This window comes from Notechis scutatus, chromosome 2 (genome assembly GCF_049901735.1).
Source record: "Notechis scutatus isolate UNSWTSFEM ecotype Mainland chromosome 2, rNotScu1.2, whole genome shotgun sequence".
NCBI lineage: Eukaryota > Metazoa > Chordata > Lepidosauria > Squamata > Elapidae > Notechis > Notechis scutatus.
In genome coordinates, this window is record NC_142010.1 from 128194794 (window position 1) to 128483151 (window position 288358).

Below are 288358 nucleotides of genomic sequence, written 5' to 3' on the forward strand. Positions count from 1 at the left end.
AAAAAAGAAACAGCAAGCAACGATCTAATGCAGCATGAGATTAATACTTCAATACTGCTCTGCCCACTGATTGGTAGGATGTGAATGAGGATGTCACAATGGATTGCTTTAGTCAAAGACCCTCCCTCCCTTCTGCAGCAATTTAAATGTAGCAGAATAAGCTGTCGATCTGAACATTAGGTCCTTGGTGCCTGTTGCAGGTTTTTCTATTCCATTACAACTGAACATTTGTTAAGAGCTGAGAAAATTGCAGCAAGTAACTATCGAGGAGCAAGGGGGAGCAGAATTGGTAGAATCCCAATTTAGGACACACCATAATGCAGATTTCAACCTTTACAGGATTGGATGTATTCAAATATAATCTGTAAATAGATTCACCTAAATAATATGTAAATAGTCAGTCAAGCCCTTGCACTGAATTGTGCATACAGGTAACTTGACACTCTTGCAAAAATAATCAGCAGCACATCCATTCTATGTGTGCTCTGAATAGATCTAATAGAAGCAAGACAGAAGAAGGTAGAAATGGTTCATGAGTGACATTTAAGTTCAAGGTGTGATGTAATCGGGCCAGTGTGTTCCAAGGAGATGAACTGAGGATCAGGATGGGGAACAAATTAGAGGTTCAATTCTGCTTTGTGCAATTAAAGACTGTTCAGAAACAAGCAAGTCACCCATCTTCTACGATGTCCACCTTCATGCCCTTGATACAAGAGTGGCTCTTAAATTAGCATCATGAAAGGAGAAACAAGTAGGCAAAAACTGAAAACACCGATGAGGTTTTTGAAACCAGGCTGCCCTCAGCCGGCAGCTGGTTGCTACTACATTTCTTTTCTTGTCTATTCTTTTTTTAAAACTGCTGGCAACCTTCGCTCATGCTGACTGTCGTGGGTGCCTGTCAGTGGCGATCAAAGAAGTGTTGTTCTTCTAGTCAGCTATGGGCTTGAATATTCTTAACTTTGACTAGAAGCCAGGGGATGTGTATCCTCTCCTCTTGCCTGCCAAAGGAGGATTGGTTATATGTGACAGAACACATAAAAACATTTTCTCCATCTGTTTTCTCTCACAGTAGCCATAAATATTTAGCTAATCGCAGAGTTTGGGTAAGAGAGCTGGTGCTTGCTGGATGGCTGGGATTTCTGTTCCCAATATTCCCAGCTAGCACAGCCAGGAATGTATGTAAGAGTCCTAGTCCAAAGCATCTGGAGACACTCAATTGATTACCCATTTATTTGTTTTTAAAACAGAACCACTCTGCATGGCTCACAACAAATTTGAAACTAGAAAACCATAAAAAGCCATAAAACAAAAACCAAACAACCAGTGCTTCAGTTGTCCTTCTAGGATGTCTGAACAAGTATCCACAGGCTATCACTCTATGCAGTGTCTGGGCAAAGAGCCAGAATCTTGATATTCTGGGGGAGAGATGATGGATAAGATGTGTCAATTAATGCAGCAACTCCACAGAATATAGTTATTTATAAAGACATAAAGCTACAACATAGCTGTTTATTAATCTTGGCTGCATTACATCAATCCCAAGCAGAATGTCTCATAGTTCCTGTCCACAAATGTAAGAAACAGTTGTTCCCTCAATGAAAGAGAGCATGGCAGTTCTCTGAATTTGGCAGACAAAATGAGAGAAAGAGAAAAATCCTGATAGTGATTAAAGACCATGCTTATAGAGAAAGAGAGATCATGTTCCAGAACAGTTGAGGTCCACCTAATACATCAAAGGCACATCTCTTGGACCCATAAGGTGTGTAACCAATGCAAATTAGGTTACATTTTCCCACCATCACCACAACTAAAGTTACTCGACTGCTATTAAGAGAAGTTTCATGAAGGCAACAGCACAACAATCTAACCCAATTTGACAAACTGAAGCAGAAATAAGGGCTCAAAACACTAATTGGAGACTAGCCCACAACAATACAGCAGCCAATAGGATTTGGACATCCCTACCTAGGGAAGACATGCCTGTCTACTTTTTCAGCAAGTACAGTAACAGGACATAAATCATGGGGCACTTTTCCCAACTTTATCCAGATAACTTTTTGTGTGGAATGTGTGAACAACCAACTTGTATTTAGAGCTATGGGTAACTATCCAACGGGATATAGCAATCTAGATGGGATAGAAGAACAAGGTATTAAAATGTTAAGTCCCTTAAGGTTAAATAAATGACACATATAACAACAGGATATCTGTCAATATTAAATATAGTTCTTTAGGAAAAGTGAGTTTGTCTCTCATGGTGGTACTCAAACACTGGGAGAAATTGGTGAGACTGGAGATAAAAAAAAGTTGATGGGACAAGACATGAAATATTATTTAAGATCTTCCTTTTATGTGGTTCAAATTCTGGTTCATCCATTTTCCATTTTGCTCCTCTAATTTTCCAGATTTTGTATATCAAAACAATCGAGGAAGATTCTGCAGAGCTCCAGCAAATCAGACCTTTGAATATCAATATTATCTCATAGGAGAAAACAGAAGTATCTTTATTACATTTCAACCAATGTCTTCATACTTCCTTTCCTAAGTACTGATCAGCTACTACATACCCATCTGCCAGTGCCAGATTTAGCAATCTATCATTTGGAAAAAGCTATTTTCATATATTACCATGGCAATATCTACATCCTTTCTTATTTCTTGCTGAAAGTGAAATCAGGTAGCATGAAGCATACGGAGTAGTAGAAATGTGTTAAGCAGAGAGGCAGGATGATAGCCGATTTTTTAAAAGAAGAAATAGAACATATGATTGGAAAAGGGTTCACATCTCTCTAAAGACCACTGTCCTTCCCCCAGGTTTCCAAAAAAGATATTTAGCAAGGTTTCCTAAACCAAGCCTCCACTTTTGAATTGCCTCATTATTTGAGGCAATGTCCAAAATTCTTCTCCTGTCCGTTTCATGGACAAACATACATACTACAGAATATTTCCATGGAAACAGTGATGTAATTCAGGAGGCAGATTGCCTCTAAGTAAAGGAAGAAGGGAGACCAAGAGAGATGGTTCTAATGCTGGTTTTCCATTAACAAAAAAGCTTCTGATTTTCTGAACCTTAAATACTGAAGGGTGGGAGATGTTATGGAGCCAAGTGAAATGGAGGAAAGAAAAGAGAAAGACAACATTGAATTATGCAAGTAGAAGCCTAGTTGCACAATACTGGATTCTGTCCTTTGTAACATAGCAACTGAGGCAAATATAGAAGCATTCTGTGAAAAAAAAATCAGTAAAATCATCAAAGAACATAATATATGTAGTAGGTTTACTAGGGAATTGAATGACCCTCACCCCAAATTTTATTTGAGCCTGAGACATTCAGTTGATCAATAAATAAATGTCACCTAATACTAAACACTGTCTTCAGTATCTCACATTAAAAAACACAGGTGGCAAAATGAGGATAAGACTCTGCTACCACAAAGACAACAATGATACCTGCTATCATCCTTGAAGCAGACAATAGTTGGCTAGATATTGGAAGAAAACACTTGTTAACACAGAGTAAGAACAGAACTTTATAGATCTAACTTGTTTTATGCCCTTTTCCCCCTGCATGAAGATCTTGTATTCTTGCCTACGGGACATAGCCAGTAGAGTTTAATGCTGGTTCTCTTCTTCATTTGAGCAGGTCCTTCTTTTTATCTATGTCCCAGAAGGCCACCATAGGGGCCCAGAATGCTGATGACCTAATTCAGTGGGGTTCTTCTTATGTTCTAAATGTCATACAGTGCTAATCACCCACTCTGCTCTTATAACTGCATTTTCCAATTGACACAGTGTGACCAAAACTTCATCTTTAGTTTGCGTAGTTTTTTCAGTAGGAATTCTGTAAGGAAACTTTGTTGTCTATCCTACCTTGTCAAACAAAGTACCTCTTCTCCTTTTTGGGAATTTTTTTTAAATTTCCCTTTTTAAGCCGACATCCATGTGAAGTATGGAAGGTGGCTAGCTAAGGCTCTCCTACTGGCATTATTAAGTGAGCAGGAATCTAAATTAAGAGGCAAAACAGGTATAGGCTGGGAATCAAGGAAAAAATAGATCAATACTACAAAAACAAGCATTCAAAACATAACACGGTACAGTTATTTATTGAAATACCAGAAAAGGCCATTGATGAGGAAAATAGGTTGGACAGGAGGAATTTCCATTTAGTAAACCTTCTTGGTAGATTTAAAAATGCCACCTACAGGTCATTCCAGCCAAATACAAGATGCAGTACAAACCATGCAATTAAATTATGACCAAGAAGGGTAAAAGCATGGGATGGGATGTTTCTACTTCAGTTCTACCCCACCACTCCACACAGAGCTTGTCAGGGAATGACTTTCCAAATGAAGGAAATGAAACACAGACTTCTGGTGAATTATAAACAATTATAATACATTGCCCATGGGACTGGAAAAGGCTATAAAACGTCAAGTGGAAGATGAGGGATGTGTAGCATGGTACATGGTGTCAGATGGTGATACGTTTCATTAATGATACTTCCTTTTCATTTAACCAAGGGAATACCGTCCTCCTCTCTCTTTCCTTGAACTGAGGCACCTTTAGTTGCACAAGGAATAATTAGCTCAAGCCCAATCAAATCTGCCACAGAAGAACACTCATGTAACATATGAGCAGTGGCTACAGAAAAAGTTGAATTATTAAAGGGATTTTTTTTTTAAAAAAAAAAAGTCAGTCCTCAAACCTGGTATATCCAGCAGGAACTTTCGATACCAGTGAAATAAATAAACACATGAACGCTGATTCTGAACTTACACTGCCGAAAACAAATTCGACTTGCAATTCTTTCACTCTATTTGAAATATTTACGAATGGAATTTCTAATAACCTCTGGGGACATTAGGCTTCCCTGCCTGAATATATATATATGTATATATATACAAATTATTTTACAATAATTCCCTTTTGGCTTTTACAAGTGTAGCCAAGAGTAGCCACTGTAATGCAAATCTTCTTTTCCACACCCTATGCAATACTGCAAGTTTAGAACTATTATTTAAAATAATCTTATCCATGAATTACAAATAATAAAGTACTTTGCATATATAAATATTTCTAGCAGATTTTAGAATGTACATAAAAGATTCCCCCCTCACTTTGAATAAGCCCTCCCTCCCCCCAAAAAACCCATGCTTTCCTCCAGATCACCGCTGTTTTAATAAAGCTTTGTACATGGCGAAGCCCAAAACAGCAAAGACTGTAGCACCAAAACTTGCTCGAAGCCAAAAGGTAGAGCTCTTGAGGTCTGCCTGTGTCACGTGCCTGAAATACAAAGAATATTTTTTTTAAAAAAATTAACAAATATTGAGATATATACAAGCATCAACATGTGTAAGTTCACTTTCAGAGATCTGCTATGTACTCTTTTAAGACATTTGTAAACTAAATGTTTTTAATGTAATGTAGGGAAGTGAATGTTTTGCTCTGTCTATTCAGAAAAGAAGGATTATATTTCAACTCAGCTAACAGGTCAGTTTGACTGATCTATAATTCCATTAACTTTTCACAGCAACGTAAAGTAAATAGATCACATTTAGGCTTATCCCGCAATATTAAGCCAATTGCTTTTATGCTGTTCTGAAGACTTGGGCATTGGGCAGTGCATAGCTTGTTAACCTGTAATTGTGAAAAGACTAACAATCTAATTAAGGAATGACTATTCTAGAACAGGGGTCCATGGACCAGCACCATGGGTCTGTGGCATGCTAGCAACCTGGCCACGCAAACAAGCGAAGCCCCATCCATGGGATGCAGGCAGCGTGCAAAATCACATCCCCTCTGGTCCACAGAAAAATCTTTCTCCACAGAACCGGTTTCTGGTGCCCAAAAAGTTGGGGACTGCTGTTCTAGAATCATCTAAATATAGATGACTTAAAAAGGAAAACCTAATATACGCTGTGTTGCTTATTAGTCAGCATTTTCAGCAGAGTTGTCCCTTCAGATTAATACCCAAGTGACTTTATGTACTAACTTCTTTGCTGTGATGTTTCTATCGAAAGGCAGAAGGCCTAACCACTGAAAATAATCTTGAACGCCACCACACAATAAAACGGTTAGGCATACCAAATAGTTAACGAAACACAGATATTAAACAGGTGAAACCCAAATGCAACAGAACAGTATGGAGGATGAAAGAAAACCACAAATTTAAGATCAAAATAGCAAAAATTAACCAAAAACCAATGATCCAAGCTGCCAGCATGCCAAGTTTGTGAGCATGCTCAGTTAGCTTTCATGAAAAACAGCCGATGCAACAGATAAAAAGCTATGAGCAAGGAGTTTTTCCAATGACCTTAGTTCAAGGCACAGTGATTCTCAATTGAGTATTACAGATTTGATATAGGGCTGCATTACAGAATAGAACACAAGAAAGAATTCCCTCCTAGGCACTTTTAAAACTAAATCAGAAATAATGGGAAACCTACAAAAGTATACACCATTACCTTCAGAAGAGCAGATTCCAAAGTATAATTCAAAGAACTACTGTAATATATTATTACCAAAGATCATGAAAATATCTACCATCCACTTAAGAGGTCTGGAAATTACTGAATCAGCCATTTGCAAAATGGCAGCACATAAAGGAAGAACCAGAATTGAGAATTATCCCTGAAAGAAATATAAGCTGATTATAAGAACTTTTATTTTAACAAGAAAAAGCCTAACTATTATTTTTAAAAAAATAACACTCTTTCAGATTATTTGCCTCTAGCTCTTCTCCTATCATCTGAACTGGGTATTCAGGGGACAGCATGAAGACTTTTGAGGTCCAGCTGCAAACAAGACTGGGACAAAACCATAATTGGAGAAAATCTGGAACAAATGGCATAGTCTGATTTATTAGACCAAAAAATGGTGTTCCTTTTCAGATATCCAGGCAACAACACATTTAGCATTTTGCATATTGTCTACCTCAAACTGTCTAGCGTGGACCTCACCCCATTCCTAAGAGGTCCTTAAAGGGTGTGTGCATAAGTGTATCAGTATGCCTACCGCCCCTGTCTTACTGTCCCCATTTATTAATATTTACTCCCTTTGTTCTTGCTTTATGTTCATACTTATACTTGTTATCTTGTACATGTTTGACAAACAAGCAAACAAAAATAAATAAATAAATATTCAACAGACTTGCTTGTTTATTGCTAGCAATCAGCGAAGCTGGCAGGTATCCACAGTTAATTTCAAAGTTTGGTTCTTAAGGGATGTAATCTGAAACAGATCATCAGGCAATAGATGCTGATAGGTTAGTTCTTTCCAATCTCTCACAGCAAGACGTTTACTGGATTTCTTCTCCATAAAGAGTTACCTGTCTTCCAATAAATGTGGATCAAGGGATGACTCCATGAAGATGGAATCCTCTATCGACCTGATGGCATGTACTTGGTGTACAATACTGCTCTCCTCATCTGACAACAGCAAGGCACCCAACTCATCTATGTGGGCTCTCAACCTTTTTACACACATGCACACAGATGGCAGTTCACAGCATGGCTCAAAACAGGAAGTTACACATCAACATGGCTTACAATCAGTTTCAATATCCATTTTTAATCAGAAAGTCTTGGCTGTAAGGTGCAGGTTAACAAAGTAGCATGGAAATTAGTGACAAGTCCCAAGGAAATATAAATCTCTCATCAAAGTGTCTCCTTTTTCTATCCCATGTGAGAGAAACCCCATTCTTTCCAGAATTCTTCTTCTACTTTGCTTTGTTTTTGAATTACATTTTTGTAGACATGCAATTTTGAAGAACAGGTCTATCACAATGCTGGATAGGGCAAATAGAATGTTATATTACTAGCAAAGTCCTGCACAGCAGCTGATTAATGCAAAAACCAACGGGAAAGGGGTATTCTGATTGGAGTGTTTGACCATTCCTGGGTCCAGAACTCGATAATTTCTCACAGAAACAATCTGGGATCTGGCTAGAGAGAGGTAGCTAGGGGTTAACAAAGTTCTTGCCTCACATTACTGTAGAAGCACAGGTATTTCACTCTAATATTATACCCCATGCTGGGAGTAGGAGGAGAAGCCTAACTACTTTTTATAGTCAAGCACACAGACTAAAATTAAAAATGCCTTTGAGTGCTTGATCAATTAATTATGTTCAGGATTGTTATTAGCGGGAAGTAATTGTTTCAAGCTCAAAAAAGATATTCACATATCTGTGATTTAGAAACACCAAAAAGCTGCCCCACTTCCACATCCTGTTGTTCTCATTTTTTTTCTCTTCCTGCAGAACAGGAGATTAAAATGTTGAACAGTTGCCCTCCATTCATAATTTAACTGTAATTTACCAAACTGTCAGAACTTCAAAACTGTGGTTAAACTAAACAATGACCCATTTTGAACAAGCCTATTTTTTTAAAAAAAAAGCAAGCCACAACTTAATATTTCTTTGCTTGCAATTAAACTCAGTTTGTCAGCTTGGATAGTCAATCAAAGCAGAAACTGGCATTTCTAAACTCTTCTTCTCTAACATGCAGGAGAAAGGGAACCCCAGGAGAAGACCAGTCCTTTCATATTTGCCTTAGCCAGAACTCAGCATGATATCTTAATTCTATGGATCTCTTCATACCTTCAGATATTTATATATGAAGTACAGAAACTAAATTAAAATTCATTATGGGCCAATAAATACCTTTTCATGAATAAAGTTCTTTATTTCAGAACCATTTTTCGAAATTAATGTGTGAGGAAACTGCTGGGAATGCAATTCATCTACAGATAATATGTGTGTGCGCGCACGCACAAGTGTGTGCGCTAAAGCATAAAACACATACACATAATCAAGTTTGAATTGGCTCCACAAGCAAAAAGTGTATTTGCTGCCTCTCTTTTCATCACTTTAATTTTTTAGCTATTATTTCAACACTACAGTAACTGGACTCAGAAGCAGAAATTGACAAACATATAAACCAATTCCATACTGGTTCAAAAAATTAACAGAGAGGAACTATTAAATTTGCACAGTTCCTAGAAAGAAAGAAAAAAAAAAGACCACATAGAAACAATACAACTATTTGTTTGGTATATTGTTGAATTCTTATCCCATCGTCACAAATTTGAAATTAGCACAAGTTGCAACAGGACTCCTGAATTCCTGCACTGGAAAAATCGAAGTATTAACAGATCTGCCATCAAATGTCAAAATCAATGTCATAATCTCCCAGCATAATAAGCTGCAGTGGAATGATAGTTCTAGATTTTATCTTTCATTCACTTAAAACGAAAATATGTTGGCATCTTATCTGATAGTACCAACCATAAAGTAATGTGCTTTAGTTACTGGTTAATGAGTGTTGAAATTGTCTTTAGACAATGTTTTTTTTTTTTAAATGTCTCTCCATTTGCAACCTTACCTATTGAATTAACAGGAACTTATACATAGATCTTTTTTGCCAAAACCCACCCCCTATGAAGACTGAATACATATTGGTTTATATATATGCTATTTGCAAATACAGGTAGAACAGTCTTATTGCCTCCCACTCATTTGCCTCTGGCTTCCTTTACAAACAGGAAGATACACCTACTCTGTAGCCCAGCAGAGTAGCACATGAAGGCTAATCCCATGATTAAGGGGACATCAAAGAAACATCAGGAACATGGTGGGAAAGATACGCTAATGCACACAATGATGACAAGGCACTTGTGGATCAAGAAAATAAAAGGACTGGAATGCCCCTGATGCTGGAGGAATTCTCTACAAAACTACATAGGACAAACTATATGGGGGAAAAACAGTATGGGTAAAGCTCTTTTTCAGCATAGTGTCTGTGTGTGCAATCCCAATATTATGCAATTAGCTTTCTCTCTCTCTCTCTCAATTATTTATAGTAAGACTCAATTACTTATTAGATTCATTTCCATGAACTCAAATTAAATCCTCTCACCAAAACTTGTATTTTGTTTACAAAAAATGTATTTTGAATAAGACAATTTCAGATGCTTAGAATACTGCCCAATGGAGATTCCCCTTTTTGAACTGTCCAACAACATAACTCACTGAGTTCTTAACCTTGCAGGATCATGTTTACTCAAAGACCTCTCAGGCTCTCTTCCCATGACTGTACCTCAGGTTTTCAAATATTATTTTCATTTTTAAAAAAATTAAATGAAAACAAGCATACTCCAACAAACTGCTGACTTCAGCTGCCATTTTTATTGCCAAGAGGCACCAAAATCATTCATAAAAGTTAAAAATTGTGGATGGCTGCACCCACCATTTATTTACTTTTTTTGGAAGAGCCTGCCTAGAAAAGATAAATGGGTGCTGTGGACTTCATTACGCCCTCTAGGGCAGCTAGAAGACTTAATGTTTGTGCAATAGTATTGGGCTGTCATTAGCAAGACCCAGCTTTAAATCTACCCTCACTCATGAAAATTCCCCTTGCTACTTTGGGGTACTGCTCTATTTCAATGTGGAAAAATAGGAAACGATTATATATGCCCCCTTGAGCCACCCCCCTAAAAGGCAAGATAACAAATGATTACTTTGTGAGCATGCTCATAACATCTTCTCAAAGTCTTAACTCCAACTAGCTCAAATATTTGGAGACTTCAACATTAAAGTACAGTATATGCGTTAAATGACTAATGGAGATTCTCAGTCATCCAGGTCATGGTTGTCCCAAAGGTGCTTTTTCAAAAGGCAACTGGACTTCTTTGGTTTTTCCTGGAAGATGTTTCGCTTCTCATCCAAGAATTGAAGAAGCTTTTTGGATGAAAAGCAAAACATCTTCTAGGGAAAACAAAGAAAGTCCAATTGCTTTTGTAAAAGCACCTTCCGGATATTCTCATTAATTTTTTGAAAACTCTTGAGAGGTATGAGCTTTCTTTTCTTTTCTTTTTTAAAGATGATTGAGGCAGAGGCATAAATAGTAAAGCAGTCTTTACCATTCATGGCACATGCAAATAGCCAAAAAGCAAACGCCAAGCCAATGGTTTGAAAGCACACAATGAATTAGAAAATATACTTAGAAATGTAATATTTTTAAAAAGATGCACAGGAATGCAGCAAGAGGAGTGTAAGTGCCAGCCAGAGAAATGAAAACGAAGACCTAGAGGAAAAAACAAATTAAATCAAAATAATCCAGCATGGTCAAACGTTCCCCCCCCCCCCTAAATTATGTGTGTTATATATTACTTTAAATACAACCCTACTTCTTTTGAAGCCTGTATAGGAAGAAGTCATGGGCAGTTCAAATCAACAATGTGTGTCTCTCAATGACGTCACTTTCACAATAAATGAAATCCTAACTTTATAATGATAGATCTCCCTGCCTCAACTGAAAGAACTGTGGAGCTAAAGCTGTTGTTAAAAGTTCTATTTTAATTTTCTCATGACAGGAAAATTATTATTTTCTGTTTCTAGTGAGTGTAATATCAGATTAAATTTCTAGGCTAAAGGTCAATAAATCCCTTTTTAAAATAAGGCTACAACTACTGGAATGCATTTTCTTCATCTGAATACATTTTTAAAACATAAATGATTCTCACTTATTTAAGCTTCAATTGTATGGCATTCAAAATAAAGCTGGGCTCCCCTATTCTTATTCGGACTTCTGAGAAGAGATGTATTGTGTAATGTGTTACTACATTGTGTTAGTGAGACTAACACAACCTTTCACCACGGCTGTTCAAAAAATGCCTAATAAGAATCGTGCTACCCAGTGAAATGTGGGCAATCTCGAGGGTAAATGTGTAAAAAGAAAATCAGGTTGTAGCTACTTCAGTTCCAAAGAGATTGATAACATGCTGTATTTTTGACTGTGATTTCTTCCTTCCATCCATAATCCGTTCAGTTGTGTGCAAAAATAGGATTATCACACATGGAAAAAATAGGGGCTGCATCTTCCAAGCAATATAAAGTTGCTCTAATGGATCAAGATTGAATATGCCCTACTGAGAAATCTAACAATTTTGTATTTCTTGAGTGCTGGTAGTTAACCTGGAAAAAAGGCATTCCTCTAAGATTGGTTAGGTAAATGTTTCAGGGAAGACAAGAAAAAATATATTTCTCAGTCACCATACAAGAGAACTTACAAAGTTCTCTGCTAACAATCATCCTCAAACTAAATGAGATGCAGCATTCAGCAACATTTCTGTTGAAATACTATTTTTTAAATCAAAATAATCTTAAAATTATTTTAAAAAATTCTCAGAACTGAGGGTTGAGGGGAAAGAAATGGGGGGGCGGGAATCAATCATATTACAGGATAATGCAATGGATGGGGAGAAAAATGGAATAGATCCCATCCTTCCTTTGATGGAATATTACAGATCATATGACCAAGTGCGACCATAACAGTTGATCCTAAGTGTCTTCCTTCTAAATCAGAAATTCACAAGTGAACATGAAATTTCATTTGCTTTTAAAAGAACCAGGCAGCAAATATTTTAGAGATATCAGAGGAAGGAAATGCTTCTGTGACCCAACAGGATAGGCTGATGGCTAACAAGGATATCATTTCACCTATAGCTACAGACTTCTTCAAGACATTTGGGAGAAAGATAATTTCTACCACTACAAGGGAAGGCTAAGCTAAGAATCAGGTGGCTTTTTCTAGTCAGCCTCAAGTCAAAGCCTCATGTCTATCGTGAATTAATCCTTAAAAAATTCAAATAATATAGACAGATCTATAATTTCTTCAGTGTGTACTAGTTTATTGGGTTTCATATTTTTGAAGTCAATGCTCCCCCCAAAAAGGCATCTGAAATGCTGGTGAAGAGTAAGGTCTCTCAGTGACTTGTTTTATTTGATTGGTTGAGTGCCTTACACTATTAAATCAAACCTTTGTATCTATCCTATTTTGTTTAGAGACGATTGGAATGGATATTTGGATATTTCACTTAATCTGATTTGACACTGAGGAGATGAAACTGACCTCTCTTCCCCCAAATATTGTTGACCCTAAATTCAATTGAAACACAAGAAGCTTAGGACTAAACTATCTGATTTCTCTCAGAAGACTTTGTGGGAGTTTATTTAACATTAAAAAATTATCACTTAAACCGTTTAGACAGGTACTACTGCAACTTATCAAAATTGGATCAGAAAAAGAATCTGTTTGAAATGATTGAATTGTCAATTAAATGCCAAACACAGGGCAACTTTAAGTAAGTGAAAAGTGATGCATATGGCAGCACAACACTGCTGGGCTTTAATATATTAGGAAGAAGATCTGAAGGTTATAAAGGATATTTCAATGAAGTTGCTGACTTAGTATGTTTCAGCTATGAAAAATGCAAAGTCCACGTAAGGGATCATTAAGAAAGGGAATGAAAATAAAACCATCAACACTGAGTCCTAAGATAAATATATGGCATGTCAACATCTGGTAAACTGTGAATGGTTCTGCTTGCCATATTTGAAAGAGGATACAAGCGGGGGAGGGTGGGGAATGCAAAAGAAGGAACCAAAATGATCAGCAAGCTACAACACTTTCCTTATGAGAAAAGAGTAAAATGTTTGGAGTTCTTTTAGCTTATCAAAATGATAACCAAGGCTGAAAAAGTATGTGAACAAGGTATACAAAATAATATATCGCATAAAGACAGAAGATTGTACTTTTTCTCCCTCTTAGGACCCCAAGATCAGAGGTCATCTGCAAAACTGACTGGAAGAAGATTTAGGAGAGACATAAAGAAGTACACCTTTCCACAGCCCATAGTGGTGAATGCTCACTAACTTGGATGGCTTTAATAGAGAATAAATAGATGAATGGAGGATGGGGTTCTTGAGGGATAACATCAGATTATGACTACAAACACCAGTTGCAGGGGACCAACTATGGAAGATATTGTTATCCTATGATGCTTGCAAGTATCCCAGAAGTAGCTGGTTGGCTACTAAGAGATATAAATGTTTGAATAAGGTGAGCTTTTGTCTGATCCAGATGCTCTAAGATAGATATTAAATTACTATTTTATGTCACATTCAAAATAATGAGTGGGTAATCATCTTTAAGGGCAAATTGTTTTTAAAACAAACACTCTTCTTTTTACCGTAATTCTATTCCAATGAAGATGGGTAGAAAGGGATTTTTAGCAGTATAGTATAATTCCTTTCAGCCATTTGATTACCTATGATTATATATTTTCTTGCATTTTTCTTATTTCAGGTATATATTAGGATTGTGCAGATTCTCTAAAAAAGGGATTCAGAATAGTGGGAAAGCACCAAACAGCCTCTTCATATCTAATTAAAATGGCTGCATCTTTTTCTAGGACCATACAGCTGTGCTGGAAGCTATTCCCAGCTGGGTGTGTGCAGTTGCTTTGCTGGGGGGGAAATGGAGAATAAACATTTTCCTGACAGCCATCTCTCTCTCAGCATGAAGGCAGGAAGTGGAAACTGATGGGCAGCTGCTTTTCTTCAAAGTTCAGTTTATCTGGCTCTGGATCCATCTTTCCTGACCTTTTGTTCTTGTGGGTTTTCTGAGCGCCTACCAAAAAGAATGGTAGAATTGCCAAGATCTGAGGACTTCTTTCCATCACAATATAATGCTATGTCTACCCTTCTATCAAGCACAGTACAGGGATCAATGTGATCTCCTTATCAGTCTGCCTTATTTATAGGGGTGACTAAATGATTAACTGCCCTTAAACAAGCAAAAAATACAATCCCTTAATATAATTCCCAAATTGCCAGCCACTGGTGGAATGAACAAATTGCACAGTGGAATCTTACTTGAATGCTTTTATATTCCTCCACACACTGAAATAGTGGAGCAGACATTCATGTATTTTATATTTTATATTTCAAAATTCATAATCGAAGGACATAAAATAATAATGCTGGCAGAGAAGGAACAGCAATATCACTGAAAAGGAATCTGATTTGAACTCTCATTCATGTCTTGGGTCAATTTGCCTCAAATGTGACCATGCATTTAATAAATAGTCTGTTAAACCTGTTTTTGTTTGTATGAAAACGTTTAAATAATTTGCAATGTGGTATTAGAGAGATGCAATACTGTTTGCGACAAGGAACATTTTTACTAGATATTTCTTTATCTCAAATTTTCTTTCCAATACAGTAGAATATCCTGAGCAGGGAATCATTTGTGCATTCTTAAAATGAAAAAAAAGTAGTAGCATTTTGTTAAAGAGGGTTGATTTAGTTGTTAAAATGACACAGATCTTATCACACCATATCCATTTATAAGGACCAAATGTATATATTCTGAATGCTGGAAATAAATGTAACTAATATCCAGGATGTTTGTGTGTGTGTGTGTGTGTCTGTATCTCCCCCCCCCCAAAAAAAAATCAACTATTTTTTTTTTATTATCACATTAGAGGCAAAGCCATGGTTTCAGACATAAGTGCTGACTCTCTGACAAGTTGATTTTATAGATGGAGAAATGAGGTTTAACTCCTTTCTCAGAGTCTGTAAGAAAACTATGAGTTGATGAGGACTCTCCTGGCAATTACTTCTGAAAGCCTAGAAGGAGTGTTGCTTTCACAAATGAACTCAACTCCTCTAACTGATGCCAAGTAGTCAGACTGATGTGCTTCAAGATTTGTTACCTTAAAGAGAACAGAAAAAACTATTATTTGCAAAGGCAGTGTCTTCTCCCAGCCATCTCTGTACGCCTAGTAGCTTCCAGTAGGGAAGGCCCCCTTGAAGTCACATCCTTGAGGGCCAGGGACCCACCTTTTCTGTTGGTGCCCATCTGCTTTAGAAGATGCTCCAACCAAGCAAGCCCAAGCCAGCACTAACATTATTGCTGGTCAAATAAGTGGACCTGGTTATTTTGGAAAGCTTCAGGGCTGGATGATATAGCAGTTCTTCCCTGCTGTAGGCAATTATTAGTGTTAGGACATTTTCCTTGATGTGTTAATAGCTACTATTACTGGGGTTTGGTTATTTGTTTTCTTTTATTTATTTATTTTTATTTTGTGCTATCCATAAGCCACACAGCATCTGTAGCAAATAAATCAATAACTGGCAGGACATTTGGCTGCTTAATGGATATGGTGTGACAGGTCTGTCAGTTTACAAAGTTCAGCAATGGATTTCATTCATGTAATTCCAAGCACAGCTGGTACCTAGTAAATAAAATCAAAGACCTGTTAAGAACTGCGGTGAAGAGTTTGTTCTTTACAGATTGCAGCAAGTCTGAGTTGAGGAGGTTCTGACAGATGCAAAATGTACACCTGTTGCAGGTACACATACAGCGTAACCGGGCATGGCTGCGAAAACACACAGAAGGAAGGAGTTGAGACCTCGGGCAGAAACCATGAGAAAACTGAACTAAAACCAAGAGAAATAGGAACTGGGAACATTTGAGGGGATCAGGAAGTGAGGCAAGGGTAGAGTAAAGCTGGGTAGATTTCCAGGAGGAGCATACTATATTTTAAGGGACTGTGCTGATATGCCAGTGTCCCCATAAGGAAAATAAACAATCCATTTTCCACTCACATTGGGCTTAGAAACTGTAGCCTAACAGAATATGCATAGCAGAAGGCAGCTCCTCCTTAATCCACAGCAAAATTGGAATTCAGTTTCCTTCTTTAACTGAAAGTCGTTAAGCAACAGCTACCCTTACCTCTGGCATCCCAACCGACACACACATGCTTAAGAGAATCAAGGGAAGAAAGTCAAATACGCTATTGCTTAGATTTCTCCAAATATTTAAATATTCTAGGTTGCCAAACAGAAATAAGAAGAGTGGAATTTCCTGAATTTAGATTTGGTTTCCCCACCCCCCACCCCCCAAAAAACTGGACTCTCCAAGAAATAGAAGAAGCAACTTTACCTTCACTGAACAACTGAAAGCCTCCCACCCAGCAACACCGATCCTTGCAACTTCAAAATGCTTCCCTGCAGCCTAATTGAGTATAGAAAGATGGCGGTGGATTTTTTTTTTTAAAGGAGAATTTAGGTCAATAGCTATTTACGAGAGAGCTACAAATAGAAAGCCAGTTGTTGTTCAGTTGTTCAAAGGCAGCCTATTTCCAATTCCTGGCTGTAAGAGCAAACTCTTGCCATGTGGATTTTTTTTTTTTTTTGGTGGCTTGGAATAAAGGTTGCCATGCATAGACATTGTCTTTGCAGAAACGACTAGGAAGCCTATATTCCAGCAGAGCCAAAGATACCGGGGATATATATACAATGTGGGGCCTTAGGATGTACTTAATATCGGCTATGGCACCATTCTGAATCTGCCATTTGAAGGACATCTAAATCAAATCCTGAAAGAAAGATTTGTCCTGTCAAATGCAAAGACTGCAGAGTGGGCTTGCTTGGCAACAGAGTGAGATGCTCAATGAGTAATAGCAACCTTTTAAGATCATACGTCTTGAGCTTGACAATTCTCTACAATGCGCGAAACACCAACTGTTCAAAATTTTACCACAAGCCATGTATTTTTGAGAGAGACAAATAAGCAAGAGACTATCATCTAGCGGTTCTTCTCTGGGTGACTAGAAAGAAAGGAGAGGCACATTTCAAAGGAAAATTAAAGCTTTCCATTTTAGCATTGATACACATCAATTTGCTTTAGGATAATGATCCCTTGGGGGAAAAAAGGATCTTTCCCTCCCCTACTTTTTAGTAAATTATGAGATACTTTTAAATACATTGTCCAGCGGTGTCAAACCGGATTTCTTTGAGGGCCAGATCAGTATTATAGTTCTCCGCAGGCTGGCCAGGGGTGGGGGGAGGAGACAGGGAGATGCCTCCTCCAACTCCCTGCTGGCCAAAATGGGGCATGGGGAGGAAAGCAAGGCCCCTGCATGTTCCCTTTTCAGCCTGGACGGCCTCCTGCAGCACCCTGCTGCACACAGCCTCCCATGCCCCATTTTGGCCAGCAGGATGCTAGAGGAGGCCGTCCAGGCTGAAACGGGACAGGGGGCCCGGCCACGCATCCCCCTGCACCCTGTTTTGGCTGCCAGAGGCACTGCAGGCAGGTCCTTTGCTATTTCCAGGCCGGCCCTGCGGAACAGATTTAAGCACCACATGGGCCCCATCTGGGTCTTGAGTTTGACACCCCTGACATAGACTGTGATGTAAATGTCCTTATTTATACAGCTTTTTGTAACTAAGTGCACTGAAAGGTATCTATAAAGTTGATTGCTAGAAAGCTCTAATCAAGTAACACATAGTTTACTTATTCTACCTTGTTCTGAAGCCCATCGTAACAAGTCTTTTAATTAGAATATTTGTACTTTTCAACTATTTTAAGAGAATGCTAAATTCATATGCACTTTGGAGGGGTGATTTTTCCTTATAGCCTGCTAGGGACTGAAGTTCAAAAAAGCAAGCAGAATCATTCAAAGCAGAAGCAATCCTTGCTATAACTCCCTGAGATGAAAGAGAATGCTGATTAATTGTCTCCAAGGGAAATTAATCCATTTACAATTCAAATAAGAATTGTCCCCTAGAATCATGCTGCTATCGTTCATCATCCCTAAATGTAACCAGCTGATGGACAGCTGAGCAGCTTGTTTTTAATCCAATTTTATAGCAGACCATAATGCCACATTTCTAAAAAAGCAGCAAACCATTTTATACATAGAAGCGCTTTGCCACTAGGATCTGCAAAATGTTATGTCATGCAATGTTCCAACCTTAAAACAAGTTCTTCCACAACTGATCCAGATGTGGTCTATCTTCAACATGGGCCTGTTCCAAGGCTCAGAACACTCTGAGATGAAACATTTTGCACATTCCCCTACTTTGACACCTGAGGAGAGAGCTAGTCCTCAAGCCAAAGACCTAGTGGGCATATAGAACTAATTTCATGATCCTTTGGATCCTGGATCTTATGCAAGGAAATGGGCACAGCCCGAATAATGAAGCATGCTGAGGAATAAGCTGATGAGAACAAAATGACCCTAATTGATACATATACCTGAAAATTCATTTCTTATCCATTTAGGAGGATAAAACATTTTAGTGCTGATGCATTTTTTTAAAAAAAGACTAAACAAAACTGTATTTATATTTTGTTTCAGCATCTAAGGGTCCAATCTTTTTGGGACAGACTCACATTTTTGCATTAATGGATGAGTAATGGTAACGAGCAATGCAATGCATGCGTATATGGAGAGAATCGAACCCCATGTCCTTTAAATTAAATCTAATTTGTCCCAATCTTCAAAGATTCTCTGTCAAAAGATTATGTGCCAAATCTTGCGCATAAGAATTAAAAAAAAATTTAAACAGGTACTTAACTTATACTTATCTGCCTTTCATTTATATCCAGCACTAACATCTCCCTCTGTTGCTAAACACAATTTCACTGGGGCACAGAGTTCCATCCTTATGGCAACCACAGCATGCAACACTGTCATGATCCATGCAGTATGAATAGAAAGGTGTTTTGGATACATACGGATACATGGCCATTGTTGTCAGTTTAACAAAGATATCTTTACTTGGTGCATCCATGGTGTTACAAGTAAAGGCTTGGGGTGGAGGCATTTTGTGTTTTTTGCAGAAGTCAGCTGGAGAAGTGCTGTATTCCTGCCGAACGTCATGTAGGTCTGACTTGGCAGCTATCACCAAGCAAGGTATCTTGCTGTCCATGAAGTGTTGCTAGGTATTTAAAATAAAAATGAAATAAAAGTTAACTACCAGTTTCAATAAAACACAAGGCTTAAAATCTGCAGAGCTGTGATTATTGAATTCAACAGAGGGCAGGGTGCAATCTAGGTTTTTTTTAAATGTACATGCCATCCTTTTTCATACAGTTCACGTATACTCCATATGGTTATCATAGTATTTTCCTACTACAGATTCACAGCCATTTTGTAAAGTAAGTAAGTGTGAAAAAGTGTGTGAAAAAGATTTAACTTAGTGTTAATCAGCCCGATATGGAATTTAACACTTCCACGGTCTAAATCAGGGTATCAAACTGGCGGCTCCCAGGTCGGATGTGTCATGTGCAGGCCACACCCACCCAAGCTCCGCTAAGGTAAAAAAGTCTTGTTATGTCACATGACAGCAATGTGACGTGGTGAGTTTGACACCCGTGGTCTAAATGATGTTTTAAGTACCAAGATCCAATCTGGATCAGTCACCGGGACCAGAGGTTTTGTTTTCCAAGCTTTTGGACTCGTGATGTAGCTCATCCTCTGGGAACTTCTATCAGAATAGATTAGAAATGGAAGCCTAATAGAATGTGCATAGCAGAAAGTAGCTCCTCCTTAATCCACAACAATATTGGAATTAATATTGGAATATTGGAATTAATTAGAATTACGTTTCCTTTTTTAACTGTAAGTCATTAAGCAACACTAATACAGCTAACACACTATGCTAGAGAGAAGTTCCCTGAGGATGGGCTCCATCACAAGTCTAAAAACTTGGAAGACAAAACCTCTGGTCTCGGTGACTGACCCAGATTGGATCCTGAAACATTATCCTGGGACATGTGTATTCACCTTCATTCGTTTTAAGTACCATCCCACATGGACTGAAATATATGGACATACATATTGTTGTATGCCACCTAGAGTCACTTTTTGGGAGATGGGCAGACAGGTACATTTCATTAATAAATAAAAATAAAATTAATATTAAAATTCTGAGCAAATAGAAATAGCCATGTCCTATTAATGTCAACTACTTTGAACCAAAATGGAATAAATAAACTGCTGGTTTTCTCTGTAGATATGTCCATTTTTTTTTCAAATGTTTAAAAGATATACACAACTTTCACCATCAGAATTAATTTCTCGGAAAGACAGTTGCCTTTCAAAAGATCCTTGGACCTAATGAATAAATCCACTTTGTCAGGATGCTTTAATGTAATTTAATGTGGATTCTTATACTGACTCGGGTGAACTCATTAGCCTATACAACCCCTCTGAAATCAATGATTCTATGACATAATTATTTTCTATGTGGATACAAACCTTGAATATTCTGGCACAATATTCAAATGATTTGGGATTGCTGATATCGTATACTAGGCAGACTACATCACACATGATCTCAGCATCACATAAGAAATCAGATTCACAAACATTATGTAACTGAAAAGAGAAAGAAAGGCAATGTCAAACACTGTAAAGTTACAAACACTGTAACAAATTTACTTTTTTGTACTCACTACAGCCCATTAAGTTTTTCCAATTTATTCTGTCAGAGATAAATAGATGATGTATTAAAAAAAACTAAAGACCCAAAGTGGTACTTCAATTTCTTTTTTTAATTGGATTATATCTAGGTTTGCCATCACGCACAATATTACACAGATACAGGCTCCTCAATGTTTTATTGTCAGTACATACACTGTTCAAGCAATGTACATTTCATTTAATAGTCTCCAAAGACATACCATTAACCCAACAAACAGAGCAAGGATGTGCCAGCTTCAACCTCAACTTAGGATATACAACAGGCAGATATGATCCGGCAAGCACAAAAATTAGTTCGGATGGTATGTGTATAATAGGCTCCCAATCTAATATTTCAAGTTATGTATCTTCTATGTTGCAATACATATCCATTTTATGAATATTTGCTACCTGCTCTATATTTTTAATATTTATATATTGTATTCTAGTTATTTTTAAAAAATGGAAGCGTAGACAGTTATGAACAGCCTTAGGAAAATCTTTCATGAATAGGATATGTATTTTTAAAGTAAATAATACTAGAAATCTTCTAAGCTCTTTATTAAACAAGGAAGACACCTTACTATGAAAGACAGCAGTTTGTAACAATCTCAAATTGTAGCAAGAAGGTTCACAATAATTCATTGTATATCCCAAGCATGCCTTTGAAGATTAACAATGAAAACTGGGGAAGGGGGGGAATATATACCATTAAAATACAATGTCAATAGTCCTCACAAAAGGGAAAAAGACAAATTTAAATGTTATTATAAGGGTAACTTACCAATAAGTATTTCTCTTGCCCATACACATAAACGGTATTAATTGCATAGTAGGATTTGTGCTCTGGACGTATATGTTTCTGCCTCTGACAAAGGAAAAAAAATTGTAAGAAAGCACATAGTTTTCTAATAAAGTGTATAACATATATCCATTGATACTATTTCCCAGACTATAACACTGCATTAGGCAATGCTATGCGTCTCAAATGTTTTGGATCAAAACAATCAAAATCTCTTTCCTCACTGGCCATGTTGGTTGTTCAAAGTGTAGCATAGGGGTTGGCAAACTACTTGGGGCAAGACCAAATCATTCAGGTAGTGATGGGAATTTTGATGGAGAGAGCAGGCTGATCCCAGAAAAGATGTCCCTGGTGTTTGGTACCGCTGTCGTGGTCTGACACCTGTGTACTCAAACCCAGGACCGGGTCAACAGACAGACCAAGGGCCAGGCTTTCGGCTTTTGGTATTTAATGCCAGGTCAATTAATAACAAAGCTCCTCTAATTTGTGATCTCATCAGTGAGGAGCAGCTCCACCTGGCATGTATTACTGAGACCTGGCTAGGCCCAGAGGGATGGGTGGGTGGCGGTATCCTTCTCTGAAATGTGCCTGGCCAGGTTTAGGTTATGGCACCAGCCAAGACCCCAGGGCTGGAGGGGGGGCAATAATGGTTGTCTTCCGGAAATCCTGTTGGTCTTCAGGAGCGCTGCTTCACAAGTTGCTGGTTATAAGGCCCTGTTTCTGAAGATAGTCTGGCAGGATCAGGTGGTACAGACTGTGGTGGCACAAGCATACTTGGGTATCTGCGGAGGGGGTATATGTAGCACCTCTGCTATATAAACTGCTTTGGGTATTGGTCTGCCTCCAGGTCCATTCTGAGTGTTGGTTATCACCTTTAAAGCCTGCCATAGCATGGGACCAAGCCACCTGAGAAACATCCTATCCCTATTTCACCAATCTGTCCTACTCAATCCATCAGGGAGGGGTTGTTGTAGACCTCATCAACTAAAGAATTTTGGGATCTAGGAAAAGCGCCTTTTCTGCTGTTGCCCCAGCCCCATGAAACATCTTTCCCCCAGAGATGAGGCAGGCTCTCATTATCCCAGCCTTCTGGAAAACCATCAATACCTGGTTTTGCCAACTGGTATGGGAACCTAAGAGTAGCATACAACCTTGAGTGTGGTTGGTGGCTTGAGGGCACTCCCTCTACTTAAAAAAAAATTTTTTTTGACCTCTGTTAACTCTTAACTTTTAAACTTGTTTTTACCAGTGTTTTTAACTATGTCACTTTTCACGGTTTTCATTTGTAAGCTGCCCAGAGTCACTTAGGTGAGATGAGCAATGTAGAAATGTGATAAGTAAATACTGCACTCTGGATCTGTACAGCAAAGCAGTATTGCCAGAACATTAAATGCTGGTATGTGTCTAACTTAGCAGTACATTTCCTTTGGGCCCCAAAGGACCATAGCTAATTGGTTGTGCAGCTGTCCTGCCTCAAAGTTGTTGGATCACAAATAAAAATAAAAATAAACGGAGTATGAAAAGAACCATTTAAAAATACATTGTAAAAGCAGTGACCAAGCGGTATCAACAGGCATTTCCATCCCAACTCTAACACATTGTTTTAGCGAAAAACAGAAGAGTCTTCTTACCAGGAGATTTCTTCCAAGCAGTGCATGAAGAACTCCACTTTTCCCACAACCTTTTAACCCAATTAGATTACATCTGAACACATTCCTCTGAGTCTGTCTTTTTTGAAGGTCAATCTTTTTGTCTCTGGTTACTTTAAAACAAAAATGGGTCACAGAGTGAGACATGTTCCCTAAAATCCCAATGGTTTACTTTAAGAAAAGTATTCTTCAATTACTTTACCCTGCAACCATCCAAATTCTTCCCATAAGAAGTTGGGCAAAGTGAAAGCCAATACCTGTGATTGCTGATGCCTGGGATTCCTGTTCAGTCAATATTGAATATCCTAAATAGCCCAGATACTCGAGGCAGCGCTGTACATCCAAGTATGTAGTTAGTCTATAAGAGAAAACAACTATATTTCCCAAGTTCTCGGCATTTGTTGTAGTCTTAAGGCAGCGGTCCCCAACCTTTCCAACTTGGCAGACCGGGGGCAGGGTGGTTGGGTGTGTGGTAAGAGAGGGGATGGTTCTGGGCAAGCGGCAGGCATGTATGTAAATGTTCACAACACTTGCACAAATGGAGCTTCATGCTGAGTGTGCGCGCCCACACAAAGGAAGCTTCGTGCACGAGCACCTCCCGCTTGTGCAAGTGGAGCTGTGAGCGCACACACACTTGCCCTCTGCTTGTATGGCCCAGTTCTGCACAGGCCACAACCCGATTGTGGGCTACAGCCTGGGGGTTGGGGATTCTTGCCTTAAGGACACTTTGCAATACAAATCTATCGGTAAAATCCAGGAATATTTTATATATAAATATTTTATATATACTCGTGCATTGGAATTCGCACCTTCTCTATTTGGGGACCCCTGGAAACAGATTTTTAAGCTATTGAAGGCAGCAGGAAGCAAAGTTAGTAATTTTGTATCAGTGCTTATATACCACTTCTTACATACCACATAAATATGTAGTGTGTAGTTAAACTATATTGGATTACAGCTCAAGATTTTATAATGTTAAGGTATGTTATACATTTTTATCAGTTTGCATGCCATGTCTCGAAAAGGCAAGATAGCAGAATGGATAGTAGAAAGAAAGGCCACTGTAGTCCATTTCTTGTCATAGTAGTAGTTTTCTTGGGCAACCTGCTTGTTGTATGAATCAAGCATGGCAATCTTTATCAAGCAGGTCTTGAGGAAGCTCCAGAGAGAATAATTGGCTTTTAATTCAATGCAGAATTAACTTGTGAAACACACCTGGTTTATTGCTTCCTGATTAAATCATAGTATATAAGAAAGAGCATTTTGGCTTCATTTCTTCAAATGTGCTTGTTCTTAGAGGGCTGGGAGTTTTCAATACAATAATGTATTTGCAACTAGAAATAGCCATATCCAAAGAAAAAACTACATAGTAGCAATCACATAAACTACAGGTGTCAAACTCAAGGCCCGCGGTGCCTCTGTCAGTGAAAATGGAACTCAGGAGAGCTGCATGCAGCACTCCCGAGCTCCATTTTCACTGGCATAGGGTTGCAGGAAGCTGTTGCAGCCGAAAATGGAGCTTGCGAGGGCTGCATGTGGCCCTCCCAAGCTCGTTTTCACTGGCAGAGGGTTGTAGGAGGCCGTTGCAGACAAAAACAGAGATCAGGAGTCCATTTTTGCTGGCAGAGCGCTCGGGCCACCACAGGTGCTCCCGACATGAATGACATCAAGCTGGCCACGCCCACCTCCTCCCCCTCCCCCTGAGGTCAAACACAACTGATGCAGCCCTCAATGAAATTGAGTTTGATACCCCTGACATAAACTGTCTTTGAAAACAGTTCATTTTTCACTTTCTACCATTAAAAGAATAACTGTTTCTAAACAAGTTGTAGGCAATCTCTTATTTATATGCTACACTTACGTCCACTGAGAAAGAAATCCCTGATATGTTATCCAACCCCTTTCATTTGTACAAACAGTGCTGTTGACATCTGGTCCCCATGGCATGTAAGGGAAGATTTTGAACAAATCTTTGAGTTCTTCAGGAGACAAAGCACAGTCCCGGTCCTGAAAACAGATTTATATTTATTTATAGCCAGTTTGCTTTGTTTAGTAAATCAACTGACATAGTTTGTTTTTCTATGCTTCATTTAGTTGTGCCTTAGATGGCTTTGATTAAGAACTTCTGGGAAAGAGAACGATAAACAGTGAGCAAATCCCACTCCCTTCTAGCACTGATGATGTTATCTAGCTAGGTAATGAAATGTAATGAAAGAAAATAACCAGGCTCAAAGAGAACCAAGGACCCCACAAAACCTGTAATTTTTATGTAACAGTATCACTTGATCGGCAAATCCTAAAATATACCACATAGCAAATCAAGTTAAATATTTAATATATTTTAATCATTTCAAGTGCCTTTAATAGCAAAGATAATGTTTGAAAAATGTATTCAGAAAGTAACTGGGGTGGAGGCTAGATGGCAAGCCTCTCCTAGTATGGCCCCCCGTGTTTTGGAATTCACTATTCTCAGACACTGATGAAGTACTGTTTCTCCAGGTGTTTCATAAAGCAGTTAAAACAACTATATTCCACCAATGCTTTCAACTCTATTTAATTGTTTATGGGCATTCATTTTGAGGGTGTGTTGAATAGTTGTAATATTTTATTTTTTTAGTGCTTACTTTGTGGTATATCTCCAGGAATGTTCAGTCTGAGGCTGGTTACGAAAAAACTATCCAATCATTCAATCAATCATGTGTTCATCTTAAAACAATCCCAAAATCAGATAAAAAAAACTTACCAAATCATGCTTATCAAACATGCGTTGAAGAAACAAGTATGCATGATGGTTTAACTCTGTCGTGCAGTCAGAAGGTATTTTTAACCTGATTGGAGAGAAAGTAGTATCTTTGCAAAAGAAGTATGCTTACCGAACATAAAAAAGAATAGAGCGAGTCTTGCAATTGGGGGCGCGTCATTCTAGAAGTGGTAAACAGACTAAGATAAAAACCCTACCTCCCATCGTGCATCTTGCTTTCTTTCTCCCCATCTTTGTTAATTTTAAACTAATTTAATGTTATTATTTATTGTATTAATGTTTTAACGTTTTGGTTTTTTTTTTAATGATTGTAGGCCACCTGGAGTCACCTCCAGGTAAGATGGGTAGCATATGTTGAATAAATACATATATACAGACAGACACAGACAGACAAGCAGACAGACAGACAGACAAACATACAGAGACAGACAGACCCTATGAAGCCCGTAAGCAAGAGATGAGCACAGCTACTCTTTCTGCAGCTGTTCTCTAAGAATTAATATTGAGAAGTGCAATATTCAAATTCTGAATATAGTATAGATAGTCCTGAACTTGTGACAATTGGGATAAAAATTTCTGCTGTTAAATAAGGCAATGGTTAACAGAACTGCACCCAATTTTACAATCTTTTTTGCCAAGGTTGTTAAGTGAATCACACAGTCATTCAGTAAATCATAGTTGTTATGTGAATCCAGCTTCCCCCACTGACATTACTTGTTGAAAGCCAGCTGGGAAGGCCTTAATTGGCAGCCACATGAGCCCAGGACATTGCAACTGTTGCAAATGTATGCTCTTTGTCAACACCCAAATTTTGATCACATGGCTGCAGGAATGTTATGATAGTTGTAAGTGTGAGAATCTGTTGTATGTAACTTTTTTCAGTGCCATTGTAATCTTGAACAGTCACTAAACAAATGGTGATAAATTGTCCCACATATGGAGGCTTATTCTATAATGCTGGATGCTGAGTGCATACACGGAATGTAGCTAGAAAAATCCAAACATTTTGAAATCCAGTTTGCTTCAATGAGAAAAATTAAGCATGCTCAAGGAGACTATGACTGAAAAGGCATCTAATGATCATGTTACAAGAATTTTACTATCATAGTTTCTTCAAAATCCAGTGCTATATAGGTGTTCAAATTTATTTCCAATTCTCCAGAACTACCATAATTGCTCCATTACCTTCTAATCATCACACTGGTTTCAAAATGTTAGACGCCGACTAACTAAAGGTTTCCTCTTGATGAGCTAGATTAGAATAATTTTGTGCTGTGAGCAATATTCTTTAAAAAAGATCCAATTCGGCATTATGAATTTTGGTTGGCCACAATGGAAAGCAACACTGAATTATATTACTTGGTCAAGTCAATAGACCTTCATGTATCTAGAAAGTACTTGATTTTCTGCAGTGAAACACAGATTTTACATTTTATAGGTCAATAATACCAACTCAATTTAAACTACATTTTAAAAACCGATCTATACATACAGGGGAAATAAATACTCTGGTGTGAGCTCTAGGTCATCATCATATCCAAAGCGCCGCAATACTGTCCAAGTTGTTTCGTGTCTCCCTCGCTGGATGAATAGTGTGTGGAGAAAAAGAAAGCCTGAAAAGACAGTTGTTTAATTGGCAATCTAGAACACAGGCCAGGGAGAGAGGTTAGGAATGAAAACACAACAAAGATGCTCCATGATGCTCTGGAAGTCTATCTTTTAAATAAGATCCTACCAAATGCCATGAAAGCATCGTGCTTCTGTAAAACGGGCTGACCACGGGTCAGAAAGGCTGAGCAGCCCCTCTAGGGAAAAGGTGATTCAAAGCATGTGGACCCAGCTATCATTTCTCCATAGGAATCTGCATGTGAACCCCAAAAAATACATTTTTAACAGATAACCAACAAGTATTACTGGCAGATGTAAGCACACTCCACATCATCTTTTCCCTTGTGAATTTCCCTTGTGGAAAACTGCACATTCCAGTTTATATTTCAATGCAAATATACTAGCAGCCCTCTCTCTCATAGAAAAAGAATAAGCACTACCTACCTCTCCAGTCCACTTCCAGATGCAGGCAAATCAACAGACCCAATTGTTTCAAGCTTAACAAATCTAAAACTCACAGACTCTGATTTACACATAAAATGAGTTAATAAGCTGCCTAATAGTGGCACAGTGGTTAGAGTGCAGTGCTGCAGGCTACTTCTGCTGACTGCCAGCTGCCTGTAATTTGGTGGTTCAAATCTCACCAGGCTCAAGGTTGACTCAGCCTTCCATCCTCCCAAGATGGGTAAAATGAGGATGTTGGGGCAATATGCTGACTCTGTAAACCCTTAGAGAGGGCTGTAAAGCACTGTGAAGTGGTCTATAAGTCTAAATGCTATTGCTATTGCTAACCAATTCCATATCCAAACTACTGGTCTACAGAGAAAGGCCAAAGTACAAGCATAGCACATTTAAACCCATGGAGTTCTGTCAGCTTCCAAATTCATAAATACAGATCAAGTCATGGCTTTTGCTATTAGTTTCCAGATTTATCAGCAAAACCCCTTCCCATATTTCATATAATAATGAAAAAGAATGTAGTCCTCACCCTTCAATGTTAATCCATTGTCAACAACTCCATCACTTAGATTTTTCCTTACTACATTCTTTACATCTTCCAATGCTTGAGATGCCAGTGGTGTGTTAAAGCAAATTCTCTAAAGAGAGTAGAAATATTTGAAATCAATGTTCACTGATAAAGTTCAGTGCACTGTAAATAGCTTCCAAGGTCTCATGTTAGACTCCCAGTTTCATACAAGTAGCAGAATAAGCTACTAGCCCTGTGGTTAAATGTGCAGAAGCAGCATGTTGCAGCTTCTTAGCTGGCTATGTGGTCAAGCAGAAGCCAGTTGCATCTATCCAATTCAGGAGAAACATCACCACTTTTTTTTGCAAGAGTTCTGAATACAGAATCCACAACACTGTTGGTAATATAGAGTGGCTATATTCTGCCATCTTATTCTTCTATCTCTCTGTGCAAAAAATGGAGATGGTGGAGTGAATCTTTAGAGCAGTGCTATTTTCCCCTGCTTTTGTTTAGGAAAAACCAAAAAAAAAAAGAAGTCCACCCATAAATGTCCCTGCCCTTTGGAATATTCTCCCACTGGAGGTGAGGTCAGCCCTCACTTTCCTGGCTTTCTGGAAGAGCCTTAAAAATTTGTTCTGCTGGTTAGCCAGGGCCCTGGTAGGTGCACTCAATGCTAGGGTGGCTGATGGGGTAGAGAGAAGTTCCCTACCCTCATGTCGCCTGCCCTCGTGCTTTTTAGTTCTTATTTAACCTTCTTAATTTTAATCCTACTTTTAAAAAAAACTTTTGATCATTCTGTATGCTGTCTCACTGCAACAGTGAGACGAGTGGCATATACATGTAATAAAGAACAAATAAAGAATTGCTGTATCTTTGCAGACACAGAAACTCACTGCTCCCATCTCTCTGAAAGGACAGGATTAAAAGCAGAAGTCTTGCAACGTTTTCATCCTTTGTTTCTGCAGCAGCTTCCCACCCCCCCACCTCCACCCTTACTACCACCACAAAAATCCTCTCTCTTCAAGTGAGCACAGTAACCTGGCCCTGAATGGCCAAAACTTTAAAGTATCAGCATTGATTTCAACTGAAGTATTTGTCGTGAGATTTAATGAACAGATCAAGATGAAACACAACAGAAAATGGAGGAATACCTGAAAGAAGTTGAGTTCTGCATCATTCAAGGTGCCATCATTATCTTGATCAGAAATTCGGAAGATCCGAGTTAAGGCTTTTATACAGGCAGGTTTCATCTACGGATTTAAGTGAACCAAGGAATGGGGATTACCGCATTTTATTTCCCTGCCATATTTTGTTTCAATCTAAAAACTTTAGTTTTCACAAGATACAATCAACCAAAAACAACAACATCTGAATCAATATTCTCACACATGCTACCTTCCTATCTCTTCCAAAACACCCATAGACATTTTTGTTTACATGTTGTAGATCAGTCCTCCTAAATCTGATTATTTTTTCGAAGTGTTGACAAATGATTCCCACAATTGCAGACAGATCTGTGAGTGTCATGTGGTAGAAACAATATTATGTAATCTACCAACAAGTTTTAAGGGAAAAATAGTAAAAAGCAAACCTGATCTGATTCTTAATCTTTGCTCCTATAAGTTTGTATACTGGTCATGGCTGGGACAATGAAACCTATGATTGAATTAAATAGTTAGGATATCTTAGGGGCCAATCTGGCATTAGATTTGATAGAGATGTCCAAGCAAATACAGAGGATTTTATAATCCAGTCTGGAGTCAAACATGTAATTTTCCTGTGTGGATCACGTATGAGTTCAAAGTGATAATGTTCTGGATTGACTAACAAGGTCACAATACAGACCAACACAGAAAAGGACAGGTTAACGGTGTTCCAAAGTATTGGGTGGCTGACAAAGTCCCAATCCCGATTCGCAAAAAATTGTGTGAGTGGAAAGAAAGGGAAGTATGCAAGTACAATAAAAATAAGTTTCAACAAGAATAACGGTAAACTCCACTTTCACAACCCAAAATCCCATGCTTGTAATATTTAAAACTGTACAAGGTTTTGGATTTCATTTCTGAAATGGGTGCTTCCCTCCCCATTGTCCCTGTAATATTTTACCTATCCTAAAAATAAAATTCAAAAGTAACATTTTCTAGGTTATATTTGGTTTAAGGTGGTTTTGATTGTTTTTTGTTTGGAGATTTTTCCAAACTTGGCCTCATAATGTCACTCATAATTTAGCATGCAGGAATAAGATACATGAATTCAGCCTCTTTTGCAAGTCACATTTCTTAGCTAATTATGAGAGCTACATTTCATCCACCGAGTCTTTAAAGCATAAGAATCAATATTAATTCATCCCTCAGTCTGCAAATTCAAAGTATCATAACACAAGAGGTAACTATTATATGAGAGATCTATTAAGCATTAAGTTCCAAATTAGTCCATTGATTTCATTTAAGATTATTCTTAATTCATAGTCGACATAAACACAAAAGAATTCATTAAGCTGTCAAATTATACAGGAACACTCTGTGGCCCAGTGTCAGATTAATAAATATTGACATATGTTTGACAGACGTACATTTTGTTTTGACGTTTGTATAACTTTTATTTATTCAAAATGATTTAAAATGGTTTGTCCTAAAATACAAAAAAATGGAAAGAAAAAGAAAAAAACATGAGTTTAAAAAAAAACCTGACCAAAGAAAATAACATAGGGAGAAAATAAAAGCACAATGGATTGAAAAAATGCCTGAGCCCTAAATGTTTGTTAAATCAGATAATTCTTCCTCCTTAAATGGGAAGTGGACTTTTAGAGCCTAGATGCAATTGTCAGAATGCCCCACACTTTTTATTTTAGGGGGACACAGTGCAAATTCTCTGCACCTGAGCAAATGACTGACTTGTGAGGGAAGGAAACTCACTCAGAAAACCAGTGAAGGTTTAAAAAATATTCTGAAATGGACCAAGAAGCAAATGTGGAGGTAATTCAATTAATACAATATTGATGTTACAAATTCCAACGGTAGGTTTTAGTTAGATTCCTCACTTCCATAGATTGCAAAAAAAATGAAGTTTCCAAACAGTCTTTATAAAACAGTCACACCTACAGTGTGTCATAATAGCCAACTTGAATTCTAGTAAACTATGCTGACATATATCCTAATGACATTTTATTAATTGTTTTATCAACATTGGCAGCATGGTGGCTCAGTGGTTAAAACGTTGGGCTTATTGGCTGGAAAGCTGGTAGCCAAGGTTCGAGTCCTTAGTACCATGTGATGGGAGTGAACTCTTAGCTATCTTTGTTACAGCAGACTTGGATCCTAGAGCATTCTCAAATCACAATATGATTTCTTCTACATGCCTTTTGAAGTCAAACATTTAAATCCAAATGAAGCTCAGACATAAACAAACTGAACCCTCCCAAATTAAACTTGTATGTTAGCCAACGTTTAGTTATTAATTGTTCCCAAGTACTAATTTCTGAACAAAACTAGGTGTTAGCCTCCAAAATACAAAGCCAATATAAAAAGGCATGTACAGGTAGCATCTGAGCAGAACACTGAGAGCACTAAAGCTGCACTAAGAGGCATATGATCCTGATAAACTGCTATACATCAAACACTGCAGCAACAATTTCAGTCAAAAACAAGACAAAAAATCTGGAACAATGGAATCTGCATCAATTAGATCCAGAGACACCTGGAATTGATCACACAGAAATTATGATCTAAGACTGAGAATAACTGAAATGATTGTTATATTGAAAGGTGCAAGCATCATCAACTCTCAGGGCAGGATCCTACCCACTACTTCTGACTACAGGCATCCTATCCTCCTGAAGATGGTTTCAGAACAGGCAAATGTCCTGTCTACAGGCAGTAAGCCTCACTCTTCCTAAACAGTCTGCCAATGTACTTAGGCTGCACGAAGCATCTACACTGTGCAGTATCTACATTGACAGGAAAATATCTACATTGACAGGAAAAAAGTGGAGTTTTAGGAACGTTCATTATGATACTGTATCTGTAATCAATGTGGAATCCAGGTCACAATAGATTCTTCAAGTTTTTATCCACAATTATTTGTAAAGTGATCTTGTTGGAATATTGGATGTTTTCCACTTACCCCTTCACAAGGAGCCTGTATGTCTTTGCCACTCAGAAAGGCAACACATATTGTTACTGTGTGGTCACAATGCTAGCAAATCTCTTTGTTAAGTAGACCCTAAAATAGCTTCTAACTCATGCTCAAGGTTGTCATAATTTTTTCTCTATTACAGTAAAAGCTATCAATCCTGTCACTTCATTATTCCCATTTTGTAGAAAATCAGGAAGCTTTTACAAGTAGGAGAGACATAAATATTTCTCAATATGCTAAATTATGGTTCAATAAACCACAATTAGCTAAGTATGTACATTGTGCAAAACCAGAACCAAATGAATAATGGTTCGGTATGATGCACCAACTCAGCTACTGTGTTAATCTTTTGGATCTTTTCCTTATTTTAGGGAACAATCAGTATTTTGACAGTACTGCTAGATAAGACCAAAGAGAACTAACTAGTCAAGAGCTATCAGGAAATCATCTATTTTATGTAATCTTTCATTTGTGAAGTAACAGGGGTGCCCGCTTAACATATAAAGTGAATAGATTCTTGTGCTTTTGCTTGATTTTCAGAACAAATATAACTGATCAAGAGAATGACCTATTATGCAACGTTTAGGAACGGTAAAGAAGAGAGGCTTAACGTCATAATGAGGGCTTGTAGAATATCAGTTTGTAATTTTCAATAACATTTTGGTTTGCTTGGGAAAGGAGACTACCAAAGAGTAGAAGAAATTATTAAAAATAGGAAGATAGGACACATCAATTCAGAACGTTCTGACTTGGAGAAGGATGGAAGGGTGAAGATATTTCTACCTTCTTAAAATGGTATATCTGATTCCAATCACTATACCTCTCTACCTTAAACAGCATTCATGTTTTCACCTTGGATTTTTTTCTTCAAAAAAATCTGCAGATAATGAAGCAAAGAATGACAAAACATTGAGAACTAGATGCTGAAAAATCCCTTCAAAATATACTGAGTGTCTCTTTTAGCTTTTTAAGAGTTAGTGACAGAGATGGATTTTATAGCAAAAAAGTATCAAAATACCTCTTTTTCTTCTGGACAATAGAGGGGCCCTGTAGGGTGTAAAACTGCTTTCTGTGCATAATAAAACAATTCAGATATGTTCTTCAAATTCTTTGCTGAGCACTAGAAAAAAAAATTGAGAACAGTTTTGAAATCTTTACCACAATATGGAAGACAAAGGCTTAATTTATACCTATTGGATTTGAAAGTCTATTCATCCAAGCATTTGCATAGTCTGCTTAAGGAATAGTGTCATGATGGAAGAGATATCAATGTACAATATCAAATTGCAATTTGTTTATCTCATTTAGTGTTTAAAGTTTTAGTTATGCAGACTACTGTTATCTTGACATCATTTTACCATACGCAGCAGTTTCATTTTTATTTTTAGATGCTTCAATTTTATTTTTAGATGCTTCAATTTTATTTTTAGATGCAAATCCTTGAAATTAATTAAAATGGAAAATGATTTCAGAATACTGGGCAGTAAAAACAGTTACACTACTACTTCCTTTAATTATATTTTAATCTAATTTCCAAATAAATAGTCTTCCCCAAAGCAGCTTACATTTTTAAAAACCTGCTGATTTATAATCTAGAAAGACATTTTTTAAAAAAAGAATGGTCAGTAAAAATGGCATTTGTATTCAGTCGTGAACAGATTTCTTTTCTTGTTGTTAAAAGTGATAAAAAGCTAAAACTCCTCATTTGTACAGAAAACAGAATGTCCTTCTCCACAATTCAATAGTTCATTAAAAAAACTACCAGCCAAAGCATTACTCATTCTGGGAAAAAGGAGCTATCTGTATCTGCCCCTTTTTCTGATCAATACAGGTAGTCCTCAACTTACAACCACAATTGAGCCCAAAATTTCTGTTGTTAAGTAAGATGTTTGTTAAGTAAGTGTTGCTCCATTTTATGACCTTTCTCACCATGCTTGTAAAGTGAATCATTGCAGTTGATTAGTTAGTAACCCAGTTGTGAAGTGAATCTGGCTTCCCCATTGACTTTGTTTGTCAGAAGGTTGCAAAAGGGAATCCCATGACCTTGGGACCCAGCAGTGGTCATAAGTATGAACCAGTTGCCAAGCATCTGAATTTTGATCATATGATCATCAGGATCCTGCAAAGGTCATAACTGTGAAAAATGGTCATGTCACTTTTTTCAGTGCCATTGTAAATTTGCACGGTCACTAAATGAACTGTTGTAAGTTGAGGACCACCTGTTGCTGAAGCCAAGCAGTTCTCTTAGTATTTTCTAGGACAGAAGAATCCTAAGAATCCCTTATTCCCCCAGCTGGTACAGTAGGTGCTTCCCTCTACTACTGCAATCCCAGATTTATTTAAAACTAGAATTTTGATTTCCATGAAATAACTATGAATACCCACAAACATGTTTTCTCAATACCTCTACACAAGTTTCAATCTCTGTGTACTGGTTCATGATGGGAAGGATGGTTTCCATGCTACTGTACTCAACCAGGTCTGACTTGTTTCCAACCAATATAAGCGGAAGCCTGGGGAAAAAAAGTTCTCACACTGAAAAATTAAAACAATATTAGACAGCTCATAAACATACAGCAAGAAAAACTATTATTTGCTGTTCAAATTGGTATTCAAATTCTAGCCCCAATATTATAGTAAGGGAAGATAATTTCTGAAGCGATAGGAACATCTGTCAAATCAACCATGTGTAGTTTTATCCTTTTAATATTGTAAGCTCCTCAGTTTCCCTATGATAAGATGGACAGCCAATAAATAAATATGTGAAATTGAAAAATCTGGTTTTCTTTTACCATAAAACACAATAGTTTTAACTAACAAATCGGTTATATGGCTGATTTGAAGGTTATGTATAATCTTTCACTATCACAGCACGGGATACATTCTGATAAACATGGCTAGTATAAAGATTACGTTAATTTAAGTTAACTATGCACAATAAATCTGTTCATTAAAATATGAAGACTGATTTTCCCTTACATGAAAATCACAGTTCAATACAGTAACGAATTCTGGCTTCCCTGGAGGACTAGGGAATGTCCATAAATGTAAATACCTTATATAAAATAATGCCACACAGCATTTCAGTCATGTTTCAAATGTAATTAAGGCATCTAATAGTTTAAGATTATTACCTGGATTAGACTAGATATATATATTCATTGAATTACCCAAATTCCCTTACTGTTTTCAAACCATATGCAAACCATCACAGCCAGTGGAACATAATGTTTATTAGTGGTGTTGGACTGGAGAGCTAAATTAAAGTCTTCCAACAACCATGAAAGCACTCTGGATAACTCTGGGTCTTTCTTTCTCAGCCGAATCAGCTTCACAGTCTTGTGGTCATGAGGAAAATTACAGGAGAATGCTAGGTACACCACTTTAAACTCCTGGATGAAAAGCTAGATATAAATCTAACTTAAAACAAACACAATTATTTTTTAAGCTTCAATTCCAGAAATCTAAGCATTCCCAACAGTGCAGTAACAATCAAGCTAATGAAAAGCTCAGAAAATATTGAGCTTATCAATAATTTTCCTGTAAAATGTAATTATAATTGGAGTTATCAATATTCCTTAATTTTTACTATTTAAACTTAAAAAGATGTTAATGTGCACCTGCTATCTTTGTCTGTTCTTTCATTGATGAGAGGGATCCATCGGCTTGTTACCTAAAGCAATAAATCAATATTCATTTTTAAAAGTTCGGTTACATTATTCATTTCACTATATATTTCTATTTTGCTATTAGTTTTCTGAATGTTTAAAATACATTTGAAGAAGAGTGAGAGTGCAAAGGATATGAACAAATAGGCAATACAAGGTAATCCTTATGGCAGATATACAAAAATTAAGTTTGCTTTCCTTCACTGATAACTATGAAATGATCTATGGCAGTGTCAAATGTAGGGGGTAAAAATAAAACAAGAACTCCACTCAGCATAACTGTATGCAAAAATACATAATCTGCTATGTAGGAACTGCACATTTTCTTCAAAGATATCCACCAATGCCACAAACAATTTTCCTACCCCATACCTCAAAATGAGTGCAACTTTCTAAACAGTTGCATCTTTTTCAAATTCTAATATAATTACCTAATGCAATATCCACTGAATTCAAATTACTTTTACATTCCATGCCTAAATATTAATGTATCAACACTAGTAACACTGATAAGTTAGTCTAAAAGAAATATCACAAGATTACATCAGAAAAAACTAAAATTACTGTGGAGCTCTTGGTGCCCTCTAAACTTGGTTGTTTGCTGCAGATGTTTTATTACCCAACTAACATCATCAGTACCAGTGAGCGTGGGATTTGCTCCCTGCTTATATACACTAGCTTGCTCTCCCAGTGCTGGTGGGAATGTGGTTTTCTCCTTGGTAGTTCCTAGATTGTTTTCTGCTTGTTTCTCTGGTTTGCTTGGTTGTTATGCCAAATTCAAAAATGCTAGGGAATTCAAACAATCGGCCATTAATTGACACATAGAAAGAAAACATATTTACACACCATTTAAAAGAGACAACATAAAACTAAGGAGATAAAAAAAACAGGAGTTGTTATTCTCCAACAGCCAATATCCAGATAAGCGGGATTAATCTAGAAACTCAGACAATCAAGCAGAAAACAATGCATAATCAAGGAACTATGTCACTATCAACACTGGCAGGGCAAGTTACTGTGTGTAAACAGAGAGCAAACCTCACACTGGCCTTGATGTTAGCATTGATGATGTTACTTAATAGGGTAATGAAACATCTAGGAACAAATAACTAAATTCAGAGAGCATGAAGGACTCCACAATTTAATCATAAGCTGCTTTAAAAGAATTCTTTTAAAGATGAGATCCCTAGTTTTGTCATCTGAATCATTCAATATGTTAAATTTAAAAAACAGCAAAATATGCCCTTTTATTAGATGATTACAAGTGAAAGGGCCACATTTTGTCTATCAAGAAAACAAAGCAATTCTGCCACACCTTTTAGGACTAAATAAGAAAAGATCCACTTGGATTGCTAGAAAATTAAGAAAAGACAAATTCATCACATCTTTCAAAAAGGCAATCTTAACACCTGAAACATATTCAAGGTAAAAAAAAAATATTATATTAATATCTGGACAAAATTAAAAGTGCTTTCCTCATACCTTATCAATTGAATTCTTGTTGTTAACTGCATATACTATGCAAATTACATTTGCCTGGGACAAAGAAGAAGCAAATGGTTTATAACTGTAAGGTTTTCCTAGCAAATATCTTAAAAGACATTATGAAAGGCCACTTGATAGTTTCTTCTGATATTCAATAAATATGAGATATTAAAATTGCGAACCAACAATTTGCTTGTAGATTTTGTACTGGTGGCATAAAGAATAAAAATACACATACGGTACATATATCTCTTTTTAAAAATTGAAACTTGAATGTAATTTGATGAATCTAGTTTGGTGTTTATTTGGTGAAGATTAGAAAAATCATAAATGGATTTGCGAGGATATGGAATCACATGCTTCAAAGGGAACTATACTCACAAACAAATTCACTGAATTTCCCACCAAAATTTATCAGTAAAAATTCCAGCATCTGAAAAAAGCAGCCTATTATTTCAACAGAAACTCTTTTGATTGTGCAAAGGTAATTTCTTCTCCATCTTTTCCCTATCATATTATTTCATTGTTCCATGGGATGAGTTTTCAGAGGTTAGATTGGAAAATTTCAATCCATAACAGGAAGTCTGCTCATTATTCATCAAATCAAGACAAAGACCCATTAGTTTATTTTTAAACCATCTTGTATGCCCATTCTAGTCCAGGAAAGGCTGCCTGTGATCACTCATGCCTTAATCACTTCTCAATTGGATTACTGCAATATATTCTACAGTGATAACCTTGAAAAATGGCCAGAAGCTTCAACTGATCCATATGCAGCAGCATATCCAATTCTGAGTGCATTGGATGCAGTTTGTATTATTCCTATGCTAATCTGCTATTGTGGGTGCTACACCGGGCTCAGTACAATTCTGGATATAGTTAAATGTGGTTACTGCCTTCAAAGCTTTGCATGGCACAGGATTAAATAACTTATGGAACTGCACTTCCCCAAAGGTTTCAGTTTTCCCAGCGGATCTGATAAAGTGGGCATGCTCCAGGTCCCACCTATTAAACATTATCTGATGGGACCTAGGAGACATGCCCATTCTGTTTCCTCAAGATCAGAAATATCCCAGCATTCCAGGTGTTCTGGAAGGACATGAAGACTTGGGTGTTCCCTCAGTGGCTGGGTTGTTAATTGCGCCCATTGTAGATATATTGCTGCACTCTGAGTTTGTTCAGGTGCTTGCCTATGGTATTATGGTTATTTTTAAACTTAGTTTGTATTTGTGTTTGAGGTCCTGTTGTATATTTTTGGTGAATTGTTGTTTAGAAACCCAGGGTTAGGTATTTAAAATCGATGGCCCTGTAAAAATTTCTCAATAAATTTATAAATGTTTTTGCTTAAGTTTCCTCTGCACCCCCCCTCCCCATTCTGGCATGCAGGACTTTGAAAACCAGGGCCTGTTCTTGACAACCACACAGCTGCAAGGGTGTATTTTACTAAACATCCACTCCAGTTAAGACATTTCAACTGACAGTCTAATGGGAAGAACTGAGAGTGATGATGTTTTATAGCCTGAGGATAAATTCATCATGGTACAAACTTTCCTCATTCCTACATCAGTACTCAGATAAATCATGTCTTTTAAATGATGATTCGCCAGGTGTCTAAAACCTGGCTCATTTAAAGCAACCAAATCACTTTGAAGATACAGCATAAATATATTAAGCCTACAAGAAAAACAAAAAGCCTGTGTACACACTGGGCTCTCAGCAAATCACTTGCAGCTTGCGGAGTTGCCTTGGGCAAAAACAGAATCAGAGCTTATATATATTTGACCTATTATATTTCAAAGACAAGACAAAGAAAAAGACAGACCCAGTGTAAATTACAGCATGATACTGGAATGCTTTTGAAAATCCCATCTGGAAGGCCTTCTCCTTATTTATCCCGTCTTACTAGGTAGTATGTCAGCTATACTAAAGTTGAGATAAAGTCTGTTTTTTCTGTCTGCTTTTTCCCTTTCAGCACTCAGGATCAATCCAGCTTGTTCTGAATATTTCACTATAAGGGTAACTTAAGTAGTTCACATATAAGGATGGGTGAGGTGGGTATTGGGTAGGTTTGGTAATGAACCCAGCTCACATGTGTAAGGAGAGGGGGTACTTTTTATTACACAATAATTTCATAATAATTGGAATGATTCTGGCTTTTCTTGTGGAGAGAAATTCACCTGGGAACCAAATTACACAGAACAGGTAAATCACAACTATTTCAGAACAGAAGACACTCACCTGAGATATTTCATGATGGAGTTGTTCATCGCTTTGCTCATATTCTGCATGGAACAGAATGTCACAATTATTATTGATCTAAATACTAAATGATCAAAGAAAGGCCAATAAGTACGCTTAAACAGTAAGAGAAAAAACTTTTGCCAGTCTTAATCAGACTTTTGGTTGAAAAGGCATTACCTCAAGTGCAAAGTCATTTTTATTTTGCACTTTGTAATATTCGCAAAGACGTAAAACAAGAATACAACAGAACATATTTAGGCAGTATTAAAATGTGCTTTTTCTTTCTTCAAACACGTATTTTAATGTTTTTAGCAATTTCTGCACCCCCATTAGCTAAAAAACCTAATTCTACAGGTTACAGTGTACTTTATCAACTGTAGATAGATGCTCCCCAGAACTGCAAAGCAATTTGCAACACTGTTTGGTCACTCACTTGGCAATTGCTTTTGAAAATAGCTCTGAATACATATAAACCATAGACATGTTGCCATAGATTAAAATCACATGAAATCTGCAATAAAACATTGCAGTTTGGAATTCTATTCATAGTTAATAAATTGATTTTCAAGATGCTCCATTACACATTGCTCTAGGCACATGCACACAAGTTGGGATATAAAATAAATAAATTTCCACATATTATTCTAATTTTCTGTCACCAAACACATTCCCAAGCCAAGCGATCTGTTATTCCACTTGTACTTTCTACTTTCTATCAACCTATTAAAAGCCACCTAGGAAGTCCTTATCTTTGGCTGATCTCATTTTGACTACACAAACACTAGCATTCTAGAGCCAGAGAAGACAAAGATCACTTAAACATGCAGGTTCAATGTATTGGAAAAATAAAGTCATACATTATTCTTTCGATTGTGCAACATAAGACATCCTTGATCAATTATTTATTTTCCAGTCTCCCAAATAAAGTTAGATAAAATGGAAAATAAAAAAAGGACGGGGTATACATTAAAATCTTGAGGAGGTAGTATTTGTTAAATGTGAATGTCCATTATATTTCAATATGTATCACTTGCATAACATAACATGCTAAATTATGTAATAAGGTAAGTTATGTCTGCCCTGAATTTAGATCTAGGGGATTTGTCCACTAAATAAGGTTAGACTGTCTCCTAAATTGGGGTGAAGTCTGGATTAAAATGTTGCATGCTAAATGAAAAATCAGTTAAATCAAGCTCCATAAAACCAAGGTTTTATAACAAAGTGTCGCAAATAATGATCCGAGTAAGGATAACAAATGAACTTCCACCAAGTTATTTTCTTGCCTCTCATCTTAAAAATAATTTGACAAATGGGAACTTTCTACGTTTACTACATCTTATAAATGAATTTAATAATAGGGAAAAAAAATACAACATCACTTCTAAGAAAATGATGTTTGGTAAAGTAGTGCTTTTCCCATTGATGTTTCCAGCTTCTCCCATTGACTTTTTTGTCAGAAGCTGGCTGGGATGGTTACAAATGGTGATCACATGACCCCAGGGCAGTTCAACTGTCATAAATACATGCTAGTTGCCAAGTGCCTGAATTTTGATCACTTGATGATGGGGATGCTGCAACAGCCATAAGTATGAAAACCAGTCATAAATCACTTTTTTCAGTGGCATGTAACTTCAAATGGCCACTAAATGAATGGTTGCTAAGTCAAGGACAACCTGCATACTTTCCAATTTTCAATTCAATATCCCAGTTTTCAAGAAAAATCCTGAAGTGTGCTGGTATGTTGTACGGCAATGCACATATGTAAGATTAAAGAAACAGGCTAGGATTTGTCTTCATGCCAAGTAATATCCTAAATGGATGTATTGATATTAATTTGGATGTTTCTCCAGACTAAAAAGCAGATAATATTTATCAATATTCAACAAAATGTATGAAACTCCACTTTCAATCATATGGATGCAGATTATTATAATAGATTATTATAATAGGCAATTCTAGGTTTGCTTTACATTGGGTGGAACCTAAATTACCTACACTACAACTCTAAATTCCTAGTGCTTTATAGTTACAAACAGATGATAGACTGGCACCTGGCCACTTTATACTTATTTCATAATTCAGCTGCCATGCATCTTCTCCATTATCTTCCTATCTAAAAAAAATATCCCCATTTCATCGGCTTCATGACAAGCTGCCAGAAAACACTGGCTCTGTTGGGAAAATGTCAGAAGAAATGGTTCCATTTAATAGAAGTAGACCTTATAACCCAATTCATTATTTTATAAAGAACTAAAGTTTTATTGATGCATTTGTGAGACTAAGAAAGGAGCAAAGAGACTGATATTTTAAAAAAAAATCTTGTTTATTAGATGCATAAGCTGTAAAGACAGAGAAGCACTATTAGTCGAAGAGAGGATTTTCGATACATTAACCTTGGAGCTCTATATGCTACTGCCCATATTCTTCCTTTCTACAGCTGATGAATTGTTCTTTGATACCTCCATTCCCAGAGCACCCAAACCTGAATGTATGTCTCTTTTTTAATTTATAAAAACAGAGGCATTACCTGAATAATCCACTATATGGGTTGGCACTCTTTCTGGGGTAACATCAGCCGGGATAGTGATTTCTTCAGCTCGTGGAGGAACCTTGGTGTAAGAAAAGCAGAAATCCTAGTTAAAATGCTCAATTATTACATAAATTGCAAACTTTGTAACCTGTAATAGGAGAAACTGAGCAATTATCTATGATACCCCTCCCTTAAGCAGGAAACTACAAACCAAGTTAAGTAAAACAAACTTTTACCATTTGCCACTTTATTTGATTTCGCCAGTCTCCATTAAGGACATTCAACATTGCGCATTTCTTACCATAAAAAATTCAATTTGTTCCAAAGTCATTTCATGAGTGCTACATAAATAGCTATTTCTAACAATTCCAAGTTAGAACCGCACAACTTTCTAATCAATGAATCCCATGACTAATAAGGTTTGATATGAAATGATAGAAAACAGCTAGAATGTTATATTCCTTATTATTGATTTTTTTCCCACAGAACATAATGGATAACAATGGAACTCTTAGAGCTCTCCATTCCATTCCCAGACATTCAATGATTTTTACCAAGTCATTCATCACAGTAGTCAGTCTCATATACTGGCATATTTTAGCCTAATGGAAATTATGGCAATAAAATCTTGCATGCTAATGATTGAAAATATATTGTTATACTGTGAGAAACTTTGTCATTCATAATATCAACTATGAATAGAAATGGCAGCAATATATCCTAGTGGTTGAAGTGTTAAATAACTTGTATATATTAAACATGCAAATTTATTTACATAATTTCACAAATTTTTGAAAGCTTATAAAGACATCACTCTTTTGTGTATCTAGAAGAAAAGAACATAAAATACTTTTAGAAGCAAATACTTATATTAAACTCTAAGCTTATGCTTTAGGAGTGATTGTATTTCTATTAAGAGCTTTAAAAATATAGTGAAACATGACTAGATTAACCAGGGGATGAGTATCTGTTTCTACTGAACATCTGGTATGTTGACATGTATGCAATTATTGTGATTTTGTATAATTTACCATTATATAATATACAACTTATATAAAGATATCCGTTACAGATGATGGCAATGACGTACTGTAATTTGCATCAAACATCATTAGCAAATGTAACTCACAGCAGAATGCTGTCCACTGTATGTGTAATCTGTTACATCAAAGTCCAGCAAATTGAAATTTAATTTCACAAGGATTTTTTTTTTAAATCAACTGTCATGAAAACTTACCTCTTCAGGAAATTCTTCACTGACAAGAGACATGATAAGTGATGTCTTCCCAACTCTGGCTGTGAAATTGAGAAGATGAACATTCTGAAGGATTTCCATAGGTAATTCTTGGCCGGGGTGGGGGTGAGGGATAGTGTCAGAGTTAGTATCAGCAATAGTATTGCTAACCAGCAATAAGACTGTAACAAACCTCATAAAAAAGAGCCATGATTCTTTGAAATGACAAATATAAAAATAAGGCAAGTAGTTCTGATAAAAAAAAAATCCTTGCATGAATATACCCAACCTTTCTGGTGTCAGGGACCAGTTCTGTGGAAAACAATTTTCCACTTACTGGAGGAGGAGGGGAAGATGGTTTTGCACGCTATCTACCGATCCCACACATGCGTAGATGAAGCTTCACTTGCTTGTGCAGCCTGGTTCCTAACAGAACAGACTGGTACTGGTCCATGGACCGGAGGATTTGGGACCCCTGATATACAACCTTTCCAAATAAGATTAAAACTACAATATCCTCATAATAAAGAATTTTGGGGTTCAATTTAACAAACAAGACTTCAGCAAATTACTGAACTGATCAATGCTTTTGAAGACTACTGGTTTACTATATACAAGGATAGCAATTGATTGTGGCTTTCTTTCTACAACACCCTTAACTAGGTCAGTTGTGGATTGGTTAGAATATCTGGGGAACATCATAACCAGATCAACTGATCTAGTCAACTAAATTCCAGGTGGTCAAACATAGCTCAAATCATACCTAGTATTGCACTGAGTCAAATTAATTACACCAAATCAGCTGTGATATAAGTACACACAAATGAGTAATATTAAGATTAGGTAACTTGCTGTAGTAGCCCAACAACACTTGCTGCTGGCAGCTCCGTCAGGAAAAAGCTAGTAAGCGGTTCAAAGGCTCATGGAATTGATGGAAAAGGTGTCCGGTCTCATGTAATTCCAAAATGGAAACTTTTGGCTCACTTTTTGTGATTATGCGCCACTTTCATTTTCCAGGAAATCTCACTATGTTAGTGGCTGAATAAGTTACATGTGTTGCTTAGATTTATACCGGTATTATTTTTGAATGAAAAGCAAATTGTATTTACTATAAAGAAGTTTGAAAATGAATTAAGAAGAACTGTCAGAAGAAACACCCCAAATAATGGTCCAGAATTCTCACTACAGGTAGTCCCTGATTTACAACCATTCATTTAATGACCGTCTGAAGTTACAATGGCATTGAAAAAAGTGACTTATCATCATTTTTCACACTTATGACCATTGCAGCATCCCCATGGTCATGTGATCAAAATTCAGATGCTTGGCAACTGACTCATATTTATGATGGCTGCAATGTCCCGGGGTCGTGTGATCACCAGTTGCAACCTTCTGACAAGCAAAATCAATGGGGAAGCTAGATTCACTTAAAACCATATTACTAACTTAACAATTGCAATGATTCACTTAGCAACTGTGTCAAGGAAAGTTGTAAAATGGGGCAAAACTCACTTAACAGAAATTTTGGGCTCAATTGTGGTTGTAAGTCAAGGACTACCTGAAACAACCCATAGATATCATGTGACATTGTCATTTAAAGCAAAAACTGTCATTTCAACAGAACAGAATGAGACACATAGTCGATGTCAGGGGTCACCAACCTTTTGGACCTCAGGAACCACCAAACTCATAATTTTAGATCCTAGGGACCACTAACCAGTTCTGTGGGCGTGGCCTAATTTGTGGGTGTGGTTTGGTGGTCATGTGAATGGCTGGGCATGGCTTGTATGTAAATATTATAAACATTTATATAAATATTGATTTTTTTATAAAAAAGAGCAACTTTTACTCAAAATCAGGCAAAGCACGCAGGCAGATTGAATTGCTCACAGAATCACAGATTCATTCAGAGATCTATCTATCTGCCATTGGCTAGCTCAGTCTGTCACATAAAATTTGCTTGCAAGCAAACTCACAAAATTAACTCACAACACACCATGCATGTAAATATTGAATTTTTTTATAAAAAATAGCAACTTTTACCCAAAATCAGGCAAAGCAGGCAGATTGAGTTGCTCACAGAATCATTCAGTGATCTATCTGCCATCAGCTAGCTCAGTCTCTCAAATTTGCTTGCCGTGAGTCTGCAAGGAATATGCTTGAAAGCAAACCTTCAGTCCTAAGGGAGGTTCGGCTGTGAAGATCTAAAGACTAGCTAGAAAGCAAGAAATCCAACCATTTCCTGCTTCCTAGCTAATCTAAATCTCCCGGCATAGCAGAACAGATGATGGTCAGAAAAAGGAAAAATAGCAACTTAGCAGGCAAGTTTACCGGGTAAGGAGTGAGTGGGCAGGGAGGGTTCCCGTGGGCCATGTGGGTGGCGCAGCCTTGTTTCTGTGCAGCCTGGATTAATTGCTTTGTGGGGGTGCTCTTTGTGGGGGTGAGATTTCTCTGCGGCCCACCAAAATTTTCTAATAGCCCACCAGTGGGCTGCGGCCCACCGGTTGGCGACTGCTGGTCTATGTCAATTAAGTAAGAAAGAATAGGAGAAAGCTAAGTTACTTCCCTTCTGAACTAAGAAAGCTTCTAATGCTGCTGCTTTGGAAGATTTTTTTAAAAAGCCTTTTAATGTCTTTGTCTGACAGGAAGAACTGAATGAGCGTAATGACTTCATGCAAAATGACTGCTGGCCAAATAAGATATTCAAATGACTCTGAATTTCCTAAAGTTAGACCTTGTTGAATCTTGTTATCAGAAATAAAATTGCTATTAATACTCTTAAAACTGGTACAGCACTGAATCTTCTTGCAGATGGGCATATAGTTCCCTAGGAGATATGGACATCTTTGTTTCATGTTTGATATGCATATAACTGGTATAAAAATTTAATAACCACAATATCTTGACTGAGCTTGGCAATGCAAGCTTACTTTTTACTATCTGAAATCATAACAAAAAAGGAGCATGTCTTTTTGCCTGTGAAGACTGGATTAGAATAATTTTCCTTTCTTTTTTAAAATTTCCTTTATTTTCTGTTCATATATCAGCCTGGACAAAATCAACCAATAAAAAACTCATCAAGTAGACATGTCTATTTTAATATTTAGCTTAGTATTGACTTTGTGTGGCATGTTTTGGTATGCAAAAGTTTACATTGAGACATTTTAGCTTTCCAAAATGTTAAAGTGGCTGTAATGTTGCTGAAACTGAAGCACAGTATTTCCAGAAAGTAGCTCATGTCCTAATTTTGTTTTAAAAAAACATGAGTTGCCCACACAAGTAAACTTCAAATACACCAAATGTGTCATAGCACACAACTAAAAATATAGCTTAACAATTGGTATATTTCTAATATCCTTTCATGCCCAAATCTTAAAACATCGACAATTACAAGTAGTCCTCAACCTATGACCACATTGAGCCCCACATTTCTATTGTTAAATGAGATATTTGTTAAGAGAGTTTTGCCCCATTTTATGACCTTTCTTGTCACACTTGTTAAGCGACTCACTGCAGTTGATAAATTAGAAACATGGTTGTTAAGTAAATCTGGCTTCCCTGTTGCTTTTGCTTGTCAAAAGGTTGCAAAAGTTGATCATATGACCTTGGGACACAGCAACAATCATGAATATGAGTCAGTTGTCAAGCGCCTGAGTTTTGATCACATGACCATGGGGATGCTGCAACAGTGAAAAATGGTCATAAATCACTTTTTTCAGTGCTGTGGTAACTTGGAATGGTCACTAAATGAATTGTTGTAAGTTGAGGCCTACCTGTATACTAGCAGACTACCCCCTGTATCTCTCAATGTGTGATCCTTCACTGCTATGTTTCAATTTTATACTGAACCTATGGAATATGGCAGAGAATACACACAGGAACATTTAAAATACCTAATGTGTGCAAAAGTGTTTCAAATAAAAAAGATCCTCTATACAATCCAATACAGTTTTGATCATTCTGCAAACATTCCATAACAATTTCAGCTGAAAGTATTTTCAGAATTGGCAGTCTCCTAAATAAAAAACTGGTCTTGATATGAAAGGACTTGGGAAGAGAGGAAATATGTACTACATATTATGGGAATTATAAAAAAATACACCAACATTTATACCTGTCAATTGCAGTGAAGCAAACCCGTTTTTCTACAATCGGACTATGCTATGAAAAGTTATGAAACCAATTTGGCTCTAAGAGGACACATTTCTATAACAATGTCAGCATGCAAGTTTTTTTAAAATATTATTTTCAGACTGTACTTTAAAAATTAAAGAATATATTCTAAAGGCATGACCCTACTCCTGTCAAGGAATGCCTTGGTTTTTTTTTTTTCCTGGCAAACAACATTTCCCTAAATAAGAATTCTATTTTCTAAATTTAGGCTCACAATTTCAACAGTCACTAGATAAATCAAAGCACAGCTAAAGAACAGCTTGAAGATTTTGGTCTCCGCCCAATCTTCTGAGCAGGAACAGCCTTGTCACATGTATGAACCACATGTATTAACATGAAGCATTTCTGACAGTACCGTTCCCAGCAGCTAAAACTTTCTCTCAGAGAGCCAGTCTGGTGTTGTGGTTAATAAGGCACTGGGACAGAACCTAGGAGAACATGAATCCAGTCTAGACTTAAATACAAAATCAGCTCAGTGGTCTTGGGCCAGTCATTCTATTTCAGCCCTAGGAAGAAGGTAATAACCACTTCTGATATCTTGCCAAGAAAACCACAGGAATCTGTTCAGATAATCACCAGGAGTCAACACTTCTGATATCTTGCCAAGAAAACTACAGGAAATCTGTTCAGATAATCACCAGGAGTCAACACTGACTCTACAGCAAGCACATACAAACACAAACACCCAACCACAGAGAACTAGAGTTGAGAACTAGAGTTGCAGCCTACTTTCAGATGGTTTTAAATTCAGCTTCATCATGTTTAGTCAGATAGCAATGTAGTCTATTGTCTAATCAACAGAATTGCAGAAGATATGTATTTTGATTTGATTTGAGGACAACACTTTGTCTCAAATTGCACTTTATTGTCAGCTGGTTGCCCATACCCAGTTTTCTGATTTTAAAAGTTGTTTGCAATCTGCATAAAATGAATAGTCAAGCAGTTCAAAATGCCAATCTATGGCTTTTATGATGCAAATACTTGCTTTTAAGAAACAATTTCAAGGTCACACAACCAACAAGTCAGGAGACAGGATAATAATCTCTTTCAACAAATCATTCTTTATTTAAGTCTTCCAAGAATATAAAACACACTCTCTATGGCTGAATTCTCACAGATTATTTTTAACACCACTGACCTGGAAATTCAAACTAAACACAAATGAACTAATAGCTAAATATGTGTACATTCTCAGTGCAAGATTATGTCACCATGCATACCCAAATAAATGACCTAATGTCCTCTGAAGGTTTTGGACTTTATCTCCCATCAGTCTCCCTATAGTGGCTAACAGCAAAAAATATAATTGTACGAGATCAAAATCTCTGGAATGCATCAGGTTGCTATCCCAAGAAGAAAAGATTGGTTTGGAGAACAGGAACTCCTTCTAATTTATAAATATTTCACAGTATCTGGCAGGTACATAGGCAGTCTTCTAAGTAATTTAAAAGAAAAAACGATGGGGTCAAAAGAGAAAACAGCACAACAAAATTATTCTCAATTCCTACCCAAAATCTCATCAAGGCACTAACAGGGCTTTAAGGAAAACTCCAAACTCTCAATTTTGGACTATTCTAAATATAGCAAATCAATCAAAACTATTTTAATTAATTAATCCCTCAATCAAATTTCAACAATAATTCATAATTGCTAGACTCACAAGACATGAGAGTCATTAACATCAGAGCAATCTTGGTAATTTTACACAATATTACAGTCATCTATTTTCTGACACTATTCACACATCATTCTTCGTTAACATACCACCCAAAAAAACACATTTAATGGCACACATCAGAAAACAAATCTTCCCCAACTTGTTACGCAAATTAGGTTGCTGCTCATTCTGTAATGAATATGCATTCACAAAGACTTCAACCTGTAAGTAGCATACCACATATTTAAATTGCAGACCTATTAGTATGTATTCCATATACAGTTACAGAACACAGCCAAGCATAATGTGCATGCCAGAAGACAGATTATCAAAGACATGGAACAGTAAAGTAAATAACTAGTTCTAAGTTAATTGTAGCCATGTGAGTGCCAGATATTTTGGTCTATAACTTCCATATCCCCCAAACACAATGACCAGCAGTCAGGGATTGAACAATTTATAAGTCAAAAGAGCTGGAATCTAATATATTTCTGAGGTGCCCTGTCAGTTTGTATTACTTATGTAGGAGCATACTTTCAGCAAATATATTTTTATCTCAGTGAAAAACAGAGCTCTGGGCATAATCATTTTGCTGTACAATTTATTAGGACATCTGCTGAGGGAGCATACAGTACTTTGGACATACTTGTCCAAAACCCTGTTTTGAATTCCATATTTAGAGCCAGGATGAGTCAAAAAACCTTAGGCCCATATCTCCAGTAAAGTTGTGTTTAAATAATCAATGAAAGCCTAGCAAGAGCATGTATCCTACAGTGAGCAGCTGATTGGGGGGGGAGGGGGGGGCAGAGGAAACTTGGTCTTATTTTGAGAGGACAGCTGGTGCCCTTGTGACAACAACTTGCTACTGTATAAAAGAGCAACAGCTTTGATACAAAATCTAAAAGCAGAAGATGAGCTGAATAAACCTGACAAAAGATGGAAAGGAAAGCACCTTTTCCAGGTGAAATGGTTATATTAACTCACACCTTTCTATATCTCCATCTGTCTACCAACTAATAGAAGCTCCAAAAATTAAAATAAACCTAACCCCATATGAAACCAGTCTCTGGGTGCCCATCAAAATAGGGTTTGGATGAGATTACCTACCTAGTAGCGTATGCCTTCCTCAGCAGGTGTCCTAATAGTGTATTTTAGAGCAGACTTCATTATTATAACCAAAGAGTTCCCTTTGCCACTGAGCTAAAATATATATTTGCGGAGTACACCTTTCTCCCTTCAGTTTTGCTCTGCCTCTTTGTCTGCCCTTTTTCTGCACCCATTGTCAAATATCCGTGTCTCCTAAAACTAATTCCCTTCTTCTTCAGCCAGTTTCTCCCCTCACACACACACACACACACCACCAAGGTCCTATAAAATCCCATTACTGCATGCTTAATCCTCTGTTTTCTTCTTGCTTTCTAATACCCTGCCTGGCTGTCCTTTTCCTCTCCTACTTTCGCTTAAATCCCCGCACCTGGTTCTCCCCCACAACACTTTCTCCTTCTCCCCAGCCACCTTTCGGACAAGTCCACCCGACAACCCCCGTTCCAGTAAAGACGTTAAAACAAGACACACGTGTGGTCTTAACCTTCGCAAACACCGACTCTTCCTGTCCTCTCCTGAAGCTCAAGCCAGCCAAGCCTGGTCCATTCAGCGGGACGAGCCGGCTTCCCATCTCTCCGGCCCAGTCCTCTTCCCTCCTCTTCCATGCTGACCTTCCCAGCCGCTCCCTCCCTCCTTCCCTTCTCTCACTCACGTTCTCCCACCAACAGGATCCTCACGTCCTTCTTCATCGTGCTCTGCCTCCGCCTTCTGGGTCCGGCGATCCGGCTCACATTAGGGTTTCGGCCAAGGCTGGGGGGGAGAGAGGGGGGGGGAGAGCTACGGCCTACTACGCTCGGCCCGCTCGTGCCGTCCCGCCTCCAACAGCCGGCGCGCGCTCGCTTACTGGCTCGCTCGCGCGGCCGCCCCTCCGAGCGCCCGTTCGCAACCTTTCCCTCCGCCGACCATAGACGGGAGGCTAGAAAGAACGGGCGGCTTTGAACTTCCGGAGTCGCAGTCCTTCAAAGGCAGGGAAAGCGCGCGCGCTCTCTCTCTCGCTCTCTCTCTCTCTCTCTCTCTCTTTCTCTTCTTTCCAGGTTGCTCTCTGAGAGCTCCGCAGGGGCCCATCGGCGTTTCCTGATCGTACGAATCGGAGAGGCAGTCAGATGGGGAGCAAACCGGAAGTGTAACATATGCGTATTCTATCTAGAGGTTAATTTTTTTTTTAAATAAAAGCACGCGTTCAGGAGCACAGAAGCGTCTTGGGGTTTTTTTTCTTCGTTTTCTGTAATTGTAATTCAATTTAGTTTAGAAAATAATACGAAAGTAACATGCAAGTATTTAGGGTTACAATATACACCTGGCATTCAACTATTGGAAAAATGGGTTGCTTGCAGAGCTGGCGATAGATTTATCGTTGGTATCGCTAGAGGCATTTGTTGCATGATGTCAGTGATGTGTATTCAACATTCATTTTAATTTCATCTGTTTTTGAAATGTCCATGCTGCCCTACAGAAACAAATTTTCTAAGCGTTACAATTACTGCGATTATTATACAACATAAACCCCGAGGAAGAGCATCTCTGGCTTTTGTTACTTTTCTGCCCTCCGCTAGTGTTAAAATCATACCTCCAAAAAGTTTTTATCTGCCGCAGATGTAATTTATTGGCTTGATATCTTTGTTGTGATTATGGCATGGGTACATAAAAGTCAACCAGGTAACTGTCAATCATTGACTGAAAATCCTAACCCTTTTGATGGAGGAAATCTAGCACAAGGCCACCGAATTAAGGATATAATCCATTGGTGAATGAAACTCACTGTTGCAAAAAAAGAGAAGAACCTGGCTGCTATTTATTTTAGCTTCCAAGATAGGGAGTTTTCCTGTAAAATCCATTGCAGCTTTCAAATAAGGTCCTCTAAATCACTTGTTTTTATGGATTTCTCGAAGTATCTAAATAGACTTGTTCTTCCAATTATGTATCTCAAAACAAGGTGTGGAAAGATGGAAATACATATTTGCCTACTACATTATCCCAAAACTAATTTGGACAGAATCTCAATTTATAACTGCTGTTGAAAGGCTGTCAAAATGCCTTTCTTCTGAGGATTCGATTTTCCCGCTGGGAGAGCTCCGGTGCAAGGATACAGACAACTGCTTGAAAGCTGGATCTTTTTATTTTTCAGGAAAGATAGCAAGAAGTCTGCGTTCCTGGGCTAGCTACCTTGGTATGGTAAGTCCCTGATTTTTATACCTTTTTCTCCTTTTGTGTGTGAGTGCTTGTGTTTGTATTTCTTAATGTTTTAAATTCTGTCAGGGGTTGTCTTCATTTCCGCCGGAGGGTAAACTCCGCGGGGTGCGGAAGGCAAACTTTGCGGGGTGGTTTGATTGGATTATCGGTTTCGTCCTAATCTCTTAGCTTAATGGTTTCTTGTTGTGACTGCGAGACTTGAACCTGATCAATCAGCAGATGTGGGTTCGAGCAAGGAAGAAGATCTGGCATTGAGATTCGAGCCTGCATTATTAAGTGACTTAGAGGGGAGTCAAGTAGAGGGAGAGGAGTTGGATTTGAGAGATGAACCTGATTTATTGGAAGATTCAGAGGCCACTCTTTCCCCTGAACCTACTTCCCTAATTAAACCTCAGGTGTTAACTGTTAATCAGGAAAGTGTGTCGGAGGTTTCAAGCGGAGATGAAACTGCCGGATGCTGGCTGGATACCAGAACTAGGAGAAGATTGAGACATCAATCTCAATTAGAAAAGAGACGTCCAGCAAAGGATTAATTAATGAGACTGACACGCCCTCTCTTAGAGGATATAAGAGAGCGCATGACTTTGTAATATTTGCTGGAAACAAAGTGAGTTTTGCCTTGGAAAGATTTGCATCTGATTACTGTGTTGTGATTTACGAACTATACAGAATTGCCGGACAGATTCTAGGAGGATTGCCAAAGGACTGTGATAACAGAGCAACTGAATCTTCTGTCTCTGGTTTTGTAAAGTATTTGAACTATATAACTTGAAGTTTCATCTGTGGATACAGGTGGGACAGAACATTATTGTTTCCAGCCAAACTAAACCATCTTAAACCAAGATGGACCCAACCCAATTGAAGCAACTGGTGGAGCAACAACAACAACAAATTGACCAACTCTTACAGAACAACCAGGTTCTGCAACACCAGGCAACACAGTTGGTAAATCATCTTTCACAACTACAGGCCCCTGTTCCTCCCCCAGTTCCTCCCCTTAAGAAATGCCCAGTATCTGTGCCAGATAAATTCTCGGGACAGACTGATATGTTCCCGGCATTTATGGGACAATGCCAATTATTTATGTCCTTGAGGCATGAAGATTTTCCGGATGACCGGGGTAAGGTGGGGCTTATTATTAGCCTCTTATCAGGTCCGGCTGCTAGATGGGCTACTCCTCTGCTGATACAAGATAGCCCTTTACTAACTGACTACCAGGGTTTCCAGCAGCAATTACGGGTCATTTTTCAGAATCCCATTAAAAGCCAAACTGTGGCCAGACGCTTGAAGGACAGTCGTCAGGGGAAACGTCCTTTGCAAGAATTCATTGCGGAGTTTCATTTGCTCTGCATGGACTCTACTTGGAATGAGTCAGCCCACAAGGATGCCTTTCAGGAGGGCTTGGCTGATGACATCCAGGATGAGCTGGTGCATGCAGAGCGGGCTCTAACCCTGGATGCCTTGGTCATACAATGTCTACGTATTGACGCCCGGCTTCATCAACGCAAAAGCAAACAACCAGTTCCGGAACCGCCCTCTCACGGCCGCAACCTCCAGTACAACCCGCGCCCTTGGTATCCCGGAATACTGTGACCAGGACCGAGGAGCCAATGGAGTTGGGTGCACTCCGCCCGCAGTTGACGGCGCAGGAACACTCGCGAAGGTTCCAGGGAGGTTTGTGCCTTTATTGTGGGGGACCGGGACATTTTGCCAGTTCTTGTAAATGGAGGGGGACACGAAGACCAGTGCCAGAATCGAATCCTGGGCCGTCGGGAAACGGGGTGGGCCCGACCTCGGGGAAACCTTAGGTCGGGCACGTATCTCCCCACCACCCAAAGTGGCTGAGGTGAACCCTGGCCCTCCCCGGCATCTACTGTTGGACACGCAGGTTTTCCTACAGTCCCGGAAGGAGGGGATTCCTGCAGTTGCGTTGGTGGACTCAGGGGCTACAACTAGTTTTATGGACCGGGCCTTCGCAACTCACTTTGATGTCCCTTTGGTTGCTGTGGAACCACCCATCAAGGTGGAAACCATTGACGGGCGTGAGCTTTGCTACCCAACCGTTGCGTTTGGTTATTGGAGACCACGAGGGGGCAATTAACTTCTATATCACCTCGGACCTTCATCTCCCTTTGGTTCTCGGCGTGTCCTGGCTACGATTGCACGATCCTTTGGTGGCTTGGGCGCAGAACGTCATTTCCTTCCCAAGTCTCCAGTGCGTGGATCATCTGAGACATATCTGCGCTGGTCAGGACATCGCCGCCCCCGCTGTTTCCATACCACCGGAGCTATCGGACTTCTCCGACGTTTTCAGCGAGAAGGAGGCGGATCAGTTACCACCGCATCGAGCCTATGACTGTCCCGTGGACCTTCTACCTGATGCTCCACTGCCCAAGAGGCAATTATATTCCATGTCTGAGCCTGAATTGACTGCTCTTCGAGAGTTTCTGGATAAGAACTTGGCCCGGGGATTTATCAGACCATCGTCGTCTCCTCTTTCTGCTCCCGTTCTTTTTGTGAAAAAGAAGACGGAGTTACGTTTGTGCTGTGACTACCGCCGGTTGAACGCCATCACGGTGAGAAATAGTTATCCCTTGCCGCTCATTCCAGAGTTGATGGAACGGTTGAGGGAGGCCACTGTGTTCACCAAGCTCGATCTTTGAGGGGCCTACAACCTGGTGCGGATGCGCAAGGGGGATGAGTGGAAGACGGCGTTTGGCACCCGATACGGACATTTTGAATACACCGTAATGCCGTTTGGGTTGACCAACGCTCCCGCGGTTTTCCAGCACTTAATGAATGATATTTTACGGGACATGCTGGATCGATTCGTGGTGGTGTACCTGGACGACATTTTGATCTACTCTCGGTCCAGGGATAGCCACCTTCGCCAAGTCCGTCAGGTATTACAACGTCTTCGGGAGCATAAACTCTATGCGAAGCTGGAGAAATGCCTCTTTTTCCAGACTTCCGTAGAGTTCTTGGGACACATCATCTCTCCCGAGAGCATTGCCATGGACCCGAGGAAAGTTGAGGCCTTGTGTAGTTGGGAACCCCCTCGTCGAGTAAAGGACGTGCAACGTCTCTTGGGGTTCGCTAATTACTACAGGACCTTCACCCTGGACTTTGCCAAGCTGATGGATCCCGTCACCCAGTTCCTTCGCAAGAAGGTCCTGTTCCAGTGGGGGCCCCCGCAGCAATGGGCTTTTGAGGCTCTAAAGAAAGCCTTCGTTGCCGAACCGATATTGAGGCAACCTGATCCGAATCGTCCATTTGTGGTCGAGACAGATGCCCCCAACGTAGCTATTGGGGCGGTGTTGCTACAAGCCCCAACGGATGGCGCAACTTTTTTCCCGTGCGTATATTATTCAAGGAAGCTTACAACTTCTGAGCGCAATTATACCATTTGGGAAAAGGAGTTGCTGGCCATCAAGGCTGCGTTCGAGACCTGGAGACATCATCTGGAGGGGGCTCGACACAAGATGGAGGTTCGGACGGATCACCGTAACCTGGAACATTTGTCCACTGCCAAGAAGTTGAACCAACGATAGATTCGGTGGTCGTTGTTCTTCGCGAGGTTCAACTTTTCAGTCACATACGTTCCCAGTGGACAAAATCGGAGGGTGGATGCCCTATCTCGTAAACCCGAGTACCATAGTTCTGAGGACCCTCTTCCTCCACGTACGGTTCTGCCACCGGAAGCTTTGGCTGTTATTCAGGACCCGGTGGATTTGAGGGCTCGAGTAAGAGAGGTGCAGCGCATAGACACTTGGTCACAACAAAGAATGGGGGAAATTAGACCTGACTCCCCATGGACTCTAGAGGAGGGCTTGCTATGGCATCGAGGACTATTGTATGTACCCACCAGGACGCTTAGAGCCCTCATCATGACTCGATGTCATGACAATTCTGCTGCTGGCCATTTTGGCTTCTTAAAACTCTTCACCTCGTCACACGGACTTTTTGGTGGCCGCGAGTCCGACATGACGTTTTTTCTTACGTCGCCTCTTGTATTACGTGTCGACAAGCGAAGGCCGCGTCGGGTGCGCCTCCTGGACTCCTTCAACCACTGCCGACTCCGAGTAGACCATGGGGGGCGATCTCCATGGACTTTTTGACGCACTTACCCTCGTCATCGGGGTATACGACGGTGCTCGTGGTGATTGACATGCTCACCAAGATGGCTCATTTTATCCCTTGTCGGAAGTTGCCATCGGCCCGTACTACTGCCCAGTTATTTCTGCAGCATGTTTTCCGTTTACATGGTCTGCCGGACAGGGTGGTTTCAGATCGCGGTGTCCAGTTTACCGCTCAGTTTTGGAAAAACCTCATGACGGCATTACAAGTGCAGGTGTGTTTGGCGTCGGCGCACCATCCGGAGACTGATGGCGGGACTGAGAAAGTTATTGGCATCCTCACTCAATATCTGAGATGTTTTGTCAACCATCGGCAGAACGATTGGGTGACTTACCTCCCTTTGGCGGAGTTTGCCTTTAACAATTCGCACCATACATCTACTCGCGTAACGCTGTTTTATGCGAACGTGGGCTACCATCCACGATTTTTCCCGTTGTCAATTGTGGACTCCCCGGTCCCAGAAACGCGAGAATTTCTCGAGGAGTTGCAGTCGGTTCACCGATTAGTGGCGCAACAACTGGAACGGGCGAAGGAGGACTACAAACGGTTTGCGGATCGTTCACGTCGGGCGACGCCTCCGCTAGCTGTGGGTGACAAGGTGTGGTTATCCACAAAGCACCTTCGGGTCAATCGCCCGATTAAGAAGTTGGACCACCGCTTCATTGGTCCATTCCCTATTGAGGCGGTCATTAATCCCGCCGTGTATCGACTCACCCTGCCGCGCTCCATGCGCATTCATCCTGTATTCCACCATTCCCTTCTGGTTCCTGACTCCCCATCGTGTACACTCCGTTCTCCCGAAGGTGCGACTTCTCCATCAGTACCCAGCGATGAGACTGCCGCTGATGATATGATTGTCAGCGTTCAGGATTCTCACTGGTTGAAAGGACGCTTTCAGTACCTTGTCGGGAGGATGGCAGATGGCGTGGAGGTTCTCTCTTGGGTGGATGCTTCCATGGTTCGTGCTTCGGACCTTATCCGGAGGTTCCATGAACACTTTCCGTCGAAACCGCATCCAGCTCGTCAGACTCGGGGGAAGGGCCCTGCGGTGAGGGATAGTGACTCCGAGACTTGAACCTGATCAATCAGCAGATGTGGGTTCGAGCGAGGAAGAAGATCTGGAACTGAGATTCGAGCCTGCATTATTAAGTGACTTAGAGGGGAGTCAAGTAGAGGGAGAGGAGTTGGATTTGAGAGATGAACCTGATTTATTGGAAGATTCAGAGGCCACTCTCTCCCCTGAACCAACTTCCCTAATTAAACCTCAGGTGTTAACTGTTAATCAGGAAAGTGTGTCGGAGGTTTCAAGCGGAGATGAAACTGCCGGATGCTGGCTGGATACCAGAACTAGGAGAAGATTGAGACGTCAATCTCAATTAGAAAAGAGACGTCCAGCAAAGGATTAATTAATGAGACTGACACGCCCTCTCTTAGAGGATATAAGGGAGCGCATGACTTTGTAATATTTGCTGGAAACAAAGTGAGTTTTGCCTTGGAAAGATTTGCATCTGATTACTGCGTTGTGATTTACGAACTATACAGAATTGCCGGACAGATTCTAGGAGGATTGCCAAAGGACTGTGATAACAGAGCAACTGAATCTTCTGTCTCTGGTTTTGTAAAGTATTTGAACTATATAACTTGAAGTTTCATCTGTGGATACAGGTGGGACAGAACAGTTTCTTATATTTGTTTTGTGGCAATCTCCTGTCTGTCTCCTTTGCAATATATTTTGTGTCTTTTGTCTGTTTGTTTTGCTGATTTGGCATGTCTTGTGTTTGTAAGGGTTTTGTTTTCTTGTTTCCCTAGTTTTCTTAATTAGTTGGGCTTTTGTCTAAGGGGCTTCTTTAATACCTTTTGATTTCTTTTCCTATGCAAGTTTGTTTTATGGCTGGCTTGATGTTCCCTTTGGGCTTTTCCTGCTTGGGTGACACCACTGTCCTTGTGAAGTTCCCTTTCCACCCTGCAAAGTTATGTGTTTAAGCAATAGTGTTCTGTATTCTTTTGGTCTGCCTTTGATCATATCAATCATATTGCAATCCTGATGACAGATCTGTAGGCCTTGAATGAGGTCTTAGTAGAAGTCAGGTCATTTAATAGAAGAATGTCCATTATAAATAACATCCCCTAAGTTTAGCAACCTGGACTTACCTATTCACAGTATTTTGAAATTTGGTTATATGGAGAGGATAAACTCCAATTTTTAAGAGCTCATGAGGAGATCTTGGAAATTATATGCCTGTAAGCTTAACATCTGTTAAGATAGTGAAGTGCTATTAAAGATAAAGTGTCAGAGGCCTTGTTGAAAGATGTTCAACATAGCTTTTGTAAGTGTAGGTATTTTGAAAATGTTGATAAAAATGTGGATGGCAGTAGACATCTACTTAGATTTTCAAAAAGGCCTTTGATAAAGTCCCTTCTCAAAGACTTCTCAGTAAATTCAACAGTCATAGAATAAAATGGCAGATCTCCTTGTGGAAAAACAATTGACTAAAAAATAAACAGGTGTAAATAGACATCTCTCACAATGAAGGAATATAATTTACTGTGATCCCCGGGGGTTCTATTATCACTTTTAAGTATTTATAAATTATCTGTAATTGGACATGACTAGTGGAATAGCTAAGTTTATCTCAGAAATTTTCTTCTGGTTTTCAACAAAACTGGTGCATTTAACTACTGTGACGGTCGTTTAACAATCACTGCACAAAAAGGTTGCAAAATTAGGTGGTGACCCACTGTATGACCATTATGAAAATACAACTATAATGGGCAGGCTCCAGTATGATCATAAATTGAGAACTATGTGTAATTAAGTTTTGGGATTCAGTGCCACAAGATGTGGTGCTGGCTACCAGCTTGGCTGATTTCAAACAGGTGTGGGGTCAATTCAGGGAAATTGTGGGAATCAATTGCTGTTAGCTTGGATGGTAGTCAAACTGCCGCTGAAGAAGCTACTTGGATAAGCAGCAAAATGTTTTGAGCCAACAGGGAAAGAAGTCCAAGTGCTATGATTCAACTTCCAGACAATTCTATCTGGATGAATGAAAATCTTCATTAATAATTCTGGTGGCAGTTGATGGGATCTTATCTGTCTCCTGAAGGGATTTTTTTTTCCTGGCTTTTGTCCTGCTTAGGTGCCTGCTTAATTTTAGGTATGCAGCTTCATCCTAGTCTCAAACTATCAGGATGCCAAAATATGGCCAGATCTCAGTATTAAGATCAATAGATTAGTACAGCATACTATCAACTTGTTCAGTTTCAAGCAATAGGGTACTTCTGCTTAGCAAAAAAATCAGCATAACTTTTTATGGGCAGATTATTGTCTATTTCAGATGGAATTTAAAGCAGGGAGAAAACTGTACATTGCCTATGGGGACTTATCCTCTGGCCTGCTGGGAACCCCATCCAAGTTTACTTTATTTTAAAAAGTTTTAGTTAAAAAAAATCAAACGAGACTGATGGATGCCAAAAAAAAGGGTGCGAATTGGATTCTAGCACAGAGGAACATGAAAACTAGGTTACTTAAGAAGTCCTTTCACTGATTATTAGGTGTCTTGCTCTCAAAATAGCTATCTAAGAGTAGAAGACAGTTATTTTTCATTCCTTCTGTTATAGAATTTCTTTATGTTTTTTTTTATTTTGCTTATGCTTGTTCAATAACTTTTAAGTAGGGAGCATTCCTGAGTGAGTTCATATTTTGTTGCAGGCATCAAAATGGTTTTTAAAAACTCCTTTAAATCATTAAATCAGCTTAAGCCATTTAAACAATTAAGATTAAATGCAAAACTACCAGAGATCTTGCAAGATTGGGCTTTGGGATGTTAACCGAAGCCTCAGCTGGGTTCTGTTTTCCCATCACTAATCTATATGTATATATAAATACTACTCACGCATCATCACAAAATCTCCAGAACCGTAAAGCCTACAAACTTGAAATTTGGCACATATGTTCCTCTTGGCTTCTAGGTGCTCACTAGGAAAGGATTTTTTGAAATTACCATCAGAGCATTAGTATTTCATATATTATTATTAACATGCTCTGATGCTAAGGAATTCTACTCCCCCTCCCCACCTGAAAAGAAATCTGTTCCAAATGCAAAACACAAGTAGAGAAGTTTCTGTTTTAGTTTCACAACAGCAACCAGCTTTAGTACAGAACAGTTGAGCTAAACCATGCCAGGCTCCTTGCTGTCTCTGCCTTGCTCACACAGCAAATACTGTTTCAGTTTCCAAGCAACCCTCAACCCAACAACCCTCTCTCACACACTGACAGGATGCTAGCCAGATGAATATCGATGAATGCTGGTAGGCAGAGGCACAATTTTTCCCCTTTTTTTCCTCCCCAAAAACTAAGCCCGATTACATAATTTCGTAATGAAGCACGGGTAGAGAGCTAGTGACCAAGTAAGTCATGCTGAAGCAAGGGAGGCAACTTTCATTTGTTTATTTCTGCAGAAATAGAGAATCTCATACTTGGGACAGGAGTCTAAATCAACCCTAGCTCCAAGTAAAACCTAGCTCAGATCTTTATACAAAATGTTTCTCTGTCATTTTACAATGTGTCATTATATGTAATTTCTTACACAAAGTTGGTGTTTATATTTGGTTGATTACATTTGTTCTGTTTGGTACAAGATTACATTTGCTGTAATGTAGAAGATAGTGAAATTTTCTCAATCCTATTATCGTCAAGAGTTTTCTGCTGCATGACTGTAGTTTCTCAGCTTCGCAAAGAAGCTGACAAAGAAAAGGGTAACTTAAGACAGCCTGGTGGGTAATTTAACCAGTGCTAATATTTCTATATAATTTTATCAATTCCTGGATAACTTGGTGTTCAAAACATTATTTGAGACATTTTCTTATGAATGGGATTTTTCTCATAAAAGTGATAACTTTTATCAAGGATTTAAAGGGACTTTAAAGGATTCCATTATTTTTATATTCTTCATCATTTTATGTTCTTAAGCTGCCATCAGGCTATTGGGGGACTCTTTTTAAATCCCTGATATTGTTTTATATGTTGGACTTAACTTCCATTTAGGGGCACAGTAGACCCCAACCAACCAATGACCACCTTATTTCTTCACTGCAGGTCTTTAAAAATGAATCGCTTAAACTTGCCTTTCCCAAATAGGTAATTAATTGCTGTCACATTCATCACATTTGACATCTGGCTGAATTTCCAAATCATACATATTGCTAAGCCCAGTTTGTTGAATAAGCCTCCAAGAGTCGGCTTCAGAAAACACAGTAAAATATTAGTCTATGATTTACAAACCACAATATTATGTTCATGCAACTTAACTAAGCCAAAATAAAACAAACCACATTATCACACACTGCAGTATACAGAATCCAGGTTTTATTGCTGGAAAGTGGTTATTAAATATATTTTTACAACATATACAAATCGTAACTATAAATAGCACAACTTTGCTGATCAAGCAAAATGTTTGTAAGCTGTCTACTTTGAAATATACTATGTAGAGAAAGCAGGATGAAATTTAATAAAACAAGGGACATGTTATTATTTTATTTATTCGCATCCATCTCTATTCCTCTAAAAGTTCTTACTGAATTTCTTGATATATGAGTTACAGAACTGAACAAAGTACCGCATGTCACTGTTTTGTCACTGTTATCAAGTTATGGCTCCATTTATTTTAATAGTACTTTTTTTTTAATAAAATTTTATTGATTTTTTGAAAACAAACAAACCAAACATAAAACATAAAAAATCTTTTTTGAAAGCAGCTTGATCCCGGGTTACATCTCTTCGTACAGACACAAATTCAAGTTCATGCTCATTTTTATATATCATTCCATATCTTATTACCATTCTACATTTTCTATATAGCTTCTCCCCTCTTTTTTTTTTTTAAGGTTTTTTAATGTTTTTATTAGCAAATCCGAGAGGACAACAACAGAAATCAGGTTAATGTCCTGTGTTGCATTATTTTATATGTCCCGGAAAAACAGTAAAGCCGCAGCTACTATGTCATTGTTCCAATCTCTTCAAAATCTAAACGAACATTAAAGTACCACCAGATATGTTAATATGTACTAAATCACTTTTTTTAACTTTTAAAAAAGGACAGTGGTTATATTTCAAAACAATATAGTGAAAAACTATCAAACACTTCATTGTAACACTATGTTCCGTAATACTTGCTTCTCATATATCTTAAAATCACAAGTACATTTGTGAACCAATCAGTCTCCTCAAAGAAAACAACAGAAACTGCACGTTAAGGCTTCCAGTCGCCTGTTTTTTTTTTTTGGTTTTTTTGAAACAAATTTTATTAATTTTAAGGACAAACAAACCATCATTAACCATTGAATACATAGAACCTCTTTCCATTATAAATTTTACAAGTCGAATAAAACATTATTTTATACAAAATAATTCTATTTTACACCATTTCCATATGAACATATAAATATCTCTTAACAAATTTCTCATTATTTCTCTTTACTCTTATTCAATTTCATTATTATTATTATTTTTCCCTATATTTATCCAATTTATAGTTATCATCTTCATTTCTCTCTGACTTGGTTACCGTTATTCTCCTCCAACATTCCTCCAATGTTTTTTAATTCTCACCCAGACATAAACACACAAACACAAAAACATAAAACTTCTTTTTAGAAAGTAGCTTGGCCCCAGATTACCTCTCTCTATATGGACTTCAATTAAATTCGTGCTCATCTTATATACCATTACCTATCTTATTTACCATTCTATATCTTCTATATAGCTTCTCCCCGCTTTTCACTCTTCTTAATTCTATTTTATTTAATTCATTTTAATTTAAGTCATTATGCTTGTATCTTTTGTCCATTCTTTCCAAATTATCCATTTATCTCATTCCCTATAGTAAGAAAAAAAGGATTTCTCCTGAAATCACTAATCAGAGTATGATGCCTTTCTATCGTCCCCCTAAGTTAACATTTAAAATAACGCCTAGTACCCAATCTAATTCTGCTTAATACATTCTACCTACTAACTTTTAAAAAGAAGAAAAAATAATAAATTCAAAGTGATTAAATACATAATTAGATAATAAATCTAAATATTAAGTCTTGTAACATTCCAATTATCTATTTCAAAGACAAATGCTACAATAATAAGTTTATAATAACATCAACACAATAGTCAATTAAACTCTTTAATTAAACTCAATATTTTAAACATTCCCTTTAATATTTTGTTAAATTTTAAAGTCTACCATTACTAAACATTTCAATATTTTAATCTTTTATTAATTCTTATAACATTCTATTTTTCTATTTCTAATACAAATACTACAATACCATCTTATGTACCTTGCAGAATCTTCTTTTTTAAAGAAATTATACATTACCCTTTGTCCCTAAAAAAAAAATCCTTTTTTCCCATCTTGTTTCATACCTTTGTGGCTTTCCCCCCCCTTTTCCCTTCCTTTTTTATCCCACCTGATCTTTTTATCCTCCCCTCTCATAACCTCTGCCTTGTTAGCTTCCCCTCTCTGTTGTATTCCTTTTTTCTTTTGTTTTCTAACATTGTGTTGTTTTTGCATCTTATTTTTCTCTTTCTTGGGTGTTTTTTTAAGTCTTAAGTCCTTCATTTTCCTTCTTCTCTTTCTCCTTTCTTTCTTAATTAAACTTTTGGATTCATTAAAGATGGCATCTTCTTCTTCCGCTTTCTCCATCTGTTGTTGTGTTTGCTGATAAATAGCAAGTGCCATTTCTAAAAAAAGAAAGGCTTCTTTCACAGCATCCTTGCCTTCTTTCTTTATTTTTCCATATTCCTTTCTAAGTTCATCAACAGGTAAAGCCATTATAAATCTTTTCTTTTTTTTTCTTCCTTCTCCTTAAAACAACCAAGATGTTTCAAAAGTTAGAACAGTTTCCCAAAGTCCCAGAGTCATCAATCAGTTCAAACAAAGCACAAAGTTCTCACTTTCTCTTCCTGGGGTAATATCAATAAAAGGAAAAGCAAGGTCCAATCTATATTTTAAAGCCTTGTTGCAGTTAATTTCTAGTCTCAAAATCTTCAAGGCATCTCCTCCAACAAGATCTTAATATATATTTTTTGTCCTCTCCCTTCCCACTTATAACAAGGAGCCAAATTTTTACCTTCTACAAAAAGACAGGTTTCTCAATATCCATTTGTTGATTCCATAGGGAAGGAGAGTAAACTTTCCCTTTCAGCACCTCAAATTTGCCGCTTGAAATTCTCCTCTGGAAACAAAGTATCATTCAAAAAATCATAGTTTTCAGGATGTTAGGTGTATCTTAAAGTCCTGGGTCAGCCAAGAAAAAACTTTCTCTTCAAAACTTTCTCCCTCTTCCTCCTGCACAGTCTTACCCAGCTGCCGGCTTCTTTGTGGCGGCCATTACAGACCGCCGCTTCACCGCCTTGAGAAAAGGGGGTTTTGCCGGCTGGGGAAGGGGTCTGCAACACCCCCCCAAACCCCTCTCCGGATCCCCCTGTCTTCGGCTGCCTCTGCGGGGCAGCCTTAGCCTCCAGACCCGTTGGGATCGGAGGCACCAAGACGGCTAGCGCCGCAGGGATCGCGCAGTATCGCGAATCCCTGCCGCTTCCGAAGCCGACAAACCGGAAGTTCAGCTTCTCCCCTCTTTTAACTTTCTTAATTTTATTTTATTTATTTCATCTCAATTCAGATCATTATACTTATATTCTTTGTCCTGTTTCAGCTGTCTATTATCTTTTCTCATTAAACAAAATTTCTCCTGTAATCACTGATTGGAGTATGACGCCTTTATATCTTTCCCCTAAATTTATAACACTTAATATAATACATAACTTCCATTCGGATTCTGCTTAGTACATTCTAAAGCTACACACTATATTTTAAAAAGAGAAAAAATTATAAATATATAATATAATTAGAACAACAATCCATACCAGTTCAATTCTATCATTAATATTAATTTTCATTTAAATCTTAAACATTTTACACATTACTTTTCAAATGGGTATCATGCTTCTATGGGAACACTTATAAACTTTCCATAATTACTTCCTCCCCACTTCACTTATATTTTAAAACATTGTGTCATTAAAATGTCCCCATTCCTTCCTAATTCAATTCTCTCATTTATTTCATTTCATTTATTTTGTTCACAAAAGTTTCACTGAATTACACTGAGTATTTTATCCCACTTTTTAATCATATGTTGTTTCCAATTTTTCTAACATTATTTCTAATACAAATATGACAATACAATCTTATGTACCTTTGCAGAATCGCTTTTTCAATTAAATTTTTACCCATTATCTCTGAATAAGTCCTGTTTCTTTACATCTTGCTCCACATCTTTGTAGCTTCTCTTCCCTTCCTTCCTCCCTTGCTTCTTCTCTCTGCCCTTTTTACCCACTTGTCTCTCCACCTCCATTTCCCTCTTCTGTGTTCTCCTTTTCTGTTGCTTTCTAACATTATATCCACTTTTCACCTTATTTTTCCCTTTTGTGGTTGTTTTTTTAGATCTTAAATTCTCCATTCTCTTTCCCCCCTCCCTTTCTTTCCCAAGTAAAGTTACTTGTTCATTAAAGATGGCTTCTTCTTTGTCCCAATCTTCTTGTTGCGCAGTCTTGTAGTTTCTCGTAGGTACAGATCGCCATTTCTAAAAATTGAAAAATGGAGCCAAGAGAGCCCTTCCCTTCTTGTTCCTCTTCTTTATATTTTTTAAATTCCATTTTCAGTTCATCCACAAGTGATGCCATTGGAAAAAAAAATTTAAACAACCACCTGAGTGTTTTTAATCATTCAAATATAATTTCCAGAAGTCCCAAAGTCACCAAGCAATCCAAATACACACAAGCTCTTTCTTTTAACACTTTCTTATTTTTTCACTTTCTCTTTCTGGGGTTACTATTTAGTTACAAAATTCCAGTTAAAATGTCTTTTAGAAGTCTTGTTAAGATTTAACTTTAGATGCTTTGAATTCCAGGCAGCCTCCTCCTTCCAGATCTTATTCTTATTCTTTTCCTCTCCCTTCCCACTTACAGCAAAGAAAAAAATTTTTTTAGTGTTCAGAAATCTTTATTGTCCCCTTGGCATTTATTTTTCCAGTTTAATTACCTGTTGATGCCAAAGCGGATTTTGCCGATTTCTCATTCATCTCTGTTCGCTGTCAATGTAAGGAAGGAGAGTGAAAAAAAAACAAAAAACTTTCCCTTTCCATTTTCATTTGCTGCTTCCGAATCCTCTTTGGGAGCGATGTATCTTTTTTGAAATTTAAATTCCAGGATACCTAGTCGTTGCTTCTTATCCCGGTCAGCCAAAACTTTCACTTCTTAACTTCCTCCTGCACTTTCTTTTCTGGATGAGTGCTTCTTTGAGGTGGCCATTTCTGACTGCCGCTCTTACCGCCTTCGGGAAAGGGAGTTTAGCCAGCTGAGGAGGAAAGATGCGGCTTTCCTCGACCCTGCTGGAATCTCCCCCCTCTTGACCACCTCTACGGGGTGGCTTAGCCCCAAAGCCAGTTGGCTCGGGGTGCTCCAGTGGTGAGCCCAGGCAGAAACCACGCACGATCGCGGATTCCTGCCTGCTGCCGAAGCCCTGCAAACCGGAAGCTATATTATTTTAATAGTACTTTAATACCTCTTCATATACTCTGAAATAATTGTCACTGAAGTATATTCATTTGCAAATATATAATGTTACATCTGCTCAATATCCCCCACAGTGTTTTTTATCATTATGCTTCTATTCTGATTTTCACAGGTGGCACACATGGAACCCCTATCAATCCTAAAAGGTATCTGGGTTGAATGTAAATAGGAAATGCTATGGCCATAACTTTGGGCGCCAGTTGTAAATCCACTGCTCAGCACTGCCATAACTGCGAATGGATGCTGAACTCACTATTGTATGTCAAGGGCAATCTGTAACTGGCTATGCAGGCATTATGATATATGATAATATTTATACATCCCAAACCCAAACCTTCTTTTGAAACTCTGCATCTTCTAACCTCCATCCAATGACAGTGCAAGCTTCCAACATGCTCACCCTGTGTAAGACTCATTCCCATTCAGAAAGCAGGAAAAGATGAGGCATTTCATAATTCAAACAGCAAATCTTAAAAGAGTCTTTAGAGGCAAATGCTTATTAAGATAATTTACAATTGTGGCATAAAGTTAATTCCTATGAATATCGTTTATAGTTAAACCCTCACCAACATTTAAACCATAAATCCAAAAAGCAGGGTAAACTGGATTTGCTGCATTGATTTCAAACTTGTGTAAGCACGTTTCTTGATCATTGAGAGAATAAAAAGAAACACTTTTTGTTGGAAAGTCAAGGAAAACTCCGACCCGCAAAGGTTTATCTACGACGTCAATGTTGTTTGCTTGCCCGTTGTGCCATGCTGAGATATGTTGAACAATGCATTCAATGCACCAGGATAATTCATTCCTCCCTAGTCGGTCTCTTCTGCCAATGTCCCCACTGGCAACACCAATGGCCCATCGAGAAGATTCCTCAGTGTTTATTTCCCAGTAATGGCGGCCTTCAGAGAAACTCTGAGAACCCAGCACCTGACTGCTGCAGAATCTCTTAGTGGAATGTTTATATTCTTTGCGAGTACGAGACACTCTCACTTTCCTTTTATTGCCTGTGAGCTCAAGACTGCAACCAAGAGTTTCATCGTCAAATGTTATAATGGACATCCCTAAGTGAAGTAAAATTAAAAACATTCAGATCTCTAGCAGCCTTAAATCAAGGAGATATGTTCACAGTTCAAAACCCATTTTCTCTACCTGCAACCCTTTTGCCTTAAGTCTGGATAATGCAGCTTACTTTGACCAGTGAGTTGAAATTTATTTATTTATTGGTTGATTGATTGACCAAATTGGGCCAAGTAAATACATAAAATAATAACACAACATGCATTAAACTAGTTTATAGGAGATTAAAACTTATAAAAAATTGTTATAAAAGTCCACATAATTTTGAAAAACATACCACTGCTATGTGCTACATAACCAAATAAATTATTGCCCAAGACCTCTGAAAACTAACCTCATTTTGTTTTATTAACACTAGTACATTTATTTAATAGATATATATCATTCTTTCTAAAAAAAGCAAAATAGAACGTGCTCTTAAATGGAATATAAATTATCCGTTTCAGAAAAAAAAAACTAGTTTGAAATACCAATTCAACAGCTGGTTTTCAAATTATTTTTGAAAGAGAAAGTTTGTATGTTTCATCTATAGATCTCAATATTACTCTTTTGTCTGTGCAGCAATATACATACTTACACTGAGAAAATCTACTCGAAATCATTGGCAATTCTCTATCCCTAGGAGATGGTGCTGCTGATGAAGAGCTGCTTGCTTCCTGGATGGAATCATTCCTTGGGACTGTAAAAAATCATTCAATTTTTTTGCAATGTTTTGCAACTCATAGTAACTTAAATATAGGTAGACAACATGCTGCCCATGGTCATTGCCCTAGGCATGGGTGACAGTTCTGTCCTATTTCCTGCTAAGTGTCTGTCTCTAGTATCATTTTAATTTCCAAGAACAGCACTCAGTATCACATGGATCCCAGAGACAGCCTTAGAAATTTAAAAAAACAACACTTTTTTGCCTTTTAATGAGTGATGATCAGTGATGATGAACCTTTTAGACTTGGTGTCAAAAAATTCAGAAAATGCTCACCTTGACTCTGTTGGGATGTTTCACACACACACACACAAACACCCACCCACCCACACCCCACCCTGGACAAAAGAAGCCTCTGGACCTTCTCACCTCTGGACTCTCTAGAACAGGGGTCGCCAACCTTTTGGACCTCAGGGACCACCAAACTCATAATTTTAGATCCCAGGGACCACTAACCAGTTCTGTGGGCATGGCCTAATTTGTGGGTATGGCTTGGTGATCATATGAATCGCTGGGCATGGCTTGTATGTAAATATTATAAATATTTATATAAATATTGATTTTTTTTTATAAAAAAGAGCAACTTTTACCCAAAATCAGGCAAAGCAGGCAGGCAGACAGACTGGTTAGCTCAGTCTGTCACATAACATTTGCTTACAAGCTAACTCATAAAATTTGCTAGCAAGCAAACTCACAAAATTAACTCATAACACACCATGCATGTAAATATTGAATTTTTTATAAAAAAGAGCAACTTTTACCCAAAATCAGGCAAAGCAGGCAGATTGAGTTGCTCACAGAATCATTCAGTGATCTATCTATCTGCCATCGGCTAGCTCAGTCTCTCAAATTTGCTTGCCGTGAGTCTGCACTGAATTTGCTTGGAAGTAAACCTTCAGTCCTAAGGGAGGTTCAGCTGTGAAGATCTAAAGACTAGCTAGAAAGCAAGAAATCCAACCATTTCCTGCTTCCTAGCTAATCTAAATCTCCCGGCACAGCAGAACATATGATGGTCAGAAAAAGGAAAAATAGCAATTTACCAGGCAAGTTTACCGGGTAAGGAGTGGGCGGGGAGGGTTCCCATGGGCCATGTGGGCGGCGCAGCCTTGTGTTTCTGTGCAGCCTGGATTTGTGGGGGTGCTCTGGGGGTGAGATTTCTCTGCGGCCCACCAAAATTTTCTCACGGCCCACCGGTTGACGACCGCTGCTCTAGAAGACACGCATCTTCTGGAGCCTCAGAAAATTTTGCAAGAATTATTGTGCAATTTTCAGATGCCTCAGGGGCTGTGCAAGAGTAAGGTCTTCTAGCACAACTTTCAGAGGATCTAGACTAGAGGCCTGATGTGTCACCGTTAATGTCACCTGTGACACTGGTGTCATACATTTGACATCACTGATCTAGATAATGTTTTTTTATCCAATTGGGAGGCCAGTTGTACAGGTCCCAACTGGGGAACCCAGTGATGGGTTCCAGGGTATCACAACTGGAGAAATCCCCAAAGGATTGTTTAGAGTAATAAATGACAGTCAAGCAGATAATGATAAGAGTCCTAGATCAGTATAAGCCCAATGCTCCCAAGCCAGCCACAAGTACTCACAATATTTCTCCCTCTCATATAAACCATGTAACAATCAGGAGATGACCAAACAAGTGATTAAGAATACTATTATTATTTTATTCCACAATGATACTTATGCTAAGCATATTGATTCCTGTATATTAATCCCATGTTATTCCTATGATTGTGATTTGAGCTAATTAACGTGCACAAATTTGTACTTTATAATAATTTGTACTCTTTAAAAAAAGAGCTAACAAGTGTTTGTGTTTTGTTCAATCAAATCAGGGATGTCAGAACATCAGAACAACATGGATAAGCAATGGAATGTGGAAAATGATTTCCTAGTGGAATAATTAATATGATCTCCTTCAAAATTAATTAAAGTTAATAAAACTACCTACAGGAATCACTGGAAAGGAACATTCCTTCTGCTCCATCATCTGTAGCTTCACTATTGTTGCTGGTTCCTGGAAAAGGTTCTATTACAGTAAAAAAAAAAATCCAGGCTGTTAGTTACTGACACTAGGAATCGGCGTGGCAGAACACAGGTAGCTGCTTATGCTTCAGCTTCAATCTCAGCTTAAGAAGGAGACCTCCCTGATCCATTTTGGGAGGTTCCCATATCACTTTGATCAGTCCTTCATTTCAGAGAAACGCCATTTTGACAGGAAATGGGATCATCCATAGGACGTATTCAGTTCAAACTGAATGAGGGAGCTAATGGCTGTCCACAGGTTGCATAAGAACCACACCCATTATCCACAGCCAATGGCAAGGAATGAAGGGACTTGTGATTCATTAGCATCCAGAGCCACTTATTCTACCTAAACAAAGAGTTTTGGAGATACAGCTACTATTGCTTAAGGAGACAGATTCACGTCTAGACTTGGCAGCTGCTAATTCCTATTGCAAGGATAAGATATTGAAAAGCATTCAGGAAAAAAGAAGGCATCCTGCAATGACGATTTGTCTCACTGGAATTCCCCAAACTGAGTACAGAATATAGGCCAGGACCTCCATACGCTATAAAGTCTACAGCTGGCAATCGGATCAAACATGGTCTGACCTTTCACTGAGCAATTGAAATTTAAATACACTCTTCCCCATAGGATATATTTCTTTGAAATATTACAATTTTTTTAAAAAAAGCTTGCATAACATAATAGAAGGTACTATTCATTGTTAAACAGCAAAGCCCTTTTATTTATAAAGTTTCTAGCACCTACAGTAACAATGTCCCAAAGGGGCTTTTTCAAGAGGCAACTGGACTTTCTGGTTTTTCTTTGAAGACGTTTCTTACCGACTCTCTAAAAGATTGCAAATGACCAGCTGTCTGCAAGGAGTATAAATCCTTCTGTTCCCCACCATCCAGTCAGAGCAGAAGATTCTTGGATGAGAAGTGAAATGTCTTCAGAGAAAAACCAAGAAAGCCCAGTTGCCTCTTGAAAAAGCACCTTTGGGACAACCATGACCTGGATGACTGAGAATCTCCATAGACATCTATAGTAATAATCAACTCGACCGTAAAGAGAAGCAAAACTCTGCTGAAGTGATTCCATGTCCATCTTACCAGTTAGTTCAGCATATTTATAAAGCTCGAAAAAGTGCCTGCCAAACAACAGACAACACACTTTAGGGATGCTTATGGGTCAGGTCACTTAAAGCAAAAGGTAATAATAATATGGATATAAAGGATCAGAAGAAGGAACAAAATAAGATTCAATAACCAAAAGTAAAAACAGTAGTATGTTCAAAGGCTTGCAAAAATGATGTATAAGGACTCCTGCCTTGGGCAGGGGGTTGGACTAGAAGACCTCCAAGGGTCCCTTCCAGCCGTGTGATTTTATTTCCATCATGCCCTATTTATTCGCTACCCAGGAGAATTTGGTAGCTACAGAACACCAGTCATGGTAAGATCTGATCCAACCACACCATCTTTCTCATGTTTAGCATCAGATTAGAATAACCATGCCAGACCATAGTGGTTTTATTTCCCTAGTGATATTCAAAGCCTTATAATAAGTCAGCACATGTTTACTCTTAATGTAAGAGGGCAATGAAAATTCCACCAACTCTGAGATGGCTGCGCTGGGAAATTCCTCAAAATTGCTGCTTCCAGCTGTCTCCTTAACTCTTCAACAGCACTGGCAATATCGCTGATCTTCTGAATGGGATCACCAATATAAGCTGCTTGCCCTGATGACGTTTTCTAACAATTAAGAAATAAATCAAGAATTAAACAAGGCACCAGCAACATTTCAATAAATATTTCTATCAATTCTGTAATTAGAATCTGAATAATAGAACTTTTTTTTTCTTCCCAGTGTTTCCCTGCGAGCAGAGAATCTGTTGGTTTGGCTTTTGTTTTTTTGGACCAAGTGTTGATCCATTGGTTGTGACAGGAACTGACAGACTGGCTTGTCACCAGAATCCAATGTTGTGGGCTGAGAGAGAGTGACTGATCCAAGTCACCCAGTCAACGTTGCACCCAAAACTCACAGTCTCCTGGTTTCTAGCCTTACGCTATAATCACTAGACTAAATTCTAGCCTTATGCTTTAACCACTGCCCTAACCAACTGATAATAGAGCATATGAGAGAGAGAAAATGAAATTAATTTTCAAGAAGATGGAAGTTCTGTAGACAAGGAAAAGATTTTGAGTTTCAACCATGTTTTAGATGGAGTTGCACTCCTAGTGTGAGCAGCTTTACAGTTTGGGAGTATTGCTTGAATGTCACACCTGCTAGTTAGGTTTGCAGATTATGAGTATTGTAAACCTTTGGTAGGAAATGTACCAACTCCAGTCTTCCCTCAGTTGGTTGGACAGTGACAGTTGGAACTGATCTTGATCACCCCTATTGGCATCATTATGGAGCTACCCATAAAAATGTCTGCTAAAGTAGCCTCAGAATAAAGTAGAACTAGATCATCTGATCATACTTCCTTGTCTGATCTATCTGGGAAGGCTGATATCAGTCTTGAAGTCTGTACAAATCTTCCAAGGCCATTCTCACATACCATTATATGTGATCACAATTTGGGTCTTGGTGTCCTGCAATCATTGTCATTTATAACCTTCATTTCTGGCTTCTAGCAAGTCAATGAGGAAGCCAGCAGGAGGTCAAAAATCCAATCATGACATCATGCCTAATAACCATATAGGGTTCACCTAAGGACAGCATTTGGGACTGCCTGAATTGCCATGTCAATTCTTGCAGCATGGAGAAAATGAGATTTTAATACTGTATTTTTTGCATATACTCAGAAGTAAGCAAAAGAAAAAAAAAGAGGAGAAGCAGCACTGGTAACAGCCTGTGATCTATAGTATAGAGCAGGGGTCCCCAACCACCGGTCCGCGGACCGATACCGGTCCGCGGAACAACTCCTACCGGGCCGCTGGCTTGCTGGGCGCCGCCATCTTTTTGATTAAAAAGTGCTTCCAGTGAGCTTTTCCGGGTAGAAAGCTCACCGGAAGCACGTTTTCATCAAAAAGATGGCGGCGCCTGCTCGGTGAGCTTTTCCGGGTAGAAAGCCAATTCTACCCGGAAAAGCTCACCGAGCGCTGGCGCCACCATCTTTTTGATGAAAAGTGCTTCCGGTGACCTCACCGGAAGCACTTTTCATCAAAAAAGATGGCGGCGCCAGCTGATCGTACCGGGCGCGGCGCCCAGCTGATGCCGGTACCGGGCCACGGCGTAAAAAAGGTTGGGGATCACTGGTATAGAGTATTCAGAACTCTGGGTAGGGCTGGAGGGAAAAAAACCCCTAGATTACTATACTGAGGAGCCAACCCAATACTGTATACTATATACTTCTTTACATATATACTTCTTTACATACATGTATCTATTGTTTGAAATCATGACATCTGTGCTGTCCCAGCCAGTCTATGGGAATTGGATAGTTACTTAGGAATTATGAGCTGTCCCCTTAAGGGAATGCATCATGGTAAATGTAGTTAAAGGTATCCTGGGAAATGTAGTTCATGTCATTTGGCCACATCTGTAATCCTGATTGGTCACTAAATTGACCCTCCAGGGGTTGGGGGAGTTTTTCCTCACTTTGCCTGAATTCTCTAACTCATGGCAGCTGCTTTCTATCGCTATGAAATGGGTTAGGAGATAACCAACTTTTACTACAAGGCAGATATGCAAAGGATTGGTCATTAAAGAAGAACTTTGTCACAAATGTGAATTATGAGGATACCTGATGAACCAATAAATGTACTTTGTTATGGATGTCTTGTTGAGTTTATCTATCTGCACAGTTTAAAAATCCATTACTGTGCAGAAGACAAAAAAGTAAAAGATGGTTATCTCCTAACCCATCTCATATCGATAGAAAGCAGCTGCCATGAGTTAGAGAATTAAGGCACAGTGAGGAAAAACTCCCCCAACCTGTCGAGGGTCAAATTAGTGACCAATCAGAATTACAGATGTGGCCACATGACATGAACTACATTTCCCAGGATACCTTTAACTACATTTACCATGATGCATTCCCTTAAGGGGACAGCTCATAATTCATTAGTAACTATCCAATTCCCATAGACTGGCTGGAACAGCACAACATCTCTGTCCATTAACAGCAGTCAGAATGCCTTCCAAATTATATTTTTAGGATCATCAAATTTAATAACTAAAAACCAACCTATTCTGCAACGGAAGGTCCACCAAAGCACATTAGCACCCCATTCCTACTCTTGTTTGTTCAGAAATAGTTCTAGGACTTACAGTGTTTTAAATATGTTTACAGTTTTGTAAGATGAGCGACCATGTAAATAGGATACATTAATAAATAAAATAGATATTCATGGTACCGTTAATGCAATGATTTACCTTAACTTCTTCAAATTTCTTCTGCAAATCCAAAATGTTGTGATTTTTTCCATTGAGCTGCTTGTCAGTGGAGTCTGTTATTTGTTGAGCCACTTTCCATTCTTCTTCAATGATCCTTAGCACCACTTCCTCTTGATCACAAATGCACTTTTTCATAAAACTGAAGGCTTCTGAAATAGAGCTTCTGGTTTGAAGTATATAATCCTAAAATCAGAAAAGAGACTGTTGCGGATGAAAGATCTCTATACAGAAATCTGAAAGTTTTCAATGTTTAATTTCCCCCCCTTTACAATTCCATCAGAAAGCTTCAACAGTTTGAGAGCTAAACCAGCTCCTCTCACAATCCAGTATTCTCATCACTGCTTAAAAGTAAGTAGTACTTTTTTTGGATCGAACTCCAAATTGACTCAAACTCAGCTCTTGCTGACTTCACAATCACATCTAGGAAGTTTCTGGGCACACACTTCTTCCAGAAATGGTTTCAATTTCTAGTCTGTTGCGACAGTTTTCTACCCATGTACTAACTAGGCCCAGCCCCTGCTGATTTTTCTGAGATCAGCCAAGAACAAGTAGGTGGCTTCAGCTGGCAACACTGGCTCTTTGTATCTTGCTTTTGGAAAAGTAAAACCAGGCCGCTCACAACTGTCTCCTTTCTTTTAATGACTGCTCTTCCAGGAAATGCAGAAAAAGCAGTTCAGAAAATGCCAAAGGGAATAAATTAGTAACAGAAAGAGAAACAGAAATAAATACTGGGCAATGTCCAGCCAGAGTGTTTGCACTCTTTCAACTAGCCTGAGCCTCTCTGGGTCCATTTTTCAAGCATGTTCTGAATACTGGGGGGAAGGCCTTGTTTAGTGCTACATTGATCTCACTGCTCTGCAAGACAGCCTCCCACTTATGATGAAGCACAGGATCTGGGCAACTCCTCAGTGCCATCAGGGCTGTTTTTTTCTGGAGGGCAACCTTTAGTGTCAACTAGAAGTTGACTCCTCTGAGAGCCTGGGTTTCTTCTGTGAATGTCTGGTAGATCTGGGGACACATACCCTTCAAGTCAACTAACTATTCTTGGGTCTACGTTGAACAGGTGGCCTTGATACACATCCATCTGCCAACCCCACAGGTAGTTCCCTATTACCCATTGCATATGCCTGAAGACAAGCTTGCCTGTCTTCTTTTGTTTTTGTTCCAGGATCTCCTTCTGATAGTCCTGGGTAGTTCAGAATGTTTTAGAGGGGGGATTGTGGGTCAGACACCTCTTGAATAGCCTTCCTTCACCTCTCCTTCATATATGGAGGAACAGAAGGCCAGTATTCTCTCGCAAGCAGTGACTTGAGCAGGTACAGCTTCATTGCTCCCAGAACGGGAGCTCATCCCAAGATGTTGTGAACATCACTCGAGTAGTTCCCATGTTAGCATTTCAGCCAACAGCTGGTCAATATAGTCATCCATATTCACCATGCTGCAGATGGATATACCTAGTCCTAAAGTGTCTCTAATTGGAAAGTTCAGAGTGGATCAGTTGCAACCGGAACTCAGCCTGAAAAATCCTTTGCTTTTGTCAGGCCTTAACCATCTCATTTACACACTCACACAGCTCTGACACAATGAGAAACGGTTTATCACACCTACTCCACACCTGATGCAGGGCTTTGTGCCACTGACCCTCTGCCATTAGCCCTAACCGTTGATTATAACAGATCCGGTGGTAATCTACTGTCTCATAAAAAATAATTTGCCTTCTATTCTATTATAGTACAGACACTGCAGAAATGGTCACACAAATGTTGCAGAATGTAACGACTTATGGCAAAAATGCTGAAAATGTTCTACTGATTCTGGGATTCTAAATCAAATATAACTTTTAAGAAAACAAGGCACACTGTACAATTTTCACACATATATCCAGTTAAATTATTTGGATCCCTCAAAGCTTAAATACTTCATTGCATCGTAAATAAGTCTCTTTAAAGGGGCCCAAATCAAATACAGTTTTGACTTCAAAGCCATGAAAGAAGAAATAAACAATTGAAAAAAAGCTGGAAGCAAGTAACTGGTTCGGGAACAGAGGACAAACGGGAGAAACCAGTTATTTGCTTTTTGATTATTGGTTTACTAAGGAAGAAGGCTTTCCAACATACTTCAGGGGTCATCAATGCAGAAGATCCCAGGTTCGAATTTTAGCCCTGAATAGGACATCCAGAGCAGCCCCTGGGAGTTGTATGTGTGCCTCTAGGTCCCACCAAAGGAGCCACAAACTGCCTCTTTCCAGAAGTAGGATAGCTAGAGAGGATGGAAGCAGTTTTCCATCTTGAAAGAGAAAGGCTAGAGAAGGCTACTTAGATTTAGGCTTAAACTTTAGAGTTTAGACAATACTAAGACTCCAAGGCTCATGCTGGCTAATGCAACAAAATGAGGTTAATCCAACGAGTAACCCTTCCTTTATCCAAAAATGTCCATCCTATCAATGGCAAGCTGTTTCCTTACAGTGCATCTGTGTATACATGGGTATACATCAGTGGTGGGATTCAAATTTTTTTACTACTGATTCTGTGGGCGTGGCTTGGTGGGCATGGTGTGGCTTGGTGGGCGTGGCTTGGTGGGCATAGCAGGGGAAAAGGATTACCGTAAAATTCCCATTCCCACCCCACTCCTGGGTGAAGGTTACTGCAAAATCCTATTCCTTCCCCACCCCACTAACCTGCTTTCCAGCTCCTTTCTCCTGTGCAGGGCAACAAAAGAAAAGCCAGCCAATCAGCTGGGACTCAATGGGAGGCCGAGAATAGATGGGGGCGGGGCCAGTCAGAGGTGGCATTTGCAGGTTCTCCAAGCTACTCAAAATTTCCGCTACCGGTTCTCCAGAACTGGTCAGAACCTGCTGAGTACCACCTCTGATACACAGAATTAAAATGTGTGCAGAGGTGTAATAACTCTTTCCCAACCAATCTAAATCTGCATTTCATGCTGCAGTTAAGAAGGAAGAGACTGACTTGCCTTAGAAGCTCAGAATAACACTGATAGGACCGAAAGCCAGCCAGCTGGTCAACAACCCCTGAAGAATCAAGGCTAGACCCCGATCTTAGACACGCCAAGAGTCCGTTCCTTCTCACCTGAAAACCGCGTGCGGCAAGGGGGAAGTCCCGCTCCGCCAGACACGAGGTTCCCGTGGGAAGCGGGTCGCTGGAGGCTAAGCAGTTATACTTTTCCAGGATCGAGTTCAGCAAGACGGTGCGCTCGGGCAACTTGTAGCCCACACGGCGCTTGCAGATGGGACACTCGCTGTTTCGGGGCTGGCCCTCCACCCATTTTCGGATGCAGCCCAGGCAGAAGCTGTGGCCGCACTCCACCGTGGCCGGGTTGCTGAGCAGATCCAGGCAGATGGAGCACTGCAGGTCCTCCGCCGTCAGCCACACGGGCATCGGCGCCTGGACAGCAGAAGCCATAGCTATATCCTCCGCTGACTGTGTCCCAGAGTTTATTCACGCCGCACTGGCCACGCCAGCTGGACGGCTTTTCCCGGAGGGCGGAGCGCTGCGAGAAACAAAACAGAAACCGGCGGCTCAGGCGGAAGTCACCCCGACTGGCTCCAAAGAGAACCGAAACGACGCGGATCGCGTTATTCTTCTCCCTCCTGCGACGCTGTTTTGCGTGCTCATTTAATAGCGAGTAAAACTATTGTTGTCGCCGAGATGGAAGAAAAGACCCTTCCATCCATGCCTGCCTGCCTTCTGGCCAGTTTTTAACTCCTGACAACTACCTGGTCTGATCCCTGCAGTTTTCCTGGCAAGTCCCAAAGGTGGTTTTGTCAAGAGGCAACTGGGCAAACATTTTATTTTTTTTTTTTTTATTTTTTTTTTTTTTTTTTTTTTTCAATTTTAAAAAAAATAAAAAAAAAAAAAATAAAAAAAAAAAAAAAAAAAAAAAAAAAAAAAAAAAAAAAAAAAAAAAAAAAAAAAAAAAAAAAAAAAAACAGTGACCCCATGCACCCCCCCCTCCCCCCCCCCCACACCCCCCCCAAAAAAAAAGACAAAAAAAAAAAAAAAATTAAAAAAAAAAAAAATTAAAAGTTGAAAAAAAAAAAAAAAACAATAAAAAATAACAAAAAATACCCCCTTTTTTTTATATTGACCTGGATGGCTGAGAATCTCCATAGACATTTTCCTGGCAAGTTTTTCAGAAGTGATCAGAAATGGTATAGGGTCTCCTGCTTGAGCTACAAAGGTCCCTTTCAACTCTGTTGTTCTGTATTTCTATGTGGTTTGCCAATGCCTCCTTTTTAGGGCTGAGAGAAAGTGACTAACCAGGTTATCCCTAAGGCGGAATTAAAACTCACACTTTTCTGAAGTACAGTAAACACTGATAGAAGAGGATATTTGTAGCTCAGGCTTGAAACTTTACAGTAAGAAATGTATTTATCAAGTGTGCTGATTCAACAGAAAATTTGGGCTCAATTGTGATTGTAAATCGAGGTCTACCTGAATGCTGATAATGTACTTTTCTATTGTGTGGTTCACCTTGAATATTTATAGATGCAACTAAAAGGGCAGCATATGGAGAAAATAATTGATTTTCCAGCAGCAGTTGTTTATCAAGACATTTTTTTTACTGCTGTTCCTACGGAAAATGTGACATGGAGGAGGCTCCTTCCCAGGGGACAAATCATAGTTTCCTATCATTTTAGTATGACAACAACCACTCTATTTCACTTAAGAGGTGGGGTAGGCAAAGGATAAATTTCCAAAAAATTAATTCAAAGCACACAGGCATTTGGAATATAGCTATAAATATGCCTATAGTGCCAGATTAAGATACTTTTGCTCCTCAAAAAACTCAAATTCATTATCCCAGACACTTTAGAAATTCTTGTTGTACCTGTCAGCCAAGAATTCACAATTTCAATGTTCTGTCCTCTTCCCCATTCACAGTACCAACTGAAGATGGCTTGTGTGTGTATGCTTTTTACTTTAAAATACCTTCTGAATCAGACTTCCTCAACCTGGTGCCCTCTGCATGCATTACAGGTTTCACATGGCTGCTGAGTGGGAATTTTTGGAAGATGGAATCTCAGTCTGTTGGGCATGTGCATAAGTATGGTATTCTGTGCATTTCTCTTTGAAGGCAAAAGAGAGTTAGCTGGAGCGTGCATAGTGTGACCCATCAGGAATTGGAAGAAGAGAAAACAAATCAAATTTTGATTTTGGGATTTGAGGATTATATCTGATTTGATTACATAATTCTGGATTCTTAATTATATGGTTATGATTTATAATTGGTAGATTTGTTATACGTTAGACTAACTTTGAATTAAAACATGAATATTGGGGTTTTGCAAACATTGATGTTTTAAGGGTTTTCAGGTATTTATATTATTTAATTAACTTTAGGCCAAGGTTGTCATATTATATAAGAGAATATACAATAAAATAAGAAAGTAAGAGGGTCAGTTTGGTTTAGGAGTGAAGACACCAGGCTAGAAAGTGGGAAACCCTGAGTTGAAGTTGTGTCTTAGCCATGCATGGCAGCTGGGTGGCTTTGGACCAGTCCCTCTCTCTCACAGTCCCAGCCTTCCTCACAGAGTTATTGTTGGGAAAATAGGAGGAGGGAGATGTGTTGGTTAATCCAAAGGTGCTTTTTCAGGAGGAAACCGGACTTTCTTGTTTTTTCTTTTGAAAACATTTCGCTTCTCATCCAAGAAGCTTCTTCAGCTCTGACAGGATAGTGGGGAATGGAAGGATTTATATTCCTTGAAGATGGCTGGAGATCTGCATCCTTTTAGAGGGTTGTTGATGCACTTGGAGGTTTATCTGTGTCCTCAGGGTCACCTGAGTAGTGCTCCTGGTTCCTGTAGTCAGCAATTTTTTTCCCTCTGGAAATCCATTCCTACTCCCACAACCGTTCAAAGGGTGTCCATCCCAAATTGTATAGCTAAAAGTATGTAGAGAATCTCAGTCATCCAGGTCATGGTTGTCCCAAAGGTGCTTTTTTTCAGGAGGTAACTGGGCTTTCTTGTTTTTTCTTTTGAAGACATTTTGCTTCTCATCCAAGAAGCTTCTTCAGATCATTGAAGCACTTGGAGGTTGTCCCAAAGGTGCCTTTTTTCACCTACTCAGGTAACCCTGAGGACACAGATAAACCCCCAAGTCCCAAGTGCTTCAGTGTAGGACTCCGCAGACACAGGCATTCCGTTTCAGCAAAGGTGTCAGCCTGAGGAAAAAGACTGCTTTATACAAATGAGATAAGGTGTGGAAGGACACAAGAACACGTCCGTGTGTGTGTGTGAGAGAGAGAGAGAGAAACCTCTGAACACAGAGGAACCTTTTTCCGCTGGGGCCGGAACTATCCACGTGAACTTTCAATACAGCCGGTACTTTGCTTTTGGGGAACCGGGCAAACAGGATACGGGGAGAGGAAGAAAAAACGCGTGGCGCCGGTTAGAAGAAGGCGAGGATGAGTTTGAAGCGCCTTCCCGGGCTGCTCTGGGGCGGTAAGGAAACGGCATTGTGGAAGCGGCTGCCCTCCGAGCGGCCGCTTTCGCAGGCTTTGCTGGCGGAGGGGCAAGGGAGTTTGCCGAGGGCCTCGCCTTTGAAAGCGGGAAAGCGAGTGTCGCCAAGTTTGAGCGATCAGAAAAATAACATTTTGTCCATTGCTGCCGCCCGGGAATTCTAAGTAATGTTGGTTAGATGGACAAGAGCGGTGAGGACACTGGTTATGCATTTGCATGCAGGAAACGGGGATTAGCATCTGCCCTGTTAATTGTATGCTTGCAAGATACACAGCGATCCCAGGAAATAAATGAAGATCTGCCGGGTTGTTGTTTTTTCAACTTACTGCGTGGGGCAATTTGTGAACCATCACAACTGGATGACACTTTTGGAGAAAGCTCCGTCAACGTATTTGATCTAGTGGTTAAAGCACCAGGCTAGAAAGTGGGACCTTACTCACTTCACAGGATTGTTGTTGTGGGGAAAAATACCCAATATTAGGTATATTTGCTGCCTTGAGTTATTTCTAAAAAGAATAAAGGAGGGATAAAAATAAATATTATTTGATATTAAAAGGAGATAAGAAATGCATATTTATTGTTAAATTATGTGGTGTATACTGGAGTTGGTGACCCTTTGAGAGCTGTTGCAATGAAATTTCACTTTAATGTATGTCGTATAGTGTACATTCGAAGTGACAATAAAGCTATTCTATTCTTTTTTTATTCATGTAGCTGGCGGGGCATGTGGGTATATTGGCAGCATGTCTTCATGGACTATCTCCAATCAGATGTTAGGCAGTAGATCTAGAATTTTTTTAAATTTAGCAATGAGAATGGAGCAAATTGCTTGAGTACAGTTTTCTCTTGTACATTCACTCTGCTGTGAAGAAGCTAGGGGGTTGTAAAAATCTTGTTCCTTTATAGGATCAGTAATGATGGATAAACATTCCCCAAAAATCATCCAGATCACTTACACTATTCACTTTTATTATTGCATGCATTTTGAAGTGTTTGAGTATAGAACTGGGCAGAGATCTAAATCAAAGGGCAAAATGTGATTTGGAGCACATGCGCACATAACATGCTTTGTGAATCTCTCAAACCAAATACATTCCTTACCTGGGAGCATATATCAGCTGCAAAGGGCAGTTTTAGGAGCCCACCTATTTTAAGCTGTTTCTGACAATCATATTTTAATTTTAAATCCAGAAATTTGCACAGATATAATTTGTATTCTTTTGCATGTGGTGTTGAGACTTACCTGGGTTTGGGCAAAGCTCAGTATGAACAGAGATGAAGCAAACTTTGACTTATTTTGTAAAATACTTACCCTCTTTTCATTTTTTTAACTGACACCTTTTAAGATTTAGTTGATCAGATTAAATCGCTTTTTGTTTATAGCTTTACCATTTGAATAAAATTAAGCTAAACTATCCAGGCAAATGAGTAACTGTTGTCAATTGTTGACCTAGAAGCATTTATTAAATATCTGGGGATAGAAACAAAGTATCTGGTAGCCACATTAAGTGATTTGTTGAACTGTAGTTATTCAATAAATTACGTTTGGCTGTATTTGCCTGATTTTCTCTACTAAAAAGCATAATAAATGTACTAAACATATCTCACCATTTTCTGTTTGCACTTTGTAATTTATGGAGTCCCCCAATTGTAAAATGATTCTGCAATTGAGGTTTGCAACCAAAATGGGGTAACTAGAAACCTTAAATAAGGGCTGTTTTGAGTTCACACAGCATTGTGAGTTTAAAAATGGGGACATATAACACCGACATATACAGCTAATACATAAACATATACATATACATATACAGCATATACATAAACAAACAGCTGGACTCATACAACATGTAGGTTAACATTTTACACTATTTAAACGGATTTTTAATTTAAAAGATTTCCAAATCTTGAATTTCCCCTTGCTGATACTTTTCTTTCTGTTTTATGGAGGATCCACTCAAGTAAATAATAGATCAAACTGATAATTTTAAGGAAAGTTTGTTTGTTTATTAAATTTACATGCCACCTGTCTCACAGAGTGATTGGGCATCTTACAGTGCATAAAAGCATAAATACAAAAGCCTTAAAAGCATTAACAAGATTAAAACCCCAAATTTACTATCAATAATCCAAATCCAACTGATTTCAATAGGATTTGAAAATTGCTAATTTGCTCCCTTTGAATATTAGAGGCTAAACTCTAGGCCTTTTACTAATAGGAAATCAATTTCTGTATCCTGTTTATTGTAGTATTTTATATGAACCTGGATAATTGCAGATTATTAATAAACCATGTCTACAGTAGATCAACGGTAGTGTGTAAAGGTTTTCCTTAATGTAGAAAGCCAATCACTTTCCCTTTCCCCCATGCTCCCAAGGAAATAACATTTGGGGCTGTTATAGTAAAAGAGAGGATGAGTAAGGACTCAGTAGAGCTCTAAATCACAATAGTGCTGAAAAAATGCAAATCTGTTCTCATAAAGTTAATTGAAGAAAAAAATTGGGGTCAAATACTTCAGCTTTTGGTAGAATCTTTAGGATATGTCAGTAATACTGTGAGGAATTTACATATGAACTGAGAAAAGCGTCGTAGGGTTTCTAGTAGATCTAACTAGGAACCTGACTTCATCAGTAAATGCTTGAATGAACATTACTGTTGCTAGTGGAATGATTGAAATCTATCTTTGTTTTCAGGAAGGAGATGCTTTCTTCAGGTGCTGCTTCCTTCATCTCGAGGTCTTTGGTATTGTAAGAATTCTACAAGTGCCAGGAAACCGGTCTCTCCATCAGGAACTGAAGCAAAAAATGCAATAGACGCCTTGTTTTCTTCTGAACAGCAATCTGTTATTTTGCAGTTCCTCAATTCAGCATCTGAAGAAGAACTTTCTGCAGTTAAACTATTGCAAGGGAAAAAGTCTCTTAATGTAATAGAGTATAGAAACAACCATGGGCCATTTCAGGAATTACAGAGTTTACTGCAAGTGCCTTCTTTTCAGTATAAAACAGTGGTTAAAGTATGCAACTTTATTCTCAACCCTCTAGAAAAAGAAGAGAAAAAAAACTGCAATCCTATGTCTGCCAGGAAATGCATCAGTCCTCCAATTAAAAGAAGCAGTTTGAAGGTATGATTTTCAGCAGGACTTAGTGTTTCCCCAACATCCTAATGTACAGTTTATCTTCATATACTTGAGAGCTGCTTTTTCAACATAGCTGCCTTTCCAAATTTTAACAATTGAATATTAAACTTTGTAGTGTGACTTATTTCCATGGGGAGAGAACAGTGGAGACTCAAACAGACTTGCCTGTTAGAAAAATCACTTGTGAATTACTTTGCATTTTGAGGTAGGTTGGTAATTAAGGAGGGGTTGGGAAAGATAAGAAAAGTTCTGTAATTCACAGTGGTGAGTAGGCAGCCTTAAATAACAAATGAACACATTAAAAAAAAAACAATGCCAGAGTAGAAGAACTCATTAAGAAAGCTTTAAACTCCTTGACAGATGCTGAAAACCGAAAGCAATTCTTTTCCAGGCAGGATTCTCAAGCATTCTTTTTAGCAAGTTTTGTTTAACACTTCCAGTTTTCCTTGCCTGCTTGTAAAATAACTCCTAACACTGCTAAATACTTGAGATTGTAAGTCAAGGAACACCAGGATGCATACCAGATTACAGTATTCTTCAATTAAGAGTATGAGGTTAAATAAAAAACATCTAGAAGTTCTTCTGCCTTCCTTACCTGAATATGGCCTTTTGCATCTTAAGAGTTTGACAAAATTATATAAAATGATAGGAACACAAAGAGCCATTCTAGAAGAATTGAGACTACTTTAATAAATTTATTTATTTGGATAATTTTTATAGCTGACACTCGTGCTCAGTGACTCTGGACTGCTTACAAAAATATGACTGCTGTTTTTAGGCCTTTTCAGTAGATCCTTTTGCCCTAACAAATATTTAAATTTCAGTTCCAGAAATAGCTTATTCGGTATGTAGGCCAGCTATTAGAAGCATAAGCAAAAGTTCTTCAAATATGCAATACAGTGTCTTAGATCATGTGTCTTTCATAGCTGGTTGTTTAGGTTGTGAATTGTAGGAGTGATATTCACAGTTCGGGAGTGTACTGGTTTAGGGAGTGCTACATCTAAAGTGGTGCGCCAAATAGTATGGCTAAATAAATACACTTTGGTTTTTATGCATGAAAGTTCTCAACCATCTGAGTTTATGATTGATGAATATTAGATTAATATGCCTTGAAGAGTAATAACCATCCTGTCTTTACTTTGTATTTAAAAAAAAAAATCCAAATAAATATATGCTGTTCCAAGAATTTTGTACCTATGTTCTGGAGCAATTCCATGTTCTTTACTAAGTGGAGGAAAAGTAATACAGGTAGTCCTTGACTTACAACCTTTCCTTTAATAACTGTTCAAAGTTACAACGGCAGTGAAAAAAGTGGGCTTAGGACTGTTTTTCACACTTATGACCATTGCAACATTCCCATGGTCACGTGATCAGAATTCGGACGCTTAGCAACTGGCATGTATTTGTGAAGGTTGCAGAGTCACATGATCACCTTTTGCGACCTTCTGACAAGCGAAGTCAATGGGGAAGCCAGATTTGTTTAACAACCGCGTAACCAACTTACAACTTCAGTGACTCACTTAACACCTGTGGCAAAAAAAGGCTGTAAAATGGGACAAATCTTGCTTAGGAACAAAAATTTTGGGTTCTATTGGGGTCGTAAGCTGTATATTTACTTGCACTGGAAAACCTGTGCCTGTAAATGTTTAAATGCTGATCATTCTTTTTCTCATTTTCCCCTTCAGACTGCTAACAGTATTGTATCTATTGTTTTTGGCGTGCAAAAAATTTCATGGGCTCATGTTAACAGAGATTTGGTTGTGCAGAACTGGCATTTGGAAAACTACAGACATAAGGAAGAAACATTCACACCAGCGGTGTACCTGGAGACAGTAAGCCACCTTATCTTGCCTTGGTGGGATGCTCTTTTTCATTCTTGAAGTGTTGCCTTTTTACAGCAGCTGGGAGGTCTGTATGTCACACATGCAAACTCATGATTTGCCATAGCCACCCACCAGTCTTATGGAATTGGCTTCCTATAGATAAACAGTATCATGTATGAAGGACTTTTGTGAAGCCCTATATTGCAACGTTAAGTTTGCTACCTTGCGCAGGGTATGCTGGAAAGATTCTAACAATGGAGAAGAGTCTGGAAACATGATTGAAAACTGCAGGATGTATTGGGGGATAAGCACTCCCATGTTTGTGCAGGATGAAACTAGAAAAGGTGGCTCCCTTGCTGTCTCATTTTACAAGGGAGATGAGTAATCCATTGAGTGCAAAAGGGGAATTAGCACTGCACATCTCACCTTGCACAGATCAGCCTCAGGCACCATTGGTTTTCAAGCATTGGGGAATACAGTGCAGCCAAGGCCGACTTGGTGGGTAGGCATTCCAGCTCAAGCCCTTGGTAGCATGGCCCTCAATTGAGAACAGAACAGGCAAGTGGAATAGGTCGCTGGAGTTAATTTATTGTATTATGTGGCAGGATGGGAAAGAGGCTGTTAGTTTTGTTGGATTTATGTTGCTTCTGAAATGGTTTTAGTTCAGGCTGTCTCTGTTTTATTTTTTTATGGATTTTTTAAAATGTTGCACTCGGAATTTATTGCAGTTGGGCAGCTATAACAAATGTTAAATAGATAAGACAGGCAAACAAAGCTTTAGTTGAGACCCTGGGAGCTTCCTAGCTAGCAAATAACTTTTGGAGTAGACAGCCTCTTGCCCCGAGGGAAGTTTTGGGCTGTAGTTTATAAGTTCATAGTTATCCAACCTCTTGGCATGCCTGGGCCATATTGAGTGAAGAGGAAATGTTTATAATGCATATAAACAACAAACTGTATTATATTATTATCTTGTGGGGGCCACATTACTAGCTGCCCAGGGCTACACGTGGCCCATGTGCAGGGGCTTGATATGCCTGATATAGATAAAAAAGTTTCATGGTTATGATTGAGAGGTGCAGGGAAAGATTTTTGCTTTCAAACTCAGTGACTCAAACCATGATGTTTCAGCACTCAGCAACCGCAACTGAGCCCAGAATATGCATTGTTAAGCAAGGTGGTTGTGGAATTATCCCTAATTTTACAACTTTTTGCCATGGTTGTTAAATGAATCCCTGCAGTTGTTAAGTGAATTGTGGTTTTTAAGCAAATCTGGCTTTCTCACTGACTTTGCTTGTGAAAGCAAGCTGGGAAGGCCGGAAATGCTGATCGCATGACCCAGAGATACTCCAACAGTCATAACGACACGCTGGATGCCAAGCGCCCAAATGTTGATCATGTGACCATGGGGTGGGTGGGGATGCTGACGATTATAAGTGCAAGGACTGGTCATAGATCCTTGCACTTAGAACTATCCCAGCATCATGCCCTTTTTTCAGTGCTGTTATAACTTTGGTCACTAAACAAGGTTGTAAGTTGAGGATTAGTATCTGTACTATGACATATTTTCTTGGGAAAAAAATCAAGGAGAAACCTGTAAAAGGGAAAAATCAAAAGAGATTCATAAGGCTAAAAAAATTGTTACATTTATAAAAATTTTGCTTTACGAAGGAAATTCAAGAGCAAAACCAATAAAATAAATTGGTAAAGAAGTCTAAAGGCCAGTTTTCTGGAAGGACTGTCCTGCATAATAAAGTTACTTAGCTATACTTCATCCCTTGATTTCAATGTAAACACTAATAAAATAGAAAAATAAGGAGTAATCCTCAATTTACAACCATTCATTGATCAATCGAGATTAAAATGGCACTGAAGTCACTTATAGCTATTAGTGTATCCCCATGGTCATGTGATCAAAATGCAGATGCTTGGCAACTGGCATGGATTAATGGTGGTCACTTAGTCATGTGATCACCTTTTGCAACTCTGACAAGCAGTCAGTGGGGAAGCCAGATTCATTTAATAATTGCTACTAACTTAATTGCAATGATTCACTTAACAACTGTGGCAAGAAAGGTTGGAAAATGGAGCAAAACTCACTGAACAATTGTCTTGCTTAGCACCAAAAAATTTGGCCTCCACTGTGGTCATATAACAAGGACTACCTGTGGTTGTAATAATTCCAAGGAATGTATTATGCATGACTATTTTGCCAGTTTTTTTCCTCCCTCTATCACCCACCTTTGTTCCAGAGCAGTAGTCCCCAACCTTTCTGGCTCTGCGGACCAGCAGTGATGATGGCAGGAGAGAAGGGATGGTTTTGCATGCACACCTGCTGCTTGCGCACAAAGAGCTTCATGCGCTTCCACGCTTAGTCACTTGCTGGCTGCTTGCACAGCCCGGTACCGACCTGAGGGTTGGGAAGCCCTATACCATACCTTTTTGCAGGGACATGCACAAAAATAGCCAGCTAGCAAGAATCTGCCAGATTTGTAGCCCACTTTTGAGTAGAATATCTTCATCTAGGTATCTATGGAGATTCTCAAATCATCCAGGTCATGGTTGTCCCAAAGCTGCTTTTTTCAAAAGGCAACTGGACTTTCTGGTTTTTCTTGCATGAGAAGCTTCTTCTCAGAGCTGAAGAAGCTTCCTGGATGAGAAGTGAAATGCCTCGAAAGAAAAACCAAAAAGTCCAATGGCCTCTTGAAAAAGCACCTTTGGGATTCCCATCTAGAGGAAGTTTTTGATGGACCCAGTCCATTCTGTACCAAGTTAAATCATGAGTTTGTATACTTACTCATTCAAAACTGCTTTTAAGGTATGGTTCAAAATAATTTCACCGTAGTATATACATTTCTAATAGATACACAGATGTTAACCAGTGCATGCTTTAGGATTTGTGTTGCTGTATTTGTTTGGTAAAACTGACTTATACTTGTTTGTTTCAGGTATCTACTATAATATCCAAGATTCCTGAAGCAGACTTTTATGTTTTGGAAAAAATTGGACTTCCTCCCACAAATGCTGCCTTGTTTCCAGTAACGTTGCATCTTCGTATAATGGAAGCTGTACTTTATGCGTTATTGCAAAAAAGTTTTGGAAAGGATGGACAACCCCAAGTGTTGAGCATCGCCCGGAATGCTGTAGGCAGATATTTTGGGTTGATGTTGGGAGAGTCACGAATTAGTGGAATGGACCTTGTAAAACAGTTTCTGTTGGACTCTGCTAAACAAACAACCCGTGTGAGCTTTGCAAACAACGTAGTTGCCAGGCATATGCATATCGTGTCAGGTAATTCATGGAAAAGAGAGGAGGAACTATGTGATTCATTATTGCAGGCAATTGCTTTTTATGAGCTTCTGGTATTTGACACTGGTGAAATGTCTTAAGAATTAAATAAATTCATGATTGTACGACTTCTGGATTGTACAATAGCTCTGTGACATTTGATGTAACATTAAGCTGAAATAACCTTCAGGTGTTAAGTGTCAAAATTATTTCCTGTTCTCAGCTTATCGTAACCCTCCCTAATTGTAGATAACAGTTGAACAAATTAAAAATGAAAGAATTATATAATTAACATGTTTTGGATCAGTGACAAGTAACTTATCAAATAAGCAACTTATCAAATGTTTCAAAGCCATATTGTATGTCTGGTAGAATATGCTAATCAAGAGGGCTTTTTAAAAAAAACATAAGAATGGTTTTAACGATTATTTTTCCACTTGGCCAATTGACATGCAACAGACTTCAGGAGTTACCAAGGATGGAAATACTTTCTTTTATTCTAATCCAAACAATCTGCATTATTAGGATTAAAAGTAGTACAAGGAACATGGAAATTATCTAGGGAGAAATGAGTAGGGGAACCCAAAATTTGCATTTTTACCTCACAAAATTACCGTATAAAAAGTTACGCCCTTCCTTCCAGATATTTTACTTTATTGCAGGGATAGAAACTTTTAAAAAACAAGTGTTGGTACAATAATAAAATAGTATAAAAGGATGTACAGAAATGCAGACAAACAGCTGCAAAGAGTTGTTAATGTAAGAAAGGGATTTACAAAATTCACTGTTTTCCCTCACAGACTTCGCCTGCTAGGGACCAATGTACAGGTCTGCACATTTGCAGATGCATGCAACACACCAACCACTTCAATCTAAAGCAGGGTAATTGCTGAGTGTCACCTGTTAACATTTGGTTAATCTGGATTTATTGTTAGATCAATTCAAAGAGGTGCTTTTTTAAAGCTTATCACTGCATCAACTGATTGACTTGAAAAAGATGTGGCTTTCTGGCATTAAGATGTTTATTAACATCAGAAAGCCACATCTTTTTCAAGTCAATCACCTGATGTATTGATAAGCTTTGAGCTGTTTTTTAAAGCATCTGAATTGATCTATTGTTGTACAAATTAAAAGCTGACCGGGAATGTGGAAAGTAACTAGTTGGTATATCTGCATCCTTCATAAATAAAGATTAAAAATATAATAGTCTTTTGAATATACATTTCTATTTACAATGTTATTCTTGGCCACTGTTTTAAGGAAAGTCAGTTGCCAGGCTGTTCAAAATTTCTTTGGGAAGATGAATCCCTTCCAGATAGTGGAGAAACCTGTTTGGGGGGAGGAAAATAGTAGTTTAGATTCAGTATCGATGAAAACATCTTGATCATTTTAACCAGATTACTTTATAATTTTGTCTTTTGTCTGTAACTCAGATACATGCATAGATTGTATTCCAACACACCAGAAAGTAAATCCTTTTGAATTCAATGAGATTTACTTCTATAGATAACTTACCTCCTTTTTGTCTTCCCCTGTTCTTTCTGTTTCTCTGATTTACAAATGTTGCGAAGAATTGGCAGATATTCCATTACACTGGCTTTTTTGCTATTAAGACTTAAAGGTGTACTGGAAAACACACTTTTAATTAATTCTATCCTCTTCTGTGCATTATAGTGAATGCTGTAAAAGAAAAGTACATAATATATTTTCTATCAGTTATATTTTTAGAAGTGAATATCTGCAGCAGATTGCTTCTGCTTAGTTTCCTAATCTTTTTCTTGTATTCTATAAGAAAGCTGGAATATCCTTTTCAAAAAATGAAAATCTGAGGAATCGTGTAATAAGCAGAGATTAAGATTCTATATTAAAAATAAAAGACATACAATTGAATTAACATTAAATCTTCCATGGTCATTTTACTACTTCTAAACCCATTAGATGAGACGTAGTATAAAGAGAAGCAGCTTGGATAAGTGTAAAATTTTTCTCCGGTATTAAACAAGTTTATTTCTAAAATAATTTTGTTGATAAAACTGTTCTCTTCCATCTTAGAAATTAATGTGACAACTTGACAGTCTCTGCTTTTGTCTTCAGTTTCAAAGTCAACAGGAGAAATTAATATCCAGGCCTTTATCAAAATATTATAAGCTCTTTGTTCTCTTTAGGGCTTCTGCTTTACATACCAAGGACACTCTTTTTCCCATTTCATACTGTAAAAACCTAAGAAAAAGTTTTTACCTGGAATTAGCTGCTGACCGGCCGAAGTATAAATCAGCTTGTTCTTTTGAAACATGGGGAGAGAGTTCTTCAAATTCATTCTTCTGGAGAGTTTTATTACAGTTCAAGCAACTGTCCATGATTTTTGAAATACTCTTGGAGCATTTGTTAAAACTTAACGCCTCCATTGTTGCTTTTAGTTCGCTAGAGCTTTGAGAATTCCACCAGTCAGTGTACTCCACACTAAATTCATCAGAGAGACCATTTTTTATCTTCCCCTTGGTCCAAATAAAATCTCCATATTTACCGGCCTGCTTGGATGCTTGGGTGGGTTCAGTGAAATAACAATCCAAGAAAGACATATTGTCCAGGTATTCAGTTAAGGAATTTAAACACTGGGATACAAATACAGAATCTTTTGCGCTGACAGATGTCCCATCCTTCGGTACTCCTGTGCCAACCTTCATAGATTCCACTGTGCCTGTTTCTTCTAAGCTTGAAGTGCTTGTGTCAGGGGACAGTGTAACAAACCCGGAGTAATTTAATCCACGTTCAAATAAATCGCTATCGTCCAACACAGTCATTTTTTTCAGACATTTTGATCGTTTAGCCTTTTTCACAGGGGGGGCTTCCTCTAAGTAGTCAGTATCAATGCACATACTACTTGAAGCCTTTTCTGCAATAAAGCTACATGCAGGGCTGGCTATTTCAATTGCTTCTGGAATTATATTAAGAGGCAAAGATGATACAATTTCAAGGTTGCTGTAAGTAAAGTCTGTATTCCTCATCTGGAATTCTGTGAGCAGATGTATCAGTTTGTTCCAATCTTCTTTTGTTCTGATTTCACGCTGTTGAGAAATCATTAGAAATCATTATCATGAAGGAGAAAGAGATTTGGAGCCTACTTGATTGTAAAGGCTGTCTTTTAATCATGCCAGAAATAGTTAATTAAATAAGATACACGAAATCTATCGGAAAAAGACATCTGTGTTTTTTAAAAGTAATTTTCTAAATGTGGTTACTTAACTGTAGAATTAAGTTTCTTATAATTTCTGTCTTTTGAATTATCTTTTTATTCATACAGATAGCCATGGACTTACATCCATTCATTTAAACACCTTTGAAGTTAAAATGACTTACAACCAGTCCTCACATTTATGACTGTTGCAGTGTCCCAAGGTTGTGTGATTACTATTTGTGAGCTTCTTGCGGGGCTCCCACCAACAAAAGTCAACGGAGGGAGCCAGATTTGTTTGGTAACTGTTAAGTTCACTTAATGACTACAGCAAAAGGTTGTAAAATCAGGCGTGACTCAATGACCGTATCACTTAGCGATGGAAATCCCAGTCTTAATTGTGGTTGTTAACTCCAGGACTACCTGTACAAATGTTCTACTGCTACCTATTTCATCTACTTTGATCAGAACTAAATTCGGAAATCCAATGGTTTGAAAAAGGGCCATTGTTCTAGATTTGATTTAAGACTGTAAGCATTCATTGCACATAGTTTTTTACCTTCAAGTTTCTGCATGAGTATTTTGTTAAAGATATAATTTTTACTGAAGAAGTTATGTCATCCTCCACCGAGGCCTATAAATACATAAAATGCTGGTTTGGATTTATGACGTGGGGGGAGAGGGAAGAAAGCCAATGAATCAGAAAAGGACCTGTCTTTTACAAGCGGAGCCCGGACTCAAACCACTCTCCCCGGTAAGCGGAAGGAGCTTATTGGCAGACCAGCAATAGAACAAGCATTCCTCATCTCACAACGATCATTTCATTTGGTGACCGTTTAAAGTTACAACAGCGCTGAAAAAAGTGACTTATGACCATTTTTCACACTTAATAACCATTGCAGGATCTCCATGGTCACGTAACTGAAATTCAGACCCTTGGCAATTGACTCACATTTATAACGGTTATTTATGACGGTTGCAGTGTCCCGGGGTCATGTGATCCCCTTTTGCGACCTTCTGACAAGCAAAGTCAAGACACAAGCCAGATTCACTTAAGAATTGTTTTATTAACTTAACAACTGCAGTGACTCACTTAACAATGGTGGCAAGAAAGTTTGTAAGATGGGGCAAAAAATCAACTTAATGACTGTCCTTAGCAATGGAAATTTTGGGTTCAACTGTAGTCGTCAGTTGAGGACTACTTGTAATAAAGCCTGAGTGGATATATAGCACTGTTCTTTTAACCTAAGTCCAGTGAGGCTCTCTTGTTCACTGACCATGCAATACAGCCAAGGAAAAACAAATCCAAGGACAAGGGAGAGAGATCAAATGGATGGGCCTAGCAAGATCCATGTTGCAACATTTGGTTGAAGGTTCATTTCTTGTTAAACAATTTAGTAAACGTACCTTAAGAAATGAGAACAAATCTTCTGAAGGCAAAAATATGTTCTTAAGTCCAAGCAGATTCTCAGTGCAGCCAGTATTACATTTTGGAATATTCTCAAGAATAGGTTGCTTTGAATTCGAGCTATTCGATTCTTTGATGGAAGCGTTCTGTTTTATGCCATTGATCTCTGTCCAGTTCCCTGTAGACAAGAGTTTTGTACCTCAATATTGAGCGAAGCAAAAGGCCATCAATTTACTTCAAATTCCAGTCAGACTGATATATCAGACCTCACTTAACTATGGGATCGTAAGTATATCAGAGCTAAATAAAAGATGTGCCGTTCTCTAGTCAGAAAGTGAATCTCCTCCCAGTTTTGACCTCCTGATTTTGGAAAACTTTCTGGGGACAGATCCTAAAGGAATTGTTTCAAAGTAATTGGAGGGGATTGGATGGTTTGCAGGCTTTGGGGGATGCCTAACAAAGTTCTATCTCTACTACCAAATTACTACTAGATCTGTAACCACATAGTCAGGTACAACCAACTCACACAAGGAATAATCTGGCCCTCAGATTCAGTGTAGTTTAGTTTACTTGATTGTCATTGCACCTTGTACAATGAAATTAAATACCATCTTCAGTGTACATTATGACTATGAAAATAAACATAAACACACATCCTTCACATTCTATACATTGAATTGAAAACCTCTGATTTTGCATTGCTGTCAATAACGTTGGCTAGAATTCTACCCTTCCACTTTGGTTATATATCAGTAATTCCATCTCATATTTACACTGTTACATTTCCGCAAACCTCATTCTATTCCCTGATCTTTGCTTTTTCTCTTTTCATAATCTATTTGGAGGCCAACACAGTAACTTGTGTCTTACATATACTAATAGCACTTAAACGTGTATATCGCTTCACAGTGCTTTTACAGCCCTCTCTAAGCAATTTACCAAGTCAGCATATTGTCCCTAATAATCTGGGTCCTCATTTTACCAACCTCAGAACGATGGAAGGCTAAGGTCACCTTGAGCCTGGTGAGATTTGAACTGCTGGCTGTCAGCAGAATTAGCCTGCAATACTGCATTCTAACCACTGCGCCACCATAACTCCACTTTAAATTGGAATTTGATACTATAAACATGTTTAAATATAAAAGCCTAAACCAGGCACATCCATCCCATGGCCCATATGCGGCCCTGGACAGCTAGTACTGTGGCCCTCACAAGACCATAAACTTTCAACATTATTATGCGATTTATTTATATTAACTATAGTATATATTTCATATGCAGCCCAAGACAAGTTCTCTTCACTCAATTTGGCCCAGCCAAAGCAAAAGGTTCATTTAAGTTTCATTTAGTTTCAAATGAGTTGTAATTATGATAGACTGTCATACCTTTTTCTTTCAAGTAACCACCACCACTCTGGACCCAAAACTGCAAATATAGAATACTCTGCCTGATGTCACAGTTATTCACAGTTAACAAGGCAGCAAAGTCTCTGATATCGGTCCTTAAATTCTCGGCCAAACACAGAACTTGGAGATAGCTAGCCACATTTATCTAAGTACAAACGGATGAAAAGATTGACAATACTTGCCTTTAGTAAACATATCAAAGAATGTTCTATCGCAAGACTACAAATTATATTTATTTGCTAGTGTTGTTAAAAATAGGTAGTAAGCCAATTAGAAAGTGTGATGTTAGATGTTCGTTTCCAAAATTAACAATTTTGTTACAATATGCATTGTTTTTAAATCCTTATTATGCAATAGATAGCATATACTGTACATTACAGCTAAAAATTGGAACATTTAGGATGTAGAGTGCTGAACATTACAATGCAGATAAATAAAAACTACCATGTTTTTTGTTCTGTAAGACACACTCTCCCCCCAAAAAGTGGGTGGGAATGTCTCTGCGTCAGTGCTGGTCCTTTGGTGAACAGCAGCTGGGCTGTGGTGGGGTCCTTTTACAGTGCTGAACCCCACCTCTTCTGTCTTTGTCATTGCCCACCTCTTCTGTCTCTTTTCTGCAACTGGAGTCAATAGGCAGAGCTGGCACATGAAAGGACACCTATCTGTGGTCCTCTCAGACTACCCCTGATTTTTTTTTCTTGTTTTCCTCCTCTAAATTTAGGTGCGTCTTATGGTCAGGTGCGTCTTACAATGCAAAAAATATGGTAGTTTCATAGCACAAAAGCTGGTTTTATCTGGAAAACCAACCCAAAAAGACTTTTAAAGGAGTGGAGCATTAGGGTTCTTTGTTTTTTGCCTCGAAAGCCACACAAGTGACCAGTAAGTTGAGGGTCATCTATAAATATTTTCTGTAATATAGACATTAATCTATAATCTCTTTTGGCACATTAATTAAATTGCGTGGATAATATTTTCTGGGTAATGACATAAAATGGTTGCATTAAATTACAGTTTTACTTGGGACAGGTTCATTGTCCTAAGAAACTCTAATCAACATTTTTGGAATTCTAGAATTGAAAAACTTACCAAAGAAGGTACTCTGAAGGTGATTTGTTCAAAGCAGCCATCAAATGTTTCACTGAACAATGGATCTACACAAAAGGTTCATAATACAGACTTTTACCATTTCGTCATACGGAATTATTTTTGCTTTTATAAAACAGACAGAAAAATATTTCAAATATTAAAATACCTCTCTTTATACAATGGTTATGTAGAAATATTCAGCACGTTTGAGAGTACAGAACTTACTAGAAGTATTAGTTTGTATTGATATTATTATCAATCTAGGTTATTTCTTGGTTATAAAAAGTGCAAAAAGGTAACAAAATTCAACATCGGTTATTTCTATTGTAATAAGGATGCAGGCACCCAATAAATGGAAAAAGAGTAAGACTCACTGCCGTAACTGGTTAATAAGATAATAGCCATTTATCAGAAATGGCTATTGATTCTCCTGCTCAGTAGAGCAGGGGGTTGAACTAGATGACCTCCAAAGCCTCTTCCAACTCTGTTATTCTGTGTCATGTGAGCCATGATCTTGACTGGCTCAAGGTTGACTCAGCCTTCCATCCTTCCCAGGTTGGTAAAATGAGGACTCAGATTGTTGGGGGCAATGTGCTGACTGCTTAGAAAGGGATATAAAAGCACTGTGAAGTGGTATTGCTATCCTACGGTAAAATAGGATACATAGAAATCTTGGGCATATTTACCAGCATAAATATGTTTTCCATATACCATCTTTTCACTCAATTTTTCCTTACTTGGAAATACATACAAAAATAAAACACCCATCTTTACCCATCCTTATCTATCTGGCCATATGGAAACCCAGGTTCCCCCGTGGGCACAATAATAATTCTTCTCTCAATCACATCCACTTGAATACTCAGACCCCTTCCCGTCTCCATCCTTCACCAACAAACATAACACAGGTAGTCCTTGATTAATGACCACTCCTTAACCAACTGTTCAAAGTTACAACAGCACTGAACGAGTGGTACTTATGACCTTTGAGTTCCAGCTTTCCCAGCCCGCCCCCAGTGATGTAATCATGAGCTCAACACTTGGCAAACAGCTCGCCTTTATGATGGCTAAAGTGCCCTGCAGTCATATCACTATTTGTGACCTTCTCTGCTGACGTCCCATAAGCAAACTATCAGTGGGGAAGCTGCTATGGAAGGTTGCAAGTGGTTCCTGCCACTTTCTTGTACACCCTCCAAAAACCCACCCCATACCCAGCCATAGTATGTGTGCCCCTCAGCACTTTGTATCAGACTCCTCCAACCCACCCACCAACCTGCTTGTGAGCCACCTGGAACAAAGTCCACATTTTGGGCAGAGGGGACCGTTGGTTTCAAAGAGGGGTCAAAGAGACCATCTATGTCAGGGGTGGGCAAACTTTTTGGCTCGGGGGCCGCATTGACTTTTAAAATTTGACAGGCGGGCGGGTCAGCACAAGATTTTGGGGAATCGCCCCCCACCCTTCCCCCCTTCTCCTCCTTCCCCTCCCCTCGGAGGCCCCTGAGTCAGGAGTTGCTACCGCCGGCGCGGCTCGGCGCGGCTCCAGTCCCGCGTTGCCTCGGGAAGGAAAGGCAAAAGGAACAGCCGCGGCGGTGCTTTGCAAGAGCAGCGGCACCGGAGGCTCAGGCTCAGCGGCTCCTGGTTTTGCCTTTTCCTTCCCAAGGCAACGCGGGACTGCGCACAGCTGCGCCGGCGTGCTGCTCCTGACAGCCCAACCAGACACCTGAGCGGAGCCGGGCGAAACTGCCTGTTGCTGCTGCCGGAGCACCGCCGGGTCGCCTCCTCAAGCAGCTCGCCCGCCCGCCGGGCTTCCCTCTGTCGCGTGGCTCGGGGCCAGGCGCGGCGCCCAGCGAGTTAAAAGAAAGCCGAAAGTTGCTGGGAAGTTGCTCGGGTGCTGGGAGCAGGCTTTTAAAGTGCCGCCCGAGCAGGACCGCCGAGCCAGGAACGGGGCACCATGGCAGGGCAAGGCTCCACCAGCAGCGGCCTAGCTTTAGGTGGCTCAAGCAGCCCGCCCGCCCGCCGGGTGGAACCCTTCCGCTCCTCGGCAGGGAAGACGCTCCAGCCTGCAAGCTTTGCCTTTGCAAAGTTTAAGCCTGGAAGCCCGGGAAAAAAAAGGGGATCGGGGACTCACCTTCGGAGAGGTCGCACTTGAAGGTGATTTCGAACTCCCAGCCGAGGCCTTTGCAAATTTCTTTTCTTTCCTACCCCTAGATCGCTTCGCACTGTTTTGCAGCTTTGGGGGCCACGCGGCACAGGGCAATACGCCACACCCAGCGATTTTTTTCAGGGCGGGCGGATTGGACAGACCAATGGCAGTTATTTTTTTCAGGGGCGGGCCGCATTGGACAGACCAACGGGCCGGATGTGGCCCCGGGCCGTGGTTGCCCACCCTGATCTATGTCAAATTAAACACCCCTCTCTCTACAACAGTCCTTTCAACAGTTCCAAGAAAGCTCCATGCCTATTTGCACCACTCAGGTGACCCTGATGACACAGATAAACCTCCAGGTGATCTAAATGACCTGATAAAAGAATGCAAATGACCAGCTGTCTGCAAGGAGTATGAATCTTTCCATTCCCCACCATCCAGTCAGAGCTGAAGAAGCTTCTTGGATCGAAACCTCTTCAAAGAAAAATGAGAAAGCCCAGTTGCCTCCTGAAAAAGCACCTTTGGGACACCTGGAACTTCCAACCTCCTGCCAGGTTGCCCATTGACTTGAAAAACAGCAGGATGTCGCAAGGAGGCCCTTACTGAATTACCTGCAATCCCTGCTTAACGTTGGCAACACGGATTGCCATTACTAAGTGATGTGATGCCACACTTTATGACCTTGCTTAGTGACCCAAATCCCAGCCCCAATTAATGTCATTAAGCAACAGCTACATCAATATTCACAAGAAAAATAGCAAAAGCAATAAGACTTATATAGCGCTTCATAGTGCTTTTACAGTCCTCTCTCAGCAGTTTATAGAGTCAGCATATTGCCCCCCAACAATCTGGCTCCTCATTGTACTGACCTTGGAAAGAATGGAAGGCTAAGTCAATCTTGAGCTGGTCAGAATCAAACTCCTGGCTGTGAGCAGTGAGTTAGTTTACAACAGGGATGTCAAACTGGAGGCCCGTGGGCGGGATGCGTCACACACATGCCACACCCACCCCAGCTCCGCGAAGAGAAAAAAAATGTTGCAATACATCATGTTGACATCAACGTGATGCAGCGAGTTTGATACCCATGACCTATAATATTGAACGCTAACCACTGCATCACCAAGAAGGTCATAAAGTCCCCATTTTCTCCCCAAGGAAGAAGATTAAATTTTTTGCCCATTTTGCTAAAGAGATCAATAAAAATTGATTTACAGTACCATTTAGGGGACTCTACAAGAAAATTCATAGTATAGAGGAGGAAATCAGTTTGTTGAGAACATTAAAATGGATTATAAAATATTGAACAATCAATTTACTCTACAGCCGTGATGGTGAACCTATGGCATGCGTGCCGGAAGTGGCACGGAGAGCCATTACTGCTGGCATGTGAGCCCTCAACCCAGAGGTCTATTGCGCATGCACCGCCCGACAGGCGATTGTCGGATATCTGGCACATGCGTGGGGGGCAGGGATGCGCAGGAGACACATGGCGCACATGGTGGAGGTTGCATGTGCATGCGTGGGGGGGCTACCCACATGCATTGCCTTCTGGGGGCTGGCACGCGAGCGCAGTTATTGGCACAGGAGCCCAAAAACCACTGCTCTACAGCAAACTGCTTATTTCCCTGACCTAGCCTTCAAGAACATTAAAATTTCTGTTTTGGCCCTGATTAAGTCTCCTAGAACTGTACCTAGTAATGCACTCTCAAAATTTTGTACTGTTCTTGAGGGAGAAATACTTGATAATCAATACCATATGGGGGGCTGCAGACCCTCAACGAAGAGGACAGGATGTTTGTCACTGGTTCTCACACATACCCTGTGAATACACTATTAGGGTCAACACAGGGATATATTCAGGGCAAATATCTGGTCTCCCTAAGTCTGCACTGACTTGTTGTTTTTGAAAACAGCACTAACAAACTATTACTCTGGACAACAAACAATATATTAGAAAATTAGATTTCATTTTGCAATTGCAATTACGTCACAGTGACAAGTCTTACTTCCAACAACTATTGAATTTTTCTTAGAACAAGTTATGTTGAGAAGATATTTGGTTGATTAATAATAAGGTTCACTTTGCTAGGATGAAGCTAGTGGAGTTCTAAATAAATAAGGGCAGTGAAATAATTCTTTAATTTAGAAGTTAACGTCCATAAAAACTATGGTGCCTAACCAGAAATTTGTTCTCCAAAGATTCCTTGGAGCCCAAACAAAGAAATTAAAAACAGATAGATGGGCAAAAGCTGCTAAGATCATCCAATCTGATGGGACTCTGGCACTCTTGTCCAAAATCTCAAAACATCTCATGTGGGAATCCCAAAACAAATGCTAGTTATTTTTTAAATTTAACTTTGGGATCCTGAAAACTGCTATGGGAGCAGGACAGGTTTATGCTCTGGCACCCACAGTCACCCACGACTGATTACTTATTACTTATTATTATTTATGCACTAGGCCTCAAAATTTATTGATGATGCTACAGAAGAAACTGTTGCCCAAAGGAATCATAATATTCTTTCAATGCACAAAACAGTAGCTAGGCAATTCATTTTTGGAACTGTCCTCTTGAAGTTAAAAGAGCTCAAACAATAATATTAATTAAATCTTATAAGAGTGCATTCAAAATGGTTATTTAATGTAAGATTACAGCAGCCAGACAGCTGAGGAATTACAGAAATAACATTTGCCTACCATTGGTGGTTAGAATGACAGGTCTCTTGGTAGTGCTCATGAAGGTCTTTATTGCATTTAGAAATCCAGTATCTTCATCAAATATTATATCAACCTAGGAGAAGGGAAACATGTTTCTAATTGTTGTATACAGGTAATGCTCAACTTACAAGTTTATTAAGGCACCATTCAAAGTTACAACGGCACTGAAAAAATAGCAATAGCACTTAGACTTAAATACCGCTTCACGGTGCTTTACAGCCCTCTCTAAGCGGTTTACAGAGTCAGCATATTGCCCCCAACAATCTTGGTCCTCATTTTTACCAACTTCGACGGAAGGCTGAATCAACCTTGAACCTGGTGAGATTCGAACTGCCAAATTGCAGGATGCTGACGTAGCCTGCAGTATTGCATTTTAATTCCTGTGCCACTGTGGCTCAGTGACTTATGACCATTTTTCATACTTATGACCACTGTAGCACCCCCATGGTCATGTGATCAAAATTCAGATGCTTAGCAACTAACTCCTATTTATGACAGTTGCAGTGTCCTGAAGTCATGTGATCATCTTTTGTAACCTTGAGACAAACGTCAGTCGGGAAGCCAGATTCACTCAACAACCATTTTATTAACTTAGTAACTGCAGTGGTTCGCTTAACAACTGTAGCAAGAAAGGTAGTAAAATGGGCCAAAATTCACTTAACAAATGTCTCACTTAGTAACATTAATTTTGTGCTCAGTTGTAGTTGTAAGTCAAGGACTACGTGTATTATCTTAGTTTTATGCAAGATTTTTTGGAGCTGGGTTGATTTGAAAAGTAGAAAGGTACCTACTCTAATTTGGGAGTAAACAAAATTTGTATTTACAATTAAATATAGGACCTGAAAAGTAAGTTAAATGCAGCAGTAAATCAAGCAGCGTATTATTTAGAATCACTAGGATTCTATTTCTTGGAAATAACAAAAGTTGAGTGGAATCTATATTCTGAATTAATAAGTATAAAAATTATATTAATCATTACATTAATAATTAACCTTGTAAGCCACCGCAAGTCACCATGTGAGAGTTGGGTGGCCATATATTTAGCAATTAATTAATTTTTAAAAATTGACTTTGTCCTTTTTCCTTCATTCCGGAGAGTCGCAAAGGGAATAGGATCTGCAGCTAATGTTACCTCTTCAAAAAGAATAAGAGAAGTTGCACATTTATTACTGGATTCTTCTTCCTTTTTTCTTCTTTTTCCTGATTTTAACTCTGGTTTGTTTTCGGCTAAGCTTTTCCTATTTTCTGTGTGAAGAAAAAGGTACAATCAGATTTGTATCAGAAAGTAAAAAAGTAATGCAATACTGGGATGTAAAATGTCCTCAAAATATTATTAAAATTATGGCTCCCCTGCTTCTAAAGCTTAATTTTACAATGACACATAATACAATTGTGGTTCGTTAGATTAGCTGGAAATAAAAGATAGGTACTCCTTGACTTACAACAGTTCGTTTAGTGACTGTTCAGTTACAACAACTCTGAGAAGTGACTTAGAACCATTTTTCACACTTATGACCATTGATGCATCTCCATGGTTACGTGATCAAAATTCAGCCACGGCCATTGACTCATAATTACGACATCTGCAGTGTCCTGGGATCATGTGATCCCCTTTTGCAAACTTCTGACAAACGAAGTCAATGGTTAACATTCACTTAACAACCAAGTTACTAACTTAACCACTGCACTTAACACCTGTGGCAAGAAAGGTGGTAAAATGGGGCAAAACTCACTTATAATGTGTTTCATTTAGCAACAGGAATTTTGGGCTCAACTATACACTGAGAACTACCTATACAGAAACTAACAACATATAGCAGCTGAAGAAAACAAATTGCACCTCATTTAGGCCAACAGCAGGAAATGTAACTCATATAAGGCAAGACAAACATTTATTCATTTAATTAGTTTCAGGGGCAGGCTGACTCCAGCCTGACTCTGAGCAGCTAACAGCAGTACCAAAAAAGATCTATGCATTCAGACAGCTATCAGCATTCTACAAGTATACTATCCCAAAGATAATAAATTACAGAACACTATGTGGACTTGATCAAATAGATATCTGGGGAGTATTGGTCCAGAAGACAGGGACTGTGACAGAGAGAGCCTACTTCCTGGGTCCCTTTAAATGGAATTGTTCAATCAAAGAGAGGAGGCAGACATAGCAGTATGCAATCTTGCACGGACATTGGCATTGAGTTTAAAAAAAAAGCTTGCAATTTCACCTGATATGAAGGCTGCCAGATCTTGCAAGATTTTGGCACTCTCACTGAGATCTTGATGTATCAGGTGAGAGTACTGAAATCACCTAATATTATAGTAGAGATGTCAGGAATTTTCTGTTGCCAACTTAAGAGAAGTATAACAGTTTCTTGGCTGATTTTTAAGTGCAGCCCACTACACAGCAAATTATACGCAACATCTACATGGCTTCAAATACAGGTTTTGATTCTGTTTTAAAAAAAAGGGGCGGGGGGAAAGGACAAAGAGCTCATATTTCCCTCATTCCCAAAGATCACATGCTACAAGTTCTCGACCTCTATAGCAGCTAACAGATCACTCATTGTACCTAATTGCACCATGGATTCAATTTTTACAAGACAAATTAGCACTCTCAGTACTTATGGTAAAGTTTACCTTTATTGCTGCTTGGTACTTTTTCTTCTTGGTTCTTCAGTTTGGAAGTTAATTTAAAATAATTGTCTAGGGTTTGGGGCATTAAGCCTTGTTTTAATCCAACTTTTCTGGGTGAAACTGAAAACTTCCTTGGGGACCATTCTTTTCTGGGAGATTGTTTCTCTATAATAGCAAATTTAAACATAAACTTACAACAGGAAAACATTAGCTTTTATATTACAAACAGAACTCTTTTCCTTAATATAAATCTGCTATTTCCAAAGGAATTTATCTCAAAACTAGTCTGCATTTGACCTTTGGGAAACATGCTGAGGGCCACATCCTAAAAGGTACTTGGGGCTAAGCTGAATTAGTTTTAATTATTGTTAAAATGAAATGTAGCTCAGGGATTGTGTTGTTAGGTGTTTTGTGTGGGGAGGAGAAGAAGGGAAGTTGTGCTTTCGAGTCAGGGTTGATTCCTGGCAACTGCACAAATTCCTGCGGGTTTTTTGGCAAGATTTTTAGAAGTATTTTGCCAGTGCCGCCTTCTTCCTAGGGCTAAGAGTCATTCAACTGATTCCATCATTAAAGCAGGACTAGAACTCGGAGTCTCCTGGTTTCTAATCGACACTAGTGCCTGTAACCATGACACCAAATTGGCTCTCTACTCAGTTTAATTATATTTAACATGACTCTCCATGTGTTGATAGCAGAGCCAGTTTGGTCTAAGGCATCAGGCTAGAAACCAGATCTTTTTTTTTTTTAAATAAAATTTTATTTGGGTTTTCATACATACAAAATACAAGTAAAACATCTTTTTTGAAAATAGCATGGTCCCGGGTTGAACTTCTTTATACAGACACAAAACTCAATTTCATGCTCCTTTTTGTGTTCTATTCCATATCTTATATTATTCTACATTTTCTATATAGTTTTCCCCTCTTTTAATTTTCTCAATTTTATTTTGATTATCTCATCTCAATTCAAATCATTATATTTATACTTTTGTCTGTTCTGTTTCAATTTCATATTATCTTTTCTCATTAGACAAATTTTCTCCTGTAGTTACTAATTGGAGTATGACACCTTTATATATTTTAATTACATCCATTCAACTCTTATTTAAACTTCAATATATACCTTAAGGTTATGACCTTCAATATAATACATAATACATAACTTCCAATCGAATTCTGCTTGGTACATTCTTATAATACACACTATATTCTTAAAAAAAAAAGATTATAAATATATGTAATTATAAACCCCCATTCCATTCCAATTCAGTTCTATCATTAATAATCATTAAAATATTAACATCTTTAACACTTTTCAATTAAATATCATACTTCCTTAAAGACACATATAATCTCCATAATTAATTTTTCCCTTATTTCTCTTCACATATGTTTTGTAAATCATTAAATATTCATTTTGTTACATTTATTTATTGACAAGCATTCCACTGAATTACGATAGCTATTTTATCAAACATTTTAATCATACATTGTTTCATATTTTCTAAAATTATTTTTGTTTCTAATATAACAATACTATCTTATGTACCTTTGCAGAATCCCTTTTTCCATTAAATTTTCACCCATTATCTCTAAATAGACCCTGTTTCTCTATATTTTGTTTCTGTCCTTTATAACTTCTTTTCCTTTCTTTCTTCCCTCTCATCTTCTCCCTCCCCCTTTTACCCACTTGTCTCCCTACTTCTAATTCTCTCTTCTGCATTTCCCTCTTCTGTTGCTTTCTGATTTTATACTTATTTTTCACTGTATTTTTTTTGGAGTTCTTTTTCCCAATCTTAAAATTTCCATTCTCTTTCCCCACTTTCCTTCCCCCCACCTAAGATTACTTGTTCATTAAGGATGGCTTCTTCTTTGTCGCAATCTTCTTGTTCTGCAGGCATTTCTTGTTGTTTCTCATAATTCCAAATCTCCATTTCTAAAAACTGAACTACGAACCCAAAAGAACCTCTCCCTTCTTGTGCATCTTCTTTGTACTTTTTAAGTTCCAATTTCAGTTCTTCTAAAAGTGGAGCCATTTTAAACAGTTTTAAACAACCACCCGATTGATTTTAGTCATTCAATACAATAACCAAAATCCAGAAATCATCAAGTAATCCAAATAATCCCAAGTTATTTTTTCTTATTTCTTTTTCCACTTTCTCTTCCTGGGTTTTTTGTTGCGATATTTCAGTTAAAATGTATCTTTTGGAAGTCTTGTTGAGATTTTGCTGTAAGTTCTTTTTAATTCCAGGCAGTCTCCTCCCTTCCAGATCCTGCCCTTTTATTCTTTTTCTCTCCTTTCCTGTTTTCAAAAGCTTTTGATTATCCAGAAATCTTTATTATCCCTTTGACTTTTTATTTTCAGCATTAAATGCCTATTAACGTCAAAGTGGATTTTTTCCCAATTTCTTGCTTAAGTCTCTTAGCTGTCAGTATAGGAAAAGGAGAAAAAAAACCCGAATCTTTTCCCTTTTCTCTCCTTCGCAGCTTAAAAATCTTCTTAGGGAACAATGTTATTGGTTTTTTAATAGTTTCAATTCCAGGGTACCTTATTTTTTGCTTTTGCTGTTTGACCCGGTCAACCAAAACTTTCTCTTCTTATCTTCCTCCTGCACATTCTTTTCCGGTCGAGTTTTTCTTTGTGGTGGCCATTTCTGACCACCGCTACAACCGCCTTCGGGAAAGGGAGTAATGGCCAGCTGGGGAGGAGAGCTGCGGCTCTCCTCAACCCTGCAGGCAGCCTCCCCCTTCTTCACCACCTCTACGGGATGGCTTAGCCCCGAAACCAGCCGGCTCAGGGCGCTCCAGCGGAGAGCATGGATCGAAGCCTCGCAGAGACGAGGTTTCGGTCTGTAGCCGAAGAAGCTCAAACCGGAAGTCCAGGCTAGAAACCAGATCTTGAGTCCTAGTCCTGCCTTAGTCATTAAAGCCAGGTGGGTGATTTTGAGGAGGTCCCTCTTTCTCACTTCACCGCACAGGATTGTTGTTGTGGGGATAAGAGGAGGAGGAGGAGGAGGAAGGGGTATTAGGTATGTTCAATGCCTTGAGTAATTTATCAAAAAAATAATAAGAAATTCTCTATCCTTCTCTGCCATTAACTTAAAATACCAAATGGCTAAATCAGTATTTTTCAATCCTGGCAACTTTATGTGGACTTCAATTTTCAGAATTCTTGGAGTCGAAGTCCATGCCTCTTAAAGTTGTTAAGGCTGAGAAACACTGAGCTAAGTGACGTTGGGAAAGATATTTTATAATCCCTGTCAGCGATATTACTGCTACTATAGACAAAATATTGATCAAGCCCAAGCAAGTAAAGGAAACACCCTTACTATTAGCCATAAAGTGCTGATAGATTATGATTACAAGGAAAGTTCAGGCTAGATGCTGATAGACAACAGAGATAAATGGTAATTGATCAGGTAAAACTGAAAAAAAAACCAATATTAATTGCGCTATCCTTTCTTTTTAATGCCTGCAAAAAAGGAAGAAGAAGGAATATCTTACTTGGAGACTTAGTGCTGCTGTAATGGTTAAAGAAGCATGGCTTATGAGCATGTACCCCTTGTTTGTTCACTTGGTGAGACTGCGTAGCTTCTTTTAATTGTGAGAGAATTTGCCTTCCACTGCGCTGGCAAGAAGCATTTACTTCAAATATCTGCAAGGTAATGGTAAAGAACAGGTGAGTTCATAACCCAATGACTTCGTCTCCCCTCTCTTTGCCACTATAGCACGAACCTTGAAGCCAAGCTCCTGTGCACAAGCGTAGACAGCTGCTGTCTTCCCTATCCCTGGGGGTCCAACGAGCAACATGGTGTTGCACAAAACATTCTCTTCATCGCTGACAGATGTGTCGTCTACAAAGTCCAAATGCTCCGAGGAATCTGTTGAGTTACAGAACGGCACAGATAATAAAATCAGCCTAGAGCGTGTAAACCTAGACCAATTTTTAAAAAATTCTTGCATTCATTAGCCATATTCATTTCAAAATGTATGTCCTGGCTTTCCATGAGAAAAACAAAAGGTAGGAGGAAAAAGCACCACAGATCAAATTAAGCATTAATATTTAACACAAAACGTGTACCACTACTAGGCTCTTGATATAGCTCACATTATAGTAAGCGTGATACATTTTATTTCAAAGAATGGAGAAAGATTCCAATATACCATCTTTGCTGCCGTTTTTCTTTTCTTTTTGTGTTCTGTTTTCTTCCCAACTGGCTTTTCTTTTCCATTCGCACAGCCATCTAATAAAGAGAAGGCTACATTACCACCAGCAGCAATACAGGTAGTCCTCGACTTATGACAGTTCGTTTAGTGACTGTTCAAAGTTACAACGGCCCCGAAAAAGTGACTTATGACCCTTTTTCACACTTATGACCATTGTAGCCTCCCCATGGCCACGTGATCAAAATTCAGACACTTTGGGCAGCTGACTCATACTGATGATGTTTGCAGCGTCCCGGAGACATGGGAGCCCTTTTTGTGAACTTCTGACAAGCAAAGTCAACGGGGAAATCAGATTCATTTAACAACCGTGTTATTAATTTAACAACTGCAGCAATTCACTTAACAAATGTAGCAAGAAAAGTCTTAAAATGGGGCAAAATTCATTTAACAATTTTTTTCACTAAGCAACATAAATTTTGGGCTCAATTGTGGTCATAAGTTGAGGACAACCTGTACATTCATGTGTCAAACCCTCCATGTTTCTAAAAGAGTGTATGGATGTATGTATATTGCTAAGACAGATACTGATAAGTAAATTATGCAATGAGAGAACCAGATATAACCGTGAGGGCGAACCTAGGGCAAGTATGCCACAGGTGGCACACATAAGCCATTTGTGCTGGCATGTGAGCTGCAGGAAAATTTACCTCACTGCGCATGCGCGCGCCTCACAGCTGATTTTCGGCTGGTTTGAGGCCTTTTTCGGCCTCCCAGAGGATTGAAAAAGCCTCTGCAGGCCGAATAATAGGCCCGTTTCATCACTTCCAATAAGTGATGAAATGGTCCTATTATTCGGCCTGCAAAGTCTGCAGAGGCTTTTTTCAAGCCTCTGGGAGGCCGAAAACGGCCTCAAACCGGCCGAAATTCAGCTGTGAGGCACAGTGCAGGTAAGGGGGCAGCGTGTGGCGGGGGATTGTGCACGCATGTGCAGGGGTGTAGTGGGGTGCATTGCCTTCTGGGTGCTGGCACCCAAGTGCACAAAAAGGTTAGCCACCACTGAGACATAACAACAATTGAAATTGTTTGGGGGAATATCCTCCAGGCAAGAGGAGAAAGAACCATAGCCAGGACAATGCTCTGAATAGCAACCTCTGTCACCAGAAGGAATGGAATAGTGGGAGTCCCTCTCAAGAGGGACCCTCCCTGAAAAGGAAAAGCAAGTGGGGAGAGATGGGCTCTCAGACTTGCAAGAGTTTGTTATGGCAAACAGAAAGTAAAAGTAGTGGTAATACTCAATGTTAGGGATAACATTGTTTACCCTAACTGGTTTGGGTAAAAATAATAAATAAGGTATCATGGTTTGTTAGTTAAAATGTGTGTAACTTTAACAGCAGGAATGTAATTAAGGGTGTGGTTGTAAAAGCACTATATAAGAAGCGAGGCAATTGCAGCTCGCTCTCTCTGGCTTGAAGATCCCTAATTACTGGATGGATTGATGACTGCGTTCTTGCTGGAACGGGGAGAGAAAAAGGAGTGTTGATTTTTCTCAACGGAGAGAAGATAAAGATTGGACTGATTTATTGTAAGTTAACTGACATTGGCTATTCAACACGGACTTTGCAAATAGAGTATCCCCGACAAGACTTGACTGAAATTGATATATGACTAATGGACCGTTTATTTTGACTATGCTATAATTCTTAAATGGAATAAACTATATTTTTGATAGCACAAGCGTATCTGTATTTTTACTGCGTGTTAACTAAAAAACTTATCTCACACATTTACCTGTCTTCCTATCTGACTTCGCTGCACGTTCTGTTTAGTTTGTTTTCCTTAACACCCGTTGGGGAATCCAGGCTTAACACTCATAGTATTGGTTTCTTGTCTGGACCACCTCAAAGGGATAACAATCATTTATATATATATATTTAAAAAAGTTATTTCTGACCTATGTAGCTTTTTAATTGCTTCGATGTTGCCTATAAGTTCACTGGAGTTTTGTGGCTGGTATTTTTCGGTCCAAAGCATATCTCCACTTGCAAAATCTGTAGGCATGAAAATAAAGTTATTCATTTTAAGTTGCCTCATGCTTTTATTACATCAAAACCTAGCAGTTATCTAGCTCAAATAAAGGTTTGAATTCTAATCAGTAAAGTTAATATATCGTTGCTCTAACAATCACACTGCATTCTGGCATTACACCAAGCGACACTACTTGAAGTTTCATTCTGTCTTCAATTAATCAAAGTTTAATACCTGAATCTAAAACTGCAGTTAATTTTAGTTATCACTTTAAACCAGGTTCGTGATACAGATAGCAATTTGTTTCTTTCAATAAGAAATAATGAAAATTAACGAGAGGTTTTCAAAGAAAAAAGAACAAGTTCGATTAATCTATATTCATAAATATTGAAGGTATAGATTAACAGAGATTCCACAATTTAAAGTTGCTAAATGTTTGTAACTAAATAATTAAAATGGATCATGGATTCAACATTATAGTGTAGCAGAAGGCATGTCTGGGAATTCACTGTTAATTATCTTCCATTGTTAATTATCTTATCAGTCTGCTGTTCATTTTATACTTTCCCATTACAGTTCTCTGGAGCATGCAGTGCATTAGCCAATTTAGGTTCCATTAATCTTGTTCAAGCTTTCTATACAGGTAGTTCTCGACTTACAACTATTCCTTTGAGTGACCGTTCAAAGTTACAAAGGCACTGAAAAAAAGTGACTTATGACCGCTTTTTACCCTTATGATCATTGGACCATCCTCATGGGCACGTGATCAAAACATCGCCTCTGACCAACAAATTCAATGAGAAAGCCAGATTCACTTAACAACCGTGTTACTAACTTCACAACTGCAGTGATAGACTTAACAACTGTGGCAAGGAAGTTCACAAAATGGGGCAAAATTCACTTAAAAGCTGTCTTGTTCAGCAATGGAAATTTTGCACCCAGTTGTGGCCCTAAGTCAAGGACTACCTGTAATATACTCCTTGCTGGGGAAAAAAAAAACAAGTTCTAGCTTTATGACTCTTTCGTCCCTCTGCTGCGGCTCCCTGTCACCGGTCGGCTCCACAATTGATAGGGCTTTCGGTTAGGACAGGTAGAGGAAAAAGGATGCCGTGCTAAGAGGAGACTCTATGGTGGGGGAAACTGGACTTCCGGTTGGCTCCAGAATTGAACAGGGGGGTTTCCAGTTAGGACCTTGGTGGCTCTTTGAGTGTTTAAAGTTGCCGACCCCTGCTTTATGACTATCTTCTAAAGCAGAGGTCTCCAAACTTGGCAACTCTAAGACTTGTGAACTTCAACTCCCAGAATTCTCCAGCCTGGGAGTTGAAGTCTACAAGTCTTAAAGTTGCCAAGTTTGGGGATGCCTGTTCTAAAGCATTCAGAATAAAGTCAGTTACCAGAAAGACAGGAGATTTTTGATCCAGACTGAGAATCTCCTGTTATTTTCATCTCAGACTTTTTCACCTTATCCACATCTATTAGGAGGCTATTTTCTGCACCAATCGGTTTCGTACCTGGTATCTGGGAAGAGCTTTTTGATAATTCAGGCTCTTGTTTTTCCTTCCGGTTCTTTCTTTTGCATTTGCGATCTTCAGTTTTCCGTTTTCTTTTGCCTTCTTTCTGAACTTCAACTATGATTGTTTCAGAATTAACGGATTCACATTTATTTACTGGTTATAGGGAGAAAAAAGCAAGATGTCATATCTCTGTGCATTTCTAGCATCAATATTTAATATAACCAAAAATTAATTGGACTATAGTCTTAAATATTGTATAGTTCTGGGCATATAGTTCTCTTTCAGTTACATGTGCTCTCAAAATGAATCTATTCAGAATTAGGTGAATTCTCCAGGACAGACTAATATCAATTTTTCTGGAGAATATATTTCCCTCAATTAAAATTTTTTACTTCTCAGTAAATCCATATATTTTGCATTATCTACACAATAACTTTACACACACTGCTAACCTTGTTCATTGTTTTCAGGAGGAGCTTGTTTTTTCAAAAGTAGATCAAAAAATAGTTTCACTGGAAACTGAGCATTGAAAGATTGAATCTCTTCCAACAAAACATCCCTCTGCATTTTGGAAAATACCAGTTGCCACCCAGATGGCTGCAAATAAAAGAAAACATATGTTGCTTGCATAGTGAACATTTCTGGTAATTAACAATTGTTTGATAAAGGATACAATATTCTCTATAAATTATGTAGTTAAAAATTTACTTTAATAACATTGTTCACATAAAATTTATTCACATGCATTATTCAATACCAATTCTAAGTCATGATTTCTGTGAATTTTATCATTCTTGATTAAATGTAATCCTTTGGAGAGGAATCACTAATATTTTCCTTTCTTCCTCCCTCCCTCCCCCCATATTTTCTTTTCATACCTTTGGTCTTATGCTGTTTTTGTCTTTTTATAATGTTCTTGCAACCTGTCCAACAGTCATTAAGAGTTAGACAATATATAAATTTAATTTTTGGTGCTGCTGCTGCTATTATATTATTGTTGGTATCCTTGGGATGGTGATATTGTTCAGTGGGTAGCATTCTTTCTTTCGAGAGTGGGACATTGGATTTCATTTTAATGTGTGCTGTTGTGTATACAGGTAAATGACTGTGATGACCCAGGGTGGGATACAAAACAAACACAGTCATAGAAAACAGGTGAAGCCCCTTTTATTCCTTCAGTTTGCTTCCAAGCTCCGAATATCTTTGACGGAAGACAAAAAAAACTCCCACACAGTTACACGAAGAAGGAAAAAAGCAACACAAACCAGGCAAGATAAGGGCTGGAGGATGTCCACAAATAACACACACTGGGAAGGACACCAAACTCAGAGAGGAACTATAAACTAGAGATATTTACATGATTTGTTTCCAGCGTTTACCAGTACGCAGGTCCAAACTCTTATTCAGTTGTCACACCTGCAGCCCATGAAGAGGATCAAGGCCCTCTCCTCCCGAGGAGACCACATCTCTCCCATATCCTCTCCTCCCTGTGTGCCCTAGGATGGATAGGGGATGGGCCTGGGTCCTCCTGACTGCTCAGCCAGCCTCTGCCCTTCCCCAGCCTCCTCTACAGCCTCTGGAGACACACTTCCACTCCCTGTCGGCTGTTCCTCCTCTCCCTCAGAGTCAGTCTCCACCAGGGGCATGACAATGACAATGAAGGTTAGTTTACCTTAATTTAATTTAATAATTATTATACCATTCCATATAATATTGTTCTTATGTCAGTAAAATCACATATATAATGCTTCCAAGTCGCCCAAACACTACTAAGACATTTCTAAAATGTAAAGTCCACAACAATTTATATTAAGAACCTAAAGACAGGGACTAACTTAGCTTATAATTCCTGACTTAAAGAAAAAGCAAATCAAAAGTCGTTAAACTTTCTTGCTGAATTCCTATGAAAAATGTTCTCACCACTGGGAGAAAATAAGCAGGAGCAATGAGGCAGCTGCACTAACATGTTATTTGCAAACAGTGAGAATTCTGGTTCTCTATTTTTTGTTAAGTGTCCCTACGTTTACTCAAAATAGTCATAAGAATGATTATAAAATACTAACCACCACAACTACAGAATCATTGTTATTAGGTTGTGTAGTTAAAACTGAGAGTTCACCCAGTGAAAGAGTAAGTTTTGCAACATCAGTTACTTCAGAATTCACATCCTTAAGTTTAGTTAAGAAGGAACAAGAAGGTGGTGCCAATCTCCACATCAAGCATCCTACAAAAGAATAAAAATTCAATTAACAACTTTTAGAAAGTTGTTCTTGAATAGAAATTATAGGAAAATCAAATGATGGGATAATATTCATTCAACTGCAATACACTTGTTGATAATTAACAAATGTCTCAGGAGAAAGCTAGACAAAGTACTGGAGAAAGCAATATTGTACAAAAAGACTCACTCTAATGAAATGTGAACTTAAGCACAAAATAAACACCTGACTATTAAGTTCTCTTAGCGAAAACTCATTGGTTGGCTTGTCCAATAACACAGATGCAACATTACTACCCACTTAGTAGTTTTTACTCCTATTACAACCTACTTTTATATTTCTAGTCTCTTCTTTGGCTATCTTTCCTTAATATCTGGTGTTTTATTCCTCCAAAGTACTAAGATTCTGATGTAAAATACTTCCATAAACACAAAATAACTACACCATCAAATAAGGCCATTTAATGTATTAAATGTGTCAATAAACCACCCTTAAGGTGAAAAAATTCAATCATTTAATATTTATTACAGAAATGTCAAAAGATCAGAACTCACTGTCGTCCTTCTGCTGAACATGGATCACTTTTTGAAAACAGGAATTAGCTGCAGAATATGCTTCCAACACCGCTGTTTTTTTTGCAATCTTTTTCTTTAAAGATTCTGGCAAACCACTCATTAAAAATTCACGTTTTGCTTTGAACTCTGTGTAATCTTGCGAGTTTTCAGACTCATCTTCACTAATGAAAATGACAACCAAAAATAACTTCAGTACACAGCAACTGGTTACAGCAATGCTTTTTGAAAAGACCTGAAGAAGCTTACTAAGAATATTCAATGAGATCAGTAAAACAGGTTTTTTGAAAACAAAAATGACCTCCCCCTGCAACGAATAACCAAAAGGGAGTTTCAAATGTTCCCTGTTTGTAAGGCAAACATGAAGCCAAGTAGACCATCGTTAGTCCTCGATTTATAATTGCTCCCTTAGCGACCACTCAAAGTGATAATGGTCTCCCCAAAGGATACTTATGATTGAAGTTGTGATGGGCCATCCGCCAGTCATGTGTTCACATTTCAGGTGCTTATCACTGCACCTGCATTTACAACTGTCTCCAGCATCCTATGGTCAGTCACTAGTCTGGAATGGTATAGGATCTCCTGTTTGAACAGAGGGTTTCTAGAAGACCTTCAAGATCCCTTCCAACTGTGTTATTCTGTTGTTATTCTGACCAGCCTGCTGTCTGACACCAGTTCTTTCTGAAATACTCTATTGGAGTATTTGGGCTTCGAGACCTGGGAGACTTTAATCACTATGCATTGGGTGCCGAATATGGATAAGCTCCAGGTTTCATAACTTCCATGGGATTGCCTCTGGTGTTCTAATTCAGAAGTTCCTAACCCCTGGTCTGCAGTCTGGTGCCTGGCCACGGCCCCTTGGAAACTGGGCCGCGTAAACGGCAGGCGAGTGTGTGAAGCTTGCCCAGTTTGCAGAGCCGGAAAGGTTGGGGACTGCTGTTCTAAATCTTAATACACTTTGGCAGTTGCATAGTAAAAAAGATGTTCTTGGCGCATCCTAAAATAGATGGATCATTATTCAAAGATAGAGGACACTGCTGTCAGGCCGTAGTTACAGTCAGATTATTTTCTGAGCAATTTGCAGTTTGTTGATATACTTGTCTTCTGGGAAACCAATTCAGATAGAGACCATGGGCTTACAGAAAGCCCATTTAGGGCTTTCAGAGATGAATGGAGGTGGGCTATTTACTGTGCACCTTATTCAATTCTTTAATATGCAGAGTACAAAGATATTGAATAACATTGCCTGAATGGTATCTCAGTACTAGTTGCTTCCAAGGGACATCTTGGTTTAATATATCTGGTTTGACAAATACTAGCAAAATGCAATTTTCAGCTAAATTTAGAGATAGAGTAACTCCCACAGTGGACTGACCTGGATTTGACAAAAATAACTGCTTCATCTGTAGATTTTTTGTTTTTTTTCCTAATTGCCAGAGACATTTTCTCCTTCCCTTTAAAGAAAACATATTGCTAAATTAATATTAAATTATGCATAGGCAACACTTTAGTCTTAATCTAGTAATAAAACAACATAATAAGAGAAATGAAGATCTCTTAATGAATCATTCATTTTTATGAATCTTTTCAGGCATTGTTACACAATCTTACCCAATGACAAGGGTTCCTCTAATTTTTCTCTTTTTAAATATTTTAAATGTTTAAAATTTTGGTGATTCATTACCACCTTTATATTTTCTTTTCATCACAATTTTTGACAACTTCTATGTTTAAAAGTGAGAAATATTAGTGATAAAGAAGTCATTTATTATGTATTAGCTTCCACTGGATCAGTCTAAATTGACAAAACATTGTTTATCAAAAGCTCTTTCCTACCCTTCGTGGTTGTTCCTATCCTAGCCAGCAAATGTATGGCTGTTATTTATACCAGGGTCCCCAACCACCGGTCCGTGGACTGGTACCGGTCCGTGGAACAAGTCCTACCGGGCCACTGGCTTGCTGGCGCCGCCATCTGTTTTGATGAAAAAGTGCTTCCGGTGAGCTTTTCCAGGTAGAAAGCTCACCGGAAGCACTTTTTCATCAAAACAAGATGGCGGCGCCCAGCTGATGTCGGTACCGGACCGCGCCATAAAAAGGTTGGGGATACCGGGCCGCGCGTAAAAAGGTTGGGGATCACTGATTTATACAATTATAAAGGGACAGGGGTTATGATCACAGATCTCACTTTGTTTGTCTCTATTGTAGCCACTGACTGAACGTATTGTAAATGAGTAACATTTATTACCATTTGATTTCTTAGTTGCCTTCACAAATTTGGTCTTTTTCCCCAATACATCATTTACACTTTGGAGTTTTTTGGGCTTTTCTATGTGGTCTGAAACAGTGCCTGAATCCAGAGCTTGGGAGTTCTGCATAAAAAAAAATTAAGAAATTAATATTACTACTCACAGACTGAAGGAATCTTTGATTGCCTGTTGGTGATGTATAGGTGCATACTTCATCATCTTGCTCCCTTGTTTCCACCTCCCCCAATAATTTGTCGAAATTTCCAAACCTTTAATGCATAAATTCTCTGGCAAATTAATATCCCTTTATATTTCATGCAATGTTAATAAGTCCATGGAGCTCAGGGCACATAATATCTCCATGGCCAATATAACGCTTCACAGTGCTTCACAGTCGTCTCTAAGTGGTTTATAGAGTCAACATATTGCCCCACAACAATCTGGATCCTCATTTTACCAACCTTGGAAGGATGGAAGGCTGAATCAACCTTGAGCCCCACCAGGATCAAACTCCTGGCAATGAAATGAATTAACCTGCAATACTGCGCCACCGTGGCATATATAAATAAATGTGGCAAATCATTATAACCATGATTTATCATGAACATAGCTGCATACATCCACCAACTCCTTCTTTCACTGGCTCAGTTTTATCATGTCCTCTTCAAGCAGTCTTAGGCATAAGTAATAGATGCTTTCCCCCTAACAAATATGCAATAAATGAAAGGGATGCTCTCAGGTTACAGGAATAAAGAAGACCCCTGCAGATGACACAGTAAGTCCAAAACAAATAATGGACAACTGGTTTGTAGCTACCACTTAGGGAAAGAAGCCGCTAAGAGCAAACATTCAAGAATAAGCTTAAGATTGAAACCTTTCTTACAGAACAAATATCTTCATATGTGCTCTTCCTTCGTTTCCTTTTTTACAATGTTATATTTAATGTTGAATGAAAAAGCTAAACAATCATAACACTGGTAACATTAATGTTTTAAATTGTAACTAATATTGATAGAATATTCAGTTTTTATTTCTTCTTCTCTATGTTCAATTTAAGTTATTTAAATAATAGAATATTAAGAATGTAAGAATACTGAATTGAAGTAATAAATTGTATAAAGATTTACATTAACACAATAATAAAGAAAAAAAAGAATATGGCATGTTGTGCTGTCCAAATCTACCCATTATAACTCAGAAAACACTTGGGTCGGTTGTAAAATTTCTATTGCATGTTTTCCTATAATTAAACTTGAAATGAATGTAACCCAAAATGTGTAAAACAAAGCAACTTTATTCAGTTATTTCAAACTCAACAGGAAACGTTTAAGTTAATTTCAACAGCAAAATTATAATTACATAAATCAGTGATCTCAATAGACTTACTTCTATTTTTTCTAAATGTTTCCTTTCAGCAAGAGCCTTTTGTCTAGAAGAGCGTCTTAAAGATACATGTAACGCTTCTTCCATGGTTCTTGATATTCGATTATGCTGTACAGCCTTTGCTTTCTCAACCAATTTCTTTGCTTTGAAAATATTTCTAGAAGTTGAATTCATCTACCACAAAAATGAAAAATAATTAACAACTGTGAGCAGAAATACATGCACCCTTTCCAAACCACGTTTTTGTTCCTATAAGATACCTCCGAATATTAATGGCACATATTAAATAGACCCCTGATATGGTGTAAAATAATTATACAGTTATAACAAATATGTACATTGCTCATATATACGCATACAAATTTCCAAGCATTCTAGTGAAGTTGCCAATATGTGCCAGTATACTCATTTGCAAAACCTCTTAAGTGCAGCTAGATCAGTAAATCCCTCAAATGCCAATAAAGAATTCTAATTCTAATTTGCTTTCATTACTTCTCTAAATATATTATTTGACCACAAGATAATGCAGGCAATTGAAAATTTAAGTTACATGATCATAAGAATGGCAACCCTAGCTTCAGGGTAAATATTTTCCATGAAGTGTGAAAATGGGCCTGTGCAAACCTTATATTTTTCATGGGCTTAAGAAGCTTAATTTCCATACATCATTCAAAGATCATTTTCACACTTTAAATTCAGCTATCTAACATTAAATTTTACAATGATGCCTCAAGGGTTACTTTCATTCAGATTTATCATACCTTTACATTCTGCTGCGCAAATCTGTCTGAGGTATTAATTCGGGTGAACTTCATCCTGTATAAACAAAACAAAAAACAAAACAACCCCCCCACCATAATGTTAAACTTTTTTTTTCAAAAAATGCAACTTTAGTATGTTTAGAAACACTGATAAGTTTCTATTTCCAGACAAAGTTATGTAACAATCATTACTTTTACTCTCAAAATATGTCAAAATAATATTACCTTATTGGGCTCTGTGAATCAAAGGGCTCAGTTATCACTTCAGCTGTATACAAGACATTTTTAAAAGATCGGTTTGTTTTAGGAGTAGAGGTCTGCAAAGGACAAGCATCTGGTGGATTTTCAGTGATAGTCTGTGAAACCATGGCTTTTTCCGGTGTACTCTGGCTTCTCTTTTGCCGACAATGTCTTCTCAACCCCTTACTTTTTTGAGAAAGTTCTCTTTCTTTCTCAGTTGGTGTTGTCCTATTAATTGGACCATGAGCATTATTGTTCTGGTTATCATTTATATTGAAATCCTTCTCTTTTGCTTCCACTACGCCCTTCCGCTTTTTGGATTTATTTCTTACTCTGGTGCTATCACATTTTTCGGTAATGTCATGGGCAGTGCCACCACCAGAAGCTATCAACGCATTATTTGCAGTTTGTTGGTTAGAGTCATCCTCACATTCTTCCCCTTCTAGTGTGTGGCCTGATGGTTTTTCTTCAACTTCTTTCTGCTTACTAGGTCCTCTTTTAGCTCCATTTTTTACTATATCTGCTCCTGGCTGTCTAAAAGCTTTCATAAATTGGTATCGTTCTTCTGCAGTGCATTTTGATTTCACAGTCTCTGAACCTGCACTTTCTAATACGGCCAGTTCTAACTCTTCTTCCGCAATCACCACATTTGACTTTCTTTTTTGAGTCACCTGTTCAATATACTCCCTTTCTGAGGAAGCTGGACACTTTTTTACTTTGGCTTTGCTTTTTTGATTTTCAAAAATAGAGGCAATTTTTTGGGACCGAAGAGATTTTGGAGGGACAGAATGAATTTGGGCGAGGACAGTCACTTTCTTAAGTGGCAAATCTTGACTATCTTGATCAACGTCTGCTTTCTCAGAGGCAACACAATCATCAGGTGTCTTTTCTCTTGGAATCTGTTCGATGTGTTCTCCTTGACTTTTTAAGAAGTCTTCAAATGATACAGTAACAGTATTGTATGATGTCACCTGTGCGCTAGCCTCAGAATCCAGAGTAAGCAGTGCAGTTTTATTTTCTGATTCAGTGACAGATACAATTTGTTTATTAGTTTCTTTACGTGAATCCTTTGTCAGTGTCTCTGTGGTAGAATTTTCAAACAACTCCATTTCATTCTTAGGCTTCTTTCTTTTTAATTGTTTTGTATTGCTTTTTACTACAATTCCTTCTATTTTAGTTTTTCTTTCCTCATTCTCATAGCTAACTTTATTGATATAGCCTTCACTACAAACATTTACTGTCTCTTCTCCATTTGTGAGGCTAATCAATGCAATATCATTGAAACTCGCCTTACAGTTCTCTTCTTGTGGATTGGGTGTTTCTTTATCATTATCCTTATCTACCAAAGGCTCAAATGTTTTATCAGTTTTTAATTTATTATTTAAGTTATTCCGCTTTCCTCTCCACTTAAGTTTTGATGGAGGCTTTGAAGAATTTTCCAGTGATAGTGAGTTTGCTTTGCTTTCTTGCTCCAGTCGAGGTAAAGGAGCATTCTCATTTATAGGAGGTTTTTTGAAATAATCCATTATATTATTAGACTTTGGTGGTGACAATACGCTCTCAACATTTTTCCCCAATGGCGAAAAATAGTTGGTAATTGCTTTAATAGAAAGGTTGTCTTCCTTTCGTTTTGTACATGACTGTAAAGAAAAAGCATAGGAATAAGTACAATAAAATGCAAATGTCATATCTTATCCAGATGATATTCACTTGGGAATTATTTTTAAATATTTCCAGCATATTACTCAGAATGAATGGCATTATTTTAAGTGTTGTGCAGTGCTTCGGATTCACTACTAAAAAGATGTTTTAAAACATTTGGGGTCTGCAAGCATAACATCTTTCTGCAACTTAAAGCACACATTATTTATTTCAGACATGTCTTCTTGTTAACAGGCAACAAATTCAGGCTTTAATTCAGAGAACCTAAACCAACTTCCAGCTGAATTATTAGTGCCAGTGCACAAAAATCAAGAAAAAAAGATTCATCTTCTTATAAGATCCATCTCATCCTGGGTACCCTTTTTTTTTTAACTATTGCCATCTGGCAGACAGTACAGGACAATTAAAACAAGGACAAATAGGCTGAAAAACAACTTCTATCCCAGAGCAGTGACTATATTGAATTCTACTGTATAGTCATTGTGCAATATTAATGCAATATCAGGGGTTTTCAGTTCAATTGTATAAATGTGAAGGATGTGGTTTTTTATGTATAATGTACACTGAAGATGGCATTTAATTTTCTTGTACGAGGTGCAATGACAGTAAAGTAAATTAACTAACTAAAAAGCTGAACTGACATATAATATAGGTAATCCCTGACTTTTGTTTAGCCACCCATTCAAAGTTAGAACATCACCGAAAAAGGTAACTTACAACTGGTCCTCACATTGACAACTGTCACAGTATCCCCAGCCATGTGATCAAAATTTGGGTATTTGGCAATTGGCTATGTTTATACAGGTTGCAGCATTCCTGGCTCATGTGGTCATCATTTGTGACCTTCCCAGCTGGTATCCAATAAGCGAAGCCAGTGGGGAAAGCTAGATTTCCGTAACTACTATAGGGATTCATTCAACAACCACGGCAAAAAAGGTCATAAAATCGAGCATGAATCACTTAACAACTGCCTTGCTTAGCAATGGGAAACCTGATACCAATTGTCATTGTAAGTCGAGGACTACAATGTACTTATTTATCTTTTATATTACAGCAGATTATTTCCTAATTTCTTTTTCATGAGTCAAGCAGAACAAAGTAGCCATGCATGCCTATTTAAAGAAAAGTATGGATGTGAGCATGATCTGGCTGCTAGATCAATGGCATAGGTTGACTTAAACAAAATAATACCAATCAGACAGGCCAAGGATAAGAAAATGCCCTTAAATACAAGGTTCTACTGCTAGAATTATTACCAAGCATTGGATAAATCTGAACACAACTTCTATACTTTGTGAAGAAATCTTGACAACTGTAATTAGTTTAACTTTCTAGGGTATTTGTCTTGACACTAAAATCTTAAAAAGAGGGACTACAATCTTTGAATTCCACAGAGACACCACCGATGGCCCTTCTTGAGTCCTCCTGGTTGGGAATTACAATATGCAGAAAGACCAGAAAGTCCAGTTGCCTCTTGAAAAAAGCACTTTTGGGACAACCATGACCTGGATGACTGGAGAATCTCCGCATAGACAGTAGGCAGAAAGAGTTCCTTGGAAAGCCAGCAAAACAAAAACAAAAAACCAGTAGAGTTTGACACCTCCTCTCTAATCTTGGACTTTGCAGTTCAAGGATTAGCTGCCAAGGATCCTCGGTTTTGGGAGGAATCGCAGAACCAAGTGTGCGTACGCTAAAGGAGACACATGAAATCAACAGGCTAATACAGGCAAAAAGAGAATTTCACTCCCGGCTTAAAATCCAGATTAATAGGCAGATGTTGCATGCACATATTAAGGGGGGAGGCAAGAAGGTGTCAAAAGATTAAAGCCGGTTACGGGCGCCTATACAAAGAGATCTCGGCATCCCAACCGCTTTCCCCTCCGCGCTCGGCGAGCAAAAGCAGGAAGATCGAAGAGTGTCCTCCTCTTCTTTCCCTTGCTCTGTCTGGCGTTTCTCTCCTTAGCGCTTACCTGAGCCGCCCCGTCAGTCGGCGAAGCAGTAGCGGCCGCGAACACCGCCATCTTCCTTGCAAGAAAGCCGCCCTCGTCCCCGCCATTCAGCGCGAAGAGGAACCGAATCAGAAATTCCCGCGCGACAAATACAATCGGGCAAACCAGAAAAAACCGCGCGAGAGGCGGGGAAGAGGGAGGGATTTGGAGCGCAGCGACGCTGCGAAGGAGAGGGGGGGGAGTGCGCTCCCGGGAAGCACGTGACCAGAGAGCGGGCCCAAGACCCGCTCGTTGCCGTAGTCGATGTCACGTGAACCTCTAAGCCAATTGGAGGAAGGCCCCTCGCGGCGGGTGTGGGGCGAAAGGCTTTGTCTTCAAGACGCAAAGTCGCCAAAGGCTGTTTTGACCTGAATTCGGCCCCTAGGAGGGCCGTCTAGTTCGTTATTTCACTAACAATATTGGAAGTGGGTGCATTGTACTGTACCTTGCACTGTGTTCTTCTGGGGTGTTGCTTTTAATTCATTGTTTTATTTCATTTAATTCATTGTTTTCACTTAGGATAAATTTCTAGAGAGAAAGCCATGTTTATATTATGTAGAAAACTAATATATAATCTTGTAAATGTGCCTGAAAAGCTTCCAGAGCCTTGGGTAGGACCCTCGGAGATTTGAAAGCTGCAGTGAAATTGTATTATTGCACTGAATTTAATACAGGCATGCATTAAAACCAGCGTAGTGTAACAGTGGAGACCCAGGTTCAAGTACACCTGCCATAGAAGGTGTGATTTAAAACCAAAATATGTCAAGTTATGTGGAAGAATCAGAGGATGTTCATACTGAATTTGTCATTTTTATCCACCTGTCTAATCTTTCCCAAAGACCTGGGATAGGCAGATGTTCGAGGATGCTAAAAGTATCGTTGCAGGATACAAACTGTTCTAAATAAAGCTGCCTTCTGCAAGACTGATGGTGATAACATCAAATCACATCTCCCTGTTTTTTAGCTGGTGTTGGCCTTCATACACAGCAAATTATTCCCATGAAATTAGGATTTAGTATCACTTTAGTAGATACGTAGATTCAACTTGTAGAGTCTTGTAATTGACAGATGGAAATTTTTTCAATGTGCAGATTTTCTAAGGGCTGTCCAAGGCTTGTTAGTAGGGCAACCATTGTACTGACAACCACTGGAACTACCACAGGCATTTTATATCATAATCTTTCAACTTTGATTTTTAGATCAAGATTACAAACTTTGTAATCTTCTCCAGTTCAGCTATTTATTATTAGTTGGTTTCACAGTCAGCCAGATGTTTAGACTGGATTTGGCATTTTAATTCATCTGTCAAGCCCTTCCCAAGTACCTGGGATAGGCAGATGTTGATGTTTGACTGTATTAGAGGTATTGTCACAGGATGTAAGGCCCTTCCAAGTAAAACTGCCTTCTGTAATTGACTGCTAGTGATTTTGTCAATGCCAATGGTGTCTAGTGCTCCAGTTGTTTTGGGATTGCTCCCAAGTTACAGTAATTATTAGTAATATTGTTTTTGCTTTCTTTTGCCACAGTGTTCTATTTCTGCTTTATACTGTTATGGATTTTCCCCCCAGTACTTTGTCTCCTATTCTGCTGTTTCTAAATATTGCAATGTCTGCTATCATCAATAATTGTTAACTCTGGGGTATTATTTGGCAGGTGCTTGTCTGTTAGAATTCTGAAGTCCCAGAGCACTTTGGCAAGTAGTATTACTTGATGTTATTCCAATATACCATTGTTGCTACTATGTTATGGCATTGTTTGTAATCTGTGCCACCTTCTTGTAACATCCAACTTGTTGGTCCACTGTTTTTTCAGTGTTTTGCAGAGATGGCATTTGCTGGGTGTTGCTGTCTTCCCAACGCTGGATATATATGCATTTGTTTTTAAGGTATAGGGTTGGATGCTTCACAACTTATTCATATTTATGATGGTTGTAGTGTCCCAGGGTCATGTGATTATCTTTTGTGACCTTCTGGCAAGCAAAGTCAATGGGAAAGCCAGATTCACTTAACAACCGTTTTATTAACCTAAAAACTGCAGTGATTCACTTAACAATTTTGGCACGGAAGGTCATAAAATGGGGCAAAACTCACTTAACAACTATCTCACTTAACAATAGAAATGTTGGGCTCTGTTGTGATCATATGTCAAGGACTACCTCTGGGGATGTCAAATTTTCACCTTTCAATTTCCAAACATTAGGGGTGCTCAAACGTTTTTGACATACCTTGGGGATTGTAAATATATTTTGGTTACTTTAATGTAATTTAGGTGTCCTTGGTAAGTAACTATTTAAATGTAACTTTTAACATTTTTTGTTTCATCTGTACAATAGCATGTAACACAAGTATGGAACAGCATAGCTTAGATTATGACCTCACAGCACACAATTTATCATTTTGGAATCTCTTGGCTAACTGAAAGAGCTATTCATAGATTCGTATTTACACTTATTGCTTTACAGTAATTATTGAAAGCTAGTGATTTATATTGTCTCCAGCATCCTTCTCCATAGTACTATAACACTATTAGCTCTATAATGGGTTGGTGGATGGTGCAAGTCCCGAGTGAGAAAGAGGAACTATCAAGTTAAATAACTGACTTATGAAATAGCTTCTCGGGATGACGACCGTATTCTTTTTAACACGTACGTGCCCATCTACATCTAATTTGGTGTTTTTTTAAAGTCCTTTTTGGTGTTAATTAACCACGTCGCTTCGGTTAAAATCAGTCAAGAAAACAGCTCCGGATTATAATCTTCATTCATTCTTCAGAGTTAGGCAATTGGAATCGGTGATAATTCCGAAAATAACAATATTAAAATAAGGGATTCGCATCACGAGTGGAAAACCTCGGAGACTCCGCCCCTCTTCCTGTCTCTTGCACGATTCAAATGCCCGGATGTTCTTCGCTTCCGGTTGTGAAGCTGCTGCCAATAGTGGGCTTGGCTGAGCCAAGGGCCTGCCGCTCTCGCTGCCGACTGGCGGTGGGTTATCATCGGGAGGGAAATGGAGACGGAGGCGTTGTTGCAGGAAGCGCACGAGAGCATCGAGGCGGCGCGTACTTACCGCCGTGAGCTGCAGCAACGCCTCAAAGGGCTGCACCTGGCTCGCCAGCAGGTAACGATGCGGGGCGCGCCCGCCTGGAGAGCCTCGTCTTGCGGCGAAGGGTGTGTGGAGAGCGGATGTGTGGGGGAACCTGAGGAATGTACAGTACGCTCTTCATTGCAATGCCTTAGTCTCCTCTAAGGTGGAAATAGCGGGCTCCCTGTTTTTGCTGCGGCATCTTACTCTATCCGAGGGGCAGCTTTAGGCGTAGGTTGCCTTGCCCCCTCCGGTCTGCTCCTTTACGCGCAAGTTTGCAGGGAGAACTTTCCTTGAGAGCTTATCCTAAGTATTGCTTCTTTTCGCCGTGTACAGTAGTGGCTGCTTCCAGCCTGACCCAGGAAAGGAAATACAGTATAATTCCAGAAAGTTGGAGTGCCGTCTGTTATAATTTGAAGCATGCTTGTGGTCCAAAGGAGTGGGTTGGGAATGCAGAAGCGTTATCTCATACTAGATGAAGTATTGCTATGGTGCTGGCAAGAAATAATAGCACCAAAAGGAACTCTTAGCTCCAATTTTCGTGGCCTAGTCTCTAAAATGGCAATATACCCTCGTTTTTATTTGTGGGCTGAAATAAGAACTTGCAAGGACTGCAAGCCTTTTAGGTAAGTTTGTGGGAAGGAGTATTGCAAAATGAATGATGTGGAAGGATAATATTAAAATGAAGTAAAAAGCTCCAGTATTGTTCTCTCTAGCTAGTTTAGATTTGTGTTGTAATGACGAGGCAGTCGAGTTGTTTGATCATGAACAACTGAATCATGATGAGCTTTATTGGAGTCTAGTCTAGTAAATATACACATTTTTAGTTATCCTCCATCACTGGTTAACTTTGGTTACTGCTTAACTTTCGTTACTGTTTAGCACAGTAATCCATACAATTAATTATCTCTAGTTAAAGTATAACATATGTTTACTTCCTCTCTCTAATCCTCCTTTAGATTAGTGACTTTGTTTACCTGAGTTGTATTTGCTTGGAAACATTCTTTATCTGAGGTTTGCCATCCAAGATTGGAACATTCCTGCAGTTACAACTCTACACATTTGCTTTTATATTTTGAAATAAATTACTTATACAGATAGCCCTCAACTTAAAACCATTCATTTAATGACTGTTTAGTTACAACAGCACTGCAAAAAGTGACTTCTTATAGTTTTTCACACTTACTACAGTTACAGCATCTCCATGGTCATGTGATCCAAATTTGGACTCTTGGTAGCTGGCTCATATTTATGAGGGTTATATTGTCCTGGGGTCATATGATCACTTTTAACTCATATTACAAAATACTGTACTGTATAGTGTACTTCCACTTTATGTATAGGTACACAAATATCAGACAATATATTTTTAGAAAGTGCTTACATCAGTCGAGAGTTTCTCAGTCTCTCCGTTACTCACAAGTTTTCATCTCCTTCATATATTTATTTACAATTTGATTTTGATTCCTTTTGTTTGATGAAACATCTTAAGGTGTTTTTTCATGTGGTATTCAATCTACATTCATTCAGTCTTACCCGTACTTCTTGTTTTAGGGCAGACATGTTAAGAAAGCCATTCCCACTGCTTCCAATTTATTTTTATGTTTATCCTGATAAACAATTCTCCCTGCCACAAAACAGAACTTGGAGAAACATATAGAAGCCACTTTTGCTTCTTTGACCTTTATTCTGTAGAACAGATCGCATACATACCACTGCCTTTCTACCAAAATTTCCATGTTTCCATACACAAACCTGGACTGATTTTTGACTTTGTATGTTTTTGTATATTTTTGAGTGTATTTTTAACACTGTCTATAACTTGAAATAGTTCATTCTCTTTTCACAAACATCCTCAGTCTTCAGTATTAATGCTGAGATTCATATATTACAGATCTGACTCTGACCATGAATTTAACATTTGCTGTAATCATTCAAGTTCTCAGTCAATAATAATATGGCATAGTCATGTTCAGAGCTACATACATATTCATACTCCTAGTCAATATAGCTTTAATCACAAATATTCCTTACATGTTATTTAAGACATTAAACAGTCAAGGGCTATCCTATATTCTTGTGTTACTCTATGTTTGGTTTTGAACCATGAAAATCTTATAATACTAAAGTCTGTTTACTCCATTCTTTGATCAAATCTATATATATAAAAGCGAAATACCATTCACGCATCATCACAAACTCTCCAGAACCGTAAAGCCTACAAACTTGAAATTTGGCACATATGTTCCTCTTGGCTTCTGGGTGCTCAGTTTCAGTTTCATAGCAGCAACCAGCTTTAGTACAGAACAGTTGAGCAAAGCCACACCCAGGCTCCTTGCTGTCTCCTTGCTCACACAGCAAATACTGCTTCAGTTTCCAAACAGCCCTCAACTCTGACTGGATGCTAGCCAGATGAATACCAATGGGATGCTGGTAGGCAGAGGCACAATTTTTTCCCCTTATTTTCCTCCTCAAAAACTAGGCCCGATCACATATTTTCATAGCAAAGCACAGGTATAGAGCTAGTATCAAATATCCATGTAAGATACCAGTCTCCATATTTTGATAATACCAACTAAACAACATTAAAAATTATATGTGGAGGTGGGAGGGAAACATCTTGCCCAGACACCCATACTTAACAGTTCTTACAATTCTTATGAAGACCAGGTAGATGGGTTATTTCATGTAGCACAATGGATGGCTGCATTTTTGGAGAGGGAAGAGAAGTAGCTAAAAGGTGTCTGGTATCTCAAGAGAAATGAGTATTTTCTTCTCTCCTTCTGCTCTGCATGATGGAAGAACCTCAAAATTAGTCTAGTCCAATGTTCTGCTATCTAAAGTATCTCCAATGTGACTGATGCTTCTGAGTATCCTTGTCATGGCTGTTCAGTTTCATCTTAATTCTCGCCAATGAAATAGAGTTTATTAGCTCTTTGGGTAATCTGTTCTGCCTATGGTTCTTACTGTTAGGTCTTCAGAGTTGGAAGGGGCCAAGTTGGACCTCTCTTTGATTAGTTTCCATCTGTTGTTTCTTGTCTTGCCTTTAAGTGCTTTGGAAAATAGGTTGATCCACCTCTTCTTTGAGGCAACTGAAATCTGCTTTCCTATAATTTTTATCCACAGGTTCTTATTTGTCTCGGCTCTGTCTTCTGTGATGTCCTTCAGATATTTATAAATTTATATTTAGATATTTATAAATTGCTACAATATTCCCCCATCTTCTTCTCATTTATGAAATAAATATATTTAGCTATTTCCATTGTTTCCCTTAGAGCTTTTCCAGGCACTCAACATCCTGGTGAGTGTCTTTGAATGTATTCCAGCTCTCGCTGTCCTTAAATGTTGTGCCCAGTGTTCTAAATGAAGCCTAATTAACATGGAATACAGTGGAATTATTATTTCCTCAACCTGTGCTTCTAGGACTGCATAATGCTTTTTAAAAAAATAACTGCATCACACTGCTGAGTCATATTCAGTTTGTATTCCACTAAAAGCCCAAATTGCATATCAGTTGTCTGGGAAACACACACACACACACACACACACATTTTTAAATGACTAAAGTGCAAGATTTACATTCCTTTCAATTACATGTCATTTTAATCACAAACATTTTACATGTATTGTGTTTCAGCCCAGTGTTTTTTTCTAGAGTCTGTCTTTTATTAGGTTGACTATCTCTACTACTGTAGAGTTAGTCTCTCTTTCCAAACTCTAATCTATGGAAAATGTTATATGAACCCTTTAAAAACATGAGTTTTTAAAGTCATTTATGGCTAAGAACGTTGTGTATGAACTTGACCAATTCAAGCTTATTCAATTCAGTACTAAATAATAGACTAAATAATTGTTTAGTTTATGGGTTAACATTAGGACTAGAGAGATCCAAGTACATATCCCCGCTTAGTTATGGAGCTGATAAAGAGATTTTGGCCTAAGAGATAATGTACACCAATAGTCCTCAATTAGTGACCACAGTTGGGATGGGCAGCTCCATCTTTAACACTGCAATCACTAAAGCAGAAAGTCATGTGACCATGGATGTACAAAATCATTGCCCATTTGGTCATGAAATGAATCATCACCATGGTCGTTAAAACTTATGTTCTCTCCATTGTTGCATACTGGTTGGGAAACATGCAAACTGCAGTTCTGTGACCATAGAATGCTATCATGGTCATAAGTGCATGCTGGTTGAGAACTGTTGGAATGGCAATCATGACCATGGAACACTATAATTATATATAGTACTATATAATAATAAATGTGGGGATTGGTTGCAAAACATTCTTTATACCCTTGTGACTTTGAGCGGTCACTAAACAAGGCAGTTGGTAAGTAAGGATTTCCTGTAGTCCAACCTGTTCATAAGGTGGTTGCTATGAGAATAAAATTTGAGGATGATGGCTGCCTTAAACTTCCAGAGGCTAGATCATGGGATATATATGGCATAAATATTATTAATTTGTCAAATTTGTATCCTGCCATTTCTCCAGGAACTCAGACAGTGTTGTATAGGTATCTTCCTTATCCCTTAATAGGTAGCCTACAATAACCAATAAAGTTGGTCTAGAAGATAGGAGCAAAAACTTCCATGGTTTGGGTGAACTGGAATCTGAGTTTCCCCATCCCAGTTCAGATTTTAACTATAACATGAAGTAAATATGTGAACCAGATGGGGTTTTTCCTCCTCTCTCTGCCTGCCTGGTTTTTCTGGGTGAAAAGCAGAGGTTAACAAGTGGAATTTTCCTGGTTGGCTGCACCATTTCCAACAGCAACCATTTTATGATTAGTTGTGCCCCACTTCTCTACTATGCTCATTTTGTGGTTGAACCCATCATAGTTTTTCAAAATTCACTGATTGAACCCAGCGTATAGACAGGGCTTCTCGTATTTTGTGTAGTAAGTACTGTTGTAGCATGACCTTCAGTGCAGATTGCGTTTCTGATAGCCTTTGCGGTCTGCATGGTGAGTAAAACAGTTTGTGTTCAACTGTGATATATGAAGATGTTCTGATCTAGGAGAGGGTAATGATACCATCCATTTTTTATATAACTTTATTTTTGTTATGTGCTTCCATGGTGATTTTTCTAAGGGGAAGGAAATACAGTGTCAGCTTCTTAGTAAAAAAAAATGGCTTAATTTTGCCTTAATTTTTAGAAAAGAGATTGGCCATGCTAGCTGATAGTTGTAGTCCCAGTACATATTGAGGATGCCAGATTGAGGAAGGCTGATTTAATAAATGAATAAGTCTCTCCCTGGCTAATGAACCCATTCTATTTTGTGCTATAGAACATTATAGAAGGATAGTTACTTTTATTTCAAGATCAGTATCACAATGCATACTGTGTGCCTGCAGGTAGCCTTAACTTTTCTGGCATCCCCCATCTGCTTCCAGTCGCTGTAAAAGTTTCTTATAGTCATTTATAGATAGCCCTTGATTTACAACAGTTCATTTAGTACCATTCAAAGTTACAAGGGCACTGAAAAAAGTGACTTAGGACTGTTTTTCACTTACAACATGTAATATGATCATAGAACCATGGTTATATGTTCAAAATTCAGATGCTTGGCAACCGAGTCATATTTATGATAGTTGCAATGTCACAGGGTCATGTGATCACCTTTTGCAACCTTCTGACATGCAATGTCAATGGGGAAGCCAGATTCACTTAACAACTGAGTTACTACCTTCATAACTGCAGTGATTCACTTAACAACTAGGGCAAGAAAAGTCATAAAAGGACTTCCGGTTTGAGCTTCTTCGGCGACAGACCGAAACCTCGTCTCTGCGAGGCTTCAATCCGTGCTCGCCGCTGGAGCGCCCCAAGCCAGCTGGTTTCGGGGCTAAGCCACCCCGTAGAGGTGGTGAAGAAGGGGGAGACTGCCTGCAGGGTTGAGGAGAGCCGCAGCTCTCCTCCCCAGCTGGCCATTACTTCCTTTCCCGAAGGCGGTTGTAGCGGTGGTCAGAAATGGCCACCACAAAGAAGAACTCGACTGGAAAAGAATGTGCAGGAAGAAGATAAGAAGAGAAAGTTTTGGTTGACCGGGTCAAACAGCAAAAGCAACAAATAAGGTACCCTGGAATTGAAACTATTAAAAAACCAATAACATTGTTCCCTAAGAAGATTTTTAAGCTGCGAAGGAGAGAAAAGGGAAAATATTTGTTTTTTTCTCTCCTTTTCCTATACTGACAGCTAAGAGACTTAAACAAGAAATTGGAAAAAAATCCACTTTGACATTAATAGGCATTTAATGCTGAAAATAAAAAGTCAAAGGGATAATAAAGATTTCTGGATAATCAAAAGCTTTTGAAAACAGGAAAGGAGAGAAAAAGAATAAAAGGGCAGGATCTGGAAGGGAGGAGACTGCCTGGAATTAAAAAGAATTTACAGCAAAATCTCAACAAGACTTCCAAAAGATACATTTTAAATATCGCAACAAAAACCCCAGGAAGAGAAAGTGGAAAAAGAAATAAGAAGAAATATCTTGGGATTATTTGGATTACTTGATGATTTCTGGATTTTTGGTTATTGTATTTGAATGTCTAAAATCAATCAGGTGGTTGTTTAAAAAACAGTTTTAAATGTTTGATAAAATGGCTCCACTTTTAGAAGAACTGAAAATGGAACTTAAAAAGTACAAAGAAGATACACAAGAAGGGAGAGGTTCTTTTGGCTTCGTAGTTCAGTTTTTAGAAATGGAGATTTGGAATTATGAGAAACAACAAGAAATGCCTGCAGAACAAGAAGATTGTGACAAAGAAGAAGCCATCTTTAATGAACAAGCAATCTTAAGTGGGGGGGGGGGAAGGAAAGGGGGGAAAGAGAATGGAAAGTTTAAGATTGGGAAAAACAACTCCAAAAAAAAAATAGAGTGAAAAATAAGTATAAAATAAAAAAACAACAGAAGAGGGAAATGCAGAAGAGAGAATTAGAAGTAGAGAGACAAGTGGGTAAAAAGGGGAGGGAGAAGATGAGAGGGAAGAAAGAAAGGAAAAGAAGTTATAAAGGACAGAAACAAAATATAGAGAAACAGGGTCTATTTAGAAATAATGGGTGAAAATTTAATGGAAAAAGGGATTCTGCAAAGGTACATAAGATAGTATTGTTATATTAGAAACAAAAATAATTTTAGAAAATATGAAACAATGTATGATTAAAATGTTTGATAAAATAGCTTATTGTAATTCAGTGGAATGCTTGCTAATAAACAAATGTAACAAAATGAATATTTAATGATTTACAAAACATATGTGAAGAGAAATAAGGGAAAAATTAATTATGGAGATTATATGTGTCTTTAAGGAAGTATGATATTTAATTGAAAAGATGTTAAGATTTTAATGATTATTAATGATAGAACTGAATTGGAATGGAATGAGGGTTTATAATTACATATATTTATAATCTTTTTTTAAAAAGAATATAGTGTGTATTATAAAAATGTACCAAGCAGAATTCGATTGGAAGTTATATATTATGTATTATATTGAAGGTCATAACCTTAAGGTATATATTGAAGTTTAAATAAGAGTTGAATGGATGTAATTAAAAGATATAAAGGTGTCATACTCCAATTAGTAACTACAGGAGAAAATTTGTTTAATGAGAAAAGATAATATGAAATTGAAACAGAACAGACAAAAGTATAAATATAATGATTTAAATTGAGATGAGAAAATCAAAATAAAATTGAGAAAATTAAAAGAGGGGAAAAACTATATAGAAAATGTAGAATAGTATAAAATATGGAATAGAACACAAAAAGGAGCATGAAATTGAGTTTTGTGTCTGTATAAAGAAGTTCAACCCGGGACCATGCTATTTTCAAAAAAGATGTTTTACTTGTATTTTGTATGTGTGAAAACCCAAATAAAACTTTATTAAAAAAAGAAAAGTCATAAAATGGGGCAAAATTTACTAAACAACTGTCTTGGTTAGCAACTGAAATTTTGGGCTCAGTTGTGGTCATAAATTGAGACCTACCTATATATCCATGTCTACATTTCAATAATAAGGTTCTATTTGCATTTCAAAGTTATGGTGTGAGCATATCCTTCCAATTTGAGCAAATCAGTCTACAGAAAAAAACTAGAATATAATATTTTCTATCAGACTGGTTTATACTTGGATGGAAAACCACTGAGGAATTTCAAGGCTACAGATAGGCCAGAAGGTTCAATAAAATCAGAGAGAACCTTGGAAACAAATATTTTCTGTACCATTGCCAGAAAATTAGATGGATGCATTTATGAAATTGCCAGGAGTCAGTCTTGACTCATAAGACTTTTATCTTCTATAATTTTACCAACTGATTGATCAAGGTTGAGGTTAAGGGTAGTTGAAATTCTGGATTTTCAGTTTAAAGACTGCACATATATTTTGCCTTAGCATTAAATGCAAAAACACAAAAAACCCACTGGTACTTCACATTTCACCTCCATTATTAATTAAGAATAGTTTTAATCAATTGTGACATGTCAGGACTGTCAGCCTCATTGGGTACTGGATGATTAGCACTGGTAAACCACGGTACTCACTATATGGTGTAGTAATAAGGGTTTATTCCATCATCAAACATCACATGTAATCTCAAATGGCAACACTGGATAAAATCCAAGTAAAGCTAGCGCTGAGAGCAACTGCCTCTCAGCGCTTATTATAGCTTCCTGTCCCACCCAGCTAACCTACATCCGCCCATGGCCTCCCATGCCTCCACACCTCACCTACTTACGCCTAACCCATTTATAACCCATCACCTCCAGACCCCCAACACCCCAGGAGCAAAACCAGATAACCTCATCACCCAACACGCCACCCAACATTGCAGAGGGGCAAACAAGTCTGATGCCTTCCCATGCCGCCCATCATCTCCACACGCTGCTGATCGCCTCCACATGCCAAACACCTGATGGCCCGCCCTGGTGTTTCCGTGCAGTTGCAGCACAGTCCGTGAATGATGGCAGTTTGCAATGCTCCCCCACAAGCTTGAGGAGGCTGGTGTTGCTGTCCCCACCGTCTGCCGGAACAGGCTGGGCTCGCTCCCCCCACAAGCGACGCTCCTCCACAGGCTCGAGGAGGCAGGCGTCTGCTTTCGCAAAAGTGTTGGGCTCCAGGGATGACTGCTCACCCTGAGCCCGACATGGACGCCTTTTAAAATTTTGTAATTAAGTGCCAGTCACTTGCAGTAAGCAGAAGGTGAAAAATCTGAGTGAATTTGAGGATGTTAGAATGTTTATAAATTTGATCTGTCCCAATTCTGGCTACTTACCAGGAGTTTCTTCCGTGATGTCAATTGGCATCATAATCATCTATGAAGAGTGGAGGTAAAGGTTTCCCCTGTCCAGTTATGTCCGACTCTAGGGGGCGGTGCTCACCTTTGTTTCCTAGCCAAGGGAGAGGACATTGTCCAAAAACACTTCTGTGATCATATGGCCGGCATGACTATATGCCAAGGCACACAGGATGCTGTTACCTTTCCACTGAAGTGGTACCTATTCATCGACTCAAATTTGCATGCTTTCAAACTGCTAGGTTGGCAGGAGCTGCGGCAAGTAACACCAGCTCATCCTGGTGCGCGGCACTCAGGTCTCGAACTGCCGACCTTCTGGTTGACAAGACCAGTGTCTTAACCTATAGACCACCATGCCCCCTATGAAGAATATGTACCTGAATACATACATGTGTTTTCGGATGATAATATTGTTGTAAGAACAATAAGATCCTGATCAGTTGCTTGCATAACTTTGATTTGCTCTTCCTCCATTAACTTTAGCCCTAACTCTGCATTGTTGTCCAATTCATTGCAACCGGCCTCCTCATACTTGCTCTGATGACAATTTGCTCTTGCTTTAATGTCTTCTGCTGATGTTTTGCAGCAATGGGACAGGGATTGATAGCAATTAGAGAGAAAGGAAACCTAGCTGTACTTTTCTCTCCCACTCCTACAGAATGCTACTGTCATGCATGGCCATATCACTATAGCTTTTGTTATGTGATGCTCTTATTTATCCACCACAGTGTAAAGAATTACGTTCATGTAATCCAGATCTATATCACCAGTGAGTCCTCCAGAGCTCTAATCTCCACCCTTCCCAGCACCCCTTTCATAGTCTCATGTTCAAGGCTTAAAAGAACTTGTTTTTTTAAAAAATGAGAACATACTTATTTCATCTTTCCTGCCACCTCTGTGGGTTGTTTTTTTTTAACGTACCGAGGCATATACTTCCTTCTTTGAGTCATGAAGACTTGAAATAACAAAACTAACTGCACAGGGACTACAAAATCATACAAGTATGACATAAAGAGGAAGTGAGTTTTGCATAACCTGACCAATGTGATGCATCCTATGTTGTTTGTTAGTACTTAAAGAGATCAAGGAGCGACTTCTGGCTGGTTTTGCTCAGCTTCCTCCATTCATAATAAGCCTTTTCCTCCTTGTTACTATTCATGACTATTTCCTTCCTAATCAGAATTTTAAAAATTGGATTAAACCTTATGGTGCTGACACGCCTTGCCTTTGCACTTCTGTACACTCTGACTTTGTTTTTAGGTTCTTTCAATTAAATAAAATAGATGAATGAAAACTTTTCAGGTTGCAGGACACTTAAGTACGCTCCAGTTATGCTTTTTTTCTTTTATCCAGAACCCCACATACATCTTCTCAGGCCAGGGGTGTCAAACCTTGGCAACATTAAGACCTGTGGACTTCAAGTCCCAGAATTCCCCAGCCACAATAGGATACAGTAGCTGGCTGGAGAATTCTGGAAGTTGAAGTACACAAGTTTTATGGACTGAGGAATGACTGCTCAGATAAAATGACAATTCTAAGTTGCGATGCTACAGAACATTCTAGTTAATGTATCCAGAACAGCCAATAGGGAGAAAACTTTGCAGTTGCAATCACTGATCTTTGTAGGCATTTTGTGATAGCAACACAACATGCTGCTGAAGTTCCAAATGGTAAGAAAAGCAGCTTAATCTGTATTCTTGCTGCGTTTTGGCCTTTTCTCACTTATATCAGTCCATAGTTAAATAGCTCAGGAAAAAAGGAATTAAAACTGATTCATTTTCAGATACATGTATTATTGTTACACACACTCCTAGGTTTGGTTTATGGTCACAAATTCACAGGATCAACAGCCACATTTGAATCACTTTCAACCTAACAACTGAGGCACAACCCATTTTTTCAGAATACTAGGAGATTTAGTGAATTTAAAATAACATCAAAACTTTACTGGTTCCGATGTACATTTGCTCTTTCCGATACGCACACATACACACTTACCTGTGTCCTTCTCAACTAGGTATTAGCCAGAAGGATGGAAGCCACCAAGCTGGGATCCAAAGATAACTCAAAGAGTGGGCTGGCTTCAGGATGCCCTTTATCCCCCAAAGTCCTTCCTCACTTTGTTGATTCTCAAGATCAACAGCAACACTTGCCTTGATTTTCAAGTCTGGTAGCTGTTGATGGGATTTGGGGAGGGGGTTTCCCATCATGCTCAGGCCCAATTTCTTTTGTCTGGTTCAGGTGATGTTTTTCCTTTGTTTCGTTAATGGATTTGTTCCTTCTTATCTATCTGCTTCTTACCTACCTCTTGGTTCCTGACATATGCTCTGCTTATATGTCTGCTTCATCTTTAGGTATGGCAGTTTCAGCCTAGTCTCATACTATGAAATCTCTTTCTTTACTTTGGGATAGTTTTGGCATCAGATGCTACGCCACAGAAAAGAGTGAAGATACTTGGGTCATCTATCTTTCCCTCCCCTTTCCCAGCTGAGTATGGTCCATTAATTAGACTTGGAGGTTAACAGGAGATCTAAAGTGGCTCCTTTTTTTGAATTTGCAGAAGTTAGACTTTTGAAGCATTGCTTTCTTGGAGGTTTCAGTTCTGATTTCATCTGAAATTGCAGCTGCACTGAGTTCAAGGCTAATTCTGGTCAATGAGATATGCATAATAACTCGTTCCTGTGGTTTATATGTCATGAGAATATGTCCTTGCTAGACTGGATATAAAGCAGCGTGTGGGAACCTGGAACTGACTCCAGGGTAAACATTCTTTCTGGAAGATGTTTTCCAAACAACAGAGAAAAATTACTTCCAAATACCTGTTTTGAAATTAAAGTATTCTTCTTGGAATTCATTTCCTGCTATTTTTTAATCTGCATTATATGTTTTCCTCTTGAATTAATATTGAGAAGAGAAACATCTGGAATGAGACATCATGCCAAGCTAGAATGTGATTTATTTGGAGGGCTTTTTGCAATGCAAGTAACAGCTGTAGTGATTTATAAACCATGATTTATAGCTTAAAACGGGGATCTCCAAACTTGGCAATTTTAAGACTTGCTGGCTGGGGGATTCTGGGAGTTTAAGTCCCTAAGTCTTGAAGTTGTCATGTTTGGAGACTCCTGGCTTAAAGCATGGCGCTGCAGGAGTTGTTAAATTGCATCTTAGAACAACCATAGCCAGTAGTGAGGGATGTTGGGAGTTGCAATTTAACTACATCTGGAATGCTAAAATTGTCTAATTCCAGACCTAGGTTGTATTAGGTTCTGTGGCTTGTTTCAGAAACCATGGCCTGGCATGACACATGACTTCAGCCACAGAGAAAAATTTGGAGGTGCAATTGGTCCTTTGGGAAATGGATGAGAATGGCTCATGCCCAACTATTTCTTCCTTTTTGTTTATTCTGTTTCAAATTTGAGAGATTTTATTTATTACATTTTTATGCTGCCCATCTCCCCTATAAGGGGACTCTGGACTCTGTTTACAAATATGAAAAAGATAAAAAGTTATTAAAATATTAAAACTATGCAGATTAAACTTTTTGCATACTTTGCAGTCCTAAATATATATTTTTGGCTAGAACAAGTTGCATACATTCAAAGGAACTTAATTTTATGGCTGAATTCACAGATCATGCAAACCCCCAAAGTGGCTCATTTGGTTCTTAGCTTAAAATGTGAATCTGACCTTTGTTACTTGAAAATGGTGGCTTACAGCAAAGGCTGTTAGAGATTTCCTGTGAAAAGCTTACTGCTAGAATTGTGAGTATTTTTATGTGATAAACAAGGAGGCAGTTGGAGGAAACAGCAAAAAGAATTCAGACTTTTGTGGGGTTGCTGAATTTTTGGAAGAATCTGATTTTCTTCAGTTACTTTATGGGGCCATGGTTTGGTGAAGCAAATTCATTCAGTCCAAGATACGTTTTAATTCACCTGACATGCAGTGGTTGATAGCAGCCTTTTTGCTAGCAAATTCAGTGTGGTAAGAGCCTTCTTTGAGCCATTCTCCTTCAAGGCATTACAGATTTCTTTGTCTCCCTTCAGATCAAAAACAGTGCTGCACAAACCCGGGAAGTGCTGGAACAACATTTCAGTGACTTAAAAGGGACCTTGAAGAAGTTGCTGGATGAAAGATTGGCCTCCTTGCTCCAGGAAGTAGACAACATAGAACAGGAAAGTATCAAGCCCTTGGATGAGTGCCAGAAGCTCATAGAACAAGGAGTTGGGACAGCCAATGAACTTGTCCAGGAAGGTAGGAGGATCTGCTTTTAAAACGTTTTCTTTGGGGACCATAGAAGATTTCTATCAACCTAATGGCCACTGGAACTCTTGTATTTAATAGTTCCACCTGTCTGCCAAAGATATTCCATGTGTGTCTATAGAGGTCTAAATTAGTTCAAAATGCTTCTATATTTAAAGAGATATGGTTAAGACTTGCTTGGACAATGAGATGGCTTATACTTTGAACAAATAAGAACAAATAAGATAAGACAAGGCTGAGAAGACGCAGGTTCAGGTCTACTCTTGAGGTGTAAAAGCTTGCTTGGTAAAATTGGCCCAGCTGGTATAATTTAACTGATCCTTCCTCATTATTGTTGTGTGTGTGTATGGGGGTGGGTGGGATCATGCAGAGAATACTGTGTTGTCAGGTTGAGCTTTTGTAAGAAAAGCAGGGCATAAATCAAACAGATGATGATTATGCATAGAATGAGCATGCATATAAAGCACATTCATGAACCATTGAACAGAAATAAAATTTCAGATGATATGTCTATTGTTGATCAAGAGTAAGGAGCTCTTGTTGCATCTCCCTGTCTTTTCTTTCCCCATCTATATACACATTGGCTTGTCTACATACTGTGGTTTGTTGTAAAAACATAATGTCTGAGAATACATAAACACATTAATAGGTTTTACAGGCCATAGTATCTTGGTTTACATAAATAAAATATCAATAAAGCATGTTACTGAACTGTGGTGGTGCAGTGGTTAAAATGCAGTATTGCAGGCTGACTCTGCCCACTGCCAGGAGTTCGATCCCAATGGGGCTCAAGGGTGACTCAGTATTCCACCCTTCCAAGATCAGTAAAATGAGGACCCAGATTGTTGGGGGCAATATGCTGGCATTGTAAACTGCTCAGAGAGTGCTGTGAAAGCACTGTGAAGCAATATATAAGTCTAAGTGCTATTCCTATTATGGCTTCACATAGTGGATGAACCCTACCATTCTACCAATATGTTCATTTTAATTCGATGAGATAAGTTTCAGACCCATTTGCTAGACATGCAGGAAATTATCATGGATAACAATATACTGAGAATTCAGAGCTGGGATATCTTAATCCAAAAAACAAATTAAAGATGTCTGTTGAATTGTTTTGGCTGTTGAATAAGATTGCAAGAACCTCAATTAACAGGACTGGGACAAAAGGATGGAATATGTAACTCAGCTATCAGCAGTCTTGCAACTGCTTGTCACAGCTGTTCCTGGGCCTTCTGCAAGACCACAATAATACTCAATTAAACAAGTTGTGATGTCATTCTAGTCAGCATTTAACTCTGCATCATTCTGGACAAATGGCTGTCCAGCGTCTTCTTAAAAGCCTCCAGTGTTCACTTCTAATTGCAAGATGTTCCCCATGTTCAGGGGTGTCAAAGACCCATGGGCCAGATGCAACCCACGGGGTGCTTAGATCTGGCCTGCATGGCTGCCCTAGAAACAATGAAGGACTGGCCCGCGGTGCCTCTGTCAGCGAAAGAGGAGTTCCATTTTTGCTGGCAGAGGGTTGCAGGAGGCCATCCCAGCCAAAAACTGAGATCGGGAGCCTGTTTTCCCTGGCAGAGCATTCAGGCCACCACAGGCGCCCAATCAACTAGTGCAGGGGTATCAATCTCAATTTCATCAATGGCCGCATCAGGATTGTGTTTAACCTCAGGGGACCAGGGTGGGCGTGGCCAGCTAGACATCACTCGTGTCAAGTGATGTCAAGCTGGGGGGCCCTAACCCGGTCCCCCGAGGTTAAACAATCCTGATGCGGCCCTCAATGAAATTGAGATTGATACCCCTGTACTAGTTGATTGTTCTGTCAGGAAATTTCTCCACTGTGGTCAGAATGTAATGATCCATTGCATTTGGACCTCACGTGCTGTTAAAACGGCCATAAATATACATGTTGGATGAATATCTGCAAAGGAGACGTGAATGTCACAGAAGCCTGTGGAACACATGTCCTTGGCTGTGACGCCCTTCTTAATAATAACCTGCTGCTACTGCATTACAGGTGAAAATGCCATTTGTGGAATTACAACGGACAACAGTGACAAGCTGTGCAGTTTTACAAAAAAGGCTTTGCATATCCAGCTGGACAGGTAAGAGCCACAGGTTGGGGCTGGATTTTCACAGTTGGTGGCTGACAGAAGTATCCTTGGGTTGTAGAGGTCCCTTTTCCACTTAGGGTAGTTTATGTGAATGATGCAGAATTACCGTTTCTAAGGTACACTTTAAACTACTTGATCTATTCAGATAGCAGGATTGATGCTTATAATAGCATCAATCTAACCTTCAGATAGCATTATTTGACATTATTTGATTCAGAAGGCCATTGATTTACATTGAAAAGCTTTCCTTTCAAAAGAGTAACCAAGTTAAACTAATCTTCAGCTAGAGTTGCTTTGGTTATTGAGATTATTATAAATTTAATAAACAAACAAACCAACCATTTACAGAACTATCCCAATGGGAAATCTGAGCACTCAAAAAAAAAAAAAAAAAAAGGAAAATCTCAGCAAAGCTGAAAAGAATGTACAGGTAGGTAGTCCTTGACTTATGACTATAATTGAGCCTGGAATTATGGTCATAGGTTGTGGCATCACCTCACCAGACCTGGTTTTTGTTTTGTTTTTTACATTTTTTGGTGGTGTTTGTTAAGAGAATTTCTCCTCAGTGGGCATTTGATTTGCCAGAAACCAGCAAAACAGTTGCAAATTGCAGTCACGGGATGGTACAAATGACTGTAAAGATGAGCTGGTTTCCAAGCACCCAAAATGCTATCACATGACCATGTTTGTGCCTATTGTAACTTTAAGTAGCTTTGTGTGTGTGTGTGTGTTGTAACTTTGAATGTTTGTTAAGTGAGTGGTCATAAATCAAGGATTACCTGTGTAAAATTTGAGAATCTCAAAATTTTAATGGAGGAAATTGTCTTCACGGTGGGGTAGACATTAATTAAACCAGCCCAATGAATTTTCTGAGTATTTCCTTGGCGAAATATTCAGTCAAGGAACTTAATCAATCCAGAGTTTCTTTCATGCCATCTTCACCACCTTTCAAGTTTATATTTTTCTCTTTGGGAAACACCAGGTGCACAGCTATTGGCTAGAACCCTGCCTTCAACCTTATGGAGGTAGGGTTGGTGAATAGAAGTCCATAGCCTAACGTTTTATACCTGTTTTGATATGCTTCTTTTTATGATAAAAATAAGTAAGATATGGATTGGAGTGGCTAGAGAAATTAATCTAAGACATTTAAAACAAAAACAAATCAAGCGTTCCAAACATCATTAAAGGATCTGAATGGAAACCATTCCTTACCTACTATGCATATTGATAAATGAATGTCTTCTCTCTTTAGTTTACCTGAAGTGCCATCGCTGGTGGATGTGGCTAGCTTATCTGCTCAATGGGACGACTCCTTTTTTACAATAATGAAAAGCTACATCTTCAGCCATGGAACAGTAGCATCTCGACCTCCGATACAAATAGAGGAACTGATTGAGAAGCCTGGAGGCATCTTAGTACGGTGGTGCAAGGTGAGTTAACAGCCTTTTCGGGGTCAGGTAACACCCAGGGCTTTTTCTTTTGTGCGGTGCTTTAACCCAACAGCCTGGTGGTGATTTTGCGATGGGCAGAAACCCATGACAGGTAGTCCTCTACAGGTAGACTACATTTCAGCCCAGAATTTCTGTTGCTAAGCGAGATCGTTGTTAAGTGAGTTTTGCCCTATTTTGCCACCTTTCTTGCCACGGGTGTTAAAGCGAATCACTGCAGTTAAGTTAGCAGCATGGTTGTTAAGTGAATCTGGCTTCCCCATAGACTTTGCTCATCCAAAGGTCGCAAGATGTAATCACATGGCCCCAGAGACTGCAACCATCATAAATATGAACCAATTGCCAAGCATTTGAATTTTGATCATATGACCATGGGGATGCTGCAGTGATTGTAAGTGTGAAAAACAGTCATGGGTCACTTTTTTCAGTGACATAACTTTGAACAGTCACTAAATGAATTGTTGTATGGTGGAAGAGATTTGGGATATTTTCTATTACACGAAAATCTCTTCCTTGAGAATAGAATGTAGATCAGGGGTCTTCAAACTTGACAGCTTTAAGACTTGTGGACTTTAACTCCCAGAATTCCTCCTCCAATCATGTTTGGGAATTCTGGGAGTTGAAGTCCACAAGTCTTACAGCTGCCAAGTTTGAAGATCCTTGATGTAGATAGTAGTTAATACAATGTATACTGGTTTTTATGTGGCTTATTGATTTCTGTTTGAGATGGCATTCTTTTTAAATTGCAACTAATTTAATAGCTGTCCGATAATTGGCACCTTGTGAAATAGATTCTATGTGATTGTTCCTGCTTCTTAATATTTATATCACTTTTCCAGATATGTTGGGACTGGAATTCTCAGGATTCTGGCCAATGTGACTGGACTGGCATTGTGTCTAACCATTCACCTCACAATAGTAATTTTGCAATTGTGTCCATTGCACTTCTTGATAATGCCCAGTGTGCTTCTAATCTCAAAACACCGGGTGCTTCAAGCCTTCGCCTTTCAGAGAACAAGTTAGTCAAAACAAATGTTTAAAGAGGGAAAAGTTTTAAGATATGTGATAGTGTCATTTACTCTGCTTAGGTTGATGAGGACTTCATCCCGCAAGACTACAGACTTCAGTATCGCAAGAGCACCACTTGCCATTTTGAAGATGTGTACGTTGGTTCAGACACTGAATTCACGGTGTTGCACATCGACCCCAACGTCGATTATCAATTCAAGGTTTGTGCGCGGGGAGACGGCCGTCAGGAATGGAGCCCGTGGAGTGTTCCTCAGACTGGGCGTTCCACATTGGTGCCTCATGGTATGCATTTCATCATTTTATTCTGCAATTAAAAATATTTTGGTCTTGCTTCATCTTCTTTCCCTGAGCTGTGAATCTAGCCTATTGCTATCATCTATTTTGCTCTGTATGATAACTTTTCATACTCAGGTACACTTGTTTGACAGTAAGGCCGCTTATTACACAAACATTTGATTTTATGGAATATTGCTGTATTTTCAAGTGCAGAGCATATGAAATCAATTAAATTGGGTTTTAAGCAACACTGTAACTCTGAGTTCTCCTTTGAAAGCGTAAGTTTATTGATCCTAACAAGGCTTGTCTCATTGATTTAGCCCACAGGTTTGTATGGGATCAGACTGTTGTGGATTACAGTTAGTCCTCAACTTACAACCACCGTTGAGCCCAGCATTTCCATTGCCAAGCAAGATAGTTGTGAGTTATGCCCCATTTTACAACCTTTTTTGCCACAGTTGTTAAGTGAATCACTGCAGTTGCAAAGTGAACCAATCACTCATTAAGCAAATCTGGCTTCCCCTATTGACTTTGCTTGTTGGAAGCTGGCTGGGAAGGTGGTGATCAGGTGAGAGCCTGGGACCGTGCAACTGTGATAAACACATGCCAGTTGCCAAGCGTCTGAACTTTGATCACATCTCCATGGGGATGGCTGCAATGGTCGTAAGTGTATAAAACATTCACAAGTCCCTTTTTTCAGTGCTGTCGTAACTTTGAATGGTCACTAAATGAACTGTTTTAAGTCGAGGACTGCTGTGTACAGGTAGTCCTCAAGGACCACCATTGAGGCCGAAATGGATGTTGTTAAGTGAGAAATTTGTTAAGTGAGTTTGCTCCATTTGACAACTTTTCTCGCTTTGTTTGCAAAGTGAACCACTGCAGCTCTCAAATTAGTGACACGGTTGTTGAGTGGATCTCTGGCTTCCCCCATTGACTCTGCTTGTCAGAAGGTTGCAAAAGGAGATCACAAACGATCACCATCGTAAATGTGAGTCAGTTGTCAATCATCCGAATGACCATGGGGATGCCGCGAAGGTTGTAAGTGTGAAAAACAGTTCTAGGTCACTTTTTTCAGTGCTGTTGTAACTTTGAACGGTCACTAAATGAAAGGTTGTAAGTCGAGGACTACGTGTACGTTCTTCTTTGTGCCCTTTCCTATTTTGGCATGTGTACGAAACCATAACTAAAAATTGAAGCAAAGCACACATTGTTTTCTGAAAAGGCCGGGCCTGTGGGGGTCAGCTAACGAAGAATATTACATTGTGTTTTGTAGTTTGTCCAAACTAGGCCAGGCCTCTGCATTACTGTTGCTTCTTCTTTCCTTAGAATGGACTCCAGGTATTGAGGGCTACAGCTTGAGCAGCCGAAGGAACATAGCCCTTCGAAACGATTCGCAAGCGGGTGGCATGCTGTATTCCAAGGCTCCAACTTATTGTTGTGGTCAGACGCTGACATTCCGGTAAGGAAAGATGGATCAATCAATTACCTGGTTGTATCTTCCCAAACTGAATTTTGATGGCATTGATGGCACTTAGACTCATATACCGCTTCACAGTGCTTTTACAGCCCTCTCCAAGTGGTTTGCAGAGTCAGCCTATTGCCCCCAACAATCTGGGTCCTCATTTTACCGACCTCGGAAGGAGGGAAGGCTGAGTCAACCTTGAGCCTGGTGAGACTCGAACTGCCAAACTCCTGGCAGCTGGCAGTCAGCAGAAGTAGCCTGCAGGACTGCACTCTAACCACTGTGCCACCGCGGCTCCTCCTTTGATCTCTTCCTTTGTTGAGCTAGACTGTGTTCCAGTTACTCAGGGTTGACTCGCTAGGTGTCACTTCTGGTTTTTAATGCTCAAAACAAATGAAATCTAGACTGTAATATGAACATCGAAGAATTGTGTACAGGTAGCCCCATTCGAAGGGTGTCCATCCCACAGTGTATAGCTAAATGGTGCAGAAGTATGAAAGGATTTCCAGGAAAAAAAATTGCAGACTACAGGATTCAAGTGGACCCTGAGGGTGCAAATAAAGTTCCAAGTAGCCTCAACGACTCTCCGAAAAAGGGCTAATGTCCACATGACTGCAAGGAATATAAATCCTTCCGTTCACCACCATTCAGTCAGAACTGAAGACGCTTCTTGGATGAGAGGTAAAATGTCTTCTGGTAAAACAAAGTCCAGTTGCCCCCTGAAAAAAACAAATACATTTGGGACAGTCATGATCTGGACGACTGAGAATCTCCATAGGCATCTGGGAACAGAGTGAAAAGTGGAATCAGCCTAGACCTGTGTAGCCATAAGAATACTAAGTCCAAATCACCCCCACCCCACCCCCGTAGGCCAGACCATTGGCTGGAAAGATTCTTGTGCATAAACTTTTAGCAGTAAACCAGTTTAATTGAATCTCCATTTATAGGCCTGGTCTTTCCCACCAGGTGCCCTACTCTTTTAATCACTTCCCATGTTGCTGCTGCTGCTTTTATAGCAGGGGTCTCCAAACTTGGCCACTTTAAGACTTGTGACTTCAGTTCCCAGAATTCCCCAGCCAGCCAGCATGGCACAGCTGGCTGAGGAATTCTGGAAGTCCATAAGTCTTAAAAGTTACCAAAAGTTTGAGGACTCCTGGCTTAGAGGTATTCAAAGCCCTCCATCCAGGGCACATAAAACTGGACGACTTTTTAAAGCTTATCTTTAAAAACCTACCTGATAACTTGACTGAATTTATTTTTTTTACTTTAAAAAACGACCTAGAAAATCCAGCTTTGGCTGAATTGCAAGTCTAGCAGTCACCCAGCCACTGGGAGCCCAGCAGCATCTGGAGGGTGACCAGTTTCTCCCTTCCTAGGTGGATTCTTCTACTGTTGGGGAGCCTTTAATCACTTGAAATCAAAACATTCCTAGTTCAAGTGAAGTGCATTTCCCATTTCTGCGTGGAAAAAAGATAGGCTTCGTTTACTGGACATTTAGGTTTAGGGAGCCTGATTGTTCCAAGCTGGCCCATCTTTTGGTCTTAAATGTTGGCTTTCTCTGTTACTTGGCCTTGGGCTTCGTCCACCCCAAACTTTGTTTTCCAGCAAAGAGGAATGTCTGTCCTTGAATTCTCTAGATTTCCTTGGCCAGGCTTTTTCCTTCTCCTCCTCCTCCTCCTTTTCCCTGTGGACTTGATTATCTTTCTCCTCAAGGGTTGCTCTGCTCTTCTTTTGTGCTGGGGTTGACAGGATGTGTATATGAAAAAGAGAGAAGCAATAACCTTTGCCAAACTGCGAAGAAACAATGAGGTCAATATTCAACCGAGGGAAGAAAGTCTCTAGGGAAGCCAACGGGGTCACATTTCATTTCAAAATTGGGGGGAAATTATCAAAGGGCAATGCGAGAGAGTTGTGGAAAATGGCAAGAGAGATTTTTGTCACAACCTAAGCACAAGCAGGGCAGACATGTTGCTTTTTTTGTGGGTCTTATTGGAAGAGAACCATCAATGAATTGAACCTCCTTTGTAATGACATAATTGCTTTTGGAAACTGGAAAACACTTTAAACTGCCCTCCTCCCAACCTTTTAGCCTAAGATTTTGTCTTTCAAAGCTTGGGTTGGAATTTAGAAGGGCTGTGTTTAGCTATTGGACTTAATAATATTGGATGCTTTGGTTTTGATTTGATTTCTATACTTTGTTTCTGCCAGACAAGCTTTTCTAGATAGATGTTGGGAAATGCCCAGTCAGGCAAGGAAGGGGGAATCAATCATTTTGCAGCTACAAGAGATTTAGGACTACCCTGTTCCAAGCTCTTATGAAATCTTATCTATCTGTTCCCAATGAAAGACAATCTTTGGGGAGATTCCTGTATTATAGGCAGAATACAATAGAATAGTTTGCTTGAATTCTGCATGTGTAGCTCTACTTATTTGTACTGCACAATATGTGTGGGTGGGTGGGTGTATAAGAGATTTTACTTAATTTTATATCATGGATATCCTATAAATGCAAATTCCCAAAGGAAAGATGTACAAGCTTGATGGAGTCTGATTTGATATATGTTTTTATTTTATTTCTAGAAATATAATTTCTTCTGACTAAGAAAATCCACACGAATAAAATTATTATTTATTTAGAAGTCTAAACCTTGAAAAGAGGAGGAACATTCTGTAGCAAGGCTCAATAAATAAGCAAAACGATGAAGCGACTTGTAACTGCTTTGACATTTCAATAAGAAAGAAATGTTTAACGGGCCACAATGGCCTGTAACCATTGCCACATACCTATGCTGCGAAGCAATTGATGGGTAAAAAGGGAGGTTGCAGAGGGCTGCGTGTTGTGTGGAGATGCATGCTGATTGGTTCTGACTTCCTACTGGGAGGGGGGGGGAGGCAAGGCACATTCAAGCGGGAAATGTTAACATTTGCTATTGTATAAAAATAATTGCTATGCAACCCACAAATGATAGCTGCTGTCATGCCCCTGTTGGAGTCTGAATCCGAGGAGGAATATGAACAGGGAGGGTGGCTCCATTGGCTGTGGAGGAAACTGGGGGAGGGCAAAGTCCAGCTGGGCAGAGCAGAGGAGAGATAGAACAAGGGACAGGGAGTTCAGAGGAAGACCCAGGCCCACCCCCTCTTCATCCTAGGACACGCAGGGAGGAACAGAGAAAAGAGCAACGTGGGTTGCGTGGTTTACAGGGGAGGAAAGGGCCCTGATTCCCTTCATTAGCTACCCCTGGGAATGAGAGTTTAAAAGAAATGCATGCTGAGTGTGGCAACTGCTGGGAGCAGATGTGACTATATCCTGTGTTGTCTTTGCTTATCTGTGTTCCTGGCATCTTCCCAATCGTGTTGAGTTATTGCCGTGCTTTCATGTCTGGAATTCTTGCTCCTGCCTTGTTTGACCAATTACTTCATTTTGCTTTGATTGGACTTATTATAGTTACAGTTTTTGTTGACCACGTTTTGGACTTGATTCTTGGCAGCCAAAGGCTGTTCCTGGGAGAGTTTTTCTCCAGCCAGAACAGAAGATCGTGACAGCCTATGTGTCCTCGTATAGGGTGCCCTATTCTGTATTTCAGAGATTGCATTCAGTCATGATTCAACTTCACACATGTCTGGAGTTCCCTTCTCCATTCTGACTACTATGTAAGCTACCTGTGTTACTGGGAATCAAGCAATATCTAACTTCAATAAACAAATAGGCGTATACATACAAGTATATGGTTTGCTTTTAGGTTGCCGTTTTATCCAGGGTTTGTGCTTTCTTGTAAACTTGCAAAACATTCTATTTTGAGCTTCTGTATCTGCAAGAAATTGCTGGATCGGAGCATAAGTTAATCCATATAACCAAATGGCATTTCCATGAACTGCAGACATCCATCTAATAAAGATGCCGGGGTCACAGTTGGTAACCATTAGTTTCATGCTCTGCTTGGATACCTCCCAGAGACATCTAATCAGCTCCTTTTGGACATGAAACGCTAGCCTAGAGGTTTATTCTCACAATGGACTGCTTATGTTCTTACCAGCTAGAGTTGTAATAAGAACTAAATGTAGCATCAAAGGGGAACATGCCAAGCTTAATGCAAAATTTCCACACCAAAATATATTGAAGTCCATGGTTAAAAACAGTCTTTTTGAAAAATGTATCAGTTAGCAGTGTATAATTAGGGATGAAACAACTGGAGATTGTAAATCTCAGTTTTTGCTTTTTTTTTTTTTTACAAGTAACCTTCTCTTATGGATTGCTTCCAGATGTAAGAGATTCCTCCTCCCTCTCCCCCATTTTGTAACATTAGCCTTCAGCTGAGTCTCTTCCTGAAGAAAAGGAAGACTGGCTAAAATATTAGCAGGACAATATGGTTCCTGTTTTGAGGTCTACTCAAAATCGAGGGGAAGAATTAACTTATTGCTGCCCGACCTGTACTCCTTAAAAACATGGGGAATGTTTTGACATTTCCCTGTTTCTGAAATAATTGTGCTTTAATTTTTGCTGGCGCATGTACTGTATCTGCTTCGTTTGAAACACAAACTGTTATAAATGAGATGGTTTCTAAAATCAACCTGGATTCCCCTCCCCCCCTTGTGTTGGAAGGAAAATCTGGTACAGAAGAAAGACACTGGAAATAAAATGGGGGCAGGCTGCAGAAAAGAAGGTCTCTGTTTATTTGGTAGCCAGAAACTTCAGTGACAGCAGCATGTCACTGACATAATGGGGTCGAGAGTAGGTGGGTTTGTATACATTCTTTGGGACTTTGTGATTGAGATGCTTATTCCTGTGCAAGAACATGTCCTTCAGTATTCTGATGGCTGTTGCCAAATTCCTGTAGGGTCATGCAGGGGTCGGGGCTGGCTCTACAGGCAAAAGAGGAAATGCAAATCCCAATGTGTTTGTCTGAGCTAATCTTGTCTGCTTTGGCTGGACTAATTATATTGCTTATTTGGAGTCTCTTTGCTTATGAAGAGATTGGCCAGTCTTTCTGAATGGATACAAAATCTCCATTCCTAAAGACCAGCCTCTTCAAGCTACTGCTTGAGGCTGCTTTCCTATGGCAGGAAGCCTTTGTTAAGCCTTTTCTCCATGTCTCGTTTGGGGCAAATATTCTATCCTGCCTCTTCTTAATATTAAGAATAAAGAATATTTTAATCTGGGGAGGGGGAACTTCCCTACACTTGTACAAATATACTGGCCAGAAGAAGCAGGCCATTTAAAGGTTCATTACTTTTCGGTTCTTATCTCCTACAGGGCAGATAACATAACCTTGTAATGTTGAAAAAAAAGACAATAAATTTCTAGCTCTCGCTCCTTTTTCCATTTTACTTCCTTTTCTTAGCAAACAGGATTATCTCACATTTTATGGTTGCTACTTGATACAGGTAGTCCTCCACTTATAACAATTAATTTAGTCATGTGATCAGAATTTGGATGCTAGGCAACTGACATGTATTTATGACGGTTGCAGTGTCCTGGGGTCATGTGACCACTGTTTGCAACGTTCTGATAAGCAAAGTCAATGGGGAAGCCAGATTCACTAAACAGTTGTGTTACTAACTTAACAACTGCAGTGATTCGCTTAACAACGGTGGCGAGAAAGATCCTAAAATGGGGCAAAACTCACTTAAGAACTCTCTTGTTCAACAATAGAAATTTTGGGCTCAATTGTGGCCATAAATCAAGGACTGTGTCTCAGGGTTTCCTCAGAGTCATAACCATAAATTCCAAATGGTTAAATGAAACTTGGAAGATAACTCTTCCTGATTCCCCTTGTGTGTACATTCTGCTGTTCAGGGCATGACATCAACTTGTTTGAAATTTCTTCTCACATAGCAGGTTTCTGCTTAGTATGGTACTTCCGACTGCTACCATTATTAATATAATGGAGGGCCTTTGCGCAACTGTGGGTTGTGCACCAATTACGCCCTTTCCTGGACCAAAGGTCCCTAATCACAGTCACTCATGCCCTAGTCACTTCCCGTCTTGATTATTGCAACGCGCTCTACATGGGGCTGCCCTTGTAGAACATCCGGAAGCTCCAGTTGGTGCAAAATGCAGCTGCCCACATGGTTTTGTGCAGATCCCGGTGTGCACATGTTTCATCCCTCCTGTGGGAGCTGCGTTGGTTGCTGATTTGCTTCCGGGTGCAATTCAAGGTGCTAGTTGTCACCTTTAAAGCCCTTCATGGCTTGGGACCAGGTTATCTGAGGGACCGTCTCTTGCTGGGGAGGCAGGGAATGCTGCAGGTCCCATCCCTGAGGGAGATACACCTGGTGGGACCCAGAAGAAGGGCCTTCTCCGTGGTGGCTCCCTCTCTCTGGAACATCAATCCCCCAGAGATTAGAATGGCCACTTCTCTAATACTCTTCTGGAAGGCACTGAAGACCTGGCTCTGCCAGCGGGCCTGGGGAACCCAGCGCAGGATGGAGCCCATCAAATGGCTCATGTGATCTGCTGTCGTTGGGGCGGGGGTGGGAGTTGGGGGTGATTTTTTAAATTTATTTTTTCCCAGATTTTGTTCTATTATACTTTATTAATTTATTTGATTCTTTTTGTTAGTTTTTGTTGTTGTTTTTTATTTTAAATATGGTTTTACATTCGGTAAGCTGCCTCGAGTCGCCATGGGCAAATAGACGGTAATATAAATCAATCAATCAATCAATCAAATAAATAAGAGCACCTGAACACATTCTCTGTTCTGGAGATTCTGACAATAAATGCTTATTTGGTTACTAAAGAAAATTACTTTGAGCTTGTTTAAATAATGAAAAAGTGGGACATCTGTTCATAAATAAATGGAGGAATGTTTAGTCTGAAAGTGATACCCTGCAGAGAAAACTGAACAATTTTCCAAAGGAATGGTTTAAAGATAATTAGTTCTATTGGGAAAACCAACAACTGCGTCACGACAGCAAATATCTTATTAATTAATGCTGGCAGCCAGAATGTTACTTCTCCCAATATGACTGGAAGAAGTAATTGTATGGCAAATAGCTAGATAATAGGTGAGATCATTCATCTAGCTGTATTGTTCAGAGCATCAGGCATGGTTCTCTAACATCACTGGCAGATATTTTCATTAACACTTGCTAATGTATCATTTTAGCTAAAGAGGCCACTGATCCAATGAAGGCCTTCCCTTATGCAGAACGTGAGGGTGGTTGGTTTTCCCAATCCTAGAAATTTTCCATCTTTAAGAAAGTTGAATTGAGGCAAACTGAAACTATCTCATCTACTAGACTAGCTTTCCCAAAGCTGGTAAGTGTAGTGAGCGTTGAAGACCGATATAGGTTGGGATTGTAGGATTTGGATTTCAATATATGTGAGGAACACCAGATGGGAGAGAGCTGAATTGCAGATTCCTAGACTGTGAGATTTAAAGGAGGGCACATTTATCAAGGGCGTGTTTTATATTAACATTTTCTTCTAAATATAGCTGTCTTCCCCCTTTCTCTTCACAGAATTGAAACAGTTGGCCAGCCAGACAGGAAAGATAGTATTGGAGTTTGTGTTGAGCGGCTGAATGACTATGATTCTTTGCAACGGGATAGAGCTGTGTGCATTAGTACCAATGGTGAGTTGCAAAAAGATCTGATTTGGCCCACCTTCTGACCTGCAATCTCTACCTGTATCCTAAAGTATTGTTATTTTAAGACCTACTGTATATAGGATGACTGTATTATGACATGGAGGAATCCTAAATAGGTGATAAAAATAATAAATGTGATTTCCCAAGATTGCTAAGCACTGCTTTTTGGGAAAGAGGCATGTCAAAACACGGATGTCCATATCCTAGCAGGCTTCTAATTTTCAAAAGCCTGACTGGGCTAGAGCAGAGGTTCACAACTAACCCCTTCAATACTTATCATAATGATGACGACAGTGTTATCCATTCAGTCGTGTCTGACTCTTTGCAAGTATCTCCACATCTTCTGACCTTGCACTATTTCTTGGAGTTTTTCTATGCTCTGGTTGATGTCAGCCTTGATGGTGTCCAGCCATCGTGTTCTTTGATGGCCTGGTTTTCTCTTAACATCATCATAATACATCCTTCTTTTCATTTGGCAGGGGGGAAATGATAAAGATCAGTAAATCCTAAGTTTTATGTGTCATTAAGCTTCTGTACAGAGAACGTAGCCCTTGACCTCAAAATCTTGGACAACCTTTTACAACAGTATTTTAAAGATTTGCCATACCACTTGTAAATGAGAATTGTGAACTGAGAAAATAATTTTCCCTCTTTTCTTGCTGCCAGTATGGTAAATGAGTATCATTGATGTGTGTGTCAGACATTATGTAGAATAGTGTGGGAATCCTAACTGTTTTGGAGGCAATGAGCACTCTTATAAAATGGTCTTTCTTGGGAAGTTTAGCCATTAATAACTGTATTGGTCAGGAGACCAACTAATGAGAATGTTCTGCTACTATATCTAGTTCCCCAGGATGGTTTCCACCATTCACTTTTGATTTGTGGAGTCAGATATGAAAGGGAAGAGACATATTTGGGGATAATGAAATTGGAAAAGCCCCTTTGTTTTGCAAGCAAGCCAACTTACGGTCTTTAGTGACAAGAATGTAATTTAATAAGGTATCCATGAAGCGTGTTGCAAGTCATTACAGATGGTGAATTCAGGAAGCTCAGAAGTTACTTGATTTCCATGGGAAATTGAAAAAAAAAAAAACTCTTTTGTGACCGGGTAGGTTCACCAGCATTTCTTATCTATTGCAGGAGCTGTTTTTGTTAATGGAAAAGAGATGACGAACCAGTTACCTGCAGTGACTTCAGGATCAGCTGTAACCTTCGACATGGAATCTGTGAATTTAGGCTCTTGCAATAATAATGGGGGGAACTTTAAACTCAGAGTGACGATTAGTTCCAACAACAGGGAAGTAGTCTTTGACTGGGTACTTGATCAATGCTGTGGCACTCTGTATTTTGGATGTTCCTTCTCGTATCCCGGCTGGAAAGTTTTGGTGTTCTAACTCTTAGACTGAGAAATAGTAGTTGTCTTTCAGTGTCGTCATTCAAAGGGTTTGGACTCCAATGACACAATTATTTGCTCATCCAGGCTGTTAAATCTGTGTGTCTTTGGTATATACCGCTGTTGGTTCAGTGAGCTGCTTGATGCCACTTTTCTGTGAGATGAACATTACTTGAACTCTGTCTTCTCTACTGGATTCACCTGAAACATTGGTGAAACGCTGAGTAATCTGGAAGAGTTTATGTAAGGTGTTGTGTTTGCTATCGACATCATGCATTTTGAGTATTATTATTTTTTTAGAACAGCTCTCTCCGTTTGGATGTTCTCCAGAGGGGCTGGACATGATCTTCCACAATCCCTAGTCAAGGACTTAGTGAAAGAGGGATTATAGGAGTTGTAGTCCACCTCTGGAGATCACCAAGAGAGTGTGTGGTTTTGGAAGAAAAAGGTAGAGATGATTCTGTTACTGTGGTCCTGCTATCAATGCTTGGTTATGCTTTACTAAGTTTGCCTAAGTGTTATTCTTTGGCTCAGGGTTAATGGACCAAAACTGTATGTATGTTTTCCTATTCACCAGAGTTTGGTACTGAAATGCTGTACTTCAACCTGTTTCTGCCAAAAGTTTTCTGTCCACTGGGCAGTAAGGCTTTTTGGCCTCTACATTATCCTCTTCCTTCAGTGCCTTGCTATTTACTGCAGAAGAAATCTGAGCCGAAACGTTTGTTTTGGCGAGCGATACCGATGTGCCTTAGTTTGATGCTTCTGTTGAACAATATTGCACATGTGACAGAGAAAATTTCATTCATGGCATTTGTCTCTTCAGCAGGATTTTCCCGCTCCTCTGCACTCATTGCAGTGCCTTCTACAACTTATGCCTTTTTCAAGATAATATCACACAGTCCCAAAAAATATTCAGGGCGCAAATGTTTTAGACCTTTCCTGAACAACTTGTACGGAGCCTAGAGTTTTGTGTAGCAAGTAAATTATGTTCACCACGCCTTTCTTTATCTAGACTTGCGTTCAGATAAATTTTATAGAAACTGGGGTCAGGCCAACAGGGTATGCAAGCCAACTTGCAAACATGGAGGTACCATATAAAAAAGAATGCATTGTAGAGATCTCTTGTCATGCTTTTTAGAATTTGGTTGACGTAACCAAGTTAGCAGATGAGCCAGGTACTAACTTTAAGCAGAGAGCAACAGCTAAAGCATTCTTGCTCTCAGCCTCTGCAGTTAATCACCATTTTGCTGTTTTGACTTGGGCAAGTAAAATCCCTCTTTTTGGGATCTCCTTTGTATGATTAAATTGCCTGCATGCCCATCTTCCAAAATGGGGAACCCAGTCTTGGCAGCTGTTTCCTTGCAGCAGGGGTATCCCTATTAAGTAAGATTTGCAACCAGTTTCCTTCTTAAACTTTAAGTCTTCGATCCCAGGGCCAGAGGCTTTTGCTAGAGTCCTTAGCTGCCATAACCCCGTGTGATAAGTAAGCAAAGAAAAAAAACAGCTGATAAAAAGAAGAGCAAAAATCCTCCCTTCCTTTTTTATATGGTGGGATTGCCAGCTACGAGTTACTCTGGTTTGATCCCAAAATAAAAGTTGTCACCCAGTATTAATATCTGAGTAATGGGGTAGTAGGTCTTTTGGTTCAGGAATATGTAACTGAGGAATATGTAACCTTATCTCATGGTCTATTGCAATCTGATGTTTTCTAGATATATTTCACTTCATTTCCTGTTGGTTATCAGAATTATGGGATTGAAGTTTCAATATATCTGGAGGCAGGATTTTGGGGAAGGCTAATGGAATATTCTGTGGAGCAGAATCTAAATAAAGATGGTTAGTTTCCCCCCCCCTCCCCATCTCAAGAAGCCAGGATTTAAGGATTATAGAATCCTATCTCTGCCCCTCCCCAGTTTAAAATCAAGCCAAACCAAAATTCTTCTCTTGTACTCAGATAAATCATCACCTTGCCTGATGTTCATGTGAATATAGACTGGGGAAGGATATTAATGTATTAACATTCCTCTTTTAGTAATGTCAAATGCAAACCAGATCATCCATATACTTTTTATCTCTCATTATTGATCTCTGTGAAAATGTATCTGACATAAAACAAAACTGGTACAACAAAAAAAGGAATGAGATACTTTAGTTCACCTTTAGCTTTGTATGTTCATTATATAATAGTAGGTAGGAAGTTCCCCCTTCTTTTTAGAATGCTACATATAAATCAGGTTTTGCAAAGGTATTCAGACATGTATGTATGCAGTTTCCTCTTCTTGAAGGATTGCCACAGGACATTTGCAATCTCATGTATACCATACAAAATGCCTTTACTAAATAAGTAACTTTTTTATATCTGGTGACAGATGGAATGGAAGACTTAATCCAAATGTTCTACTTTTAGAAGACCAAAAAATGTAAATCAAATTTTAAAACAGCCGGATGCTATCCAGATGTCTGGGTTGTAGTTCTTATCCTTCCCTTGGGTAGAGTTTTTGAATATACCACAGACCTCTGTCTTGTATGAGGAAGGCATGCATATGCTGAGTTAATAAGGAATTTTTTTCCCATTTCTGAAACTTTTGTAAAAGTTTTTTTTTTTTGCTATAGAAATAGAAATTTGTTTCACCAGTAAAGGCTGACTTTCTACAGTTGGGGATGGAGGAGAAAGAGGAAATACGAGAGATTTTATCTCTTGAGAGGGTAAAGTCTGTTTTTTTTAAAGCTATAAAACAGGAAAGTTACTCAAAAGCTTACCTTGAACCTGATATGAGAAGCAAAAATTTTCAAAAGGAATTGAATCAGTATTTTAGAGCCATAAGAATTCTGAAAAATTGGATTCTTTGTTCAGACAGTGTTCATATGAGGTGGCAATACTTGGAGGCAAAGCTAGCGCGGAATTATGTTTTGTATGCACTTGTATGTATTTACCTCAAGATACTTTGTATCATGACTTTTTAATAAAGATTTGACTTTATTGTACCCCACCTAGTTGTGGTGAAATCTTTTCTCTGGAGGTTCTCATTCATCCTGGTCAGGGTTGCCCCAACGGTGCTTTTGTTTTAAAGGCAAATGGATTTTCTGATTTAAAACAGAAAGTCCAGCTGCCTTTAAAATAAAAAAATACCTATAAGTCTTTTCTCTGTTGATCTTCAGAGATACAACAGGAGATGAAAGCAAATAGAAGATAAAACAGTTGCTTAAAGCTAAGGAAAGGTTTTTTTGCAGGAAAATTTGGTTCTAAATTTAATCTATTATTTTTAAAAGCCTACAGTACCTTTTGATGGTGTCGTTGCCCTCCTTTCCAGGAATTTTGAAGCAGTTGTACACATGAACAGAGACTCAAAATTTGTAAGATGGCATACAATAAATCAGTGATGTTTTTAGCATTTTTGGTAATTAGTCAATACAGCAACAAAATGAGCTTTTGTTTCTGTTCTGCGAAGACCCAAATTCTTTGAAAGTGTCTGATTGAAACTTCAGGTACAGAAAATTAGGAGTCATTGTTCAACATTATTAGTCTTGCTTTCAATGGAAGCTAAGTAGACATCTGCCATCCTACTAAAAGTTTTAAAAGAAAGAAATTTAAATAATCAGATTTACTTATTTTATTCAAAGTTTGAATACTGAAGAAGTTGCTTTGGGGAAGTAACTTAGCTCAATTTTGAAAATGTTCATTGCCTTTAGTACCAAAACAAGATACCAGTGTAGCAAGTAGCAATATACAGAATAAGCCTTGAGGGCTTAGCAGTTTTATTCCCCAGAAACTTGGTGCTGAACATTGCATCAGCTCATAATGGAACATAAGAGAGTTTAGTAAATGTATGAACAGAGGTATACATATCTGCCAATGTATATCTAACACAGAAAAATTGCTCCTAGAAATAGCTGATCACCCCTCCTTAAATTAGGGCAAGGGGGTGGTTCAGAGGTTAAGGCGCTGATCTTGTCGGCTGGGAAGCTGGCAGCTCAAATTCGAAACCTGAGTGCCACACAACAGAGGTGAGCTCCCATCCTCACTCTGGCTCCTGCCAAGCTATTAGATATTACTGCAGTTGATTTTCAGTATGAACAACTTCAAGAAACAGTTAGCTAAATGATGAAAGGACATTATATGTAGCTAAGCTAGAGGATGAAGCATGAACAATTGAGCAGGCCACATATCGGCAAGTTTTTAAGCAATTACATTTTATGCCTTGAATTCAGCACAATACTAATAGCAGCTGAAATAAAATGCTAGAACCATTTGCTGAATTTCCATTAGAAAAAATTGAAAAACAGGTGGTCCTTGACTTAAAACCATCTAATAACAGTTCAAAAGCAAATGGCACTGAAAAAGTGACTTGTAACTGGTCCTCACATTTAAAACTACTGCAGTGTCCCTATGGTCACCTGATCAAAATTTGGGCAGTCAACCAGCATATAGTCACATGATTGCTATTTGAATCTTCTCAGGAGCACCTGACAAAGTCAATGGAGGAAGCTTAATGATCTTGGTAAAAAAAATGACAAAATTGATGCGATTCAATGACCATATCGCTTAGCGAGGGAACGGAAGTTTGGATCCCTATTGTGACCCAAGTTGAAGACTAGAAAGGCTGCAGTTACGGCCCTGGTTGAATTTGTGTAGATCAGAGACATACATTTGGAAGTATGTTTTTAACCATCTGAATTTTCTAAAATATTTCTACTTGATGTTAATGTTGTGAAAAATAATTGCTTTATGTATTTTACTGATTGGCAGACAGGAAAAGAAAATAATTTTTTGTTGCCTGTCTGAAAATTGACCATTTCTGATCCCTTCATGGACAATCATAGCATCAGACTTTGAGATACTGTTGGCATGTTTTATCTTGATTACATTTACTTTAACTGTAAGTCTTTTTTTAAAGTATTATATCCAGAATGCAGGCAGAAAAAGCCCATTTCAAATCCTATTAAAGATCACAATACTGCATCCCCCACAAACTAAATTTTCCTGGTTCTGAATTTACCATGGCATATATATGAAAAGATTCAACACGACACCTTCACAGATTTTACATATTGAACTTTATGTACAAAATTCAATTTCAAATAAACATTTAATGTAAAAACAAAAGGTTCATTAAACAATTGTCTTTATCTACTGTACCATTCAAATGTTCATCCAGTTTACATGATTTCTTCAAAGTCTCATTAAGAGTACATATAGAAAATCCATCTTTATTATAAATAGAAACAAAGGGATTCTCATCTTTTATTATAAATGGACATGACATACAAAGTTTACTTGACAGAAGTAATTTGATTACTATTTTGGGGGGTCATCAACTTTTTGTGCAAAGAATGCTAGCCTCCTTTTAAGCATTGAGAGCGTAGCGTGACTGCTTAAGTGACATAAGCAATAACTCTACATCTATGTCTCTCCTAAATATTTCTTTACATATGTGCACAGCTTTAGCAAATTAAAGCCCAAGAGAAATGCTTGCCGGCTATTCAGAGGTGTAATTAGAGTTTGCTACAACTCAGAGCAGACAAAAGACATCTAATGAAAACTGTAGTCTCCCTCTTTGCTATTGACACAAATCTGTGACTAAGAATTTAATACTGGATGACAAATCACATCCACACCATTAGTTAAATAGTCTCACAGTTAAACACACCTTTAGGGACCAAAGTCAGTATTTACAGTTTTTATAAAGTTTTGAAAATCTCCATTAGGAAGCTTCTTCCCCACCCATTCCAAAGCCAAAATCCAAAACAGGGAACTGCCTCCTTACGATGATGGAATGAAATAAAAACAAATGTTAAATTGTATTTACATAACTGATCCTTTATAAATAAGGAATATGAAAAATGAACTATAAGAATTTTTTTTAAAAAATGAGGTGATGTCACTCAACCACAGTGCTTGCTGGAACAAACCCTTGGTGCTGATACTGTACCAGTAGTGAAGCTACTTTCCATTGGAAAAAAAGAAAATCTGTAAACATATGCTTTAATGTGTTAAGAGCAGTGCAAGACTGCACCAGACTTTTAGTTAGCATCTGTATTGAATGCAATACATCACGGAATACTTGCAAAAGAAGTGCAACACATTTTCTGGATCAATTTTACAGTGTATTTTCCCCCTTGAAAGTAGCATCTAAAAGTCCCAGGTTAACTGTGCTTTGATTCTGTAGTCTGTATACATGCAAATATAGGCAGAAGTTCCCACCATAACCTGAAAGTGTTAAAGCAGCATATCGTCATCTTCATCTGCCCTAAATAGTCTGATCTCATATACCAGATGATATCAACAAATTCTTTTAGGCTACTGGCACAATTAATATAGTATATCCCTGTGTTTGCAATAGATAAAGCAATTTTCCCCCTAAATGGACATTATAGAAGTGCAATATTACACTTGAATGTTTAAAAAGGTATTTAAAAACTGCAGCCTTCTAATTTGATAGAATAAAAACAAAAGGATCAAATTTAAATGATACATTATTTTCTACAAAAAGGAAACAGAATTTTTAAGTACAAATTATAAACTGTTCCGCTCTCTTCTCATTTTTAACTCCATGGTAGGAAAGTCAGCCATTACTGATGCAAAAATCTTTATATAAAAACTGGTTTACATATACTTAAGTTATGTAAATTCAGTACATCTCATAATTAAAATTTCCAAAAATTGTATTGCTCTTCATGCTCAAACTTTGAGTATTGTCATTACATCACTAGAACTGATATACATGTTGCACTTGCGTAATTATTTCAATAGGAACTGTATCAACACTGTGATGAAATCCTTTTGTTTCCAGCAGTGCCTGTTAAAAATCTGTATCTTATTAAATTCCTTATAGAGTTCATGCATCTTAGAATCTCACTTCATTTTTTTTGTCAGCTGGTCTTTTCTCTTCAGATCTTCTGTTTTCTATTCTGTTTTGTCATACAAGATGTAGTATCTATTTCTGAAGACCGTTCCCTAGAATTAGCATCGCAATAGCCATTAGTTGCACCCATCTGTTCTTCTGTAAACTCCTCAGATGCTGTGGCTGTAATGCACTCTCCTTTTTCTAATTTCTGTTGCATTTCTCGGAGCTTAGTAACAGCTTTGTCTATTGACATAATGCTTATAAGATTAAAGTCGTGCATGCTGACTAGATGAAGCATAAAATTCCGACACAAGTTCTTCTTAATAATTTTGTGTCCATAATTTTCTACAAACAGCATACAGGCATGATTCATTTGATTGTCAGCAATAAATCTGTTAATATAAACAATAAAACAAATTATTACTACTTAGTTGGGCTCAGTCACCACTGAAAAAACAAAATTTGGATTGCTTGGAATGCTCTTTTGCTTAGAAATACCATTCTTGCCCATACTGCCATAATTTCCAACTTTTTAATTTTTTAAAAATTCTCAGTACATTAAAATAAGAATAGCAAAATATTTAATATTTTTTAAAATTTGACTTTAAAGTAAATAATTTTTCATCTGTATTTGTTGTTCTCATCCATTTTAGATTAAAAATAGCATACCCATGTTTCATAACATGTAGATTCCATAATTTCATGACTTCTTTTTCTCCTTCATTAACATCAGAAAATTCTTCAATTTGCTGCAGTAAGACAATAATGGAAAGTTAGTTAAAGCAAAGGAAATATTAACAAGGATGCCACAACACTTGTTTGGATGAGCAATATTAGGGTCTAAGTATTAAGAACTCTAGCATCTCTGGGAACAATTCCATCAGAAAATTATAGAATGTAATATCTAATAAAAAAGACTTTTTCTCATGCTAAATTGATTTTATGGGAAACACAACTTTAAAAATTGGGGAAAAAGATGTAACATAGAAAAATTGGATGGAAGGGGAGATATTTTGACTTTGAACCAATTGACAGATGATAAAGATGGATTTTTAACATATGCTGTGTTAAAAGATAAATAACATCTATCAGATGTCACTCATTAGCAATATTTAGTTACATTTTTAACAATACTATTTGGATCAACAGCATTTTTGGCTTCTGTGATACTAGAGCCATCAGTTAAATCCTTTAAAATAAAATAAAATAAAATAAATAAACTACTACTAGTATTGGTTTTTATAGGTATTTGTTATCAATAAATCAGTGAGATATGCAGATGCTAAGAAACAAGTGGAATAAATAATTAATAAATAATTGGGTTCCTATATTGCCTAGACAATTAAAAAGTGTCTTCATTCTATAGCAAGAGTGTCAGTGGACCTGAAATCATGACTTAAGCCAGCAGCCCTCAACCTTTTGGGATTCAGGGACCGGAGAGGTTTGTCTGCGGACTGGAGGGGCTGTGATTTTGTGTGCTGCTTGCATCCAACAAATGGGGCTTAACTTGTTTATGCGAACTGGTTTCTGGCATGCTGCAGACTGATGCTGGTCTACGGACTGGGTGTTGGGGACCCCTGACTTATGCAACAAAAAATATATAGAATTTATTGGACTCTCATTATGTTTACACAAAAAGTTTAAGACAGCATTTTATTGGAAATGTAATAATGTTTCTTTAAAACATGTGCTTTTACAATGTCCTACACATAACAAGTTTTCGGAGAAAATAGTGGACTATATAATCAAGACAGTGCGACAAAAGCTAAAAATTTCAAATGATACCATTCTCTTGAAATATACACCTATACAAAATTTGACAATTGGACAATATAAATGGATTCTCTGGGCCCTTGCTAGAGAAAAAAACCCTGATATTGTAAGATTGGAAAAATAAATATGGCCTCATTTTGTATCAAATACCTAACTATATTTGCCATCTATGAGCACCTACCTGTAAACTATGGAAATCTTATGACCAGCATCCAACCTAAACGTGAAAGGTTCTCTTCCCTACATTATATTATTTCCTTCCATAGTAATTAAATTAATATAGAAGAAACATTTCAGAATCTGATCGACAATAAAAATTTTGTGTTCTGTACATAATCCAGCTCCTTGCTATTTACACCAGCAATTGTACCAACTTCATCTACTAATAATACCAGCAAATTAACAGAAGTTATCACAGTCTTCTGTGATACAGACAAAGTTACCGTTATAGTTTTCTCCCGTAGCCATTCAGGATCTTTTTCATCTTCACTATCAACTTCCATTTCTTGTGGGCGTAGAGGTAGACAAGTATCACTGTGAAAGTATAATCGATTATGGCCACTGCTATATGTTCTTTGCTGTTCTACTTCTCCATCTTCAGATTCAAGAAATTCTGACATGCTGGCTTTTGTACGCTTTGGTCTGAAAAATGAAGCGTTAATGTTTTCAACCAGGTATTGGAACATCTGAACAGCACAGCAACCCTACAAAGACCATTTGAGGACTGAAGCCTAGAAACCTGGTAGTTGTTTCCTGGCAGCAATATATCCAGATTATCAATTATTGTTGTAAAGTTCATTTAAAAAACAAAACAGTAAGCTCTCATAATATCACAGTTTCTTTCTCTAATGTGACGAGAGCATCACAGATGTGCTTTTTACTCATATACATCTGCAGACGAACTCCATTTTCTACTGACCTGCATACAAGGATATGTGTTATTGGAGTTCGCTTGACTGGTCCATTACGACTGAAGGCAAACCCAGGCTGACGATGAATATCCTGAGGGTTTCCTGCATAGGAGCCATCATAACACTCATTGATAGAAACATCTATCCTAGCACCTTTTGGATGATACTGCAATAAATAAAAGAATGAGTTTTCCAAATCTTGCTGCACAAAGAGTCCAAACCAACTTTTAGTCACTATTCGTTTATTCTGAGTTACTGGGTACATTAAGAAGGATGACAGCACGTAATGTATATTTTTCACTGTTGTAATTACTATTGCTGAGTAGTATTGAAAAAAAATGTTAAATTTGTTCACTTACTCCATCTAGAAGTAAGTGGGCTCCATCTAGAAATTTACAATGTAGCTTTCTATAATAGAATACTCTTCCCCTAAAACAACACCAGTGGAAATAAAATATTAAACCCAAAGTGATTTTACTAGAATACTTACCACATAATTGAAAATAAACCGGCTGTGGCAAAGCTTGAGATGTTTAAGTAAGCTGTAAAGTTTGCGACAGTTTAACGTGCACCATGGGCAATGCAAATCATCTCTAGCTTCAGTCTGTTGCCTTGTGTTGTTATTATAAAGAAACTAAAAAAAGAGACGTTACCATGAGTTTGTTTAGAAAAAAACACCTACATTGCAATTCATTCTCTTTCTAGTATGCGTTTTATGAATCAGTGCATATTTCTACTAAAAACCAAGTGATAGCTAGCTCCTTCTTTCATAAAAAAACAGGGAAATTATTATAAGCCATTTTGCCTAGTGGTTAAAGCACCAGACTAAAAATCAAGAGGCAGTGAGTTCCAGTCCCACCTTAGGCATCAAAGCTGGCTAGGTGACTTTGGGCTGGTCACTTTCTCTCAGCCCAATACACCTCACAGTGTGGTGTTTGTGGAGAAATTAGGGGGAGGAAGGAGTATTAGGTATATTTGCTGCCTTGAGTTATTTATAAAGTAACAAAGGTATAATAAACTCTAATAGACAGACAGATAAAATAAAACAATGACCTGTAACAAACAGAAATATTTGATAGTCAATACCTGATAAAATATTCTCAATTTCTGGCGAGGCTCATTTGTAACATCTCTTTCTTTTCTTGTTTGTAGATCTGATGGCAAAGATTCCTTCACAGCTGAAATAGAACCTGAATAGTCAATGACTTATATAGTCTTAATACAATGTACAAGACTGAAGTCTTTTGAAGGCCATTTTTGCTACATATGCCAATTATAGCAATCAGTAACTGAGAAATTTAGTTAAATTATTTTTATTTCACAAAGAGATGCTTTAATTAAGACAACAAATATCAGCACCTAGCTGATTTTCTTTAGGCTACAAATCTAAGGAGGGTTCATCCTGGTCAGTATTTTGATGGCAACTCCCATGATTCCAGCTAGACTGTGAAGAAAAAAAATCTGGAATACCTACAGTGAAGGAATGCTTGATGAATTTGATAGTATGATAGATGATAGAGTTTACAGAGATGGCAACATTAACTTGAGTAGGGAAAAGACTACATTTGATAGTGATTGGAAACTCTGTACAGTGGAACCTCAGGTCACAGACTGTAATCTGTTTCAGGACTTCAATTGCAACCTTGGTCACGAACAAAAGCGAGACTGATTGCACATGCATCTACAATTCTGCGCATGCGCAGAAGGGGAAATCACCACGGCTGTGTTTGATTGGCACCCAAGGATCTGTTCATGGCCAGAAACAACCATTTTCCCAAATTTTTGGTCGTCACCCGATTTGGTTGTGAACAGAAGTGTTCGTGACTCAAGGTTCCACTGTATGGACTTTTTGCTGAAAATGAACAAATAAAAAAGATTAACTTGTGTGATTTTTGAGTTTTATGGATAGAAAGGGTATAATGTGGAAGGGAGCCATTATATAACCTTATAGAGAGAGGATAACATAAATGTGCAATATTTAAAACTGCTGTAAAGACCAGAAACCACTTATATTTTTCTTTTTCATTTATTTTCTACATATCACTTTTAGTTTAATCTCAATATGACTCATATAATATTTTACATTTACCTTGAAATAAAAGAGTTTTAAAAATTACTCTGGCAAAGGAAGGGGGATCTACAGCAAGCAAGCAGCACAACTTAACTGGTATTTCTGTTTAAAATATTCACCTACCTATAGTCTGTGTAGGTTTAACAGAACTTGACTTATTTTCTTGAGGGAGACTCTCTGAATTCCGTGTTGAAAGGGGCTTAGCTATAGGAGTGGTAGGTTTATCATTTGTTTCTTCTGTCCATTGAAGCGTAAACTGAAGTGTTGGTCCCTGAGAAAATGTTTCAAATGGTGGAAGCCTCTGAAATAAAAAAAGAGTGTTTTTAAAGAGTTTTTCAAAGGAGTGTTTCATAAGGTGAAATGGAACAAGTCATTCATACAAAAATAATATTGAGAAAAGATAATTGTTTAAACTGTTGTTAAGAGCCAAGTAAGCTTCACTGCAATAGTGGGACAGTGGAATGGTTTGTGTACTGCAAAGATTTATAGTGAGAACATATCATATTTTACATCTAATTATGTTCTCATGTGTCAATTTGTAAATTTTATTTCCCCTTTTTCTGTTCATGGTTAATGGTTAGTCATCTGAACAGCAAACCTGATGTAGCGTATTCCTCTAAAGTATTTATTTCAAAATATTTCATTTGAAGCATTGCTGTATATACAGAACTAAATTGTTCTTTTCCCTTCTATTCAATTGCCCTGTTACTAAAATTTCAAGTCACTAATATCAGAAGCTAAGGAAGTTCATCAACTTTATGCAACTTTTGAGGAGTTCTGGTGACATAGTGGTTCTTACCTTCCCATCAAGTATTGTTTCCCATGTTGCTCTTTTCTTGCTGATCGGACATTCTTCCATTTCTTGCATGGCTACTTCATATTCTCCATCAAGAAGCTGCAACCGTCTGTTACAAAAAATGTTATTATTCAATATTTAATTAGGTTGGTTTAATTTTTATGAATTTTATGGGGTTTCTTCATTATCTCTGAATTACCCGCTTTAATGTTGTCAAATAAATACAAATTTCTTAACGTGGAAAGGTAATAAACAATACAATTGGAATAAAAAAGGATACAAAAAGTTAAAATGTCAAAACATACATATTAGGGTAAAGGATTAAAAACTATGATGCTAATGTGAACAGAATCATTCAACTATTTCCAAAACTAAAACCTGTTAAGGAATTCATAATTATACTACACTGTATTATAATTCAACTGTTAACTATATTTCTATGTTATTTGGAAGAAATATAGTATTCTGAAATATTAATTGGCCTTTTCCTTTACAAGTAATTGGTCTTTTTCAGACTGGCAAAATTTCTGTATCAGAAATATCATTAACATTTTTTTAAAGATTTAGTGCTAGAGATGTTAACTGTATGCCATATGCCCTTTGTCTGTGAGGGTGGTTTATATAAAACAACCTTCTACTTTAAAAGGAAAAAAAATGCTGATTCTTTAGTACATTGATCTCTGCTATGGACTCTGCTGGACTGACTTATGACTTGGTTTAATAAAAAGAGGCTGGATCCCAATAGTGTAAAGCAGCAGTCACCAACCGGTGGCCCACGAGAAAATGTTGGTGGTTTGCAGAAAAATTACTTGCATTTTTTATATTGCACTAAATGCTATTTATCTTTTTAAAAAATTCATATTAGTGGTCTGTGGGATTTAAAATTATGGATTTAGTGTTCCCTGAGTTGGCGACCCTGGTATAAAGGATTCTTGATCTATTTTAGGATTGTCAAATACAGATAGTTTTCAACTTATGACCACAACTTAGGCCAGGACAGTTGTTAAGTGAGTTTTGGCCCATTTTACAACCTTTTTGCCACAGTTGTTAAGTGAACGATACAATCATTAAGCAAATTTGCCTTGCTCCATTGACTTTGCTTTGTTGGAAACAAAGTAAACGGGGGATTTTTTTTCAGTACCATTGTAACTTAGAACAGTAACTAACTGAATAGCAATAGCACTTAAATACTGCTTCACAGTGCTTTACAGCCCTCTCTAAGCAGTTTACAGAGTCAGCATATTGCCCCCAACAATCTGAGTCCTCATTTTACCAACCTCAGAAGGATGGAAGGCTGAGTCAACCTTGAGCCTGGTGAGATTCGAACTACCAAATTGCAGTCAGGTGGCAGTCAGCAGAAGTAGCCTTCAGTACTGCATTTGAACCACTGCACCACCGTGGCTCATGGTTGTAAGTTGTTGACTATCTATATAATATTATTCCTTCTATTATCTCTTCTAACAAGCTTTGTCTGCTTTTTAAATTTGCTCCCAATGACTGAACCCATGTTCAGCCTTTTCTTGTTTCTTCCCACCCGTATAACCATACATTTACTTCTCATGTTTCGTCCATTTGGATGAATTCTTATTGTTTAAAAAACAGAAAAAATGTGGCATTTCAAAATATACTATACATATGCTTTGTGTGGTCCTAAAATAATACACAGTTTTAACATATCTTTTGCAGATATAACTACTTTTCAGTCTATTTAGTTGCCATAGCTACCATTGTTAATTGTGGTTAACAGAATTCTGACAAAAAGATAACCCTTTAAGTCCAATAAAGGACCCTATTTTAAAGGTATTAAAATTAAATTTCATACAGAACCCTTAGGCTAAAATAAAATCCACATTTAAAAGGCTAACAGAAACATATGCCAGGAAAAAACTCCTTTTTAAGAGCACATTACCCATTTTTATCAAATACAGTCATTTGTGCTACAAAGGTCTTTTCCCCATCTTCACGGTTGGAAGAATTTCGTTTTCTTCGAGCTGGAAGCTCTTCATTAACATCTGTAATTAAGTACAGTTACTATATAAACATACATATTAACTAATATAATTCACTATTTGTGTAGTTGAGATTTATTTATTTGAATTTGCTCATAAACAGCTGTTTACAGATAAATAGTAAAAATAGAAAGCAATGAAAAAATTAAAACCATACCCCTTCTTTGGTATAGAAATCCTTTCTAGGCAGCAAAGATTTAATATGCACAATAAGATTTTATTTAAAAAGTCCACTGTTCTCAATTGCATATGCTCTAGATCAGTGATCCCCAACCTTTTCGCCTGTGCCCGGTACATCAGCTGGGCGCCGTGCCGTACCGGCATCAGCTGGGCGCCGCCATCTTTTTTTGATGAAAACATGCTTCCGGTGAGCTTTCTACCTGGAAAAGCTCACCGGAAGCACTTTTTCATGAAAAAAAAGATGGCGGTGCCCAGCAAGCCGCGGCACGGTAGAAGTTGTTCTGCGGACCGGTACCGGTCCGCGGACCGGTGGTTGGGGACCCCTGCTCTAGATAAAGGGTGCTAATGTACCAGATGCATAAAAGTAAATTCAATTTGCATTCTGCTAACATAGGCTCTTTGGATGATGACAGGAAATCCAACTTCAAGCTATGTTAAAAGAAAATGGAACTTGAAAATTTGTAGTCTTGTTTGGGCTGATCTTTCTTTTATTCAAGGTGTTTCATTTCTCAAATATTAGCCAGTTTAGGCTCCTTTGGAAAATGAAAGATAGGAATAAAGCGATGTGAGAATCTTTTACAATCCTTCCTGAAAAAGAAAACCTTACGCAAGGACACATGGTGCTGAGACAAAACTGAACCTAGGCAGATAAAAGGTGTGCATAAAATCTTATGCAATGAATGCCTACACATTCAAGAACTGGCTCCATCTTTTTATTTCAAGTGAAAATGAAACAGACTACACTCTTACCAATATTTTCATTTGTTTCACCATTTATCATCCCATTAAATTCTCTTCTTCCTGGGCGAGTTACTCTGAATAATAATGAATAAGACTTCACCGTGTGGCTGTTACTGGGTTGAAACTCATTGCTGGAAACCGCCAATGATGGAAAGTTGCCTGGCTTTATTTGGTTGGTGTCTGGATTCAAAGGTACCTGCTTTTTCCCTGTAGGTACTTGTCTTATGGGACAACTAACATCCTGCAAACAAAGATATGATATGCTGAACACAACAGAGCAGAACCCAAGACTACTTAATTTATTTATTGAACGGGATTTTATATAGTGCCCCAATACACAATCTGAGTGGTGCACAGCAGCTCCAATCCACATTAAAATAAAGGAATAACTAGATGGTGTTCTGGAACAACCCACTGTGGGCCAAAGAAAGATTGTTTTTCAGGACCTTCCAAAAGGACAGGGTGTACTGGACAGTACCTCCAGTGGCAATTCCAGAGAGTGGAGGCTATTATCAAAAAGGCTGACATTTTCCTTCTCTTCTGTCTCTAAATATTTGAACCAGACAGGAAGAATCATACTTTGGACAATATTTTTTGTGGTTAACATTGGTCAGCTCACATACAAAAATGAAAACATCTTTACAGACTCTAAAGATCATTATTTTTATATCACCTAATTTGAGTTAGCTCATTTTGCAATTTTTCCAACAGATTCAGAAGATTAATATTAGCAATACACTCCATCTAAAATACACTGTAATAGACAATCAGACGAACAAGTTTTATATGGAAGCCTGAGGACTAAATCTACATTATGTCAAACACTAATCAGCAATACAGCCCTCTTTTATACTATCAGAAAATATATTTCCATTTTAGCTAAAAAGAGACTCCTGCCATCTAGATTCTTTTTGCATTCTGACCTTGAACTATATTAACATTTCATGTTTCTAAGCAGAACAAGGACCGGCAGTGTATTCACAATATTCAAGATAAAAAGGAGAAATAAGAAACTGCTGATTTGTAGAACAGCACCTGAGCCTGAACTATGATCCATTGACAGGTTTTACATCATTTACAAAATATCAATGACCAAAATAAAGTTACCAAGTTCACACATTTCATAATTTAGGTTTAACTAAAAATTTTAACAAAATATTTTCCTAACTTAATTATACCTTTCTAAAGTTGTAATACTATGCCTGAAATTCTGTTACATAATAATCTTGCTGAAATTCTAATTAACTTTAAAAAGTAGAATACTATGTTCTTTCAGTTTAGTTAAAATGTCTTCTTCACATTCCTTCCAAGCCCAAAGATAGAGAATCTAGTGAAGATTATCATATATCCACTTAGTTGCTCATCGAGTCTCATCATTCTACCAGTGTTAAAAAAATTAGGTGGCAGTTTCTAACAACCCTTTTCCAATGTGCTGAGGGGTCTAAAGAGGCACAAGGACTAACAAGGAGGTTTTGGACTTTCTCTCACTCTTGGTCTTTTGTTGGCACTTTTTAAGACTCACTATTCGGCTTGCAAAGCAAGCAGTTTTTAATTTTTTTGTAAAAATCTTAAGTTACATTTTTTAAAAAATCAACAAAGAGAAAAAGGCATCCATTAAAAAATATTAAGCTTTTAAATTAAGTCTTTACATTGTATATTAAACTAAAGAGTTTGAGGCAAAGTGTTCCCTCTCCTTAGAATTCAAGTAAATAAAGTGAAGAAAGTAAGACCTAATTAGAACATACTATTGTATCTGGCAGTAAAACGTGAAAAAACCCAGCCCTTAAATGAGAGATATGAATAAAACAACAGCGAAAGAGAAACTTGACAAAGCAAACCAATGGCTTACTTATTTGGATAATTTACAGTTTCTCATAAGAAACAGCCTAGGTTTAATAACACACTCTTCCTTTACCATCTACAACTTTTGCACATGTCTTTTCTATTTTTTCTGTTATTTTAACATTCACTTTCTAGTACTTACTTTTCGTTTTTTATGGCAAACTTTTACAAGCAATACTTCCAGAGTTACAGAACTTTGTTCATTTTCTGAATTTTGCAATGGCTTATCTAAACAGTCAATATAAAAAGAGAAATCGTTAAAATCCTGAAAAGATTAAGAATTGAATTCTGCATAGCCAAGATATATTTACAATAAGATATTTTGTTGGATGTCTTAGAAATGCCCACCCATCCCTAATAGAAGGCTCTCATATCAGTAGGAATTGCCTAATGTAACTGCTATTTTTTTTGCAGAGGAACTTCTCAAGACATATTGTTAAAAAATGCAGAATTATGCAAACAGAAAAGCATTTGTCTAATGATGTCCATTAGCATACATTCTATATTTAAGCTCGACAAAAAACCATGTTATTTTTAACCACCTTAGTTGCAAAAGCCGGACCTTTCTCAAATTCAAAAACATCCATTTATTACCTGTAAATGGAGCTGCCATTACTCAGAAATGATACAAGTTTATATTTTAAAATACTGAAACAATGTCCAATAAAATCTACAATACTCACCAACTAAATACAATTGAAACACAAAGGCCCAGGAGCTTTAGATTTAGGGAAATACCATAGCACACAACATTCTTCTTGAAGCTCAGTTTCAATCCTGGGTACAGGTAGGCCTTAACTTACCACAAAAGAGCCCCAATTTTCCATTGTTAAACAAGACAGTAAATGAGTTGTGCCAAATTTTATAAAAAAAATTGCCACAATTGTTAAATGAACCACTTAAACTGTTAAGCGATTCATGCATTTGTTAAGTGAATCTTGCTTCCCCCCATTGACTTTACTTGTCAGAAGCAATCTGGGAAGGTTACAAATGGTGATCACACAACCCCAGGACGCTGCAACCATCATAAATGCCAGTTGTCAAGTGCCTGAATTTTGATCATGTGACCATGGGGATGCTGCAATAGTCGTAAGTGTAAAAATAGGTCATAAGCCTTTCATAGTGCCGTTGTAACTACGAATGGTCACTAAATGGATGATTGTAAGTTGAGGACTATAACAAATGTTTAGTACTCCACACTTATATATAGAAATAAAATCATTAGGATTGCGATTAACTTCAAGCTTTAAAGCCAATTAATTTGTCTGACAGACTGGATATAACTCATACTTTGCAGAACACAATAGTATTTTTATTGTCTTAGTTTTATTTCCCAATTCTACAACAAATGACATTTGTCAATTGAGAGAACAGCACAATGGGAAAAGAGAAAAACTACTTACCATTTTTATGGAAGAAACCAGTAAAGGTGAGATGTAGATGATCAGACAAGCTAAATTAAGAAAATAAAAATTTACTCATTTGAAGATGTGACATTTTTAAAGTCTTTATTTAAATAGTTTATGCAAACATAAAAAATTTACATTTTATCCACTAAAACACCACATTTACAAATAACACATGTACCACTATACAACTACTTATATGAAATACAGCAAGTGTTATAAGTAATCATTTTGGCTCCTTTGCTAATATAACTTATATTATTCACTGGGCATTTCAAGTAGTTGAGATTAGATGTACAGATAGTTCCGAATGAAACTGCACTTTTCTTCTAGAATCTAGTTTTAATTACTGTTTCAGATATGCTTGGTTAGCTGCAGTTGGCACTTCCTTACATTACACAAACTAACCTAGCATTAAGTCTTTAATTCCTGAATTGTCTGGATTAATATTGTATTCTACATTAGAATGCTTAAATTAAGAATTCGTCATGCTTAAAGTACACTGCTCAAAAAAATAAAGGGAACACTTAAACAACACAATGTAACTCCAAGTCAATCACACTTCTGTGAAATCAAACTGTCCACTTAGGTAGCAACACTGATTGACAATCAATTTCACATGCTGTTGTGCAAATGGAATAGACAACAGGTGGAAAGCATAGGCAGTTAGCAAGACATCCCCAATAAAGGAGTGGTTCTGCAGCTGGTGACCACAGACCACTTCTCAGTTCCTATGCTTTCTGGCTGATGGTTTGGTCACTTTTGAATGCTGTTGGTGCTTTCACTCTAGTGGTAGCATGAGACGGAGTCTACAACCCATACAAGTGGCTCAGGTAGTACAGCTCATCCAGGATGGCACATCAATGCGAGCTGTGGCAAGGTTTGTTGTGTCTGTCAGCGTAGTGTCCAGAGCATGGAGGCACTACCAGGAGACAGGCCAGTACATCAGGAGACGTGGAGGCCATAGGAGGGCAACAACCCAGCATCAGGACTGCTACCTCTGCCGTTGTGCAAGGAGGGACAGGAGGACCACTACCAGAGCCCTGCAAAATGACCTCCAGTGGGCCACAAATGTGTATGTGGCTGCTCAAACAGTCAGAAACAGACTCCATGAGGGTGGTATGAGGGCCCGACATCCACAGGTGGGGGTTGTGCTTACAGCCCAACACTGTGCAGGTCGTTTGGCATTTGCCAGAGAACACCAAGATTGGCAAATTCACCACTGCCGCCCTGAGCTCTTCACAGATGAAAGCAGGTTCACACTGAGCACATGTGACAGACGTGGCAGGGTCTGGAGACGCCGTGGAGAATGTTCTGCTTCCCTGCAACATCCTCCAGCATGACCGGTTTGGCAGTGGGTCAGTAATGGTGTGGGGTGGCATTTCTTTAGGGGGCCGCACAGCCCTCCATGTGCTCGCCAGAGGTAGCCTGACTGCCATTAGGTACCGAGATGAGATCCTCAGACCCCTTGTGAGACCATATGCTGGTGCGGTTGGGCCCTGGGTTCCTCCTAATGCACGACAATGCTAGGCCTCATGTGGCTGGAGTCTGTCAGCAGTTCCTGCAAGATGAAGGCACTGATGCTATGGACTGGCCCGCCCGTTCCCCAGACCTGAATCCAATTGAGCACATCTGGGACATCACGTCTCGCTCCATCCACCAACGCCACATTGCACCACAGACTGTCCAGGAGTTGGGGGATGCTTTAGTCCAGGTGTGGGAGGAGATCCCTCAGGAGACCATCTGCCACCTCATCAGGAGCATGCCCAGGCATTGTAGGGAGGTCATACAGGCACGTGGAGGCCACACACTACTGAGCCTCATTTTGACTTGTTTTAAGGACATTACATCAAAGTTGGATCAGCCTGTAGTTTTTTTTCCACTTTCATTTTGAGTGTAACTCTAAATCCAGACCTCCATGGGTTGCTAAATTTGATTTCCATTGATAATTTTTGTGTGATTTTGTTGTCAGCTCATTCAACTATGTAATGAACAAAGTATTTAATAAGAATATTTCATTCATTCAGATCTAGGATGTCTTATTTTTGTGTTCCCTTTATTTTTTTGAGCAGTGTATATTTTACTAATTACGACCTGTATTTACTTCATATGTGCCAAAAGTACTCTGGGTCCAATTCAAAGTGTTCATTTTAATATTTAAAGGCCTATACCAGACAAGACAAAACCTGGAAGACTCACTCACTAAGCTGGCACTATAACAATAGGATGGGGATGACGAGTTACACTGTAATATATCTGATGTCATTAGTTGAGCAGGCCGCTCCAAAAAAAAATAAGCCAAAATTTCTGAACCTCTTTTTCTTTCATTATATGCCTAAATTGTTTAGTTTTTAAATAGAGTCAATTTGAAAGAACAATGTCATAAATTTACTTTGTTAAAATATTTATAAACAAATCTAGTTATGTGAATCATCACTCAAGGTATCTCACAATGTTTTAAAATTCAGTTTTGTAAAGACCATGCAATAGTAAAGTCGCTGAATAAGAAGACAGAATCAATAATAGTATCCTAATCAAAACATTAGCTTCAACAACCTGCTGAAATCAAATGACCCTTAACAAGTACAAAACCACAAGGGGAGTCAACTTCAAAGCATTCAATGAGATGGTACATCTTGTAAAAACAGGTGACGAGTTCGGCAGTAATTATATGAAAGTTATATGGTGGAAGTAATTGTACCCTAGCATTAAAATGACTATGTTGTATACTAATAAGAATACACTGCAAATAAATTTTAATAATGCAGACTTTTAAATTGGCTACTAATTATATGATTTATTATGTTTGCTTTCATTTCTTTCTAAAAGAAATATATAATACTTCCTAGATATAAAGTATTAATGATTGAAAGCCTTGTTCACTGAGAGAAAATTCTTTCCTTACAGTATTCAAAGATTGACCCTTTCACGCACACTATAATACCAATGCTGGTGATCTCAGGATAAAATCACTGTCAAGAGCCATTTTAACCAATTTGATAAATATCTTGTTTAATTACATTTATCATTGGCATCTAAAATGTACAAATTTAACATCTTGGTTCTTTGACATTTTGAAGTATGTTTATACTTTAAAACATATAACAATCTGTAATTTCCTATGAAGGAAAATGGTTGAAAATTTTATTTCAGAAGGACAAATAGGAAACTAACATCAGTTCCTAAAAACAAATTAACTCATCAACAAAAGCCATTAGGGTCATAAGTTAATTAAGCAATTCTTCACTTGAAGGATTTTGTTTTACATGATTTTTAAAATTTGTATGTTATGAGCCTATGTCATCCAAAAAAACTGAACTGGCAGCGGATTCATGGAAAATAAAATGGTGTATTTCATAAGAAAAACAATTTACAGCCCTAAGAAGAGATGTATTTGGCTTGAGAAATTAAAGACAAATCTATGTTTGCACCTCTGCATATAACGGAGTATCTTTTTGTCTTAGAATTCAAAACACCTTACTGCTGAGCTTTAATGTAATCTAATCTACACATAAGCAAAGTTTGAAAACATACTCTGTGTGTAAAAGTACATGGCTCATTCCCGCATATTTTTTACTCACTAGAAAGCAATGATTTAGGCATTCTTGGGAAATAAATTTCCCAGAATAGAAGCAATTTTCATCATTATTATAGTTTTGTACAGCCCTGATAGCCTATCCTTCATTTGCCATATTTTTTCATTACATAAAGAAACGATAAGTTCATTTGAAGTAAATTCACATTTCTAAAACAATTAAATAAAAGCTAATAAAAATATATACAACAGGTGGTGTTTATTTCACAACCACTTCTTCAGTGATCATTTTCCCGCAAAGTAAATAGGGAAGCCAGCAGGAAGTCAGAGGTTATAGTTACATGAGGCCCTTGCTTAACAATGGCAACTGGGGCTGCTGGAACTGCCCTACTAAGCAGCACAGTCACATTTTTTTTAAATTATGACAATATTGCTGAATAACAGACTTTCCAATCCCATTAGCATCATTAAGCAAGAACCACCTTTTTATCAGGGGGTTTTCTAAAAAAACCTGATACCTAAATTAAAAAAAAATGTATAAAGACATAATTGAAGGAAATACAATTCCTTAAAAGAAACAGCAAATGTCATAGCAGTGTATACCTATCTATCTCAATCATTAAAATGTAGTGCCTTCCTAAAAAAATAATTCATGCTGTGCCAAAAACCCAGAGAAGTCAGACCAATTTCTGAAAGATAAATAGGCCACTCAACAGATTCCTTCTCCAGTTCCAATAAACTGAATTTCTAATTATATAAGAATTTTTCAAATACTGTATTGTTTCAGCAGGATCACACTTTTTGAAATATAGAAGTCCAAAAGTATGTCAATGCACTGGGGGTAATAAAGTAGCACTTTGAACTGGTTCCAGAAATCAGCTGCTGCTGCTGAATGTTTTAACTGCAATGCCACAATATTTTTGAACATAGTTTAAAGGTAGCCAAAAAGAGCGCATAGCAGACATCCAGGTGTGATGTAACTGATACTTGTTATTATCATTCTCAGGTTTGTCTTTTTGAGGAACAGATACAAATAGAGCGAGATAAACATAAGCTAAAAAACAGCTATAATTGTTATCACCTGGGCATCTATGGACAACGCTAGCTTTAGCAGGAGAGTCCCATTTCCTCGAAACGTATGATTAAAATACACATTTTTAGAAAAACAATGTAGCCTCCATAAACGTGTCTAATAACCAAGAGCAGACACAATCGGATTACTTTTTGATTTAGCAGCCTTCTCACAAATTAACTCACAATTTAAGGATAATGCAGAAATAGTAGTAATACTTGGATTTAAATTTTAAGTGAGTTTGGGGCTTTACATTAAGTTGAACAATCAGCTTGCATAAAAAAGAAAACCGATTTGTCACAAAACCATATGCTAGCCAATTTATGGTCAATTTTAGAAAACTTCCTAGCATATTTATTGGCTCCAGTAACTTGTTCGTAAGGTGTTGTAGCAATTAATGATCTGCAACAAAAAAAAATAGAGAAGTATATCCTCATATGCAATATAACATGTAATACTGATCCCAATCCATAGTACAATACATAGTAAGTGGAAATTGAACTACATAATGGAAATCAATGAAATTTCAAAAAAAAAATCAATCAGTGGATCCAGCCTATATACTACCCCAAAATAAATGTCTACAGAAGTCTCCTTCTGCAAATACAGCATTATTTATCAGTGTTAACTGGGACAATACACTATCAAAGTACAAAACACACACATCTTTTTAACAGAATTAATTTATGGATATTTTATTATGGGAGAAGCAGATGCAAATTATCTTCATCTACATCACATTTTTCACTTCCATTTCTGAATAAATTTTATTGACATATTATTTAATCTATCTTGTATTCATCAAGGCTGAAACATTGCTACTGAAACACATTGGTTGATAAAACAAATGTTACCTTTGCAAGTCGTGTTCTCCCTTTGTTTTCTCTACTTTCGTCAGCATCCCGTCTACTCTGAAAGTTTTCCTGCAATAGAAGTTGGCTTTTGAAATTGCACTGATTTACATTATGTATTTTATGCAATTTTGTTGCATAAAAATTTTCTTCCAAAAAACCACCATCCTTCAGGAACCAAGTTTTGGGCTGCCCCCCACACACACACACACAAATCATACTGAATTTATGAGGAGCATCCCAGCAATTCCTATTATTTTAGATTTTTTAATATATTATTTGTTGAATGCAATTAAAATATCGGCTATGATAATATCGCTACATAAGATTTAATATCGCTACATAATATTTAAAAGGTTTTAATCCAAAGTTAGAGATCTCTCTGAACATAGCTGAAGTTACAACTGAAATTCAGTTTTGCATTGAGGCCGTTATGTCAAGTTACCTACCCATCCTTCCCATTTTTGATATATCCAACATGCCCCCCACCCCCAATTTTGAAGTAGCTATGAATAACTACAGATAGCTATACTTCCTTAGGTAGGCAACATAATCCATTAATCTTAGCATTAATTACCACAGGAAAATTCCTGGAAACCATGCTACATTATTTGGGAGACTGATGCCAATGCTGAGTCACCAAAAACAGAGAAACATTGGCTCATCTATAAAATAATGGACCAACATAGAAAGCATCGCTGTAACCTCCTTTCAGGTTTTACTATTTCTATTAACTTTGTTCTATAAATGATATAATCAAGCTTCTATTGGTTTTCTATTGAAAACCAATAGAAGAAATATTTGAGTTTGAAAATATTTACACAAGGCAATAATACTGAAAAGGAGTAGAAAATGCTCCAAACAGCCTCCTTATATTCAGGAAATCCCCAGCAACAAAGTGGCAACATTTCATATCTTCTTTATCAGAACTGATGACATTAAATCAAGGATTTTTCACCCTTCTAAAACATTTTTCATTATCATGCACAGGATATTAAAAAATATTAATATATCATACTGTGGCCACTGTTTTGAGATGCAGTTGTGAAAATTATTTGCCCTTTAAAGTTTAATATAGCTTTGCTGCTGAATGTTATAAGAGTTTCACAAAGAGCTACTGTTATGTTATTGCTTAAATCTTTTAAAAATACTTATATATTGCTTGATACTTATAAAATTATATCTGAGCTTACTGGCATTTTTGAAACACTTGGGAAATTTTAGCCTTTCTTAGTCACTGTCTTTTTATGTCTTAGGCTGCTGCTATAGATCTGTAAACTGCTTTTTGATTGCTAGTTCTGAATGTGTTTCATGCAGAGAGACGATAGGTCATTATTATCTGAGAAAATGGAGAACAGGCTTTATTGTTGAAAAACAGCAACTGCCTTTTCATGATCTAATGCCCTCCCAACACAGTTTGCAATTCTTTTAACACACATAAAAATAGAAACCATAGATTAAAAAACAAAGAGAAAAGACAAGTAAGGTTAAGATAGTACATAATCATCCTTCTCTTCTTCTGGCTCATGGAGGTCAATCTACCTTACATTGTCTTGAGGAATTTGAATGATGCACGTCAGAAGTTGCTGAAGAATTCATTATTATAATTATATGAACAGAATAGTTAAACCTGGCTTTATGTTCTGGGTAAGAAGAGCTTGATTTAGAAATGGTAGAATTAGGTAGTGGTTCCTTTGACAATCCCTTCAAACAACTGTCCTGCATAGTGTGAAAACTAGCAATATAGTCTTGCCTCTGAACTGCACAGATCCACTGAGAAATCTACTCAAGAACATGAATTTTTGGGAATCACAGTATGGGGAGAGCTTTCAGCTTTCTACAGCATGTAGAAACAATCCTCTCTACCAGTAGTCAACTATTTGACTATACAAAGCTAACTAAGGTAACTAAGCTTGGCAGCTAAGTTAGCTTTGTATAGTCAAATGGTGGCAGACTGTCTGAATCAGACTACTTACAAGTTATGGTTTCCGATCTATGTCCTGATCAAGGTCTAGGAATTAGTTTTACTTTGATTACACTGTATCTATTCAAAAGCTGCTTACAGCCTAGCCAAAGGAAAATAAATTAGATAGAAGATTCTCAGTGTCTAGTTCATTAGTACAATTGTTCACATCCACTTTGATCAATAGCACACATTTTACAGCTGGTCTTGAGTAACACTAATGTGCTATTTTTTTTTCTACAAATACATCTAAACATATAAAAAGATGACAAATTTATACTATCTGAAGAGAATCCAGAGTAAACTTGTACAATCTAACAATGAATGTATAGTTTTATGGCAGAATATCCTCATATATTACCTTTTTTTGCATACTGATTATAAAACCACTCAAATTAAGTTACAGTGGAAAATTTATATTTGAAACTGAGATTCCGATAGTATTAAAATTGTTGGAAACATCTTTAGAAAACATCTTACTCAATTTTGTTCATATCAAAAATCAACTGACTTGGAAAAACACCAAACCCACTGTTATTTGGGTCTGAAGCAGGTCTAGAATGTACTGCTTTGCAACAGATATAGTATCTCTTTAAAGGTAGGCTTTGATTTATGTGATCAATTTGGCCTCCCATACTGTTAATAACTAGAACAAATTCCTAGATGAGATAATTCTAACAGCTAGATCAGGTACCACAATTATTTGAATACCTGAATATATTTCATGCAGTGTTCTTTGATCCAAGCACAATAATGGAAGGCTAAACTAATGCTTGGGAATAACTGAGTATTAAGATATATTTCACATAAGGTAGAATTTTGGTCAAGGAATCTGGAAATAATTTATTCTGCATGAGAATATATTTCAGCTAAACATTTATAGCCTGGAAATGGGCTCTAGATTAAGCACTCAGGAAAAAGCTAGGATAAGGATTCTTTCACATATATAAGGAAGCTATAGCAGGAGTCATACAGTCATCTGACATATTTTGGTCATGATCAGGTTAGGTCACTATAATAGGCTATTGTGCAAGAACTCCAAAAACTAGAATGGTATGTTCCAGCAGAAGCCAAGAGATCATCTCTTTTTCATTTGTTATACAGCACTTGCAAATTTCTAGGCTGACTTAAATCCTAAAATGTAGAACCAAAAAGTACTGAAATCTTATCAAAACCCATTCTATGAGTCAAGCAAGACCTTACGTTTCTCTGCTATTTAAAGTAAATAGAATTGACCTTCTAACCAGTGTTCAAAATTTATAATACTTTCCTATCGGGAAAGTTCATTTCTAATTGTCATTTATAAAGTTTTATTTAAGTGAGAGTCTTTTAATTTTATTTTTGTAATAACCACTTTGTAGTAATTTGTTAATCATGAAGCATCATCTTACATTTACTTGACAGAATAAAAATACCGTAATTTACAGGACAACAAAAATCATTTATGAATTTTTTATTTCAAAAGAACATGGCTAGTTAAACTAATCATTTTCAATACAGATGTTTATTGCATTTTGTGTTATATCTCCCATAACTATTTAAAAACACTTTTAAAGAGTATGTCAATAAATAGCTTGCAAAAATTCAGCAGACTACCTATGGTGTCAACTTTTCTGGTTTATGAAACATTTTATTGGGACTTATAGACATTGAATTATAAAAGATTTAAGGTAGACTGATTTTGTATATGGTAACTATAGCAAGATCATTCATTATATGAAGAACAATCGAAAAATAATGAAATCCTCAAAGTGGAGGAGTGTGTGAAAATGTCAGAATTCGCAGAAATGGCAAAGCTGATTTGTTTGATCAGAGGAAAAAAAGCTTTTTTGAAAGATTGGAAACCTTATATGGACTTTTTGCTGGAAGAAATGAAATGATTCATGGATTTGAAGATTAAAGTGGACTTGGATAAAATGAAGAGCTGAAGGGATTTGTATATCATTTAAAAGGGGGGAGAGACAATATTGTAACTATCTTTTGAAAAGAAGTTCAGAAGTCATTTATATATTCCTTTAGTTATTTTCTTTCTTTTGTTCCTGCACTTCTTTTTCTGTTTTCATTTGTCTTTTATTATATTAAAAATAATTTAATAAAGTTTTAAAATTTATAATAGCTTCACTATCTAGCATCTTTGATTTGATTGCTTGTAGGTCAAATAATTAAAATATCTTTTAAACCAGAATAGAGACCCTTGGATTGAAATAATTTATGATTCTCCCTAACAAATACTTTCAGAGTATACCACACAATAGGAGAGGTATATTAATCATTATGCACTTTTGAAGCAGAGTGAAATAATTGCATTACAGCAGTACAAGCTGGATACAGACTTTATATATATCAACACTCATTAGTCATGCTTTTTAAATACTTTCAAAACTGATAATTATATTAATCTATAAATCACATATGGCACAAATTCAAAACAAAAAAATCATGGCTAAATAAAATAAATGGACTCAGTCTCAATATAGGGGAAAATATTCCAAGAAATTAATCTCTAAGTATGAAAACAAAGATTCAGAAGAAAAATTAGAGTCACACATTTTCTTTCTATTACAATCCAACAGCAGCAGTCATTAACAAAGTTTCAGTTACGCTGAATATTAGAAATTAATCCAAAAAATACCTCAGAATTAATCATACTTAAAACTTTATCTACTACCTTGCACCAGCAGCCATTAAGTCATGCTCCAATGTTCCTACATGATTTTGTCGTCACAACAGTGTGAAAGTATTAATTTTAAATTGCCAAAAAAAGTTTTAATTACTGATACCTGTCTATTACACGTTTGAAGAATTCACACTGTAGCTTTTTCCCTACTAAATATATCCCATTAGCTCAGACTGTGTCTTCTTACATTACATCCCTGTATCTTTTTCATCATTGCCTAACATGTTACCTTATATTATTTAAATGGCATTGCATGATTAATGCTATGTAGGTTACAAAATATCTATAGCTTCTTACTAATATGATACTACAAAGAATCTAAAGAAAATTAAACCCACTAAAAAACAAATATTAGAAATGCTTACTTTAAAATAGCCAGATAAACCTTAAGATGTTTAAAAATCAGCCACAATAAAACAGCAGAAAACTAGTGTTATAAATATGCAAAAAATAATCAATGCACAACTTTTGTTATTCAGCAAGCATTTTGAATTACCTGTCTTGATTACTGGAATTGAATTAATTTATAAATAAATCACTGAGACAAAATTCCCAAAACTATCATATAAAATATGGGCACATCAAACAAGCAATAAATATCAAGCTTCCTTGACATTAAATACCTGTATAAAGTTCATCTCATTATGTAGATCAGAAAAAATTAGTTTCAGCTTCAATGGTAGTTATAGACAAGACACATGGACACATATACTATTTTGTCACTTATTGGAAAACAAAGCTATTGTTTTAATTACTGCTTAATTTACCTTTTAATATTTGTTCGGGTGTTTCTGTGAGACATATAAGTGAGAGTTCTATGCAAGAATATTGGCTGCAACAGAAAACGGAAAAAAAATCAATTCAATGCTGACATGAGAGAATCTATGAAATTAAAGACAAAGATTAATAGTTACTCACAGCTATAAGATTGCGGGTACGTAGAAATCTATATATTTGTGTGGGTTCTGTGAGGAAAAAAATGAAATATTCTTTACTCAAAGGTGCTAATCTGAGACTTCACTAGCTTTTGTACAAGCACTACAAAGTCATACATAAAACATTCTCACTCATATCAAACCTGCGTTCATATAGATTTCAAATATGAGATGAATAAGGCGTTTTAAAATGGTAACCTAATAAATATTAACATCACTTTGTTGCAGAGATCACAGAAAGTCTGTGGAGATTCTCAATCATCCAATGTCATGGTTGTCCCAAAGGTGTTTTTTAACCCCAAAAGAGGCAACTGGGTTTTCTTGGTGTTTTTTTCTTTCTTTCCAAAGCTTCGCTTCTCATCCAAGACGTTTCTTCAATTCTAAGTTCTGTGATGAGAAGTGAAACTTAAAAACAAAACAAAACCTACCAAGTTGCCTTTTGGAACAAACTTTGGGACAGGTCACAGAAGGATACCTCAGTTGGTAAATATCCTACTATACAGCAGACAATCAGGGATCTTAACATACACTAGTAGCATTTATATGGAAATGGATCATACACAACCTTGTATATTGGAACCTGTGGTACAACAGCTAGAGGAGCCAAGTAAGGAGCATAATGAACAAAGATTCTAACAATAATTTTAAGTATTTTAAAACTTTTCAAAAATCAAGCTGGGTTTATAAGATAACATTATGCATAGCAGTATGGTAGCTTAGTTTGCACAAATCACCTAATGTATTATTTACAAACTAATCAAAGCTGTTAATTGTTTTATTAAATAGTTAAGAATTGTTTAGGTCTAAAAACCAGTCAAGTAAAAAAACCAATCTTCCCGTATTTTGGTTACTATATGTCAATGTTATAAGGTATCATACACTGGATACTCACCCATCTATTTAACATGCTACAATGCTCTTTAACAAGTTACTCTCTTTTTTTTTTTGTTTAGTCCAGGAGTGTGGATCGACCTTCCCAATCCACTTCTCATGCACTAGTCTATCACCTTAATTAGAGCACAAAGGTTACACAGTTCGTTACAAACGAACTGTTGGGGCTGCATTTAGTACATTAAATCTATTTACTGTACAAAGACACCTATATTTCTTAAGGAATTCTCGAGGGCAGGAAGACGATACTGGAAACAACACAAGTGTCGCCCATACAACAACCCCTCAGCTCCATCCCCATCCCTTCGAGAGAAAGAGGGGGACCCGAAAGGCAACTCTACACCGCGGTGCGCAATCCCACGGCCCCCGAAAGGCTCCCGGAGTGGGCGTGCGTGCGTGCCGCTGGCTCGTTAACGAAAATGATTAGCAAGGCACGAGTTTCCCCTAAAGAGATCTCCCGGACTGACAAGCCAGACACAGAAGCCGCAGCAGCTTTTTCCTCCAGCAACCACCTCCCGCCCAAAGGTCCACGGAGTCTCTCCAAACATCCCGGTCGCCGTTGTTCCCCAAAGGTGCTTCTCCAAAAGGCAAACAAGTCCAAGTCGCCTCTTGGAAAAGCACCTCGGGGACTCCCGCCCGACGCGTCGCGGGGACCCAAACGCCGCGGCTGCCACCAGCCCGCCTTGCCCCCAGCTCCCGCGCCGCAACTTGGGGCGGCGGGGGTGGGGGAGAAAGCGGCGGTTGCCGTGGCCCTTCATCCCTTCCCAGCCACCCCCACCAGAGCCCACGCTCACTCTCGAAGGCCTGAAGGAAGAGCTCGTGGTCAGCCTGGATCTGCTCCATCTTCGGTTTTTTCACCGGAGGCAGGGCCGCCGCCGAACCGGCCGCCGCGGAAGATGCCGACGAACCCCCGCCGCCGCCGGAATAACTGCCGCCGCCGCCTCCGCCGCCTCCAACAGCACCGCCGGATTTGCCGCCCGGCGCTGCGGCTGAGGTGAAGCCGCCGAAGCTCCCGCCGGCGCCTCCGCCCGTGGCGGTGGCAGCGGCGGCGGCGCCTCCTCCGCTCGGAGCACCTGAGCTGGGCCCCGCGTTACTCCCGCCGCTGCCTCCTCCTCCACCACCACCACCGCCGTGCTTTTGAGGAGCCATGAGGCCTTTTTCCTGCGGGGCGGGAGCCGGACGGCAGGTGCGGACCGACCGCGAGAGGGGAAAAGGGCGCAGGAGCGCTCGCGAAGGTGAGGTGGCGAGGAGGAAGTGGAAGCGCTTCAACTCTTTCGGAGTAGCCCCGCTCGGTTTCTCCTCAAGCGCCCTCTCTGCCCAGCCAAACCCGACGGCGCCGCCACCGCCGCTCCCGCCCCCTCCGCCGCCTTCCTACTGGCTCCCGCGATGGCGCCGTCCCGCTTTATTGGCCGACGGAGATCCCTCCCAGCCATGACGGCAGAATGATTCTGCAAGAGTTTGGTTGGACCGCGCGCTTCACCGCCGGGAGCTTCCCTTTTCCCCTCCCCCTCGCTCTTCCTTTGAACTGAATTCGCGGGAAAACGAAGCTGTTGCTGCTTCGTCTCTTCCTTCCTCCACCCCCAACCTCTTTCCCCGGCCCCGGAGTGCATGATGGGAAAGAACGCGACTTGGAGCTCTGGATTTGCTCTTCTTTGAACCAGCGACGCGTGTCGGATTGCTAAGAGAAGCAACGGCGACCTGCAAATTCCGTCCGTGTCTCGCGGAACGGTTTTGAAAATCTGAAAAGCGACCACGCGCTAGTAGAGCTGGTCCCACACGTGCTGCGGAGTTTAGTTTGGGGTGCCATCTTTGAGATCCTATCTGTTGGTCAAATTCTACCAGTAGAAATTAATGTCTCGTTGTGGGAACGATTGATGATCCTTTTCTCCCCCCTCCCCCAATTCCCTGTTGCGAACATGTTCTAGTTGTAGGATAGCGTTTGACGCGTCTTTCCTTCCATTGTCTGGTGAAAAAAATATAGGTTGAGGGAGGAAAAAATCATCTTGAGCCCTTAAAAGTGATGGGTGTATATGTAAAGGTTATTCCTTAGCATTGATGCTACAAAACTTGAAAGGTGCAAAATGTTTCTCCTCGCAAGATCTCTGAGACACAACCCAAATGCAAGTTTAAATAAAACAACTACATGCCACAAAATTGTTAAAGGATGTAGTTTCTCTCGTGCAGGTGAACTATTGATAATGATCAAACTACCATAATGTAGCTGTTTTGTTTAGAGTATGAAACAAACACATCGGAAGAATAAATATAAAAATAAAAAGTATTGCAAATGCAGGATATCCTAGTTTGTGAGTTTGTAGTGAAATTCCATGGAAGAGGTGTGTGATTGCTTACTATGTTTATGAACATAGTAAATTAGTAAATTGTCAACAGGGTTGAGGTTTTGGATACACGATGATAAGCATAGCAGAAATAGAATAACAGTTGGAAGGTACCTTGGAGGTCTTCTAATCCAACCCCCTGCCTAAGTAGGAAATCCTATGGAAATGGTTATGCAACATCTTTTTAAATACTTCCAGTGTTGGAGCATTCACAACTTCTGGAGGCAAGTTGTTCCACTGATTAATTGTTCTATCAGGAAATTTCTCCTTAGATCTAGGTTGCTTCTCTCCTTGATTAGTTTCCACCCAAGAGCTTGACTCCCTCTTTTTTGTGGCAGCCCCTGAGATATTGGAGCACTGCTCTCATGTCTCCTCTAGTCCTTCTTTTCATTAAGACTAGACATACCCAGTTCCTGCAACTATTCTTCATATGTTTTAGCCTCCAGTCCCCTAATCACCTTTGTTGCTCTTCTCTGCACTCTTTCTAGAGTCTCAACATCTTTTTATATCATGGCAACCAAAACTGAATGCAGTACATTCAGATATTTTTATTATGGTTCTTAATAAATTTGGTGTGTTCCATGGACCTCTTACCTGGAATGACTCTGCAGCTAATTAATACATGACAAGAAATAAAAGCAGCAAACAGTTTTGATCAAGCTTGTGATACAATAATTGTCACCTATCACTGTCTAGTTTTTAAGAGGCTGGATTACAGTCCATGCTTGCCTGAGGGAATCGCTGAGTCTTCAGACAGTGAATTTGTTTCAGCCTAATTTACCTTACTGACTTGTAAAGAAAATTAGTGTAGGAAGTGCAGTGTGTGTCACTATGAGCTCTTGGAGGAAGGTGGGATAGATTTCGAAGAAATAAATATGCCATTTGCCTGATTCTGGACCTTTTTACCATCTATTTTAGAAACCAAATATAGGGAAAATGATTCTTCATAATGAGTTGTTTTCCTTTCTTTCTTTTAATGTGTGTGCCTTTGAGACAGTTTTTAATTCCTGAATTAGTTTTCTTGCCAAGATTTTTCAGACGTGGGTAGTCCTTATCTGCTTCCCAGGGCTGAGAGAGAACTGCCCAAGGTCACCCAGCTGGCTTTGTGTGCTAGTTTTTATCCTGTTGTCTTAACCCCCACAGTACAGCAAACCAGCTGTCTTGTCTTGATATTATAAGAGTATAACTCAGAAATTTCCATTTTCTCCAATGTAAAAAAACCAGTGTAAACAACTAACTTATGTATTGATACTAAAGGTTTGTTTTCCATGGAAATTCCCAGATGTTGGGATAGTACCAAACATTCATTATTTTGATTACACAACAGGTCTTTTGTTGGCATTGGAATTGGAAGATTAATTTTAGATACTTAATTGGGAATTATAGTGAAAAGGATAGAATTGGCAACTTAGTATTTAAGTTAAAGGTTTAGGAGCAAGAGGGAAAAATTATTGCTTCCATGTAGATTAACAGAACATGAAACTTTCTAATATACATTAATATTAATGAATAGATAAAGTAACAGGTCTCAGTGGCTTAATTCATTTGTGGCTAATATGAGAGATAAAATCTTAGAAGTACATTTTACTCACTGAAAACTGCACTCATTTAATAAGTATAACAGTACATTCTATATTTCAACAGTTAACATGAATGATATTTGATTGGTATTTAAGGGGAAATTGACGTCATAACCTATAGAAAATGATTCGCCTACATACTAGTTGTCCTCCAGATGGAACTAAGTCACAGTTAATTTTGGGTCTGAATAATAAGAAAGATGACTCATAAAAATTCATGCTCAAGTTGATAATATATAATATTATGTAAGATCTCCTGAAATCTAGTCTGTTCACATAAAATCCCACAATTTTTGGACTTAGCTATTTGTCAGGATAAAAATTCAAAAACTTATGTTAGAGATTTCTGCTGCTGATATAAACACAAAGCTTGCTAGTTTAACCAAATAAGACATGTGATTCTCTAGAATATTTATTCCATATATTTACTGCTTTAGGGTATTTTAGTTTTGCCTCTTTGAAACTGCTATTGGTGGAAAAGCATGTTTGACTAGAGATTACCTGATGCTTTGTCTTAAAGCAGAAAGAGATAAAGAAGATACTGGACAGTAACAGGACTCTGTTGATGTGATTATTTAGGAATATTGGGCCACTAATTCTTGTACCGGAAAAAATAGTTAATTTTTTATTTATCTTAATATAAAATGTGATGCCTTGAAATAGTTTATATTGCATTCAAATGAGTTAAAGTGATCATTCTGATGCAGAATAATATAGATAATTCATATTATTTATTTGACTGTGGACCCATATTTTGGTAGAAGCTTACAGCAGTAGACAGATTTACAAGAATTTGCACTATAAATATGAGATTAACATATAGGTCTTGATACATTTGCCCAAGGTAAAACTACTCTAAAATTAATATGTGGTTAAAACATTGTAATAACGATAGTGAATGAAGAACAGCCACTGTCATCTATTCGTTATTCCTTTGACTAAGACTTTAGTCTCTGCTACTTAAAAAATTGATCCTTCACCTCATTAATTTTTTGTTAATATGCTCAAATGGTGAACTTAAAGGTACATGGGAAACATTTACAGGAGATTTTCTGAAAGAGGCAGGAACAAAAGACATGTCAAGTTGCATTTTAGTTTGCATTCCAAATCTACTGAGCAGGGTTCTTACAAATCAAGTTCTTTCTTGCCTGCCAGACACTGCATTTGTTCCTCAGGTCTGAATACTTTTGACAGTCCATAATGTTAATTGTGCTAAGATAATTAGAAGCAGAATATTCTTCACAGTTTTCAGGTATACTTATATAAATTATATAACCTTATAACATCATCCATACATTTGTCCCAGCATTTTCAACATCTTGGTTGTTGCTCATTGTCTCTGTTTTAGCAATTTGCATTTATGAACTTCCAGAATAGAACACTGTTCAGATTATACTGTTCTGCCTGTATTGCTTTCTTTCTAACAATAATGGATCATGTAGAATGGTTTCAGCTTTGCTGTGATGGAAACTATGCCCCAGTTGTGGAATTGTTAAAATTCTGACAAGTTTTCACACATGGTTTTAATGGCCAGTTGGCCAGTATTACAGTGTATTGTAATATAGAAAACATATGAATATTTAGTTTACTTTATTGTCATTGCACCTCGTACAAAGAAATCAAACACCATCTTCAGTGCACATCATGACCATGAAAATAAACACAAACACACATCCTTCACACTCCACACATTGAATTGAAAACACCAACACTACACCAACACTGCACTATACAGTAGAATATTATACATACATACATACATACATACATACATACATACGTGTGTGTGTGTGTGTGTGTGTGTGTGTGTGTGTGTGTGTGTGTGTGTATTATATATATATATATATATATATATATATATATATATATATATATATATATATATATATATATATATATGGATCTTTGGTTATTCGGGTTTTCTCCCGCGTAGAATAACCAAAGATCCACATACAAATACCCGCGAGAACCTCAGAAAACAAATATATATATATATGTATGTATGTATGTATGTATGTATGTTAAGTTTTTGCGGGTACTTACATGTACATATGCATATACATATATACATACATACATACATACATACATATATATATGATACTATAAATATGAATATAAACCATTAAACAAATTTACTGAAGCATGTTGCATAATATTACACAGAAAACATACATATCTGGTCTTACAAAAACCTAGGAGTAAATAAATAATGGAAAAATGTTTATTGAATTAGGATATTTGTTAATCATGTTAATTATGGATAATTTATTACTGTGGAAATAACATGGTCACTTGAATCAGTGAAACAACCCTCACAAGGAAAATATACAGGTAGTTCTTGGCTTACAACCATTCATTTAGTGACCATTTGAAGTTACAACAGCACTGGGAAAAGTGACTTATGGCTATTTTTCACACTTAACGACTGTTGCAGCATCCCTGTGGTCACATGATCAAAATTTGGGCACTTGGCAACTGACCTGTATTTATTTATGATGCTTTAAGTGTCTCAGGGTCATGTGACCACCTTTTATGAACTTCTGACAAGTGAAGTCATTTGGGAAGCCGGATTCAGTTAGCTAACTTAATAACAACTGTGGCAAAAAAGGTCATACAATGGGGCAAAATTCACTTGACAATTGACTGGCTTAGCAATGGAAATTTTGGTCTCAATTGTGGGGTAAGTTGCTGGCTACTTGTATTAAAATTCTGTGGCTATTGGTTTGTCGAAGTACTTTCTCAAATCTGTGTTTTATATGATCAGAAAGCCTTTGCTTATCTTCCCCATCCTGAAGCAAATTCAGACAACCAAGATGGTGTTTTTTTTCTGCTTTACCTGGCATGGGTTCCTTCAGGGAATCCTGAAATTGGAATTTTGCAATAATAAAGAGCATTGTCTGCTGAAAATTCCTTAGGATCTTGCCACTGGAGCAGCAGGGTGATTATTAAACACAGTTTAGAGATGCTCTCTCATGAGATAAATTGACTACAATGGGTGCAATGCTTGCTTCTAGCCTACAACTGCAGCAGTACATAAACCAAACAGGGTTTTGACATTCGGAAACACAAAGCTGGAAGTGGAAAACATCTCATTTGGTGTGCCATTTTTTTCCTGTAAGAAAGCGGGTTTTTCTAAGCAAAGCATTAACGGACGATTCCCTCACTCTATCAATTCCGTTAATACGGTAGTACAGAGAAAGTCCCTAATTTAACTAGTGGGACCGTGAAAATCTCTTCTATCCCAAACAGATAATTACCCTGGAGGGTAGAGCTGGGTTGTTCCCATTTCGTTTTTTACTGCCCTTCTTTGGAACATTTTTTTTTCTTTTTCCTAATAACTTATAGCCAGACATGGAGCACAAACGGCGTATTCCTGTGATTTTTTTCCTCCCCTGTCCGAAACCAGAAAGGCTGCAATTATTCCAGGAGCCGCAAGGTGGAAGCACCGGGAATCCAGGAAGAGAAAGGAGCGCCCCGGCTTTTCGAGGCAGCTGGCTGGTCGCTACAGGAAGCGGAGGGTGATCGCTCCACGTGGGTTTCGGTTCGGTGTAGAGCCGAGCGGCTCGTCTTTTGCTGGTTATGGCTGAGAGGATCGAAGAACGCATCGAGGACCGAATTCCGGAGCTAGAGCAGTTAGAGAGAGTCGGGCTGTTCACTCGTAAGGAAATCAGGTAAAAAGGGGAGGCCTGTGGAAGCGGGGCGTTCATATAACTAGGGAAGGGTGGGAAGAAAGTGTGACAAATGTAAGATTTGGGGGGAGCGTGATGGGGAAAAAAAGGTGGAAGGAGACCCTAGCCTAGATGCTTCTACTTGCAGCATTATCTTTCTGATTAAGAATAAACCATCACAAGGATGGCTTTATACCCCCTTCTTCAATCTTGTGTCTTCCAGGTGCATTGGCATTTCTTTTAGTCCCAATACAAATGCATAAGATCACTTTAAGGGAGGCTTCTTAAAGGCTTTGTGCTGGACCTCCTAAAAGTCCTGTATATACAGGTGGTCCTCGACTTTGCTAAGTTGCTAAGTGAGACACTTGTGAGTTTTGCCCCATTTTATGATCTTGCTTGCCTTAGTTGTTAAGTGAGTCATGGCAGTTAAGTTAGTAACACTGTTGTTAAGTGAATCTGGCTTCCCCATTGACTTTCCTTGTTGGAAGGTTGCTAGGGCCCCCGGGACACTGAAACTGTCACAAATATGAACCAGTTGCCAAGCATTTGAATTTTGATCATGTGACTATGGGGATGGTGAAATGGTTGTGTGAAAAATAGTGATGTCACTTAGTTTATTGCTGTTGTAACTTTGAATGGTCACAAGATGAACTTATGCCAAGGACTACTTTTATTTATATGTGGGTATCCTTCCATCCTCCACCTATATTACACAGCAACTTGTCCAGGGTAATTGGCTGCATTAAAAAAAATCCATCAGCTCCAACAATTGAAAGAAGCCGTGCTTGACAAGGTAGCGTGGAGAGCATTTTGCCTATACGTTGCCAAAAGTTAAACACAACTGAACTGTTAAAACTACTACTAATATGGATCAGAATTTATGAAAGGATTCTGGCTTCATTTTTGCAGGGCGGTCATTAAGAAGGTCTCAGCTCTTGAATATAAGATACAGCGGAGAGCACTTCACAAGAAAGACTTCATTAGTTACATACAGGTAGTTTTCTGACAAAGGTCTTTTTCTATGTATTTTTATCTGTTGATATGAATACATCTATGATACATTGTTTATTCTGCCACTAACTACTTCAAATTTGTTTGTTTCTTAAAGTGAATCTGCAATGTGATGCGATAAAATGTAACTTAGGGGGAAGGTAAACAGTCTTTTAATTAGTTCACATGATGTCACAGGAACCTTCTATTCTAGTATTCTAATCTTCTAGTATTTAAATGTTTGAAAATAGAAAACATAATTGAAATCAATTAATTTTCATAAGATTTTAGGAAAATTAGCAACCATTGTAAATTCAAGCTATTTTGCATTTTTAAAAAAGTTTTAGAAATTTGGAGATCAGTAGGGAGAATGCATACATGTAGTCTTCAATTATGACCACAATTGAGCCCAACATTTCTTCTCCTAAGCAAGGCAGTTGCTAAATTAAGCTGTGTCTCATTTTACAACTTTTTTGTCACAGTTGTTAAGAGAACAACTTAATGCAGTCATTAAGCAAATCTGGCTTTCCTCATTGATTTTGCTTGTTGGAAGCTGTCTGGGAAGATTAATGTTGACTTCGACAGTGCAACTGCTATAAATTCATGCCAGTTGCTAAGCACCCACATTTTGATGACTGGCCCTCAGAGCTTCCAGTTCAGGAAGGAGCGCTCCCTTGCCAAGCTTTAATTTTCCTCCTTCCTCCAAAACAGGTTTAATAAGTTGAATTAAATTCAGAATACATGTAGAAAAGGAATGAAAGCATGGAGAAAAATGGGAGAGGGATCTATCTCAATGTTTTTTTTTTTAATAAAATATTTTTTCTTTTTTTCTTCCACCTTAATTGCAAATTGCAAAAAAAGACAAGAATTTTAAGTGCTTACAAAATATTGATTGCAAGAATCAGTGACTAGCAGATTTATAGTATAATCAGTAAGCATATGGATCTACTTTGGTGCAGTGGTTAAAGCATCAGGTTAGAAACTAGGAGGCCTAGTCTTCCTTTAGCCACCAAGCCACCTGGGTGACGTAGGGCCAGTCACTTCTCTCATACTAAAAAGAAGGAACTGGCAAGTTACTTTCGAAAAATGCTGCCAAGAAAAGCGCAGGGAGCAGGTTATATGGGTTAAGGACAAAATGACTTGAAGGCTCAACTTGTAAGTGTGTATATGACATACTGTTACCTTTTCTAGTTTCTGTATTTTAACTAAGAAGTATGTAAACATTTCCATATGTTTCTATTGCCCATATTTGCAGTTTGTTTATAGATTTGTGCACAAATGCATGGTTTGTCACTGTACAAACAAATTTGTGGATAGTTGATGGGTGTGTACAAGTAGTTCTCGACTTACAACAATTCACTTAGTGACTTGTTCGAAGGTACAATGGCACTGAAAAAAGTGACTTATGACCATTTTTCACACTTATGACCGTTGCAGCATCCCCATGGCCATGTAATCAACATTCAGATGCTTGGCAACTGGCTCATAGTTATGACGGTTGCAGTGTTCTGGGATCATGTGATCTCCTTTTGTGGCCTTCTGACAAGCAAAGTCAATGGGGAGGCCAGATTCACTTAATAAACGTGTTACTAACTTAACAACTGCAGTAAGTCACTTAACAATTGTGGGAAGAAAGATTGTAAAATGGGGCCAAACTCACTTAACAAATATCTTACTTAGCAACATAATTTTGGGCTCGGCTGTGGTCATAAGTCGAGGATATCTGTACATATATGAAGATAGGAGGTAGGAAAAAGCAGCTGTATTATAGTGGGTAATATGTGACCGATCAGATTGTTGTTGAATTCGGTTCCGACTCCATGTTTGCTAAGACTGCTTGGAATTCAACAAGATGTGAAGGTGTGTTAAGAATGCAAGAAACCTGCACCCAGCCAAGCCCATTGCTGAATATTGCTTAGCATTACTATTCCCCAGGCTTTCACTCCTACTAAAGGTATTTCAATGGGAGCTTATGAAGAGATTACTTGTCACTCGGCTATGATCCTTTCTTATAAAAAAATAGATTATTTGAGATGTGGCAGGCCTAAGAGATTATCAATGGAGAAAATGGTATTACATTAAATATGTTTGTTACGAGAGGAATATAGAAAATGTACATTCCTTCATACAAATGAGCCACACTACAGACTGATGCAAGTAGATTGAGGAAAGCAGAGTAAAGCTTCCCTGTAAGGGAATGATGGGTAGACCTTGTTATCTTCTCCCCTCCCTCCCCTTTGGGGAAGCAGTTAAATAGAGAATCCCTTGGGGAGGTGGATTGTATATAAATTTAATAAAACAGACAGACAGACAGACAGACAGACAAATCATGGGGATCTAAGCTGGTGAGTAACCTGAACAATACATTTCAATAAAAGCTGAAGTGACACATTTCTTTATTTTAGAATTCCGAATGGTTATAAATAACAGCAGGGTCCTCATGATCAAAACTGAGCCCAAAATTTATGTTGTTAAGTGAGAAATTTGTTAAGTGAGCTTTGCCCCATTTTATGACTTTTCTTGCCACATTTGTTAAGTGAATCACTGCAGTTGTTAAATTAGTAACACAGTTGTTAAATGAATCTGGCTTCCCCATTGTCTCTGCTTGTCAGAAAGTTGCAAAAAGTGTTCACACTGCGACCAGACCGTCATAAATACAAACTAGTTGTCAAGTATTCCAGTGTAAATCATGTGACCATGGGGAATGCTGCAACGGTCATAAGTGTGAAAAATGACCATAAGTCACTTGTTTCAGTGCTGTTGTAACTTCAAATGGTCACTAAGTGAACTGTTGTAAGTTGAAGACTACCTATACTTTTGATCAGCTTGTTGATCACAACAACAAGAGATTGCTGGTCGATCCCCTCATTCCATTTACTTCTTTGCTTTCTGCAAACTTTGGGGTTTCCCGAGTGGTATTAGTAATTGCCAGGAAGGATCAGGACAGTAAATCTTGGGTTTCTCCTTAACTTGCAAATACCCTAATTAGTGTGGATAGTGCTTGGCTGCCTTAGAATGAACATCTAGAAAATGGCTTTGCTATTGGATTGAGGGATTAGAGTAATTCTTGATTAATCGTTGCGTTACTGGCAACTTGCTTCACTTGCAGCTGTTATCGTACATTCTAGAAATGCTAAAAATGTAAGGCTTGATAGTGACAAACTATACAGCACAGTAATCTTTGAATTATTGTTGATCATTTTTCTCGCAGTATGAAATCAACCTCTTGGAACTCATTAAGACACGAAGACTGGTAAGTTACCCAGGGACTGATCATTTGGAAAAGCATATGGAGATTTTAAAGTCTGTACCAGTGACAGCCTCTGTTCTTTTCCTTTAGCGCATTGGATATTCATTCAAGAAAGAAGAGATTGAATATTCCATTGTGCAAAGAATCCATGGCGTTTTCAAGCGTGCTACAACAAAATGGAAGGTAAACCTATCATTATTACAGAAATTGCTTTTTTCTAATTTTTTGATGCTATTAAAAATAAATAGAATTATCTTTATATTTGAATCAGATACCCACATCAAAAAATTAGCATGTGCACAATCTCCATGTTTAGTGATTGGAATTTATCTCAGAAGCAAAATGATTGTTGAGCAAATATGTTGCAGAGAAAGAGAGAGGTTGCAAAGACTGGTTCATGAGGTCTTATTTAGATAAAGTTTTCTTATACAGCTCACCAGTGTGTGTTATTGACAGGCACATGAAATTTGGCTATAAGTAAGTTCATTGGTCAGAAAAATGATTTCTTTTTTGTTACTGCCATTGTAGTTGTGAACAAGGTAGCTAAACATTGTAGCTAAACAAGGTAGCTGCTAAATGAAAAGTGGCTGTATCTAGTTTTTAGTAGTAAATTTCCTGTTTTTCATTATAAAATATATGACACAGGATAATATATAGGTAGTCTTTGCTTTCAAATCACTCAGTCAATGACAGTTTAAAGTTGTGAATGAACAAGTGGTACTTGCGACCGGTCCTCAAAGTTCTGGTCATTGCAGCATCCCTGCAGTCACATGATCATGATTCAGGTGTTTCCAATCAAATCGTGCTTACAATAGTTGCAGTGTCCTGTAGTCACATGATCACCATTTGCAACCTTCCCTGCCAGCTTCCCACAAGCTAAATCAATGGGAAAACGGACAGGGAAATTCGCAAGTCGCTCTAGTAATTCCACCTTTGCTTCCCTGGGCCTTCTGCTATGCTTTCTTTCCCTTGGCCTCCCTGCACGACTGCAGACCTCTTTCTTCCCTTGGCCTCCTTGTGCTTGTGCAGCACTGTTGCATCCCCCCCCCCCAATTTACACGAGACCAATACAGGAGCTTTTCCACCTGTTGGGGTGGGGGGCATTTCTATGCTTCTGCAGTTTAATCTCATCTAGAAGTTTTGTGGCGTGTTACATGGCATTGGTTGCCTTCCAGCAGGACCTGGGTAAAGCATGGAAGGGGAAGCCTTTAAGCAATTTCTATATAAATTCTAAAAATTGTTAGATATTTTCCATGAGTGGTGTGGTGCCCTAGTGGTGAAGACTCTCACCTCCCACTCGGAAGGCTAAGAGTTCAATCCTACGTAGTGGCAGATGTTTCTCTCCTAGGGTGCAAAGAAAATAAGTGGCAGGAGTCCCAGGTAAAAATTGCGGGAAGGTAGACAGAGTTTGGAATACCCAGCACAGGCCACACATGAGTCAAGGGATATTGGAGAAGGACTGGAGAAGCCCAGCGTAGGCTTGCCCATGAGTCAAGGGAGGCTGGGGAAGGTTTTGGAAAGATCCACTACAGGCAGGCAGGACTGATTTACCAGTGATTTGTGACCTTTCCTGTTGGCTTCCCCATTGACTTTGTTTATCAGAAGCTGGCAGGGAAGGTTGCAAATGGTGCTCATGCAGTTCCCTGTGATATTATAATCACAAGCAGGGCACTCTAACACCCGGATCGTGACCGTGTGATAGCAGGGACTGGAGCTTTGAGTATTGATCATCATATGTTCATTTTTTTCAGCACCACTGCAATTTGAATGGTCACTGAGCAAATGAATGTAAGCTGAGGACTATTGTACTTATATCTGTATAAGTACAGAAAGCCCCAATTTCTAAAGTTGTTGCCCTATCTAAATGTTTGCTTGATTTCCGCCTTTTCCACCCAATTCCTGGTGATCTAGAGAGCATTGGAATGAATGAGTGGTCATAAGTTCTCAGCTGATTCCTTTTCCCTTTGTCTCACTCCAACAGGATGACCTTCAGCTGTGGCTGTCTCACATTGCATTTTGCAAGGAATGGGTGAGTGGATATAATTTTCTTGGAATCAATTTGTGATTTATTATTTGAACTAAGCTTCCTCCTTCTGATTTTTATACTGTGGTGCTCTGTCCCATTTATTGGAATATGTAGCTTGAATGTATCATTTGCAGTGTAAAATGCTGTGGGCTTTCAAAGGAATTAATTAAGGGCAGGAAGCAAAACCATCCGTTGTGGGCCAAATGGATATTCAGGATAAGATACTTAATTTTGATACATTTTTTTGTGGAACTTACACCGTTAGTAAAGTATTCCTTTTTCTCTTCTGGAAATCATATCAAAAGTATTGCTGGAGAGTCTTTGCTATATGAAAATTGTAAAGTCAGAATTGGTTTGTTAATTAAGCTAAGTCAATTAACCCATACAACCTGCCAAGAAGTAAGACAATCATCCACATTTCTGGATGATTAGGGATATTGTTTGTTGAAGTAATTCCCCGTTAGGAGAATGAGCGCATACAGGGAGACGTATTTGAGAGGAGTGTTTGAATAATACACACACAGTACACAGTTACACTGTACAGTAAATGTAGGTTTTTACTTCCAGAAAGTTTAAGCAAAGTTCAAGATAAGCAGTCCAAAAGTCATTCACAGGTAAATCAGTCAGTTTTTCAATCCAGGGATAATTCAATAACAAATTCCACTATCATAAACAATTCAGTATCAGACTTACATAAAATCCAGTAATATCAGTCAATTAGGAAAAATGGAGGAACGGCAATACTTTCCAACAGAAGGAAACAGAGATACACTCACACTCTCTTCTGAGATTCAGACTAAACAAACCAGGTTTCTGGCTCCATCTTTTGGCCGTTTGAGAAACCACACCTAATTACAGTTTTGCATTTTCTTAAAGATACAGTTTTAAAATGTTTATCCTGGTTTATATATTTCTAACCCAAATACCTGTTAGGTGACTTATATTCCTAACATTGTTTCTTTTACTTCTCCACATTTAATGCTATTTAATTGTTCTCAACTATTCCCAATTTTAATTATGGGAAATGTAGATACAGTGAGTTCAATCCTTGCTTCAATCCTTTGAAGGCTTGCATCTGTCTCTATTCTTGTTAGATCAAGAAAATTCAAGTCCTCTGCAGTGAAAGTGATTGGGTTTCATATTGAAATGCATAGTTACAATTGTGTTTTCTGTTTCATTACAGAACAAGAAAATACAGCTGAGCAAGGTGTTTTCTTCCATGTTAGCCCTTCATCCCAACAAACCAGGTACATGTCTGTAATTCTTCCTACAAGAAGCACAAACCTTTTAAATTGCTAGTCCTTGGACATATGAACAGAAGTTGAGGACAGCTGGGGAGTGAGAGGTTTTTCTGATGTGTTTTTAATGACAGGTAGGCCTCAACTTATGACTCAATTTTATAATCTGTTTTTGGTGGCGGTTTTGTTAAGTGAACGCAGTCATTCAGCAAAATGTATTCACCATGGTGCTTTTTTTGCTGCAAACTGGAAGTAAACGTTTGTGGCAAATTTGTCATAAATTATAGTCATGTGATCATGGGATGCTGCAAACCTTGCAACTGGATCGTAAGTACCTATTGGGGTGGTCTGTTGTAACTTTTAATGGTTGCTAAGTGACCGGCCATAAGTCAAGGACTACCTGTATTGTTTTAAATGTGGTTTAATTTCATTTAAATGCTTTCTTGCTTGTCTGTTTTTTCTTACTTTTGCAAATCGCATAAATAACTTCTGCTTCAACAAAACTGGATAGAACATAGAAATGTGAATAATTTTATGACTGTTACACACACAGAGAGAGGGAATTGCTGTAATTGTAGAAGTGGTTTGACATGAATGAATTTCAGGTGTTACAGAAATGAAAGCGATGACCCATGCTGAAATATGAAATGGGGTATTTACAATGCATCATTTTGTCTAGGAATCCTAGTAACGTTATCTAGTCCAGAATAGGAACCTCTGACTTTCGCACATTGTCAAGTTACAACTGCCCTCTTCAGGGGCCATGCTGGCTTGGCTGTTGTAAACAGCAAAGATTAAGCATTTCTTTTTGGACTGACTTCTAGTTTGATGCCGCATTCTGTATTGGCTGTCTTAAATAACCTTTTCTGTCTCTTTGATTAGCTTTGTGGATCATGGCTGCAAAATGGGAGATGGAAGACCGCCTGTCATCAGAAAGTGCTCGGCAGTTGTTCCTGCGAGCATTGCGTTTCCATCCTGAATCTCCTAAACTTTACCAAGAGGTAGGCAGGTGATTCTCCCTCCCTCATCTCTGTAATAGAATATAGAACAAATATAGATGATCTGTTCCTTGTCACGAAGAATAAAATATCATCAGGGTTGTTCATCTTTGTTGGGAAATTTTATCTTTGAGTTATTATAAGGTATGCTTGGGTGTACAGTTGACCTTGCTTAACTGCCCTATTTAGCAACTGGTCAAAGTTATCACAGCACTGAAAAAGCAATTTTATGACCTCATATTCATGACAGTCACAGCGTCCCCTTGCTCACGTGATCAAGGTTTGGGCACTTCACAAGTTATTCATTCATATTTCGATCTGTTGCCATCAGGGAAGTGTTATAGGTGTCTTAAAATGAGGACTAATAGGTTGAGAAACAGTTCCTTTTCCAAGGCAGTAATTGTCTTGAACCAAACAGTGCATTTGTGATTTAGTCCTATTATTATCATTATAATTATTTTAATTTTTAAGACTCTAGTGTGATTGTGATGTGATGTGTGGGGCACTGTGCTGGAGTAGCTTGCAAATTTCATTGTATTCGTGGAATGCAATGACAATAACGGTATTCTATTCTATTCTAAGTTGTATTTATAGCTGTCACAGTGTCCCTGGGTCATGTGAATTTTATTTGTGTGTTTCACAAATGGCTCCCAACAAGTAGAGTCAATGGCAGTAAAAACACAAGTTGTAAAAAATTTCCTTAACTGTGAGTGATTTGTTTAATGACCATGGCATAGTAATGTGGTAATTTTGTTATGGTCACATGATGTTTTGCTTAGCAACCTGCATCGTTTAGTGGCAGAGTTGCCAGTCCCAGTTGTAGTCACTAAGGAGGACTACCTCTATGCTTATATGTTTCAGGAGAAAAAGAGGTAGATTTTTTAAAAAAAGATTTTCATTCCACTTTTTTTTCCATATACAACTCAAGGCGGCAAACATAACAGTCCACCTTCCTTCTCCTATTTTCCCCACAACAACAAGTCTGTGCTGAGAGTTGGGTTGAGAGAAAGTGATTGGCCCAAAGTCACCCAGAGGGTCTTTGGTGCCATTCCTACCAGCAGCTTAAGAGTATTTTTGACAATTATCCAATCATTGTTCTTCCAAAATAGTACTAATAGAGGTACACATTTTGTCTCAGTAATGTTAGGTAATGCTAGTAGCTGCTGTATGTATAATGGAAATATATATATTTTTAGCAAAATTGAGAAAACCATGTTTTTAGGGGGCTTTCTGAAACATACCATATGTTTCTTGCCTAATGAAAATGCAGAAGAAATGTTTTTTTCTTTTAAATCCCACCAGCCAAAAGAAGACACAATAGCTTTTGGAGTTATGCTGCCAGGTTTTCTTTGTGCTCTTAACATTCAAATGCCATGTACAGTGTCTATATATGGCAGGCTATTGTCAGCGGTAAATTCCAATTATGTATTCCTATCTTTCAATTATGACCTTAGTTTTTTCTGATTAAGTGGCAGTAGTTGGAGAAAGAGATCCAGTCCACAAAAGTGACATAATTAATCAAGGCAAAAGTGCTGTTGGGGTGCAAATATAATACTGAGTCCCTGCAATCTTTGTTAAATGATGTGACTGGGTTAGTTATAGGATAAAAATATCTTGTAGCAGAAACTATTCAAGAGTGCTTTAAGCAGCAGTATTAGCAAGGACTTCTTTTTAACCAGGAAGCTATGATTATGTTCTTTGTAATTGTTGAATGCCTTGATACATTATTCTCTTCCCCTTCCCCGTCTTCCTTTCTCCTTTCCTCTTCCTTTTCCTTTCCTAGTATTTTAGAATGGAGCTGATGCATGCAGAAAAGCAAAGGAAAGAGAAGAAAGAATTTGAGCAAGCAAAGATAGATTTAGTAAGAAATCATTATGTTTGTTATAAAAAATATTTCTTTCTCTCCATGGTACTTATTTAATTTAAATTGTCAGGTGGAAGTATTCGAACTGTCAGTTTATAGTGAGAATAATTATTGCATATTTGTGCAGTGCTTTCCTGCACTTGCTATAATTTAATAAATGAATCCAGTAACCCCTATCTGTGGTGCTCACCTGGGCTTCAAAGCAGATTGCCTGACCAAGAAGAAACTCTCCCACATTCTTCTGTTGCCCGATTTTGATGTCCTTCCATTGCTAAATCAGGAATGTGAAAACACAGCAGATAAACAATGAAAGGACTTTATCAGCAGTCAGTGGTTGTTATCAAAGGCGGGATGCAAATGAGGTCACATTTCATTGCTTCCCTTTGTACTTCTAGAGGTCGCAACTTATATAAACATGTACCAGGTGTTGTTTTTTAAAATCTACTTTAGATCCTTCTTTCATTGAATTAGAACCCATCCAATTCCAAGATTTTGTAGCAGGTAAACAATATGGTCTTCCCGATGCCTAAGTACCAAAAACTAATGAGGAAAAATGTTTTACATTATTTGTAAAAGATGTGTGGGTCTGATCCTTAGCAAGTTACTGGAATTTTGTGACAGATCTTTGTTTTCAAAGCCTTTCTTCTACCCTTCAGTTGCTCATTGAAAGCAGCTGCACTAGAAAGGTAAACCATGACAATTAGATGTAGTAATGCTGTTGTTGGGCTATGTTAGAGATGTCATTTAAAGAGGAGATACTCAGTTTTCTTAACAATGCCCTCCACAATCAATTGGGAATTGATTTCCATTTACAGTAAATTTGCAATTGATTCCATATGGAAACATTGTAATCCCCCATAATTCCAGACATGATTTTTGAGCTGTATGTGGCCATGATTATTAATATCAGGGAAAGAAAAATATGATGCATAGATTTGAATCTCACTGAAAGATGGAATTGATTAGGTACTGGTATGTTGGTGTTCAAGATTCCGCACCACCATTTGTTTTTTATTAGGATTGATAGATCAAATTTGACAGATTGATAGAAAGATCAGAATGCCATAAGGGTTTCTACTAAAGATTATTCCTTTTGTGGATTATGATGTATGAATTCTGCCAAATCACTTTTATTTAAAAAAGACAAAGGAAAGAAAACGGCTGTGCCAATTTTCAACATATGTAGTCAGTTTGGAATATTCTCTTTAGTTCTGAGCTCAGTTAATTGTATACTATGATGGCCTCCTCCACTGCTAGATAAACAGAGAGAGCATGTGGTTCTCTGTTCTGTGCAGAGCTCCGTTCCAGAAGGGACTGTGTTATCTTTTCCACAGCAGAGAACGTTCAGTATGAATATAATGACTCAGAAGCCACAGCTGGTACAGAATGCAATGGCTGGCCTGTTAGTAGATAAGAGGAGTTCCTCCCAAATTCCACTGCAGGCATTGTCACTGGGGTTATAGGCATCATCCAAAATGTTAGCTGTGACACTTACAGAATCCTAAATGGCTCTGTTCAACAATGGTTTCTCCAATAGAACAGGTCTGTGTATATCAAAGGTGTCAAACTCGTGGCCTGTGGGCTGGATGTGTCACACATTGGCCACTCTCACCCCTGGTTTAGCGAAGGAGAAAAAGTTGTGATACGTCATGTGACAATGTGTCGTCGGGAATTTGACACCCCTGGTGTATATGTTCATCCTAGATGGGAACATTGGGATTCCTACAACCCAAGAGATTGAGGTTAGTGGGAGCCTGGGTTACTGCTTCTCAGTTGTGTTCACCCCCAATCCATTGGGATAGTCTTCTCCCAGCAACCATTCTGGCCTCATTCCAGAAGACAAATGAGGGTTTTTGAAACCTGAAGTTACCTTACATTTGTGGGTTACCTGTAGGACAATTGTGTATATGTTTATGACAATGTGGGTGGGTTTTTTTTTTTGTATTATCACTGCTTTTATTTGTATGGTTTTATGGGTATTGTGGTGATAAAGCACACAAAGTCTTTGAACACTGGAAGCATAGAAATAACATGCACATGCGATGTTATCCTGACACTGGGAGACATCTGGCCTCCCCATTTTATTTAAACATAGCCCTCCAGAGTGTCTGAGTCTTGTGGCAGCTGAAGCCTTGGACAGGTGCTGTAAAGGTTTTTCTGGAAAAAAAAACAAGAAATAAAACGATAATCATAAAAGCCATTTTCTCTTGTTTTTTAGGGTGAGTTCAGTTTTTCTGAGGACATTCTTAATGGTGAACTGGCTAGAATTGTCTACAGAAATGCCACTGAAAAAATAAAAGGTAACCTATTACTCTTAAACTTGTAATCTTACCCACTTGTACATTATCTTGTTGTTCTTTTAATTTCAAACATGAGTATAGTTCATCTCAATTGTTTAAATATTTAGTTGCTTCAAGTCATTTTTGACTCCTGGAAACTTCCTGGGTTGGTCCCTGCGGTTTCCCTAGTAAGATTTCAGAAGTGGTTTGCCATTGCCTTCTCCCTAGGGCTGAGAGAGGGTGACTGGCCCAAGATCACCCAGCTGGTTTCCTGTCGAAGGCGGGACTGGGATTCATAGTCTCCCAGTTTTTAGCCCGGTGCCTTAACCAATACACCAAACAGCTTAATGGTGCCTTCTTGATGCATCGAAATCTGGTCGCTCAAAATGGTTGGTTAGACGAATTAGCTAGTCAGCTATCTAGAAGTCCTAAAAATGCAGTTCATTTAGTGACTGTTCAAAATTACAAACATCACTGAAAAAAGTGACATGACCATTTTTCACACTGTTGCAGCATCCCCATGGTCATATGATTAAAATTCAGACTCTTGGCAACTGACTCACGTTTATGACCATTGCTGTGTCCCAGGGTCACATGAACACCTTCTGACAAGCAACGTCAATGGGGAAGCCAGATTCATTTAACAACTGCAATGATTCACTTAACAACTGAGGCAAGAAAAGCCTTAAAATGGAGCAAAGCTCATTTAATATCTGTCTCACTTAGCAACAGAAAGTTTGGGCTCAATTATGGTCATAAATCAAGGACTACCTGTATTTTCTTCAAGCATTGGGGAGATACCTTTTCTCTATGCAGTATTAGTTTAGGGTAAAAATGCTCTTATTTCCTTTTGTGAGTTTAGGGTAGACATGCTTCAACTTTTTTAACACATTGGTGTTCTTTGGGCCAATAAGCAAGCATATCTGGAATTTTAAGCCTGTGTCATTAGTTGTTTAACAAAGGGGCTAATGCTGATGAGACTTGGAGACAGGTAATTGGCTAAGAAAATGAATAGGAGGAACAGAAAAGAGTCTGAGGAGAATAACTTGCATATTTGATGTCACCAATTGCAAGAGAATATTCATTTCAAAGAAAATCTAGTTACTGACACTTGATTTGCATACAAGAGAAAAATACCAAGGTACTGGGCAAAATATACACAGCAAACATACCCTAGATAAAAATCACAGGGCGTGAATATTTTTTTGACAGTACGGCACAGAGGGAGTTTATTTTACAACATGCCAGCACCCCATTTATGTTAGATGGGGCAAGGAGTCTGGGAACGTCAAAGGAGGTAGGGGTACAATTAGGGAAGCTGCAATCCTTATTATGATGCTTGGAGTACCCTGATTAATGTATCCTTTGTTATAGGTGCAGAGTTTGCGCTTTCGCTTTTGTCAGTTGCAAAATGTTTCGATTTTACACAAAACCTTCAGAAAGAAATTCTTGAAAAGTAAGTTCTGGGTGCGGTTTGCACCCTTCAACAACCATTATTCTATCATGTGTTAGTCTACCCCAAAAGACTGCATGTTTAAGGTTTAGAATTATTTCACCATATTCCAGAAGTCAGGATTAGATTAATTGCATAACTTGGTCTCATTTTTGGTTTGGCTCTGGCAAAAACAAAGATTGTTTCTCTTCAACTTAAGATGCTCCAGTGCAAAGATGCAAGTCTTGTTATTATATTGGCTCTGTTTTTAATTAATAAGATTTTAATATGTATTTAAAAAGTAAAATTATTGAGTACTTGTCAGTGGCTTATGTTTGGGCAGATTTTCTTTTCTTAGGCTGTAACCATTTTTCAAATTCCCCTTTTCCCTGGAAAGCTCAGCCAGGTGAGAACTGCAGCATCAGTGCCTTGTTCCCTTCTGGGGAAAAGAGGTTAAAAGTGATCGTGCTATGAAATATTCTGTTTCCAGTCATGGTGCTTTTAACTATACCTTAGATATTCTGATGAATATACATTGATATTGATTATTGTGAATGTTTTCTAATGCAGCTTTTTAAATATGAGCTGCTTTCCAGTCCTTGGAAGGTAAGACAGGCTTAGCATACCATAAAAAAGGAAAAAATCTTTTTAAGTATAGGCATTTATTAGCACAGCCTTGCTTTTAAACAGGTATCTTAACAGCTGATGTAATTTGTTTTATTTATTTTCATACATACACATATATACTGCCTATCTTGCTATCCAAGATGGATAGCATCTGCCATTTATATCCACAAACAGCAGAATCTTCAGGCCACGATCAACTGTGTGAAAATATTTATTTGCCCATTTAATTATCTGGATTTGCCTTATGTACCTGCGTGAATTATGTGACTTAAAAATAATAGTAAGAAACAGCATAATTTAAGAGCTGCTGTTCAGAAAAGAGCATGCCTCCCTTCCCCTCCCCTATTTTTATCTATTTGTATTTATTTTGTGTGGCATCCTGACTTTCACCTGGTAGCTCAACGTGCTGTAGCTCACTTTGTTTATTCTTACAACAGCACAATGGTGAGATTTGTTGGGCTGAGGCAGAGAGTAGATAAAATTATCAAATGGGTCCCATGGTCAGATGGGCCTCCAGAGTCTTTTCATTCTGGGTCCATCATCTTAGCTGTGAGTACAGTTGAGTATAAACAACTGATAAGCATAAATCTGTTTGGATTTATGTATGTATCTCCCTTGCACTAAAAAATAATGTCCTTGATCTTCATAACTATGTTGTGTCTGCAGAGGCTTTGGGTGCAAGATAACCATTTTTTTTAGTACTGGCGTGTACAAATTCCTTTTAAGCTTCTAGCATGAGAAAAGAAAATGTGTTATCTAACTTACTTCTTCTTGTGCCAAGTTTCCTATTTTCTAGGATGGGTGGGCCGCTATGGCCCCTTTACGACCTGTGGATTTCAACTCCCAGAATTCCTGAGCCAGCCACCAATTCTCAGAGTTGAAGTCCACAGGTCATAAAGGGGCTACAGTCGTCCACCACCCCTGTTCTAGGAGGTATGTACATATTTAACACAAGGAGCATGTAAATGGGACTGCTACCATCTGAAGGGATGTAATTCTAATGTAGGACACAGAAGCAGGAACACGTCCTTCCCAAATCATTTGGCTAGGCTTATGTAGAGTGTGTGGTAGTTCGCCAGTCTTCGGAACATCCAAAGTACCTCTAGCTGAAGGCATTCCTGTTTCTGTGCACACTGGGGGAGTTCCATTAACATAAGCAAAACGTTCCTGCTTATGGTTGCTTACCTTTTATGGAACAAAAGCACTGGCAATTACACCAGAGCTTTATAGGAAGGGAGCCACTCATAGCTAATAGCATAATGCAACTTTTCTTTTAGCTTGCAGGCAATGTATGACAATGATCCTCTTGTGTGGGATTTCATGGCACGGCGGGAACTGGAGATGGAATCCCTGCCTCCTTCAGAACAACCTAAGTCGAAGCAGTCCAAGGCTTTAGAGGTTGCCCGCAAAGAAGAACGGTGTTGTGCTGTATTTGAGGAGGCAATCACACACCTTCCCACTGGTTAGACTTCTTTTTTTTTTCCTGGATACATTCTGAAGCTATGGACTTGAGAACTCAAATACAGGTAGCCCAGTTCATTTAGTGACCGGTCAAACGGCACTGAAAAAAGTGACCTTTGGGCATTTTCCCCACTTACGACCATTGTAGCATCCCTGTGGTCACGTGATTTACATTCGGACACTTGGCAACTGACTCACATTTATGACATTTGCAGTGTCTCAGAGTCATGTGATCACATTTTTGTGACCTTTTGACAAGCAAAGTCAACAGGGAAGGTAGATTCACTTAACAACCATGTTACTAATTTAAGAACTGCGGTGACTCACTTAACAAATGTGGAGAGAAAAGGTGTAAAATGGAGCAAACCCACTTAACAACATAAACTTTGGGCTCAATTCTGGTCGTAAGTTGAGGACTTCCTTTACCTGTCCAAAAAGTCTGTTCCGTATACTTGAACTTATTGTCAAAGTTTTCCATAATAAAGGGGGCTGTCTATTTTTGTGTGAACTAATATTGAAAATCTGTATTCAGTTCATGGGGTTCAGTTCCAACAAGCAGCAGATGGAAATAGGCAACGTGTGGCCGAATGTTATTTGGCAGGCTGGCTCTTCTTGTCATTAAGCTTGCGAATTGCTTTATTTCATTTTTGTACTAATAGAGCATATCTAGCAAAGGCCTCCACCTTTTTATTCCTAAAGTCCACAAATTCAAATCTTCTAGTACCCAATTCTAATGTACTCTTGCGGTGAAATGAGAAGGAACATGAGGAGGATATGGCAGTTTGCGCCCTTAACAGCTTCCTTGTCATACTTTGGTATTGTCTCTGTAAGTCAACTTCGCTAGTGATTTCTACAAGGAAGCTAAGTGGGCCGTGTATGCTGACTTATAAGAAAGATGCAGAGCACCACAGTGCTCCCTTGAGGCTTAATGTGGTAATGCCACGTCTGCTGAAGGAGGAAAAGAGACTTGTGATGAATTAGCAGAACCGATGCTGACTTGAAACAGATTATTCAGAAGTTAGACTCCGCTTCACAGTTGTGAATAAATTTGTCTTTTGTTTTCAGAAGAAATAACAAGTGTTTTGAATTTTGCAGAGGAAATGTGGAAGTGTTATGTCACTTTTACCTTGGAAAGATGTAACCGAAAGACCAACAATGAAGAATTAAGGAAAAAGGTACCGTATTTATCGGCGTATAACACGCACAGGCGTATAACACGCATCTTCATTTTAAGAGGGAAATTTCAGGAAAAAATTTAAATTTCTAAATAAAAACTTTGAAGCAAAATAAGGGTAGCTCAGAACTTGCCCTCCGCTCGCACCGCCCGGCCTCCGCTTGCCCTCCGCTCGCACCGCCCGGCCTCCGCCGCACCGCCCGGCCTCCGCTTGCCCTCTGCTCGCACCGCCCGGCCTCCGCCGCACCGCCCGGCCTCCGCTGCCCTCCGCTGCACCGCCCGGCCTCCGCGCCGCACCGCCCGGCCTCCGCTCGCACCGCCCGGCCTCCGCCGCACCGCCCGGCCTCCGCTTGCCTCCGCCGCACCGCCCGGCCTCCGCCGCACCGCCCGGCCTCCGCTTGCCTCTGCTCGCACCGCCCGGCCTCCGCCGCACCGCCCAGCCTCCGCTTGCCCTCCGCCGCACCGCCCGGCCTCCGCCGCACCGCCCGGCCTCCGCTGCCCTCCGCCGCACCGCCGGCCTCCGCTCGCACCGCCGGCCTCCGCTCGCACCGCCCGGCCTCCGCTTGCCCTCCGCTCGCACCGCCCGGCCTCCGCTCGCACCGCCCGGCCTCCGCTCGCACCGCCCGGCCTCCGCTGCCTCCGCCTCCGCGCACCGCCCGGCCTCCGCCGCGCACCGCCCGCCTCCGCTCGCGCCGCCTCCGCTCTCTGCTCGCACCGCCCGCCTCCGCTCGCACCGCCCGGCCTCCGCTTGCCCTCCGCTCGCACCGCCCGGCCTCCGCTCGCACCGCCCGGCCTCCGCTTGCCCTCCGCTGCACCGCCGGCCTCCGCTCGCACCGCCCGGCCTCCGCTTGCCCTCCGCTCGCACCGCCCGGCCTCCGCTCGCACCGCCCGGCCTCCGCTTGCCCTCCGCCGCACCGCCCGGCCTCCGCCGCACCGCCCGGCCTCCGCTTGCCCTCGCCGCACCGCCCGGCCTCCGCCGCACCGCCCGGCCTCCGCTCGCACCGCCCGGCCTCCGCTTGCCCTCCGCTCGCACCGCCCGGCCTCCGCTGGCTTCTTAACATTATATGGGCGTATAACACGCATACATCATTTGCCCCTATTTTCAGGGGGAAAAAGTGCGTGTTATACGCCGATAAATCACGGTAAATGCTTTGCCTTTGGAATAATACCTGTGTCTTCTGTTACTGATGCTGCTATTTCCCCTGGAGGGACTTCACTGGCAAGTCCCTCAGTTCCCAGCCTGAAAAGATTTTTAGAAAATTGATTTATTAAATAGAATATTACGGCTGGATTAAGAGAGAGAGACTTCACTGAAGTAAACCATGGTCTGGAATGTGTGTGGCTTTGATTTGTATAGTTTGCCTGTGTTTATCTGTTCTTATGATTTTAGTGAGGCATGGTCAGAAGTGCCATTCCACGCCTATACCATATGCCTCTGCAGGATGGACAGGCATATTCTGACCTACCTTCCCTATTCTGATTACTCAATAATATAGAACTTCACTTAAACAAAGAGACACCTAGTCTCATCTTGAGAGCTTATCTGGTTGGCTCCTAATTTATAAGGTTGGACTGCAAAATGGCTATTCTGCTCCAAAATAAAAAGTAAAATCTTTGATATATGCCCTTATTGACTAATGGCTAGTTGATGGTTTTTTTTTAATAGGAAGATTTTGTGAAGAATCTTTGTGATATACAGTAATATTATGATAAAGCTAAGCTAATGAGAGACAGTTTGGTCTAGTGGTTAAGACAACAGGCTAGAATGTGGGAGACTGGGTTCAAGTCCTGCCTTAGCCATGAAAGCCAGCTGAGTGACTTTGGGCTAGTCACTCACTCTCAGCCCAATCAGTCTCACGGGGTTGTTGTTTTGGGGCAAATAGGGGGAGGAAGGAGTATTAGATATGTTTGCCACCTTATTTGTAAAAATAAAGGCAGGATACAAATGAAACAAATAACATTTAAAATTATTCATTATGACATTTTACAAATGCTGGGAACTTTAAAAAATGATGCAAGAATATTAAAGTAGACTTGGATTCTCCTGTTAAGTTCAGCATGTAATGCAATTATAGATGTAACATCTAAGTATTCAGTTGTTGGCTGCTTTGCAGAAAAGCTGAACAGTCTTTTCAGTCCTGAGGGTCATATGTAATAATAAATACTGTAGATGGCTATTAATCTGGGCATAGATTCATGCCCAGTACTGCACTTCCACCTCTCAAGTTCAATGGAGTATGGAGAGGAGGCAATGGCTGCGGTAGTGAGGAAAAGAATTTGCATTGAGAAGGAACAGCAGAGGGCTACAAAAGAGTGCTTCTTGGCAACTGAGATTGTGGGCTACATGGCTCCTGCAGCAAAATATTACAATATGGTATGCACTACAGGGTTTTGAGGTTCAGCCAGATAAGATGAGTTTTCAGTATCTCTAAATTTTCATCCTTTCAGTTTTCCTCTTCTCTTCCCATCAAGTCAGTTCAAGATTCATTGATTTGATTGGCCTGGTGGGTGGAAGATTTTTTCCTTAATTTTTTAAACTTGGTTTTTGTCCATTTCTTGAAATTCTCCCAAACCCGCCACTTTTTCCTTTGGTGCCATAAATAATATCATTTTGACTACACACAGTTCCAAAAAAATTTAGCCATTAGTACTCAGGATCATGACTTCAAAAGCTCTGTGAGATTTTATGAAAACTCATTTGTACTGCAGTAAAAGTGTTTTTATTTCCTTCCATCTTGTTTCAGAGACTGGAAAGGGTACAGAATGTTTTCAGCCAAGCTCATGAATCACAATTGCTGCCAGCTCCTCTCTATAAACAGTGGGTAAGGAAGGATGTGGTCCTTGCAGTTAAAAAGTTCCTACTCACATAAACCGGAAAGGGTGGATTTGGAGCTTAGAAAACCATTCCTGGAAGCAACCATTTTGTGCTTATTTTGATGTGGTATCCTTTCAGATTCAGCTCCTGCTGGAACTCGATCGTGAAGACCAGGCCAGAGAGGTGGCTGCAGCAGCCACAAACCGTTTCAGCCAATTGGTGGATATGTGGGAAATGAGGCTGCAGTTGCTGCTGAAACTGAAGAGCAGTGAAGTGGCTACTTGTGCCCAGGAGGCTTTCAAAGTGGTTAAAGCTAAGGTAGGAGCTCTCTTCTGCATTTGAGGTTGTATGAAGGAATACTTGGAACCTGGGAGTTCTCTCTCACAAATGAAAGTCATCTGAAACTAGTAGTAACAGTAACATTTATTGAGTCATTGGCTAGCAAAGTTTACCAAATATCCAATGCAAAAGTCAAATCAAATGGGTGAGATAGAATACCATCATAACAAGGAGTCTTATTAATAAAAGTGCAGCACAAGTTACGGATATAATGTCTATTAATAAATTGTGCAAGTATAAAACACTACAATCTATGAAGTAAAAATTCCATAAAAGTAGTCCTCGCTTATTGACTGACTCATTTAGTGACTGTTCAAAGATATTGTTGTGGGGAAAAAAAGCTTTGCGACTAATCCAACATCTTTAGTGTTCTGCTGTCACGTGATTGCCATTCAGGCCCTTTACAACTGGCTTCCAACCAGCAAAATTAATGAAGAATGTAGAAGTGAAATTTGCAAGTCGTGATCGTGTGATCTCGCTTAATAACCAGTGTGATTTTCATAAAGACCAAATGGGAAGTAAGATCATAAGCCATCGTGGTCATATGATTTCCTGTGTTTAATGATAGAGTTGCCACTTCCAATTGTGGTCAGTAAACAAGGACTATCTGTATTGCCTAAAATGAAGTAACTAGCACGATTTCAGAATCTGCTTAGTGATCTGAAATGCTCTCTCCATTCATAAGGTCAACTTTTGACAGTGGCACTGTCAAAAAGTCACATTTTACCACCTAGGGAAAGATGAATTGGCAGGGCTCCTGGCAGAGGCAGTGAAAGAGCTTTTTTTCATTTGTTTCTTGCACTTAACAGTGAGCTATCCCAGGCCCAGTGGGCTTGTATGAGTACCTGCTTACGATTGTCCATAGGATGATGAGCAGAGGTGGTATTCAGCAGGTTCTGATCAGTTCTGGAGAACCGGTAGCGGAAATTTTGAGTAGTTTAGAGAACCGGCAAATACCACCTCTGACTGGAGATTTTACAGTATCCTTCCCCTGCCATGCCCACAGAACCAGTAGTAAAAAAAATTGAATCCCACCACTGATGAACACTTGTCATCAAGGCCATGGCATTCTATTGTGGTAACTGTTAGTAACTCCAGCACTATTACAATATAGTTCTTCATACCCCTTATATTTTAAAGATCCCAGAGACAAAACTATTTAGCTATGAAAATAACGTAGCTTATTTTCTGAGTTCCCCTTTTGTTTCTCTCTAAGCTTTTTGCATGGCCTGTGTAATGCAGGATTTCACTTACTTAAACTGGTCCCTTTCTATAGGAGAGAGGCTCCTTAATTTCATCAATATATTTTCTGCCATACTACAGGTAGTCCTTAACAGTTCATTTAGTGACCTTTCAAAGTTACAGCGGCACTGAAAAATGTCACATGACTGTTTTCCACGCTTACAACCATTGCAACATCTCCATGGTCACATGATCAAAATTCAGATGCTTGGTAACTGACTCATATTTATGATGGTAGCAGAGTCCCGGGGGGGGGTCATGTGATAATCTTTTGTGACCTTCTGACAAGCAAAGTCAATGGGAAAGCCAGATTCACTTAATAACTGTGTTACTAACTTATCAACTGCAGTGATTCACTTAACAACTGTGGTAAGGAAAGCTGTAAAATGGGTAAAAAATCACTTAACAAATGTTTCACTTAGCAACATAAATTTTGAGCTCGTTTGTAGTCATAATTTAAGGACTACCTGTACTTCAGGCATTTTGGTGCCTTTTCATTTGCCTGCTACAAAATCAAAATTTGCCAGCCATTCTCCAGTCTCACCTTATTACATGTATTTTATACAACTTGTATCCAATATTTTCTTCTCCTGATTTTTTGTTATTTTTCCCTGTAGGACACCTTGCCACTATGGACTTTATGGCTAGAATGGAGTGAAGGTGCCAGTAGTAAAGCAGAGACTGAAGCTCTCTATCAGGTATTGTATTTTCCATTCATAAATGAATTGTGGTTTTTGTTGTAGTTGTGGAGAAACTAGGAAGTCAAAGGAGTACTAGGAATAGTTATGTATATGACTTGAGTTATTTATCAAAAATAAAAAAGGCAATAAATAAATAAAAATAATATATTCCACCTAACAATACCAACATAAGATCATAAAGAGTATCCTGAAATGGAGTAATAAACATATTGAAGCACAGTCTTTAATTACAATGAATGGATTCAGAAATATTGGTTGTTTTCAGTTAACAAGGGTAATTAGGAACATAATTTCTATTGCTAAGCAACGCAGTGGTAAAGCACAATGTCACGTGACCCTAGCACTTAGTAATGTAGTTCCATCATTTCCGGTCACTGTTGTTAAATGAATCCCAAGCCGTTGTTTTAAAAGTGCAATGTCTTGTGATTGCCACTTGTCACCTGCTGGCTTCCCTATTGACTTTGCTTATTGGAAACTGGTAATGAAAGTTAACAAATAGCAATCACATGATCATGGGATAGCAATAGCACTTAGACTTATAGAGTCAGCCTATTGCCCCCAACAATTTGGGTCCTCATTTTACCCACCTCGGAAAGATGGAAGACTGAGTGAACCTTGAGCCTGGTGAGATTTGAACTGCCAAACTCCAGGCAGCTGGCTGCAGAGGTAGCTTGCAGTACTGCACTCTAACCCACTGTGCCACAGAGGCTCCTACAACAGAGGGATGCTGCAACATTGTAATTGCAAGCTGATGGTCAAGTACCTGGTTTTCAATCATATGACCGCAAGGATTTTGAGACAGCTGCAGCTACGAGGACCTGCTCTAAGTTCCCCTCATTCTGCATCATTATAATTTCAAAAAGTTGCTGAATGAGTGGTTGTTAAGCAGGGACTGGTTGTAGATTCTCCAGAGCAGGTTTACTAAACTGTATGAATAGGAGATTGCCTACCTATGTATATCCTCTAGCCGAGTCAATAGATCCAATTTGGTGTGGGTAATTATCACAGAACAAAGTAACCAATCTTCTTGACTTTGGTTTCAAAGTCCACTGTGGATGCTTAAAAGCTTTGTGTCATTTAATGGACTTCACAATCATTTGCATTTAACTGGCAGAGATCTTTCCTTGCCACACTTTCTGCTGACTCCATAGCCTTGAAAGAAAAGTACCTTGAGTGGGCTCACAGAACCGGTGGCTATAAGAAAGCAAAGCAAGTCTTCACCAGGTTAGGACATCTCTTTTCTAAAGCATTATTCAATCACTTTTTTTCTATATTCCTCCACCCCCATTTGTTATTAAAATCAAGTGAGTTACCCCATTACTTCTCTCCTAGGCTGCAGGAATGCCGCCCATTTTCACTCCAGTTCTTCAAAAAAATGATTGAGATTGAAAAGGAACAAGTAAGTTAAAAAGTATTATAAATAAGTGTAGGGACCGATTTCTTGGTTGTGTTAGTAATTATGAAGTATACTATTTTCTCAGGTACCATGTGTTTTAATTTTTGTATGGTTGTATTTTTATTTTAAATTTGTTGATGACCTGGTGTCACTTGAGATGGGTAGCTAACCAAATCAAATGAATGAATAACAGCAGAGGTGGTATTCAGCAGTTCTGACCAGTTCTGGAGAACCGGTAGCGGAAATTTTGAGTAGTTCGGAGAACTGGCAAATACCACCTCTGACTGGAGATTTTACAGTATCCTTCCCCTGCCACGCCCACCAAGCCATGCCCACAGAACCGGTAGTAAAACAATTTGAATCCCACCACTGAATAACAGTGATATTGGTGGAAATATTTACCGATTGTTTTGATAGAACAAATAAATGAATAAATAATGTGCAGTATTTGTAGAGGTATTTACCAATGTGAGGTTTCTAATGGAAAGCATGCTTTGCTAGGACTGGGCCACAGTAAAATACTTGATCTGATTTTAAAAGCCACCTGGGAATAGTCATCCTGAAGCTTATAGGCAGATTATTGACACATGCCCAGTTTCTTGAAAATCCTGGCCTCATTGGTGTTCTAATGGAAAGGATGAGGCAGACCTCTGGATTCTCTAGATACTCCAAACTACAATTAAGAAATCCACTGCCAGCTGTTAGTGCTAAGGAATTGTAAATCAACAACATTGGAAAGATTAAAAGTTTCTCATCTTTGTTTTGAATCATTAAATGTCTTAAGAGCTGAAAAGCCACTTATATTATTGTTTCATACACACTGGTTATAGTGGTTGTCTTGGGTGCATAATGCCTTTGCATTATGTAAGTATGTCTTTTGTGGGAGTATTTGAGGGAGGGAGTGCCCTGGAGCTTAATATAATACTTCCCTCAAATGAGAGAAGCTGAAACTCCTACCCTGACTGCAATAGTTGGGGGTGGGGCTTGGGAAAAAAAAAGAGAGGGAGGGTTCTTTTGGTCTAGATGTTGTAGCTATAGGCCTATCAGGTTCCAAAACCAAGAAAGACATACATAATTATCTATAAATAGTTCTTGTCATTGTTCCTCTCCTATAGACAGAAATCTTGCTAAACTAAAGCAAATACTTGCATCATTAAGGATATATTCCCAGAGTTTATTCATTCTGAGAGTATATCTTAGATATGCTCTGAGAAGAATTTCTAACTCTTTCTCCTAACTAAACTGGCTGTCATTTTCATCCTCTGGAATGCATTCCTTCTCTCCTGGGAATCTAGACTATATGCCACTATAAGGGCTGAACCCCGTAAGGGGGCTCTGAGGAAGTCAGTACTGTAACCAGCTGTGATGGAGAAAACCAATAGGGCCTCTGAAACAGCTGCCTTATCTTGCCCTTTCTTGCTGTCCTTCAAAAGCAGCACAGTCAGGACTGTTCTTCTCTCACTTGCCAGGATTTCTTGTGCCTGGATTGTCCACGTGCAAACTGCTCCTAGAAATTGGGAAGGAATGCCCAGAAAGATTTATATATGAAGGCTGCATAAAGTTTCAGAAGATGATTAAGATTGCATGACAAATGTGTTTTATTCCAGTCATTTTATCATTGTTAAGCTCAGCATGGTAACCACCCACCATTTTTTAAAGGAATCCAGTAAAATATTTAACATCCGAGAATATTATGAACGTGCCTTGAGAGAATTTGGTGCTACAGAACCTGGTAAGAATTTTTACTTGTTGGTTTCTAAGACTACTCTCAGTTGTATTTCTGTTATAGCTATGGCAATCACCTGATTCTTTCTGTTAAAAGTCTCTCAATGAACCAAGCAAAGCTTATTGTGGCAGTTGTTGATTTTCCTTTCTGTCTGTCTTGGAATTCTACAGAATGCTGTGGAGTTGAAACATTCCATCTTTTTTTTTATTCTATTCAAAACATTAAAATACAAATTCCAAAAAGAAAAATATAAAAGCAAAACAAAACTAGACAAGACTACATAAAAATGTGCATGAAAAGAAAAAAAACAAAACATATACATAAATTGTCCCTCCACCCCATTGAATAATGACAAATATCTTTCAGAGATAATAATTCCTCCCTCTTTGTGAAGCAAACACACTATTCATAAATTTCTACAATTTACAACCCACTTGGCCTGATATCTACTATTATGGAAACATAGTTAACAGATAAAACCAGCAGCCAAATTTCAAAACCTTTTGTTAACAGTCTCTTATTGTAATTCATATGCAGAAAGTCCATAGTAGTTTCTGACCCATCATCCCCTTTTTTGTAGCATTTCCATTATTACAGTTGTAACTATGATTTTTTTTTTTTAAATTGAAGATCTTTGGCTGGATTATATCAAAGAAGAGCTGAATCATTCTCAAGGCAAACCAGAGAATTGTGGCAGTATTCACTGGAGAGCTATGAAAATACTGCAGGGAGAACAAGTGGAAACTTTTATTTCAAAGTATACACTGCTGCAAGCTGGGCACCTGTGAGAAATTATTTTTTATTCTAATGGCAAATTAACCTGTTAATTAAACAGGTTAAATTAACAACTATGGAAACTCTTGGCTTTTAGTTGAGTCAAGTGTATAATGAATGCTCCCTGAATAAATTACTTGCTACTAAAAATTGCCTAACATCCGTATTCTCTCCACATTACTGGAGTTAACATAAATGTAACAATTTGAGATTTTAATTAATATACATATATACTTTCAGGGAAAGTGGAAGAACAAACTTAATTTTACATTTATTTTGCTACTGTTTTGTGATAGGAACTATTTATATTTTATATTATTGTGATAGAACTGGATTTCATTCTGGCTACTGGATAGAAGTTGTCTGCCAAACAAATGTAAATGGTCACATAGAGATTGTTCCAGGAACAGCTAGTTTTGGGTGATTTGTGTAAAAAGTAAAACATGCATGCTTGTTCCAGATGGCAAACAGAAATGCAGTTGTTTTAGGCAAAAGTATTTTGGTGCATTTGGGAGGGAAGGATTGTGGGAATCAGGCAGGGAGCATTCTTTCCTTACCTTCCCAGCAGGCAGGTAGGTAGCTGCTCTGGGTGAGGGACGGAGAGAGGGCTTTCAAATGTGGCTGGGAAATTGTTAACGGAAAATGGAGATCATGTGATTACAACAGCAGTGTAGCAACAGTAAGTAGCACTGAAGCAGTCACAGCTTTCCCAAATTCCAGGAGATTTGGACACATTCTGTTTGAGAGGGGAAACCCCCAAAACCATGTTGAGGGTGACGAGTTTTATGTAGTATATATAGTACACCTAGTTTTATTTAACTGGTTTGACACATCACAAACCAAGAATCAAATCCATTGTGGCTTAATGCAATTCGTAACTTAGTGGCTGAGTTCATACTTTGGGCTAAGTTTTAACTGTAAAAAATTTCAAAATAACTAGATTTGTGAAACACCAAAAATCACCTTTTATTTTAGCATGATAGATGAATTCAATTTATAATCACTTGTGCATCAGAAGCTAGCTGCAGGTAGTTTGGATAGACTTATAATAGCATGTACCTTGATCTGAGAAGTCAAATGGCCCTCAGAAGCAGTTGGGCTTGTACTCTGATATTTTGTGATCTGGCTTATAAATTGTAATTTACTGAGGTCATAATCTCGTCAACGATACCTATATATGAGAATATGCTTTATTACTAAGAAATAAAGGCAATTTCTTGTTTAAAATTTCTGAATGTCTTGATGTACAGCTCCTTGAATTATTTCCCTGAATTATTTCCCCATTCTTGATTTCTACCCCTGATCAATTATTTGTGAAAAGATTTGAAATAAGTCATCAAGTTTGTTAAACTGAAATGTCTGTTTGTGAGGTAAATGGCTAACACAACGAGGATTTGGGCCAGAGCCAGGGAGCTCTGAAAACCTCAATTTTTACATTGAAGAAGACTTCAGAATGTTAACGTCAGAAACTTTTCAATGTTAGGGTTCACCTTTGAAAAATGAGCATTTCTGAGTATTAAATAATATTCAACTTTGTGTCACTGAACTCAACTAACTTTTCGCAGCTTACAACCCAAGGAAATATAAAAATAACCATTTACATAAACAGCAAGCAGAAAACAAATCTGGTCCACATGAATCAAATATCAGGTACCCAGCAGAGATCCAGTTGCCCTGGTCTAGCACCCGAGAGTACATAAAAGGGCATTTTTGTTGTTGTCATATTTGAGGAAGCACAGTTGGTGCCAGGTTTTATTGGGCATGTTTCACCTTGAAATCAAAGATCCCTGGATGGAGTTTATGTATCTTTTCTTTTATGTATACTGAGAGTATTTACACCAAGACAAATTCCTTGTGTGTCCAGTCATATTTGGCCAATAAAGTATTCTATCCTATCCTATCCTATCCTATCCTATCCTATCCGTAACACTAAGGAACTGGGATTTTCATCAAAACATTTTCTCTTTAGCCAAGGTATTCTCCCACAAGTAATGGAAAGATGGTGGTGCATAAAATGAAGTTCAACTGTTTCCTGGTTTTCTCCAACAACACAAATCTGGCTTAGCTTTCACACACACACTCTCCATAACTTTCCAACATTGGCAGTTTTAAAAGGCAGATTTTCAATGTTGGCATGACCATCCAAATTCAGGTAATGATACGATTCCTTTGCCTGTACTCAAGAGAGGGGTTTCAATGAACAAGCCTTTCCTTCTTTCCTCTGAACCATTAAAAGTTTTTGAACGCATCCATAGACCATGATCATTCTATTTTAAGATAGAGGCTTCAGTGTCCAGAATTGGCACTGTCTCAGTCCAACTCAGTTGGCAGGATCATGGGGAAAACAGGAGTAGGAAGGACTACAAGTAGTCCTCAACTTACAACAGCTTGTTTGCTGACAGTTCAAAGTTACAACAACATGACAATTTTTCACATGTGTGACCATTGTAGTATCCCCATGGTCCCACGATTTACATTCAGATGCCTGACAACTTCATATTTACAACCATTGCAGTGTCCCAGGGTCATGTGACCACTTTTTGCAACCTTCTGACAAGCAAAGTCAATATGGGAAGCCAGATTCATTTAACAACCGTGCTACCTATTTAACAACTGGCAATGACTCCCTTAACAAACGGTGCAAGGAAAGTTGTAAAAACGGGACAAAACTCACTTAAACCAATTTCTCACTTAGCCACATAAATTCTCGGCTTAATTGTGGTCTAAATCAAGAACTTCCTTTATTGGTAGTGCGCGTTGGCTGTCTTGAGTTGTCTATGGAAAAAAAAAGGCGGGATTAAATTAAAATAAAAAAGGTGCAGCAGGCGCGCGCGCCAAGTCAAACAGACCCGGCCGGCGGATCGAGTGCAAAGCTTGGGCTGGCCACGTGAGCCGCGCCTTTGCCGAGTTTTCTCGTGAGAAGGGTGTGGGGCGGAATCTGCTTGGAGTCGGGAGAGCTCCGTCGGCCGGGCATGGAGACGGCCACTCCCCAGGGGCGTAGCCTAGATTGCAGGGTGAGGCAGGAGCCAGCGTGACTGGGGGATACCGTTTACCGGGCGCGAGGGCCGGGCAGCGGGGCGAAGGATTTGGCGGTGGCAGCCGAACAGCGGAGTTGCAAGCCTTGAGCCACCCTTGGGGAAGGGAAGGGCTTTGCTTCCCAGGATTAGGAAACACGTTTTAGGAACCGGTTCAATGAAATGCTTATGCTTCAATGGAGAACGGCGAGGCCGCTTATACGTGCCATTGACTGGGAAGCTGTGTAGATAATGCAGATAATTACCCACGAGACGCGAGAATTGGATTGGTGGCATTTCAAACTCGTACTTTCGAGTTGATGCTTTTGTACTAACCATTTTTTTTTTTTAAAAAAGCAGGTCGTTGTCAAACTCTGGAATATGCGTTACATATTCCCGCTTCTTGCTAGGTAACGAAGCACAATGTTTGAAATTAAAATAGCGTGCTGGGAGGGGTGTCAGGCGACCGTTGAACGCTGTCCGGGACGAGTGGGATTAATTAAATTCGAAGCACGCTAATTTCACTCGGAGGTGGTTTTTTTAAAATGCAGTGGAAGTGCTGACTGAACTTAATTGAATAAGATTAGGCAGCCATGTATCTTTCCTGAGGTAAAAAATATTTTAAAGCTTTCCTCATTCTGGTACCTGTTGGACTACAACTCTCATAAGTCTGGCACCAGGAAGGCATCGGATTGAAAAATATATATTAAGGGATCAGATAATCCCTTCTTCCAAGCAGTGACTGAAGAAACACCGCCATATCCTATATGTGGTATCCTATTTTAATCATAGGCCACAAAGATCAGCTGATCTTTGTATAAGTAGTTTAGGATGGTTCTTCATACTTTACTCATTTACAGTTTCTTTAGATATATTTAAACCCATTCTGATTCTTTTTTGATCATATGGCTATAATAACACATGAAACTGGCTATATAGTTAAGAATCCAAGCTATTAATTTTAATTATTAGCAAGCATCAAGAAGGGATGTTTTACCATTTGTGCCTCAGTGTTGCCATATCAGTGGAAATTATCTCATGCATTCCAATTAGCTAAAAAGATCCCTGCCTCACTACTGTTAATTTTAAATTTTGACATATAAAGCACACACACTGATAGGCTTCCTAGTGACCTATTTAGCATTGCATCTAACTTTCAGGTTGATATCTGTTTGAATAGTTTCAGCATTTATTCGGTGCATCAAGTTTTTCTGTAATGCAAAGAGTCCTTGTGTGATGAAGCATCAGACTGAAGAACAATAATGGTAGGCAGTGTGTATAAGATTTAAAATTCTTGGAAAAGCAGAGTTGTCAGAATACTTACAGCCTAGATTTTTAAAGAATCATTTTAATGTGTAATTAATCCTCTCATGGACCCTAGCAATATAATTGGATTTATTGAAAAAGCTGGGCAAAGCTCATAGGTACAGAAAGGTAGAGAATTAAAAAGCTGGATGAGTGGAAGAAGGCTTAGTAATAGTATCCTGAGGGAGAAAGATGTGAGAATGGACAAGGAGACGTTTAAATAGCAGTTTCATTCATCTTTGAGGGAGATGGGTGGTTTAGAAATCTGAAATATAAATGCATAAACTAAATGTTTTTCTTAATAAATAATACAAAGTTTAAGAATATATGCAAGGGAAGTTAAGAGATGAAAGTACAGGTGGTCCTTGCCTTAAGACCACAATTAAGCCCCAAATGCCTGTTGCTAAGTGAAACATTTAAGTGAATTTTGTCCTATCATGTCCTTTATTGCCACAGTTGTTAAGTGAATCACTAATTTTAAATTAGTAAGACAGTTGTTTAGTGAATTTGGCTTTCCCATTGAGTTTGCTTGTCAGAACATTGCAAAAGGGGATCACATGATCCTGGAATACTGTCACCACCATAAATAAGGATGTGATGGCAAGCATCTGAATTTTTATCACATGACCATGAGGATACTGCAATGTTGTGTGAAAAACAGTTATGTCACATTTTCAGTGCTGTTGGTCACTAAATGAACTAAGTTAAAGAGTAATTGTAATAGGGTAGGGTAAAACCATGGTTCCCAAGAAATAACAGATGATGGTGATATATTGAAAAAAAGATGAAAAGGGTTAACGTTTTTCTTTTTTATCTTTCCTCACTTCTCTCTCCTCCCCCATTACTGCTTTTCTACCTATTTTGTATTTTATATTTTATAACTTAATAAAAATGCTAATGGGAAAAGAAAAAAAAGATGTGGTATGGGGAAATAAAAGAAGTAACAGTTAACAGAATAATTGGATGTTACAGGTTTAAAAGATTCTGGGTTTTAAATCTAGATTTACAGACAATTTTGTTAATAGTGACTTCAATTGTTGTAACACAATTAATTGGTAACAAATAAGGACAGCAAGGCCTAAGAAACAAGGAACATGCACTTTATACAGTAGTTTGAATTGATATAACCAGCTTTTTCCTAGGGCCTAGGTTGTAAGCTTCCTGCTGGTATTTATTGCTCCTTTAAGAACTTCTCTAATCTGCTTAGGCAAGCATGTTAAGATTTGCTGAAAACTCAGAAAACTTATAAAGGGTACTGTAACAAACTACAATAGTGTCTTCATGATAGTGCTGTTGTAGAATATAATGGAGTTGGATTACAGAGCCTGATACCGTTGCTTAAGTCATGGCATTGTGTCACGTCATCATTCCCCACCCCATCCCATGCCCATAAAATGAAATACAAAAATGCAGTCAACTGAAATCTTATAGTGTGGAAACTCAAGTATGTTTACAAGCAAATGATTTCTTTGAAAATTGCTAGGAAAAGAACCTTTTACAGAAAATTGTCAGTATTTTTTTGGAAGAAATCAGATGGCCATCAGGGATTATTACTATCAATTTTTGAATTCTAGATGTTAGTTGGAGTTAGTTCACCCAGTGAAAATCAAACTGCCATCCTTCAGAAATTACTTGAACATGCTATATAATTAAAATGTTTTTATTCCTGAGTTCAGTTTTTATCCCTGGTAGCAATTTAATTAAATTCTGTTCTTCGTGTTCTACAGGTTAGCTGTCTTATATTTAACAAAATATTTTTTAAATGTATGCCTTCTGTTTAATGTTTTAGATTGTGTATATGAACACTCCAGAAATACTTTCTGGTCTTATCATGATTCTTAACGCATTAATGTTTTAGGAGATTGGATTTTGGAGAGCTACAGCCAATAAGTAGACACTGCATTGAATTAGACAGACACGGTTATTTTATATGGGCATTCATATTTTGGGGAATTGTAGGAAATGGTGCCTCCTTTGGCCATACTCTCTTTTCTCAACTTTATTCTTAATTTTAAATAAATACATGGGAGATACCCACATAACAAAGTAAAGCCTTAATTTTCAGATCATATTTGTTCATATGAATGCTTGTGGACCATGTATCAGCCCCATGAGAACTTTTAGAAAGCCAGCATAGTGTAGCTCAGTGCTGTTCTGTCTAGAAAAAAAGACAAAGCTACTTTGAATTCATAGAAAGCATCCTTTGCTATAATATGAATAACAGAAATCTCAGTTTTTCTTCTGATAAATCTAGGTTTTGTGACTACATGCATGCAACAACTATTTTGTGAAGAAGCAAATCCATTGATGGCCGCCATTTTGTAAATAGACATAGTACCCTTTTAAAATTCTAAAACATGCCAGGCAGTCCAAAAAGTTGCCTATACCCGATCTGGAGAAATTATCTATTTTCTGTAGATTTTTTATTCCTTGAAAAAATATTTACATTTTAATCAGGGATTTCTCAGTGTTATTCCTAAAAATTAGACAGCATTGTCACTTGGTCAGGTACAAACTATCTGGGTAGAGAAGTGCTTGTTTTTCTTTTTTTCTTACTTTAGGTCAGTGCTTCCCAACCATTTCCTTCATTATGCAAAATTACTTATCAGAAAGTATTCAAATATCTCTGTTGTGATTATGTAGTGCAGGGGTATCAAACTCAAGGCCCAGGATCTAGTCTGTGGGATACTTAGATCTGGCCCACGGGCTGCCCTGGAAACAGTGAAGGACAGGCCCACAGTACCTCTGCCAGTGAAAACAGCTAGGGTAGGCTGCAGGCTCTGTTTTCGCTGGCAGAGGACTGCAGGAGGCCATTGCAGCTGAAAACGGAGCTTGGGAGCCTGTTTTTGCTGGCAGAGCGTTCAGGGCATCACAGGTACCTCCCAATATGAGTGATGTCAAGCTGGCCACACCCTTTCTGGCCACACCCATTCCGGCCCCCTGAGGTAGAAGACAACCCTGATGCGGCCTTCAATAAAATTGAGTTTGATACCCCGGTGTAGTGGTTTTATGGTCATTACCAAAAGAATCCTCACTTTTATCCAATATTAAGTTATTTATCCAGGTTTGGGGAACATAATGTTAAACATTAAAAGCAGAATTTCAGAATTCATGATTACGTTATTTGCAATTCTGAACTGAGGAAACAGAATATTACAGTATTCTTATGGCAACTGCCCCTGCTTCTTTATGACAAATACAAAGATTGGTCTTAAAGCTTCACAAGGTTTATTTTTCAAGAAGATATTTGAAGTCATTGTTAACTGCCAAGTTAAAGTTTAATATTCTCACTATGAATTTAGCATCAAAATACATTTACAATTCCATATTTTAATAACAAGAACTTAAGGCCAACCTTTCCCCAAAAGACAGATTTAATCCAACTTTCAAGAAATCAACTATATTTGTTATCCAGCAATTTCGGGAGCATTTATATGAAAACAGTAGGAGATAGGAATCATTTTTTTTAAATAAGCATTTCTGCCTTGCAGATTGAAGTTAATAGATTCTCCACTACTGAACAGGAGGAAGTTGAAGTAAAGAAGGCAAAGGCATTCATTTGGAGACCTTGGAAAGGTACTTAGAGAAAAGTAACTGCATTTCTAGAAGAGGAAACAGTAGCTCAGTTGTAGAATATATACACTGCATGAGTGGATTTGCATGTTGCACTAAATCATAGGCTCTGTTCAGCTGTTGTGCAGTGCAATGCAGGAGGAAAATGATCTAGATTGTTGGGGACAGTGCTGATTCTATAAATCGCTTAAGGTTGTAAAGCACTATGAAGCTATATATAAGTCTAAATGCTATTGCTATTAGTAACTGAGTTGTTACTGAACAAGTTGGTTGATGGTCTGCTTAAGTATAGCGTGACTGACTGTTGCTGACAGCTTTTCTACGCATGTCTAGGCTCCTATGTGAAATACAATCTGGCATTATTATGGTTTAATTCAATGAGACAAAACCCAGCAACATGGCTTATTTTACCAAACTAGGCTTACTGTTGGATTTTCTAATTTTTGTTCTTAATTTAAGTCTTTTACTGGCAAGATGAAGCACAGAAAAAATAACCACATAAAATAGAAGCAATGAATTAGTCACAAGAGACTTAAGAAATTGGAATTAAAAAGAAACCTTAAACAAGATAAACTGAAATAGAATAGAACATAGCAAATAAAAATAGAACAGGAAAAAATATTCTAAATGTCTCTGCTTCAATATTAGGACAAATAGAAAAAGAAAACAGGAATATAGTTAAGGAAGCCATATCTGATTTTCTTCACATCAGATATAAACATAATTAAAACCATTTTTTCCATTCAAAATTATATAACGTAGTTCTTTTAATATGCAGCCCTTATTAATCGGTAAATCCAGATAATCATCACTACTGTGGATTAAATAGTACTTAAAGGCATTTGATCATTATAGGCACATGTCTGTGAACTAGACAAATTATGAAATACAGTTTTAGCTTTTAAAAGGATGGTAGGAATTATTGAACTACTCTCTTTAGAATGGAAAAGGCCCAGAATTGCCTTGGCACTGTTAGCTTTGGCAGCAATAGATCTAATTTGTTCTCTTCAACTTCTGGAAGCTTAAAAAATTATGCCAAGGTATTTAAAATCTGGAACATGTTCAGTTTTATTATTTCCTATTTGCCATAGATATCTGAAGGAACTTTCTTTCCCAAGAAGATTAAATCTTGGTTTTGGAAATAGTTGCTTATAAGACCTCCCTTTTTAGAATATTTATTTATATCCTGCCATTATTATTTTGCTCAAGTCTTAAGCTTCTCTTAAGGGCCACCTGGGAAGCAAAAGAATAGTTGCTTGTTGGCATATAGCGGTATTCATTGGCATATAGCAGTATTATCAAATGTTTGTAACTGAATTTAGGATGGAATTTAGAATGGTTGGAGCAATTACCACTGAGATCCACAGAAATATTGAGCCTATTTTGTGCCTCAATGGGTTGCAATGTATGCAGTAAGATAGCCAGCTCTATTCTCATCTGACTTGGTGATTTTATGTTCATATTGTATCCTTATTAGAGTGAGTGACCACTGGTCAATGAATGGGAGGGACATTTTCATCAGTCTGTTCCTTGAAATAAAACTGAAGAATTGTTTTAAATAAAGACTATGTATAAAGGGTGACTTTGCTTACATTTATATTTTTCTGTTAGAAACTGTAAACTGACACACTGATTCACTACCTTTCTTAAGTTCTGCTAGAAATTTATCTTGATATACTCAATCCAAAAACTTATAATAAAAAATGGGCATATGTTTTAAGCTTATTTTGTAGGCTAACTGTGAAGGATTGTTATTTTTGCCATTTTTAGAGAAGGAGAATGGTTACAGAACTCTAGTCATCAAATGTTTGAAGTGTTTTACCGATGTGTTTAAAAAGGGACACCAAGACAGGGACCTATAAAGCAGCTTTTCCCTTTAGCAGCTTAGATGATATTAGATCACTGCTGGGGGCTTTCCTGCTTTTCAGTTGGTCAATTTGTTTAAGAATCTGAATGGAAAAACAGTAGTAGAGGTGTGGAGTGAAGAAATATGGGGCATCCAGAAGAGAAAAGGCTAAATAGCTTACTACAATCTCTTTCCATCTAGCATCTGAAATCCTAGCCTTCAAATATTGGTTCCCCTTATATATCAAGCAAGCAATTAGCTTCCAAAATAGGGAAATATTCCACAGCGTAAAAAAACCCCACATTTGTTGGGCAAAGGCTTGTATTTTTTCCTTTTCAATTATTTTTTTCTAAAGCTTTTTCTGAGCAGTTAATTGGTTAACATGACCAATTGCTCACTCTGTGTAGATTTTAAAAACTGTTACTAAACCTACATTATCAAATACAGTACATCATACCTGGGTTTCTGAGCGGTGCAGGCAAATGTTCTCCTAGCATGTTGCATTAGCATTAAATAATAGTGGCTGAAAGATAAGATGTCTAAGATGTTTATACATGGCTTGGGCCTTTGATGGGTTTGAAATTGTTAGCAGATGTTCCTGAAACTGATCTAGCAAATCTGAGGGTAATGCAAAATGTATTCATTGTGCATGCTTTGCAGTTCATGTGGTTAATTCGGGCTCCATAACTGCCATCCTTTCTCCTGATGTTAGTTGGTGAAATGGACAAATGGAGGTAGTTGCTCTCTTGTCAAACAAAACCCAGTTATAAATGCAACTGTCAGATTAAATAAATCGCATGGAGCCAGCCTAACATTGATCGTACTTTATCTCTGCGTGCCCCCCCCCCCAAATACTGCTATATAAGATCATTCTTATGATAGTTTATTTTTCTTTATTTTAAATACTGGTTACTTTCTTTGTAGGGCTGACAGAAAAAGTGGAGGCAAAAATAAGTACTCTTGAGGACTCTGATGATTTTGAAGACTTCCAATCAGAAAATGAAGACTGGAAATCAGATGATGAAGATTACGATGTAGCTACCCAAACTGTTTTTCCTGAAATGACAGCAGTTACTCAGTATGAAGAAGAAGACTGGGATAAGGAGATGGAAGACTCTGAAAACAATAAAAACTCTTATGGTAAGGGAATGCCTATTTATGATTTTTTTCAAACATGTTAGGAAACTTAATCACTGGGAAAAATACTTCATGTATTTGTCAGACTCCTCGTTGGTCAAATTAAAGCACTGATACATGAATTTCTTGGTGCTAGGCTGTATCTAAATTTTAAATAGATACTAGAATGTTACTGATCTTTGCTACAAATAATGCTTATGGCATTGTTCAAGCTGGCTCTTTGGCTGTGAGTCAAGAGTTGAGCACTGTCCCCTAGAGTCAGATATGGATGATGGGGGAAATTTTACCTTTTCTATATGTATTCAGGTGCATAGAGTTATATCTATTGAAGAAATCTAATTGTATGTAAGCGTGGCTCCCTGCCTTCTTTCTAGTCCTAAATAATTGTAATGTTATAGCAGGCACAATTCTGAGCTGCAGTAGACTACACAGGAGCTTGTTAAGAGAGAAGATAAGAGAGAATTGCAACTAAGCACTTCTACTATCGTTAATTTGACAGAAGTTGTATTATCAGAATATAAACATATTAATTCTTAAAATTGTAATCTGGCCTGGGATTAAATTACAGAAACTCCTAAGTAGAAAGGCCTAGTCATTTGCTAGTAAATAACTGGTATAAGCAGCTGCATCTTCTTTTTTTATTCATTACCTTTGAGATTTTTCTTACATTGTGAAGATTTTTTAAAAATATTTATACTGCTTCTTTATTTTTTTCCCTTTGCATATTTTACAAATACTTGTCCCCGATAGTTTAATTTCATTGCCATTTTAATTACTGATAATGATTCCTTAGTAATCCTTCAGTAACTTTCTCTTAAATATACACAGTTGGACTGTAAATTTAGAATAGTTGTATAATTTCAATGAAGAACACAGTCCTCTGCAAAACCCTATTTGAAAACACAAGTTCTTTCTAACCAGAGCTATAACTTTAATTTTACAATTGTTTTGAATTAAAAAATAATTTATTCAAGATATAAACCTTCTTTCTGTTAATCAAGTAATGTAAATACAATATCTACAATAATGTTAGGATAGTAATATACTAACTTATTCTTTGGAAGAATAGCATTTGATAATGAAAAATATACAGGGTTATTGCCAAGAAACTCTATAAAGCATTAGTACATGTACCCTCTCATTTTATGAATGTACAAATTAACAGACAGAAGTATATATTATACTTTAAAATTATAAGGTAAATGTATAGAGCAACTGCTGCACATGTAATGAATTGCCTACCTTTAAAAAGAGAAAAATTATTGCTAGGAATTTACTGTATTTTTGCACTTAACAAGTTAGCTTGTTATACAGTAATAGGACACAACCCTCTTTCTAAAGATATGCTCTTAGTGTTTATGTTTCTGATCTAGCTTTATAAAAAGATGACATCAAGTGTTAAATCCGCTAAACTGCTAAATTTAAGATAATAATCTGCTAAATTTAGGATCCCAATATTTCTGTAATACAGTTATTGGGTTGTATCCTAGTGGATTCTAATTTTTACTCTTAACTGTCTTGTCATGATAGAAACAAAAGGTTACACTTTTCCAAATAGGGATGTGTGATAGGCATTCTATTTTAAGTTATTTAGGATATGTTCAAAAATACAACACTTTCATTCTGTGTTCTACCCAGGTTGCTTCCCCAGGTAAGAAATATAGTGCTCTATAAGAAATATAGAGTAATGTCTCTACCTCTCTTTTGAGGACAACTATAATAGTTCATTAACCATCTGTTCTATTATTTAATGGTTATGTCAACTAATTAAAGACATGTAAAACTATGGTATTATAGACTAATTAATTAATTTGATATATTTATATGGCTACCTGTCTTGCAATAGTGATTCCTGGCAGCTAGCATGCAATTCAAAAAATCGCGATACAAAAAGCCAACAATATAAAAAACATAATAACAATAATAGTTATTTTTCTATTATTTTAAATGTGCCTGTGGTGACATAGCATATTTATTTTCCACAGATATGAGATAGTTTATGCATTTATTCAGTTTATAGGGCTACCTATTTGTCTGGTTGACTCAAAAACATAAATGCAACTGCCATAAAAAAAAGAAAAGGTCCTCTGGGATTCACTGGATGCTGTTCTACTGGACTGTTCAGCAATGGAAAAAAAACCATATACTGAATAGGAAAAGGGGTCTGGAGAGTTCACCTGCAAGAAATTTGTATTTTCAACCGTTTTGTTTTGCTTATTGACATGCATGACTGCCACTTGCTGCCATCTTCCAGCTTACCAATGCTCTTGGGAAAAGCCCTTGATCGTGTGATCAGAGAAGGAGTCATTCTAAACAATACATACCGATAGGCATAATGCAGATATTATTTCAAAACAGTTGTCAAACTCTTAGATTGCAATCACATGACCCTGAGAGTGGTGAGTTTTGAGGACCTCTTGTTAGTATCACTTGTTTAGCACCATCATTTACTTTGAATGGTCAGTGAACAAGTAATTGTTAAACAAGGATTATGTGTAGTGCCATTTTTATCTTTTGGCTCAATTAGCAAAAGAACAAACTGTCTCGGATACTTTTATTCTTAATATTTTTGTGTTCCTTTGATCTTGATTTGTCTTATTTCTTAATGTTTTCAAGAACAAGTCTGTGTTTTCAATAATTATTTAGAAGTCTGAAATTTAATCAGAATTTAATGTAATTATCAGAAGGATTTGCCTAAAGGTAGTATAACAAGGATAAAATACATTTTTTTAAAAAATGGTAAAGATTTCTCTTCTTTAGTTGCCATTTTTCTTCATTTCTGTAAAATGTTAAAAGTACTGGTGTGATGTGGAGAAGAGTTGCATATTACCATTTAAGGAATGCACATTTTTCTTTCTTGTCTCTAGCATTATTTTTCTGAGTCTTATGCTAGCAAACATAGATTCTTTTTTTTTCTTATGAGAACTTGCTGAAGTTTTTTGACATCAAGTAGGAATTGGAGAAAGAAAGGAAATGATTTACTGAGTATTGCAAGATTTCACAGTGTGTCGATTAGTAGTCCTTCATAAAATATAGCTTATAAATTAAAAGCATGTGTAGTGTTTATATTGAAATTGAAAACAATTTTTTGTAAAGTTAATTTAGTTACATTTTTCTGTAACATGAAGATTTTATGACTTAGGTTCCTGGTTTAACTGGATGAAGAGGATAATTGAATCCTAGAATAATAAGTTTTGTTTATAGCTGCTGTAATATATACTTCTGTGTGTTAACTGAGCTTTCTAATCATATTGGTCAAAGAACACATTTTGTTTACTCTTGCTTAAAAAGAAAAAAAGAAAATAGCATGTTCCCAGTGCCATTAGCTTAAGCTCCTTGGAGGAAGGGCTGAATATAAGTGGGCATAGTAATATTTATAAAAAGCATTTCTTCAGAAGTTAATAGAACCTTAGCTTGGGTAATTTTGCAATCTACATATGTATTAACTTCAGCATTGTACAACAATATATATATATATATATACAGTGCATTTTTACATTGTTCCCAAATTACTTCTTTAGATTTAGACGATATTATCTACTGTGGAAGTTTCTGGGATGGCAATGGACAGGCATCCTATTCAGTTCAAGAAGAACCTCTGTATGACCCAAGCTTACACCACGTAGCACCGTTGACTTTGATTCACTTAAAAGCTGTGACAGAGGATGGCCAATTTGAAGATGCTGTTGACTGAAACATTCCCAGCAATAAGACAGAAACACTAAGTTGTAAATCAGATTTCTCCGTTCAGCTGCACAAAATGGAAATGACTGATGCTTTATATCTAGAGTACTGATATATTAGGGACTGGATGAATGCAACTTTGTATCACCTTTTGGTTTAAACAAACTTGAAATGATTTAGGTTTAATTTGTGAAGTGGCTATTGCTGTTAAAGTGCTGTTAACTATTTTGTGTTATTACCTCAGTTTTAATTTTGGGTTTGTCTTGCAAGCCTTCACTGAAATGACAGTACACATTTATTTCCACCTCTTAACACTCAGCAGGAGTTTCTGAAGCTATAGTTCTATGTTTTGGTATGTTGGATGCTGGCATGTCATTGGGATGCTGGTGGGATGGATAGTAACAAGATTATTCTTCAGGAATACAGGTTATTTCATTTTGTACAGCATATGTATGTATTTAATTATAATAAACATGCAGAAATGCTGATAGAATATACTGTTTGGCTAGGGTCTGTATAATTATGTCCACATCTGATTTTTTTTAAAATATTGCTTTTAAAATAATAACAAAAGGGAAAAAGAACAAACATAAAAAGAAATTAAAAATACATCATCATACTTAAAAATAAGTGAAATAAGATATAAGAGAAAAAAGATTTTAATGTTATTAGAACACTATACAGTTACAATTCAATATACTGTATAATTATCTAATGCACAGTGTTCAAGTGTGTGTGTATGTGTGTGTGTGTGTTTCTAATACACTTATATGACTATCATGCCTTTTTAAAAAACATTCTGTATTTTGTATAAATGAGTCTCATATTTCCTTATATTTGTCCATACAAAGTCTATTATCAGTAGGCAGTCCTCTCATAGGTAGCAAGTGTAATCAGGTATTCATTCCATTGAGTGAATGGGGCTATGCATTTATCTTCCCAACGTTGCAATATCAGTCTTTTAGGTATAATAGGGGCACAGAGAATCCATTTTCACTGTATAATTTCACTATACATTCATATATGATTTATGCAAACTTAATAGAAATCTAATTGATAGTGGCTATATGGATACATAAATAAAGACTGGCTGCCATTATTAAGTCTAAACAATTATAGTTCTAAACTGTCCTCACTTTGTTAGAATGGTGTAGAAAGTTTCATTGGATTTTGAATGGATTGATGGATGGATGGATAAATACATAGATATTCTGAATGTGCAAGATACATGTATGATAAAATTCCAGAAACTATAAGCTTAATCTTTTAGACTCTAGAACAGCATCTAGGGACTAGATTATTTGGTTCTACTCTACAAGTCTTCAAGGCCCCAATTGGGAGCTGAGGGAGGGCAAGGGATCTCCCTCCTGCCTCTCTGTCAACCACCAAAGTTGCTGCTTCCCAAGGAAGTTCTCTTTTTTGGAAAAGGGTGTGCCAAAGTTTATAGTGAGATGGGTGGGTTGATGAGCCACAAGATCTACTGCCCCTGCAGCATTCTTGTCATGCCTTGTGACCTCAAGGTTGAGGGAATGTAGACAAGCCTTTCAGCTACTCTGAAGAATTTTTCTTGTTGCTTCAAAGGCAGAGAAATATTTTGTTTTATAAAGAGCCCCAGAATTGACCAGTAAGAGGTTGGAATTTTTTGGAATGCTATGAAGTATGAGGAGAGTTTTGAATTGCTCTTTATGATTATAGTTAATTATAAGCTTATACTTCAGAAATTGTATGTTTTGGCATAAGAAATTACCAAACCAAAATATTCAAATAAACTCAAGTATTGTTTACTTGATTTTGTGAGATGGGGTAAATAATGCACCTACTCCCTCCTAGCCATGACACACACAAACAGGAAATTTCATCTACTTTTCCCTACTAAGAGTATAGACTGGGCTTGTCCTCATGTCTTACGGATTGCTATCCAAAGATACCGTGCTAACATGTCCACCTGGTAACCTGAAGCAGTTTGAAATCATGTTTAGTTCCATTGTTAAAATGGTGTGTTTTGTTTCCCTGGCCCAAGTCTTGCCATAAAACCCATCTACAATACATGTCATGGGGATGGGAATAATACAATCACAGGTCTGTCGAGGTCTAATTGGCCACCTAATTCTGTTGTGTCTCCTTTTCTGATGGCTGGGCTCTGTCCTATGGCTATTTTGTCTTGGCTGACATAGAGACCACACTCAGGGCTTCTAGTCTCCCCCCGGCCCTTTTGTTCTTTCTAACCCCACACCACAGACCCCCCCCCCCCCGGGGCCCCCTTTTTCAATACCCCCCCCCCCCCCCCCCCCCCCCCCCCGTATGGTCTGGCCTCCCCGCTAGCTGGGTTTGTTTAAGTATTTCTATTAAATGTAAAAAAATTTTTTTTTTTTTTATCCATTTCTCCACAACCCCGATTCCCCCCCCCCCAATTTTATAATTTTTGTTTTTTTTCTGTAATTGCTCCACACATCCTACTAATATATTTTTTAAAATATCTAGAAAAAAACAGTAACTAGTGCACTAGTATCAAATTTCCCACATGCCCACCCATATTTTTTCTGTGCTGTTTTGGATGGAGAATAATATCTATTTCTCCAGTCATAAGTTGGGCACAATTACCTAATAACTGCTTTGCTTAACAATGGAAATTTTGGTCCCAATTGTGGCCATAAGTCAAGGATTACCTATATACACATTTAGGTAGCGATTTAGGTTATTGAATGCTTCCTGCTACTATGTGCTTCAATCCCATTAAAAATTGGTATTTGTTATTCAGTCTTTCAAAACATCTATGGTATATGTGCATACATAGGCAGACCTCCGCTTTTTGTATTATTTTAGATTTTTACTGTTGCAATCTATAGAGTAAAACCTATAGAGGGCAGCAGTCATCCAGGCCATAGTAAGTTTGTGCCTTGTTTTTCCAAAATGTGCCTCTGCAAAAGTGATGCACTCTATTCCAAGGGCAAAAGCTTCTGCTAAGACGTTGAGATGAAATGAGGCCTGTTCAACTAATATATAAAATATATGCTTTTGAAAGATGTGTGTTTTGTCCACCTCCAAGGATTAAAAATAAAACGTTTAAGATCTGTCTGCATTAGCTTTCAAACAAATGTTGCATTTCCTTGTTTGCACAGTCCATGGGCCCAGGTGCAGGTTATATCTTTATTCTTCCAATACACAATAGCTCAAAATTAACTAGTTGGGAATTAGAAAGCAGACTGAACCTTGTACCTAAGTTTCCCTTTCTTTATTTTACTATATTCTAATTGCACCTGCTCTTTTATACAAAAAAATGCATAACTTGCTGCTCTACTGGATCATAGTAAAGGCTTATCTTGTATGCTATTTTTTTCAAAGTGGTCCAATAAAGCCAGTACACAAGATACAGTAGGATAACATGCACACGTACATATTTTCTCAATAATTACTGACAGGTAAGTTTCTGATATTTGAAGTAGCATAGGGCATCAGGACTAATGGAAATTATTGCCTTATCCTCTGTGAATTTTAAAGTTGGTAGTAATAAAATCAACGCTTAACACTAAATTACATATTTGTGGATAATTTATTTAAAATATTTTTGAAACCCCCTTTCAACTTGAAACAAAAAACAGAACCTTTAAAAAAACAAGATGATAAATACATAATGCAGAAAACCCCACAATTAACATTATAGATTATATGGAGAAAAGTAATGCTCCATAATGTAATGGTTGAAATATTGGACTTTGGAGAAACTCAGTGAGTGACCTTGGGTCAATCAGTTCTTTCAAGCTTATCTTTCTTCATAAACTTCTATATAAAAGTCAAGTGTGTATGTATGTTTGTGTATGTGTGTGCATCATAATTTAAATATATGTGTATTATAATTTATAATTTAAGTAATCTATGTGTACATATGCACAAATACAATATACACAGTATTTAATTTTTTTTTTAGCCTGGCATTCAGCCTCTTTGTCCTGGTTGGAGTTGCTTCTCAGAGTGCCAAAGGATATATCCTCACAATGCTGCTTCTGTCTCATCTTCAGCCTGCTACCAAGACCGTCCAAAGATGACTTTATTTGTTTGAGAGTGGATATCTTGGCACAGGACATTACAAGCAGACTGTTTACTACAAAGGAAGAGATAGTTTCATTTCTTTTAAGAGTAATTTTATTTAAAAATATAGCTACAACAATAAAAAGTAATAAGACTTTAAAAAAAATGCTAGGCATAGGTATGAAAAATAGGAAGAAAACTCATTTGTCAACTACTGTAAAACTAGCACCTTACTCAGCAGCTGCACAAGTGATCACTAGATGGCAGTAAAGTAATGCAAACACCAACGTTTTGGTGCCATCTTGTGGTCAACAAGTCAACTAATAAAATAGTTGAAAAAATGTGTTGATGTACAAGAGCACTCCACAGATTCACATGGCTTCTCAAATTGTTAGGTTGCAGTCAAAATATGTAAACCCTTTCTGGCCATCTAGTGTTCATTAGGTCAATAGGTTGGGGAAGGGGGGAATTAAAAAAAAATTGAATAGAGTGCTCAGACAATACAAATAGCTGGCATATTCGGTGTGGCAGTTGGTAGTGGATTTTTCTGCAGTTGGTGACATCTGAATTTCAGCCAGGGGAATGCAACAATGTTGTTCTTTCAGTATTGTGTGGTACAGCTGAAGGAACAATGGCACAATGGAGTCCCACTTGAGAGCATGGCAAAAGCATGCTATAGGGACAGCAAGATTAGAGTGACAGGAATCCTTGGCTCTGAAACAAGCAGCTATATGATTTCAAATGACATAGTAAGATTTTTTATTTTCATTTTTGGTAAGAAAAACTTAGGCTTACCTTTTAAAAAATATAAAGAGTAGAACTGGCACTTTTAAAATTGCATTTGGAGATGGGTTGGAAGCCAGGGCATGGATAAAAATATATTTTGCATGGATGGTAGCATGTTAATAGTATGTTACATTCCATATAAAAGTGTTTCCCAATTTTGGGACAGTAATTCTAATTGTCTGCAGCCAACATGGCTATCCTGTTAGCTATGAATAATGGAGATCATAATCCAAGCTTCTGAATGACATCAGTTTAGGGAATAGTGTAATATAGTAATATTCCGTTTCCAAGTGTAAATCTTTATAAGGCCAGTATTACATATTCAGCAGGTCAAAAGGAGTTATAGAAAATCTGTCCTAAATTTTATATGATGAACATCCCAAAGAAGAACAGTTCATGTCGTATCATTTCAATGCAAAACCAATTAGTTTTGAATTAATTTTTGTTCGCAAACTATCTTGAAAAGTAGCCTTACATGGACCAGTGAAATGATCTAATATAAGATTGTGAAACAAGGTTAGCAAGATGAAAATTGGAGCTTTGGTGCACAACTAAGTCCAGAAGCCCCTCTAAAGTGCATGATTAGAGGATAAGAGATAGAGAGCTAGCCTCGTGAGGCAACCTACCCATTCCTCAATAAAGGAAAATGTCCACTCCAGTCCCAACATCTGGAGGATCACACTAGGTTGTTTTAATTTCTTTGCCCTTATTTATTCACCATTATTACAAGAGATCATTTCCTTGGTAATGATTTATAGTGTAGTGTCACCTAGCCATGCTGTGATGATATAAAACCTGTCTTCATTAGTGATTTGTTGCCACAGCAATGGCAGGGTAATGCTATAAGTCACAGTAAATCTCTAGCAAGGAAATATTCAGAATTGTGTAGGATTTTTGCTACTTTACTTTTTTTCCCATTTACATTTGTTTGCTTGCTTGTTTGTTTCTAGACTGGCCATTTCTCTCAAAAAGGGGCTGATCATCTAGAGAGCCAAAATACATTCTGCCTGGGGTTGCCTGAATACTTGCAAGTCTTTTTTTTTAAAAAAAAAAACCTTATTACATTTCAAAAATATATATAAAATACAAAATAACGAAAGGGAAAAATTGGGGGAGGGGGGGAGATTAGATCAAAAAAGACCAGAAGAAAGAAGGGAATGACTTCAGACTTTCGTCAATGCAAGTAGAAACATATACAGTAAACTAATTTCTTGCTCTTAAAGTTAAAACAAAAACATGTAAAAATATACACATTAAACAATCAAGATAACATTAAAACCATGCAAGGAAAATCCTTGAATGGTTGCAACACATGATCCTGCAAAGGTCCCTTCAGCCATCAACATTTTTATTGAAGCTACCCAGTAGCTGAACGTAGAATGTTAAGGACGTCAGCATTCATGCTGTCTAGCTTGCTAGGTGTAGAATTTAATGCCTCCTGCCCTCTTTCCAAGTTTTGCATCTTCAAAAATACACAACCACCTTTCCTCCTCCCTTTACAGCATCCAGCATCATCTTTCCTTCACATGCATCACTCATGAATTTATCACTCTGTGTGTGTGTGTGTGTGTGTGTGTGTGTGTGTGTATTGGGCTGGTAATTGGCCAAAAGCACCTCCTGAGGTGAAAATGGTTTTCTTAAAGCAATCAAGCAAATCCATGGAGAAGCCTGTAAAGCCGCCTCTATGTTAATGCCACATCAGCTCTCCCGGTGGGCTACATTACAAATTGTAACCAGCCCAGGAAGAGTTTCATGCCAGAAAAGCAGTTTTTCTGGGACCAAGTCAAGTGTGGTGGTTCACTGCCGAGAGGCCAGGAAAATGAATAGCATTTTCTCTGGTAGGAACAGCATCCACATCTTTAGAAACAAGCCAATGAAATGTTGCCATCTATTCCTGAAGTGGGGTGAAGGGAGGGAGAAAGCCTTCCTTTTGCAAGGAGGAAGAAGAGGAGGAAGCAGATAATTTGAAAGTTTGCCAGAAGTCAGCTGGTAATATCTTGAGCCATGAAAGTTGCATGTTCAAAATACATGAAAAACTTGAAAAACTCATTGTATGGCAGGCTCCATGTTAAAGAGATAAATATGAGTCAATATCCACAGAGCTGAAGTCACCAAGGCATCCTTTTCTAGAACCTGTTATGCAGATAAGAATTTGTGGGAAACGATGTTTTCATTCCTGTTCCCAAAACCGTGGTCCAGAAGGATATAAAACTAACTGGAAAGTCCAAGAAAATCAGTGAGATCCAGTTCTCTTGTCCGCAGCCCACAGAAGATCATCAAAGGGATATTCTTTATGGAAAACTGGAACTGAAGCCCAACTAACAAGCTTTCTACATAATCACTGATGTGCAATAGTTGTTTTTTTTAAATTATCCTGCCGGCACATGTTTTCTCATCTTTCCCCAGACTAGTAATGTGGAGCGCATGCAATCATTCCTCAGCCTTGGCTTTTCCTCTCCTGGTTTTTAAACTCACAATCTTTCAGTCAATGTGCTATTTGTTTTTGTTAATAAGATTAAATGCTTAGAGTGCTTCTAAGGAAGGCACTATATTGCCCTGCCTGATTCACTGAATTTTATGAGGGGCCTGGAAACCAACATCCTCTGCTTGAAACCTTTCCATTTTTTTTTCTATCACTTTTTAGTTTTCCATTTATTAAAGAATAAAGAAATCTGAATTGCTGCACCATTTCTTTTAACCAGTTAAGGTTAGCAGCCATCCATCTGAAAATGCCCTTAATGACCAGAGATAATTGCATTAGGCATCTGTTTCAATTTAATCCCCCTCCTCCAAAGAAGCAGAAGTAGTAGTTTTGTTGTTGTCCGCTGTTAGTTACATCACGAGTCTGCTTAACTTGCAAATGTCTCAGTGGCTATCTGCATCTCTAGCTGTAAAATAGGGCATGTCAATAATTTCAGAGACAGAAGAAAATGCTGAGCGCAGCAGCTCACTGAACCATCTGCTGTGCCTGGAGTTTCCAGGCTAAATCCCAGAGTCTCAGAGGTCACTAGATTGAGGAGGATGATAAGTTCCAGTACTGTATGTCTAAGAAAAAAAATACTGTTTGCAAAATACTCTGGGGAGCCTGAACGAAAAATGTGTAGTTGGCAGCCTGGAATTAGCTGGGAAACTAGCTGTGTTTGCACGTGTTCAAGTCCCAACACTGTTTTCAGATGCAGGATGGAATGCTGGCCCCACAAAAATCAGCCTCTGAGATTTGTAGACAGTATAAAGCCTCAGGATTGGCCAGGACTGGTACAGATACTGGAAGCCAGTTTGAGAAAGTGTTATTGGCTGTCCTTCAGGTCACAACTTTCAGCATCTAAATAGCCTCCAGCTCTTAACAAGATTGATTGATTAATTGATTGATTATGTGCCATCAAGTCCTGGCAGAGTCTTAGTGATCATGTAGATTTTCTTCATGACAATTTGCCCCTAATCTGATTGTTCTGGTCTTCCAAAGGTGCACTTATCACCACAGTAAATGAGTTCATCCACCATGCTGTTGGTCATCCTCTTTTCTTTCCTTCCACCTTTCCCAACATTAGAGCCTTCTCCAGATATAATGGCTGTAAGTCGTCCAATAAGTTCATCTGAATTCCAGTCTCACCCTCCCATTCTTTATTGTGCAGATTCATAGAGACAAATAGATATCTGTGTCGTAGATTTGGAAAGGGATATTTAGGCCTATAAGGCAAAGTTTGTGCTAAGTGCCGATATCCAGAATAAAGCATGATCAATGAATGGTGATTCAGTTTGTTCTTGATCACATTCAGCAAAGAGGGACCAAGGGATTTATACATTAAATGTAAATGTACGTCATGGAGACCTGCCTATGAAAAATAAATTGCAGTTTTTGAAAAGGCCAGGGTTAAATGTCTGTTTAGTCTAGCTTTCCTAAGGTTGGAAATTGCAACTTTCAGAATTCCTAGGCAGCAGGAAAGTTGGCTAAATTGGTCAAAGTTACTGTAGCTCTCTATCATCCAGTTATTTTCCCATTGAAGACTTCTATCAGCATAAATATGCAATTAAAGCTATCTGCATGGGTTTAAGAAGGCTGGCAGAGAGAGGGTTAAGCACTTTGATAGTTCCTCTTTCTACAGCATCATCCGTCAGAGGGCTTCTTTCATTCATATAGGTAAATAAAAGGTTATTTGATCAGTGGGTCTATTCAGAAGGTGAGAGCACGTAGGTTCTGTGGAGGTAGAGTTGATCCATTCCCAAAATCTCATTCTCCTAGGGTGGTCTGGCTAGTCTCATGCCAGATGGGATCTGAATTACAAGGTGACCAAATAGATATCTGCAGGCATATGGATGCTCACATGCACCATATTGAGGAATTCTGATGTAGAGCCTCATAACACATAATTGCTCTTTAGTCAGTAAACGGAATCATAGGCCATCCACACACAAACACTGTACATAGCATTTGTGAACCAAATAAAGTACCGTATTTTTAGCTACATAAGACACACTTTTTTTCCTGGGCCGCGGCGGCAGGGTCCTTTTACAGTGCTGAACCCTGCCTCTTCTGTCTTTGTCATTGCCTGCCTCCTCTGTCTCTTTTCCACAGTGCAGGAGTCAATAGGCAGAGCTGGCACATGAGAGGACACCTATCTGTGGTCCTCTCAGGCTCTGCTTGAATTTTTTTTTCTTGTTTTCCTCCTCTAAATCTAGGTGTGTCTAATGGTCAGGTGCATCTTATAGTGCGAAAAATACGGTAAGTTTATTGCTTAAAGTTGCTTAAAGTAAGACTTTTGCAGCTTTGATTAAGCAGTTCCTTATGCAACTTGAAGACGCTGTTGCAAGCTAAACCGTGCCATTCAGGGGTGGGATTCAATTTTTTAACAACCGGTTCTGTGGGCGTGGCTTAGTTGGTAGGTGTGTCTTGTTGGTCATGTGACTGGGTGGGTGTGGCCAACTCGACATCACTCACATCAAGGGGCGCTTCTCGCCTGGCCTCTCATGACAGTGGGGATGCTGCAATGGTCGTAAGTGTGAAAAATGGTCATAAGTCACTTTTTTCAGTGCCATGTAACTTTGAATGGTCACCAGTCTTAGACCAAAACTCAAAAAGAGTATGTAAACTCACGTTTGAGTGTCAATCTTTCTAGCTAGCCAAGAAGCCTTGCTGAATGTCACTCATCTTGGTTCCTTGTCATTAAAAGCTTCTTTCTGGCAACTCTGCTTCATTATTCAATTATTTCTTCAAAGTGCTAACTCCAACGGGAGTATTTCCTCCCAACAGCAGTGTAAAAAGCTTAAAACAACCCTTCCCGTTTAAGAAAGTACCAGCAAAGGAAAAAAAAACCTCCTTCAGAGACAGTAAGTCTAGGCATACTGCCAAGAATGTAAGAAGGGTGTACAAAAACAAAAGATTTCTTTCAACAACCGGTTCTCCGAACTGCTTAGAAAGTTAACAACCTGTTCTAGCGAATAGGTGAGAACCTGTAGAATCCCACCCCGGTGCCATTGCTTGCAGCTAACACTAGCATTTGGCAACTTGCTGCTTGAGGTTTTATTTTAATGAACAACAGTTCCCATCTCTTCAATAAGTGCAGCGATCTTTCTGGAAAAAGCCCAGTAGTAAATTTAGCCTGATCTTTGTTATTTTCCTTGTCCCTCCCATCTTTTCTTCCCTTTCAGAAATGATTTGTTTCTTATTAATGTCCAGTTGACATAGAAATGTAATAGAATGTTGCAGTAGACTCGGTGCTGAATGGGAGAAATTGAATTGATTTGTCACCTCTAGAAGACCATTTAATGGGTGTTTAGAAATAGCCCAACTAACAGGTCACACTCACAGAGAAGTGCTGCATGAGTGAGTGACAGGAAGCATCCCTGTTTCACCAGGATAGTTCCTCCTGGTTCATCTTCCATTTCTCCCCATGCAGCTTGTCACTCCGCAACTTGAAAGGTACCTTAAGTTGCCATTTCAAGCACTAAGCACTGCTGGAATCCCTTTCCAGAACTCGGACCACATTAAATTTGGCAGGATTGCTGCCCTTGTTACTGAGGGCGGAATGAAACCCAAGATACGGTAATTTATGTTGGCCAACTTGCAGATTGGTAGAATGCACATGAGGGAAAGCCCATAGAATATTGTCACTAAGCCTTAACTCTGTCATAGTCACATCCTGCATTGAATATACTAAGCTTTGCTAAGGTGCTCTACCCAGACTGCACACCCCACCAAAACTACTAATGAGGTTAGATAAGATAAATAAGATAAGATAACCTTTATTGTCATTTTTTAATGTGGGCACACTGGCACACATCCAAAATGAATTTCTGCTGCCTGCTCTCGAAAGTGTACGTATACATAACACACATATAGATGTGCTGTATGCATACCGGTATATATGTACACACCTACACCCTAGGAAGCTTGAGAGTTCACAAGGTTGATACTGTATGGAACAAAACTGTCACTGTTCCTTCTGAAAATGGGCCACACTTCTTATGTGCTCCATCTTTGTATGCCTATTATCTGAATGTAGTAGCCAAATGCTAGCCTTTTCTTATTCCTATTATTTAGTTCTTGTAATTTTTCTGTCATTGTTATTATTGATCATCGCACAGTCAGCCAGATTTCAGGCTGGGTTTGGCATTTTTGTCTACCTATTGAGTCCTTACCAAGGACCTGGGATAGGCAGATCTGGATGTTTGATGGTGTTACAGACATAGTTGCAGGATGGAAGCTGTCCCCTGTAAAGCTGCCTATTTGAAATTGACTGATGGCAAATTTATCAAAGCCAATGGGGTTCAAATGGTGCTTCAGTTGTTTTGGGATTGCATCCAAGTCCAAGTTTGTAGGTTTTTGTATTTTGTTATCTTCTCCAATTCTTTTTCTTCTGTTATTATTAAAAAATTAATCTTCAGTTCAATTCAGTCTGGGAATGGTAAAAATGTAACAGTTCAATTCCTAACCATGATGATGATGAAGGAGGAGGAGGAGGAGAAGAACAAGAAGCAGGAAGAAGAAGAGGAAGAAGAAGAGGAATTGTTTAGATCAGATTCCGTCTCAGGAATGCTCACATATACAGAGAATACCTCAACTTCCATTATAAGCCCTTTTAAATACAACAATCAGAAGCAACAAAGAAAGTTTTAAGCATTTCCTCAGCTGAGATCTGGGACTGGAGCAGAGAGGATGTTGTCATCCATTACCCTCTGAAGGCTTTTGGAGGTTCTGCTCCACAGATAACCGGATGCGAGATACTCTGGTTGAAGTTGTGTTTGCTACGGATGAATCCTGCTGTGTACCCAAGGCTGCTGGCGTGCGGAGATTTAAATTTGTCACCTTGTGTTATTGTATCTGGAGTAGCTCGGACGTTTGTGGCTTTCATAGCAGCCATGAACTTGTTTGAAATATCACTGGCCTGACGCATACCAGAAGCCAGCAGCCAAAGAAAGCCTTTGCACAATTCCATCTAGTAGGCCAGTGGTGACTTTTCCTGGATCAGGATGCCCTTCTGATCATACCCTAATCACCTTATGTCTCAGCTTTGCAAGGTGCTCTACACGTGGCTGCCTTTGAAGATTCCTTCAAGTTTCAAATAGCCCAGAATGCAGCAGCCTGAGGAGTTATGAATGGATGGGTCTTGGTATTCCCCCGCTGTGACATCCCTGCTTTGCAAGCTGCACTAGCTGCCAGTGTGCTTCAAAGTGCAATTCCAGGTACTGGTCATCACCTGTAAAAAGCCTTACATGGCACAGAGCCAGGTTATCTGAGGGACTGGTTATTTCCTGTGATGTCTGCCCAGCCAGTATAAGCCAGCAGGGTTGGCAGGTTCCAAGTCTCTTCAGTGAAAACAGTGTCATCTATTGAGCCTCAGAAAGTGTGCCTGCCTCCTGGGATGAAGCCCCCCATCACCCTGATATCCATGTGACTGCCACCCTGTTGACATTCTGGAAAGCCTAAAAGACCCAGCTGTCTTCCAAGCTGTAGGTTATGAAGGTTGGGGCTCCTGTTTGGTATGTTTGCATGTGTGAGTATTTTTGGCCAGACTCTTCATCTTGTTCTTTATTATTACTCTATTTATTTTATACAGTATATTCTACCTTGTTTGGCTTTATTGTGAGCCACTTAGAGTCAGTCTGGAATCGGTTGGCATCTAAATTGAACAAATTAAATTAAATTAAGCTGAACTAAACTACATGAAATTAAATTAAGCCTCACACATAGGAAGTGAATAGGCATTCATTCTTAACCACGTATTTAAATGGGAAAACAAAATATTTATCTATTTATATAAATAATATTTTATATTTCCTAATCTAAAAATTCCAGATGATAGAAGATAGTGATAGGAATAACCATACCTCATAATTATAACAACATTTAAATATAGCTAGCTAGCTAGCATAACTCTAATTTTTAAGAGCTCTATTTTTATATTGTATACTTTCTGCACTGTCTCGCTAAAAATAACTTGGTCTCTTTTGCTAAATAGTTTTGAAGTTTCTCTGAGGTCCTCCTTTCTTTATATTAAGAGAAGTGACACATTATTATAATGAAAATTTTGCAGTATCTGACTAAAAAAACCAGTGCACTTGTCTCTAAAAGATCTACCCTCCCTGCTACTTTCCTTCCATTCTGTCTATAAATAAAGCATCTGCAGATGTTTTCTTTTGTACCTTCGGATACATCTATTTTTTTTTAGTCGAATCTTTAATTGGTTCAAATCTAATTGGATTGCTTTGAATGTGGAAGTATAAACTCAAATGGAAATGAACCCTATCCTGTTTGAACATTACATCTCCCTTTCAAATTGAATCAGGGCTGGTTCTTTTTTTTTTTGAAAACAATTTTATTGATTTTCTACAAACAAACAAGACAAACAAAACATTAAAACATCAACTCTCTTATGTACATACAGTGTGTCGGTTGGTTCATCAGTTTTGTGCATTCATTTCGTAGTCTCAATTACAGTTATGTTACATAACAACTCATATTGTCAATCCAAACTTATATATCCTAATATCGCTATTAAAAAATCATTTGACTATACTTTTAATCATTCATGCTTTATGAGATAACAATACTTTAAACAGTTTATTCTATAACAAATCATATAATCATACCAAATCTATCCTAGAAACACTTTATAGATATAATGTCAAATAACAAAGGTGAAAAAAAAGATAAAGGTATTCCTTGCTGTCTAACATTCTAAATATTTTATTATCATATTTTGTCATCAAGCCATTGATAAAAAAGATCCCAAATTTCATAAAATTGTTTATCCTCTTGCTCTCTAATTTCAAATGTCAATCTACTCATCTCAGCACATTCCAATATTTTCTTAATAATTTCTTCCTGTGCTGGTATTTTCTCATTCTTCCAGTTTTTAGCAAATACAATCCTAGCCGCTGTTAATACATTTACAATCAGATATTTCAAGTCTTTACTGTATGTGTCTGGTAAGATTCCCAATAAAAAGACCTCCGGTTTCAAATCTATACGTTTCTTTGTCATTTTTTCCAACCACATGCAAATTTTAGTCCAATATTTTTTAGCGTCCTCACAAGTCCACCACATATGGTAATATGAGCCAGGTATCTGATGACATTTCCAGCATTTTTCAGATTTGTTCTTGAACATTCTTGCTATTCTTGTCGGGGGAAAGTGCCACCTGTAAAACATCTTATACAAATTTTCTTTATATGCTGTTGACATTGTCATTTTATAATTTTGAGACCACAATTTTTGCCATTTCTCTAAATCAATCCCATATCCAAAATTCTTCCCCCAAACAATCATAGTTTCTTTAACTTGTTCTTCCTCTAATTTAATTCCCAGTAAATAACCATATAATTTTTTAATCACCTTCTCATCAGTACCCATCAAAATCTTATCTAGATCAGTCTGTTTATCATAGAATCCCTCTGTTTTAGAATCTTCATCATACCTTGAATGTATTTGCGCATATGAAAACCAATTCATCTTTATACCTTGTTCCTCTAAATTTTGTATCGATTTAAGTTCACCCTTTTCATCCAATAGTCCCCCATATCTAACTGTTCGTTCCTTCTTATAAATTATAGGATAGGAAAATGCTTCAATAGTCGATAACCAAACTGGAATTTTCAAATAACATTGTCTTTTTATCTTCTCCCAGTTTAACCACAAAGACTCCCGTATATAATGTCTTCTAAAATAACCCTGTGTTTTAGTTCCCTTATACCATAAAAAAGCATGCCAACCCAACAGCAAATCATGACCTTCTAGTGTCAACAATCTAGTCTTTCTTAATGTTATCCATTCCTTAACCCACATCAAACTTGCAGCTTGATAGTACAATTCCCAATTGGGCAGGCCAAAATCTCCTCTAATTCTAGCATCTTGCAAAAGCTGGTTCTGATTGGTCTGGGGGAAAAAAATTGATCATGTATGAAATGTGGGGCGCTGGCCTTACTAGTGAGATGATCAGAAACTTGTCGGATGTTCGTGTAGCATGTTATGTGAACGAATATCCTGTTTTTAATTATTCAGTCAAGACTGCTATAGTCTTCCTCATCTTCCTGTGTTTCCATTAGACTGAAAGTGAAGACGTCAGGGAAGAACGTTATGCAGGCCTCAGGGGGCTTCCTCAGTTCATGAAGCAAGTTGTGTATCCTTGGAGATTGCGGAGGACAGATACATAACAGATCCGAACAGCGCCAGCAACATTTCTTTTAAAAAAAGTAAAGTGCATTCAAAATCATCACAAAGAGATTCTAAGGAAGCTTGAGAAAAGTTCTTTTGTTCAGAAATGAGGCCTTCAGGGAGTTAGATTTGGGTGCAGTGTCTATTAAAACTTACCCAGAATGAGAGGATATTGGGTTGAGTAATGGCTCCCTTCCCCTGACTCTTATTAATAGTCTTATTAAATGTCCAAATAACACATGCATTAATAACATTTACGTACAACTTTTTACTGTGTATTTTTAATGTATTTTCTCATTAAATGCAAATTTCTATACATATTGCATATTCTACATACGTACCGCCATTTGCAGAGCGTACTGTGCATTTATATATTGGGGATAGAGCTGAGCACTATAGCACAAAATGGGGAGAAGTGCAAAATCTGATGATTAACTTCTTTCTGGATACAGATTGGGTCCATTGATATGAGAACTGGCAGAACATCAAGCTTCTCTGATTCTGCTGGTTTTTATTTTTTAAACACTTGGTGCTTATATTCTTACTCTCTTTCTCTCTCTCTCTTTTACACAGACAAATCCACAAACACATACCAATGTAGAGTATACATACACTATAGTTTGCTATGTAAAACTGAATATGACCTGTATCAGTATTTTGAGGATATTGGAGGAAGTGTTATTTTAGTGAAGAACAACATACATTTTTTTTTAATCTTCAGAAGGAAAGCCCTTTTAGAAGAATATAGTTCCTCAGTAAGACCCACATTTGCCAGTAGGAGACGACGTTTAGCAATAGCTTCCACAATTCTCAGGAACACTGAATATATCTCTACAAGAATAGCTAGTATTATCTTGGTACAATAATCCTGTAGAACAGGCAAATTGAGTTAAAGGAAAATGACAAACATCTCCCCCCACCCTTTCCCTAGTTGTCCAGGGCACGTATGAAGCAGAAAAAAATGGTTGCATCTATAAGTGTTGTTATTAGTAGTAGGTTCAGTAGGAACCTACATTTCCTCCCAACTAAGCAGAGCGAACGCTAATCCAAAATGAATATAGAAAAAAGCTATTTAACACCCCTCCTGCCAATCATTTTAATATGTTAGGTTTGCTATAAAACTGATCTTCCTCCAGAGCAATTGCTTGTGCTCAGAACTATACCTAGATGTGTCCAAAAGCACCTTACCCAAATCATCCTTTTGGGGAATCCTTCCAGACGGTCTTTCAGCAATCTGTTCCTCCCTCAAAGTAGAGTCCAGTAAGGATTTGAAGGAGAAAAATGACAGCATCCATCATAGATGGTCTTCAAAACTAGTCTGAATGCCACCTTCATTGGTCGGAACTCATTTTGTCTATTAAAAATTGGTCCATTTCTATTTTAGTCTAAATCTTCCATGACAATTGATTTGAGTCTTTATCAGTGATGTAAGGAGGGGGACGTTTAGATTTGCTGGACTATAAATTCTCTGATTCCCAACCAATGTAAATCTTGGCCTTGTTATGCAAGACTTACAACTCAACACATACCTAATGGATACCACATTGGAGGAGGGAGGGTGGGAACAAGGACATTTAGTATTGCCCTTATTCATGATCAACAATTACTATTTTCTCCCTGTGAAATCTGCTGTAGAATATGGATATGGAGACCAAAGATAGACCCATACTAGTATTTTAGCCAAGTGTACTGACATCTGTCTCACTCTTCAATTCAAATGATGCACTCTGCAACCTGTCATCTTGAAACTATTTTTCTCCTTAGTTATACCAGTGTACTTACATACTTGAGTTATAATCACAGTTTCTGTTTTAAACCAGGGATATTATAACATCTTGGTATGTATGGCTTCTGTCACAGAGATAGATAGATGGAGATTGCATATGTCGCTGAGACTGGGGAATTCGCATCTCCTTTGAGTGTCGTATTGCTAAGAGGGAATAAAAAGAAGCTTGATCAGGGCAATCAAAGATATAATTGCTTTGACTCCAGCAGGGAGGAAATGATTGGGGAAGGAACAAAGGGTTGAAAGTGCACAAGCACATAATAATTATTCACTTTTTAAGATTTCATTATTTATAATTACCCAAAAAAATATTGGATTGGACTTAAGCAGTGTTATGGATCATAAAACGTTTGACATTTCCAACACCTCCTACGTCTCCTGTAGCTATAACATTTTGCTTTGATTGTTGCTTCAGGCTCATGTCTTAAACTCAGTGGATGCTGCCTTTTATTTGTCATGTTCCTACTGAACAGCAGTTTTGAAAAGCCATAGCATTATGGGTCTTGAAGTCCAACATAACTGAAATGCATCAGCTTGGGAAATTGGCTAAATATTTTTGTTACGTTACATCCATGTAAAGCTTCATGAAGAGGATGGGGGAAACTAGGGCTTTCCAAATACTGCCGAATTACAGTTCACAGCATTCATTACTGATGTCCTTGCTGGCTGGAATTTGGCAACTGAAGGATCAACATGTTTTATGATTCAAGTTGTCTTTTTTTAATTACCAGATGTTAAGCATATTGGCAAAGTGTTCGTAAGAGGCAGCGTGTGCCTTTGTTTGAATCCAAAGAAGTGGTGGTGGACACATTCCTAGATAGCAGAGCTGAAGACAGAAGTGGCAAGCCTGCAGAAATGGGAGTCAAAGCCAAACGAGAATAAAGAGAGTTTCTCTGTTAATATTATTAGCTCACTATCGATATTTGAGAAGGATGGGAGGAAGGTGGCCCCAGCGGTTCACGCAGCTTTAAAATAGCACTGGATAAGCTTCAGGAAGAAGATCTAGAAATACCCATCTGAACAAGCATTAGCATAGCTTTGGAAGCAGGTGCATAGCTACAAATCAAGATATTTTTTTCTCCCTAAGATATTGCAGATCAGATGAGCCCAAACCCCTTGGATTATGGACTTGAGTTAATGTTATAAAAGTGGACAATATAACTCTGGAGCAGGGAACACAAAAGACTAGGTCATGCCTTGAAAGTATGCCTATTGAGCATACCATCCTTCTCATTCCAGATTGCTCAAAGTCCCAGCCCTGAAAGGAATATAGCATGAGCCATATTTTGCATTTGTCCCAGATCGAACTTTGGATTTCTGCATGCAGAGCATATGTTCCATTCCTGATCTACAGCTGTTCTGTACCAAGTTGTTGCTGGCTGGTAACTGTTCTTCTTTATTTCTTGTTGCTTCTGCCTCGACTAAACTTCTCTAACATTTCAGAAGGAAAATTGCAAACCACATAAAAAACCGAATCCTGTAAGTCTTTTCTTCTTTCGGACTAGGAGCTTCTTTTGCTATGGATGAGTGATTACAGCCGAAGTTCTTTCTCCTCCTCCTTGGTGTAATTTATTTATTTAAGCAGCCTCAGAGCTGGCCAAAAGGGCACAGATGGGGAGGGGGGATATAAGTAGGCGGTGGGAGTTGAAGTGCCCCTGCGGTTGCGCCAGAAGTTTGATCATGTGACTGCAGGGGTGCTGCATTGGTCATAATTTCAGACACGGGCCATCGGACCATATTTTCCAGCTCTATCATCACTTCAAATGGTCGTTGAACAAATGGTCATAAGTTGAGGACTACCTATAACAATCAGCACTGCAAAACAAAGATACCCATTGTTTATGTAACCATTTACCCAGTTACTCCAGTGCCTGGACTCATATGATACACGGAGCCATAACGTTTAGCCTTGTGACAGGGGTGGGATTCTACCAGTTTGCATCTATTCACTAGAACCGGTTGTTAACATTCTAAGCAGTTCAGAGAACCGGTTGTTAGAAGAAATTACTGGCCTAATCCTGTAAGGAAGGCAGGAAGGAAACATTCTGGTGTTGCTTACAGAAACTGCCTCTCCGTTAACCCTTATTACATTCTTGGCGAGACTAGACTTCCTGTCTCAGGAACATCTCTGGAGTTTCCCCCCCCCCTCCTTTGCTGGTGCTCATAATTTTAAATCCCGCTGACCAGAGACCCTAGGAAAATGCCCCCAAAAAGTCTGCAGAAAATTACCCATCCCGTTTTCCTACCGATCAATCATTCTTTATTTAGGATCGCAGGATACCGTCTCCAGCTCCATTCTTGGGGGGGAGACTTTTGGCTTCTTGCAAGGAAAGCAGCAGAAGCAACAGAAGTCTTTCTTTCTCTCCCCCAAATTCTGCCAGTAATGAGTCTTTGCTGGTGTAGCCTCTTGCAGCAGGATGCCTTGCAGGATCCCAAAGACTCATATCTGGCAGAGTTTGGAGGAGAGAAAGAAAGGCTTGCTGTTTTCCTTGCGTGCAGCCAAAAGCAAAAGAAGAAAGAAGTGGAAAGAAGCAGCCCGGTGGCCAGGTGAGGCTCATGGGGTGAGTGGGACAAATTTCCCCCCCGCCCTTTCCCCCCCTCACTATCTCGTATTGTTTGCAATGCAAGGGATGTAAGCCTTGTGTTCCCACAGGCCATGTGGGCGGCGCAGCCTTGTATTCCTGTGCAGCCTGGATTAGTTGCTTGGGGGTTCTTTGGGGGTGACATTTGTCTGTGGACCACCAAAATTTTCTTGCGGACCACCAGTGGTCCCCGGCCCACTGGTTGGCGACCACTGCACTATGGAAGCCATGGTGGCTAGAATGCTATATTGCAGGCTAATCCTGCTAACTCCTGATTGCCAGCAGTTCAAATCTCACCAGCTCAAACCTTCTGAGGATAGTAAAATGAGAACCCAGATTGTTGCAGGCAATATCCTGGCTCTGTAAACCGCTTAGAGAGAGAAGGCTGTGAAGCGGTATATAAGTCTAAGTGCTATTGTTATTGCTGTTATGCAACATGGGCTGGGCTTGCACATCATGCTAGGTGAGAATATGATTGGCTGATTTCTCGATCAACTTCATTGCGAATATAGCACCTGCAACTAAGGGCAGCTACTGGGGAAGATCTTGGGAGTCTTAATAAGCCAATTCAGGAACTAGAAGAAATTTCATATAGGATGTACAGGGTTTTTCAAAGTGTTAATATTGGAGACAATGTTTCCTCCTCTAATACAGTTCACAATAAAATTCCCTCTTTTGATACTGATTTTTGATTTTTGATTTGGAGGAAGAGATTGTTGGTGTTGGTGGAAAAGTTATTTCCTGATACAGATAGCAATATCTATGAAGGGGTTGTTTTCATGACTGTGAGGGAAGAAAAAAAATATCATTCCACTTCTCCAGGTTACAGTAGGAGGCATAAATAGAGGAAAAAAGACGAGGATGATAGAATATTGTCAGTAAATATTCTTCTTAAGAGTGGAGTGACTCTGGAACTATTCCTGTTTATAGGTCTCTGAGTTATGATTGTTTTTGTATTTTGCACATTGCTTTCAGACATAGTTTTTAACAATGGTTTTATTGAATAAGGCCCAATTGGCTGAATTTGCGGAATATACGAAGCCACAGTCAACATTGTGACTTAGTGGGATGTTTGAACCTAGTTATAATTTAACACAGTAATCCAATGCAGATTTCTTCTGTAGTAACTTAATTTGAATCCAGTAGGACCTATTCCAAGTAAGCATGTCTGAGATTGACCCCTCCTTTATTTTGTTTAAACTCTGTTTTAAAACTCTTGCAGTGCCATGCAACTCTTTTGATGAATCGGGAAGTCTGAAAGGCTCATGAACAAATTATTTCTCCTCCTCCTCCGGGGGGGGGGGTCAGGACAAATAGATGTTTCAATTCCCCCCACACACTTTGTGACTTTGGAATTAATTATACCAACTTCGTTGTTGGCAGCTCTTGCTGCCATTGGTTCCTGCCAATTTGTATCTCTTACATAAAGCAAACATATCAAAACATTTTTCCTGTTAAAACATTGTCAAGAGCGCTGATGGCAGAAGTGGGAACAATTTAGCAATTTTTCTTTGTCAAAGTTGATAGGAAAATTATATGTTACAGGCTTCAGCAGGCACAAACAACTCCCTGTAGAAAAAACTGACATTGAACCTCACTTCTGTGGTTGACAACTAGCAGAATTTTTAGTTATTCAAATTCACCATTTTGCCTTGTGATTATAATTTGATATTAATTACCCTTGTTGCTAGGCTAACTTCAGAGATTAAGATCACACATATGAAAACAAACTTATTCAGAAGCAGAGTCTCACTAAGCAACATGGAAATGTCAAACTACAGTAAGTATTGCAGTGTCAGGCAACCAAGTAGTAAACTTTCTGAATTCAGTTACTATACCAAACTTTTATTTCTTTCAACCATGGCTTGTCAAAGAAGTGATGCTAGGCTTAGTTCAAATCTTTTTGCCATTGTGAGCTGTTTGGCTTTTTTAATATTCCAAATTGCCTCTTGTTTGCCTGCTTAAGTGGCATGTGTGTAAATAGTAAAGTTTTGTTAAGTCTTTAGATCTAAAATAAAAAAGTTGCTGCAATGTATGCAGAGATACAGATGGAGTCTCTATCTACAACTCCTTAAATCTGTTCCTGGGATTGGGTGGCTGTCCTCTGCAATTGCTACATGATCCCGGGACAAGTTGTACAAGGTTTCAGGAGTTGCAAACAGGTGCTGTGCTTGTACCCCAAAGCAATCTGAATAGCAATAGCACTTAGACTTAGATACCGCTTTATAGTGCTTTACAGCCCTCTCTAAGTGGTTTTACAGAGTCAGAATCATTTTTAAAATTCCTGAATCTGAAACGTTGTCTTTTTTTTTAGGGTTGTGTGCTCCATACTATCAGTCTTAGGGCCTTCCCTAAATTTGGGGGTGAGGGAGGGCAGATCCAACCACAGATTGAAATGACCCCTTATCATCCCAGAGGGCTATTGCTGGTCATGTGTTGGCAGCACAATGTAAGATCAGTGTCTGCTTGTCCTGTAAATGGGGAGGAAATCAGTGTAGCTAATCAACGTTGTTATGCATATTTTGAATTATTTGGATGAGACCCTTTGCTTGCTTCATTTCACCTTAGCATGTGGTGGATTGAAAAAGAGTCCGATTTCTACTTTTGTGACATGAAATGGAAATACCATAGCATTAGTGTAAATGTTTAGCGGGGGCTGGACTAGATGACCTACAAGGTCCCTTCCAACTCTGATTATCTGTTATCTGTTAATATATCCCTTTTTATTTTTAGTACACAAGGAAAGAAGTATAAAACAAGGCAAGGTGTTAGGTATAACATTGATACCAAATATGGTTTGGGTGAATAAATATATAAAACTTAGATATCATGGTTTAAGTGCTTATCACTTTAAGCACAATGCAGCAGGCAATTAGCCGATTAAGGGTGCGGTTAGAAGTTACAATATAAGGAAGCATTAGAAGCTGGAAAGCCTACTGTGAGTTTACTGTCTGTCTCTGGCTGTAACTGTTACTGTGTGCTGCTGCGACTAACTGTGATTACTGACTGTGAGTGCCTGTGACTGAACTGTTATTGTTTGCTACTGTTTGCTGAATATCCAGCGTTTGTTTCTTTGGAGAGTGAAACCGGAGGAGGAGAAGATATCTTTATCGGCTGATAAAGATATTGCAAGGACTCTTAACTTGGACTATACTAGTGAGTCTTACTGGATGGAAATACTGTGAATGACTTAATGGACTGAATGACAATGCTTAAACTCTAACTGGATTAAAAACTATTTAAACTACAAACAGTGTTTGTGTTCAGTGTGTGTATACTCTGGGGCCCTTCCACTCTCGTTTGGCTTCCTGGCTTGACTACTGCTGCAATACTCTGCTAGGGGTTAATTCCCAAACCCTAACATTGGTTATGGGCCCAGCAGCATAGTCTAACTAACCAGGATATAGCAGAGAGAGTTGGTGTGAGTTGCACATTACTGTAAAAACAAACTGTTTTAATTAGTTTAAAATAGTCAAAATATCTGAAGAGCAATGGCACAAGTAAATTTGTCACAACTGTCCATGATATCCAGGCTGGATGGAACAAACTATGTTTCATGGTCAATGAAATGTAGTTTACTTCTACGCAGAGAAGGTTTGTGGGACATTATAGCAAACCCACCAGATGTGAGTAGCTGGGATCCTGCTAATGATGATGATAAAGAAAAGTTACAAGACTTTAAACTGAAGAATGAGCAGGCTTTATGCATCATAGGACTGACTCTCTGTGATCAGCAGCTTGTCCATATTCGTGGAGAAGAAAATGCTGCAAACTGCTGGGAGAACCTCAGGAAGATTTATGTTCGGGACAGTGTAGGAGCACATATAAATCTTACACGGAAGCTTTTTCGAACGCATCTTCAGAGGAATGGAGATATGTTAGTTCATTTAAACTGTATGAAGAGCATTTTTCAAGATTTGCAAGAAAAAGAGCTTATATTTAATGAACTGCAACAAGTCTACATCATATTATCTTCATTAGATCAAAGCTATGATGACTATGTGACTTCGTTAGAGGTATTGCCAAAAGAAAGCCTCTCATTAACCGACATTACAGGCAGGCTACTAGAAGAAGCCAGAAGAAGGCGTGAGCGTGACGAGCTGAGAGAAGATAAGAAAGAAGAGAAATTATCTTCAAAGCTTGAAAGAAACCAGCAAAACAAAGTAAAGCACCTGGAAGAAGAGAATTTATCTTCGACGGCATACACAATTAAAAAGTGTTTTAATTGTGGAGACAGAGGACATTTGGCAAGATTCTGCAAAAAGAGAAAAAGCCAGAATGTAAAAAAGCCAAAGAAAGCATTTGAACTAGCCACGTTTAGCAACTCTGATGTGAAGAATAATTTATGGGTGGTTGACAGTGGCGCATCCCACTGCATCACAAGAGATAAGACAAAATTTATAAAAATGTCTACAAGCTCTCAACATATATCTCTTGCCAATGGCTGGAACCTGAAAGCGAAAGGTCAAGGTTTTGCACGTTGTCCGTACATAAACCAGGATATAAAAATGTTGTATGTACCGCAACTAAAGTTTAATTTGCTTTCAGTAAGGGTATTAGATAAATTAGGTTATGTAATTACTTTTAAAGATAATAATTGCATAATTGAAAAGATAACAAAAGGGTAACTGCAGCTTTAAATGGAACATTATATGTCTTAGATAATAGTAAGAAAGGGGAGGCTCAAACTGTATTTAATAATATAAAGCCTCATGAAGAATGTATCCATTTATTGCATAGGCGTTTGGGGCATGTAAATTTTAAAATGCTAAAACGTACAGTTGAGTTATCTGAAGGAATAAGGTTAAAACCTTGTGATAAATATTTGCGTTGTAATGTTTGCTGTGAAGATAAGAGCAAAGTATTGCCTGCAAATAGGCTAAATGGTTTCAAAACAAAAGAACCTTTAGAAGTAGTATTTGCAGACATAATAGGTCCAAAGAAACCCAGTATGGGGGGTGCTAGATATATACTGAGCATTATGGATCATTATTCTAGATATGGGTTTTGCTATTTAATGAAAAGCAAAACTGAAACATATCAACATTTTTTCAATTGGCTTAGGTTTGCTGAAAGAAAGTCTAAACGTCAACTGATAACCCTGGTGACAGATAATGGCACGGAATTTGTTAATAACAAATTCCAGAACAGACTTAAGATAGCTGGAATAGAGCATAAGAAGTCTGCTCCATACAGGCCAGAACATAACGCTTTTATTGAAAGAAGAGGCCAAACACTACAGGCAATGGTTAGAACAATGTTAAATGATTCTGGGTTACCTGATTCTTTGTGGGGGGAGGCTACAATGTGTGCTAATAACATATTGAACAACGTTGTTAATACAACAACAGGTGAAATATCATTCACCAGGTGGCATGGCAGGAAACCTGATCTAAGTTACCTGCACACATTTGGTGCACCAGCATGGGTGCATATTCCTGCACAACTCAGAAAAAAAAGGGCAACATAGAGCTAAAAGATTTTTCTTCGTTGGTTATCAGGCAAACCATAGGGCATATAGATTTTGGGAGAAAGGCACATCTAAAGTGTTATGTAGTGCTAGTGCCCAATTTCTAGAACATGAAGGATGGGAGAAATTAGAACAGGATGCCAATAAAGATGTAATTATTGAATCCTATAGAAATCCCATTAGTTATCCCTGTAGCTTTAAAAATAAAGTAAAGAGACAAATACAGGATGAAATAGTGCCCATAAAGGAAGAAACAGATTCAATAGCTGAACAGGATGAGGAAGATGAACAGGTAGTAGTTCAACAAAGTCCTCCTGTAAGCCCTGTAATTCCCAGAAGAACTACACGTGTATCTAGACCGCCTGATAGGTACCAGGCTAACACAGTGTGCCAGATTAATCAAGTTCCTAATTCTGTTGAAGAAATTAAAAAGTATCCTAATAAGGAAAAAGAAAAATGGTATGCAGCAATGAATAAGGAACTAAATTCATTAAGAGATATGAAGGTGTATGAAAATGCTAAATTACCTGTAGGAAAGAAATCCATTAGCTGCAAATGGATATTTAAGGTAAAAACAGATAAGGATGGTAATTTAATCCATAAGGCAAGGTTAGTAGCCCAAGGTTTTAGGCAGAATGCTAATGACTATGATGAGGTGTTTGCACCTAGTCTTAAGGCAGCAACCTTGAGGGCAGCTTTAGTGTGGGCAGCTAGTAAAAACTATATAGTTAACCATCTAGATGTGGAAACTGCTTACTTGCACGCCCCATTAAAACATATTATTTATATGAAAAAACCTGTTGGTATTAAAAGTGAAAATAAGGATAATAATGATTGTTGGTTGTTAAAGAAAAGCCTCTATGGTCTTAAACAATCAGGCTATGAATGGAACCAGTATATTGTAAAGGAACTAGACAATATAGGATTTAAAGCTGGTTTAGCCGATCCATGTCTGTTTAAGAAGGAGACAAATGGGAAAGTATCATTATTATTACTATTCACAGATGATATTGCTTTGATTACTGAAACTAATGATGAAGCAAATAAAATAATAGCATCATTAGGAAAGAGAATAAAGATCAAGCAATTAGGGGAGATAAAGAAGTATCTCGGTTTGAATATAAAGAAAACACGGAAAGGTTTTAAGATATCTCAGGAAGATAAGATAAGCAAATTGCTAAAAGATTACAAGATGGAGCTTTGTAAGCCAGCTAAGACTCCAATGAGTCAGGAGTTTAGCAACACTGATGTACAAAGCCCTGAGTTTGATAAGGTGATTTATCAATCTTTAATTGGTAGTTTGAGTTATATTAGTAATTGGTCTAGACCAGATATATCGTACTGCGTGAATCAGTTGGCTAGATTCAATTCTGCACCATGTGAAAGACACTGGATTGCAGCTAAGAGGATATTAAGATATCTTAAAAAGACAATGAATTATTCATTGTATTTAGAACCAAAGGGTGATTTAATTTTGAGTGCTTATGCAAATGCTAGCTTTGCATGAGAAAGAGACACTAGAAAGTCGACTTCAGGAACAGCCATAATGCTGGGTAAGACATTAATAGGCTGGAAGTCAATAAGACAACAGCATATAAGTTTGTCTACTATGGAGGCAGAATTCTCCTGTTTATCATTGTTATGTACAGAATTAATAATGTATAAACAAATGTTAATTGATATAGGTATAACAGTAGATTATCCTATAATTATACATGAAGATAATCAGGCAGCAATTCAAATGGCCACAAATATTGGAGTAAAAACAAGGAGCAAGCATACAGATCTAAGATACCTAAACGTGAGACAATCTGTAAGAAGTAAGATGATTCAGCTAGAGTACTGTATGTCGGAGGACAATTTAGCTGATAATTTTACTAAAGCCCAAGGTGCCAGTAAGCACCAGGAGAGTTGTGAAAAATATGGGATAAGATTGTAAAGGTATTATATATTTATTTCACCCAAAAGGGGAGTATGTTAGGTATAACATTGATACCAAATATGGTTTGGGTGAATAAATATATAAAACTTAGATATCATGGTTTAAGTGCTTATCACTTTAAGCACAATGCAGCAGGCAATTAGCCGATTAAGGGTGCGGTTAGAAGTTACAATATAAGGAAGCATTAGAAGCTGGAAAGCCTACTGTGAGTTTACTGTCTGTCTCTGGCTGTAACTGTTACTGTGTGCTGCTGCGACTAACTGTGATTACTGACTGTGAGTGCCTGTGACTGAACTGTTATTGTTTGCTACTGTTTGCTGAATATCCAGCGTTTGTTTCTCTGGAGAGTGAAACCGGAGGAGGAGAAGATATCTTTATCGGCTGATAAAGATATTGCAAGGACTCTTAACTTGGACTATACTAGTGAGTCTTACTGGATGGAAATACTGTGAATGACTTAATGGACTGAATGACAATGCTTAAACTCTAACTGGATTAAAAACTATTTAAACTACAAACAGTGTTTGTGTTCAGTGTGTGTATACTCTGGGGCCCTTCCACTCTCGTTTGGCTTCCTGGCTTGACTACTGCTGCAATACTCTGCTAGGGGTTAATTCCCAAACCCTAACACAAGGTAATCAGTTTCTGGCCAACAACCTAGAACACTGCATGTCTTCATGCTCAGCTATGGACCAAAAAGATCAAGTGCTGATTGTTCCCAGCATGTAAACCTGTCTCGCTCTGGGGTCTGAAAAACTCCAGGACAACATTGTGTATACATTATATTGGACTCGTTTGGGAATAAGAACCTGGGTTGTCTGAAAGAGTTCTTAGCTAGAACTAAATGCGGGACAATGAATATGATGTTAAAATGGGCTTTGCTTGCCCAAGGAAATGCAGCATTAGCTGGGAAATGCTAAGATGATCTCTCCTATTCTCTGGCAGTGGTTTTACACTGAATGCTAACTCACCTCCATAAATCTTCCTTTTGTTCTCACATCTGTATGACACACACATTTGGCCATTTCTCCATTGGCTCTATTTGTATACGGTTGATTTTCTAAGAATGATCTAAGTCAGTGAGGTCCAGTACGTCTCAAGATTATTAATTCACCAGCCTTTACCATAGTGTGTTATGTGTTTATTTGCAGCCTGTCTCTTATTTTTTTATTCCCCCAAAAAGGTACACATTTTAATCCATTTTGTAATTTTGGGAGATACAGCAAACGGTGCCATCGTTACCTCTTGGCAGATTTGCAAAAAGGTAATGTGTGAATCAGAACTACTTATGCTTCTTAATTATGTTGGATTTGTATGTGCAGCTGTACAAGTGTATCGTTTCTCATCTCCCAATACATTCTCTTGTATCTGATGAGTCATCTATATGTAAACACTTTCGCTCTGCTGATACGTAACGCTGAGGTATTACACAGCGGCATGCTTGTACGCACACACACCATTGCTATCAGTTCCATCTCTCTCTAATCCAGGTGCAGCTTTCCTAGGCAAAAATCTAACATCATAACAATGCTTCATGCTTATTCTGCTATATTTTCCCCAGTATTTTCACCATTTCTAGTTCCGTGCTGTCTTCCTTTGAAGACTTCAGAAACATGAGAAATAGACAAGCATTGCACAAGCATTGCTCAGTGGCTGAGCTTAAAATGCAGAAAATGGTCTCGAAGAATTGAAGCCAGAACTCTTTTTTAGCAAGGGCTGCAAAAGTTTTTTTTAAAAATGCACTCCGCTTTCCCCCTCTCACCCCCAGATCAGAATATCTGTGGGCAAAAACACTCTTTCTCTTAGGCTAAGGTACAGATTTTGTTCTTTAATATGGTACGGCTCTGGCCATAATAATTGCCCTAAAATATTATCCACAGCTGCCTGTGACTTAGCAAAGAGATAAATAAGTGCTGAAGTGCACAGAATTGACTGTGGATGAGAACCATATGTGCTTGATTCACACATTTTTTTAACATTATGCACAGGCAAAAGTTAACTCCCTCATCTGCCCCGCCTAGAAAAAAAGTAGCACCTAGAAGAAAGTAAGATTGTTTCTGTTGGAACTTTGCCACGGCTTGCTACTCTCTTGTCTTTTATTATTTATCTTTGGAATGTAACTGCATTTCTGGGGGTGGGGTGGAAGGAAGGGGGGGGAAGGAACAAAGCAGGAAAGCCAACATTTTGGGCAACGTATTGTGTTTGTGCATGGTAAGCATTTCTACCTAGCTATCTTTCTCCTTCTCCCCCACCCCCCACTCCAGTGATGGGATTCATAATGTGATTGGTTTGGGGTGGTATGTGATCTTAGACACTGGTTTGTAAATCATGATTTACAAGTTGGGCAAACTCAGCCGATTTTGGCTTCTTTCCTTTCTGCTCTGGGTAGCGAAGAGGCGCACTTAATATTTTTTAGGGAACTGTGGGGCGGGAGGGAGGGACACTTGTAAAGCAGGGCTGGGTAGGAGGGGAGAGTAGAGAGTTTTCTTCCTTTTACTACAATGTGCCTATTTTAGGGAATATATTTCATTGCACATTACACGGGGATGCAACAGTGAGGTCTTCTCAGTTTTGGCACTGAATTATGGAATTCCCTCACTATGAAATATTAGCTGGCAGCAACACTGAATTTATTTTGGCACCAGGTTAAGGCAGGTCTATTTACATGACTTTTGTTTCAATTGTCTTGAGTGCAATTTTTATATCTTCCTGGGTTTTATTTATTTTTTTAAATTGTGGACTTTATTGGATTCTCCCCGCACCCCACTTGTCATTTTGCAGTGGCAGTTACTACCTTGGGATCTGTAATGTGGAACAGTTTAGACATATTCTAATGAAAATGTTTATGGCATGTTAATACTTTAATTATCAATTTTGTGAGGCCACAAAGCTTACGCTTGGCAAATTGTACAAATAAAACCAATATTGCCTGTGTGCTGGAGTTTCGACATTCAGGAACTGGAAAAACCTCCTCTGATTCAGCACAGGGGTTGCAAAAGGATGGCTGCGTGGCTGTGCTGTCCTTGGCAGGCAAGTACCTAAGTCAGCAGGTGACTTGCTTTTTTACCTAACGGCATTTATACCTATTGTTTCTTGGACAAAAGGGCTGAGAAGAGAGAAAGAAAGAGGTCATAAATAACTTGATGTGCATTTTAAAGAATGGTTTGGGATTTTAAATCTGAGCTCCACAAAAACCTACACAACTGGGAGAGCTAGAAAGGGATGTTAAGCCATTGGTTTTATCCATATTCCTAATAATGCAGCCATACCTCAGGCCTTGAGTGCTTCAAAACTCATCAAATTCTGTATTCAATGTGTTTTGAAGCAGAAATCTTGTCCTGGCACTCGTCTTTCTCCTGGTAGTCGATGCTCAAGGAAGACCTTGTTGACTTCAGCTGCCTTATGAGTCTCTATTTCTTCCAGCCAAAATAGGTGTGTGTGTGGGTCATGTGGTAAGTCACATGATTTTCTCAGTATGCATCAGTTTTAGTATTTGTTATGTCTTCTGGAACGAATTACTGACAGGTACCGAGGTATCATTGTACCTTCTATCTGAAGCTGCTATTTGCATTTTCAGTAAACTTTCGGTTGAACTTACATGGAAAATATAAATTGTAGGTTTAGACAAAATACCTTTCAGTCAAGATCTTAGTCTAGAGACCCACCACATTTTTAAGGCTGCTCTGGCCTTCTCCTCAGCCTCAATTTTCGTAATAGCCATAAACATGCACATGAATTTCAGTAATACAGTTTGGCTGTGATTGGGTTGGAGCATAGTTTAATTGTACTTTCAGGACTAAAACTGTTGTTAACTATCCCGAAATGTATACAAATAGTTCTCGACTTATGATCAGTCACTTAACAAGTGGTTGAAGTTATGATGGACCTCCCCAAAACTACTTATGACCCATTTTCAGAATTACGATGGCTGCATACACACCCATATTCACGATCACATTTTGAGTGCTTGGTAATGGCCTTTTGCAGTGTTCCATGATCATGTGACCATGATTTACCATTTTTTTAACGGTTTCTGGTATTTGCTTCTGGTTTCTAGCAAAAATGGCCATTGGGGAGAATGGATTCTCTTAACAACCACTGTAAAGAAACAATGGTAACTTTGAATGCAGTCATATAATATCAGGACTTACAACCGCAAGGATTTACAGTAGTAAATCTGGGCTTAATAACATACATAAGTCAAGGACTACCTATAGCAGACTTTGATCTGGTTAAATTTCAGAGTATATGTCAAATACTCCTAGCATTCCCTTGATTTCCTTAAGAATTCAAGTTCTGTCAAGAGAAGGAATAATTGCTGAATCAGTTTGTGTGATAAAAATAGTCTGAAATTAATTGTAAAAAAACTAAATAAAAACCAACATAACATGAACAATAATAGTATTCCTCCAAACCAGCAGGTGGAGACAAATACCAGCTCAATTGTACAGGGTTTCTTTTCTTTCAAATTGCTAAAATTGCTTGCATCATTCTAGTATTATTTCATTTGTATATAGGTTTTGGTTACATAATTATTACATCCATGTAGTGTATTTACCGCCCACATTTAATGAGTACATGATTTTACTTGTGCCCTTTTTCTTCAACTAGCTTCTATTCCTCTTTTGAACCATTGCTTTAAACAACATTTGAAGGGCTTTTCCGGCTACCCTAGGCTCCGCATTTCAGCACTGTTTTAATTCGTTTTGAGGCTCTTCTCTCTTATGATTTCTAAAAGTTTCTAGTTACCTGTAAACTTTGGCCTGCTTAAATTTGAAAACTTCCTTCTGTTATGTATACATAAGGTAGATGATAAGGTGAAAAAATAGACAATTGTTTTGTCTTTCATGCAGCACTCAATCTGGCATCCATCTTAGAAATACCCTACAAATATGTTCAGTTCCAACATTTCTACGTTTGCCTCCTCAGCATTAGATTACTAATCAAGGAAATTTACCTTACCATTTTTACATTGGACTGGAGGTCTGAAATCACATTTTTTTCCTCTATGGTGTGGAAATCTATGGAAGAACCTGGGCACATGGAAGAAATCCAGAGAACCATTGTGTTCCATTGTGTTCCTCATTAAGAGCAATGTCATTTGTTCATAAAATAGGGCAACAATGATATGGAAAGAAGTCACAGATTGGGGTTCTCTTATATGGCTTGATATATCTCACATTACCTCTGTGCCAAAGGAAGGAAAAGTGCCACAGCTGCTTCCAAGACAACTGTGTAAAACTAGTGCTCTAGCCTAGGAATTTGCCATATCCATATCTTATGCCATGCAGCATGGCACATTACACATCATAATTTTTAAAAATGCCTTTTCTGGGTTTTGTTATTTGAGTTCCCAAATGAATCAAAAAGATAAGAGCAGCTCTGCTTAAGGGGAAATATTAAAGCATATTAAGTTGGTAATAACTGCAAACCCTATTTAGGGTCAGAGCATATTAAGTCAGTAGCAGCTGTAAACTCTATTTAGGGTCAGTTCAAGAGAACGAATCACTAGAATTGGGCAGCATCAGCCAATCCCAAAGATATTCTTTGCTCTGTACAAATGCTGAATGTTTGTTCTGTGAAGAAAAGTCAGCAGGCTTTGAAGACCGTTGCAACATTCCTTTACTGTCAAAATGCAGGATCTTGTAGAGAGGAAGGAAAATGACCCTGGAGGAACTGTTATGTGCACAAAAGGGATTGAAACCGACCTTTTTCAATGATGCCATCTAAAAGAGATGGACTGAATCTCTGTAGCCACCAGCCAATATTGGCAGGTTTAAAAGAAGTTTAGCATCTTTTGGGCAGTTTAACCGGGAAAGCTGGAGTACATGGACAATAGTAGAAGGGTCAAGCGGATGTTGAGATTTATTGTTCTACTTATAATTTATTTTCTTTTTGTTGTTATAAAGTGACTAATGTAGCAGCATTGTACTAGAAGGTAGAAAAAAACAACCCATAAGGCTCTTCATGTTGATCATTGCAAAATTATGCAAATGATTTTTCAAAAAAGAAAATGTGATATTATCTCTACATCTTGCTTGTATGAATTTCCCCAAAAATAGCAATCAAATCTCAGTCTAAAAGAGGATACCCTGCTCAATATATTCATAAATGTTACATTCTGGAATTCAGTTATGCTTATCCATCTCAACCCTCTCTCTGGGTGCGAGAGTTATCCTAGTTGCTCTATGAAATCCCACAGGAACAGCTAAATGGAATTTGGGGAAGCAGTGAGACAGAATAAAAACTGGTTCAGCCCTTCTCCCCCAATTTCCCCATTTCAGGGTCTCTCACTTAGTATCACTGACTGGCTTTTCCATACCAACTTACCAGATAATTTTAAATTATATTTAAATGGGGCCTCTTCCATGTACGTCACCTGAAATGTGGCTTATCTGTGATACTGTTATAAACTGGCGGGGAGATAATTTAAAAATTCCATGGCAGACTCTTTCTTCCAAGGGTTCCCCAATTAAAAAAATAATTACAGACTCTGCCATCACTCAGGCGGAATCTTCTGGCACCCTTTAGTCTGCTTGGCAAGTAGCCCTCCTACCCAAGACTTTCCCCTTTAGCCTGGGTGTAGGAAGGTTAAACAGAAGGGGCTTTGGATCTTTCAGCCTAAAAAAGCCTAAATTACAGAACTAAGAAACTGTGCTTATCTTGTCACTCAAGGGTTAGACATGTAACTATGAAGTCTTGCACTTTATCCTAAGATAAAATTTCCCTTGCCAGTTTTAAGGCAGTTCAGCTGATGCTATTACAATGGAGACAGTAAATACTCAAATGCTGGATACAAATGATGCATTTTGCATCATGTGTGGTTGGAGTCTCAATAACGTAATGCACAGCAACTTTTTTTACCTCTGTTATTTTTATTTGATTTTTTAAAAATGAGTTTTATGAAATGGGAGAAACTATTTTGGGCTGAGAGGTGCACTTAGTATGGTGTACTTGAAAATGTTATGGGAGGGGGGAAGAAAAAGTGGGTGGGATTAAATGAGGAAGAGATTGGGGCCAGATAAAAAAAGAGCAAACAATCAAGATAACTTAATTTTTTAAATTAGAAATTGGTTTAATTCATGTGACATGGAAATGTGAACAGTCCCATTCCAGAGCAATCCTAGGCTTAAGTTAACCCCTGGAAATTCAGCAACTACAGAACTTAATTATGTTAAGAATTCTGTGTGGTGGGGGTGATATATACATTAACTGTCTAACTGATGCATATTAAAATCCCCTTCTCACCTTCCTGCGTTAATATTAGAACATAATGCAGTTGGCATTCAAACAGCTGAACAGGCAAGCCTGAAATTGGCAGGAATATTGCTTGCTGTTGATCTTTGGCAGTAAAGGACAAGCAGGCTCCAGAAGCTACCCAGCTGGATGACTTTGGGGCTGTCACTTTATCTAAGTTGTAAACTAGGGACGCTAAAAACATCAAAAAAATGTGCACTGGACCAGGAGAATAAACCATGATCCACAACTTTCAACGAACAAACCTTCATCCTGTAATGGATTGATTGTACATCTATCTATCTATCTATCTATCTATCTATCTATCTATCTATCTATCTATCTACCAACCATATATTTATATCTATATACCTAAATATCTACATATCTCTCTCTCTCTCTCTCTCTCTCTCTCTCTCTCTCTCTCTCTCACACACACACACACACACACACACACACATCTTTTTTTAAAAAATTTTGAAGTGTTTTGGGGAAAATAGACTGGCCAATACTGAACACTTGTGTAGCTTTAGCATTGTTTTAAAATACTAATCATAATTGTTGATATTTAAATGTCAAGTATAAATTTCATAAATGTTTAAACAATTAGATTGGAAGATACAGATAACACTTTACTGAGAAGCTCTTGTTTTTCCTTGAAAGGCAACCTTAGAAACGCTTTCAATAAATGGAGACAATCAATTCAATCAGCACTGCTGACTTTATTGGAAGAAACAGCAGTATAATTTCCTTGCCAATCCTTGAGTTGCTTTGCATAGCATATTTAAAAATCATTGTTAAGTACACATTTTAGCAGATGGAAATCCACTTTCATTAACTTGGCTGTCCTTTAGAAATCTGTGAGAATATAAAAAAAAGATGGTTTTGCAATCCGTTTATCAGTTGTACTACAACTTTATCATCATTCCATCTACAGGCACCTCACTCCCCCTAGTAAAATTAGAAATGAGTTTGGATTTCTGTCCTACTATTCATCAATCTCCTGTTCCAACCATTTGCACCTGTCTATAAAATTGTAGTTGGTATTCTTGGATGGAAAAGGGATCTGGTCTGGAGAAAAGTTACACTAGTGGAGACTGAAGGAGTTTTAAATCATATATTCAACCTAGTATTGATTCATGTATAAAACATACACTTTTAAAACATTGGACCACTATAGGACATAGCTGGCTATTCAATGTTGTTCAATCAGGGAAGCATAGTCACCAGCATAAACAATGCTTCATTCTAATTCTGAAATAAGCCCGAGGATATGAGATTACATTTATCCAGAATAATTTTTATTCAACTCTTAAGCTCAATCAACAGTTGCCAAGATTCTGCCACCGAGACAGAGAAGGAGCATTTTGTGTATTAGATCAAGATCAGAATATGCTCTTCCTTGGAAGTATGAATCGGCAGAAATAACCTCTGTAATTAACAAACTTTTGAATTGTACACTCTTCACAATGGGAAAAAATATGAAACAAAAATGTTTCATCTACTTCCAAGAAAGTGTTGTAAGGGATGCCAACTACAGCTAGAAGCAAATGGATTGTATGAGGATATTCTGGAATCCAGCCTTTATGGAGTTGGTAATCTCAGTTCATAATGATCTCTTTGCTTATCAGAGTTTGAAATGGGGTTAACTGCAATATTTCTAACAAGTCTGTAGAGCACATAACTTCAGTTGTTGCAGAGGACTCCTGTACCATGCTACTCACATTTTGTATGCTTTCTCCTCTGAGAACAGCAGTTCCCAACCTTTTCCTTAGAGTAGATCATAGAAAGCTTTTGCAGATCTTTACAGAACCATAAGTAGTCACTGTGACCCTCTTAATTCAATTTTTTATGAGACTCCTTCAGAGGATATTTGTGGGATTCTAAAGTTAAATTAAAATTAGTTTCATTTTTTAAATGAATGATTAAACTCTTTATGGGATTTTGCTATTTCCATTTGAAATCTTTAGTGATTTTGGATAAGGTTAGCCAGAATACAGATAGATAGATAGATAGATAGATAGATAGATAGATAGACAGACAGACAGATATGCAGGGATAGATAGATAGATAGATAGATAGATAGATAGATAGATAGATAGATAGATAGATAGATAGATAGATAGATAGATGATAGATAGATAGATAGATAGATAGATAGATAGATAGATAGATAGATAGATAGATAGATATATGAATGGATAGATGATAGATAGATAGATAGATAGATAGATAGATAGATAGATAGATAGATAGATAGATAGATAGATAGATAGATATGAAGGGATAGATAGATAGATAGATAGATAGATAGATAGATAGATAGATAGATAGATAGATAGATATGCAGGGATAGATAGATAGATAGATAGATAGATAGATAGATAGATAGATAGATAGATAGATATGAATGGATAGATAAATAGGTAGATGTATATATAGATAGATAGGTAGATAGATAAATATAAATGGATGGATGGATGGATGGATGGATAGATAGATAGATAGATAGATAGATAGATAGATAGATATGAATGGATAGATAAATAGGTAGATGTATATTTAGATATATAGGTAGATAGATAAATATAGATGGATAGATAGATAGATAGATAGATAGATAGATAGATAGATATGAATGGATAGATAGATAGATAGATAGATAGATAGATAGATAGATAGATAGATAGATATGAATGGATAGATGATAGATAGATAGATAGATAGATAGATAGATAGATAGATAGATAGATAGATAGATAGATAGATATGAATGGATAGATAGTATAGATAGATAGATAGATAGATAGATAGATAGATAGATAGATAGATATGAATGGATAGATAGATAGATAGATAGATGATAGATAGATAGATAGATAGATAGATAGATAGATATGAATGGATAGATAAATAGGTAGATGTATATATAGATAGATAGGTAGATAGATAAATATAAATGGATGGATGGATAGATAGATAGATAGATAGATAGATAGATAGATAGATAGATAGATAGATAGATAGATATGAATGGATAGATAAATAGGTAGATGTATATTTAGATATATAGGTAGATAGATAAATATAGATGGATGGATGGATGGATGGATGGATGGATAGATAGATAGATAGATAGATAGATAGATAGATAGATAGATAGATAGATAGATATGAATGGATAGATAGATAGATATAGATGGATAGATAGATAGATAGATAGATAGATAGATAGATAGATAGATAGATAGATAGATAGATAGATATGAATGGATAGATAGATAGATAGATAGATAGATATGAAGGGATAGATAGTATAGATAGATAGATAGATAGATAGATAGATAGATAGATAGATAGATAGATAGATATGCAGGGATAGATAGATAGATAGATAGATAGATAGATATGAAGGGATAGATAGTATAGATAGATAGATAGATAGATAGATAGATAGATAGATAGATAGATAGATAGATAGATAGATAGATATGCAGGGATAGATAGATAGATAGATAGATAGATAGATAGATAGATATGAATGGATAGATAAATAGGTAGATGTATATATAGATAGATAGGTAGATAGATAAATATAAATGGATGGATAGATAGATAGATAGATAGATAGATAGATAGATAGATATGAATGGATAGATAGATAGATAGATAGATATGAATGGATAGATAGATAGATAGATAGATAGATAGATAGATAGATAGATAGATAGATAGATAGATATGAATGGATAGATAGATAGATAGATAGATAGATAGATAGATAGATATGAATGGATAGATAGTATAGATAGATAGATAGATAGATAGATAGATAGATAGATAGATATGAATGGATAGATAGATAGATAGATAGATAGATAGATAGATAGATATGAATGGATAGATAAATAGGTAGATGTATATATAGATAGATAGGTAGATAGATAAATATAAATGGATGGATAGATAGATAGATAGATAGATAGATAGATAGATAGATAGACAGATCAATCTCTGACTATCTGAAATTTTACTTCTTTGCATATACTGATAGTTATGACACTTTCATACCCAAGGATAAAATATAGTAATATTTGACTCTCTGAAATACAAGATTTATATTCTGCCTTAGGCTTTCTAGATAGCAGATATGGGGAACTCCCTTTTATTTACTCTTAGGACCACGATCTTGAGAGTTTGGTTGCGTTAAAAGATAGAGATTAGACCAAATTCATTCAGTGAATGTCATGCTTGGGAAAGAACTCTATATCACTTCATAAGGGCTGCATAAGAGGTTTCCATGACTGTCCTGCACCCAAGAGCTGAGGGTGTAGGTGGTGCATTAGCTATGTTCCTATGTAACAGCCCTTACCACAAGCCATGTTCTGAATGTGTATGGATTGATTGTATTTGTGTGTTTGTTTGATGGTGCTCAGTGCAAGAGTTAATTGGGTGGTGGCTACTTGATATGTTTATCTTGGTCACCAAATCACAATCGAGCTTGGAACCCCCTTCCCCAAACCCTTATCGCAGTGGTCCCCAACCTTTTTTGTACCAGGGACCGGTTTCAAGCAGAAAATTTTTGCAAGGACCGGGGGGAGGGGGAGAAGAGAAGGAGGCTTCGCTCTCTCGCTGCTCCACCATCCAAGGAAGAAACTGCTTCAAAGAAGCGGGGGGCTTTTCCTGTCGCCGCAGCTATTCCGAAGCGCCCGTTTCACCCCCACTCCCACCCCGCCCGCAGCGCTCCCAGTCCACAGTGTCCCATTCTGCCTGCCTGCCTTAGTTTCTGGTTGTTTGGGAGCAGCTTCGGCTGAGAATAATAACTATTCACCTCTTTTACTCAGCCGAAGCTGTTCCGATTCAACCATTAACGAAGGCAGGCAGGCAGGCAGAACGGAGCGCGGGCGGGTGGGCGGGCGGACGGGGTGGGGGAGAAACGGGCGCTTCGGGGAAGCTGCGGCGACAGGAAAAGCCACCCCCCCCCCCCGGCTTCTTTGAAGCAGTTTCTTCCTGTGCTGGTGGAGGAGCGAGAGAGCGACTGAGAGAGCTGACCCAGAGAGAAGGACAGGCTTCGGTTGCTTCCTCCCTCCCCTTCTTTCATTTGTGTCCTTGATCCCCGATCCCAGCAGCATTCACCGAAGGCGAAGAAAGCCGCCATTTTTTTAAAAAAAAATTCTTTGCGGCCCGGTAGAGAGTGCTCCACGGCCCGGTACCGGTCCGCGGCCCGGTGGTTGAGGACCCCTGCCTTATCGTATAGAATCATCCAGAATGCTCTCATGTTGGAGATACAAGCTCAAAGACCCCTGGTGCTTGCAATCCAAAGATGCAAGTGCCTCCTTGAGCAGAAGTCTTGCACCCTGCAGAACTGACTTCCTTTTCTGGCAGCATTGTTCCAGGGTTCCTCTCAAAGCTCACGGTGTTTGCAGTTATGTGTCACAGTGTGGGAAGCTGCCATCTTCGATTGACCTAAACAAGGCCCAGACACCAGCGGCCAAATTTGTCGTCTGCGCTGTCCAACTGAGTGAGCCATGCTGCAGCACACTCTCCTTCAACAGAGGTAAAGAAACAGAAGACCTCTGGACATGGCTATACTTAACTGCACTCTCTTATAAAGGCTAGTTTTTCATAAGTTGTTCCTGAGGACTGAGCCAGTGGGACTGCAACACATTCTTTTAAAAGGCATTGTTTCTCTCAGACAGAAGTGTCCCAGCCTTTTTTTTTTTTTTTTTTTTACTATTTTTAAACATCATCTTGAATCAAGGGAATTCCTCTCAAAACACAGAAGGGAGCTAAAGCAGAATAGGCACCATCTACCTTCCTTGCAGCACATCTGAAATTCCCTTTGATGAGTGTGCAGGCATCTGCCGCCTGCCTGTTATTACCTCATCTGCTACTTTCACCAGCTGTAGTCTTTGACACAATGGCTCACTTTTATGTGGCGGAGAAGCATGTTAATGAAAGGCTTTTGGCTGCTCCATCTGAAAGGATAAAAGGGAAAAAGAATAATGAGAGAAGTTTCTTACCCAACAAGCATATTTTACATATTAAATATGTCTCTGATCTTGAAAAAGGGGTTTGCTGCCAAGCCTGCTCTTTAAAAAAAGAGAAACTTGACTCAGCCTCATGTTGACACACAGCATGTAACCCCAGAGGTCATGGAATCAGTTTAATTCAATTGTATTAACTAAGGTTAACTTGAGAAAGATTGCAATTGGGAAGAGATTCATGTTGCGCTGATTGAGAAAGGAGTTAGACATGAATCTAGCCTTGTACTTAGGGATGAGTGCCAGCCCATCAAAAAGCAATGAAAATCTTCCCGTGTTGATGTATTTCAGGTGCATCAGCTTAAGTTGGGCTTCTCAGAGCATTGTGAAACACAAGCTTTGATAATCCCAAAGGGCTGTGGAATAAGATCTCCACATGCATCGTTTCAAAATGTAAAAATAAAAGTTTGTGAAGAGTGGTATGCGGTAGAAATTGGAAACCGCTTTCCAAAACCGTCCATAGTAGCTCCTGAAAGACAGGAATTCCTTTATGAATTTGTAAAACCTCTGAATCACACTTCAAAAGAAGATCAATCAAATTCATGACCATCAGGAAAATAGGGCATCAGATTGATTGATTTCCTAATCCTTGAATAATCTGAGACCGGGAAGTAGATCTCTTCCTTAATTTCTCTGCTCAGTCTGTTTTAATCTTCCCAGTGCTTTAAATTTGCCCATGGATGAAATGCTGGCAGGATCACTGAGTTGATACATCAAAACTGCTCTGGAAATATCAATTGGCTTTATGCTCAAGTCTACATGAGCTGGACAAACCTGAAATTTTTAGAGTTGCATTTGGCCCATGAAGTAGGGAGAGTCCTAGAACCCATCTTGATTACATTTGCTCATTTTTTTAGGGTGTGTGAATGAGTGGGCACTTCGAGACGCACAAAAAACTAGTATAAGCTCTTAAAATATGCTTATTAAGCTTTTTAAAAAAAGAAAAAAAACCTGCTTTATGCAGGTTCCAAGTTCCCACACATCCCCACATGTGAGAAATTCAGTAATCCTGTTTCTCATTTAACGAGGTTCTGCTGAACCTGGCAGCAACAAAATTATGCTATCATGTTTCCTTATAGTAGGCAAAAATGAAAGAATCTATAAATATAAAAGTGGGCAGCCCAGGACATCAATGACAACAAAAGAGGTTCCCACCCCCTGCCCCAGATTTGATATATTGCTCAAACTAATAACTTTCTATCAGAGACAGCATCCTGGCTGGTAGGCTTGTGTCCATTTTACTTTAACTCTATTACTCTGCTTTCAAAAAGCAGATCGAGGAAGCAATTCCAGTCTTCTGGTGGTGACATGCTGAGTCATGCTCCCTTCCTTGTCTCTTTTTTTGCCAAAGCGTTGATATCGATTAGTGTCTGGCTGGCTTGGTTGTTTCAGATCAGAAAGAGGGCTTTTTCTGACATCCCTTCATTTGCAGAATAAATAGGGAAAGGTGAACCCTGGCTTGCAGAGGGCGTCATGATCTCTTCCTAGGAACCAAATAATAAATAAAAATAAATAAATAAAATAAATAAATAAAAATAAATAAATAAAAAATAAATAATGTCACAGCCAAGAGTACAAAATGTGTGGGGTGCTGGTATAAAATGTGTGGGGTGCTGGAGTGGGAACCAACCTTCGGCTCCAGTTCAGTTCCCAGCCCTGATTTAGATGCAGTGACAGATCACTGACACTATTTTTATATTTCTAAACAGGAAGCTTATTCTCCATGTTCAATCCCGAGATATCGTTATGCGGGGAAAGGCAGTTGCAATTTATCCACATGCCCGTGTGCTTTTATTTTTCAGTGGGGAAACGCAATTCAGCCCAGCAGTTGCTGTTTCAGAAATGGCCATGGCTCACTTGTCTTGTACTTCATTATTTATTTATCTATTGGTTAAATTTATTTGCCGCCTGTACTGTTGTGGAGCTCCTCTAGGCAGCTTACAACAATTAAAAAAAGGAAGAAATGAAAGGAATGTAATCAGAACAAAGTTAAAATACTTGAATAATAAAATAAACAATGGAAAAGAACAGGGGAATACATCAATACGATAAGATGAAGATCAGAGAGCAAGGTGTGGAGGTGGGGTCTTCATGTGACAGTCGCTGCCCGGTGGGATGGAGGCATTCTTGCTTCCCCCTGCCTTAGCAGAAAAGCCCAAATGTAGTGACCTTACTAAGAGATTTGGAAGACAGTGGATGTTTGCTGCAGTGATGACTGGGGACTTTTGAAGAGTTTCAGTGCATTTTTTTTTTTTTTTAAAGGCTCGAACCTCCCTGTCATATACTAAAACTGCCTCAGCTGAGGCCCTCACTGCAAGACAAACTGACATGACTGTTGGGATTTACATGAAAAAAAATGGATGCCACTGTGCTGTTGAAAGGACCTCAGGGGAATTAAGCTATTATTATTAATAACTAACAGCCAATAAACAAATAAAGAGTTACAAAGTTCATCAACATAGCCAACAGATCATGGGGTTTTTTTTGAAAAAGCACAGATTTACATAATTTGAGCTACCAAATAAGTTTTTGGATCCTGAGTCATGGTTGTAGTCTGGGTGTTAAAAGTCTGCGTATCTTAAATTGTCAAGTTTGAGAAACACTCTTTAGAAGGCTCTGAAGCCTTCCCTCCCCACCCCCTGAAATATTTCTATGAAATGTAAAATCACCAGAATGTTCATTATTAGTACAATTTTAGCAATATATTCACTACAACCATAGAGTTAATTTGGACATTCTCAGGAAAATAGTGATTGCAGGCTAAAATATGGTCTTATGTAATTAGTTTCCTGCCTAAGGAGGGGGTTGGACTAGAAGGTACCTCCAAGGCCCCTTCCAACTCTGTTATTCTGTAATCTTGCTTTTTGTTTCAGTTACTGTATGTAAATATGTATTTTGATTCCAGATTTATATTTAGAAGGTTAACCAAAGCATCTAATATAGAGAAGGAATAAGAGAAGCAGGCAGCAGGACTGACCTGGCTGTGGCCCATCCTAAAATCAAAGTTAAGTTAGATGCAGTTCGTATGTGGATGAGGATGACCAGTAAATCCCAGGACTGTTCGTTAGCTTAGAAAATAAACGTTGGCAGAGTGAAATGTATGTTTTTAGACCTTTGTTTTTTATTTTTATTGTACGTTTTCCATTGTTACACATTATACATTGTACATCACGTTGTACAGTTTTCTTGATTGTATACAGGATTTCTATATTTACATCTTTGTGAAGATGTAGGTACTTTGTAATGGCTATCTTTCATTGTTTTCATGAGTTTAGTATAATCCAATTAATTAAATAATTCTGTTTATTTATATATCATCAACAATTCAATGAATACATAGGTTCCTTCTGTACCTTGAAAGGATAAAAAGATAGTAAGACCAGGGAATTTCATTTGATTCTCAACTGGATATTACACTGTTAAATGCCTCAGGATGTGTCTGGCTTCAAATGTTCCCTTCAGATTGCAGAGAAAGTTGAAACATAATCAGTGCTGCCAGATCTATGAATTGTGTTGCTCCTCTTTTAATTTTTTCTTTTTAATTCCATAATTGACCTGGGTCCATGATGTTTTCTTACAAGTACCAAAGAAGATTATGGCTCAGCCATTTATGCATGCAGATGGAAGTGATGCTCATAATGACTTGCTTCCTGGTTAGTAACGCTGAAAACAGAGGAAACTGAGCCTTCATAAAGTAAGTGTTTGGGATAAAAGTATAAAGAAAAAAGGTTGGAAAATATTGTCCTTAAATAAAAATGCACATTTTTTCCCAGGCCTTATTAAATCTTTGACTGGCGTGCCAGAAAACACAGTTGAAAAACTAGAAAGGCCCAAGATTAAAAATTAAGTGGGGCCAAAAGAAAAGTTAATCCTGATTTAATTAACACTAAACATAACGCATTAACATAAAATTAATTAAATGCAATATGATCGTTCTTTGTGTATCTATTGATTTCCCTCTTCTATTCTGATAAATATTTCAGTGGCAACCTATAGAAGAGGAAGGGGGCTTTGTGGGCCATATGTAGCTCTGGGGCCTTCAATTGCATCCCTCTTCCTTAAATAAGTATCCTCTGAATGATCACGGCAAACTGCAGAATCTTTTTTCGTTTTGGCAAAATCAACAAGGGAGGCTTTAAGATAAGTGGATCTCTAGAGAAAAAGCTTGACATTGCAAATGATCCACAATAACTCAATAGCTCAGTCTATTTACATTTAGTAAATAGCCTTCACAATTACAAGCTTACAGAATATATTAAGGAGTGGGGTATCTTTTGGGACTTATATGTTATGGGGTGGGGAGGGGGCCAGAAATCTCTTTGAGAACAAAAATGTGTGACCTATCAAAAAAATGTTTCCCGTTTCACCTCCTCCCGCAAATTGTGCTAGATTTAGCAACTTCTTGTGCATCAGAAGTAGAATGCCAAAAGTTGGCGTGGACCTTTTTGTGTGAGCCAGCATCATTTTGTTCCAGTATCTTCAATTAAAAAGCAACTGTAATTGTTTTTTAAACTATACATTATGAAATGAAGAAAACCTGTGCAGAGTTTCCTTATACAGAAAATTGTGGAACTTGATCTCCTTCAACTGTTATTAATATTATTTGTATGTATTGTTATGTTTCTCCCCCACCCCACCCCCAAACTCTGGCTTTATACCTGTAAAAACAACCCAGTTAGATAAATTTGCCTGAGAAATAGAGACCGCCCAAAATTACTCTCTGTGCTCCCATGGCTAAGCATAGACTTGGAACTAACTTTTGTTTCCAGTATATGAAGTGTTCACATGGATAGACTTTTTTCCACCTGCGGCTGGCAACATTATTGCTTTTTGCTGTGTTCTCATGGCTTGCCTATTCCAGCTTTAATTTGTTGCCAGATTTTTTTGGGTGGGTGGGCTTCAAGTCAGTTTTGTCTCCTGGTGGCTGCTTAGTCTATGCCCTGCAGGTTTTTTGGCAAGGACTTTTGGAAGTGGTTTGCAATTGCCAGCCTCCTGGGGCTGAGAGAAAGAAGCTGGTCCAAATACACCCAGCCGGCTTTCTTGCCTAAGACTGGAGTAGAACTCACTGTCTCCCAGTTTCAACTATTACAAAGTCTGCACTACTATTACTGTTAATCTTCTCATCACTCCTTATCACCCATCCCCTCCCACTTGTGACTGTATGACTGTAACCTTGCTGCTTGTATCCTTACGATTTATATTGACTGTTTCCTAGTATGATTTGATTGCTTATTGTACCCTATGACTATTATTAAGTGTTGTTTTGACTCTTGACTCTTGACGAATGTATCTTTTCTTTTATGTATACAGAGAGTATTTGCACCAAGACAAATTCCTTGTGTGTCCAATCATACTTGGCCAATACAGAATTCTGTTCTATTCTATTCTATTCTATTCTATTCTATTCTATTCTATTCTATTCTATTCTATTCTATTCTATTCTATTCTATTCTATTCTATTCTAGCCTGGTGCCTTAACCACTACACCAAAACGGATTCTCTTGTCCCCAGATGTGCATGTGTTGAAAAAGTATATTTACCCTGATTCCCTGCCTCCAATAAATGCTCTATAAATCTGTTTGGGCTTTCTTTTCTATAACTTTTGGAAGTAAAGGGACTGCCCATCACACTTGTATATGAGATGGTTGGGTAAACTACCACTGGATTCACTTTTGTAGAGATTCCAAAATGAAGGATGTTATATACAGCAGCTGAAGGTGACCTCTCTTGGGATAATGAGGTTTAATATCACTAGAATGGATGATTTATTATTTCAGCAGAGTGATGACCTACTGATGAAGACGTTCACTTCCCATTCGGAAGGTTAAGAGTTCAATCTTAGTAGCGGCAGATATTTCCTCGGGCACCAAGAAATAATAACTGCTGCAAATTCTGTGTGGCATCAGGAAGGGCATCCAGCCAGTAAACGCTCAGCTCCATCCAGTCACCCTGACTCTATCCTGAATGAAGGGAGTATAGGGTGATTGAAAGGGATGATTAAGCAACTCAAATGTGGTGAAGATAGTTGTTACTCCTTCCTCCTCCTATTTTCCTCACAACAACAACAATCCTGTGAAGTGAGTTGGGCTGAAAAAGCGGGACTGGCCCAAAGTCACCCAGACAGCTTTAATGACCAAGGTAAAACTAGAACTCACAGTTTCCTGGTTTCTAGCAGGGTGGGATATGACAGAGTTAACTACCAGTTTGGGATTTACGAGCTTCCCTGCCTGCTGTGAGCCGCGCGCCTGTTAATCGTCATTAGCACGCTGCGTGCGGAGAAGCAGCCTTTGAAACAGCCCACATTTCTTGTTTTTTTAACTGCAGCTGTGCCTTGTTCGGCAGCTGAAGTTGAAAAATCAGGAAATAAAGATCAGGTAAGAGCCCGGGTGGGCAGGTGGGGAAAAACATCAGCAGACATAGAACCGGTTCTGTGTCTGCTGCTCTTCAGAGCTACCGGTTCTACAGAGGTGGACAAAACCCACCCCTGGTTTCTAGGCTAGTACCTTAACTACAACACCAAAGTTGCTATCTTACAAAAGAGAATGGTATGATGATCTATAGATTCCTAACCCCTTGCCCCTTTACTGGACTATTGTTTTCAAAGAACAATTATAACTTTATAAGAGAAAACAAGTTCATGTCCTATCACAATTTTAGTACTCAGATTGAGGACCATCTGGGAATACCAGGGCTGTTGACTAGAGAAGAAATTTGAAATAATCCTAGAAGAACCATGGCAAACTACTTTGTGACATCCCCTGCAGTCACCAGGAACTGAGGTCAGTTCTAAATCAGCTTTATTTTATATCGTGTACATTATATCGTGTACAGGGCATTTAGCTCAGTTTGAAGGTCAAACTAGATAAGGTGCCATTCTCTCAGTTAACAATTATGCAAATAACTATTGATAAGTTAATAGCAGGTGTGGGAATCCAGTCCAGGGTGAATACTGACAAAGTAGTTGAGAGGTTGTGGCAGAAGAAGATGAAAAGAGAGGCAGGGTCATTTTTATGGGCCATCTTAAAGATTAGCCTCCTTTCTGGCTTTTTGTATAACTGCTACAATTTAGGTTTAAGCATTGCTATTTGAACTTGCTGGCTCCCCCTTCTCTCCTCATTTCTTTTTTTCTTTTAGATTTATATACTTTAGTAAGCACTGGGTTTTCCCATCTGTTTTATATATATGCAAGCTACCCTTGGAACCTTTTTGACTTGACCTATAAATAAGGCAAAGCTTTAAACAAACAAACGGCCTATAAAAAGAAAGAAATCCTGTTGTGTCTCAATAGTCCAAGTCTGAATTGGATTCTGGCTTATAACTCCTATTTGCAGGGAAAGAAATGTGTCAATTGATACCAATGGGAGCTTTGTTTCCAAGGCCAATAACAGGTGTAGGACATATTCTCTCATTCTCATTCTCATATTCTCTCTCTCTCTCTCTCCCTCCCTCCCTTTCTCTCCCTCTCTCTTTCACATAAACACACACACACACACACACACACACACACACACAACGCACATCAAGACCACAAGAAGACTAAAGAGGCTAAAGCCTCTGTCTCGTCTATCAGGGATTCCTCTGTTTAAAAAGCCATCCAACCAGATGAGGATGTGAGTAACTTTCTCGCATGGAATTGCCCCTGGATTTCATAAAGAATGGCTTTGTAACTGGAGATGTTTACCTTGTTTTTCATTATGGCTGTGAGATAACATCTCCCTGCCCTTTTCTCCTGCTCCTCATTCTTCTCACTTTCAAGGATGCGGTTGTTGTGGCAGTGATGCCAGCTAGGGGTTGTTGTTTTTTCCCTTTCTTTCTTTAAACCAAAATAGATGTAGTGTTAAAATTTTTGGCCCAAGAAAGCAGCCTTTATTCAAAAATAACCTTGTGGGCCTAGTCTGAAGATATACAGTTTTGTTTCCTCCTGCCAAGTTTCCCTGTGAAAGAAGCCAAACCTGCTGATGCAGGGCAGAAGTTTGATCCAGGTGGAGAGTCATGCCAAATGGGAATTGGGCTGAGGGACAGAAAAGGTGACTCGCTACGTCATTATCTCCAAGAAATCTTTCCTTTCCTTTCCTTTCCTTTTCCTTTCCTTTCCTTTCCTTTTCCTTTCCTTTCCTTTTCCTTTCCTTTCCTTTCCTTTCCCTTTCCTTTCCCTTTCCTTTCCTTTCCTTTTCCTTTCCTTTCCTTTCCTTTCCTTTCATCTCTCCCTCCCTCCCTCCCTCCTTCTTTATCTACCATTAGTAACAGGAAGTTGCTTTTCAAATCCTTGATTTTTTTAAAAATAGATTCATTAGAAAATGTGTTATATTTGCAATTAAAAAAAAGTGTTCTCTCCCCACCCTTCTAGAATTCAGGCCACATTTATTAAACAATAAAGGTTTCCCCCCCTCTGTGTAATAAATCCCCATGGCAGGCAAAATTGCACAGTGTCGGGCATCACTATATATGATAATTCACTGATCACAATCCCAGGAAAGAAGATTTATTGCTCTGTTTTAATTGTGTGGAATACATGTGTATGTGTGACATTACCCTAAAAGATAGGCTTGAAAGAATGTAAATGTAAAAATATCACAAGCAAAAAATCCATTACTGGGATAACAACACAAAACTGTCCCCTGGTTATTTTATAACCCTTGTTTATGTAGAAGATTTCTTGTGTCTTTCAAAGTGACTTTCATACATAAATCATTCTTTGTAATAATGGGGGAACAATGGTAACCTTTTTCTAATGTAAAAATAAAGCTGTTTTGTTTTGATATCTCTAGGTGAAGGAATTCAGAAAAAAGAAATCCATAACTAAGAGGTCTATAAAGCCATCACCATTTTTCCTCATCTCTGATGAATTGGAAAATTTATATGTACTATCAGTGTGATTCTAAAGCTCAATCTGTTAAAAAGGTGGAATGTGTTATTTATTTTTAAATTGTTGTTTGTTAGATTTATAGTACCCATTTTGCAGAAAGTGACTCTGGACAACGAGTACTGTAGTTTTTGTAGAAGCATCAAAACAAGGAATTAGAAAATGAAATACAATAAATGTTTGGAATAGAATCTTCTTTCAAGATATTTCATTCTACTCAGGGTCTTCCCTTGTTCTGGACCAATGACCGGGGTAAGAGGTTTTTAGGATCTTATGGAAGGACAGAAAGGATGGGACCATCTGAACCTCAGGGGAATGTTGTTTCTCTCTGAAATAGCAAACATTTCAAATAAATATTTAATGCATGAAATGCTAAGAGGAGGGACAGTTCTCTTCCAGAAATGGTATAACCAATGGAGAGAGATGGGGAGAGTTGCAGTCTAACTATATTCCTTTGTTTTGTTTTGCTTTGCTTATTTATGAAATTTATATGCTACTGTAATCCATAATTGATTGCATTGCAATATGATAATATGACAAAAGTAAGCATACAAAAATAACGAAAATAATTATAGGGAACGTGCTAACAGAATAATCAAAACCTCAAACACTTGCTATAGAATGGCCACAACCATTCCCTATTCTTTGTAATGGCTAGATCTTGAGAGCTTTCTGGCATGTTAACAGGGAGATAGGTAATTTAATCTTGGGGAGGAAGATATTGTTCACGAGAAAGGGGGCTGTGCAGATGACATTCTTTTAGAAAAGGACTCAAAGACAGCCCAGTCTTCCAAATGGTATTAGATGGGCAAACCAATAGAACAAGGTGATCCCAAGATGTGTCGGCCTTTATAGGTGGCAGCCAACATCTTTTGATTACAGATATGGAGGACCACAGATTTCTCATTCCTGATTACGACAATGAGGCAGAGGTTGGTCTGAAGCAGAAAAGCATTACGTTTTGGGAAATCAATTATCTCCTATATTTTTTTTTTTTTTTGCAAGGCATGTTTTACTTCCTTTTTATACAATGCGGCCTTCCTGCATTTTGTACTTTCTTTCTCCCCTGACCCACCCCTTCCAAGGAAATCATTGTGTGCAGCATCATAGCTTTTTACCATGAGCAAAGATTAAGTCTTCCCTCCATATGGTTTCTATGAAAGAAGGCCAGTGATTTAGATGTCAGGTTTCTGGCCCATTAATATAGCACAGTCTTGTGATATATAATCTTGAACTGACAAATGACCAATAAAAAGAAGTTCTCAGCTATCAGTTCCAGATAGCAGTGGAGAGAAAGCATTTATGTTGAATTTATGATTCAGACATGTGACTGGTAGCTATGCCAGTTAACCCCAACTGAAAAACTGGCTCTGTGTACCTACAATATATCTGGTGCTTGGAAATGGGAAGAAATTACTTAGCCTTCCCAAAATGTGCATTGCGAAACTTTCTCTGGGATTGTAACCAAAGTGAAAGAATAAAATATTTGAAATTACAATATTGGCATTTTTTTGCAAACAACTGGAGGAGTATCCAAATAACTTCAGATTTCTTTATTTATTACTCAGTCCCGGTGACTCAAGGCAGCGTACAAGAAATAAACACACAAGATAAAAGAAAGAAATATAATAATTAAAAAATAATAATAATAACCCCCCCAGCCCCCAGCCCAGTGACAACACACACTCATAACAGCCATTTAATGGGCTCCATCCTGCTCTGGGTTCCTCAAACCCTTTGGCAGGGCCTTCTGAAAGATGCATTGTTATATTCTCTGCTGGTTGGCAGGTCTATTTTGACCCAGCAGTGACCTCTTAAGACAGTGCACAATCCCCAGTGTCATTTTTATAGGGCCAGTTGTTATGACATGAGCAGCAGTGCTTTCTGTAATATAGTTGGAATGCTTAGGTTGCTGCATTATAACAATCCAGGTTGTTGATCACCATTTTATTTTCAATCCAAATAGGTTCATAACTGCTGGATCTGATAAAAAAGTCAACTGCTGCTGAGATTACTTGCCCCGCCAGTGACCCAATTCGATCGATTAGCATTCTCCAAGTTGCAAATCTGCTTGGTTTGAAAGTGCAATCCCATTTACAGCAGGTTGAGCGCCATTTATCTAGGCAGATGAACCACCTAGTCACAGAGAATTCACTTTATCTGGAGGGAATATTATTTAGTGCTCCTCATTCATGCTGCCCACAAAGCAAAGGAAAGACGTTCTGTGGCCTCTGTCTGTTTTAGCCATAGTTATTAAAAGCCAGGCAAAATGGCAAATTCCAATTTAAACCATCAAGTTGTAAATATAGTACTGTATTGTCTCTGCAGCACTACATATTTAAATTTTTTCATAGTTGTCTATAACAGTGGTCCCCAACCTTTGCAGCTTGGTGGCCCAATGGGTGGGGTGGAGAGGAGCTGGACCGCATGAGTAGCCAGTTGGTGCACTTATGTGCATGCGCGCAGCTCAACTTACACAAGTGGTGGGCTGGCACATGCTTGCGCAGCTCAATTTGCACAAGTTGAGCTCAGCACATGTGTGCATGCACACTGGCCCACTGCTTACATGGCCCAGTTGCAAATAGGCCATGGCCCAGAAGTGGGCCACAGCCCAAGGGTTGCGAACCTCGGGTATATAGCATCCACCTGTCCAAAATATTTTTTCTCTCTGCTAGATAATATGACCAGTTGCCATATTGGCAGAGGGCAACAGGTTGGAGAAGGCTTATTGCCATGATTGCAGGAGATATTTAGATGTGAGATTCTATACTTATATTTTTTTCTGTTAATTCCTGATCTATTTCCTTGTATTCAGATAATCTCCTTGTATGAACTATTATAGGTAGTCCTCGACTTACAACCATTTGTTTAGTGACTGCTCAAGGTTACAACGGCATCGAGAAAAAGTGACTTATGATCTTTTTCACACCTACAACCATTGCAGCCTCCCCGTGGTCACGTGATCAAAATTCAGATGCTTGGCAACTGGTTCATATTGATGATGGTTGCAGTGTCCCAGGGTCATGTGATCATCTTTTGTGACCTTCTGACAAGCAGAGTCAATGGGGGTTCTCTGGCTTCCATGCCACTAACTTAATAACAGCAGTGATTCACTTAATAACTATGGCAAAAATGGTCATAAAATGGAACAAAACTCACTTAACATCTGTCTTGTTTAGCAATAAGAAAGTTTGGGCTCAACTGTGTTTGTAAGTCAAGGACTACCTGTATAACATTTTTATTTTGAGTGCCTATTTGCATCTATGTGTGTGCATATACAAACACAGACAAATATACACATTTGAGAAGAGATAGGAAAGGAAATCCTGGTTCTGTTTAGCAGCATGATGTCACATAGTTCCTCCTCTCTTAAACTGTAAGGTAACATTTATTTATTAATTTTTCTAAGATGGGTTTGGAAAATTAGTCCTGTCCTTCAGATGCAGTCGAATATGAACATGCTGTATCCTTGTAAGGTTATCTTAATCAGGTCTCCACGCCATGGAGTGAGTGAGTGAGTGAGACCCTCACTCTGAATTACCCTCAGCCATATTAATGTTAAAAGTAGTACTTTCCCTCTTATTATGGCACTTTGGAATGAAGGGGGTTCTTCAAGGTGTGTAAAATCTATTTTAGAAGCTAACTATATTGATATCTATGACCATAATTTTTCTAACACACACACACACACATAAATGAGATGGATGAAAAA

General features: G+C 38.3%; 8 protein-coding genes and 2 long non-coding RNA genes across 25 annotated transcripts in view; 6 read left to right on the forward strand and 4 right to left on the reverse strand.

Moving 5' to 3' along the window:
* Positions 1-4087: 4087 nt before the first annotated feature.
* RHOT1 (ras homolog family member T1) lies at positions 4088-52014 on the reverse strand. 6 transcript variants are annotated; one of them, XM_026680823.2, is made up of 21 exons: positions 51762-52014; positions 44179-44237; positions 42939-43020; positions 40409-40452; positions 38168-38221; positions 36638-36690; positions 35422-35530; positions 34036-34137; positions 30035-30133; positions 28905-29013; positions 27801-27921; positions 26291-26375; positions 25409-25554; positions 23805-23905; positions 23530-23660; positions 21881-21964; positions 20893-21012; positions 19368-19570; positions 16099-16221; positions 7328-7471; positions 4088-5283 (listed from the first exon to the last, which is right to left on the reverse strand). In XM_026680823.2, the coding sequence occupies exons 1-21, from the start codon at positions 51796-51798 to the stop codon at positions 5166-5168; spliced, it is 2124 nt and encodes a 707-aa protein (XP_026536608.1). In that variant the 5' UTR covers positions 51799-52014; the 3' UTR covers positions 4088-5165. The 6 variants fall into 6 exon arrangements, with proteins under 6 accessions (XP_026536608.1, XP_026536605.1, XP_087812292.1 ...); XM_026680820.2 differs by lacking the exon at positions 7328-7471; XM_087956166.1 differs by lacking the exon at positions 44179-44237 and having other exon boundaries at positions 51762-51993.
* Positions 52015-52073: 59 nt separating this feature from the next.
* On the forward strand, positions 52074-71801 carry LOC148132238 (uncharacterized). Its single transcript, XR_015747758.1, has 4 exons — positions 52074-52258; positions 53235-53281; positions 69763-69879; positions 71691-71801. It is a non-coding gene; the product is annotated as an uncharacterized LOC148132238 (long non-coding RNA).
* RNF135 (ring finger protein 135) lies at positions 68511-79852 on the reverse strand. Of its 2 annotated transcripts, XM_087956168.1 has the most exons (6): positions 79351-79849; positions 76244-76447; positions 73479-73614; positions 71807-71884; positions 69718-69819; positions 68511-69124 (listed from the first exon to the last, which is right to left on the reverse strand). In XM_087956168.1, the coding sequence occupies exons 1-6, from the start codon at positions 79681-79683 to the stop codon at positions 68592-68594; spliced, it is 1386 nt and encodes a 461-aa protein (XP_087812294.1). In that variant the 5' UTR covers positions 79684-79849; the 3' UTR covers positions 68511-68591. The 2 variants fall into 2 exon arrangements, with proteins under 2 accessions (XP_087812294.1, XP_087812295.1); XM_087956169.1 differs by lacking the exon at positions 71807-71884 and having other exon boundaries at positions 79351-79852.
* Positions 79853-82673: 2821 nt separating this feature from the next.
* On the forward strand, positions 82674-91272 carry TEFM (transcription elongation factor, mitochondrial). Of its 2 annotated transcripts, none has more exons than XM_087956175.1 (4): positions 82674-82933; positions 85434-85861; positions 87562-87708; positions 90645-91272. In XM_087956175.1, exons 1-4 carry the CDS (start codon positions 82921-82923, stop codon positions 91083-91085), a joined length of 1029 nt encoding a protein of 342 aa, XP_087812301.1. In that variant the 5' UTR covers positions 82674-82920; the 3' UTR covers positions 91086-91272. The 2 variants fall into 2 exon arrangements, with proteins under 2 accessions (XP_087812301.1, XP_026536619.1); XM_026680834.2 differs by having other exon boundaries at positions 82674-82724.
* Positions 91273-91453: 181 nt separating this feature from the next.
* Positions 91454-124472, reverse strand: ATAD5 (ATPase family AAA domain containing 5). 2 transcript variants are annotated; one of them, XM_087956174.1, is made up of 23 exons: positions 124313-124472; positions 120666-122320; positions 120441-120495; positions 119683-119853; positions 118296-118419; positions 117426-117504; positions 116033-116214; positions 115323-115483; positions 113712-113856; positions 113257-113373; positions 111672-111768; positions 109718-109797; positions 109289-109434; positions 109058-109208; positions 105558-105719; positions 104053-104165; positions 102900-102993; positions 98057-98121; positions 96950-97115; positions 95564-95742; positions 93223-94049; positions 92500-92664; positions 91454-92312 (listed from the first exon to the last, which is right to left on the reverse strand). In XM_087956174.1, exons 1-23 carry the CDS (start codon positions 124361-124363, stop codon positions 92240-92242), a joined length of 5058 nt encoding a protein of 1685 aa, XP_087812300.1. In that variant the 5' UTR covers positions 124364-124472; the 3' UTR covers positions 91454-92239. The 2 variants fall into 2 exon arrangements, with proteins under 2 accessions (XP_087812300.1, XP_026536616.2); XM_026680831.2 differs by having other exon boundaries at positions 113257-113412.
* A 2761-nt stretch (positions 124473-127233) lies between these two features.
* CRLF3 (cytokine receptor like factor 3) lies at positions 127234-159271 on the forward strand. The gene is made up of 8 exons (XM_026680795.2): positions 127234-127446; positions 140751-140958; positions 142988-143075; positions 144337-144514; positions 145621-145843; positions 147164-147296; positions 154761-154873; positions 156029-159271. Exons 1-8 carry the CDS (start codon positions 127336-127338, stop codon positions 156280-156282), a joined length of 1308 nt encoding a protein of 435 aa, XP_026536580.1. The 5' UTR covers positions 127234-127335; the 3' UTR covers positions 156283-159271.
* Positions 159272-161317: 2046 nt separating this feature from the next.
* SUZ12 (SUZ12 polycomb repressive complex 2 subunit) lies at positions 161318-188149 on the reverse strand. The gene is made up of 16 exons (XM_026680792.2): positions 187574-188149; positions 185872-185918; positions 185721-185785; positions 180317-180385; positions 174853-174902; positions 173592-173677; positions 171617-171848; positions 170587-170689; positions 168681-168786; positions 168005-168182; positions 166897-166988; positions 166301-166444; positions 165819-165976; positions 165343-165541; positions 163796-163875; positions 161318-163518 (listed from the first exon to the last, which is right to left on the reverse strand). The coding sequence occupies exons 1-16, from the start codon at positions 187926-187928 to the stop codon at positions 163170-163172; spliced, it is 2313 nt and encodes a 770-aa protein (XP_026536577.2). The 5' UTR covers positions 187929-188149; the 3' UTR covers positions 161318-163169.
* A 6004-nt stretch (positions 188150-194153) lies between these two features.
* On the forward strand, positions 194154-220851 carry UTP6 (UTP6 small subunit processome component). The gene is made up of 19 exons (XM_087956177.1): positions 194154-194372; positions 195279-195363; positions 198571-198612; positions 198700-198792; positions 200591-200638; positions 201819-201882; positions 202756-202874; positions 204655-204732; positions 206954-207035; positions 208389-208470; positions 210351-210535; positions 211630-211709; positions 214453-214530; positions 214662-214841; positions 216722-216802; positions 217920-218029; positions 218138-218204; positions 219861-219933; positions 220558-220851. Exons 1-19 carry the CDS (start codon positions 194281-194283, stop codon positions 220713-220715), a joined length of 1797 nt encoding a protein of 598 aa, XP_087812303.1. The 5' UTR covers positions 194154-194280; the 3' UTR covers positions 220716-220851.
* Positions 220852-222609: 1758 nt separating this feature from the next.
* COPRS (coordinator of PRMT5 and differentiation stimulator) overlaps positions 222610-288358 on the forward strand; it is a 77852-nt gene continuing 12103 nt past the window's right edge. For 2 of the 7 annotated variants that reach the window (XM_087956183.1, XM_087956182.1), the window contains exons 1-3: positions 223560-223715; positions 228512-228596; positions 231364-231579. In XM_087956183.1, coding sequence (XP_087812309.1) covers positions 223674-223715; positions 228512-228596; positions 231364-231579 — 343 coding nt within the window. In that variant the 5' untranslated portion in view covers positions 223560-223673. Of the gene's footprint in view, positions 222854-223559; positions 224981-228511; positions 228597-231363; positions 231580-235097; positions 236371-239185; positions 239641-288358 lie in introns of those variants that run through there. The other 5 variants (XM_087956179.1, XM_087956178.1, XM_026680778.2 and 2 more) reach the window with 5 other exon arrangements.
* The window catches only part of LOC148132239 (uncharacterized), a 7638-nt gene continuing 500 nt past the window's right edge, over positions 281221-288358 (forward strand). The window contains exons 1-2 of one of the 2 annotated variants that reach the window (XR_015747762.1): positions 281221-282562; positions 284552-284684. This is a non-coding gene — a long non-coding RNA (uncharacterized LOC148132239). Of the gene's footprint in view, positions 282563-283944; positions 284685-288358 lie in introns of those variants that run through there. The other variant, XR_015747761.1, reaches the window with a different exon arrangement.

Coding starts and splice junctions, on each gene's coding strand:
- RHOT1 (XM_026680823.2), bottom strand. CDS start 51,798: ATGAAGAAGGACGTGAGGATCCTGTTGGTGGGAGAAC. Junction 25,555..26,290: donor TGTTTGATAAGCATGATTTG/GTAAGTTTTTTT, acceptor ATCTGTTTTCAG/GACCGGGACTGTGCTTTGTC. Junction 7,472..16,098: donor TTCACCGCAGTTCTTAACAG/GTCTTTGATTTT, acceptor GTGTGTAAAAAG/GTTGAGAGCCCACATAGATG.
- RNF135 (XM_087956168.1), bottom strand. CDS start 79,683: ATGGCTTCTGCTGTCCAGGCGCCGATGCCCGTGTGGCTGACGGCGGAG. Junction 69,820..71,806: donor GTTCCTTTCCAGTGATTCCT/GTAGGTAGTTTT, acceptor GATTTTTTACAG/TCCCAAGGAATGATTCCATC. Junction 69,125..69,717: donor TTCGAGTAGATTTTCTCAGT/GTAAGTATGTAT, acceptor TACTTCACTTAG/GGATGTCCATTATAACATTT.
- TEFM (XM_026680834.2), top strand. CDS start 82,688: ATGAGTTTGAAGCGCCTTCCCGGGCTGCTCTGGGGCG. Junction 82,725..85,433: donor TCCCGGGCTGCTCTGGGGCG/GTAAGGAAACGG, acceptor CTTTGTTTTCAG/GAAGGAGATGCTTTCTTCAG. Junction 85,862..87,561: donor TTAAAAGAAGCAGTTTGAAG/GTATGATTTTCA, acceptor TTTCCCCTTCAG/ACTGCTAACAGTATTGTATC.
- ATAD5 (XM_026680831.2), bottom strand. CDS start 124,363: ATGGCGGTGTTCGCGGCCGCTACTGCTTCGCCGACTGACGGGGCGGCT. Junction 102,994..104,052: donor CTCTTATTCTTTTTGAAGAG/GTAACATTAGCT, acceptor CCCTTCTCCTAG/GTTGATATAATATTTGATGA. Junction 94,050..95,563: donor ATTTGTTCTCATTTCTTAAG/GTACGTTTACTA, acceptor ATTTCTCAACAG/CGTGAAATCAGAACAAAAGA.
- CRLF3 (XM_026680795.2), top strand. CDS start 127,336: ATGGAGACGGAGGCGTTGTTGCAGGAAGCGCACGAGAGCATCGAGGCG. Junction 145,844..147,163: donor TTCCACATTGGTGCCTCATG/GTATGCATTTCA, acceptor TTCTTTCCTTAG/AATGGACTCCAGGTATTGAG. Junction 147,297..154,760: donor GGTCAGACGCTGACATTCCG/GTAAGGAAAGAT, acceptor TTCTCTTCACAG/AATTGAAACAGTTGGCCAGC.
- SUZ12 (XM_026680792.2), bottom strand. CDS start 187,928: ATGGCTCCTCAAAAGCACGGCGGTGGTGGTGGTGGAGGAGGAGGCAGC. Junction 168,183..168,680: donor AAACAATACTTGATGGGAAG/GTAAGAACCACT, acceptor TTTTTATTTCAG/AGGCTTCCACCATTTGAAAC. Junction 163,519..163,795: donor CTACATGTTATGAAACATGG/GTATGCTATTTT, acceptor TTATATTAACAG/ATTTATTGCTGACAATCAAA.
- UTP6 (XM_087956177.1), top strand. CDS start 194,281: ATGGCTGAGAGGATCGAAGAACGCATCGAGGACCGAATTCCGGAGCTA. Junction 208,471..210,350: donor CAGAAAGAAATTCTTGAAAA/GTAAGTTCTGGG, acceptor CTTTTCTTTTAG/CTTGCAGGCAATGTATGACA. Junction 218,030..218,137: donor GCAAAGCAAGTCTTCACCAG/GTTAGGACATCT, acceptor CTTCTCTCCTAG/GCTGCAGGAATGCCGCCCAT.